The 288358-nt window shown below is 42.7% G+C and overlaps 1 protein-coding gene across 1 annotated transcript; it reads left to right on the plus strand.

Annotated features, from left to right (window-relative positions):
* Positions 1–1502: 1502 nt before the first annotated feature.
* ZPLD1 (zona pellucida like domain containing 1) lies at positions 1503–155713 on the plus strand. The gene is made up of 12 exons (XM_044285577.1): positions 1503–1562; positions 5669–6052; positions 28039–28048; positions 31111–31331; positions 37473–37654; positions 45156–45228; positions 51341–51438; positions 52284–52364; positions 52763–52934; positions 62501–62609; positions 152989–153018; positions 155535–155713. Exons 1-12 carry the CDS (start codon positions 1503–1505, stop codon positions 155711–155713), a joined length of 1599 nt encoding a protein of 532 aa, XP_044141512.1.
* Positions 155714–288358: the final 132645 nt, after the last annotated feature.

Below are 288358 nucleotides of genomic sequence, written 5' to 3' on the forward strand. Positions count from 1 at the left end.
TCAAGTGAAACAGCAAGTGAATACTTGTAGTTTTCCCATTTTTTTTATTTTTTATTGTAAACAGATTTTTATTATTTTAAAATATCCGTACAATTAATAAGTGCAATTGTATTACATCTTAATAAGAAGACTGTTTACATGAGCAGTTGCAATTATTAGAGCAAATGATAAGCATTGAGCATATACATTATACAGATAATATTTTTAGGTATTAGGTTTGAATAACAAACTCAGGAACACAAGGGTAGAGAGTATAAAGTACTACTTAAAGTGTCTATAAGATTTTCATAATGACCAGGTAAGGAGAAAAGTGTTTCTGGATTTAAGTTCCCAATGGGAGAGTTCCTCTAATCGATAAAATTGATCAACTTTGTTAATCCATTGATCGACAGGAGGTGTTTCTGGAGAGCACCAGAATGTAGGGATAATGAGTCGGGCTGCTGAGATCAGAAAGGAGAAGAGGGGCTTTTTGTGAATATCTACCCCCTGGATGCCAAAAGATAAGAGAGCAATTTCAGGAGAACAGGGGAAGCTAGTTCTACAAATATTATTGCTTATATTGAAAATGGTTTGCCACCATGAGAGTATTAAAGGGCACTCCCACCATATATGAAAGTATGAACCTCTACTCTTTTCACATCTTCAACATTTATCTGAAACATTGGGATAGTATAAAGAAATCTTGTCCGGAGTTCTGTACCATCTAGATAAATCTTTATACCCATTTTCTTGCACTCGGACACAACGTGAGAATTTATGTGGGATGTTGAAGAGTTTGGTAATTTCTATATGTGAGAATTATCTACCCAAGTCTCTCTCCCATAGTCCAATTACTTCAGGTTTGGCATCCAAGGGGGAGAGGATAAGTTTTTTGTACAGAGTGGAGATCAGTTTAGGAGGGTATTTGGTAGTGGTCAGCAAGTTTTCAAACCACTCTGGAGAATTCTGTGTGCTCAGAGACTTAGCTCTGCAGGCGATTCCTTTTTTAAGGAAATTGAGAAATAGAATGTGTGAGGCTGTAATGTCAAGTCTCTCTTTAAGAGAAGTTTCTGAGGGAGCACAACCCTCCTTGTCCAGAAATATCGATTAATAGCTTGGGAGGAGATCTGATCTCTGGGCAGAAATCCCTCAGTTCTCTTGTGGCTAGTGAAATAATATCTCCGACCTGAAGGAGAGGTGAAGGTAGAGACAGGGCACGATGACTGGAGGAGAACCATTCCCACACCTTAATAGTGGTGCGAATTATGGGATTCGGGATGGAAGAAATGGCAGGGAATGGCCTGTCCCCCAGTAAAAGGGCCCTGAGGGTGGAAGAGAAAAATACATTCTCCAAAGATAGCCAATGTTTATGAAGTGAGGGTCTGAGCCAATCAATTACTTAAGTGTATAGCTTTCATGTATAAGTCAGGATCAGGAAGACCTATTCCGCCAAGGTGTCTAGGTTTCGTTAGGGTAGAAAAGGATATTCTAGACCTCTTACCCTGCCAAATATATTGACGGATATGGGAGTTCAAGGACCTAAAGAAAGACCTTGGAATAGCAATTGGGAGAACCTGCAGGAGGTAAGTGAGTCTTGGAATCACCAAGGACATCACCAGATTTTTTTCTACCGAACATGGACAGGTAAGGGTAGTCTAAAGAGTCCAGCTGAGCAACAATGGCCGCTAGGAGGGGAGTATAATTAAGGTGGAATAAGTCTGGGAGATGGGAGGTTAGTTTAATACCCAAATAAGTTAGGTGCCTGGAAGTCCAGTTGAATGGAGAGTTTAGTTGGAGATCTGAGGTTTGGGTAGGAGAGAGGCCTATATGTAGAATTTGGGATTTTTGGGATTTAGCTTAAAATTAGAGAAAAGGCCGAATATTTTAAAAAGGGAAATTATTAAGGGCATAGACCTAATTGGATTTGTTGTTAGGACAAGGAGGTAATCAGGGAAAGCAGCTAATTTGAATTCATGTCGACCTATTTTTAGACCCTTGATGCTTTCCTCCTGTCTCAAGGCTTGTAATAGGGTTTCCATTACCAAAACAAATATGAGGGGAGAGAGGGGACATCCTTGTCGCGTTCCATTTTTAAGAAAAAAACGGGCGGAGACAAGGTTATTAACTAAGACAGTAGCAGAGGATTTTGCATACATCGCAAACACAGCATTAATATAGGGAGAGGGAAAGTGGAATTTGTGCAGGGTGTGTTTAATATAGGACCAGTATATTCGATCAAATGCTCTTTCGGCATCAGTGCCGAGTAACACCATAGGTAATTTCTTATGTGAGGCATAGAAGAGGGCATCAAGGACTTTAGTGGTTTTATCTATTCGCTCCCGGCCTTTTACAAATTCCACCTGATCAGGGTGGATCAGATTAGGAAGGAAGGGTTGTAATCTAGTGGACAACATTTTTTAAAGGATTTTTAAGTCTGTGTTAAATAGGGATCTGGGGTAGTTTGCACAAGAGGTAGGGTCTTTGCCTTCCTTGGGCATTATTGTAATTAGAGCACAACTGATAAGGGTTGGTTTTGAAGAGTGAGATTACAAATGGGAAGGAAATAAGGGAGTAGGGAGTCTTGAAAGAAGGTGTAGTATACAGCTGGGAAGCTGTCTGGACCAGGGCATTTGTCTTTTGGGGTAGTCCTAATGGCTGTAGTAAGTTCGGCAAGTGAAAATGGTTTTTCTAGGGTTTCTAGTTGATTAGGGGATAATGTTGGGAGTTTTAATGTATCTAAGAAAATGTTAACAGATGATTCTCTATTTAGAGTGTTTTGAGCTCTATTAGGGGGTGATAGGTTATATAAGGCTTCATAGAAAAGCCTGAATTGTTCGGCGATAGCCTCTGAGAAATAAAGTTGCTGCCCCTGGGGAGATTTAATCGAGGGAACGTGTTTTGCTAATTTTCTACGCTTAATGCGTTGCATCATAAATTTGGAGGCCTTGTTGCCGTGAGCAAAGAACTTGTGTTGGGAGGATAAGTAATATTTAGCTGCTTTGTGTTTAGAAGGTTCTTGAGCTCCGTCCTAAGCACGGTAAGGTCCGCCAAATGATTTACAGCAAGGGATCTTTTATGGAGTGATTCAAGAACATGAATCTGATCTATAAGTGAGGAGAGATGTTTATCTGCTTGTTTCTTTAAGAAGGAACATTTGCTAATAAAGTGACCCCTCATAAATACTTTGTGGGCATTCCATAGGATTTGGGGGGAAATATCAGGGTTGTTATTAATAGAAAAGTATTCATCTAAAAGGGATTTGAAATATGTTTTATGGCCATCATTGCTCAGCACTGACTCATCATGATTCGGATGACAGACGTAAAGTACGGGAGACAGGGGAGTGATCCGAGATGGTGATATCACCAATCTTCGCGTCTTCAAAGAGGGAGATTTGGTCCTTAGGAACAAAAATGTAGTCAATCCTGCTGTAGGAATGTCCTGAAGCAGAATAAAAGGAGTAATCAATACTTGTCGGGGTTAAAAGACCTCTATATATCTATGAGACCCATATTATATAATATAGAGTTCAATTTTTTCAAAGTTCTGGCTGAAAAGGAAGATCTCTTGGAGGATGGGTAAACAAGGGGTTGTAATGCCACATTGAAGTCACCTCCCATGACAAGGGTTCCCTCCCGCAAGTTCTCCACTAAAGTCAAAACAGACAGTAGCCATGTGATCTGATCAAAGTTAGGAGCATAAATGTTGACAAAGGTGTACATCTTATGACTAATAAGGCCTTTTAGAATAATATATCTGCCATCGGGGTCTTGTGTGTGCGTAGAGTATGTGACATCCTTTCTGAATCCTATACTTACTCCCCTAGAGGCTGCACCATCTGCCCCACAATGATGCCAATTTGGGAATTTAGAAAAGGAAAGGTCTGGGAAATTACCATGTTTATAGTGGGGTTCCTGAAGGAATATAACATAGCATTTTTCTTTCCATAGGAGGGAGAAAATGTGGGATATTTTAGATGGGGATCTGAATCCCTTTACATTGAAAGACACTAATTTAAGGTCAGTCATAGCTAGAAGAGTGGGGTTTCCTGGCAGCCTCCAGAGAAGCAAACATACCTTCTGCTATTGACCTATACGTGTAGCTGTAATACCCATGTGTTTCACATAACAGAAAATGTAAAGTACAAACCGGATTCCCAAAAAGTTGGGACACTATACAAATCGTGAATAAAAACTGAATGCAATGATGTGGAGGTGCCAACTTGTAATATTTTATTCAGAATAGAACATAAATCACGGAACAAAAGTTTAAACTGAGAAAATGTACCATTTTAAGGGAAAAATATGTTGAATCAGAATTTCATGGTGTCAACAAATCCCCAAAAAGTTGGTAGAAGGCCATTTTCACCACTGTGTGGCATCTCCCCTTCTTCTTACAACACTCAACAGACGTCTGGGGACCTAGGAGACCAGTTTCTCAAGTTTAGAAATAGGAATGCTCTCCCATTCTTGTCTAATACAGACCTCTAACTGTTCAATCGTCTTGGGCCTTCTTTGTTGCACCTTCCTCTTTATGATGCGCTAAATGTTCTCTATAGGTGAAAGATCTGGACTGCAGACTGGCCATTCCAGTACCCGGATCCTTCTCCTACGCAGCCATGATGTTGTGATTGATGCAGAATGTGGTCTGGCATTATCTTGCTGAAAAATGCAGGGTCTTCCCTGAAAGAGATGACGTCTGGATGGGAGCATATGTTGTTCTAGAACCTGAATATATTTTTCTGCATTGATGGTGCCTTTCCAGACATGCAAGCTGCCCATGCCACACGCACTCATGCAACCCCACCATCAGAAATGCAGGCTTCTGAACTGAGCGTTGATAACAACTTGGGTTGTCCTTGTCCTCTTTGGTCCGGATGACATGGCGTCCCAGATTTCCAAAAAGAACTTTGAATCGTGACTCGTCTGATCACAGAACAGTCTTCCATTTTGCCACACTCCATTTCAAATGATCCCTGGCCCAGTGAAAACGCCTGAGCTTGTGGATCTTGCTTAGAAATGGCTTCTTCTTTGCACTGTAGAGTTTCAGCTGGCAATGGCGGATGGCACGGTGGATTGTGTTCTTTGACAATGGTTTCTGGAAGTATTCCTGAGCCCATTCTGTGATTTCCTTTACAGTAGCATTCCTGTTTGTGGTGCAGTGTCGTTTAAGGGCCCGGAGATCACGGGCATCCAGTATGGTTTTACGGCCTTGACCCGTACGCACAGAGATTGTTCCAGATTCTCTGAATCTTGGGATGATGCTATGCACAGTTGACGATGATAGATACAAAGTCACTCTGAGACACTGCCACTCTGAGAAGCTCTTTTTATACCCAATCATGTTGCCAATTGACCTAATTAGTGAAAATATAAAAAATACAGCGGCTCAACAAATGTCGGGAGATGTTGGTCTCCCTAGTGAGCAGTTTGAGTTCCTACTGGGTGGGGTAAGATACATATTGGCCCACAATTATTTTTCATTTGATCAGGAGTTCTATGTACAGCGTACTGGCACCGCCATGGGCACCAGGTTCGCCCCCAGCTATGCCAACTTGTTTTTGGCCCAATGGGAGAAGGAGGTCATCATGCCCAGGCTGGGGACGGATCTGGTGCTATGGCGGCGCTACATAGATGACATCCTGTTTATATGGCAAGATACGTCTGAATCCTTGGATTTATTTCTTCAGAATATCAATATGAATGATAGAAATTTGGTGTTCACCCCTAGTGTTAGTAAGCTGAAAGTAGAATTTTTAGATCTTGAGATATGGGTGAAGGGGTACCAGCTACATTGCAACACTTTTTTCAAACCAGTCGCTAAAAACAGCTTTATTAGATATGCCAGCTGTCACCTACCTCGTTGGCTGATCAACGTGCCAACCAGCCAGTTCCGTAGACTACGGCGGAACTGTACCGATGACAGTAGATTTGAGGAGGAAGCGACTGTTTTGAAACAACAATTGCTAGAAAGAGATTATCCAGTGCAGGTGATCGAGAGGTCACTTGAAAAAGTAAAGAAAATGGAAAGAAAAGATTTCTTTTTGGCGAGGGATCCCCAACCACGTGATGAGGTACTGAGGATTATCTTACCATTTAATTCTCAGTATAAAACAATAGAAAGGAGTAATCGTAAACATTGGGGACACCTACTAAATGACAAGATAGTTGGTCCCCTCTTAAGTGAAGTACCCAAAATTACCTATACTAGGGCAAATAACCTGGCCGATAAAATAGCCCCAACGGTGAAGTTAAGGAAGGAAAGCCAGAAAAAAGAAAATTGGTTAGCAGTAAATGGGTTCTTTAAATGTGGCAGGTGCGCCAATTGTAAAATTACAAGTTTCCCAAAAAAGACCACGAAAGTGGTGTCCACAGTGAATGCGTTTAGTTTGGAGATACAGGAATGCCTAACCTGTGATTCTACAAATGTTATATATCTGCTACAATGTGGATGCAGGAAGCAATATATAGGCAGAACCAAAAGAACATTGAAGAGGAGAGTAGCGGAGCATGTGGCGAATATTAAGAAAGGCCTAGAGACGCACTCTCTATCCAAACATTTTAAAACAACACATAACTGTGACCCTACGGGTTTAAAATTTGTGGCAATTGAAAAAGTCAAAAAAGCCTGGAGGGGGGGAAACCATATTGCACACATGTCACGTCAAGAATCCCGAAGGATCTTCGAATATGACACTATCATCCCTAGAGGCCTCAATGCCGAGATGGAAGTTTTTGGGTTCCTATGAGGGTTATCCTGTAGGGATGGGACATCGCAGTCTGGCCGTCTATCGACACTGTGATCTCCCTTCCCTGCAGGACGGCTTCTCTTAACCACAAAAGTTAATGAATTTCCCATGTATGTTCGGTGAAGAACAAAAAAGAGGATTTTTAGCTGGTCATTTTCCCCTATATGGAAGTAAAATGCAAAAAGGGGGAAAAAACGCAATAAAAAACGCAGGGAATACAATTGCGGTTTCAATGCGTTTTTTGTGCGTTTCTTCTTGTGTGTGACCTTGCAGCCTTCTCCATTACTCATTTTTAAGAGAATGCTTAAATATGTAGGGTATATTTATTGTCTTAATGTATTTTAAATATGAATTGTTAAAATGTATGGTTAAAAGGTACCTATGAGGATCCCATTAGGAATAAGAACCCGCTCCATTAAGGGCAAATCCACTCCATATAGTAGAAAGAGCTAAAGCAATATGGAGGATGGTGGGTGGAGTTGACCATATATAAAGAGTGAGGATCCGTTCACTCAGTAGGCCACTGAGGAAGGGGCTTGAGACCCTGAAACGCGTCTGGCGGCTGTTAGAGTGAGCGTTGATCCACCTAATGCCAAAGAAAAGGAACAAAGCCGGCAAGGAAAGAAAGAGAAGCAGATAAAGCAGCACCGATTGAAAGTGGGCGCACAAGACTGACGTCACACGAGCGTGCATCTAGGTCCCCTTGGTTACCAGGTCACGTGGGACGCCGCGTACAGGCAGAAGCACACCACGTGGGACGCTGCGGGTGTGCGGCCTCCTGGACCAACGCTACAGCAGCGGAGACGGGTAAGACCGGGCTCGTTTTGGAGCACAAATATTATTACATAAAGCGGTATTGAGCTCACTATCACGGGCATTATACCAGAAGCGCACTGGACTGAACTGGCCCATTTAAAGTTTGGTGGGCTAGTGGACGCAAACTTACACATCTGCTCTATACAATTGATTTCAGCATAGTAATTTTGTTGGACACTTGCGGGATACAATTGATTTCAACTTATTACAGTTGCTGGACATCTGCTTGATATTATTGTGGACAGCATCGCTGATTGTGAATAACAATAGAGGTTTGAAACCAACAGCTACCTGGCGGTTGTATTGTATTTTCATTGAGACTGAGTGTGCACTAAACTGGTTCATATTAATTGATGTACCATATTTTATGTATGTTTTAGGGGTATGTTCATAAATATTTTTATATAATAAAGTGTATTATCACTATCCTGCCTAGTGTTTCCTCTTGAAGTGTGCCCCCCCACACCTGTTATTTTGACCTAATTAGTGTTAATTGGTCTTCCAGCTCTTCGTTATGCTCAAATTTACTTTTTCCAGCCTCTTATTGCTACTTGTCCCAACTTTTTGGGGATTTGTTGACACCGTGAAAATTTGAATCAACGTATTTTTTCTTTAAAATGATACATTTACTTGGATTAAACGTTTGATCTGTCATCTACGTTCTATTACAAATAAAATATTGACATTTGCCATCTCCACATCATTGCATTCAGTTTTTATGCACAATTTATTTAGTGTCCCAACTTTTTGGGAATCCGGTTTGTAAAACATAAACCATAAACAAAACAGTAATGCAGCAGCAATGTAGGAAATAGCAGCATTAAAAACATTGTGAAGCTTGGGCGCTTCTTCAGCGAGAGGGGGGAAAATGGGGTTAACCCAAATTAGAGATCTTGCTGATTTTGGGACTAAGTAAAATGGGAGACATAGACTTCAGAAAAGGAGATGGGGGAGGGGAGGGGGGGAGGGAGGGAGGTAGGGAGAAAGAAGGATAAAATTATATAATAAGAAAGATGGTGAGAGGGTGATTAAGATGAGTGAAGTAACATTAGCATTGCATGAAAGATCATGACAATACTAGCGAGAGAGGAATACGAGGTAGATCCAAGTATCCTCCTCCGGGTTAAGTTGCTGCTGCAATGCTTCATGCGTTGCCGCTTGAGTGTTGATGATTTCTCCCATGGTGTCATCTTCGAGAGATCTGGTAATAAGGAGATTTCGGACACCGCATCCCAATTAGCAATGTCTAATGGAGAAATATCCATTGTAGAGAATGCTTCTTGCAAATCCATGTAAATGGATCTGTCTTACTGAGTACTTGAATGCCAGGCCAAAGAAAAAGGTCCATCTATAAGGGATATGCTTGCCGCAGAGATGGTCGGTAAGGGGTTTAAGGGTTTTTCTCTTTCTTAGGGTAACAGGAGAAAGGTCCTGATTAGAGTTGAGCGAACACCTGGATGTTCGGGTTCGAGAAGTTCGGCCGAACTTCCCGGAAATGTTCGGGTTCGGGATCCGAACCCGACCCGAACTTCGTCCCGAACCCCATTGAAGTCAATGGGGACCCGAACTTTTTGGCACTAAAAAGGCTGTAAAAAAGCCCAGGAAAGAGCTAGAGGGCTGCAAAAGGCAGCAACATGTAGGTAAATCCCCTGCAAACAAATGTGGATAGGGAAATGAATAAAAATAAAAATAAAATGAATAAAAATTAACCAATATCAATTGGAGGGAGGTCCCATAGCAGTGATACTGGCTTCACGTCACCCACCACTGTAACAGTCCATTGTCAGATATTTAGTCCCAGGCACCCAGGCAGAGGAGAGAGGTCCCGTAACAGAGAATCTGGCTTCATGTCAGCAGAGAATCAGTCTGCATGTCATAGCAGAGAATCAGGCTTCACGTCAGCCACCACTGCAACAGTCCATTGTCATATATTTAGGCCCAGGCACCCAGGCAGAGGAGAGAGGTCCCGTAACAGAGAATCTGGCTTCATGTCAGCAGAGAATCAGTCTGCATGTCATAGCAGAGAATCAGGCTTCACGTCACCCAACATTGGAACAGTCCATTGGCATATATTTAGGCCCCGGCACCCAGACAGAGGAGAGGTTCATTCAACTTTGGGTGGCCTCGCAATATAATGGTAAAATGAAAATAAAAATAGGATTGAATGAGGAAGTGCCCTGGAGTACAATAATATATGGTTAAGGGGAGGTAGTTAATGTCTAATCTGCACAAGGGATGGACAGGTCCTGTGGGATCCATGCCTGGTTCATTTTTATGAACGTCAGCTTGTCCACATTGGCTGTAGACAGGCGGCTGCGTTTGTCTGTAATGACGCCCCCTGCCGTGCTGAATACACGTTCAGACAAAACGCTGGCCGCCGGGCAGGCCAGTACCTCCAAGGCATAAAAGGCTAGCTCTGGCCACGTGGACAATTTAGAGACCCAGAAGTTGAATGGGGCCGAACCATCAGTCAGTACGTGGAGTGGTGTGCACACGTACTGTTCCACCATGTTAGTGAAGTGTTGCCTCCTGCTAACACGTTGCGTATCAGGTGGTGGTGCAGTTAGCTGTGGCGTGTTGACAAAACGTTTCCACATCTCTGCCATGCTAACCCTGCCCTCAGAGGAGCTGGCCGTGACACAGCTGCCTTGGCGACCTCTTGCTCCTCCTCTGCCTTGGCCTTGGGCTTCCACTTGTTCCCCTGTGACATTTGGGAATGCTCTCAGTAGCGCGTCTACCAACGTGCGCTTGTACTCGCGCATCTTCCTATCACGCTCCAGTGCAGGAAGTAAGGTGGCACATTGTCTTTGTACCATGGATCCAGCAGGGTGGCAACCCAGTAGTCCGCACACGTTAAAATGTGGGCAACTCTGCTGTCGTTGCGCAGGCACTGCAGCATGTAGTCGCTCATGTGTGCCAGGCTGCCCAGGGGTAAGGACAAGCTGTCCTCTGTGGGAGGCGTATCGTCATCGTCCTGCGTTTCCCCCCAGCCACGCACCAGTGATGGGGCCGAGCTGTGTTGGGTGCCACCCCGCTGTGACCATGCTTCATCCTCATCCTCCTCCACCTCCTCCTCATCCTCGTCCTCCTCGTCCTCCAGTAGTGGGCCCTGGCTGGCCACATTTGTACCTGGCCTCTGCTGTTGCAAAAAACCTCCCTCTGAGTCACTTCGAAGAGACTGGCCTGAAAGTGCTAAAAATGACCCCTCTTCCTCCTCCTCCTCCTCCTGGGCCACCTCCTCTTCCATCATCGCCCTAAGTGTTTTCTCAAGGAGACATAGACGTGGTATTGTAACGCTGATAACGGCGTCATCGCCACTGGCCATGTTGGTGGAGTACTCGAAACAGCGCAACAGGGCACACAGGTCTCGCATGGAGGCCCAGTCATTGGTGGTGAAGTGGTGCTGTTCTGCAGTGCGACTGACCCGTGCGTGCTGCAGCTGAAACTCCACTATGGCCTGCTGCTGTTCGCACAGTCTGTCCAGCATGTGCAAGGTGGAGTTCCACCTGGTGGGCACGTCGCATATGAGGCGGTGAGCGGGAAGGCCGAAGTTACGCTGTAGCGCAGACAGGCGAGCAGCGGCAGGATGTGAACGCCGGAAGCGCGAACAGACGGCCCGCACTTTATGCAGCAGCTCTGACATGTCGGGGTAGTTGTGAATGAACTTCTGCACCACCAAATTCAGCACATGCGCCAAGCAAGGGATGTGCGTCAAACCGGCTAGTCCCAGAGCTGCAACGAGATTTCGCCCATTATCGCACACCACCAGGCTGGGCTTGAGGCTCACCGGCAGCAACCACTCGTCGGTCTGTTGTTCTATACCACGCCACAACTCCTGTGCGGTGTGGGGCCTGTCCCCCAACATATGAGTTTCAGAATGGCCTGCTGACATTTACCCCGGGCTGTGCTGAAGTTGGTGGTGAAGGTGTGTGGCTGACTGGATGAGCAGGTGGAAGAAAAGGAGGAAGAAGCTGAGTAGGAGGAGATGGCAACAGGAGGCAAAGAATGTTGCCCTGCGATCCTTGGCAGCGGAAGGACGTGCGCCAAACAGCTCTCCGCCTGGGGCCCAGCTGCCACTACATTTACCCAGTGTGCAGTTAAGGAGATATAGCGTGCCTGGCCGTGCTTACTGGTCCACGTATCTGTGGTTAGGTGGACCTTGCCACAGATGGCGTTGCGCAGTGCACACTTGATTTTATCGGATACTTGGTTGTGCAGGGAAGGCACAGCTCTCTTGGAGAAGTAGTGCCGGCTGGGAACAACATACTGTGGGACAGCAAGCGACATGAGCTGTTTAAAGCTGTCTGTGTCCACCAGCCTAAATGACAGCATTTCATAGGCCAGTAGTTTAGAAATGCTGGCATTCAGGGCCAGGGATCGAGGGTGGCTAGGTGGGAATTTACGCTTTCTCGCAAATGTTTGTGAGATGGAGAGCTGAACGCTGCCATGTGACATGCTAAATTGGGAATTGTATTTCAACCCAGAACAAAAACTGTGCTTTGACGGACACTAAATAACTTGCCCAGCCACAGCAATAACCACAGATTTAGCTGACTATAAATTTGAGGCCTATTATTTAGGCGCTGGGTGACAGGTATACGTTTACAGTCAGAATTAGACTGGGATATGGCCAAAAAATAACCACACTATTGATGGTTAAATGCACTTGGTGACAGCTTGCCCCTGATGTAGTATATGGCCAAAAAATAACCACACTATTGATGGTTAAATGCACTTGGTGTGACAGCTTTACCCTGATGTAGGATATAGCCAAAAAACAACCACACTATTGAGGGTTAAATGCACTTGGTGACAGCTTGCCCCTGATGTAGTATATGGCCAAAAAATAACCACACTATTGATGGTTAAATGCACTTGGTGTGACAGCTTCACCCTGATGTAGGATATAGCAAAAAAACAACCACACTATTGAGGGTCAAATGAACTTGGTGACAGCTTGCCCCTGAAGTAGTATATGGCCAAAAAATAACCACACTATTGATGGTTAAATGCACTTGGTGTGACAGCTTCACCCTGATGTAGGATATAGCCAAAAAACAACCACACTATTGAGGGTTAAATGCACTTGGTGACAGGCTCAGCTTGCCCCTGATGTAGTATATGGCCAAAAAGTAACCACACTATTGATGGTTAAATGCACTTGGTGTGACAGCTTCACCCTGATGTAGGATATAGCCAAAAAAAACACACACTATTGAGGGTTAAATGCACTTGGTGACAGGCTCAGCTTGCCCCTGATGTAGTATATGGCCAAAAAATAACCACACTATTGATGGTTAAATGCACTTGGTGTGACAGCTTCACCCTGATGTAGGATATAGCCAAAAAACAACCACACTATTGAGGGTGAAATGCACTTGGTGACAGGCTCAGCTTGCCCCTGATGTAGTATATGGCCAAAAAATAACCACACTATTGATGGTTAAATGCACTTGGTGTGACAGCTTCACCCTGATGTAGGATATAGCCAAAAAATAACCACACTATTGATGGTTAAATGTACTTGGTGGCAGCTTGTGCTGGCGCACCACAAGACACAAAATGGCCGCCGATCACCCCAGAAAAAAGTGAATGAAAAACGCTCTGGGCAGCCTAAAAACAGTGAGCAATTGAATAGCAGCAGTTCAATCATCCACAGCTGCAGATCGATCTCTGAATGAAGTCTTTTGGAGGAGTTAATCACTGCCTAATCTCGCCCTAACGTCGCAGCTGCAACCTCTACCTATACTTATCAGAGCAGAGTGACGGGCGGCGCTACGTGACTCCAGCTTAAATAGAGGCTGGGTCACATGCTGCACTGGCCAATCACAGCCATGCCAATAGTAGGCATGGCTGTGATAGACTCTTGGGGCAAGTAGTATGACGCTTGTTGATTGGCTGCTTTGCAGCCTTTCAAAAAGCGCCAAGAAAGCGACGAACACCGAACCCGGACTTTTGCGAAAATATCCGGGTTTGGGTCCGTGTCACGGACACCCCAAAATTCGGTACGAACCCAAAATATACAGTTCGGGTTCGCTCATCCCTAGTCCTGATATATTGCAATGGATGAGTCGCCGAAAGAGATGTTGTTGGATGCTCTAGCAGCATTGAGAATTTTTTTCCTGTCTATGTAGTTCAGGAAGCGGCAGATAATGTCTTTGGGAGGTTCAGAGTCTTTTGGGCTTCTGTCTTAGAGCTCTGTGAGCCCTTTCTATGATCATACAGGAGGAGTCGTCATTTCCCAAAAGGGTCTTAGCGATTTGTTTAATGATGGCTATAAATTCCTCATTAGGTACCGTTTCAGGTATGCCTCTGAACCGTAGGTTGGTCCTTCGGCCTCGGTTTTCTTGATCCTCCATAGCTGCATGTAAGTAATTTATGTGCTGTTGGCAGGAGGAAAGGGATTGTCAGACAGCAGAGCTATGTTCCAGGGTGGCCTGTTGAATGGTTTCCAGGCCCTCGACCCTGTGGCCTATATGCTGAATCTCATGGGTTAATACTGAGATCTCTTTTTTAAGAGGGGTCAGCACTATCGCCAGGGCTTGTTTTATGAAACGCCTGGACACAGGTAAGGTGCGGGAGCATACAGACTCACCCCCGTCGCTGTCTCCCTCAGACAGGCCTCCTTCAGTGTCTGCTTGAGAGCACTCGTCTGCCGGCACCATTTTGGATTCTTTAGATGACAGCGGTGCGGTCTGTTTCTTTAGGAATTTCGCCATGCCCGCTCCCAGATTTGACCCTTTTGGGATTACAGCAGGATCTGTAGGCTTTTGTCCTCCGATCTTCACCATTCTGGAGTCAGTCAGCTAACTTAAGTCCCGTAGCAAGATGAAAAGCGGAGCTCAGCAAAGCATGTCTTCACAGCTCAGACGTTGGCTCCGCCCCCTGTAGTTTTCCCTTTTTAATGTTTGCTAAAAATTCAGTTTTTACTTTTTCATTATGGGATATTGAATGCACATTGATCAGATTGATGGGGAAAATGTAATTATTATTATTAGTATTATTATTTTAGCACTATATATTTATATATATATATATATATATATATATATATATATACAGTATCTCACAAAAGTGAGTACACCCCTCACATTTTTATAAATATTTTATTAAATCTTTTCAAGGGAAAACACTGAAGATATGACACTTTGATACCATGTAAAGTAGTCAGTGTACAACTTGTGTAAATTTGGCGTGCCTTCAAAATAACTCACACAGCCATTAATGTCTAAACTGCTGGCAACAAAAGTGAATACATACCTAAGTGAAAATGGCCAAATTGTGACCAAAGTGTCAATATTTTGTGTTGCCTCCATTATTTTCCAGCACTGCCTTAACTCTCTTGGGCATGGAGTTTACTAGAGCTTCACAGGTTGTCACTGGAATCCAGGGGTGTAGCTAAAGGCTCATGGGCCCTGGTGCAAGAGTTAGGCTTGGGCCCCCCTTCCCTCAGTGCTTTGTGTGTCTTCTTATGCAGCACAAGGGTCTTTGGGCCCCCTAAGGCTCCTGGGCCCGGTAGCTACTGCTACCTCTGCACCCCCTATAGCTACGCCCCTGCTGGAATACTCTTCCACTCCTCCATGATGACATCACAGAGCTGATAGATGTTAGAGATAGAGATGAGCGAATCGAAGTTGATGAAGTGGAATTCGATACGAATTTCAGGAAAAATTAAATTTGCACCGAAGTCGAATTTCCTCATGCTTCATGGTATTGAATCGTCTTTTTTCCTAAAATGGCTGCTGCACATGTTAGGACATGGAGCTTAGAACTCTGGGAATGAGGGATCAGCCGCACTGCCATGCATGCAGCCAAGCAGCAGCCAGCCAGCCAGCCCGTGTTATATCATAGCCTTATAAATAGCCTCTGCCATCTTAGTTTCTGCCATTTTTCAGTATACTTAGTGCAGGAAGAGACGTGACAGGCGCTAGGGACAGTGTTAGGAAAGACTTTATTTGGCTAAAAAAAAAAAAAAATGATTTAGAATTTCAGGGAAAGATCATTCAAAGTGTAGGGAAAGGATAGGGAGGCATTATCCACACTATTGACAGTAAACAGGGTTCAATAAGGGAGTGTAAAGCCTAAGTAATATGAACGATTCCAATACACCTTGTTGCACTAATTGGGGATCCAAATTGCTGTTATACTGCTGCTTTTAGGTTTGCATTATATAAAATTTCTGTAATTCCAGCAAACCTTGTTTGTTATTGGGGTGCAAGTGCTGTGTGATACAACCAGTTTTGGTGTGTATTAATAGGAAAAAATGAGTATGTATTAGCTGTTGAATGAATTTACATTGTCATACAGCCATTTTCGGGATGAATTAATAGGAAAAAAATGCATCTTATTAGCAGTTCTGTGGTGGATTTACATTGTCATACAGCCATTGTTGGCATGCATTAACCCCTTAGTGACCACCCATACGTGTTTTTACAGTGGTCACTAAGGGGCCTTAGGCTGGGCCGCTGCTTTTTTATGGTGGTCCCCCGTGCAGCGAGGACTCGGCTCTCACATGAGAGCCGGGGCCCTGCTCTAACAGCCCAGACTGGCAGGAGTGCCGATCCGGGCTGTTTAACACTTTACATGTCGCGGACAATGGTGCCCGCCGCATGTAAAGTGCTGACAGAGGGAGGGGTCTCCCTCTGTCTCCCATCAGCACCCCGAAAATGCGATCGTGGGTTGCCAATGTGTGTGAAGGCTGTCTGGGGTCTGCTGTAGGCCTCAGACCAGCTTTCAGTAATTTCCAGCAGGTTATTTTAAAAGCAATCAAAAAGCTGTCTGTTATAGTCCCCTTAAGTGGTAAAAAAATTCAATTTATTCAATAAAAAATCCCATAAATTACACTTTTTTTTTCATTGAAAATACTCTTTTCAATGAAAAAAACTGCAAAAATAAAAAATATTTACCATATATTTGGTATTGCCGCATCTGTAATGAGTCGGATTACATAAATATCATGCAAATTATCCCCTATGGTGAATGCTGTAAAAAAACATAAAAAAAGACAGAATTGCAAATTTATTCTTATCTGCCACAGAAAAAACTTAAAAACAAGCCATCAAAAAGTGCCATTTACTCCAAAATGATACCAATTAAAAATACAAGTCGTACCGCAAAAATCAAGCTCTAACACAACTCCATAGAAAGAAAAATAAATAAGTTATGGGTCTTGCGAAGCAACAATGCAAAAACATTTTTTTCTTTAAAAAAAAGGGGTTTTATTGCAAAAAAGTAGTAAAATGTAAAAAAAAAAAAATATGTATTTGGTATCACTGTAATTGTACTGACCCAAAGAATAAAGATATTTTGTTATTTATATTGAAAAATGGACGCCATAATTTTTTTTAACTTAAAAATGCAGTGGCAGTATCTCCCGCCCAGAAAAAGTTAATAACAGTTAATCAGAAAGTTATGTGTACCCCAAAATGGCGCCATTGAAAACTACAGTTTTTCCAGCAAAAAACAAGCACTCATAAAACTATATAGACGGAAAAATAAAAAAGTTATACCTCTTGGAACGCGACAATGAAAAAAAGGAAGAAAAACGCTTGGTCGGTAAGGTCCAAAACAGGCTGGTCACTAAGGGGTTAATAGGAAAAATATTTACTTGTTATTAGCCATTCTGCGGTGAATTTGCATTGTCATACAGCATTTGTTGGTGTATATTAATAGGAAAAATAAGTACTTGTTATTAGCCGCTCTGTGGTGAATTTACATTATCATACAGCCATTTTTGGGGTGTATTAATAGGAAAAATAAATACGTCTTATTAGCCGTTCTGCGCTGAACTTGCATTGTTATACAGCCCTTGTTGAGGTGTATTAATAGGACAAATAAGTACGTGTTATTAGCATTTCTGCGGCAAATTTACATTGTCACACAGCCATTGTTGGGGTGTATTAATAGGAAAAATAAATATGTCTTATTAGCCATTTTGTGGTAAAATGACAATGTTATTGTCACCAACTTGCCTGTCTGAGCTCCAGCGCTGCAGTCTGGGGCTCGGACACTGCAGTGCGGTGCCAGACGTGCTGTTATGCCATGGCCCTTGGTGACTCAGCATTTAGGCCATGCCCTCGTATGATGTATAGGCCATGCCCCCTCTCAGTCGTCCGCTTTGGACACGCCCCCTTAGGTCACACCTGAACTACAACCACTGGTGATGTCAGTGCTCAGGTGATTATCTCCCGATTTAAGGCTACAACTGGCAATCACCTTTGCCAGTTATAGGTTTTGCTTGCTGTGCTCTGCTACCTGTGTGTATTGAACTGTTGCTTTGGATTTGACTTCAGCTATACCTTGATCTCTCTCTCTGCTTAGCGATTCTGTACCTTCTACCTGTTCGGTATTGACCCTTGGCTTGTTATTGCTCCCTCCTTCCACTTTGTGATTCTGTTGGTATCGATCTCCTGGTTTGACTGTTTCTGGCTCGACTTCCCTTGGCGTTTGTTTGTGTGTCCTGTGTGTGAGCAGGTACCTACGGTTCCGCTTGCACTTGGATTGTATGTCTGTACTTACCAGTATATGGAAGGTCGACTAGTTGTGGACTTGTCACCTAGGACTTGTTCTGCAAGTAGGCAGGGTCAGTGGGCTGGGTTCAAGCTAGGGCTCATTGTGTGTGTGCATGTCCCTACCTACGGTTGTGACAGTATAACTGGCCATAAAAGTTTCTCCCTCCTCCACGGGGGTGCTGGTGTTATGGATCCCATGCTAGTCCTAGCCAACAGGATGGAGGGTGTTGTCCAGCTAGTCCAAGACAGCGCAGAGGGTTTATCAGCAGGAGTCTCAGACCCCTACCCTTTGTGCTCCTAGGTCAGTTGAACCTAAGATTCAGCTTCCTGATAGGTTCTCTGGGAATCGTAAACAATTTGCTACATTATGGGAGAGTTGTAAACTGTACTTTCGTCTTAGGACTCACTCCTCTGGGTCGGAAGTTCAGAGGGTGGGCATTATTTTGTCCTTGTTACAGGGAGATCCTCAAGAGTGGGCATTTTCCCTGGCACCTAACTCCCCTGAATTATGTTCGGTTGATTGTTTTTTTTTCCTCTCTGGGCTTGTTATATAATGAGCCGGATAGGGCGGCTTATGCTGAGAGTCAGCTTCTGTCTCTTACTCAAGGCAAGCGACCTGTGGAGGAGTACTGTGTGGAGTTCCGCAAATGGTGTACTGCTTTCATGTGGAACGATCCAGCCCTGAGGTCTCAGTTCAGGCTGGGTCTGTATGACAAACTAAAAGATCTGTTAATTATCCCATCGCAGGTTCCCTTGATGTCTTTGGCTATTTGCCTTGATAGGCGTATAAGAGAACGCAAGAGTGAGAGGTCTGTCAGTGTCTATCCCTCTTTTTCTTCCACTGTCAGTAATACTAGAACACCTGAAGACTCCGAGGTTCTTTTGCAGATTGGCTCTGCGGTGTCTTAGCTGCGGACGGAGCATTGCCGAAAGAACAGTCTGTGCTGCTACTGTGGCAGCCCTGCAGATCTTCAACGATCCTGTCCTAAAAAAGCCAAAGGCAGAAAACTTCAGCGTCTGAGTGAAGTTCGGGGAGTTCACACAAACGCACAGGTATTTCCCGACAAGTGTGGTAGATTACTACTGCCTGTAAGTTTATCCTCACAGGGAAGGGTTGTTACTGGTCATGCGTTTGTTGATTCAGGGTCCGCTGCAAATCTTGTTAATTATGAATTTATTTCTGCTCTGGGTCCCATAGTACGTAAATTATCTGAACCCATTCTGGTATCTGGAATTGACTCCACGCCATTGGCTGGAGGGTACATTTGTTTACAGACTATTGAATTAGTTATGACGGTGGGTGCTATTCATTCTTAGAAAAGTTCATTTCTTGTATTGCATAATTTATCTGCTGATGCTGTTTGGGCTTACCTTGGTTAAAGAACCATTCTGCAAATTTTGATTGGAGTACTGGAGAATTGATAAAATGGGGCTCCCAGTGCTCTTGTCACTGTCTGTCTATTCAGCTTGCTGGCCCAAGTATGGAGGAGGGTTCCATTCCAGGGTTTATTAAAGACTATCAGGATGTTTTCTTTGAGAAGGCTTCTGAGGCCTTGCCGCCACATAGAGAATACGACTGTGCCATCGATTTACTCCCTGGAGCTAAACTTCCTAAGGGTCGGGTGTATAATCTCTCTCTGGGCCTGAGAGATTGGCGATGAGGAAGTACATTCAAGATAGCCTTAGGAAGGGGCATATTCGTCCATCTGTTCCTCCCGTAGGGGCTGTCATAAATCAGACGTCTGACGTGCAAGTGGTGTCGCCACTGAATGTCAGCAAGGCGAGCCATGGCTGTGTAAGATCTTCAAAAATGGCCAGAGATTTTCCTGGTCTGCCTCAAGACGTCCTGGACCCCGGAGTATTTGGCAACAAATCGCTGCACGACTAAGTTCAGAACGTGTGCCATGCATGAGACATGTGTAATTTTGCCCTGTTTCAGAGCACTCAGCAGATTGGCACCATTGTCACACTTTTCCAAATGTCAAATTTAGCGGGGTTAGCCACCAATCGGCCTGTGACCACAGAGCTGAAAGCAGTGCAGGACCGGTGTGGCTCTTGGCTTCCAGGCACAACAGCTGAGGCATAGCATGGCAACGTCTCACCTGGCACTGTCGAGTAGGTTCTGGGGAGCTTAAAGGATAACTGTCACATTTAGACCCTAATTTCAATTTTCATATATGTAGTTACTAATAACATGATTGTAACGGATCTCCTAGCACCCCGACCGGGTTCCTCTGTCGAATGATGCTCCTAGTGCTTCCCGAGGACTCCTAGTACTCCACTTCACACCGTAAGCGCTGCAGACCCCACGAACCGCCGAAGCTTGGTTGAGGTCTCACCGTCTGCTACCCACCCTGGACCTAAGACAAGGCTCCAGGCTCCAGTGGGTGAACCTCTCCTACATCCAGAGAGCAGGAACAGCTCTTACAAGAGCTAGTAGTTATGCCAGGGGAGTATAGCAAATCTTCAGCGTATAGCAATCCCTCCGTGTCGATCAGTTACCCAAACACCAGCCTCAACTTGGTAAAGGGTAAAAACAGGAACTCTTTATTTGGACACACAAGCATTGATTTATACACCTTTTCCAACAAGGTTACCACCCACAGGGTTTTGTAAAAACAGCCAATAACCACGTACAATACACTCAGACACTCCCACACAAAATCCTCCCCTCTGCCTGTGATACAATAACCTCACACTGGGTTGATGCAATCATCACAGGCAGGAGAATACACAATAGTCTTGTCCTGGAGACAACCGAGACGTAATTCAATTATCTCTCAGGACAAAGGGACATCGCCAATACACACAGAGAGACAATAGAACAGACCTCACTACTCAACGTATACAATGTCCCACCCTTTACAATACACATAGACATTTAACATCCCAAAATGGCACAAATTAGACCAGGGGTTCAAGTTAGTACAAGTCCTTTGTGAACAAAGGAGGCCTGACTGATGAGAGGGCCCGTAATCCAGAGCAAACAGCCCCCTCCAAAACACCGTGGCGAAGTGGCTTTCGCCACAATGATATTCCAGAATCAGTTACTATTAGACTGACTTACCCCATATTTAATAAGATTCAGCCCTTGGCAACCAGTCTGCATAAAACTGCAATTTCACTGTTCAGTTAAGATGGCTGCCACTGCCCTCACCCTGAGGCTAATCCCGCCTGCCCTCACTAGCCAGTAACAATAGCCCCCCAAAAGTGTCAGTAACCAGAGCCCTCCCTCCTAAAGGGTTAATCTTCTGCAGCACAAAGGGGTCCTCTTACCAAATGTTGCTTTCATTTATACACTGAGCAGATGGCAGATCTCCCTTTCCTGATCTGCGCTGCACCAACTCTGCATTCTCCAGCTCTGCTGAGTGAGAAAACGTCTGCCAAGCGCAGGGAAAGGGAGAAGTGCACACAGCCCAGGCACTGTCATCAGCTGCTGGGGAGGACGTAGCTTTAATCATTTACTTACAGTCCCTGGCTGTAAGTAAATGATTGTACGCTGCGTTCTCCGTCTATCAACAGAAAGACGGAGCACGCCTAGCAACCCTATTTTAAGCACAGGTAAAAATAGGCAGTACAGGGAACAAGAATGTGGAATTAAGGGGTCATTGAATACACAGTGAAAAGTTGAAATAGGGCCACCAAGGTAATATTAATCACCACAATCCAATAGTCCCCCCCCCCCCCAAAAAAAAAAATGACTTTATACTTTAAGGGACACAGTGGAAGAGGCGGTAGCAGTGGAAAAGGAGAAGTCAGCCGAGGAGGAAACGGAGGATGGAGTAGGAGGAGGAGAAGAGGCAGGCCTGCATGCAATCCGTGGCAGTAACACCAAATCCATACAGGTGCCACGAGTTACATGCTTGACGGACGTCAGAAGGTTCACCCAGTGGGCAGTAAAAGTTATGTACCTTCCCTGCCCATGTTTGCTAGACCAAGTGTCTGTGGTCAGATGTATCTTGGCACCGACACTGTGCCACAGATACAATCACTTGCTGCTGAACATGGCCATATAGCTCTGGGATGCACTTCTGAGAGAAATAATTCCTACGGGGATATTCCATTGCGGTGTTCCAATGGCCAAAAAATTTTTAAAAGCCTCCGAGTCAACCAGTTTATATGGCAGTAGTTGGCGGGCCAGCAGTTCCGAGCTGGCGGTAAGCTGTTGTGCCAGAGGGTTATCCGGCATCATCAACTTTTTACGTTCGAACATTTGGGCCACAGAGTCCTGCCTTTTGCCAGATGATAGCGACGACGGCATAGTCGAAGGTGGAGTGGAGGACAAATGGGAGGATAGAGGAGAAGGAGAAGAGGCAGGACGTGGAGAGCTGGGAGTGTGGCTTTGTGGGTTCTTACAGCCTTGCTCCCACTGGGCTTTGTGATGGGGGGCCAGGTGCCTTCTTAAGGCAGTCATCCCTAGGTGAATGTTGGGCTTACCGCGACCTATGCGTTGACAGCACAGGCTGCAGATGGCTTTTGTGGCACTATTAACTAGAGTTTGGTGTCCCTAACAGCCTGTCCCTGCTCCACACAGCAACCTCTCCCTACACTGTCAAAACACTGAATGTAAAATGGCGGCCAGATCAGGTTTATTTAAAAGGTAGGGGGTATGTCCATGTGCTGAAACGTCTCAATTGGCTGTCTTGTACCACCTGATGGATGTGTCACGAGACAAAGTTCTTCACAATGTAAAAGAATATGGTGGGCGCGAATATCTCCATATGTTTGCATGTTCGGCGAATTGCAAACACGCAAAGTTTGCCACGAAACGACAGCCGGGCGAACCGCAAGGCCATCTCTAGTTCTATATGCCTTTTTCCACAAAATGCTGATTGAGGGGTGCGATATACCTGCTTCTACAAAATACTGATTAAGGGGTTTGATATACCTGCTTCCACAAAATACAAATTGAGGGGTACGATATACCTGCTTCCACAAAATATTTATTCAGGTGTTCTATATACCTGTTTCAACAAAATACTGATTGAGGGGTTCAATATATCTACTTCTACAAAATACTGATTGAGGGGTGCGATATACCTGCTTCCACAAATTACTGATCAAGGGGTTTGATATACCTGCTTCCACAAAGTACTGATTGAGGGGTGTGATATACCTGCTTCCACAAAATACTGATTGAGGGGTGTGCTATACCTGCTGCCACAAAATACAGATTGAGGGGTGTGATATACCTGCTTACACAAAATACTGATTAAGGGGTTTGATATGCATGCTTCCACAAAATACAGATTGAGGGGTGTGATATACCTGCTGCCACAAAATACTGATTGAGGGGTTTGATATACCTGCTTCCACAAAATACTGATTGAGGGGTGTGATATACCTGCTTCCCCAAAATACTGATTGAGGGGTGTGATATACTTGCTGCCACAAAATACTGATTGAGGGGTGTGATATACCTGCTTCCACAAAATACTGATTAAGGGGTTTGATATGTATGCTTCCACAAAATACAGATTGAGGGGTGCGATATACCTGCTTCCGCAAAATACTGCTGAACGCGCTTAAACAGGGCAAAATGACACACGTGCCGTGCATGGCACACGTCCTGAACTTGTGCAGCGATTCATTGCCAAATACCACAGGTCCAGGACGTCTTGCAGCAGGCCAAGAAAATCTCTGGCCATTTTAGAAGATATTACAGGTCCATGGCTCGCCTTGCTGATGTTCAGAGGCGACAACGCCTGCCTGTCAGACGTCTTATTTGTGACAGCCCGACAGGCTGGAACTCCACCTTGTATACGCTTCATAGGCTGCTCCAGCAGCAACGTGCCATTAACGACTACCTGTATGAACTGTGCAGCAGGACAAGTTCAGGAGATCTTGGTTTCTTTTCACTGCACCAGTGGCTGCTTATGCGCGACGCATGCAGACTTCTGCAGCCATTTTATGAGATCACTAAACTGGTCAGTCGCAGCCAGGGCACCATCAGCGACATCATACCTTACGCCTTCTTTCTGGGGCGTGCATTGCGTAGTGTCATTGATAAAGCCGTCGAGGAGCATGGGGGGTACTCTATCTAAGATAAGTCAGCAGGAGTCTGAAAAGGAGTCAGAGGAGAATGGTGGCTGGGGGGGAAGTCAAGAAGAGCAGGCTTTGAGGTGGACTTGTTAGGGATCCCTGATGCTGTCCATGGCTGGAGGCAGGAGACCGAGGATGACATTCTCCTGGGCAATAAGCAGGAGCTAGGGTGCTCCACCGCTTCCAATTTAGTGCAAATGGGGGCCATCATGCTCCAGTATTTCAAGAGGGACCCCCGTATAAAAAGCATAAAGGGCAAGGACCAGTACTGGGTAGCAAAGACCGCCAGTACAAACACAAAATGGCAGACATGTTACCAGTATCCCAGCGGGCTATCAGAATGCAGCATTTCAAGACCTTGTTCCGAGAGATGCTGCATTATGCTGTTGCGGACGCTGGCAAAGGAATTTCCACCCACAGCTAAACAGGTACGGGTACCAATTCTACTGCGCCTGCAAGAAGAGGGTGGTTTGAAGATGTGTTGGTCACTTTGGATATGAGATCATTCTTGCAGCCAACCCATCGAGAGCCACCCTCCGGATCCAGCCTCAGGGAACGCCTAGGCCGACAGGTGTCATCGGGTGAACGGACGATGTGGACGCTCTGAGAAACGAGGAACCCCTGGACTACTGGGCGTGCAGGCTTGACCTGTGGCCATAGCTGGCACAATTTGCCTTGGAACTCTTGGCTTGCTCCTCGTTGAGTGTCCTGTCCGAAAGGGCGTTCAGTGCAGCAGGGTGGCTTGTGACCGATGAGCGCACTCGCCTGGCTCACGACAGTGTAGACTACCTCACATTTAATCTAAAAATTAATGAGGCATGGATCTCGGAGGAATTCAACACATATGACGACCACGTGTAATTGGATTTCCTCATGTCAGCCCACACATATCCGCCACTACCAGAACAAAGAATGGTCCTCGTCTTATCAGGTGAATGCCTAATTTTTGGGGCCTCTACTCCAGTGGCCTACAGTAAAAATTTTATCCAGTGACCACCTAATGTACCTCCAGACTTTTCTGTCAGGTGAATGCCAAATTTCTGGTGCCTGTACTGGCCTACAGTAAAATTTTTAGTCGGTGACCGCCAATTGTACCTCCAGCCACATCATCACAAGTTCTTTTCTGTCAGGTGAATGCATAATTTTTGGGGCCTGTACTGGCCTACAGTAAAATTCTTATCCACTGACCATCTAATATACCTCTAGCCACATAATCACTTGTTCTTTTCTGTCATATGAATGCATAATTTTTGGTGCCTGTACTCCACTGGCCTACAGTAAAATTGTTATCTACTGACTGCCTAATATACCTAACAGCCATATAATCACTTGTTTTTTTCTGTCTGGGGAATGCCTAATGTTTGAGCCTGTACGCCACTGGTCTGCAGTAAAATGGTTATCCACTGACCACCTAAAATACCTTCAGCCAAATAATCACTTGTTCTTTTCTGTCCAGTGAAAGCATAATTTTTGGGGCCTATACACCACTGGCCTACAGTAAAGTTGTTATCCACTGACCTCCCAATATACCTCCAGCCACATAATCATTTGTTGTTTTCTGTCAGGTGAATACATAATTTTTGGGGCCTGTACTCCACTGGCCTACAGTAAAATTGTTGTCCACTGACCGTCTAATATACCTCCAGCCACATAATCACTTGTTTTTTTTCTGTCTGGTGAATGCCTAATTTTTAGGGCCCATACTCCCGTGGCCTAAAATAAAATGTTCTAGGCTCCAGCAAGGCACATTTTTGAGAGTTTCCCTTTAAGATGCATAAAAATTGCCCCTGATTAAAATACATATTTTTTGTGGGAATTTTTGCCATTGATCCCCCTCTGGTATGTCACTGCCCATGTTGTGGAATGATTTGTGCACTTATAGTAAGTATTTGGTGGCTGAAAATATGACCTGAAAGTTTTCCAGGTATGCCTGCCATTAAAATGAATGGGGCCCTTCGCGAACCCGCGGTTTGCGAACATTTGATTGCGAAAACGCCCAGGCCGATGTTCGTCTATCACTAAGTGCAATGGAACATACATTTTTTGCAGCATGTTCTATTATAGCTCCAAAACAAAGCTATACTATGGCTGTTTGTATGAGGCAAATGTCACTTTATGTTGTTCATGCACAGCCTATTCATTATTTTTCAATTCTTAGATGGGTTGTGCCACCAATGCATTTATATTTGAACTTATGAAGAAGAGAAAAACATTTTTTCAATTAGCACTTATTAAAAACTGATGTTACTAGTGGTGTCCGCTTTGTCTGTTCATCTGTGCTACTCCATTCTGGTGGGTAAGCATATTAAATGAATTCTGTATGCTGTTCTTTATCAATGCAGCAGCACTCACCTAACTTATGTGCCATGTTAAGATTATATCTATCCACTATAGTAGTGTCTGTGCAAGTGCTGTAAAATTTGAGATGTTCAGGGAGTGTCGGAAGCTTATATATAGACAATTAGACAATCCTTGCACACTACAACTTTCACACATTTGTATATAGGCGGGCGAGGTGGAGGGAGTTTTACAGAACATGTGTATGGGGCATGCACTTCTGTGTTGATAGAGGGCACCATATATGATTTACCATGTATTGTCGACCACCAGAATGAAGGTACAGAAATGGACAAATCAGGCTGCACTAGTAAGTAGTATTACACATGAAGTTCAATTCTAGTGTTAAGGAAAGCAAAGCATTCGAAGCTGAATTTGGTTCAAAGTTTAGGAAAACTTCAATTCTAAATTAATCCAAATTTCCTTGAACTACATGGTAAAGGATCAGGTTTTCCTAAATTGGCGGCTGCACGTTTTACAAAGCAAAACTAAGTGTAGAGGAGACAAACCTGGGAATGCATGATCACTGATAATACCGTGCAGCCAGCCAATCCGCATGTAGCCATCTACTGTGGTGTCACAGCTATATAAGACCCTCATCCCACGTGATCTCCATCATTGTCCTCTGAGTTAAGCATAGGGAGAGACGTGATAAGCACTCATGTGCTAGGGACAGTGTTGCTAAAAATGATTAAGATAATAATTTTGGATATGGAGAATACAGGGAGACTTATGCTGCATCCGTTTTATTTATTTATTCCTACATTTACTCATTCCTACAGTCTGCGCCCCTAAGGGGAACTTGGTCTTAATGATGACCAGCCTCATCTTTTGCTAGCTTTACTTCTTCCAAATCATCCTTCAAAGTCTCAGTTTCCTAGAAAAGTTATCAAGATGCAGAGACAGGAGGAGCTGGATGTTCCTGATGACATATATTCATCAATATTAGATAATGTGGAAAAGGAGGAAAAGCAGATGGCAGAAGAAGGGCTTCCATCTGTAGGGCAGGAGAGCATTAGAGTTGGAGAAATGGGTACAGCCCCTGTTTGAAATAAATATGCCGTGCGGCCATTAACAGTGCGGTCTTCATTATTAAATTAAATTAAGTTGCAGGCCAATTGGCTGCGCGGTTCTTAATGGCAGCATGGTCGCAACCCCCCTGCAGCATGGCTGCTCTATGTGGCCGTACCCTAAGGCAGAGTAGCCTGTATATACCTTATTTATAGTGATTCATGACAAATTAATTTGGAACAAATCTAATTTCTTGCCGAACTTCGTTGCCATATCAACATGTTTAAAACTTTTCTCATCTCTATTCATGAAAAAAGAAAATCATCAAGACTGAATAGTTATAAATTAACAATAAAATGCAAAAATTGTTCCTTTCTATTTCTCACAAACAGTGCTTTATTCTTACTTTAGTTTGAAGAGGATTCTGACAAAATTATTGCTTTTAAATACACATTTGTGTTTAAAAATGACAGATCTTACAATTGCTGATAAGCACGTTTCAGGAAAGAAAATGGTAAAGAGGAAATCTCATGGCCAGGGCAGAGATCATTTGTTATCTATTGATGTATAAATATTTTCTTATTTTCTCCTTAGTGTGCAGAATGTAACAAAATAAGTTAGGTACAAATACATGATCAAGTTCCAGTTATTGGATCTGCGATGCTTCACTTATATTGAACATTCTTTATATATCATAATATACTTTTCATTGCATGCTTTCATGCACAGTTATATATTACTTTATCGATCCTTAACTTGCGTTCATTTTCCTATGTAAAGTATATTATTGGAAAAATCTAGAACAACTTTTATTTTGATCTTGCAGATATTTGTTTTTTAATAAACCACGTTTTTGTGATACATAGGTAAAGCATACTATAAACAGTTTTCGCATCTTGACAACCTCTGAATTTTCTCTAATAGAGCATGCAGATAACAAATAATGATACTACTGCTGCTACTACTAATTAAGGATGAACGAACCAGTTCAGACCGAACCCAGTTTGGTCCAAACTTTTCAATTTTTCGATGGCAGATGAACCCAGATCTTTTCAGTCTAATTTTGAATGAATCCACCAAAATTACACATTGCGTCATTTTAATGAACATGTCAGCAGGAAAAAGCACTAAGGAGGAAAAAGAAGGGTTCTCACATGATTCTGAGATGAAAAGGGGGGACAGCTTGCCCTGATTTACTCCCAAGCTAATAGACAGCCTGGATGAGCCAATAAGTGCTGCAGCAGGTGCCCTAGCAGAACGAGCAGAATGTAATTCTGTGCTAGGCTGTGAATGAAGGTGGTTTGGTGTAGCAATGTATGCCAAAAAAAACTATCTTAGGAAGTCAGGGACAGTCAGAAATCAATCAAGCTTGTATTCTACTCCCAGGGACAGAAAAGGGAAAGACTAGAATTACAAAGAACAAGAATTGTGAGTGTAGAATAGTAGCAGGGAAGCTGTCTGCCAGGGAGTGAGGAGAGGGGAGCTAAGCCTGGCTGTGCCTGCTAGCACAACTGCAGCTATTGCAAACCTCAAAAGCAGCTACTTCCAAGGAAATCCTTTCATTTTATTTCTGTTTTCTCTGAAAAAAAAAATATATTTTTATTTGGGTGGAAGAGGGTTTGTGGAATAAGAGAAAACTGTACAACATGTGTTCTACCATCAATCTAGCAGGTGTCAGGTTATCTCACATATTTTTTGTTTTAGTTTGAAAATCTTATATATTAGGGATTGAGAAGAAAATATTAAAGCTAAATCTATTTCTAATCTCCAGACACACAGTTCTACTATTTTTTTTTTTTAGGGGGGGAGAGAGTATTGAATTTAATTAAACTGGCATATACTGTGGGTGATCAGTACACCAAGTAGGGCAACAATTACCTGCAAGTAGTAATGTGAAATTGTGCATCAGGCCTGGCCCTCAGTCATCCATTTCCATTTATTTAATATCCACACAGTTGGAATTTCACTTTTTTTTATTGTTCGATTTAATAAAACCAACATGTAGAACACCAATACCCAGGGTAGAGCAACAATTTACCTGTGAGTGTTAACATGAAAATAAGCATCAGACCTCAATCATGCATTTCTGTTTATTCCATATTCACATGGTTGGAAATTTTTTATTTTTTATTGCCCAATTTAATTAAACCAACATATAGGGGAATGTCCAATTTAATTAAACAAGCATATAGGTTATCAGTATACCAATACACAGGATAGATCAACAATCTACTTGTCAGTGTTAATGTGTAAATAAGCATCAGGCATCAATTGTCAGTTTCATATCCACATGGCTGGAATTTCTTTTTTCTGGTGTGTTTAATTTACTTAAACCAACATATAGGTGATTAGTACACCAATACACAGGGTAGGAAGTATCTGTGAGTAATAGTGAACTTAGGCCTGCATCCATTTCCCTTTATTTTTGTCTCCACAAACTTCCAATCATTTTTTTTTTTTGGGGGGGGGGAGAGTTGTTTATTATATTTAAACCAGCATATACATACTTACTATATCATTACACAGGGTATTCCATAAAATTATCTGTAAGCGAGAACAAATTTAGGCCTAAATCCATTTCCGTTTATTTCTGTCTCTACACGTTTCCAATCAGTTTTTTGAAGGATGTTGATAATATCCAAGCCAGCATATACGTAATTACTATATGAATATATAGGATATCGACTAAAATTATCAGTGAGTAATAATGAATCTAGGAGTAAATATTAGTGATGTGCGAAGCATTGAAAAATTTAATTTGGCTGCTTCAATTAATTTTATAAAAGAAATTGCTTTGTGACGCGTGATGTCCTCATGTATGCAATAGCTAAATCAAACACAGATCTATCTGCTGCAAAATATTATAGCCTACATTTTTAAGTAAAATGGTCTTCATTAGATAAAATGCTATTCCATTAATATTTAGTAAAGCATTCTGATTCATACATGGTTGATACAGAGGCATAACAAGAAGCTTCTAGGCACCAATGCAAAGATATTTTGCTAGTGTTTTCATCTGTAGCATAAGGGCCTTTGGGCCCCCTTTGGCCCTGTTGCCAAATATGGCTCAATGGCCTTCTGCCAAGCTGGGTTTGATTGACGGGTTTTTCTTTATATACAGAGAACTGTGAATCAATTCGAGTTGAGTGGGGAAAAGTTAGGGGGATCTGCACCCATGATTATTCTCCCTGTTTCGTTTTTAAACTATAGGAGCAATTGAAACTCCTTAAAAGAAAAAGAAAAAAAACTATTATTTGTTGACCATAGCAACCTCTCACAGCACAGCTTTCATCTCATCTTTTTCACTGTGATTGGTTGCTATGGGTAACAAAGACCATTTTTCTTATAGGTAGTTTTCATAATTTATGTTTGACAGGGCCCCTTTAATTTTTATCTGTATTTTGCTATTGCTATTGCTATTTTGACTCCTCAGCCAAACACAAATCATATACATGCTCTCTGCAATTATAGGCAATGTGTTAAATGCATAAGTGGTTGCCTTTTCTATTTCTTTGTGATATATTGTTCTCCTTCTAACATTTCCATCTGTTCCAAATCGTATAAAGGAATGTTGTCCATGGTTGTGGGACAAGAGTAAGATATTTATCGGTTTCTAAATTTTCAGCACATTATTTGCTCTTTACTTTTTCTTTTTGTTGTTTTCAGCGGAAAGAGATATCAGTGTCTACTGTGGCGTGCAGACAATAACCATGAAGATAAACTTTTGCACAGTTCTCTTTTCTGGTTATTCAGAAACAGACTTATCACTTAATGGGAAACATGGAGATGCTCATTGCAGAGGCTTCATAAACAATAATACCTTCCCTGCAGTGGTTATTTTTACCATCAACCTGAGCACCTTGGAAGCTTGTGCAAATAACCTAGTGGTAAGCTACACTTTTTAGCAGTTATATCTACATTCAAATTGTGTGAACTACTATTATAAAGAGTTATTTTCTTCTTGGTCTTTCATGGCTGAGATAGGAATAACCGCAATAAGTGCTGGCCAGGGTGATATGGAGTTATGGAAATACTAGAGTGGCCTGCACTCTGCTGTTTCTATCACTCCTGTTGCAGTGAATGGGAACTACACAAACAACGTAGCACAGCAAGCAACACTGTGTCCGTAACTCCGCAGTGCTGTTTGCCTAGCTTCTATTTACTGCTATGAGAGTTATGGAAACAGTGAAGCACATCCTGCTTAGATGTTTCCATAACTCCATATACCCTCAGCAGACGCCTACTGTGATTATTCCTATCTTGGCCATGAGACCAAGGTGGGAATACCCCTTATGTAAAGACAAGTTAAAGGTTACATTCTAAAAATTGTATGACACAATAAGTGGTGCCTATGTGTTTCTTATGTACTGATTCTGTATGGCACTATTCTTTGGACGGAATGTGACTACATTTATCTGGATGATGCATGACACTGATGCATCTGGAAGCTGATTGACAGCTGTACAACACTATTTATACGGCCATTGTATTAGACTATATACTGTATGTAGACACTGTATGCCATTACTAATTTAGACAATATATGAAATGTTTTGCATGATACTGTTACTCTGAATGAGGTTTGCACTATTTTTTAGAACACAACATGATAGCATCTTTTTGGAATACCAGTTTACATATATTTTGGGGATTCTGGTATGTTGTATGACAGTACATTTATTTGGACCCTTCAAAATATAGTTGGACTTTGCACACAATACTTATCTGGATACTACAGTCCTGATCAAAAGTTTAAGACCACTTGAAAAATGGCCAAAAAATCATATTTAGCGTGGCTGGATCTTAACAAGGTTCCAAGTAGAGCTTCAACAAGAAGAAATGGGAGTGAGACAAAGCATTTTTTGAGCATTCAATTTAATGAAAACAACAAATCAACTGAAACAGGCTGTTTTTCAGCTGATCAAAAGTTTAGGACCACACTTCCGAAAAAATAAACTAACCCCCCCCCCCCCAAAACAGAAATACAACTTCCAAACATGAACTCAGTAATGAGTAGCTCCGCTGTTATTGTTTATCACTTCAAAAATTCGCTTCGGCATGCTTGATGCAAGCGTTTACATGAGGTGAGTGGGAACATTTCTCCAAGTGGTGAAGACGGCCGCAGAAGGCCATCTACTGTCTGGAACTGTTGTCCATTTTTGTAAAATTCCCTTGCCATCCATCACCAAAGGTTCTTAATTGGATTTGGATCAGGGGAACACGCAGGATGGGTCAAAAGAGTGATGTTATTCTCCTGAAAGAAGTCCCTTGTCCTGCGGGCATTGTGTACTGTAACATTGTCCTGTTGAAAAACCCAGTCTTTACCACACAGACGAGGGCCCTCAGTCATAAGGAATGCTCTCTGCAACATCTGGACATAGCCAGAGGCCATTTAACGCCCCTGCACTTCCTGACGCTCCATTGTTCCACTGAAGGAAAAAGCACCCCAGACCATTATGGCGCCCCCTCCACTGTGGCGTGTAGAAAACATCTAAGGTGGGATCTGCTTATCATGCCAGTAACGTTGGAAACTATCAGGATCATCAAGATTCAATTTTTTCTCATCAGAGAATTAAACTTTCTTCCACCTTTGAATGTCCAATGTTTGGTGCTCTCTTGCAAAGTCCAAATGAGCAGTTCTGTGGCGTTCAAGGAGACAAGGTCTTTGAAGACGTTTTTTGTTTTTGAAGCCCTTCAGTCTCAGATGCCGTCTGATGGTTATGGGGCTGCAGTCAGTACTAGTAAGGGCCTTAATTTGGGTCAAGGATCGTCCAGTGTTTTGAGGGACAGCCAATTGGATCCTCCAGCTCAGTGCTGATGAAATTTTTGTTGGGTCTTCCTCTTGACTTTTTTGTTCCATAACCCTCAGGATCATTTATGGAATTCCAAATGACTGTCTTACTGCGTCCCACCTCAGCAGCAATGGTGCGCTGTGAGAGACCCTGCTTATGCAGTTCAACAACCCGACCAAGTTCAAAAAGGGAGAGTTTTTTTGCCTTTGCCATCACAATGTGTGACTACCTGACAGAAAATGACAATGAAACCACATCTTTGCACAGATTTGGCCTTTTAAAGGCATGTGGTCCTAAAATTTGGATCAGCTGAAAAACAGCCTGTTTCAGTTTAATCGTTATTTTCAATTAATTGAATGCCCAAAAAATGTTTTGTCTCACTCTCATTTCTTCTTGTTGCATGTTGAAGCTCTACTTGGAACCTTGTTACATATGATTTTATGTAAAATATGATTTTTTTGACATTTTTCAAGTGGTCTTAAACTTTTGATCAGGACTGTATATAGCACTATTCATCTGGATGCTGTATAATGTTTTTTTAAAATGTATTATACTGCATTAATGGGAACCTAAAATGTTGAGCATAGTATATTAGCTATCAGCAGTATGTTATAAAGCAGAAGGTGCTGACCAGACTGATACGTAGTTTTATGGCACACAAAGATAGCTGTTAATAACTGATAGAATCATCACTTTGACTTTAAAGTCTACAAAGAATAAGAATTTAAATGAATACAATACAGGTTATACTGAATCTTTTCCCGCATATATCAGTCAGCAATGCTGGCAGTCTTCAGCTGCCAAGTACACATATAACAGGTCACCCAGTTACATAGGTAAAATCTGCTGACAGATGCCCTTTAATGTTGCCAAAGATACTCTGCAACACAAAACACAATTTTCTAGGCATTGTATACACTATTAATTTCATATCTATATACATTACTTACCTAATAGATGTCTGACACTGTCTGGATGCTGTTAGAGACTATTTATCTAGACAAATGTTTTGCATTATTTATCTGGCTAATGTACAGTGCTATATGTCCAAGTACTTTATTCACATAAATGCTGCTTTTTCTTCACTTTATGGTCCAACTCATCCCTAACCAACTAAACTGGGTGGAGTCCATGTCATCTGACACAGCAGTGCTTAGAATCACTGTCCTTTAAAAAAAATAAAAATTGATAGTCTCACCAAGTCACAAACTAGATAGGATGACATATTACTGCAGAATGCTGTGGTCGCCATGCTGGTTAAGTATGTCTTCAGTTTTGAATACCGTAAATCACAAAGTGTTACCTGCAAAGCATCTCATACTATTACACTCCCTCCTTCATGCTCCACACATGTAGAAACCAGTCGCTCTTCTTTTTTTTACATTTCACATAGACATGACCATTAGAACAAAAAATCTAAAATTTTGACTCATCAGGCCATCACATTGTATGAAACTGTTACCAATTCTAACTCTGCACAACACAACTGACGGTCTCAAACACATTATGAAGGCAAGAATTCCACATAAATCACTGCAAAAGGTGCACCACAATGATATGCAACTGACAATTCTGGCTAATCCCTACAGCTGATGTTAAGAGCTGACACTTTAGCCAATGTATTCCTGTCAGGAACACATCAGAGCCCTTTTGCATCACCGTGTGGCATGGGTTCCTACCACTAGACTACCTAAGGTGTGTGAACACGGTCTGAGAGGTGCTAGGATACAACTTACAGCCAAGCTCCCACATATCTCCATAGTGAAATCACTCATGTAGTGGGAGAGATGATAAAGCTGTAAGTTGTATATTAGCACCTCTCAGACCGTGTTCACACTCCGTAGGTGGTCTAGTGGTAGGAACCCATGCCACACTGAGATACCTTGACGGTGGTGCAAAAGGGCTCTGATGTGTTCCTGACAGGAATACATTGGCTAAAGTCTCAGTTCTTAACATCAGCTTGAGGGATTAGCCAGTGTTGTCAGTTGCATATCATTGTGGTGCACCTTTCGCAGTGATTTATGTATTTTTATATTTGCATCCACACACTATTCCATCTTGTGTAGCATGCCATTGTGGTGCATGTGCTCCGTTGTCGACATCCTCCATTGTATGCATTTTTGCTTGGGATTGCCGTTAGCAATGGATCACATGCAGAGGAATTGCTCCCCCGGTTTGGGGATTTTGAGCGGTTCCTCACATTTAGACCACTTTATTTCAGTTATTTTTCAAGAATTCCACAAACTAACTTTTGACAAAGTAGACCTGTTAAATGAAAACCATTCCAGAATAACACAGGTCTCTTGTGTACGTCAGGGAGAATTACTGTCCTGGATTGCATGAGTCACAGTATTATCAATATTGCATGCCAATCAGCTTGGTTTCCAGGTTTTATATGTATATTTTCCTGCCTTTGTATGCTTCATCTTTTTGAAAAATGAATTTAAAAAATAAGAGAGTGTGCAAAAGCTGTCATCAAAGCAAAAGGGAGCTACTTTGAAGAATTTAAAATATGAGTCTGGTTTGTTTAAGAGAAAACAACAAATATTTGTAAGTCCATATGATTGTTCTTCTTGATCCAACAGCTTTTTTCTTTTCACAACTTCTGAGGTTCTTTAGTTTCTCTTCCATTCCCATAATTTTTTTATGAATGAAGATAATCATACAAGAATAATATTCATATTTCTCTCATTTCATTTTGTTGGCTGCAGAAGCATCTTATAATATATGATCAACGTGATATAATCAACAATACAATCTGTTAAAATCAAGAAAACTTAGCACCGTATCCACTAAGAATTCATACATAAATTTTCTTCTGCATTACAAGAAATTATATAACCACAATTTCAATGCAATTCCCCTTAAGTCAAAATTATAGAAGTAAAATTTGGATGAATTAAATCATAAATATAATTTAAAGTGAGATTTTAAAAAAAATAAAAAAATCAATAAAGATTGAGTTGTGATCAAGAGAAAGACATGTGGATTTACAAATATTTTTTCTTATTTTTTAGGATTTCTTTTTATTTTTCGTGGCTCTTTTTTTTTTTATAAAAAGAGACTGAGGACTGAAAAGAGGGGAAAGGGTAAGTAAATGAAAATTACAATTTGCTTAATTGGGCACCCTGACCCTTCTTTTTCTGACATTATTATACAGTGTGGATACATATTTGTAAATGGATGTGGGTGTTTACATAAAAATTTAAAATTGAGAAAACAATATACTATAATGACAAGAATGGGCACAATTATGTCATGATTTGATGTGCTCCACAACACCATACCACAAGATTTCAAAATATGTTGGTCCTGGCTTACAGTCATTGTCTACCCTCATACAAAAGCTTATACTTGTACATTTACATGTGTAATTCTCTGTGGTGTGTGAAATTGTATGAGTGATTCTATGTAGATGTTCCTACTGTGAATGGATTATTTTGCTTATTGAATATGTGCTGAATTGGGAAATATCTCTAAAGGACACCACTCTATGGGTACTAAATGTGTCCCAGGTGTAAATAAAGACTACTTTGAGAACTACAGTTTGTCCCTAGGTCAGGACACTAGGGCTATAATGAGTGAGTGTGACATTTTTCAGCACATGCCACTATTCTACAAATATTGAGACTCAGGGAGTGTATCTAACCATTTATTCACTCCCCCACCTACTAGACATGACTAGACAGATTATTATTCACCAACACTGATAATGTCCAGTTTGATCCTAACTGTATAGGGTACGAGAAACTGTTGTTAAAAATTATCCAAACATGATATCATTGGATTTGCAAGTTAAATCTAAATTTCAGAACTCTTGGACAAAAATCATTTCCCTCCCCATTTATATATCAGTTTTATAACAGTTTTATATTTGTGTTGTCTAAGGTCAGATTTAATCATTTTAAAATTAATTCATGCACATACTATATATACTCGGATAGATTAAGAGTCAAGAATAGGGCTACACTAAGATTTCAGTTGTGCAATCCTTAATAAAGGCGCATCACATGCCTCAGAATGAATGATAATAATAACAATAATAATAATAATAATAATCATGCAAAATGTCCTTTTATGAGTCAATGGTTACACTCTATATCTTGATTCCCCCTTAATGTTTATTGGCATGTACTCCCGGCACGTCTTGTAGGTTGTGTCAAAATATCATCAAAATATATTACTCTTTCACTATATTTTCCAAAAGTCTCAGAATTTCTCACATCTTACTTACAGGTGTCAACTATACCTGGACTCAATGCTTATGGGAATATATCAATGGTTCAAATAGGAAATATTTCAGGATATATAGACACACCAGACCCACCTACAATTATTAGCTATTTGCCTGGACTTTTGTACAAGTTTAGCTGCAGTTATCCTTTGGAGTATTTGGTCAACAACACTCAGCTTGCTTCGTAAGTACACAATACATAAAATTTTATTTTTATAATATTTATCAAATCTACTGAAAAGTATTTGTCCAAATGGCTTGTTAAAGTGACACCAATGATTTTTTTACTAGCACTTATTGATAACATATATATATATATATATATTATTTTTTTTTAAACATGCGGATGGTGTTCTGAATGTACAATAATTTTTTGAAGTCACTCCATGTATTCTACTTCCTGTCCTTGATGTTTAACTCTTTTTTAGCCCTAGAGGATTTCCTATTTTTGTGTTTGTTTTCCTTCTTGCCTTTCTGTATGCATAACTTTTTTATTTTTCCATTCACTTAGCTGTATGAGGACTTTTTGTCAGACAAGTTTCACTTTCTAGTGGTCATTTAATATTGCATACAATGTAGTGGGAAGCACTACATAAACTCTAAATGAGGTGGAATTAGAAAAAAAATGCAATTCCGCCACAGTTTTATGGGTTTTGTTTTTATGGCATTCCCTGTGCAGGTCAGTACAATTACAATAATACCACATTTATATAGTTTCTCTTGTGTTTTAATAGTGGAAAAAAAATACTTGAATACTTAAATGTCAGTGATTGGATTTATCGACAACTGCAGACAGTAGCCCCAGGTGTCTGTTGTTTGAAACAGCAGAAACCTGGCGCTATCTTTAAAGACCTGACCTCCACTTTACATTAGGGAGGCGGTGAGGAAGAGGTTCATTTTTACCATTGTTTGGACTTTTCGCATGGCAAGCAGTCTTGCTTGAATTTTTCATTCAAACCATCATTGTAGCCAAAGAGGGAAGGGAGATGAGTGACTCCATTACAGCACCATACATTGGAGTAGTCATTACATTGCTCTACTGTGGACATCTTTAAGGCTGAGTGCACATCATGTTTCACCCCTATGTTTAGTGTGTACTGCAGGAAACAGCTAGATTTACACGTTAAACATTTGCATACAGCTCCATTTGTCGGATGGAGGTCAAAACAGTATCCTTTTCACGTCCATCTGGCTGACAAACGTCAGTAAACTGCAAAAAATTAAAAACAAAAAAACTGTGTGGAATAGTATAGTAGACTGCATTATTCCATGCTATGTCCAAAATTTTAAAAAGTCTTTACTTACATTACTTTTATATTCTAAATTAAATTACTATGAAAGTCCTATTTTTTTTATTTTACCAAAGAGACCTCCTTGAAAATTACAGTTATTTCTTAGCAAATACAGGGAGTGCAGAATTATTAGGCAAGTTGTATTTTTGAGGATTAATTTTATTATTCAACAACAACCATGTTCTCAATGAACCCAAAAAACTCATTAATATCAAAGCTGAATATTTTTGGAAGTAGTTTTTAGTTTGTTTTTAGTTTTAGCTATTTTAGGGGGATATCTGTGTGTGCAGGTGACTATTACTGTACATAATTATTAGGCAACTTAACAAAAAACAAATATATACCCATTTCAATTATTTATTTTTACCAGTGAAACCAATATAACATCTCAACATTCACAAATATACATTTCTGACATTCAAAAACAAAACAAAAACAAATCAGTGACCAATATAGCCACCTTTCTTTGCAAGGACACTCAAAAGCCTGCCATCCATGGATTCTGTCAGTGTTTTGATCTGTTCACCATCAACATTGCGTGCAGCAGCAACCACAGCCTCCCAGACACTGTTCAGAGAGGTGTACTGTTTTCCCTCCTTGTAAATCTCACATTTGATGATGGACCACAGGTTCTCAATGGGGTTCAGATCAGGTGAACAAGAAGGCCATGTCATTAGATTTTCTTCTTTTATACCCTTTCTTGCCAGCCACGTTGTGGAGTACTTGGATGCGTGTGATGGAGCATTGTCCTGCATGAAAATCATGTTTTTCTTACCTTGCAGACTTCTTCCTGTACCACTGCTTGAAGAAGGTGTCTTCCAGAAACTGGCAGTAGGACTGGGAGTTGAGCTTGACTCAATCCTCAAGCCAAAAAGGCCCCACAAGCTCATCTTTGATGATACCAGCCCAAACCAGTACTCCACCTCCACCTTGCTGGCGTCTGAGTCGGACTGGAGCTCTCTGCCCTTTACCAATCCAGCCATCTGGCCCATCAAGACTCACTCTCATTTCATCAGTCCATAAAACCTTAGAAAAATCAGTCTTGAGATATTTCTTGGCCCAGTCTTGACGTTTCAGCTTGTGTGTCTTGTTCCGTGGTGGTCGTCTTTCAGCCTTTCTTACCTTGGCCATGTCTCTGAGTATTGCACACCTTGTGCTTTTGGGCACTCCAGTGATGTTGCAGCTCTTAAATATGGCCAAACTGGTGGCAAGTGGCATCTTGGCAGCTGCACGCTTGACTTTTCTCAGTTCATGGGCAGTTATTTTGCGCCTTGGTTTTTCCACACGCTTCTTGCGACCCTGTTGACTATTTTGAATGAAACGCTTGATTGTTCGATGATCACGCTTCAGAAGCTTTGCAATTTTAAGAGTGCTGCATCCCTCTGCAAGATATCTCACTATTTTTGACTTTTCTGAGCCTGTCAAGTCCTTCTTTTGACCCATTTTGCCAAAGGAAAGGAAGTTGCCTAATAATTATGCACACCTGATATAGGGTGTTGATGTCATTAGACCACACCCCTTCTCATTACAGAGATGCACATCACCTAATATGCTTAATTGGTAGTAGGCTTTCGAGCCTATACAGCTTGGAGTAAGACAACATGCATAAAGAGGATGATGTGGTCAAAATACTCATTTGCCTAATAATTCTGCACGTAGTGTACAGCTAGAATTAATTATAAATGCAAAAACCATCATTATTAGTCGTTTTTATAACTAATGTGTCATTATGCAGTAAATTAGTCCCTGCCTTATCACCATGATGTGACATACAAGTAATACTTAGATTTTTGTTGAGCAGCATCATACTACAATTTCCAATCGGTATTATAAATATGTTTCCAAATCTAGTCCTAAAGGATCCCTTGTTGGTGATGTATTGAGGATTTCTAGAGGAATTGCATGTTCTATTTATTGATTTTAATAAAGCTAATTAAATCACTTCTGTAATAATAAGAAAATCATCGATGCTTGTCCTGAGGGGTTTCCTAGAGAATCACATTAAGCAATTACTATAACATTTTAAGTATTCGTTGTTTTAAAATTATTCAGAATTTGACATTCACTTTCCATATTAAAATAATATAATTTTTTCTTAGGTTTATGATAGTATAAAATATAATATTTCTAATAACTAGTGCACCTCATTGATTGGAATATAGTTGCATTTGATTTTGTGGAGAAAATTTCCCTTTCTCTAAGAACGTATGCACAATTGCATAGTTATTGAGCCATAAAAAGCTCCATGCACTGCTCTGCAGCGCCAGTCAGACTCTGTGTGAACAGAAATACTCTGAAAAACCTATGTACGACTAGAATAATTATAACTATAGGTCCAGTAGAGGGCTCCTACATCTTTATAGCTGCCCTATTATTGCAGTTCCTTGCAAACATAACCATAATACAGCATTGTGCACGAGACCTACAGGCTGGGGTCACACATAGCAGATTTTCTCACATTTTCTGTTGCAGATTTTCATGTGGCAAATTTGCAACATTGTATAGTATTAGTAAAGTTTATAAGATTTTAAGAAAATAACAAATCCACAGTGTAAACTGACCTGCAGTGTGGATTTGAAATCTGCAATGTCAATTTATGCTGCAGATCTCCATTATGGATTCCACACTTTGTAGTGGAGAGCTGCAGTGTTAATATGTAGTGCTTCCATGGTAGTTGCTAGGGTTTTCATACAATATGGGCACAAGCCAAAGGTCCAAGGCCGAAATGACATCTGAAACCTACTCCAGTCAGGTACTGGAGTAGATTTAAAACTGCATACTCAGACTGCCAGAGGATACACCTAATTTAAAAAGAACTATGATATTAATTAGAACAAGTGTTATAATGCAAATATTTCAATTTTCCCTGTAAACTCAAGCACTGATAACAAAGAAGTAACATATTTAAAAACAATTTCACATTTGTTGTATGCACTAAAAGGCACTTTTATTTATATATATATATATATATATATATATATATATATATATACACACAGTACAGACCAAAAGTTTGGACACACCTTCTCATTCAAAGAGTTTTAGTTATTTTCATGACTATGAAAATTGTAGATTCACACTGAAGGCATCAAAACTATGAATTAACACATGTGGAATTATATACATAACAAAAAAGTAGGAAACAACTGAAAATATGTCATATTCTAGGTTCTTTAAAGTAGCCACCTTTTGCTTTGATTACTGCTTTGCACACTCTTGGCATTCTCTTGATGAGCTTCAAGAGGTAGTCACCTGAAATGGTTTTCACTTCACAGGTGTGCCCTGTCAGGTTTAATAAGTGGGATTTATTGCCTTATAAATGGGGTTGGGACCATCAGTTGCGTTGTGGAGAAGTCAGGTGGATACACAGCTGATAGTCCTACTGAATAGACTGTTAGAATTTGTATTATGGCAAGACAAAAGCAGCTAAGTAAAGAAAAACGAGTGGCCATCATTACTTTAAGAAATGAAGGTCAGTCAGTCTGAAAAATTGGGAAAACTTTAAAAGTGTCCCCAAGTGCAGTCACAAAAACCATCAAGCGCTACAAAGAAACTGGCTCACATGCGGACCGCCCCAAGGAAGACCAAGAGTCACCTCTACTGCGGAGGATAAGTTCATCCGAGTCACCAGCCTCAGAAATCGCAGGTTAACAGCAGCTCAGATTAGAGACCAGGCCAATGCCACACAGAGTTCTAGCAGCAGACACATTTCTAGAACAACTGTTAAGAGGAGACTGTGTGAATCAGGTCTTCATGGTAGAATATCTGCTAGGAAACTACTGCTAAGGACAGGCAACAAGCAGAACAGAATTGTTTGGGCTAAAGAACACAAGGAATGGACATTAGACCAATGGAAATCTGTGCTTTCACCTGAAATGGTCTTCCAACAGTCGTAAAGGAGTTCCCAGAGATGCTTAGCACTTTTTGGCCCTTTTGCCTTCACTCTGCAGTCCAGCTCACCCCAAACCATCTTGATTGGGTTCAGGTCCGGTGACTGTGGAGGCCAGGTCATCTGGCGCAGTACCCCATCACTCTCCTTCATGGTCAAATAGCCCTTACACAGCCTGGAGATGTGTTTGAGGTCATTGTCCTGTTAAAAAATAAATTATGGTCCAACTAAACGCAAACCGGATGGAATAGCATGCCGCTGCAAGATGCTGTGGTAGCCATGCTGGTTCAGTATGCCTTCAATTTTGAATAAATCCCCAACAGTGTCACCAGCAAAGCACCCCCACACCATCACACCTCCTCCTCCATGCTTCATGGTGGGAACCAGGCATGGAGAGTCCATCCGTTCACCTTTTCTGTGTCGCACAAAGACACGGTGGTTGGAACCAAAGATCTCAAATTTGGACTCATCAGACCAAAGCACAGATTTCCACTGGTCTAATGTCCATTCCTTGTGTTCTTTAGCCCAAACAAGTCTCTTCTGCTTGTTGCCTGTCCTTAGCAGTGGTTTCCTAGCAGATATTCTACCATGAAGGCCTGATTCACACAGTCTCTACTTAACAGTTGTTCTAGACATGTGTCTGCTGCTAGAACTCTGTGTGGCATTGACCTGGTCTCTAATCTGAGCTGCTGTTAACCTGCGATTTCTGAGGCTGGTGACTCGGATGAACTTATCCTCCGCAGCAGAGGTCACTCTTGGTCTTCTTTTCCTGGGGCGGTCCGCATGTGAGCCAGTTTCTTTGTAGCGCTTGATGGTTTTTGTGACTGCACTTGGGGACACTTTCAAAGTTTTCCCAATTTTTCAGACTGACTGACCTTCATTTCTTAAAGTAATGATGGCCACTCGTTTTTTTTTACTTAGCTGCTTTTTTCTTGCCATAATACAAATTCTAACAGTCTATTCAGTAGAACTATCAGCTGTGTATCCACCTGACTTCTCCACAACGCAACTGATGGCCCCAACCCCATTTATAAAGGCAAGAAATCCCACTTATTAAACCTGACAGGGCACACCGGTGAAGTGAAAACCATTTCAGGTGACTACCTCTTGAAGCTCATCAAGAGAATGCCAAGAGTGTGCAAAGCAGTAATCAAAGCAAAAGGTGGCTACTTTAAAGAACCTAGAATATCACATATTTTCAGTTGTTTCACACTTTTTTGTTATGTATATAATTCCACATGTGTTAATTCATAGTTTTGATGCCTTCAGTGTGAATCTACAATTTTCATAGTCATGAAAATAAAGAAAACTCTTTGAATGAGAAGGTGTGTCCAAACTTTTGGTCTGTACTATATATTCTGGTAGTTTACCTTCTGTGACTTTTACTGGCTACACCAAGGCTTAAGACCCCTTTATACTGGCCAGTGATTGGGGCAATTGCTAGGAACGTTCCACCAATATAATTGACCTGTGTAATAGTGCAGCCAATCACCCAATGAACAGGCAAACATTTGTTTGTAGGGTGAAAACAGTGATGATGAAGACACCAAAATAATGGTTTCTGGCCAACAAATAATGCTGTCTAAACAGGGATCTACTGCACAGAGACAATGAATGTCTATAGGGACAAGCAATCACAGGAGCAATAATTTGTCCCTATACACATTCATTACATTTCCATATAGCAGGGGTGATTGCTGCATGTATATGAAGATCATACCCCATGTAATAAGCAGGCAATTATTAGGAGAGAATATTTTGTTCGCAATAATTGCTTGCTATGTCTGCAGTGTATTCTATGGGGGGAGGAAACAAAGTCACACACAGACACTCCTGGCGGCTTATCTCCCAGGAGAACATAAGGATTGGGCCAAAATATTCACTTTGCCCAATCCTTTTTTTCCCCAACATCATTTGTCAGATAGAGTCAGGAGCTCCCAATAAACATTAAACCGTCAGATGACAGAACACCGATGTGAATGGAGGCCTTTAAGTGTGACAAAGCTGTTAGTAACCACAAATTCAGGATCTAATAGACTGTAGAAAAATTACCTGGGGCTTATAAAAATGAGTTAATCAGCTTACAAAGTTATTTTTGCTATGCAAAGGTCCTTTCTCTCACAATCTTTCAATACATCCCAAAGCATAATTGCAAATTTATCTTATTGTCCGATCACTAACATAATAAATTTGCTGCCACATTACCATCTGAAATCATAGCGTGTGACTTCTGATCATTAAATCCCATTGTGTGTGTGTTGACATGTTAATTTGATTCTAACAGTTTTGACGTCCAGACCATTTTTAGAGCGACATTTTTATTGTATCTTTTAATTTGATTTAGTTATAAATAAAATGGATATATTGTATTGACATAAAGTATACAGAAGCGAGAAAAATGGAATTTAATCCATAAACAGACTAAGCTAAATACTCCAAGTAAGTTCATTAACACATCAATTAGAATATCTTTTTAACGCACTATTTCATATTTATTAATGTAGATCCTCAGCTGCTATTTCTGTAAGAGATGGGAATGGTACATTCATCAGCACATTGAATTTACTTCTCTATAATGTGAGTAGAAATAATTTGTGTGCTTGTATTATCTATTGTATTATGGAATTACTATCTGGTATACCCCAGTGGAAAGCATGGCACATCTTCTAAGTATTTAAATCTACAGGGAAAAAAGATACTGATGTATAGATTTTTTGTATATTTTCTCCAGCCAAAAATAAAAATAAAACAAAACAGCTACTCTAGAAATGATGATCCACAATCACATATATAATTGAGGCTGCAAAAAATTACATATTTTACATGACCAGTAGCCTACTTGTATCACATTAATCAATGTTTTGACCACAGTTTATGTTTAAAATGTTAATGTTCAAAAGTTGCATCAGAACTTATAGTGAAAATGTGTGGCACAAATCCCCCTGGGGTCATTGCAGGCATAGAAAGATAGATTTTTTTTACAGGTCTTAGAGGTCAAAATGCACCAAATGTATTAAAGGTCCAAACCTTTTGATAAATGTGGCACAACAGCTGTCTATAGTTTGATGTCATATATACTAGTCTTTGTAAATATGGTCCTACGGTTATATTTTTACATTGTACTATATTGTACACATTGTACGCTATTGTACACTATTGTAAAAAAAAAAAAAAATCGACTTGTCACATAAATTTGTCACAAAGAACTGGCTTCAAAGTTCCAAACAGACATTTTAACAAAAATAGAACATAAAATTGCATTGTTTAAACATTACTGCCTTAAACAGGCAGTCTAAAGATTCACAAAGTTTATCACAGTGGCTTTATTTAGATAACTTTGAGATATTCTAAAGAGCTTTACAATATGAGGCTTATGTACAAGCAAAATCATACATTACATAGCAACAAACAAGTAAACAATTAAAGCAAGAGGATTGAGGGCCTTGCTCGCAAGAGCTTACAATGTATGAGGAGATAGGAGTAACGGAAAAGGTAAAAAGTGCTTGTTTTGCACAATGGTCCAGCCATCTTAACAAAATTGGGGGTAGATATAAAGTTGCAGAAGTTAGCTGATATTTGTAGTGTTCTGAGTACATATGTGGTGGATAGAGTTGGATGATGGATCAGGCTCTGAAGGATGATGTTGGGAGGTGGAAAATGGAGCAAAGTTAGATTAGGGGATATGATATGCCACTCTATATAGATATGTTTTAGGGAGCACCTAAAACTGTGAATGTTGGGAATTAACCTAAATGCTTTGGGTAGGGCATTCAAGAGAACTGTTGCAGCGAGCCTTTGATACGGGAGTGAGAGCTTCTGATTATGGTGGTTGCTAGTATTAAATTATTTGCAGAGCATAGGTAGGGTGGTAGACAGAGATGAGTGAGGAAATATGGGGGGGGTGCAGCACCATAGAGAGTTTAGTGGGTGATAAGTTTAAATTGAATCCTGTATTGTATAGGTAACCAGTGCAATGACTGGCACAGGGTGAAAATATCAGAGTACGGTTAGACAGAAGATGAGCCTAGCTGCTCCATTCAGGGTGGTTTAGAGAGGGGATAGTAAAGTGAGGGGGAGACCAAGTAACAGTGAGTTACGGTAATCAAGACAAGAATGAATTAGGTTAAAAATGTGTTTTTGTTGTTTCAACAGTAAGAACAGAGCAAATTCTAGAGATGTGAAGGAACATACTTACCTTCTTCCCCGATGACGCGCTCCCACACCCACATCATGCTGCTGGCTGTGCTGAAGGCCGATTCCTGGGCTTTCATTGCTCCTCCCACAGCCAGCAGCGCAATGTGCGGCTTGCAGGGGGAGCTCTGGGGCTCAGAAGAACAGTGAAGCAGGGAGCGGAGAGGGTTCCCTGCTTCACTCTGAAACAAACAGCCCGGCAGTGACCAGAACTGCCGGCTTGGTGGGCATGCCCTCCCCTTGCCTCTGCACTTCTGCTTGCCTCTGTGCCCAGGGCGCATATTATACATGTTTGAATAGCCCTCTGACGGGGCCCAGCATTGTCACTGTACTTCATGCCGGGCCCCGTCAAAGCGCTCCTATTACATGTGAGTGCAGCGGGCCCCCTCCCCTTCCCCGGGACCGGTTGTAACGCCCCTGGGCAGATCTTCAGTGCAGAGATTAGTGATGGGCTCCTGCACTTTAGGACTGAGAAAGGAGTGAAAAGCGTTTTTTTTTATTATTGGATAGTTAACAGGTGAGAGGGGTGAAAGGGGTGAAATAGGTCTGTTTGGTGAGGTGGAGAGCATAGTTGTAGGTCTTTAGTATAAACTTTTAATGGAGGAAATGTTCTGGTGTATGAGATTTTCTTCACAGGTTTTCAGCACCCAAGGTGCATCACTGAAGAAAGTAAGTGTGAAATCTGTGCTAGAATTGCTTTCTTCTGTGTTGGGAGGTTCTAAGCTTAGGGGGCACTACTTCATCCATGGTTCTTCTAAGGGTATCGTTTTAGTGTTTTTCAACTCGATCAGGACAGGTTAGGGAAGAGATTGGGGAGATATATGACTGTAGAATGAAAGTTGGGGTCAACGGCAGATCCTGAAAAAGACCAAGTCATTTGTATTACCATCTTCATGTGTCTGAGAATTAGGAAGCTGTGAAAAGCCAAGAGAAGATGTTAGAGATAGAAGTTAGGAGGCATATGGAGAGATTTGGCTGTCTATGGGGATGTTACCTAAAATGTGAGTTTATAATTCATAAGATGGGAAATGGTTAAGCCAGGCAGCAAAGTGATTCAGGAACTGGGTGGGTGAGTTAGGGGGTGGTATACAACTGTCACTCTCAAGAGAACTTGAAAGAAGAAAGTCACGAATGTAGGTGAGTTTGTTGCACACTGCCCATGGATTCCAGGATGAACAGTTAAAAGAGATAAAAAAAAGACATAAAGCAATTGTTAATTAGTCCATATTGGCATTAGAGTAGTTCACCCATTTCATGCAGGCCCCCCCCCCCCCCCCGAAATAAACAGAGCGGCAGATCATCTATGCACACTGGCACTTCAATTATCTCTATGGGACTTCCCGAGATAGCTGATATAATCATTATCCCCTATCCTGTGACTAGGGGGAAAACATGAAATTACTGGAATACCCCTTTAAATTTACACTCTTTATGTGTTAAATGGGATTATTAAATCTGCCTAAATTTTGACAATATTATAGTGATACCAAACTTTAATTCAATTAGTTATCTCCCATAATGCGCTTCAAACTGATTCACATTCACTTCTATTACAACCCTAATTTCAAAAAAGTTGGGACAGTGTGTGAAATGTATATACATGTAAATAAAAACAGAATGCAATAATTTATAAATCTCATAGACCTAAAATGCATATCAGATGTTGAAAGTGAGACATTTTAACATTTCATTAAAAAAATTAACTCCGTTAGAGCTTGATGGCAGAAATGCATGTAAAAAAAGTTGGGACGGGGTAACAAAAGGCTGGAAAAGTAATTGATATAATAAAAACAGCTGCATGAGCAATTAGCTACTAAATCACATGAGTAGGTATAAAAGAACATGTTAGAAAGGCATTGTATCTCAGAAGCAAAGATGGGCAGAGATTCACCAATCTGCAAAACCGACCTATAAAAATTGTGGAATTATTTCAGAAAAAACTTTGAATATCCCACCATCTACTGTACATAATATCATCAAAAGATTCCGAGATTTGTGGAAATCCATGTGCGCAGTTGTGATTCACAACTAATCTGAGTTTCCTCGTGCTTCATGGTAATGAACCAGTTGTTCCTAAAATGGCAGCTGCACATGTTACAAAGTGAAAGTAAGAAGCCTGGGAATGCAAAATCACCCATAGCAGACCTATCCCCTGTGATGTCACAGCTCTATAAAACTATCATCCCACACTGTCTCCGCCAATGTCCTGGAAGCTGAGCATAGGGAGAGACGTGGCAAACTTTCATGCGCTCGGGACAGTGTTGCTGAAAATGATTAATAGAAGAATATTGGAGAGGGAGAGTGCATGGAGAGTACAGGGACAGTGCAGGGAGACATGTCAGTTTTATTTATTCCTATATTTACTTATTCCTACATCAGCCGTAAACTAAGATATATAATTTAATACCAATAAGATGGAAGCCTTTATAGTGTGCCAATCAATACCATCCAGTCTGCACCCCTTAGGGGGGCTAGGTTTCAATTAGGACCATCTTCATCTTTTGCTGGCTTTACTTCTTCCAAATCATTGTTCAAAGTCTCAATGTTATAGAAAAGTCAGCAAGATGCAGAGAGAGGAGGAGCTTGATGTTCCTAATGACATATTCATCGATATTAGATGATGTGGAAAAGGAGGAAAAGCAGATTGCAGAAAAAGGCTCCCACCTGTAGGGCAGGGGAGTGTTGGGGTTGAAGAGGGTATGCCAGAGCTGATTAATATTCAGTGTTTACTGTCAAGCAACCTGCAGGACATTGCAGACAAGAACAGCTTAATATGTATATTGGCTCTCCACCTAACCAGCCAAACTGCATAACAGCAACAGCCCCTGTTTAAAGGTGCCGCATGGCAATGAGGAAGGACTATACTGTGCTGTCTTCATTATTAAATGAAAGGCAGTTGTGGGCTAATTGGCCATGCGGTTCTTCATCATAGCCTGCCTGCAACCTACTTGCAACACGGCCGCTCCATGTGACCATACTTTAGGGCAGAGTGGCTTGGGTAGACCTGATTTATAGCGATTTGTGACTAATTAATTCGTAATTACTCACATTTCTTGGCTAACTTCGTCCAAATTGCTGAATCAAGTGTTTTAAAACTTCGCTCCTCTCTACTCATGATCTACAGACCCTCAGGTGGCACTGAAGAAAAAACAGGCATGATTCTGTACTGAAAATCACCTCACCAGCTCAGGAAACACTTCTAGAAACCATTGTCTGTGAACACAGTTCACTGTGTAATCCACAAATGCAAGTTGTAGTATCATGCAAAGGATAAGTGATATGTCCACATGATCCAGAAATGCCACCCTCTTCTCTGGGCCAAAGCTCATTTAAAATGGACTGAGATGGAATGGAAACATATTCTGTGGTCAGCTTAATCAAAATTCGTTAATTTTTTGGGAAACAATGGATGCTGCTGTGTGCTATGTCCAAAAGCTTGCATCTTTGATGTTATGGGGTTGCATTAGTGGCTATGGCATGGGCATCTTACACATCTGGAAAGTCACTATCAATACTAAACAGTATATAGAGGTTTTAAAGTAACCTATGCTCCGATTCAGACAATGTCTCTTTCAGGGAAAGCCTTGCATATTTCAGCAAGACAATGTAATGAAGAATGGAGCAGCATTCCTCTCCCACAACTCCAGGAATTGGTCTACTCACTTCCCAGACATTTACAGACTGTTGTTAAAAGAAAAGGGGATGCTACACAATAGTAGACATAGACCTGCCCCAACTTTTTTGAGATGTGTTGCTGCCATCAAGTCCTAAATTAATTAGTTAATTTTCTTCATGAAAATGAAATAGTAAAATGTCTCACTTTCAACATCTTATCTGTGTTCTATATAACCTTATAAAATGTTAGCATTTATCTGAAACATGGTTAAGCCTACTTTCACACTGGCGTTTTGGTTTCCGTTTGTGAGATCCATTTCAGGGCTCTCGCAAGCGATCCAAAATGGATCAGTTTTTCCCAAATGCAATCTGAATGGATAAGGATCTGTTCACAATGCATCAGTTTGCCTCCGTTCCACCTCCATCCCGCTTGCAGTGTTTTAGTGTCCGCCTGACGATGCGGAGGCAAATGGACCCATCCTGACACACAATGTAAGTCAATGGGGACAGATCCGTTTTCAATGACACAATATGGCACAATAGAAAACGGATCCGTCTTGAACACCATTGAAAGTCAATGGGAGACGGACCAGTGTTGGCTATGTTACAGATAATACAAACGGATCCGTTCTGAACAGATGCATGCGGTTGTATTATCTGAACGGAAGTGTTTGTGCAGATCCATGACGGATCCGCACCAAACGCAAGTGTGAAAGTAGCCTAAGGTAGAATCAAGAAAAAAGAACTATAAGCATGCACACACGCTTCATCCTAATCTATAATACCATACTTTATTCCACTAAGAAACATTGCTGTTTATTGGTTGCTATGTACTACCATTGTTCTAAACATAAATTTATATCAATAATGTTTACTATTACAGGATTCAACCTACAGCCAGCAATTGCTAATTCCTAGCACTGGATTGCCATTGAAAACAAAAATATATGCAGCAGTGAGAGCAACCAACCTTGACGGACGGTATTTAGATGCAGCTTTTTATTGTTCTTGCTTGTTTTTTGTCTCCTGCCCTTGCATATGAATGATTCACCAAACATTCTGTGTAGATGAGGAATGTGCATAGATATCACTTCTTGTAAAAAGAGAAAGGATAAGCTTTGAGCCAATTAAAGATACCTGTCAGCTCCCATTTGCTACACTTACTGAGGGCAGCATAGTGTAATGACTAACCCGCTGATTTCAGCTGTAGGTCTTGTGATGATGGCATTCAGTATTTTTAGAGTACTAACCTGGTAAAGCCTGCAGTGCATGCCAGTGCTGTGAGAGAGATGAGTCCAATGCCACACTCTGCTCCCACCTTCCCCGCCTCCAGACAAGGACTGACAGTTGTCTTTCCTATTCACAACAAGAATGACTGTTCTATTTGTCCCATTCTAATCTGAAGGAACTGCTCACTTGACCTCCAAATGAAGCCAGTGACAGCAGAATAAGCTTGGTCTTAGCTTTTTAACACTTATAGCTGGTCACGCCTTTGGTGCTTAGTTGGAACTTCTCATCACTAGGGGATGCTTGGCTTGAAACGGTTGAGAAACACTGCCCCAAAGCAGAAGCTAGGTAGTACAAGTGCTCCTTTACCAGCAAAGGATGGCATGTATCCTTAACAAAGGCTGCAATATACTCTCAAAAGAAGTCAACCTATATCCAGCATGATATCTATCTATGTGTGTGTGTGTGTGTGTGTGTGTGTGTGTGTGTGTGTGTGCGTGTGCTTTATATGATAAAAGCAGTGTTTTAAAAAAAAAAAAGATTGTGACTCTGGCTACCATTTTCTACCTTTTCTGATGATTTCTTGCCATCTGCCATAGGTGGAATGTTTTAATGGACTATTGCTATACAACACCTTCTGGTAATCCAAATGATGACATCAGATATGATCTGTTCCTCAGGTAAAAAATGTTACTGAAATATACAATACTAAATATGTAAAGATATTCAGTAGAACAATGTGGTTTATACTATAAATTTTTAGCTATTCTTAATTGATATATGTCTTTTCATTTATGCAATTGTAGGGTCATAATATCTTCATACACATCAACATATATAGCTTATCCATTTAGTTGCATTTATGGGTTCACACATATACCGGTACATTTTTCTGTCCACTCAACCATTATTCTGGGATCAGCTATCAGTTACCATATCAATTTCATTACAATGTCACATTTACTTGCTGAATGAAATGCTACAAAAGAAACACTTAAACCTTCATACAGTAAGTGCCTTGTTCCTTCACTGAAAAATATCAATTTCTACTGATGTGCCATTAATCTTTCATTTAAAGCTGTGATAAAGACCCGCAGACAACTATTTTTGAAAATGGCAAAAGTCAAATGGGGAGATTTTCCTTTGAAGTGTTCCGGTTCGTCAAACATAAAAACCAGAAAATGTCCACTGTTTTCTTGCACTGCGTAACCAAATTATGTAGATCAGATGACTGCCCATATTTAACACCTGTAAGTACAGAAACTGTCCAGTTATGAAAAAACTATGGAAAATGCTCAATTACGTTCTTCAAAATGGGTATATAAGGGTATTGGGGCCTGTGTGTTTCTTGGCATTTTGGAAACATTCATGGTAGAAATGGCAGAATATTCCTAGGGTTAGTTGATTATTACTTTATCTGTTTATATTAAGAAATATTATAAATGGCAATTTCATGTATGTTGTTGCAGCCTTTGGAAATGTTAAATAATTAGACAAGAAAGCCACCAAGGTTTCTTTAGAGTCTTCTTTAGAAAAATAAATACTTTTTCAATCCATTACAAAAGCACACATATTCTTATTTTAACAAAATAAATACCATAGTACCAGGATCTATATTCATCTTGATTTCAGCATACTGTATAAAAGTCATTATATATCTGTGTTGCACACAAAAATTGTTTCTTATGAATTTTGTATCGTGGCTGTAGAATCCATGAGATAATTGTGGCATGCATCAATGTGTATTGTCTTACAGAGCAATTCTCAAGGAGGCACCATATGACAACACATATATTTTGTGTACTGCCATACAGAGTTAGAACCCTTTATATTTGAATGTTCCCATTTTAGCTATTACCACTGTGACAAAGTTAGATGGCAACAATACTGAAGGAGAAATGGCAAATTACATGGCACTCACCAACATCAATTTGTCTATATTGTATACTGAATGATAAACACAAACTCTTCAAAATATGTGCAACTATAGTGGCTGCCTCATGTGACTAATGAAGGGTCCTAACAGTAAATTTGAACAAAGTTTGTTTAAAGCAGATAAATCATTATTATCATGTAGAAAAATCACGTATACATACATCCATACATTAAATGTCAGCAGATTTGACCATGCTAATCTGTTGACAGCATTAGGTAGAGGCTGTGGAGACCAAGACAAACATACCTTTTGTGGAGCTTTCAATATCAGGATTAGTGTGCATATACAGTTGCAAGAAAAAGTATGTGAACCCTTTGGAATTATATGGATGTCTGCACAAATTGGTCATAAAATGTGATCTGATCTTCATCTAAGTCACAACAATAGACAATCACAGTCTGCTTAAACTAATAACACACAAAGAATTAAATGTTACCATGTTTTTATTGAACACACCATGTAAACATTCACAATGTAGGTGGAAAAAGTATGTGAAACCCCTAGACTAATGACATCTCCAAGAGCAAATTGGAGTGAGGTGTCAGCCAACTGGAGTCCAATTAATGAGATGAGATTGGAGGTGTTGGTTACAGCTTCCCTTCCCTATAAAAAACACACACCAGTCCTGGGTTTGCTTTTCACAGGAAGCATTGCCTGATATGAATGATGCCTCGCACAAAAGAGCTCTCAGAAGACCTACTATTAAGAATTGTTGACTTGCATAAAGCTGGAAAGGGTTATAAAAGTATCTCCAAAAGCCTTGCTGTCCACGGTAAAACAAATTGTCTATAAATGGAGATAGTTCACCACTGCTGCTACTCTCCCTAGGAGTGTCCTTCCTGTAAAGATGACTGCAAGAGCACAGCGCAGACTGCTCAATGAGGTGAAAAAGAATCCTAGAGTGTCAGCTAAAGAGTTACAAAAGACTCTGGCATATGCTAACATCCACTAAACAAGAATGGATTTCATGGGAAGATACCGCAGAGAAAGCCACTGCTGTCCAAAAAAAAACATTTCTGCACATTTACAGTTTGCACAAGAGCACCTGGATGTTCCACAGCAATACTGGCAAAATATTCTGTGGACAGATGAAACCAAAGTTGAGTTGTTTGGAAGAAACACACAGCACTACATGTGGAGAAAAATAGGCACAGCACACCAACATCAAAACCTCATCCCAACTGTGAAGTATGGTGGTGGGGGCATCATGGTTTGGGGCTGCTTTGCTGCGTCAGGGCCTGGACGGATTGCTATCACCAAAGAAAAAATGAATTCCCAAGTTTATCAATACATTTTGCAGGAGAACTTAAGGCCATCTGTCCACCAGCTGAAGCTCAACAGAAGATGCGTGTTGCAACAGGACAACGACCCAAAGCATAGAAGTAAATCAACAACAGAATGGCTTAAACAGAAGAAAATATGCCTTCTGGAGTGGCCCAGTCAGAGTCCTGATCTCAACCCGATTGTATAGTGTTCATTTTAGGAAATGGTCAGATATCATAGTCAAGTATCAAAATAATGCCAATGTGACACCTGACCCTGACACCTGACCATGGCACCTGACATCATCTGACACTGACACCTGACTCTCACATCTGAGTTTGACTTAGTCAAAGTGAGAATGAGTTATAGATATACTATGTATTTGTATACTAAATTGCACAACCAAAGTATGTCTATTGCTGAGCTTAGAGCTCTATCCCTAAAATGCTGTAAGCTAACACATTACAGTGTTATATGAGCTTGTAGCTGATAGCTCAGTGGTGAAGCAATTGCCTCATACCCAGTGTTTCTGTGTTCAAAACCCCTTTAAGCCGCTAACATTTTTTACATTTTATTAAGCCCTAGATAAGAGGCAAATTTAAATGATGTATGACATTGATATCGGACTTCCTTCACTTGTCAGGGTCACAAAGGATTTTAGGTTTACTGTGGTTTTGTATGCTACATCACAAAGATGAACAAAAATCCCAAGCTCATACAAGGCAAGCTGGTAGCTCAGTGGTAATGCCGTTGCCCCCATATCCAGGCTTTCTGTGTTCAAAACCCCTACCAGCATTTTATTAAGCCCTAGATAAGAGGCAAATTTTAATAATGTGTGACGCTGATATCTGACTTCCTTCACTTGTCAGGGTCACAAAGGATTTTAGGTTTACTGTGATTTTTTGGTATAATACATCCATAGATACAAAAAATGACCATTTGGCTGCTAAACCTATAGCTCAGTGGTAAAACATTTTCTTTGCATGTAGTGTTCATGGGTTCAAAACCCCTTTCAGGCTTTTAATAAAATGTATATTTTATATTTTATTGAGCTCTAGATCAGAGACAAATTCAAGTGGTGTGTGATGTAAGTAGTCCTTTTTTATTTTATTAAGAGTACATGGGCAGCACTATAATAAAGGGGGCACTAATTTACTGTATCTTCATCTATTTCCAAAGTTTTTTTTTTGTTGTTGTTGTCTTGAAAGTCAATATAATATTATATTATATTGTATTCTTATTTCTTAGGAAGGAGTCTAATTATCAGATCTGTAAATCACTTTATTACAATTATTTGTCGGCATCCACCCAAACATAAGCTGCAAAGATATGACCACTAGGGGTCTCACTAGTCCACTGTAGTTAGGCATATTCCAGCTCTCCCAGCAAATACAAGCAGGAGGAAGTTTGGGCCTGTTCTGGAATAGCTGATGAGGAGACTTGCCAGATTCACTGCCTCTTCACAGATCTGCAAAGCAAATTATCTTACTGTAAGTCTGCTCTCCCTCTGCTATATTACATGGCTTATACATTGATTCAACCCTCTCAAGTGTGTATGCAGTTCCATATTAGCTAGAATCACTGTATTTATGGGACCCCTGAAAAAGTTGATTAGTCACTGTATACAGAGCTGTGTCTTGGATTATACATATCTACTGTATATATGTGTATTATACACACAATTTTTTTTTACTAGGCCCATGTGCAGCACGAGGCCCCAAAACATTCTCATCTCGGCTGCACTGACCGGAATCCAGCCACCAGACCTAGCTAAAAAGGAGCAATAAACTGATAGGCGAACAAGTTCGTTTGCTCCACCATCAGATTCACAAAGTGGTCACTGAAAAAATAAATAAAAAAGTCATATTCAGTGAAGCCCACTGTGCGAATATGGATTCCTGGTTGGCCAACAAAGTCAGGAATCAAAGGCTCAGAATACTCTGGGGTACTCCAGCCAAGTTCACCGGTAGGGGGTTCAGGTGAACTTGCCTGGTGGGCCGGAAAACTAGTACGAGCCCCAGGGCTGCTCATACTAGTGGGGGAGTGTGTGTGTATCTAAAACTTTACTTAGTGTGTGTGTGTGGGGGCGGTGTATTTTTATGTTTACCCTACCCTAACCTAACAGAATCCCCCAAAAATTGCTCACACCCCAAAAACTCGCTGATCAGCGGTACCAAGCTGATCAGCGGTGAGGTGGGCGATGCGCTAACAGTGGCCGAGCGCTCTTTTATGGCTAAGAGTGTCGGCCATAGTCAGCGCACCTACAAAAATAAAAAATATATACTTGCGCTCCAAAATATGTAGGGGGGGAGGTAAGCTGCAGCACCCCTGGGGGGATGGGGGTCGCACAGGGTGCTGTGGACCCCAGACAACCTTAGATCCGTGAGCTGTACACTCAAAAAATCTTTTTTTTTTCCACTATCCCAGCCTAACCTAATGCTTTCCCTAAATGTTTATATGCCAGATAGCACTTTATGGGGTCTCAGGGGCCACGGATGGCGGCGGATCATGTGGGATGCAGAAGGACCAATTCTCCTCTCTCCTTGCTCACACAGAAGTCTGTGGGCGGGGAGAGCGGAGCTCCATGACATTATCTCCAGGTCAGTCCCTCCAGCCAATCACAGGCGATCCTCACCCTCCGTCACCGCCACCTCACAGGATCTACGGATGAAGATTGGTGGTGTATATTACACCACCGATCACCCTCCTATTCCGGGTCACCGGAGACCCAAATAACCCGGAAATGCTGCAAACCGCAGGTCTGAATTGACCTGCGGTTAGCAGCGATCACCAATACCGGGGGGGGGGGTCACAGAACCACACTCGGCATTGTCACAGGGTGCCTTCTGAATAATTTCAGCAGACACACCGTTTTGATCACCACCCGCTGCACATCGGTGATCGGAAATACACAGGGCGTACAGGTATGCCCTGTGTCCGTAACAGGTTAAAGAGGCTCTGTCACCAGAATCAACCCTATTAGACCATACATACTGCCTGGTAGGGCTTATTATGCTGATTATGTATGAAAAATAGCTGCAGAGATATCTGTGTTTTTATTCATATGCAAATAAACAATTAGAGCACTGAATATTCTGAGCAATGCTCTGTAACACCCCCCCTCCCCCTATTGACTGACAGGGCTAGACAGCAGGCTGACGTCACAGTACCATGGAGACCCGATGGACACCCTGCACCCGGCAGGATCCCGCACGTGCAGCTGTCAGCTCTGACCGCGGCAGTGCAAGGGTTAATGAGCCGATATCAGTGTTTTCACCGATGCCGGTGCATACAGCAGGGGTCCAACTATCAGTGACTGCCGGACCCCTGCAGCTGATTGGACGGGAGTAGCTCCTGTGGCCTCCCGATCATAGTGCTGCACCTCTAAGGCGCTGGGATTTGTGACCATGTTTACAGTGACATACCTGTACAGCGCTGGTATCTTATGGGTTAATGATATATTATTTATTATAGTATATGCTATTAAAGAAAAAAACATATGTCTTTCTGAAGACTTAAACCTGGGATATCTACATGCAAAGCTATAACATTACCACATAGGGACATCACCACATGGTTTTTCTATACTTAGAAGCTATCACATGTACTGTGATCTGTATGATCATATATTGTGTCTGTGGATAAAGCAGTAATATGTAGATCCGCTTTCTGAGCAAATCTCAGTGTGGTGAAGCTATAGCACACTGTGTGTATAATACACATATATACAGTAGATATGTATAATCCAGGACACAGCTCTGTATACAGTGACTAATCAACTTTTTCAGTGGTCCCAGAAATACAGTGATTCTAACTAATATGGAACTGCATACACACTTGAGAGAGGTGAATCAATGTATAAGCCATGTAAGATAGTGGAGGGAGAGTAGACTCTTAGTAAGATAATTTGGTTTGCTGTGAAGAGGCAGTGAATCTGGCAAGTCTCCTCATCAGCTATTCCAGAACAGGCCCACACTTCCTCCTGCTTGTATTTGCTGGGAGAGCTGGACCATGCCTAACCACAGTGGACTAGTGAGACCCCTAGTAGTCATATCTTTGCAGCTTATGTTTGGGTGGATGCCGACAAATAATTGCAATAAAGTGATTTACAGATCTGATAATTAGACTCCTTCCTAAGAAATAAGAATACATTATTATATTGTACAGTGACTGTTTCAAGACAACAACAAATGAAAAAACCCTCAGTCACCTGGAAATAGATGAATAGACAGTAAATTAGTGCCTCCTTTATTATAGTGCTGTCTATGTATTCTTAATAAAATAAAAAAAGACTACTTACACCACACACCACTTGAATTTGTCTCTGATCTAGAGCTCAATAAAATATAAAATATACATTTTATTAAAAGCCTGAAAGGGGTTTTGAACCCATGAATACTACATGCAAAGCAAGTGTTTTACCACTGAGCTATAGCATTAGACACTAAATAAAGTGATTTTTTTTATCTATGAGATGTAGTATACCAAAAAACCACAGTAAACCTAAAATCCTTTGTGACCAGTGAAGGAAGTCAGATATCAGCATCACACATCATTTAAAATTGCCTCTTATCTAGGGCTTAATAAAATGTAAACATGTTTTAGAGGGGTTTTGAACACAGAAACACCAGACATGGGGCAACAGCATTACCACTGAGCTACCAGCTTGCCTTGTACAAGCTCAGGATTTTTGTTCATCCATGTGATGCAGCATACAAAACCACAGTAAAGCTAAAATCCTTTGTGACCCTGACAAGTGAAGGAAGTCAGATATCAGCGTCACACATCATTTAAATTTGCCTCTTATCTAGGGCTTAATAAAATGTAACTTTTTTAGGGGTTTAAAGGGGTTTTGAACACAGAAACACTGGGTATGAGGCAATTGCTTTACCACTGAGCTATCAGCTACGCACTCATATAACACTGTAATGTGTTAGCTTACAACATTTTCGGCACAAAGCTATAAGCTCAGCAATAGACATACTTTGGTTGTGTGATTTAGCATACAAATACATAGTATATCTATAACTCATTCTCACTTTGACCCTGACCTATGAAGAGCATAAGTCAAACTCAGATATGAGAGTCAGATGTGAGAGTAAGATGTCAGAGTCAGGTGTCAGGGGTCACATTGGCATTATTTTGATACTTGTCTATGATATCTGACCATGTCCTAAAATGAACACTATACGATTGAGATGCTGTGGCATGACCTCAAGAAAGTGATTCCCACCAGACATCCCAAGAATATTGCTAAACTGAAACAGTTCTGTAAAGAGGAATGGTCAAGAATTACTCCTGACCGTTGTGCACGTCTGATCTGCAACTATAGGAAACGTTTGGTTGAAGTTATTGCTGCCAAAGGAGGTTCAACCAGTTATTAAATTCAATGGTTCAAATAAAAACATGGTAACATTTAATTATTTGTGTGTTATTAGTTTAAGCAGACTGTGATTGTCTATTGTTGTGACTTAGATGAAGATCAGATCACATTTTATGACCTATTTGTGCAGAAATACATATCATTCCAAAGGGTTCACCTACTTTTTCTTACAACTGTAGAGTTGGTATTCTGGCTGATTCTGCATACCTGATGCAATTTAGCATGGCCAAAACTGCTGACAAAATTATCTGTATGGAATAAATCAAGGCAACTGGACTTACTGTAGATTTCTTAAAAACTTTTCACTCGTTCTTCCAAAGAACTTTCTCAATTCTGAGTGAAAGCTCTTTGGAAGAACGAGTGAAACGTTTTAAAGAAATCTACAGCAAGTCCAGTTGCCTTGATTTATTCCTTACAGATATACCATGACCTGGATAAATGAGAACCTTCACAGACACCTGCTGACAGAATTCCTTATAAGTTGTAACAAGCAAAAATGATATAGGTATTTAGTCAAAGAAGGAGGACATGAACAATGCATATTCTTTATGATTGCAGATATAGTGAGCTACAGTCAGGTCCATAAATATTGGGACATCGACACAATTCTAACATTTTTGGCTCTATACACCACATAATGGATTTGAAATGAAACAAACAAGATGTGCTTTAACTGCAGACTGTCAGTTTTAATTTGAGGGTATTTACATCCAAATCAGGTGAACGGTGTAGGAATTACAACAGTTTGCATATGTGCCTCCCACTTGTTAAGGGGCCAAAAGTAATGGGACAAAATACTAATCATAAATTAAACTTTCACTTTTTAATACTTGGTTGCAAATTCTTTTGCAGTCAATTACAGCCTGAAGTCTGGAACACATTGACATCACCAGACGCTTGGCTTCATCCCTGCTGATGCTCTGCCAGGCCTCTACTGCAACTGTCTTCAGTTCCTGCTTGTTCTTGGGGCATTTTCCCTTCAGTTTTGTCTTCAGCAAGTGAATTGCATGCTCAATCGGATTCAGGTCAGGTGATTGACTTGGCCATTGTATAACACTCCACTTCTTTCCCTTAAAAAACTCTTTGGTTGCTTTTGCAGTATGCTTTGGGTCATTGTCCATCTGCACTGTAAAGCGCCGTCCAATGAGTTCTGAAGCATTTGGCTGAATATGAGCAGAAAATATTGCCTGAAACACTTCAGAATTCATCCTGCTGCTTTTGTCAGCAGTCACATAATCAATAAATAGAAGAGAATCAGTTCCATTGGCAGCTATACATGCCCACGCCATGACACTACCACCACCATGCGTCACTGATGAGGTGGTATGCTTAGGATCATGAGCAGTTCCTTTCCTTCTCCATACTCTTCTCTTCCCATCACTCTGGTACAAGTTATCTTGGTCTTATCTGTCCATAGGATGTTGTTCCAGAACTGTGAAAGCTTTTTTAGATGTCATTTAGCAAACTCTTATCTCGCCTTCCTGTTTTTGAAGCTCACCAATGGTTTCCATCTTGTGGTGAACCCTCTGTATTCACTCTGGTGAAGTCTTCTCTTGATTGTTGACTTTGACACATATACACCTACCTCCTGGAGAGTGTTCTTGATCTTGCCACAATCTCGTTGTGAAGCGTGTTTTCTCCACCAGGGAAATAATTCTTCCGTCATCCACCACAGTTGTTTTCCGTGGTCTTCCGGGTCTTTTGGCATTGCTAAGCTCTCCGGTGCATTCCTTCTTATTAAGTATGTTCCAAACAGTATTTTTGGCCACGCCTAATGTTTTTGCTGATAGTGACAGCTCTTTGGATCTCGTCTTGAGAGTTGACAGCAACAGATTACAAATGCAAAAAGCACACTTGAAATGAACTCTGGACCTTTTATCTGCTCATTGTAATTGGGATAATGAGGGAATAACACACACCTGGCCATGGAACAGCTGAGAAGCCAATTGTCCCATTACTTTTGGTCCCTTAACAAGTGTGAGGCACATATGCAAACTGTTGTAATTCCTACACAGTTCACCTGATTTGGATGTAAGTACCCTCAAATTAAAGCCGACAGTCTGCAGTTAAAGCACATCTAGTTTGTTTCACTTCAAATCCATTGTGGTGGTGTATACAGCCAAAAATCTTAGAATTGTGTCAATGTCTCAATATTTATGGACCTGGCTGTATTACTTTAAATAATGCCATATAAATTAAGTGGTCTGGAAAAATTAACTCTTATAATCCTACAGACGTGCCACAACAGGGAAAGAAGAGATGTACATATAAAGACTACGCTTGCCCCACAAATTCTTTCTGGAAATGCTGTTGTATCTGCTGGACCCATTATTACAAGAAGCGGTAATGTTATTCTCATTTATAGATGCTAAAATGTTTGGTTTAGTTTGTCTAAATCTCTTTCTTTTTACCTTTTACTACACTATTAGTGTATGAATGTAAAAACTATATCCATGTTGTTCGCTACTTCTGTTTTATATGCCTAACATGATGCTTCAATAACTTTCACTCTAAAATTTTCAAGCAGGGTTTCTCAAACCACCTATTCAAACCCAGAAACTGAAAAGATGACAGGATTATTCAGCTCTTCTTCAGTACAAATTAATAGAGATGGCCTTGCAGTTCGCCCGGCGGTCGCTTCGCGGCGAACTTCGGTCGTGCGCGATTCGCTGAACATGCGAACATATGGCGATGTTCGCATGTGCCATATTCTTTTGCATTGCGCCGAACTTTGACCCATGACACATCCATCAGGTGGGACAGGACAGCTAATTGAGACGTTTCCGCACATGGACATACCCCCACCCTATAACAGAACCCGATCTGCAGCCATTTTACATTCTGTGTTTTGCCAGTGTAGGGAGAGGTTGCTTTGCGGAGCAGGGACAGACTGTTAGGGACACTAAACGCTATCTAAAAGGGCTACAAAAGTCCTTTTAAGGAATCGTATAGGTGTGCTATTGAAAGGTGTTATATACTTAGGGGTGTGATATACTTATAATATACTTTCTAACATAGAAAGTATATTATAGTGTATTTGTATTGTGCAGCAGTTGTGTGTGGTTATATAGAGGGACAAGCGTTATTGTAACAACTATTTGCAATGGGTATGATATAACTGTTGTCCCCAAAAAACTGATTAAGGGGTGCGATATACCTACTTCCATAAAATACTGATTGAGGGGTTTGATATACCTGCTTCCACAAAATACTAATTGAGGGGTGTAATTTACCTGCTTCTGCAAAATACTGATTAAGGGGTTCTATATAACAGCTTCCGCAAAATACTTTTTGAGAGGTGTGATATACCTGCTTCCAAAAAATGCTGATTAAGGGGTTTGATATACCTGCTTCCACAAAATACAGATTGAGGGGTGCGATATACCTGCTTCCACAAAATATTGAATCAGGTGTTTTATATACCCGTTTCCACAAAATACTGATTGAGGGGTGCGATATACCTGCTTCTACAAAATAATGATTAAGGGGTGCAATATACCTGCTTCCACAAAATACTGATTGAGAGGTGCAATATACCTGCTTCCACAAAATATTGATCGAGGCCTGCGATACCCCGGCTTCCACAAAATATGGATTGAGGGGTGTGGTATACCTGCCTCCACCAAATATTGAATCAGGGGTTCTATATACCTGTTTCCACAAAATACTGATTGAGGGGTGTGATATACCTGCTTCTACAAAATACTGGTTAAGGGGTTCTATATACCTGCTTCCACAAAATACTGATTGAGGGGTGTGATATACCTGCTTCCACAAAATACTGATTAAGGGATTTGATATAGCTGCTTCCACAAAATACTGATTAAGGGTTTTGATATACCTGTTTCCACAAAATACTGATTAAGGGGTTCTATATACCAGCTTCCACAAATACTGCTCTTCTCTAGGGACCGCTACTGCTCTTCTTCTAGAGGAAGAGGCAAGCCATTCCGCAGGGGTGGTAAGGGTCGGACAGGTGCACCAGGCTGGAGACTAAGTGGGAAGTTGGAGAAGATGCATGCGATTACGTCAAAAGATGCACCAGAGTTGGTTGAGTGGCTCACTCAGCCTTCCACTTCTGCACCCTCCTCATCTTCTGTATCTGCACCCTCTTCACTCTCTGCTGTGTGCACCCTCAAAGACACCACCACCTCCACCATAGCCCATACACTTGAGTCAGAGGAATTATTTTCCCATCCATTCTCAGACCTTACCGATGCAAAGCCATTTTTGGTATCAGGTAAGGAAGAGGGGGTAGCAACGGCTGCCACGCAGCGGTCTGACGACAGTACCCAGATCACCTCAAGGAGGGTGATCCCCGCTGTTGCTGCCTACTCCAAGATCTCTAATGTCAGTGGTGGTGAAGGTGTCAATAATGACTTGTCAATGGATGTCACATGGGTGCCCACAAGAGAGGAAGAGGAGGGGAGTTCAGAGGGAGAGATGGAGCAGCAGATAGGGAGAAGAAGGAGGAGAAGCAGGCAGAGCTCGCAGTGCACAGGAGGCAAGAAGCAGACTGCAAATGTATCTGGAGTGAGCCATCCACCATGCACGGTCACATCTGGCGCTCCCAGGATGCCGGCACATGGCTCCGCAGTGTGGGCTATTTTAAGTGTTTCAGCTGTTGATAATAGTGTTGTGTTCTGCCGCCTGTGCTGTAAACACATAAGTCGCGGTAAGCCCAACACTCACCTAGGGATGACCGCCTTAAGAAGGCACCTGGCCTCCCATCACCGAGTCCAGCGGGAGCAATGCCATCAGAACCCACAAAGCCACACTCCCGGCGCTCCAAGTCCTGCCCCTTCTCCTTCTCCTCTCTCCTCCCATTTGACCTCCACTCCACCTTCCACGCGTTCATCTGGCAGAAGGCAGGCATCTGTGGCCCAAATGTTCAAGCGTAAAAAGTTGATGAAGCCGGATAACCCTCTTGCCCAACGGCTGACCTCTGGCTTGTCGGAACTGCTAGCCTGCCAACTACTGCCGTATAAACTGGTGGACTTGGAGGCTTTTAGAAAATTTGTGGCCATTGGCGCACCGCAATGGAAGGTCCTCAGAAGGAAATATTTCTCCCAGAAGGGCATAATGGAGCTATATGGCCACTTTCAGCGGCAAGTGAATATATCTTTGGCACACAGTGTCAGTGCAAGATACATCTGACCACAGTCACATGGTCTAGCAAACACGGGTAGGGAAGGTACATAACTTTTGCTGCCCACTGGGAGAACCTTCTGACGGCCGTCAAGCATGTAACCCGTGGCACCCGTGTGGATTTGGTGTTATTTGGTGTTACTGCCACGGATTGCATGCAGGCCTGCCTCTTCTTCTCCTCCTACTCATCCTCCGTCTACTTCTCGGATGACTCCTCTATTTCCACTGGTACCGCCTCTTCCGCTGCACCCCCCAAGCTCCCTAGAACCTATTTGATGTGCCAGGTGAGATGTTGTCATGCTGTGCTGTGGCTGTTCTGCCTGGAAGCCACAAGCTATACCGATCCTGCACTGCTTTCAGCTCTGCGGTCACAGGCCGATCAGTTGCTAACCCCACTCAATTTGACAGTTGGTAAAGTGGTGTGCGACAACGGTTCTAATCTGCTGAGAGCGCTGAAACAGGGCAAAATGACACACATGCCATGCATGGCACACATCCTGAACTTAGTCAAGCAGTGATTCGTTGCCAAATACCCCGGAGTCCAGGACATCTTGCGGCAGGCCAGCCAAATCTCTGGCCATTTTAGAAGATTTTACACGGCCATGGCTCACCTGACCATCAGACGTCTGATTTGTAACAGCTTAACGCACCAGAACTCCACCTTGTACATGCTTGATAGGCTGCTACAGCAACGTGCCATTAATGACTACCTGTACGAACTCTGCAGCAGGACAGATTCCGTAGAGCTTGATTTCTTTTCACCGCACCAGTGGCAGCTCATGCGCGATGCATGCAGACTTCTGTGGCAAGATCACCAAACTGGTCAGTTGCAGCCAGGGCACCATCAGTGACATCGTACCTTACGCCTTCTTACTGGAGCATGCATTGCGTCGTGTCATTAATCAAGTTGTCGAGGAGTAGGAGCTGGAAGATGAGGTTGCAATGCTGAATGAATTCCCAACTGAGACAAGTCAGCGGGAGTCTGAAAAGGAGTCAGAGGAGGATGGTGGCTGGGGGGAGGAGGAGGAGGAGCAAAAAGAGCAGGCTTTGAGGGAGACTTTAAACTTTTGGAGATCCCTGTTGTTGTCCGTGGCTGGGGGGAGGAGACAAAGGACGACATTCTCCTGGGCGATATGCAGGAGTCATGGCGCTCTACCACTTCCAATTAAGTGCAAATGGGGGCCTTTATGCTCCAGTATTTGAAGAGAGACCCCCGTATTAAAATCATAAAGGGCAAGGACCAGTTCTGGGTGGCAATGTACTTAGATTGCCGTGATGTGTTGGTCATTTTGGGTATGAGATCATTCTTGCAGCCAACCCATCGACAGCCACCCTACGGATCAAGCCTCACAGAATGCCTAGACCGACAGGTGTCAGACTACATTAGGTCAACTGCCAATGTGGATGCTCTGAGAAGCGAGGAACCCCTGGACTACTGGGTGTGTGCAGGCTTGACCTGTGGCCAGAGCTGGTACAATTTGCCATGGAACTCTTGGCTTTCCCCTCATCGAATGTCCTGTCCGAAAGGATGTTCAGTGCAGTAGGGGGAATCGTGACCGATAAGCAAACTGGCCTAGCTCACGATAGTGTAGACTACCTCACATTTCTAAAAATGAATGAGGCATGGATCTCGGAGGAATTCAACACCTGTGACGACCATGTTTAATTGAATTTCCTAATGACAGCCCACCCAGAACAAATATTGGTCCCTGTCTTAGGTAAATACAGTGGCATAAAAGGCCTTTTCTGTCCGTTAAATGCCTGTTTTGGGCCTTGGAGGAATTCAACACCTGTGACGACCACATGTTTTAAATATTATCATTAGGGTTTTTTCAAGAGGGGGGATTTCGTTAGCCATGTTTTTAACTCAATTTTATATTTTCAGTTCTTTTAAACATGTATTTGATCTCTATTTGTACTGGCCTTCAGTAAAATTGATATCCATTGACCGTCTAATAGACCTTCAGCCACATACTTACTTGTTCTTTTATGTACGCAGTGCTCATAATTTTTGGGGCCAGTAGTACACTGGCCTGCTGTAAAATTGTTATCCAATGAACGTGTTATCTACCTCCAGCCACATACTTACTTGTTCTTTTATGTACACTGAATGCATAATTTTTGGGGCCAGTAGTACACTGGCCTGCTGTAAAATTGATATCCAATAACCGTGTAATCTACCTCCAGCCACATACTCACTTGTTCTTTTATGTACGCTGAATGCATACTTTTTAGGGCCTGTAGTACACTGGCCTGCTGGAAGTGTGTATATATTTTAATTTTTGTACTAAAATAGGCCACTAAACGCTTTCACCACAAATAACTGACACAGTGAAGTGTGTATGTATTTTTCTTTCTGTACTGAAATAGGCCACAAAAAGCTTACAACACATATAACTGCAGACGTGAACTGAGAATATATATATGTTTTTGTACTAAAATAGGCCACTAAACACATTCACCACAAATAACAGCAACAGTGAAGTGCGTATATATTTTGTACTAAAATAGGCTCCATGTCTATTTTGCTTGGGGCCCCCAAATTCCTTCAAACGGCCCTGGCTGAAATAGGCCACTAAATGCTTTCACCACAAATAACTGCAACACTGAAATGTGTATGCATTTTTCTTTCTGTACTGAAATAGGCCACAAAAAGCTTTCAACACATATAACTGCAGAAGTGAACTGAGAATATATTTATGTTTTTGTACTGAAATAGGCAACTAAACGCATTCTCCACAAATAACAGCAACAGTGAAGTGCGTATATATTTTTCTTTCTGTACTGAAATAGGCCACAAAACGCTTTCAACACATATAACTGCAGAAGTGAACTGAGAATATATATATTTTTTGTACTGAAATAGGCCACTAAACACATTCACCACAAATAACAGCAACAGTGAAGTGCGTATATATTTTGTACTGAAATAGGCCACTAAACGATTTTGCCACAAATAACTGCAACAGTGAAGTGCGTATATATTTTTCTTTCTGTACTGAAATAGGCCACTTATCAGTTTCAACACCTATAACTGCAGAAGTTAGCTGAGAATATATTTTTCTTTTTGTACTGAAATAGGCCACTAGATTATTTTGCCACAAATAACTGCAACAGTGTAGTGTGCATATATGTTTCTTTTTGTACTAAAATAGGCCACTAAATGCTTTCACCACAAATAACTGCAACAGTGAAGTGCGTATATATTTTTCTTTTTTTACTAAAATAGGACACTAAAGGCTTTTCAATATAGCACTTGCACCCCAATAACAAGAACAAATTGCTGGAATTACAGATCTGCATAATGGCTATTTGGATCCCCAAATAATATTTCCTTGCACTTGTAAATCGCTTTTCTTTAGCACTGTCCCTAGCGCCTTCTGATGTCTCTCCCTGCACTAAGATGCTGTGAAATGATTCCTCCCTATCCTTTCCCTGCACTTGTAAATCGCTTTTCTAGCACTGTCCCTAGCGCCTTCTGATGTCTCTCCCTGCACTAAGATGCTGTGAAATGATTCCTCCCTATGCTTTCCCTGCACTTATAAATCGTGTTTTTCCTTTTTTTTTTTCACTATGAGGTTTTTACGATTGCTGTCCTTAGCACCTTCTCAGGTCTGTCCCTGCACTCAGAACGCTGGAAAATGTCTGAATCTAAGATGGCCAGAGTATTTATAGGGCTGTGACATCACAGGGCTGTCTGGCTGCTGATTGGCTGCATGCATGGCATTATGGGTCATCCCGCCTTCCCACAGTTCCTTGCCCCATGTCCTCACACGTGTAGCTGCCATTTTAGGAAAAATTGTGATTTATTACCATGAAGCGCGAGGAAAATTTGCATTCATTGCGAATCAAATTTTTCCTGAAATTCGGATTGAATTCCACTTCATCAGCTTCGATTCGCTCATCTCTAATTATAAATATTGAGGGCATTACAGAAAGTCATTATAAATACTGGGGGGGGGGGCAATATAGGAAAGACATAACTACAAGGGGCACTCAATTTTTTTACAAATACTGAGGGCAATACAGGAGACATTATAATTGCATTAATGCTACAGTGCAGTAGTACAGTACAGTGAGGGCATTATTATTATTATTATTGGACACAATATGAAAGATGCTACTACTAATGTGGCACTTTTGAGGAGAAATATCTTTATTGGGGGCACTGTTACTAATGAGAGCACTATGAGAAATATTTGTTAGTATTGGTGGGGCTTTGGGGAGCACAATTACTAGACGGCACTGTTACTATTGCTTTATTTATTATTTGTGCAGTATAGTATTTGGGATCATTGGGGAGCACAGCAGGCACAGTACTGTTCGGGCAAGTGAAGTGTGAGGATGATGAAAAAATTAGGAACCCAAGATGAGATGTCTATGTGGCAAACTCTACAGAGACAAGACATGGTTGAAATAATTTGTTGTGGTGGTCTGTTTCGAATGGAGAAGATGAGGAAAGAGAACATCTACATCAGATGAGACATCACTGGATGTAATACAATAGTTATGTGGTGTTATATTATCATGTATGTTTGGAAGTTCTGTATGTCTTTAGCAGTAGGGCTGGGGGAGAGGTTGGGTTGAGATAAATATAAAATATGCACCTATTGGTTTTAACTTGGAACTTAAACTAGATCATATTTGGCAGCTATTTTCTTTCTGTGCTATCTGGATATATGCTGTTTGTTGAAGTCCGATTTCATAGTAGAGGAAGAGCAATAAAAGTGATAAATGGCTGCTGTAGTACAATGACAAACACATATCTAACAATTACTATATGCTATAATTCATTTTCATTTTCATGCCTGTTTGATTTCTTGTGAAGATCTTATTTTCCAACTATTCTAACCACATGAAGTTCACTTTATCTGATTTTAAGACAATACAAGAAGAGCTCGCAGAACTGCAAGAATATGTTTGATAATTGAATGTCACTCAAACCACTTTAGGACTTATTTGGTAACACTAAACCATAGATACCAGACAGGAATTAGATTTAAAGAGCCTCTGATAACTAAATGCTAAATAAATCATCTAAGATTGATATCATAAAAATATTTGCACTATTTTCTTGTATGATATAATATGAACCTCCCGAATTTTGTTTAGAAACATAGAAACATAGAATGTGTCGGCAGATAAGAACCGTTTAACCTATCTAGTCTGCCCAATATACTGAATACTATGAATAGCCCTTGGCCCTATCTTATATGAAGAATAGCCTTATTCCTATCCCATGCATGCTTAAACTCCTTCACTGTATTTGCAGCTACCACTTCTGCAGGAAGGCTATTCCATGCATCCACTACTCTCTCAGTAAAGTAATACTTCCTGATATTACTTTTAAACCTTTGCCCCTCAAATTCAAAACTATGTCCTCTTGTAGCAGTTTTTCTTCTTTTAAATATTCTATCCTCTTTTACCTTGTTGATTCCCTTTATGTATTTTAAAGTTTCTATCATATCCCCTCTGTCTAGTCTTTCTTCCAAGCTATACATGTTAAGGTCCTTTATTCTTTCCTAGTAAGTTTATCCTGCAATCCATGTACTAGTTTAGTAGCTCTTCTCTGAACTCTCTCCAAAGTATCAATATACTTCTGGAGATATGATCTCGAGTACTGAGCACAATACTCCAAATGAGGTCTCACTAGTGCTCTGTAGAGTGGCATGAGCACCTCCTTCTTTCTACTGGTAATGCCTCTCCCTATACACCCAAGCATTCTGCTAGCATTTCCTGCTGCTCAATGACATTGTCTGCCTACCTTTAAGTCTTCTGAAATAATGATCCCTAAATCCCTTTACTCAGATACTGAGGTTAGGACTGTATCACAGATTTTATATTCTGCTCTTGGGTTTTTATGCCCAAGGTGCATTATCTTGCACTTATCAACATTACATTTTAGTTGCCAGATTTTTGACCATTCCTCTAGTTTTCCTAAATCCTTTTCCATTTGGTGTATCCCTCCAGTAACATCAACCCTGCTACAAATCTTTGTGTCATCAGCAAAAAGACACCTTACCATCGAGGCCTTCTGCAATTTCACTGAAAGATATTAAACAATATGGGCCCCAGAACAGATCCCTGAGGTACCCCACTGGTAACAGGACCGTGGTCTGAATATACTCCATTGACGACGACCCTATGTTGTCTGTCCCTCAGCTACTGCCTAATCCATTCAACAATATGGGAGTCCAAGCACAAAGAGTGCAATTTATTGATAAGTCCCTGAAGTAAACCCATGCTGTTTTTCATCTTTCAATCCATGGGATTTTAGATGTTCCACAATCCTCTCCTTAAGTATGGTTTCCATTGATTTCCCCACTATTGATGTCAGGCTTACTGGTCTATAGTTGCCAGATTCCTCCCTACGAGCTTTCTTGTGAATGGGGACAACATTTGCTAATTTCCAATCTTCTGGGACGACTCCTGTTACCAGTGATTGGTTAAATAAATCTGTTAATGGTTTTGCTAGTTCACGGCTAAGCTCTTTTAATAGCTTTGGGTGTATCCCATCAGGCCCCTGTGACTTATTTGTAATAATTTTAGACAGCTGACTTAGAACTTCTTCATCTGTAAGACACATGCACCAAAAGATTCATTAGTCTTTCTTCCTAACTGAGGTCCTTTTCCTTCATTTCCCTTTGTAAAAAATGAACAGAAGTATTCATTGAGGCAGTCAGCTAGTTCTTTATCATCTTCCATATACATTCCTTCTTTTGTTTTTAATTTGTTAATTCCTTGTTTTAGTTTCCTTTTTTCATTTATGTATCTGAAGAATGCCTTATCGCCTTTTTTCACTGACTGAGCTAATTTCTCTTCTGCCTGTGCTTTTGAAGCTTTTATAACTTGTTTGGCCTCTCTGCCTAATCTTATACATTTACCTGTCATCCTCGTTTTTTTAAAAATAATTACTAATTGCTATCTTTTTATTTTTAATTATTCCCTTTTTTTTTGCTTTTACTTTTTTTGCTTTTACTGACAAGCCTAATGCAATTATCTGTTGCCTTCAATAGTGCAACATTCAAGTAGTCCCATTTCTCCTGGACTTCATTGAAACTGTTCCAATCTAATAGGAACTCATATACCACTAATCTAATTTTAGAAAAGTCAGTTTATCTCAAATCTAAAACTTTTGTTTTTGTGTGGTGTGACTCAGTCACTGTACTTATAGTAAACCACACTAACTGGTGATCACTAGATCCCAAGATTTCCCCTACAGTAATATCAGATACTAAATTCCCATTTGTGAATACTAAATCTAAAATGGCCTCCTTCCGGGTTGGCTCCTCCACTACTTGCTGTAGAGATAATCCCAGCAGGGAATTTAGAATATCTGTACTCCTGGCAGAACTAGCTATTTTGGTTTTCCAGTTTACATCAGGAAGATTAAAGTCTCCCATAATGATAACTTCCCCTTTCAATGTCATTTTAGCTATTTCCTCAACTCATCTAATTCTTTGACTTGGCTAGGTGGTCTATATATCACACCCACACGAGTTACCTTATGATTATCGAGCTGCAAGGTAACCCAAGGTTTGTCCCATTTAATCAAAATAGAATCTGATGAATGTTGATTAGGGGTTCTGTCCATGCCCAACTCTGTTAAAGTGATTTATGGGGAATTAGATATTGATGAATTATTTTCAAGATATTAACACCTTGAGACAGCTTTTCAAGAACAAACTTTTCCAGTTGCGGCCACAAATCCAGTTTGGCTGCCCAGTAGTCTAGAGGATCTTCAATGTGGGGTGCAGGGTGCTCTCCAAGTATGCCACCACCTGCTGGTTCAGGTTATGTTCCAGGTCTAGCTGCTGAAGCTGCTGGTGAGCAGTTTCTTCACTAGGTAGGTTAAGAAAGCTGCTCATCAGCGACTACAGACTCAAGTTGCTGCTGATGGAGCTGGAACTTAGCATTGGGTAGGCCAGGTAATGCTATAAAGTGCACCATTTTACTAAAACGATCAACTAGCAACAGAACAACTGTATTTCCAGATGAATTAGGCAGATCAGTAATAAATTCCATAGACAAGTGAGTCCATGGTCTTGACGGTATGGGCAACGGAAGTAGAGATCCAGAAGGTCAAGTATGTGTCACCTTAGCGTGTGCACAGATACTACAGGCTGACACAATCCTCAACACACTTACACAACCCCGGCCACCAGAATCTACGAGAGATGAGGTAGGTAGTGTCCCGTAAGAACTGCACAGTGATGTTCCTCAAACACCTCATGATGCAATTCTGATGAAACAAACAAACAAACAATTTCCCAAAGGGGCAAGATTCCGATACATCTCCCTGAGCCTCTAACACCTTCACCTCTAGGTCAGGATATAGAGCGGATATAACCACCCCCTCGGATTTTCAAAATCACTACCTCCAGGAAAACTACGTGACAAGGCATCTGCCTTGACTTTCTTAACCCCAGGATGATAAGTGACAATGAAATTGAATCTGGTGAAAAACAAAGACCATCAGACCTGCCTCGGGTTCAGTCATTTAGCCTACTCCAACTAAGCCAGATTTTTGTGATCTGTGGACACCTTGATCGGTTGAATCGCCCCTTCCAACCAATGACGCCACTCCTCAAAAGCCAACTTAATGGCCAGCAACTCTCTGTTACCCAGATTGTAATTTCTCTCTCCAGCAGACAGTTTTTTTTAGAGAAAAATGCACATGGGTACCATTTACCAGGTGATGGGCCCTGCTATAAGACTGCTCCTACCCCCACCTAGGACACATCAACTTTCACAATGAAAGGTTGTGATACATCCAGCTGCACCAATATAGGGGCAGAAGCTAAGCACTCCTTAATCGCAGAAAAAGCTTGCAACACTGAATCAGACCACAATTAAACATTCGTCGCTTTCTTAGTCATGTAAGGGTTTCACCACTGTTGAATAGTTCAGAATACATTTTTGCTAATAGTTGGTGAACCCCAAAAACTACATAAGAGCCTTCAGATTTTCGGGTCGATCCGAGTCCAATACCGCACGGACTTTCTCTGGGTCCATTCGAAAACCTAAAGATGACAGCAGGTATCTCAAGAATTGTACCTAATGTACAGCAAAAACACACTTCTTTAATTTTGCATACAATTTATTATCTCTTAGGATCTTTAGCACATGTCTAACATGATTCTGATGAGTCTCCACTTCTGGAGAATAAATTAGTATGTCGTCCAAATACACGACAACAAACCTCCCGACCGGGTGATGAAAAATGTCATTCACAAAATACTGGAAAACCGCAGGAGCATTGGTCAACCCAAAAGGCATGACCAGGTTCTCAAAGTGACCCTCTGGGGTATTAAAAGCCGTCTGGGCAATTTAGCTCCTGGAATAAGGTTGATAGGACAATCATATCCCGAATGCGGAGGTAAATCCTGGCACTTACTTTCGGAAAATACATAGGACAAAATCACATGTAAAAGAGGGTAATGTTTTGATGGTTAAAGCAGAAAAATATGCATTCAGACAATTGTCAATTCAATAATCACCCCAATCCAGAAACTGTCTAGCTTGCCAATCGATAGTTGGATTGTGCTTGCTTAACCACTTAATCCAGAACCATAGGAGCAGCGAGATCCTCCAACACAAAACACGAGATGAATTCCTAATGAAAGTCACCCACTCTTAATTGGATGTCATGCACCATCTGAGATCAACACTTCTGAGTTAGAGGAGCAGAATCAATAGCAAAAATGGAAATATTTTTCTCTAATACACTTGGAGACAACCCATGCATATGGACCAACTAAGCATCAATCAGGTTCACCCCTGCCCCACTGGTGATAAACACCTCAATCCCCACAGTCTTGGATTCTAGCGCCACTTTGGCAGTCAGGAGAAATTAGGTACTACCAGTTAAAGAAAATGCATGTTCTCTGACTCCCCTCTCACCCCTCCAAGAGTGAGATGGAAATTAGACGTCCCTTTTTTCCACAGAAAAAACACACTCTCTTCCTACGACTAATACGCTTAAAATCAGATCCAGGAGTAGCTCCTCGTATTTGCATGGGTTTGTCCCCAGACATAAACTCAGGAGTATCTTCACCCAAATTGTCAGAGGAAGATGATACATCATGTAATAGTATGTCCTGAGAGTGGGGGCCCCTTAGATCTCACTCTTAGGCATCTATCAATGTGTACTGCAAGAGACATAGTGGCTCCCAGAGACTCAGGATTCTCATGAAAGGTCAAAGCATCCTTCAGAATCTCTGATAATCCCTGACAGAACTGACTACGGAGAGCCGTATCCTTCCACTCTGTATCCGTAGCCCACCTCCTTAACTCAGAGCAATAGATCTTAGCAGAACGCTCTCCCTAACGAAGGCCACATAGCTTGGTCTCGGCCAGGGAGGTCCAATCCGGGTCATCATAGAAGACACCGAGAGCTTTGAAAAATTCAGCCACCGACCGGAGAGACTGCTATCCGGTCAGCAGAGAAAAAGCCCATGACTGAGCGTCCCCTTTATTCAATGAAATAACTACACCAGCTCTCTAAATCTCATCCTAAAAATACAATTTGCCACCTCCCTAAACAAAATGAAATTATCACTTCCCCCAGAGAATCTGTCCGGGAGAGCAACTTTAGGTTCGAGACAGGCCTGGTAACCACCACTAGGACCAGCAGCCTGTGGTCTCTGGATAGGCAAGACGGTCGTGTGGAGGTCAGCTACCTCCAAAGACAGCCCCTGCAGCTGTCCGGCCAGTGCAGCAACATGATCCATGGTTGTACTGAAACAAGCAAAAATAATTAGACGGTTTTGGAGGTTTATAATGTCACGTTCGGGTATGGGAGGTAAACACCACACAAAACATAGGAGGGAAAGAGGTGAGGGAATAAGGCCTGGAAACTAGGGAAAGGAGATGACACCTCCTAGTTAAACCCTAATCTAAGTTATGACTACCTACCAGTATGAACAGACCCCAGAGGTAAGTGAGTTCATACACAGGAATATCTAATGTCCTAACTCACCCTATGGGACCCTGGTACTAATGTCATGACTGAGACAACCTGTTCCTCCAAAAGGAAAGACGAACAGGAGTCTCCCTCAGGCCTTAATACAAATGACAGGGAAATGCAACACACAAAATAACCCAAACAAAATACAAAAAGGAAAGAAAATACTTAACTTCAAGTGGCTATAGCAGCACCAGGAACTCAGCCGAGATCCACACACCAGCTATCCAGAACTCAAACTGAAGCTATAAACCGCATAGCGTAGTGGGAGAAACAATAAATAGAGAAGGTTAAATGACCATAATAGCCACACCTGGGGAAAGAAGGTGGGGGAAGCACCAGAAACAACACAGTCATTGATCCAAACAGAAAACATGTCAGATCAAACCACGTGTTTCCAGTCTCACTGATCTACTGCCACCTGTCGCGAGAACGTCCGTGACACCTCTCCTATCACCTATGTAGAAAAACCATCCATTTTGCTACACATTGCTCATGCTCCAATGTCCTCTTCCTTCTCCTCCAGGTAAGCCCCAATAGGGCTCATGTGGCCGTGAGATCTAGGCGCCACGTCTCCAGTCCCCTGATCAGCCAGATTTGCCAGCAGCTGTTCCAGGACATGAAGCAGTGGAATGACGTTGTTCATCTCGTAGTCCTGGCAATTGACAAATAACGTGGCCTCCTCAAAGGGCCTGAACAAATGGCAGGTGTCATGCATGAACTGCCACTGGCTGACATCAAAGTTATACAGGGGAGTACTTCTGTCCGCTTGGATCATTAAGAAATCGTTTATGGCCTTTCTCTGTTTGTAAAGTCGGTCCAACATATGGAGAGTGGAATTCCAACGGGTGGAAACATCGCATATCAGCCTATGTTGAGGAATGCCGGAGGGTGTACTTTGCGGTGTACGAGTGGCTGAAGTGCATTCAAAGTTTCCTGGCCATTTTTTAGGCTGTCGTGTGCAAAGCAGGGTGCATGGCTCAGCCGTCCTTAAAGCAGCGCCATCACCATGTTCTTCCCGTTGTCGGTCACCATAGTTCCGATTTTGAGTTGTCGCTGAGAAAGCCAGGATTCGATTTCTTGATGAAGAACATGGAGCAGTTCATCCCATGTGTGACTCTGTTCGCCCAGGCAAACGAGGTGCAGAACAGCGTGACACCACTGTGCCCTGCACATGTGGAATACTGGAGGGGCACTGTGAATTGTCCCTTCAATGGAGGATGAGGAGGCAGATGGGGACATTGTTGCAGGACCAACGCCATTAGAATGTGGAGACGGAAGCGGCGTCACTTGGCCAACTTGCTGGTGTGACTTTGCAGATACCACATTCACCCAGTGGGCCGTATAGGGCATGTATTGTCCCTGACCGTAGTTATAGCTCCACACGTCGGCGCTGCCATGCCACTTCGGAAGACACCGACAGGCTTAAGGATTGACCCAACTTCTGTTCTACATGTGTGTGCAGGGTTGGTACTGCCTTTTTGGCAAAGAAATAACAGCTTTGGACTCTCCACCTTGGCTCAGTTCTCTGAAAGATGCAGAGTGCACCACTTGGAAAGGGAGGGACTGCAGCACCAGCAACTTGGCCAGGAGCATGTTCAGCTACTGCACCGTTGGGTGAGTGCCTAAATACTGTTGTCTCTTGGCAATTGCTTCAGTGATCGATTGCTGACGGAATGACTGATGAGGATTAAGAGGAGGAGCAGGTGCATCAGGACCAGCAGATGATTGGAAGGACACACAGCTCCCTTCGGCCTAGGTGGTGGAGGCTTGACTGCCTGAAATCAGGTGTGTGCCACTGGGTGATGTAGCGGTTGCTGCAGCAGGCTGGACCACCACATCGGAGCCACAATTCTCACAGACCACTTTATGGTGACACTGCATATGTTGAGGCAGGGCCGTGGTGCCAACATTAGCACCCTGGCCACACTTCACCTTCTGCCCACAGATTCTACAAATGGCCATGTTCCCTTCCTCCAGCAGCTTAACAAATTACTGCCACACCGCAGAGTAGGTGATTTTACCCCCAACACTCCGCACTGACTGACTGCTACCACAGCTGCTTCTGCGAACCCCTGCACCACTACTTTCTGGGCAGGTAGGCTTCTGAGAAGCGGGTGGCGCCCCAGTCATGTTTGGCTCCCGACCTCACACTTCTGCCACCCTGCTGACTCTCGGCCTTTCTAGCGACTTCCTAGCTCTGCAGCTGCCTAATGGGCAAGCTGCCACCCTCTTCTCCCGATGATGATAATGAATCCCCTTCGTCACTTGGCTCCCAAGTGCGATCAGCTACATCATCATCATCGAGTACTGTCTGCACATCACTGATCTCCTCCTCAACCATCTCTGTGTCAGGAGCCTGACCTCTCGCAACACCAGCTCCCATCCCACTCTCCTCATCACTACTTGCCCGCCTAGTGGAGAAAGAAGCGGATGTCTCCTCCACATCTTGTTTTGCCAGTAGCTGCTGACTGTCTTGCAGTAGCTCATCCTCACTGTATAGTGGAGCTCAGCGAACAGCATACAATACTTATCTGGCTGAAAGAACAGAAAAGGACATAGGCAGGTTGAGGACAGGTGAGGGCACAGGGCCTGCTTTCGGGCCATGCCAACTAAGGGTTGTGTCTGACAAACCCACCGACTCTTGGCTGGAGGTGTATGATGTCACTTGGGACAAAGTGGATGACAGAGTAAACCATTCAAGAACCGCTGGGTTGCTGGTCAAGACACGCCCGCTAGATGACACTGGGAGCTCAGGACTCTTGCTGCGACTCCTGCTGCCACGGCTTTTTACTCTGCTGTGACCTGTGCCTGCGCCAAACACATTTTGGTCTCTGCCACTCCCCTGTGCACTTTTCTGTCTGACATACTGTTAGATCAAATAAATAAAGAGCAAATTAAAACACCTTAACTGCACCTCTGAATGGCAAATACGCTCTTATTTTTTTCCATTTATACATGCCACAAAAGTCTTTAGAACATATAACTGTTCCTCTGAACAGGAAATAATATATATTTTTTGCCACTAATACATGCCAAAAAGGGCTTTAGAACATATAACTGCACCGCTGAACGGCAAATATATATTTTTTTGCCATTAATACACTCCAAAAAGGGTTGTAATTTTCTCACTTCACCACACAACGGCGAACATTTTTTTTGTGCCACTAATACACGCCACAAAAGGCTTTAGAACATATAACTGCACAGCTGAACAGCAAATAATATATCTTTTTTTGCCACTAATAGATGCCAAAAAGGGACTTTAAAAAATATAACTGCACCGGTGAACGGCAAATATGCCCTTATTTTTTTCCCATCATACATGCCACAAAAGGCTTTAGAACATATAACTGCACCGCTGAATGGCAAAAAAAAATATATTTTTTGCCACTAATACATGCCAGAAAGGGGTTTAGACCATATAACTGCACCGCTAAACTGCAAATAGGCCATTATTTTTTCCACTTATAAACGCCACAAAAGGCTTAAGAATATATAAATGCACCACTTAATGGTAAATAATATATATTTTTTTGCCACTAATACACGCCAAAAAGGGCTTTAAAACATATACTGTAACTGCACCGCTGAACAGCAAATAGACCTTTTATTTTTTTCCACGTAGAACATATAACTGCACCACTGAACGGCAAATATATTTTTTCTTTGTGCACTTTTACATGCCACAAAAGGCTTTAGAACATATAAATGCTCCGCTGAACGGCAAATATGTTTTCTTTTTGCACTAATACGCACCACAAAAGGCTTTAGAACATATAACTGCACCGCATAAGGGCAAATAAGATGTAGAAATATTTCATTGTAATAAACCCTGTTAAAGACTGTATTGAACAGCACTTGCACCCCAATAACAAGAGCGGTTTGCTGGAATTACAGAGCTGTATAATGACAATTTGGAGGTCCAATCAGTGCAGCAAGGTGTAATAGGATTGTTCCTATTACCAAGGCTGTAAACTCCTTTACTGAACCCTGTTCTTCTTCAATACTGTGGAATGATTTCTCCCTATCCTTTCCCTGAACTTCTATATAGCAAAATTAAAGTTTTTAAGTCTTTTCTACCACGGTTTCTAATGCCTACTGACATCTCTCCCTGCAGTAAGTACAAATGGCTGAATCTAAGATGGCTGAGGCTATTTATAGGGCTGTGACATCACAGGGCTGGCCGGCTGCTGATTGGTTGCATGCATAGCATTGTGGGTGATCCCTCGTTCCCAGAGTTCCTTGCTCCATGTCCTAACACATGGATAATAGTATAGACAGGCACTCTATATTTATAGTGACACAGATGTATTCAAATAAGAAAGACAATTTAATAATACATAAAATTAAGGTATTGGGGGTGTACACATGCAAGTGAGTATTGTAGATGCGTGTACTTCCCAAAGTAAAATGGTAAATACCACACTAAAAGGCAGAGGGTGCTAATATCACAATAGAAAAAGGGGGGGGGGAATATTAATTTTTTTTTTTTTTTTTTTTTACAATTCTGTAAAAGAGAGTCAATATAGGAGTCTTCAATAGCTAAAATAATGTCTGTAACAATCGGACTGAGGATCCTTATACTGAGAGAACTTCTCCTAAGGAAAATACAATTGTGCTATTCAGAATAAGAGCTGGACATTTAATGTCCAGTTTCATCACATACTCACAAGTTGTCATAGTGTTTCCAGATTCATTTGGCTTGGTAAGAGAGGTTAATTTCCAATGCTGGCAGCAGTATTACAACAGTATATAATTATAATTTCACAGATAGCTTTCATGAATAATTGAAAAGACCAACAAAACATTTAACATGAGCAGGAAGAAGTGTGGCTTAACAAACAACTATGAATACATGTTAAAGTAAAGCAAATTATTCATATAGGTTTTAGTCATGTGTAAAGTGATGTTTTCTTTATAATCTAATGCTACTGTATGTTTGTGCATTAGGCACTTTTGAGTGATCTTAGGCGCTTTATTATTGACCCCTTAGCAGCAACCATCTGTATTTATACATCCCAGTTGTTGATGCACTGTGCAGCTAGGACACATATATGTTCAGCAATTTAAAGACACATCTCTTTGTATAGTAGTCTGTCGTTATAGAGACTACTTTCTCTGTGTGATCCTATGAAAGTGACAGGGACCTGAAATGATCAGCTTTCAGATTACACAAATTAGTGCTAGCTAATGGCGACAGACACACAAAAATAAAAACAGAGATCTTTGTTTTCAGGTATTATAGCGATAATAAATCATCCAAAAAGAACATCATATACCGTACATAATCATAAGCAATAATAATAAAACCTTTGCGAAAAGGTCTATGAAATGGAAGAAAGCCTTCCCCACATAAACTGGAGTCAATGCTGCCCCCAATGGTGGCTGTAAATAACACGGTTTAACACTGGGTTCCAAATACAGCATATGCCAACAGGCTGAACTCAGAAAATAACACTCTGATACACCAATTAAACAGTATATTAAACAGCCAGCAGTAGGGGAGACAGTAAATATGCCACACCGCGAATATGCAATCAGTACAGACGTGGACAAAATTGTTGGTACCCTTTGGTCAATGAAAGAAAAAGTCACAATGGTCACAGAAATAACTTTAATCTGACAAAAGTAATAATAAATTAAAATTCTATAAATGTTAACCAATGAAAGTCAGACATTGTTTTTCAACCATGCTTCAACAGAATTATGTAAAAAAATAAACTCATGAAACAGGCATGGACAAAAATGATGGTACCCCTAGAAAACACAGAACATAATGTGACCAAAGGGACATGTTAATTCAAGGTGTGTCCACTAATTAGCATCACAGGTGTCTACAACCTTGTAATCAGCCATTGGGCCTATATATATGGCTCCAGGTAATCACTGTGTTGTTTGGTGATATGGTGTGTACCACACTCGACATGGACCAGAGGAAGCAAAGGAAAGAGCTGTCTCAAGAGATCAGAAAGAAAATTATAGACAAGCATGTTAAAGGTAAAGGCTATAAGACCATCTCCAAGCAACTAGATGTTCCTGTGAGTACAGTTGCACATATTATTCATAAGTTTAAGATCCATGGGACTGTAGCCAACCTCCCTGGACGTGGCCGCAGGAGGAAAATTGATGACAAATCTAAGAGACGGATAATCCGAATGGTAACAAAAGAGCCTAGAAAGACTTCTAAAGAGATTCAAGGTGAACTTCATGCTCAAGGAACATCAGTGTCAGATCGCACCATCCGTCGTTGTTTGAGCCAAAGTGGACTACATGGGAGACGACCAAGGAGGACACCATTGTTGAAAACGAATCATAAAAAAGCAAGACTGGAATATGCCAAACTACATGTTGACAAGCCACAAAGCTTCTGGGAGAATGTCCTGTGGACAGATGAGACAAAAATCGAAGTTTTTGCCAAGGCACATCAGCTGTATGTTCACAGACGAAAAAATGAAGCATATCAAGAAAAGAACACTGTCCCTACTGTGAAACATGGAGGAGGCTCTGTTATGTTCTGGGGCTGCTTTGCTGCGTCTGGCACAGGGTGTCTTGAATCTGTGCAGGGTACAATGAAATCTCAAGACTATCAAGGAATTCTAGAGAGAAATGTACTAGCCAGTGTCAGAAAGCTTGGTCTCAGTCGCAGGTCATGGGTCTTGCAACAGGACAATGACCCAAAACACACCGCTAAAAACACCCAAGAATGGCTAAGAGGAAAAAATTGGACTATTCTAAAGTGGCCTTCTATGAGCCCTGACCTCAATCCTATTGAGCATCTTTGGAAGGAGCTGAAACATGCAGTCTGGAAAAGGCACCCTTCAAACCGGACACAACTGGAGCAGTTTGCTCATGAGGAGTGGGCCAAAATACCTGCTGAGAGGTGCAGATGTCTCATTGACAGTTACAGGAAGCGTTTGATTGCAGTGATTGCCTCAAAAGGTTGCGCAACAAAATATTAAGTTAGGGGTACCATCATTTTTGTCCATGCCTGTTTCATGAGTTTATTTTTTTACATAATTCTGTTGAAGCATGGTTGAAAAACAATGTCTGACTTTCATTGGTTAACATTTATAGAATTTTAATTTATTATTACTTTTGTCAGATTAAAGTTATTTCTGTGACCATTGTGACTTTTTCTTTCATTGACCAAAGGGTACCAACAATTTTGTCCACGTCTGTATATCAATACCATGATGTTATCATATGTTATAACATGTGTTCAATGGGAGATATGAAGCTAACATTCCAATGATGGAAATATCATAAATCCAAAGTGGGAGATACACGTGGTGTAAGAAAACACCATATAGTCAGCACAATCACCCATCTACCCCTGAAAAACATGCAGCAGTCCTGAAGCCATAGCAGGACACACAGTAGATCAAAACATAACTATACGAACCAGTGTAAGAAGAGCCAAGACCCGAAGTACATTTCGCAGACGTATTTCTTCGCCCCTTACTTGGGATTTATGATATTTCCATCATTGGAATTTCAGCTTCATATCTCCCATTGAACACATGTTATAACATATGATAACATCATGGTATTGATATACTGATTGCATATTAGCGGTGTGGCATATTTACTGTCTCCCCTACTGCTGTATACTGTTTAATTGGTGGATCGGGGGTGTTATTTTCTATGCACGGCTCATTCAGCCTCATGGCATATACTGTATTTGGAACCACGTGTTAAACCGCGTTATTTACAGCCACCTTTGGGGGCAGCATACTTACCCTATTGACTCCAGTTTATGTCAGGAGGGCTTTCTTCCATTTCATAGCACTTTTCGCAAGGTTTAATCATTATTGCTTATGATTATGTATATTATGTCGTTTTTGGATGATTTATTAAAGATGTATTCTTATATTGTTATTTGTGTGGCTCTAATTGTTTTTTGATATGTTTCCACACAAATTGTTTTTATATTTTGTTCAACTATTGGCAGTTATTATAGTGATAATGATTATGCAAAGTACACATATTTAATAGCATCCACAGGAGAGAGATAGGATTATTTTTCTTTAGATATTTGGCTAAATGTATTATGTCGAATGACATGGCAAAAAGAATAAAATAGAGTTTCTGCCAATTTTCCTCTATATAAAATTTTAGATACCCCTTGAAGGTTTTTGCATACAGTCAGATTTATTTCACCCCGTGGGGACAATAGATTATTAATAGTGTTGGGTGAGCATGCTCGGCCGAACACAAATTTTACTCGAGCATCGCAATGCTCGAGTCTCCTCCCCGCACGTTTGTTGGCTGCTATGCGGCCAATAAACATGCAGGTAAGTACTGCTATTCACTGTAATGCCGTAGCCATGTTGGCTACTGGTATTACAGTGATTGGCTGGCCAGAAACGCGTCATCAGGTGCTATGTAGCACCTGATGACATGTGTTCAGCTAAAAAAAAAGTCCTTTTAAGAACTATAGTTGTATTTGGCAGCAATATATATATATATATATACAGGTCCTTCTAAAAAAATTAGCATATTGTGATAAAGTTCATTATTTTCTGTAATGTACTGATAAACATTAGACTTTCATATATTTTAGATTCATTACACACCAACTGAAGTAGTTCAAGCCTTTTATTGTTTTAATATTGATGATTTTGGCATACAGCTCACGTAAACCCAAATTTCCTATCTCAAAAAATTAGCATATTTCATCCGACCAATAAAAGAAAAGTGTTTTTAATACAAAAAAAGTCAACCTTCAAATAATTATGTTCAGTTATGCACTCAATACTTGGTCGGGAATCCTTTTGCAGAAATGACTGCTTCAATGCGGTGTGGCATGGAGGCAATCAGCCTGTGGCACTGCTGAGGTGTTATGGAGGCCCAGGATGCTCATCCAGAGTGTTGGGTCTTGCGTCTCTCAACTTTCTCTTCCCAATATCCCACAGATTCTCTATGGGGTTCAGGTCAGGAGAGTTGGCAGGCCAATTGAGCACAGTAATACCATGGTCAGTAAACCATTTACCAGTGGTTTTGGCCCTGTGAGCAGGTGCCAGGTCGTGCTGAAAAATGAAATCTTCATCTCCATAAAGCTTTTCAGCAGATGGAAGCATGAAGTGCTCCAAAATCTCCTGATAGCTAGCTGCATTGACCCTGCCCTTGATAAAACACAGTGGACCAACACCAGCAGCTGACATGGCACCCCAGACCATCACTGACTGTGGGTACTTGACACTGGACTTCAGGCATTTTGGCATTTCCCTCTCCCCAGTCTTCCTCCAGACTCTGGCACCTTGATTTCCGAATGACATGCAAAATTTGCTTTCATCCAAAAAAAGTACTTTGGACCACTGAGCAACAGTCCAGTGCTAATTCTCTGTAGTCCAGGTCAGGCGCTACTGCCGCTGTTTCTGGTTCAAAAGTGGCTTGACCTGGGGAATGCGGCACCTGTAGCCCATTTCCTGCACACGCCTGTACACAGTGGCTCTGGATGTTTCTACTCCAGACTCAGTCCACTGCTTCCGCAGGTCCCCCAAGGTCTGGAATCGGTCCTTCTCCACAATCTTCCTCAGGGTCCGGTCACCTCTTCTCGTTGTGCAGCGTTTTCTGCCACACTTTTTCCTTCTCACAGACTTCCCACTGAGGTGCCTTGATACAGCACTTTGGGAACAGCCTATTCGTTCAGAAATTTCTTTCTGTGTCTTACCCTCTTGCTTGAGGGTGTCAACGATAACCTTCTGGAAAGCAGTCAGGTCGGCAGCCTTACCCATGATTGCGGTTTTGAGTAATGAACCAGGCTGGGAGTTTTTAAAAGCCTCAGGAATCTTTTGCAGGTGTTTAGAGTTAATTAGTTGATTCAGATGATTAGGTTAATAGCTCGTTTAGAGAACCTTTTCATGATATGCAAATTTTTTTAGATAGGAATTTTGGGTTTTCATGAGCTGTATGCCAAAATCATCAATATTAAAACAATAAAAGGCTTGAACTACTTCAGTTGGTGTGTAATGAATCTAAAATATATGAAAGTCTAATGTTTATCAGTACATTACAGAAAATAATGAACTTTATCACAATATGCAAATTTTTTGAGAAGGACCTGTATATATATATATATATATATATATCCATAACAAAAGGTCAGGCAGCACTCCTTAGTATGCAGCTGAAGCTGTAGCGGTGCCCGCAGTGATCCCTCGATCCAGGACCAGCAAAATAACACAGAAAAAAACTGCGGCACTCCTTGAAGTAGAAAAATGTGCAATTTATTCACACATGTCAGCAGAGACAACGTTTCGGTTCTCTCCCAGAACCTTTTTCAAGTCAAGTGAACTTGACTTGAAAAAGGTTCTGGGAGAGAACCGAAACGTTGTCTCTGCTGACATGTGTGAATAAATTGCACATTTTTCTACTTCAAGGAGTGCCGCAGTTTTTTTTCTGTGTTATATATATATATATATATATAAGCTTGCAATTGTTTTGCCGCTGCAGACAGCGACATTATCTGCGCTACATCTCCTGTCTAACATGTGCACAGCCTAAAAATATATGCGACATCCAGTGTACTTTTTCCGTAGATGGTGTCCGCTGCGGACAGTTACATTACCTGCCCTACATCTCCTGTAAAACGTTTGCGTATCCAGGATAACGCTAGCGCATCCGAAATATCAGTGACATTCAGTGTAATTTTTTTCGCCGCTGGTGACAATGACATTATCTGTGCTACATCTCCTGTGTAACATGTGAGCAGCCTAAAAAATATCTGTTACATCCAGTGTACTTTTTTCTGTAGACTCTGTCCGCGCGGACAGTTACATTACCTGTGCTACATCTCCTGTATAACGTTTCAGTATCCGAAATATCAGTGATATTCAGTCAAATTTTTTTGATGCTGGTGGCAGTGACATTACCTGCGCTTCATCTCTGTGTATAACTCCTGTTTAATGTGTGGGCATCCTAAATATCAGTGACATTCATTCAGTGTAATTTTAAATTAGGCGATGGTGACAGCGACATTACTTGCGCTATACCTCCTGTTTAACGTATGCGCATCCTAAAAATATCTGTGACATTCTTTGTACTTAATTTGCGCATACACTTACAAAACTTGCGCTTCTGTACATGTGACATACTTGCAAGCATATATACCATTTAATATGTGCAAGTAAAGGACAGGGAAGTGGCCGTGCTGCTGATGGTGCACGCAGAGGCCGTGGCCTGGGCCCGGTGAAACTGTGCCTGCTGACAGAGCACAATAAGCACACTCATTCACGATACCTAGCTTCATGTCCCAGTTTACAGGGTGGCGCAGGACACCACTCTCGGAGTCAGACTAGTGCGACCAGGTGGTCGGTTGGATTGCAGCAGATAATGCTTCCAGTGAGTTAAACACCACCCTGTCTTCCACAAAGTCCAGTCTCAGTAGCCAAGAGTCTGATCAATAGAATCCTCACCTTGATACTCCTTCCACCCACCATGTAGAGTCTTGGCAAACAAGTGATCCCACACTCTGATATTCCAGAGGAACAGTTTTCTTCACCATTCCTTAATTTGGGCCCCTTGCCAAGCCCGCTTGAAAAGGGACATGAGAAGATCTTGTGCCCTAATTCCCAAACTCTAGAGCATCCACAGTCAGAAGAAGACGGTGGGGAACGGCAATTAGTGTTTCACGACGTGGATGATGATGATGAGACACAGTTGCCATTAAATCAACTGCCATTAGTGTCTCAAGAGGTTTATGATGAGGATAAGACACAGTTGTCAATTACTGAGGTTGTTGTTAGGTCAAAAAGTCAGGAGGATGACCAGGAAGTGGAAGAAGAGGTGCTGGATGATGAAGTCACTGACCCAACCTGGGAAGGTGGCAAGCTGAGCGAGGACAGCTGTACAGAGTGGGAGGGATCCGCAGCACCGCAACAGGCTGTAAGAGGTAGTGTGGTGGCAAAAAGGAGAAGGCGGGCCACACCAAACATGCCCGCAACTGTTTCCCGAAGCACACCCTTGCGGCAATCTCCCTTGCAAGGGGTAGGTGTTCCGCAGTCTGGTGCTTTTTTGAGGAAAGTGCGGACGATAAAAGAACTGTCATTTGCAACCTGTGACGAATCAAAAGAAGCAGGGGCATGAACACTAGCAACCTCACCACCACCAGCATGATCCGCCACATGGCATCAAAGCACCCTAATAGGTAGGCCGAATGCCTGGGTCCACAACCAGTGTCTGCGGCTCACACCACTGCCTCCTCTTCCCCTGTGTTACGTGCTGGCCAATCCCCTGTTAAAGGCACAGGTCCGGATGGCTCCCACCCTGTACCTGGACCTTCACAAGCACCATCAGCTAGCACATCCACTTCTGTGTCCCAGCGCAGCGTACAGATGTCGAGGCCTTTGAACGAAAGCATAAATACCCAGCCACCCACCCACAGACCATAGCACTAAATGTGCACCTTTCCAAATTGCTGGGCCTAGAAATGTTGCCATTTAGGCTTGTGGACGCTGAGGCTTTCCGCTGCCTGATGGCGGCGGCTGTCCCACAGTAGTCTGTCCCCAGCCGCCAATATTTTTCACGGTGTGCAGTCCCAGCCTTAAACCAGCATGTGTTCCATAACATCACCTGTGCCCTGAACAACGCAGTTATTGGGAAGGTTCACTTAACGACTGACACATGGACAAGTGCTTTTGGTCAGGGACGCTACATTTCCCTGACCTCACACTGGATGAACGTAGTGAAGGCCGGAAGCGAGTCGTACCCTGGGATGGCACAGGTGCTACCGATGCAGGCCCTTCTTCCATCAGGGTTTTTGCCGCCACCTATGTTAGTGGCTGAAACCCCCCTTCTCCTCCTCCGTATCCTCCTCCACTTCCACCTCTGAATTATCATCTTGCAGCACCAGTCAGCCATCAGTTAGTAGCTGGAGGCAGTGTAGCACTGCAGTGGGGAAGCGGCAACGGGTCGAGGTAAAACTGATCTGCTTAGGTGACAAACAGCATACCGCCGCAGAGCTGTGGCAGGGTATAAGGGACCAGACCGAGCTGTGGCTCTCGCCACTCAACCTACAACCAGGCATGGTTGTGTCTGATAATGGCCGTTACTTGGTGGCAGGATTTGGAGCTCGGCAAGCTCACACATATACCATGCTTAGCCCACCTGTTTAACCTAGTGGTTCAGTGGATTCTCAAAACCTACCCCAATTTGCCTGAGCTACCGGTGAAGGTGCACCGCATGTGTGCCCATTTCCACAAGTCATTGACAGCTTCCGCCGGTCTGGCAATGCTGCAGCAGCTATTGCAATTGCCAGCTCACCGGCTGTTGTGCGACGTGAGCATGCGCTGGAACTCGACGTTCCCCATGTTGGCCAGGCTTTGTGAGCAGCAGAGGGCAATAGTGGAATACCAGCTGCAACATGGTTGTCACCTTTCCAGTCAGCTTCCGCTCTTCAGAAGCGACGAGTGGGCATTGATGTCTGACCTCTGTGAGGTTTTACGCAACTTTGAGGAATCAACACAGATGGTGAGCAGCAATAACGCTACTATCAGCGTAACCATCCCTCTTCTGTGTCTACTCAAACACTAGCTGCTCACAATGAAAGCAGACGCTTTGCATGTGGAAGTGGTGGAAATGGGGGAAGTAAGTACACAGGGTGATAGACATACCACTCTCAGTTAATCTTCTCAGCACAAATTGGATGATGAGGAGGAGGAGCAGGAACCGTTGTCTCTGCTACAGAGGGTAGTACCCATGTACGTTTTTTTTTCATCTGTTCAGCGTGGATTGGTAGAAGAGGAGGAAGAGGATGAGGAGATTGAGAGTCATCCTCCTGATGAGGACAGCAAAGTCTTGTCTGTTGGGACTCTGGCACATATGGCTGACTTTTTGTTAGGCTGCTTTTCCCGTGACCCTTGCGTTGTTCACATTTTGGCCAACACTGATTACTGGTTGTTCACCCTTCTAGACCCCCGCTACAAAGAGAACTTCAGATTTATCATTCCTGTGGTGGAGAGGACGAGCAAAAGGGAGCAATACCAGAAGGTCCTTGTGGAAAAATTGCTCCAAAAAATTCCAGATGACAACGCTGGCTACAGAGTACGCAGTTCCTTGGCCAACCAAGGAGGGGAACACCCAGCAGTTCCAACAGAGGCAAGGCAACCCTCTCCAAGGCCTGGGACAGTTTTATTACACCCCACCAGCACACTCAACCTGATGCGCGGCCTAGTGTCACAAGGAGGAAAAAAAATTGGAAGATGGAGGAGTACATAGCAGACCGTGTCTGCGTCCTCAGTGATCCCTGTTTGCCTTACAACTATTGGATGTCCATGCTGGACACGTGGCATGAACTGGCGTTCTATGTCTTGGAGGTGCTGGCCTGCCCTGCCGCCAGCGTTTTGTCAGAGCGTGTATTTAGTGCTGCTGGGGGCATAATAACTGATAAGCGCATCCGCCTGTCAACTGAAAATGCTGACCGGTTGACTCTAAATGTGGCCTTTATGGTGTATTTAATACACTGTATTCCCATGCACCCCTTCCATCACTAAAAAAGGTATATGGTTCAATCTTTCTTTTCTCGTCCTCCTCCATCATATCAACATGCTTATTAGGCTGCCCTTGCTCCTAATGTTTTAGAGGGTCAGCTCAGCAATGGGCCCTCACCCATGTCTTTGAGGATCACCAGTAGGCCCTCAACCATAATGTTTTAGAGAGTCAGCTCAGCAGCAGACTCTCACCCCTAAATTTTAAGATGGTCAGCTCAGCAGCAGGCCCTCGCCCACAAAATTCTGTAGATGGTCAGCTCGGCAGCAGGCCCTCACCCACAATTTTTTTTAGATGGTCAGTGTGGCAGCAGGCCCTCACCCACAAATTATTTTTGATGTCAGCTCGGCAGCAGCCCCTCGCCCACAAAATTTTCTAGAGGGTCAGCTCGGCAGGAGGCCCTCACCCCTAACGTTTTAGATGGTCAGATCAGCAGCAGTCCCTCGCCCCTAATGTTTTAGAGGATAGCCAGCAGGCCCTTGCTCCTAATGTTTTTGAGGGTCACCAGCAGGTCATAAATCATAATTTTTCAAGGCTGCGTATGATGCCCTCCTTTATGTGGAATAAAAGATGTATTGGGGTGCTAGTTCCTTGTAATTTTTGGCAGCCCTTTCCCTTAGTGCATAAACTTTGAGTGTAGGAATCCCACTTCCTGAACAATTGAACCACAATATGAATGAGGCCCTCCTTTATGTGATATACAGGTTGTATCGGAGTGCCTCTTCCTTGTAATTTTTGGCAGCACTTGCACTTTATATACAAGTAAATATACAGGAAAGAATGTTTCCTAACAATTTTTCCTCTAAAATTGATTTTATCTTCAGTTTGGTGTGTATTATTGTCAGTCTGTAAAAGTGGCAAACTACTCGGACAACTTTGTTCCCAGCAGTTGCAGGTTAGGTTATTTTTATTTCAGAAACTTTCCTAAGATAAAATTAAAAACTACATATTATTTTATTGCTCTAGTTTAAAGACACATTTTTAGACTAAATATAGATGACCTCTTCTCAGGATAGTTGTGGAACCACTGTGCTAACAAATGGATTTGGCCTTGGAATCAATCTACGGTGATCCTGGTGGCTCCCTTATTTTCTCCCTTTATCTCATATACAGGGATCTGGTCTTCACTGCAGGGAATGATCCAGGAAGTTATTCTGACTGCCTAATTGGAGTGGGGAAGGATTTTTTTCCCCTTAAGTGAGGAATATTAGCTTTTACCTCAGGCTTTTTTTTCCGTCCTCTGGATCAACTTGCCGGATAACAGGCCGAACTGGATAGATGTCTTGTTTTTGCCTAATAAACTATATTACTATGTTAATATGTTTATCAGGCCTATACCTCTTGGAGTAGTCAGAATTGGTTGACTGCTGGCCCACAGGGTCAAGAGACACTAGTGTGTAGCGCCAAAAGGGACAGGTAAACTTGGGTCAGTAACATGCTGAGGTCAGGACAGACAAAGTACATGCAAATCCGAGAAACAGTTCCCCTTGTAAGGGCAGGCAGCAATGAGTCAATATGGTAATCAGGCACAGGACAGGTTAGGCATCAGATGGTCAGAATTCAGGAATCAGACAGAAATTGGTGTATGGGCAGGCAATCAGATGCAACCTCTTAGCAGAAACTAGCAGACTGGTAAACCTATTGTCTCCTCATAGTATACCAAGCACAGTGCTGAACATTGTATAGCAGCTGTACTTGGTATTGCAGATCAGTCCCATTCACTTCAATGGGGATGAGCTGCACATATACCATGTGACCAATAAATGGGATATTATTTGCCTAGGAAGAGGCTGCAGTGGCTCATATGTTCGTTGGGTATTTCGGGAGTTGAACCCTCACAATCAGATATTGATGACCTACTCTGAGAGTAGGTCATCGGTATTCTACTCATGGAAAACCCCTTCAAAGCTAGCTACTGTACTGTTTATAAGTTTAAGCTTAAAATAATGTCATTGATTGGCTGAGGGGCCTTTCTTGGCATTTTGTGCATATTGTGCCAGGACAGGAAGTGAAGAGTAGTGAAAACCACGGCAACATCAGAATTGGGACGGTAGGGGATCGGTGGAGGTGCGTAATCCCTTTGTGTTTTTTTGAACATTGTTGGGCCTTTGTGCCATATGCTGCAGTTTTCTTTGTTGTGAAGCAGGCCTTTCACTATACAGCATGTTGCTAATTAACTTTGTCCTTCAGCAGAACACCTATAGTAAGCATTTCATGGTTAGACTGGGCTTTCATAAAGAAATATTCAATTAGCATTAGAAGTGGTTGTTAAGCATGTGTAGCAAACAAATAGCCCAAGGCAATGAGATTTAAATGTACAGCAAATATGACAGCACATATTTTTATGTAATAACTCTAGATCTATATAGAACAAAATAGGGATTGCAAAAGAAATGACAGACTTGACATTAAAGCACAAGACTTTACACCTCTCTTCTCTTAGGAAGAAGTGGTTTGGATAACATCCCTCAGACCCATCAGTAGCATTCAATCAATACCACTATAAGCCACTAATCAATATTGCAGCAAACAAGCACTTATGAAATGAAGCACCCTCACCATTTCTCTAGAAGATGAATTCTTGACATATATTTCTTCTGAAGTAGAATTTATTCAATATCAATCCTACAATGATAACACATAATGATACATTTAATTAAAGTCTACTGCCCTTGCAATTTAACATTGTGATAGGTGCGCAGTCGCTGCCTGCTCAGCTTTGTAAATGTGACATTTGTTTTTGATTCAACTCTTTAAGTGGTAACATAATGCTGCCAGCAAATGGTGTCTATGTGAGGCACTGGCAGAGGGATGCAAAATCCTTTGCAATTAATGATGCTTCTCTGAGTCAAAATGATTCCACAAATACCACAAGCCTATTTGGACAGAAGTAATAGGAACCTTACAACTGCTTGAGTTTTAGAGCCAAGAGCCTGATATAGATATGGAATCTGAGCATGAACAGACAGAGGGACACAGTTTGTCATGAATTTGTCATAAACAAAACCATTTCACTCCTCAGCATTTCAAACTTCAAACCTTGATGACTGTAACTTTAGTAGCAATCTATCATGCAGCAGCTTATCTCTTTTTTTCTAGTTGAACTCAGTACTCGGCACAGTTTTTATGAGATTAGAAAAACAGTCTGCTTTTGCCAGGAACACTGTCACTTTTGTCTAATATTACAGCTCAGTCCTATTCACATGAAAGCATCTGAGCTGCACTACCAGACACAGTCCAGGCAGAGTGGTGATGTTTCTGGAAAAAGTAGATCCTTTTATCCAATCTTATATAACTCCTTTAAAGGGCATCTGTCAGCAAATTTGTACCTATGAAACTGGCTAACCTGTTACATGTGTGCTTGGTAGCTGAAGGCATCTGTGTTGGTTCCACGTTCATAAATGCCCACATTGCTGAGAAAAGTGATGTTTTAATATATGCAAATAAGCCTCTAGGAAAAATGGGGGCATTGTCATTGAAAAGAGAAATGAGCCTATTGCTCCTAGAGGCTCATTTGCATACTTAAAAAATTAATTTTTCTCAGCAATGCGGGCACATACGAACATGGGACCAACACAGATGTCTTCAACTGCCAAGTGCACATGCAACAGGTCAACCAGTTTCATAGGTATAAATCTGCCGACAGATGTCCTTTAACCACATAAATAATAAATTGAGAATGATTTTTAAGAATGCTATACTTTATCTACTGTTTTTTTACTCCCAACTACTAAGTAAAATGCATGGTAAAATTCACAGTACATAATCAGTCTATCAGTGGATAAGGGACAACTTGATATAACTGGAATACCTCTTTAGGTACTTCTGTAGTGTTAGCCACAGTTCCTTCATTGCCAGAATACCATACAAGTGTTAAGTCTGCATGAGATGGGCATATCACCAAGTGATTGTTGGGAGGGAAGCATTCTCTCCCAGCAATCGTTTGCTAGCGGAGGAGACCAGTGCTATTACATGCAGTGATCTCCTCCACAGTATGAGAACGAGTGTTTATTATGCCATAGTGTGGAGGTGGCAGCAGCATAAGGAGACAACAGGGTGGCAAGGTGACATAGTTTGGATTTGGCAACAGCATTAGAAGGCCACAGAGAGGCAAGGTGACATAGTGTGGAGGTGGGTGGCAATACCAGTACCCGCTGAAGATGGTGGGTGAAAAAAGTAGCACTTGACCTCAGATGTGTGGCATCAGGCGGGTGGCGGCATCAGAAAAGTTGCTGAGGCAGGAAGCCAGAAGAAACTACTCTCTTTTGTCAAAGTGTTGGTGTGGCACTGTCACGGGTGAAGTTGCAGATAGCTGGATAAATAAACAACTGACTGGCTTGATCCCAAACTAAGGAGCATATAGGTGAGCCCTTTAAAACCCTAAGAGCTCTCCCTGACTGCTATACACATGCAAGGGTCTCAATGGTAGACGATTGCATGCCCACGTACCTAAGACTGTGTGACACCTGAAAACCCTATAATAGTGAGGGGACATGACCACTGGTTCCCTGCACTTAATACTGACGGAGTCAGGGTCACCTAGAATCAAACCAGCAAGGAAACACAATAAAGGAAAATACTTATCTGAGCAAACAGCAGCAGCAGCCTCCAGCAGTGAACACTTCATCCAGGAGCTAATATAAACCGCAAAGTGAGGCAGTATGGGAGGGAATATAAAGGAAGACGATTAGTCTAAATAAGTGACACCTGGCAGAAGGACAGGAGATGACAAAGTGAAACCAAAACAAAGAACGTCATACAAGAGGTAGAGAAGAACGTCTGTCAGACCTTCTCACAGAACTGGCAGTGACAGGCACCATGGATGATCTAGTCTGATGCATCAAGTATTGGTGGGTGAAAATCTTGACTGATCCACATGATTCATCTTGACAAAGATCAGTCTCTCTACATTTTGGGTGGACAGGGGCGTTCTTCTTGGGGTAACTATGGCCCCCGCCAAACTTATCATCCGCTCTGATTCCACACTACTGGCCTGGCCATCATGTTGTGAATAGTGATGGACGAACATCTGCCAGGACGGTTCACGCGAACGCAATCAAATGTTTGCAAACTGCAAGTTCGCGGCGGGTCCCATTCATTTTATTGGAAGGCAAACCTGAAAAACCTTCAGCTCATATTTGCAGCCAAGAAATAATTACTAGAAGTGCACAAATAGTCCCACAACATGGACAGTGACATACCAGATGTATTATTCAAATTAGCGATCGCCATTCATAATATTTTTCAATGCAAAATATTGCCAATATAATTTTCGCGTACGCGCAAGCGCAAATGCACTATACAGTACCCAAATGCACTATAAAGAAAGTATATTGGTATATAACACCCCGCTTCAATCAGTTTTTGGGGGGGGGGACTGGAATATTACACCAGTAGAAATTGTTTGTTCCAATAACACTTGTCCCTCTATGTACCTCAGGTATCGCAGCAGAACCGCACACAACTGCCGCACAATATAAATGCACTATAATATACTTTATAACATAGAAAGTATATTATAACATTGTACAAGGAAAGCAATCCATTAGAATATACATAAAGATAAAACGTAACCTTTAATAATGTTACTATGAGGTCCATTCACACGTCTGTAAGTGTTTTGTGGATCCGCAAAACACGGACACGTCAATGTCCATTAAGCAATTTGCGGACCACACATCGCCGTCACTATAATAGAAAATGGCTAATCTTGTCTGCAATTGCGGACAAGAATAGGACATGTTCTATTTTTTTGCGGAAACGGAAGCATGGACGCGGAAGTGCGGATCCGCAAATGCGGATGTGGATCCGCAAATGAGGATGAGGACCTCACATTCCGGCCCCATTGTAAATGAATGGGTCTGCACCTGTTCCACAAAATTGCGGAACGGATGCGGACCCATTTTGCGGACATGTGAATGGAAAAGATAGCCCTCAAAATGAAAATAAATTAAATTATTAAAGTTAAGCAAAAAGCATAGATATGGTAGGCAATAACAAGTGCACCAAATCAGAAACCATATGTCCTACCACAATCCGGAGGGTTCAGTGCACATCTTTGAATCCCGGAGGGAAAGCAAAAAACATCTATCCCTGGGCTAGATGATGATGTGGTATTGAAGGGCAAGATGGGCAAAGAACTGTCCCTGATATTGTCCTACAGGGGGGTGCTATTCTGGCCCTGATAGCCTAACCACAGACCACCCACCCTGATAAGAGTGACCCCATCCGGAACCTTACACTTTATAAAAAATGGCCCTAGTAAGCCCCTAGCCCCTAAGCCCCTGACTTCCAGGTGATCACTATATAGATCTATGTGTTTTTGACTCATTATAAAAGTATATTATAAGTATATCACACCCCTCTGTGTATCACACATATCGATAGCACACCTATACTAGTCCTTAAAATGAATTTTGTGACCCTATTAGCTAGCGTTCGGTGTCCCTAACAGCCTGTCCCTGCTCCACACAGCAACCTCTCCCTACACTGGCAGAAAAATCAATGTAAAATGGCAGCCAGATCAGGTTTATTTATAAAGTAGGGGGTATGTCCATGTGCTGAAACGTCTCAATTGGCTGTCCTGTACTACCTGATGGATGTGTCATGGTTCAAAATTCTTCACAATGTAAAAGAATATGGCGGGCGCGAATATCTCCATATGTTTGCATGTTCAGCGAATCACGAACACGCAAAGTTTGCCGCGAAACGACCGCCGAGCGAACCACAAGGCCATCTCTAGTTGTGAATAGCGGAAGCTGACTGTAAAGGCAACGACCATGTTGCAGCTGGTATTCAACTACTGCCCTCTGCTGCTCACAAAGCCTGGCCAACATGTGGAACGTCGATTTCCAGCGTGCTCACGTCGCACAACAGCCGGTGAGCTGGCAATTTCAAGCGCTCGTGCAGCATTTACAGACCGAAGGAAATGTGCACATACGCGGCGCACCTTCACCACACATCAAGACGTGGGCTAGGCATGGGATGTGTGTGAGCTTGCCTAGCTCCAAAGCCGCCACTAAGTCACGGCCATTATCAGATACAACCATGCCTGGTTCTAGCAGAAACAAAAGAAAAGAGAGCTCATATTACCAAAAATATATAAATTTTATTACAATAAGTTAAAAAATAACAGAAAAAGGAGAAAAGTAAATTAATACATAAGATGCCGTGAAACAAGGTGATGGGAGCGGAGAAAAAACAGCACCACCCTGGGAAGGAGGGGCACACGGTTAAAACAAATAGAGAGATGTAATATATATAATATCTGACATGGGAATAAGCGATCTTGGGTACAGTGCCCAGCCCATGTAAATGGAGAAATAGAACCATACAATATCAGGTAAAGCACGGTCAGCTCATGCACCCCCACTAGAAGTAGATACAAACATGTTAGGATGGAAAGTGTATCATACAGGGCAAAGTGCCGGTGGACAACAATTGACCACACAATCAGCGGGGGGCAATGGGAGACCAGAGCTTACCTGAAATAACCGTGTGCAAAGAAACCCAGGGTGGCGCTACCCCAACGCGCGTTTCGGCGTGCCTTCGTCAGGGGGTAGCGCCATCTCTGTGAACCAGGTTTAAATGGGCTCTCTTAGCCAATAGGAATGAGTACTTACTCGTCCCCAGGTGTACATGTTGACGAGGCGCGCAGAGATCCTGGCGATTCGCATCCGGCCGCCCCACAGCCGGCGTCCCGCCGGCACGCCTACCCCACGTGATGAAATCACATGATCGGGCGGCACTGGCGTGAGGACGCACGGGTGTGAGGCGCCGGAGGCGGCACCCAGGATGACGCGCGCACACATGACAGGAGGGGAGGAGCATGAAAAAACAGCGGATGACCCAGCGAACTGCCCCACAGTCTCAGAATCATAAACCAGGCCGTATTAGCAGATAGTGATACTACAGACATGCCACAAACAAACCATCAGTACGGCATCTGTGGCTCTATAACAATATGTATATGCATACACAATACAAGAAAGAATATTAATATACAAATACACTGTAATGCATAGTTAGAGCTATATAAATAATTTTATACATACAGAATGAATAATAATAATATTTGAGGCCTGCTCAAGGAAAAAAATGGGGGAGAAAAAAGGAAGAATATATATGTAGGTGTATGTGAATGTAAAAATATAAAAATAAAGTGCAGGTACAGGAATGATGGAATTCAAAAATAGTGAATGAGAAATGTGTAACGTATATAATGAATGAAATAAAAGTGTAGAAGACAACAGCTAGTGTTGACGTAAAAGTGTAGAAGACAACAACTAGTGTTGACATAAGCACAACTGTATATGGCAAATGCCAGAAAAAGTGGGTGCGAGGCACAATGCTACAGGTAAAGGGCAGAGGGCAAATGAAGGGGGTGCAAAGAGGTGTGAAAGAGAACAGGCCAATACATATGAAATAAATGTATCCATAGATCAGTCCCACAAATAAAAAGACACTAAGATGAATCAATAAACATCATGTTGGAGATGATCCATTCCTGAGGAAATTGGAGACACATAAGAACGCTGGGTATCCATCAATGGAAAAGCTAAAGAGAGAAGAAGGACAGGAATAATCAATAAGTAAAAAGTGAAAAGATGAAAGACTCATAAAGAGTACAAATGGATGGAATTATATGCAAACAACAGTTAAAAGAAAAAGGTCCACAGTGGTGGGCCCAGCGGCTAAAGAAAAGAAGAGAAGCCCAGATTCTCATTAAGGCCCCTGGGGCGCAATGTCCCCAGGGTCCATATCCAGCGGCTCTCCTTTTGGGCAAGCCGCTTGGATGTATTGCCTGCACGCAGGTCTACCTGGATACAATCTATGCCTCTGACTCTGAGGCATCTCGGATTACAGGAATGAAATTCCTTAAAATGTCTAGGAATGGGTTTTAAGGTCTCAATTTCCTTCACCTCCTGTGCACTGATGATACCTCTCACGTGCTCCCGCACACGGACCCTCAACTCACGGGTCGTCAGACCAACGTAAATCTTGGGACATGGGCACACCGCGTAATAGACAATTCGTGTGCTGGAGCACGTGAGGGGCTGAAGGATTTTAAAGGATCTCGCTCCAGATGAATCCACAAAATCAAAAGAACGCTCCATGTTTGGACATGCGGCACATCTGCCGCATGGTCTAAAGCCAACCTTGGGGCTACCTTGTCCAATACAAAGTTGAGATGGTGTGGGTTGAAGGTAGCCACGGACCAAACTATCCCGTAGGGTATTGGCCCTGCGTGCCGTGACCAAAGGTCGTGCAGGTAGAAGCTTTTCTAAAATGGGATCCGTCAGTAGAATGGACCAATGTGAGGCCAAGATCTCCCTCATTCTTGTCCACTGTGAGTGGTATGTGCTCACAAACCTAATTTTGTTATCCGGTATCCTGTCTCTCTTGATTTGCAGTAAAAGAGCCTGATCCTGAGTTTTAGCACGCCAATAGGCTTTTTTAATTGCCCGATGGCTGTAGCCCCTGGCAAGAAAGCGATCCTTCAGTTCACTGGCCTGTCTTTCAAAAGTGGCATTATCCGAACAAATTCGACGGATACGCAAGAACTGACCCACAGGAATGGCAGAAATGGTACTACTCGGATGCAAAGATGTAGCATGTAAATAGGCATTGACGGCCGTCTCTTTACGAAATACATCCGTCCTGAGAAGGCCGCCAACATCCCTAGACACAGAAACATCCAGGAAATCAACCCTCTCTCTACTGTGAGTATAAGTCAGTTTGATATTCCTGGAGTTGGTATTAAGTAGTTCAAAAAAAGTGTGAAGTTTTTCCTCATTACCCTGCCAGATCAGGAAGACGTCATCTATGTACCGCGCCCAAAGAATGGCGCAGTCCATGATGACGTGTCTGTCTGACAGGAAGAGGTCCCTCTCCCACAGCCCCAGGAACAGATTGGCGTACGCCGGCGCACAAACTCTCAAAACCCTCAAACCCATTGTGGAGACTCTACCATCACATGTTAGAGATACATCTGATTTCCTGCAAAGGATACAGGGTATTACTCTTGAGGAGGATAATATTCTGGTAACATGTGATGTGGAGTCTCTCTACACGAGCATCCAACACGTGGATGGATTAAGGGCAGTGGAGTTTTTTCTTTCTGCCGGTAACTTACCCAGGGATTTCTCCCTCTTTCTGCTGCGACTTCTTGAGTTTGTTTTGACGTGGAATTTTTTCTCGTTTAATGGGTCCTTTTTCCTGCAGCTCCAGGGGACAGCTATGGGCGCGGCATGTGCGCCGGCGTACGCCAATCTGTTCCTGGGGCTGTGGGAGAGGGACCTCTTCCTGTCAGACAGACACGTCATCATGGACTGCGCCATTCTTTGGGCGCGGTACATAGATGACGTCTTCCTGATCTGGCAGGGTAATGAGGAAAAACTTCACACTTTTTTTGAACTACTTAATACCAACTCCAGGAATATCAAACTGACTTATACTCACAGTAGAGAGAGGGTTGATTTCCTGGATGTTTCTGTGTCTAGGGATGTTGGCGGCCTTCTCAGGACGGATGTATTTCGTAAAGAGACGGCCGTCAATGCCTATTTACATGCTACATCTTTGCATCCGAGTAGTACCATTTCTGCCATTCCTGTGGGCCAGTTCTTGCGTATCCGTCGAATTTGTTCGGATAATGCCACTTTTGAAAGACAGGCCAGTGAACTGAAGGATCGCTTTCTTGCCAGGGGCTACAGCCATCGGGCAATTAAAAAAGCCTATTGGCGTGCTAAAACTCAGGATCAGGCTCTTTTACTGCAAATCAAGGGAGACAGGATACCGGATAACAAAATTAGGTTTGTGAGCACATACCACTCACAGTGGACAAGAATGAGGGAGATCTTGGCCTCACATTGGTCCATTCTACTGACGGATCCCATTTTAGAAAAGCTTCTACCTGCACGACCTTTGGTCACGGCACGCAGGGCCAATACCCTACGGGATAGTTTGGTCCGTGGCTACCTTCAACCCACACCATCTCAACTTTGTATTGGACAAGGTAGCCCCAAGGTTGGCTTTAGACCATGCGGCAGATGTGCCGCATGTCCAAACATGGAGCGTTCTTTTGATTTTGTGGATTCATCTGGAGCGAGATCCTTTAAAATCCTTCAGCCCCTCACGTGCTCCAGCACACGAATTGTCTATTACGAGGTGTGCCCATGTCCCAAGATTTACGTTGGTCTGACGACCCGTGAGTTGAGGGTCCGTGTGCGGGAGCACGTGAGAGGTATCATCAGTGCACAGGAGGTGAAGGAAATTGAGACCTTAAAACCCATTCCTAGACATTTTAAGGAATTTCATTCCTGTAATCCGAGATGCCTCAGAGTCAGAGGCATAGATTGTATCCAGGTAGACCTGCGTGCAGGCAATACATCCAAGCGGCTTGCCCAAAAGGAGAGCCGCTGGATATGGACCCTGGGGACATTGCGCCCCAGGGGCCTTAATGAGAATCTGGGCTTCTCTTCTTTTCTTTAGCCGCTGGGCCCACCACTGTGGACCTTTTTCTTTTAACTGTTGTTTGCATATAATTCCATCCATTTGTACTCTTTATGAGTCTTTCATCTTTTCACTTTTTACTTATTGATTATTCCTGTCCTTCTTCTCTCTTTAGCTTTTCCATTGATGGATACCCAGCGTTCTTATGTGTCTCCAATTTCCTCAGGAATGGATCATCTCCAACATGATGTTTATTGCTTCATCTTAGTGTCTTTTTATTTGTGGGACTGATCTATGGATACATTTATTTCATATGTATTGGCCTGTTCTCTTTCACACCTCTTTGCACCCCCTTCATTTGCCCTCTGCCCTTTACCTGTAGCATTGTGCCTCGCACCCACTTTTTCTGGCATTTGCCATATACAGTTGTGCTTATGTCAACACTAGTTGTTGTCTTCTACACTTTTACGTCAACACTAGCTGTTGTCTTCTACACTTTTATTTCATTCATTATATACGTTACACATTTCTCATTCACTATTTTTGAATTCCATCATTCCTGTACCTGCACTTTAGTTTTACATTCACATACACCTACATATATATTCTTCCTTTTTTCTCCCCCATTTTTTTCCTTGAACAGGCCTCCCCCCCTTCCCCCCTCCGGACCTCCCCCCCTCCCCCCTCCCCTCCATTGCTAATTCCTTTGTTCATTTTTCACACTTTTATGTTTGTACATCTGTATACACACATATTTATTTATTTATTTATCTAGATTATGACCTATGTGGTCTGCCTTCTAATTACATTTGTTTGTAATCATGTTTGGTATTCCCAATCATGTGGCTATATTTCTATAGAGCTGCGAATATTATCTATTTTGTATTATTCTTTATTACCATTTTCTTTTATTCCGCATACACAAAATATAGATACAATATCGATCATGTATTATATTGTAACAGGTCTCTGGCTTTTCTCCTTTCCCCCCCCCCCCTCCCTTCCCTTTTTCCTTCCTGTCCCCACCTGTTTGTTTATCAATTTATATTTTTTATATATTTATTTATTATTATTTATCTATCATGATTAATGTTTGTTGTTTTCTATTTATACTTAATTATAATCATGTTTGGTATTCCTAATCATGCTGCCGTATGCATACATTTTATTTATTATTTTTGCTAATATTATTATTATTGATTCTGTATGTATAAAATTATTTATATAGCTCTAATTATGCATTACAGTGTATTTGTATATTAATATTCTTTCTTGTATTGTGTATGCATATACATATTGTTATAGAGCCACAGATGCCGTACTGATGGTTTGTTTGTGGCATGTCTGTAGTATCACTATCTGCTAATACGGCCTGGTTTATGATTCTGAGACTGTGGGGCAGTTCGCTGGGTCATCCGCTGTTTTTTCATGCTCCTCCCCTCCTGTCATGTGTGCGCGCGTCATCCTGGGTGCCGCCTCCGGCGCCTCACACCCGTGCGTCCTCACGCCAGTGCCGCCCGATCATGTGATTTCATCACGTGGGGTAGGCATGCCGGCGGGACGCCGGCTGTGGGGCGGCCGGATGCGAATCGCCAGGATCTCTGCGCGCCTCGTCAACATGTACACCTGGGGACGAGTAAGTACTCATTCCTATTGGCTAAGAGAGCCCATTTAAACCTGGTTCACAGAGATGGCGCTACCCCCTGACGAAGGCACGCCGAAACGCGCGTTGGGGTAGCGCCACCCTGGGTTTCTTTGCACACGGTTATTTCAGGTAAGCTCTGGTCTCCCATTGCCCCCCGCTGATTGTGTGGTCAATTGTTGTCCACCGGCACTTTGCCCTGTATGATACACTTTCCATCCTAACATGTTTGTATCTACTTCTAGTGGGGGTGCATGAGCTGACCGTGCTTTACCTGATATTGTATGGTTCTATTTCTCCATTTACATGGGCTGGGCACTGTACCCAAGATCGCTTATTCCCATGTCAGATATTATATATATTACATCTCTCTATTTGTTTTAACCGTGTGCCCCTCCTTCCCAGGGTGGTGCTGTTTTTTCTCCGCTCCCATCACCTTGTTTCACGGCATCTTATGTATTAATTTACTTTTCTCCTTTTTCTGTTATTTTTTAACTTATTGTAATAAAATTTATATATTTTTGGTAATATGAGTAGGGATGAGCGAACTCGAACTGTATAGTTCGGGTTCGTACCGAATTTTGGGGTGTCCGTGACACGGACCCGAACCCGGACATTTTCGTAAAAGTCCGGGTTCGGGTTCGGTGTTCGTCGCTTTCTTGGCGCTTTTGTGACGCTTTCTTGGCGCTTTTTGAAAGGCTGCAAAGCAGCCAATCAACAAGCGTCATACTACTTGCCCCAAGAGGCCATCACAGCCATGCCTACTATTGGCATGGCTGTGATTGGCCAGAGCACCATGTGACCCAGCCTCTATTTAAGCTGGAGTCACATAGCGCCGCCCGTCACTCTGCTCTGATTAGCGTAGGGAGAGGTTGCGGCTGCGACAGTAGGGCGAGATTAGGCAGATTAACTCCTCCAAAGGACTTGATTAACTGATCGATCTGCAGCTGTGGATCATTGAGCTGCTGATCCTCAATTGCTCACTGTTTTTAGGCTGCACAGACCGTTTGTCAGTCTCATTTTTCTAGGGTGATCGGCGGCCATTTTGTGTCTTGTGGTGCGCCAGCACAAGCTGCGACCAAGTGCATTTAACCCTCAATGGTGTGGTTGTTTTTTGGCTAAAGCCTACATCAGGGTGAAGCTGTCACACCAAGTGCATTTAACCAGCAATAGTCTGTTCATTTTTTGGCCATATACAAAATCAGGGGCAAGCTGCGCCTGTCACCAAGTGCATTTAACCCTCAATGGTGTGGTTGTTTTTTGGCTAAAGCCTACATCAGGGTGAAGCTGTGACACCAAGTGCATTTAACCAGCAATAGTCTGTTCATTTTTTGGCCATATACAAAATCAGGGGCAAGCTGCGCCTGTCACCAAGTGCATTTAACCCTCAATGGTGTGGTTGTTTTTTGGCTAAAGCCTACATCAGGGTGAAGCTGTCACACCAAGTGCATTTAACCAGCAATAGTCTGTTCATTTTTTGGCCATATACAAAATCAGGGGCAAGCTGCGCCTGTCACCAAGTGCATTTAACCCTCAATGGTGTGGTTGTTTTTTGGCTAAAGCCTACATCAGGGTGAAGCTGTCACACCAAGTGCATTTAACCAGCAATAGTCTGTTTATTTTTTGGCCATATCCCAGTCTAATTCTGTCACTAAATCCATACCGGTCACCCAGCGCCTAAATACTAGGCCTCAAATTTATATCCAGCTAAATCTGTCCCTAGTGCTGTAGCTGGGCGAGTTATTTAGTGTCCGTTCAAGCACATTTCTTGTTCTGGGTTGAAATACAATTCCCAATTTAGCAATTTCATAATTTAGTGGTTCCTGCTATATCAGAGCTATTTGAAATCTATCCCAAAAAGGGTATATAATATTGAAGGTGCACATTGGGTCATTCAGAATAACTTCACACACACGCTTCTGTGCATTTCCAAGTCTAATTCTGTCACTAAATCCATACCGGTGACCCAGCGCCTAAATACTAGGCCTCAAATTTAAATCCCTCTAAATCTCTCGTTACCCACCGCTGTACTGTTGTTGCTGGGCAAGATATTTAGTGTCCGTCAAAGCACATTTTTTGTTCTGGGTTGAAGTACAATTCCCAATTTAGCAATTTCATAATTTAGTGGTTTCTGCTATATCAGAGCTATTTGAAATCTATCCCTAAAAGGGTATATAATATTGAAGGTGCACATTGGGTCATTCAGAATAACTTCACACACACGCTTCTGTGCATTTCCAAGTCTAATTCTGTCACTAAATCCATACCGGTGACCCAGCGCCTAAATACTAGGCCTCAAATTTAAATCCCTCTAAATCTCTCGTTACCCACCGCTGTACTGTTGTTGCTGGGCAAGATATTTAGTGTCCGTCAAAGCACATTTTTTGTTCTGGGTTGAAGTACAATTCCCAATTTAGCAATTTCATAATTTAGTGGTTTCTGCTATATCAGAGCTATTTGAAATCTATCCCTAAAAGGGTATATAATATTGAAGGTGCACATAGGGTCATTCAGAATAACTTCACACACACGCTTCTGTGCATTTCCAAGTCTAATTCTGTCACTAAATCCATACCGGTGACCCAGCGCCTAAATACTAGGCCTCAAATTTAAATCCCTCTAAATCTCTCGTTACCCACCGCTGTACTGTTGTTGCTGGGCAAGATATTTAGTGTCCGTCAAAGCACATTTTTTGTTCTGGGTTGAAGTACAATTCCCAATTTAGCAATTTCATAATTTAGTGGTTTCTGCTATATCAGAGCTATTTGAAATCTATCCCTAAAAGGGTATATAATATTGAAGGTGCACATAGGGTCATTCAGAATAACTTCACACACACGCTTCTGTGCATTTCCAAGTCTAATTCTGTCACTAAATCCATACCGGTGACCCAGCGCCTAAATACTAGGCCTCAAATTTATATCCCGCTAAATCTCTCGTTACCGCTGTACTGTTGTTGCTGGGCAAGATATTTAGTGTCCGTCAAAGCACATTTTTTGTTCTGGGTTGAAGTACAATTCCCAATTTAGCAATTTCATAATTTAGTGGTTCCTGCTATATCAGAGCTATTTGAAATCTATCCCAAAAAGGGTATATAATATTGAAGGTGCACATTGGGTCATTCAGAATAACTTCACACACACCCGCTACTGTGTATTTCCAAGTCTAATTCTGTCACTAAACCCATACCTGTCACCCAGCGCCTAAATACTAGGCCTCAAATTTAAATCCCTCTAAATCTCTCGTTACCGCTGTACTGTTGTTGCTGGGCAAGATATTTAGTGTCCGTCAAAGCACATTTTTTGTTCTGGGTTGAAGTACAATTCCCAATTTAGCAATTTCATAATTTAGTGGTTCCTGCTATATCAGAGCTATTTGGAATCTATCCCTAAAAGGGTATATAATATTGAAGGTGCACATTGGGTCATTCAGAATAACTTCACACACACCCGCTACTGTGTATTTCCAAGTCTAATTCTGTCACTAAACCCATACCTGTCACCCAGCGCCTAAATACTAGGCCTCAAATTTAAATCCCTCTAAATCTCTCGTTACCCACCGCTGTACTGTTGTTGCTGGGCAAGATATTTAGTGTCCGTCAAAGCACATTTTTTGTTCTGGGTTGAAGTACAATTCCCAATTTAGCAATTTCATAATTTAGTGGTTTCTGCTATATCAGAGCTATTTGAAATCTATCCCTAAAAGGGTATATAATATTGAAGGTGCACATAGGGTCATTCAGAATAACTTCACACACACGCTTCTGTGCATTTCCAAGTCTAATTCTGTCACTAAATCCATACCGGTGACCCAGCGCCTAAATACTAGGCCTCAAATTTAAATCCCTCTAAATCTCTCGTTACCCACCGCTGTACTGTTGTTGCTGGGCAAGATATTTAGTGTCCGTCAAAGCACATTTTTTGTTCTGGGTTGAAGTACAATTCCCAATTTAGCAATTTCATAATTTAGTGGTTTCTGCTATATCAGAGCTATTTGAAATCTATCCCTAAAAGGGTATATAATATTGAAGGTGCACATAGGGTCATTCAGAATAACTTCACACACACGCTTCTGTGCATTTCCAAGTCTAATTCTGTCACTAAATCCATACCGGTGACCCAGCGCCTAAATACTAGGCCTCAAATTTATATCCCGCTAAATCTCTCGTTACCGCTGTACTGTTGTTGCTGGGCAAGATATTTAGTGTCCGTCAAAGCACATTTTTTGTTCTGGGTTGAAGTACAATTCCCAATTTAGCAATTTCATAATTTAGTGGTTCCTGCTATATCAGAGCTATTTGAAATCTATCCCAAAAAGGGTATATAATATTGAAGGTGCACATTGGGTCATTCAGAATAACTTCACACACACCCGCTACTGTGTATTTCCAAGTCTAATTCTGTCACTAAACCCATACCTGTCACCCAGCGCCTAAATACTAGGCCTCAAATTTAAATCCCTCTAAATCTCTCGTTACCGCTGTACTGTTGTTGCTGGGCAAGATATTTAGTGTCCGTCAAAGCACATTTTTTGTTCTGGGTTGAAGTACAATTCCCAATTTAGCAATTTCATAATTTAGTGGTTCCTGCTATATCAGAGCTATTTGGAATCTATCCCTAAAAGGGTATATAATATTGAAGGTGCACATTGGGTCATTCAGAATAACTTCACACACACCCGCTACTGTGTATTTCCAAGTCTAATTCTGTCACTAAACCCATACCTGTCACCCAGCGCCTAAATACTAGGCCTCAAATTTAAATCCCTCTAAATCTCTCGTTACCCACCGCTGTACTGTTGTTGCTGGGCAAGATATTTAGTGTCCGTCAAAGCACATTTTTTGTTCTGGGTTGAAGTACAATTCCCAATTTAGCAATTTCATAATTTAGTGGTTTCTGCTATATCAGAGCTATTTGAAATCTATCCCTAAAAGGGTATATAATATTGAAGGTGCACATAGGGTCATTCAGAATAACTTCACACACACGCTTCTGTGCATTTCCAAGTCTAATTCTGTCACTAAATCCATACCGGTGACCCAGCGCCTAAATACTAGGCCTCAAATTTAAATCCCTCTAAATCTCTCGTTACCCACCGCTGTACTGTTGTTGCTGGGCAAGATATTTAGTGTCCGTCAAAGCACATTTTTTGTTCTGGGTTGAAGTACAATTCCCAATTTAGCAATTTCATAATTTAGTGGTTTCTGCTATATCAGAGCTATTTGAAATCTATCCCTAAAAGGGTATATAATATTGAAGGTGCACATAGGGTCATTCAGAATAACTTCACACACACGCTTCTGTGCATTTCCAAGTCTAATTCTGTCACTAAATCCATACCGGTGACCCAGCGCCTAAATACTAGGCCTCAAATTTATATCCCGCTAAATCTCTCGTTACCGCTGTACTGTTGTTGCTGGGCAAGATATTTAGTGTCCGTCAAAGCACATTTTTTGTTCTGGGTTGAAGTACAATTCCCAATTTAGCAATTTCATAATTTAGTGGTTTCTGCTATATCAGAGCTATTTGAAATCTATCCCTAAAAGGGTATATAATATTGAAGGTGCACATTGGGTCATTCAGAATAACTTCACACACACGCTTCTGTGCATTTCCAAGTCTAATTCTGTCACTAAACCCATACCTGTCACCCAGCGCCTAAATACTAGGCCTCAAATTTAAATCCCTCTAAATCTCTCGTTACCGCTGTACTGTTGTTGCTGGGCAAGATATTTAGTGTCCGTCAAAGCACATTTTTTGTTCTGGGTTGAAGTACAATTCCCAATTTAGCAATTTCATAATTTAGTGGTTTCTGCTATATCAGAGCTATTTGAAATCTATCCCTAAAAGGGTATATAATATTGAAGGTGCACATTGGGTCATTCAGAATAACTTCACACACACGCTTCTGTGCATTTCCAAGTCTAATTCTGTCACTAAATCCATACCGGTGACCCAGCGCCTAAATACTAGGCCTCAAATTTAAATCCCTCTAAATCTCTCGTTACCCACCGCTGTACTGTTGTTGCTGGGCAAGATATTTAGTGTCCGTCAAAGCACATTTTTTGTTCTGGGTTGAAGTACAATTCCCAATTTAGCAATTTCATAATTTAGTGGTTTCTGCTATATCAGAGCTATTTGAAATCTATCCCTAAAAGGGTATATAATATTGAAGGTGCACATAGGGTCATTCAGAATAACTTCACACACACGCTTCTGTGCATTTCCAAGTCTAATTCTGTCACTAAATCCATACCGGTGACCCAGCGCCTAAATACTAGGCCTCAAATTTAAATCCCTCTAAATCTCTCGTTACCGCTGTCCTGTTGTAGCTGGGAAAGTTATTTAGTGCCCGTCAAAGCACATTTTTTGTTCTGGGTTGAAGTACAATTCCCAATTTAGCAATTTCATAATTTAGTGGTTCCTGCTATATCAGAGCTATTTGAAATCTATCCCAAAAAGGGTATATAATATTCAAGGTGCACATTGGGTCATTCAGAATAACTTCACACACACGCTTCTGTGCATTTCCAAGTCTAATTCTGTCACTAAATCCATACCGGTCACCCAGCGCCTAAATACTAGGCCTCAAATTTATATCCCGCTGAATTTGAATACAATACATTGGGCCAAATAATATATTTGTTGTTGTGGTGAACCATAACAATGAGAAAAACATCTAGTAAGGGACGCGGACGTGGACATGGTCGTGGTGGTGTTAGTGGACCCTCTGGTGCTGGGAGAGGACGTGGCCGTTCTGCCACATCCACACGTCCTAGTGTACCAACTACCTCAGGTCCCAGTAGCCGCCAGAATTTACAGCGATATATGGTGGGGCCCAATGCCGTTCTAAGGATGGTAAGGCCTGAGCAGGTACAGGCATTAGTCAATTGGGTGGCCGACAGTGGATCCAGCACGTTCACATTATCTCCCACCCAGTCTTCTGCAGAAAGCGCACAGATGGCGCCTGAAAACCAACCCCATCAGTCTGTCACATCACCCCCATGCATACCAGGGAAACTGTCTCAGCCTCAAGTTATGCAGCAGTCTCTTATGCTGTTTGAAGACTCCGCTGGCAGGGTTTCCCAAGGGCATCCACCTAGCCCTTCCCCAGCGGTGAAAGACATAGAATGCACTGACGCACAACCACTTATGTTTCCTGATGATGAGGACATGGGAATACCACCTCAGCATGTCTCTGATGATGACGAAACACAGGTGCCAACTGCTGCGTCTTTCTGCAGTGTGCAGACTGAACAGGAGGTCAGGGATCAAGACTGGGTGGAAGACGATGCAGGGGACGATGAGGTCCTAGACCCCACATGGAATGAAGGTCGTGCCACTGACTTTCACAGTTCGGAGGAAGAGGCAGTGGTGAGACCGAGCCAACAGCGTAGCAAAAGAGGGAGCAGTGGGCAAAAGCAGAACACCCGCCGCCAAGAGACTCCGCCTGCTACTGACCGCCGCCATCTGGGACCGAGCACCCCAAAGGCAGCTTCAAGGAGTTCCCTGGCATGGCACTTCTTCAAACAATGTGCTGACGACAAGACCCGAGTGGTTTGCACGCTGTGCCATCAGAGCCTGAAGCGAGGCATTAACGTTCTGAACCTGAGCACAACCTGCATGACCAGGCACCTGCATGCAAAGCATGAACTGCAGTGGAGTAAACACCTTAAAACCAAGGAAGTCACTCAGGCTCCCCCTGCTACCTCTTCTGCTGCTGCCGCCTCGGCCTATTCTGCTGCTGCCGCCTCGGCCTCTTCCTCCGCCTCTGGAGGAACGTTGGCACCTGCCGCCCAGCAAACAGGGGATGTACCACCAACACCACCACCACCACCTCCGTCACCAAGCGTCTCAACCATGTCACACGCCAGCGTTCAGCTCTCCATCTCACAAACATTTGATAGAAAGCGTAAATTCCCACCTAGCCACCCTCGATCCCTGGCCCTGAATGCCAGCATTTCTAAACTACTGGCCTATGAAATGCTGTCATTTAGGCTGGTGGACACAGACAGCTTCAAACAGCTCATGTCGCTTGCTGTCCCACAGTATGTTGTTCCCAGCCGGCACTACTTCTCCAAGAGAGCCGTGCCTTCCCTGCACAACCAAGTATCCGATAAAATCAAGTGTGCACTGCGCAACGCCATCTGTAGCAAGGTCCACCTAACCACAGATACGTGGACCAGTAAGCACGGCCAGGGACGCTATATCTCCCTAACTGCACACTGGGTAAATGTAGTGGCAGCTGGGCCCCAGGCGGAGAGCTGTTTGGCGCACGTCCTGCCGCCGCCAAGGATCGCAGGGCAACATTCTTTGCCTCCTGTTGCCACCTCCTCCTTCTCGGCTTCCTCCTCCTCTTCTTCCACCTGCTCATCCAGTCAGCCACACACCTTCACCACCAACTTCAGCACAGCCCGGGGTAAACGTCAGCAGGCCATTCTGAAACTCATATGTTTGGGGGACAGGCCCCACACCGCACAGGAGTTGTGGCGGGGTATTGAACAACAGACCGACGAGTGGTTGCTGCCGGTGAGCCTCAAGCCCGGCCTGGTGGTGTGTGATAATGGGCGAAATCTCGTTGCAGCTCTGGGACTAGCCAATTTGACGCACATCCCTTGCTTGGCGCATGTGCTGAATTTGGTGGTGCAGAAGTTCATTCACAACTACCCCGACATGTCAGAGCTGCTGCATAAAGTGCGGGCCGTCTGTTCGCGCTTCCGGCGTTCACATCCTGCCGCTGCTCGCCTGTCTGCGCTACAGCGTAACTTCGGCCTTCCCGCTCACCGCCTCATATGCGACGTGCCCACCAGGTGGAACTCCACCTTGCACATGCTGGACAGACTGTGCGAGCAGCAGCAGGCCATAGTGGAGTTTCAGCTGCAGCACGCACGGGTCAGTCGCACTACAGAACAGCACCACTTCACCACCAATGACTGGGCCTCCATGCGAGACCTGTGTGCCCTGTTGCGCTGTTTCGAGTACTCCACCAACATGGCCAGTGGCGATGACACCGTTATCAGCGTTACAATACCACTTCTATGTCTCCTTGAGAAAACACTTAGGGCGATGATGGAACAGGAGGTGGCCCAGGAGGAGGAGGAGGAGGATGAGGAAGAGGGGTCATTTTTAGCACTTTCAGGCCAGTCTCTTCGAAGTGACTCAGAGGGAGGTTTTTTGCAACAGCAGAGGCCAGGTACAAATGTGGCCAGCCAGGGCCCACTACTGGAGGACGAGGAGGACGAGGATGAGGAGGAGGTGGAGGAGGATGAGGATGAAGCATGGTCACAGCGGGGTGGCACCCAACGCAGCTCGGGTCCATCACTGGTGCGTGGCTGGGGGGAAAGGCAGGACGATGACGATACGCCTCCCACAGAGGACAGCTTGTCCTTACCCCTGGGCAGCCTGGCACACATGAGCGACTACATGCTGCAGTGCCTGCGCAACGACAGCAGAGTTGCCCACATTTTAACCTGTGCGGACTACTGGGTTGCCACCCTGCTGGATCCACGCTACAAAGACAATGTGCCCACCTTACTTCCTGCACTGGAGCGTGATAGGAAGATGCGCGAGTACAAGCGCACGTTGGTAGACGCGCTACTGAGAGCATTCCCAAATGTCACAGGGGAACAAGTGGAAGCCCAAGGCCAAGGCAGAGGAGGAGCAAGAGGTCGCCAAGGCAGCTGTGTCACGGCCAGCTCCTCTGAGGGCAGGGTTAGCATGGCAGAGATGTGGAAAACTTTTGTCAACACGCCACAGCTAACTGCACCACCACCTGATACGCAACGTGTTAGCAGGAGGCAACATTTCACTAACATGGTGGAACAGTACGTGTGCACACCCCTCCACGTACTGACTGATGGTTCGGCCCCATTCAACTTCTGGGTCTCTAAATTGTCCACGTGGCCAGAGCTAGCCTTTTATGCCTTGGAGGTGCTGGCCTGCCCGGCAGCCAGCGTTTTGTCTGAACGTGTATTCAGCACGGCAGGGGGCGTCATTACAGACAAACGCAGCCGCCTGTCTACAGCCAATGTGGACAAGCTGACGTTCATAAAAATGAACCAGGCATGGATCCCACAGGACCTGTCCGTCCCTTGTCCAGATTAGACATTAACTACCTCCCCATAACCATATATTATTGGACTCCAGGGCACTTCCTCATTCAATCCTATTTTTATTTTCATTTTACCATTATATTGCGATGCTACCCAAAGTTGAATGAACCTCTCCTCTGCCTGTGTGCTAGGCCTAAATATATGCCAATGGACTGTTGCAGTGGTGGCTGACATGAAGCCTGATTCTCTGCTATGACATGCAGACTAATTCTCTGCTGACATGAAGCCAGATTGTCTGTTACGGGACCTCTCTCCTCTGCCTGGGTGCTGGGCCTAAATTTATGACAATGGACTGTTGCAGTGGTGGCTGACGTGAAGCCTGATTCTCTGCTATGACATGCAGACTGATTCTCTGCTGTCATGAAGCCAGATTGTCTGTTACGGGACCTTTCTCCTCTACCTGGGTTCTGGGCCTAAATTTATGAAAATTGACTCTTACAGTGGTGGGTGACGTGAAGCCTGATTCTCTGCTATGATATGAAGACTGATTCTCTGCTGACATGAAGCCAGATTGTCTGTTACGGGACCTTTCTCCTCTGCCTGGGTTCTGGGCCTAAATTTATGAAAATTGACTCTTACAGTGGTGGGTGACGTGAAGCCTGATTCTCTGCTATGATATGAAGACTGATTCTCTGCTGACATGAAGCCAGATTGTCTGTTACGGGACCTTTCTCCTCTGCCTGGGTTCTGGGCCTAAATTTATGAAAATTGACTCTTACAGTGGTGGGTGACGTGAAGCCTGATTCTCTGCTATGATATGAAGACTGATTCTCTGCTGACATGAAGCCAGATTGTCTGTTACGGGACCTTTCTCCTCTGCCTGGGTTCTGGGCCTAAATTTATGAAAATTGACTCTTACAGTGGTGGGTGACGTGAAGCCTGATTCTCTGCTATGATATGAAGACTGATTCTCTGCTGACATGAAGCCAGATTGTCTGTTACGGGACCTTTCTCCTCTGCCTGGGTTCTGGGCCTAAATTTATGAAAATTGACTCTTACAGTGGTGGGTGACGTGAAGCCTGATTCTCTGCTATGATATGAAGACTGATTCTCTGCTGACATGAAGCCAGATTGTCTGTTACGGGACCTTTCTCCTCTGCCTGGGTTCTGGGCCTAAATTTATGAAAATTGACTCTTACAGTGGTGGGTGACGTGAAGCCTGATTCTCTGCTATGATATGAAGACTGATTCTCTGCTGACATGAAGCCAGATTGTCTGTTACGGGACCTTTCTCCTCTGCCTGGGTTCTGGGCCTAAATTTATGAAAATTGACTCTTACAGTGGTGGGTGACGTGAAGCCTGATTCTCTGCTATGATATGAAGACTGATTCTCTGCTGACATGAAGCCAGATTCTCTGTTACGGGACCTCTCTCCTCTGCCTGGGTGCTGGGCCTAAATTTATGACAATGGACTGTTGCAGTGGTGGCTGACGTGAAGCCTGATTCTCTGCTATGACATGCAGACTGATTCTCTGCTGACATGAAGCCAGATTCTCTGTTACGGGACCTCTCTCCTCTGCCTGTGTGTGTGCTGGGCCTAAATATATGCCAATGGACTGTTGCAGTGGTGGCTGACGTGAAGCCTCATTCTCTGCTATGACATGCAGACTAATTCTCTGCTGACATGAAGACAGATTCTCTGTTACGGGACCTCTCTCCTCTGCCTGGGTGCCGGGGCCTAAATATCTGAGAATGGACTGTTCCAGTGGTGGGTGACGGGAAGCCAGATTCTCTGCTATGGAACCTCTCTCCAATTGATTTTGGTTAATTTTTATTTATTTAATTTTTATTTTAATTCATTTCCCTATCCACATTTGTTTGCAGGGGATTTACCTACATGTTGCTGCCTTTTGCAGCCCTCTAGCTCTTTCCTGGGCTGTTTTACAGCCTTTTTAGTGCCGAAAAGTTCGGGTCCCCATTGACTTCAATGGGGTTCGGGTTCGGGACGAAGTTCGGATCGGGTTCGGATCCCGAACCCGAACATTTCCGGGATGTTCGGCCGAACTTCTCGAACCCGAACATCCAGGTGTTCGCTCAACTCTAAATATGAGCTCTCTTTTCTTTTGTTTCTGCTACTTCACTCGGGAGCTTTTACCGAGTTATACTTTAGGTGTATCCCCTGTGGCTATTCAGGGTGGGCACTGTCCCTTACCCGCCTTGGGGATACCCTGGGTCATTTTTGTTTGTCATGCCTGGTTCTAGGTTGAGTGGTGAGAGCCACATCTCAGTCTGGTCTCTTATCCCCAGCGACTGCTCTGTGCACTAAGCATTTCAGCAAGGCCTGTTGCCGTTTCCCCACTGCACTGCTACACTGCTTCCAGCAACCGACTGATGACTGACTGGTGTTGCACGCGAATAATTCGAATGTGGAAGTGGAGAAGGAGGCGGAGGAGAAGTGAGGGTTGGAGCCACTAACATAGGTGTTGACGAAATCCCTGATCGAAGTAGGGCCCGCAATCCTTGGCGTCGGTAGCACCCTTGCCATCCCAGGGTACGACTCACTCACACCCTCCACAACATTCACCCAGTGTGCCGTCAGGAAAATGAAGTGTCCCTGGCCGAATGCACTTGTTTATGTATCCATGGTTAAGTGGACCTTCCCAGTAACTGCATTGATCAGGCATGTGTGATGTTACCGGACACATTTTAGTGTAAGGCCGGGGTGGCACATCTTGAAAAATAGTGGCGGCTGGGGACTGCGTAAAGAGGGATGGCCGCCGACACCAGGATGCAGAAGGCCTCAGTGTCCACAAGCCTAAATGGCAACATTTCCAGGGTCATTAATTAGGAAAGCTGCACATTTAGTGCTATGGCCTGTGGCTGGGTATTTGCGATTGCATTAAAATGTCTGGGGTAAGGACATTTGGACGCTGCGCTGGGACACAGAAGTTGATTTGGTCGCTGATGGTGCTTGCAAAGGTCCAGGTACAGGGCGGGAGGCATCCGGGCCTGCATGTTGGACAGGGTATTGGCCAGCACGTAACACAGGGGAAGAGGAGGCAGTGGAGCGACCCGCAGGCACAGATTGTGGACCCAGGCGTTCGTCCCACTTATTACGGTGCTTGGATGCCATGTGGTGGATCATACTGGTGGTGGTGAGGTTGCTAGTTATCACGCCCCGGTTCATTTTGGTACAGCACATGTTGAAAACTACTATTTTTTTGTCGTCCGCAATTTCCTCAAAAAAGCATCATACTGCGGAACACCTACCCCTTGGTAAGGAAGATTTCCGCAAGAGGGTACTCGGTGGAACAGTTGCAGGCCTGTTTGGTGTGGCCCGCTTTCTCTCTTTTGCCACCCCACTGCCTCTTTTAGCCTTTTGCGGTGCAGCAGATCCCTCCCCCTCTGTACTGCTGTCCTCGCTCAGCTTTCCACCTTCCCAGGTTGGGTTAGTTATTTTATCGTCCACCACCTCCTCCTCCACTTCTTCATTATACTCATCCTCCTGACTTGTTGACCTAACCACTACCTCAGCAATTTATAGTAAAAGAATATACTTAATCACCAGTCCGCAAAAATGCTGCAGTCCGTGGAATGTTGTGGGGTAGATTACACTTTCAAGGAATGTACATAAAAAGTCCGGACCGCGCGTGTCATAAATATAAGGTATAAAATAGTTTTTTTTCTTCTTCCTCCCTTCAAAAAGTTACCAAGGTCTGCACATCTCCTACTAATGGATATCCTGCAACTTACAAAGAAAAACAATAGGGTAGATCCGTATGGTTGTTCTGCCCTGTGATACACAGGTTGTACTTACACGGCACTCCTCCAATATCGAGCGTATTACAGGTTTCCTCTGCAATTTAGTTGGTTCTCCGCAGGGAAGGTGCACGTTCAAACACTGTTACACAGGGTTCAGCCACGGACTTGATTATAGCATACACCTGGTGAGTGTACTGGGGTTCCCAACTTCTTTAGGTTCACAATTTTCTGTGGATACAAGTTGCTCCCACCATAGTGAAGCTCCGATAACTATTTTAAAAAGGTTTATTAGTACATACTTACAAACATGCACTTAAAATCGCATAAAAATCCCAGCGTCTTTTCTCCTTGCCTGACCCAGGTTTCGCTCCTTGAGCTTCGTCAGGGGCACTTTCGAAGGGAGGAAGAAAAAAAACTGTTTCATACCTAATAAATATGACACACCTCAGCAATTTATAACTGTGTCTCATCCTCTTCAACCCGTTGAGACCATAATTGCCATTAAGTTATTGGCAACTGTGTCTCATCATCATCCACCTCATTAAACAGTAATTGCCGTTCCCCACCGTCATCTTCTTGTGACTGTGGATGCTCAAGATTTTGGGAATCAGGGCACAAGATCTGTCTCTCTTCAAGAGTGCTTCGCGAGAGGGCCAAATCAAGGAATGGCGCAGAAAAGAGCTCCGGAATATCCGAGTGTGGGATCACTTTTTTTCCCAGACTCTCCATGGTGGGAGGAAGGAGGATCAGGGTGAGGATTGGGTTGAGCAGACTCTCAGCTACTGAGATTGGACTTGGTGGAAGACAGGGTGGTGCTTAACAGACTGGAAGCATTATCTGCTGCAATCCAACCCACCACCTGGTTGCACTGGTCTGACTTCAAGAGTGGTGTCTTGCGCCGCCCTGCAAACTGGGACATGAAGCTAGGTATCGTGGATGATTGTTTTTCTTGTGCTCTGTCAGCAGGCACAGTTTCACCACGCCCAGGGCCACAGCCTCTGCGTGCTTTCTTCATATTAAATGTTATATATGATTGAAAGTCTGTTACACGTACAGAAGAATAGGATTTGGAAGTGTATGCGCAAACACATTTAAAAAGGTATTTGGGATGTGGAAAAGTCACACAGGAGATTTCCCGCAGGTAATGTCAATGCTATCACCAGCGGCTAATGAAAAATTACAGGGAATGTCACAGGGATTTGGGATGAGGAAATGTTATACAGGAGAGGAACCACCGGTAATGTCACTGTCCTCAGCGTCTACGTGAAAAAAGGACACTGGCTCACTGGACACTATGTCGCAGATACATTTTTGAAGCGCAGATGTTACACTGCAGACGTGACCATGGTAATGTCACTGTCAGAAGCGGACACCATCTATTGACAAAGTACACTGTATATTGACAGATATTTTTGGGATGCGCACACTTTACTCTGGAGATGTGGCGCAGCCAATGTCACAGTCCGCAGCCAACACTGTCTAAGGAAAAAGTACACTGGATGCCAGATATTTTTTTGATATGCACACTTCACACTGGAGATGTGGCGCAGTTAATGTCACTGTCTGCAGTGGACACAGTCTATGGAAAAAGTACACTGGATGTCAGATATTTTTGGATGTGCACACTTTACACTGGAGATGTGGCGCAACTAATGCCACTGTCCACAGCGGACACCGTCTACGGATAAAGTACACTGGATGTCACAGATATTTTTTGAATACTCACAGTTTACACTGGAGATGTGGCGCAGCTAATGTCAATGTCTGCAGCGGACACCGTCTACGGAAAAAGTACTGGATGTCACAGATTTTTTTGGGGTGCGCACACTTTACATAGGTCTGCAGCGGCCTAACTATTGTACGCTATTTAGTGTTGGATGTGCTAAAAATAGATATTGCTGCCACACACAATAGTCCTTAGAAGGACTTTTGGGTCTGTAAATTTTTAGCAATTTAGCGCATTTTGCGCAAAAAATATAGATTGCTGTTGCCACACACAATAGTCCTTAAAAGGACTTTTGAGTCTCTAAAAAGTTTTGGTGGTAGAAATGTTCTTAAATCACTCCCTACACTGTCTGTCCGTTTCTCACCACAGCTCTCCTTGACTAAGAATGAGCCGAACATGCGTCATCGGGTGCTATTTAGCACCTGATGACGCGTTCTGGCCAGCCAATTACTGTATTGCCAGTAGCCAACATGGCTACGGCATTAAAGTGAGGGCAGTACTTACCTGCACGTTTATTGACTGCACAGCTGCCAAGAAACGTGTGGAACGGAGACTTGAGCATTGTGCTCGAGCACATGCAGTATTCGGCCGAATTCCACCATATGCTGAGCATCGAGATGCTCAAGCCGTACTGGTGTTCGGAAGAGCATGCTCGATCATCACTAATGACCACACCTCTGAAGTGCATGCAAAGTTTCCTAGCCATTTTTAGGATGTCTTGCTGATGGTTGGGAACATTTGTGCCATGCAGGGCACATGGCTTAGCCCTTCTTGATGCAGTGCCGATACAATGTTCTTCCCGTTGTCAGTTACCATGGTTCTGATTCACCCAGTGGGCTGTAAAGGACATGTATTGTTCCTGACTGTAGTTACAGCTCCATACATAGGTGCAGCTGCAGCTGCACTTTGCAGACACTGACAGGCTCAAGGACTGGTCCACCTTCTGTTCTACATGTGTGCGCAGGGCTGGTACTGCCTTTTTGGCAAAGAAATGACGGCTTGGGACTCTCCACCTTGGCTTGGCACAAGCCATCAGTTCTCTGAAAGGTGAAGAGTCCGCCACTTGGATAGGGAGGGACTGCAGCACCAGCAACTTGGACAGGAGCACGTTCAGCTCCTGCGCCGTTGGATGAGTGCACGCATACTGTTGTATTTTGGTAATCACTTTAGTGATTGATTTCTGATGGAATGAGTGACAAGGAGGAGGAGGAGCAGGAGCATCAGGACCACCAAATGATAGAAAGGACAGACAACTCCCTTCGGCTGAGGTGGTGGAGTCTTGACTACCTGAAACCGGGTGCGAGCAACTGGGTGATGCAGAGGTTTCTGTGGCAAGCTGGACCACCACATCGTAGCCACAGTTATCCCGGGCCACTTTATGGCGATGCTGCATATGTTGATGCAGGGCTGTGGTGCCAGCATTAGCCCCCTGGCCACGCTTCCTCTTCTGCCCACAGATTCTACATATGTCCACGTTCACCTCCTCCGGCGGCTAAAAAAAAACTGCCACACTGCCAAGTAGGTGATTTTACCCTCAACATTACGCACTGACTGACTGCTGCCACCGCTGCCTCCTTGAATCCCTAAACTGCTACTTCCCGGGTAGTTAGACCCCGCAAAGCGCGTGGTCTACCCCAGGCACATTTGGCTACCAACCTACCACTGCTGCCACCCTGCTGACTCCCACCCACACTAGCGACCTGCTGGCTCTGCCCCTGCCTCACAGGCAAGCTGCCACCCTCTTCTCCCAATGATGATGAAGCCCCTTTGTCACCCGACTCCCAAGTGTGATCAGCTACATCATCATTATAGAGTACTGTCTGCATGTCACTGATGTCCTCCTCAACCGTCTTTGTGTCAGGAGCCTGACCGCTCGCAACACCAGCTCCCACACCACTCTCCTCATCACTACTTGCCCACCTAGCGGAGGAAGCGGCGGATGTCTCCTCCAGATCTTGGCTGGGCAGCAGCTGCTGACTGCCCTCTAGTAACTCTTTCTCGCTGAAACGTAGAGCCGAGCCTAAGGCATATAATACTTCTCATGGTGAGGGAACTGAAAATGAGAAAGGAAGGTTCAGGACAGGTGGGGGCACAGGGACTGCTCCCGGGCCATGCCAACTAAGCGTCATGTGAGTGGAACTCACCGACTCTTGGCTGGGGGTGTCTGATGTCACTAGGGCGAAGTGGATGACCATGTCAACCATTCAAGAACATCTGGGTTGCTGGTCAAGACACGACCGCTAGATGACACCGGGAGCTCAAGCCTCTCGCTGTGACCCCTGCTGCCATACCCCCTTACTCTAATGCGACCTCTGCCTTCACCAGAAACATTGAGGCCTCTGCCACTCCCCCGTGCATGGCCTGGCACTTCTCTGTCTGACATACTATTAGATCAAATAACTAAATGTTAGATCAAATATTTTTTATTTTGCCAATAATACACAGCACCCCTGAATGGCAATTAGGCCCTAAGTGCAACTCTAAAAGGCGAATATATTTTTATTTTGCCACTAATACACAGCAAACAGGGCTTTAGAGTATATCACTGCACCGCTGAACGGCAATTAGGCCCTAATTTTTTTTCCACTTTTACACAACACAAAAGGCTTTTCAATAGATAAGTGCAATGCTAAAAGGTAAATATTTTTTTATTTTGCCACTAATACACGACAAACACAGCTTTAGAATATATCACTGCACCGCGCAAGGGCAAATTTATTTTTCTTTTGCCACTAATACACGGCAAAAAGAGTTTCACAACATATGACTGCACTGCATAAGGGCAAATAAGACGTACTCTAAAAATATTTCCTTGTAGTAAACCCTGTTATTGGCTGTATCAAACAGCACTTGCACCCCAATAACAAGAACGGTTTGCTGGAATGACAGAGCTGTATAATTGCAATTTGGATCACCAGTCGGTGCACCAAGATGTACTAGGATTACCCAGTCTGTAACCTCCCCTACTGAACCCTGTACACGAATACCGTGTAACGATTCTTCCCTATCCTTTCCCTGCACTTATAAAAAAAAAAATCACCACAATCAAGTCTTTGTTATCACTGTCCCTAGCACCTGCAGATGTCTCTCCCTGCACTTAGTACACTGGTTAATGGCAGAATCTAAGATGGCTGCCGCTATTTGTAGGGCAGTAACATCACAGGACTGGCTGGCTGCTGATTGGCTGCATGCATGGCATTATGGGCGATCCTGCCTTCCTAAAGTTATTTTCTCAATGTCCTCACACGTGCAGCAGCCATTGTATGAAAAAATTTGATTCGTTATCACGAATAGCAAGGTAATTCGGCTTTGGTGCGTATCGAATTTTTCCTGAAATTCAGATCGAATTCCACTTCATCAGCTTCGATTCGCTCACCTCTAGTTACATCCCTAAAATGTAACTACTGCCTCCATTGTCTCTAGGTGCTATGGTTCTCCTCTACCATCTCAAGCCAAACATGTAATCTCCTCTTTCTGTGCCAGTAGTTGGCAGAAGATATCTGTAAGGGTATGGCCACATGGTCAGGTTTCCTTATACAGTTTTGTATGTAAACAACAGGAGTGCATCATAAGGCAACTTCTAAAGGGTCTGCCATAGGTTCTAGTTTCAGCAAATAAATGTTATTCTTTGTATAATTAAAAATTACAGTTTCCAAATTTACTTTCTGTATCTCATGGTTTTCAAGATCTTTGCTTGCTCTCATTGCATGAATAAACATCAATTTTGAATAAACATCAAGTTTGCATCCCATACAAATTAATGAGATCTTTTAAAGAATCCTTTCTTTGACATTTTTAGTAAGGGATATAATCAATCTAAAGATAAGACTAGTGTGAATACTGGCTAGCAATGTACTGCAAACTTATGCACGCTTATAATTTCACATGTCCTTCTAATAATAAATCTATTTGCACAGAAAAACTGTGCAGTAAAAGTCAATTGGGTATTGAAACTTATTTGCCAACTTCATCTGTTCACCCAAGGAGCACAATTGGATCGCTTCTTAGCTTTTTCTTTGCTGCTGTTGAAAGCAGATTAATCATTATTACGTTTCATTTGTGTAAAGGGCAGGTGTTTGTTACAAAGGATTGCTCCCTTAAGCCACAAAACACTGACCTTTCTGTAATTTTACAGAATGACTATATACGCCATAATAAAAGTCACTTTTTGGAAAAGACATTTTAAACCCAAACCCTACTATAAAGAGGATATTTTAAAGCATATATGTTGGGTGTTTAATAAGTTATCTACATGAATATGAATACAGAATTTTCTGAGAAAATTGAACTTTTCAATGGAGTCCCTCTTGACTTCAACACACTTATTCCACTTCGCCTCCATTGGTTTGGTGTCCTCAGGATGGAAGGAGACTTCTTGCTGCTGCAGGAACCCTGCTACCACCTATTTGACTGCATTATCATTTGTGTTGAGTGAATTGAAGTGAAACAAATTTAATTCGATCTGAATTTCATGAAAACTTCAATTTGCAACAAAACCGAATTTTCTCTCACTTCGTTGTAACAAATTGATTTTTAATAAATATGGCGGCTATATATGTTACAAAGTGAAAGTAAGAAGCCTGGGAAGGAAATATGAACCATAATGTCACGCAGCCAGTCAATCAGCAGATAGCCATTCCCTGTTCTGCTAGGAAGCTGACTTACATTTAGACTGGCGCTGGATATAGTTACATAGTTGATACAGTTGAAAAAAAGTCCATCAAGTGCAACCAGGGGATAGGTGGGGACGCAAATACCAGAGGGAAGTGGGACTCAGATTTCTACACGTTTTTATAAGCATTAATGTTGCTTACTTTTAAGAATTCATCTAAACCCTTTTTAAAACTGTCCACTGTTCCTGCTGTGTCCACATCCTGAGGAAGTATATTCCACAGATTCACAGTTCTTACAGTAAAGAAGCTATGACGCTTCTGGAGACTGAACTTTTCCTTCTCCGGTCTTAGGTAGTGCCCCCTTGTCTTTTGAGGGCATTTTACACGGAACAGTTTTTCACTGTATTTTTTGTATGGCCCATTTATATATTTGTATAGGTTAATCATGTCCCCCCTTAGACATCTCTTCCCAAGATTAAACAAATTCAATTATTTTAATCTTTCTTCATAACTAAGACCCTCCATGCCCCTTATCAATTTAGTCACTCTCCTCTGTACGTTTTCCAGCTGCAGTGCATCCTTTCTATGGACTGGTTCCCAGAACTGAGCTGCATATTCCATATGAGGCCGCACCACCGCTTTGTAAGGTAGTAATATTACATCCCTGCCCTGCGAGTCCATGCCTCGTTTAATGCATGACAATATCCTGGTGGCCTTAGAAGCAGCTGATTCACATTGTATGCTCTTATTTAATCTACCATCTACAAGGACACCCAAATCCTTCTCTATAAGTGACTCTCCCAGTGTTGCATCACCTAAGACATATGAAGCACGAAGATTATTACTACCAAAATGTATAACTTTACATTTATCCACATTGAACCTCATTTGCCAAGTTGATGCCCAATCACTCAGAGTGCTCAAGTCAGCTTGTAGTTTATGGACATCTTCCATAGACTGTACAGTACTACATAGCTTGTTGTCATCTGCAAAAATAGAAATGGTGCTATTAATCCCATCCTCGATATCATTAATAAATAAATTAAATAATAGAGGGCCCAGCACTGAACCTTGGGGTACACCACTTATAACCCAGGACCATTCTGAATAAGAATCATTGACCACAACTCTCTGGACACGGTCCTTCAGACAGTTTTCAATCCAATTACAAACTATACTTTCCAAGCCTATAGACCTTACTTTACCTATTAAACATCTATGAGGGGCAGTATCAAAATCATTTGCAAAATTCTGAAACACTACATCCACAGCCACCCCTCTGTCAAGGCTACTACTCACCTACTAATAAAAACAAATCAGGTTAGTCTGACAACTTCTGTCCTTGGTAAACCCATGTTGGTTATCACTTATAATATTATTTACAGTCACATACTCCTGTATATAGTCCCTTAAGAGTCCTTCAAATATTTCCCCCACAACAGAAGTTAAACTAACTGGTCTATAATTACCTGTGAAGGACCTAGATCCTTTTTTAAATATAGACACCACATTTGCCTTGCGCCAATCACTTAGCACTGTACCAGTACCTAAAGAATCTTTAAAAATTATGAACAGTTACACAGCAATGACTGAACTGAGCTCTTTAAGCACCCTTGGGTGTAATCCATCTGGACCCGGAGCCTTGTTCACATTTACCTTATTAACTTATCTTGTACCATATCTACAGTTAGCCAATTGAGTATAATGCTGGATGTACTAACAGCCCCAGCACCACAAATATCAGCTCCTTTCTCTTCTTTTGTATATATAGAGCTAAAAACATTTGGTAACTCTGCCTTTTCCTTATCTTCAGTGACTCCCCCCCCCCCCCCCCCTTTACCATTATTTAGGAGACCTACCTGCTCGGACCTTGGTTTTCTTAGCATTTTTATATTTAAAGAATATTTTGGGATTTGTTTTGTTCTCTTTTACCATCTGCTGTCAAAGTAAAATGCTGGATATGACAAAGTAATGTATAGGCATGCGCCTCTTCTTAACTTTGGTTGATCCACCGCCAGCTATAGGGGTTATTAAGACCAGCGTCTAAAACACCTGTCTTAATAAATTACCCACTTAGTCTCAACAGATGGTCTAATATATAGACTCATCGTCAACAGGAGGTATAATATAGGCACGTTTAAATAGTTTATCTGCTGGGCCATTTATACTTAATCTGTTCTGTTATACATACTTCTGTTTTGGACCCACTCCTGTTTTTTCCTTATCAAATACTGATCAAATTCTGACCAAATACCAATTGTGTAAAGGCGTATGCTAAAACTACAGGATCAACTTTCTTTGGGCTTTTCTTCTGACGGATCAGAAAAATCGAGAAATTAACAGCTATGTGAATGCAGCCTTACTTCTGACACCCTCCCCACTGTCATGGGGCCGCTTCTTGAATTTTGGGCCACTGCACAGTTAAGTCCATGCCAATAAACTAGACCTGATGCTAACATTGACCTGTAAAGCAGAGTTCACACTTCTATTATTTGGTCATTTATTTTCATCACTTATTGTGAGGTAACTTCAGGAGCCAAACCTACTCTCTGATAAGGCACCATGAATAGATCTGCACCTGTTGGATTGACACGCACCTGCTTTGGGCTGACAACTACTGACCAAATAAGTGAAGTGTGAACTAAGCCTACATCTAACAGAATATATTCAAATCCTTGTGTTTGCACTGCCATAACATGGATTAAAAGAACCTTTCTTTTCTCTAGAACTTTATTCATGCTGCCCCCATGCCCTTATTTTGTTCCACTAAAGAGTCATTGGGACACCTGCTGGGGCGCACAGTGCATTTAAAAAAAAGAAATTGCTTTACGGAAGGTGCTGAATGCTTTTTTTTTTATAGCTAGGGGTTAAGTAGGAATGTTGGTGACCTGCACGATGATGTGCACTGTCATATATGTCACCTGCCTGTCATTCAGATGCACAGTAACTGTTTTGCTGCCAGAAAAGACTAGCTACAGTATGCATGTTGCTGCACTGCACAGTAATGTACACCAGGATACATTCTCCCTAAACTTTAACTGCGGGCCAGTATAGACCTGATTTAATGTGCTTTGTGATGAATTAATTCAGAGCAAAGCAAATTTTTGGTAAAAATCTGGTGTAGCAACCAGATCGAAACTTTGCTCATCTCTAATTGTCATCAGGAAATCTTTGCCCACGCAGGAATGTGTTCACGTTCTGAAAGAGAAAGTAATCACTAGATGCCAGGTCTGGACTGTAGGGTGGATGGTTAAGCTCCATTAGGCCACATTGCTTGATAGCAGCTTGTAATTTGCAAGACTTGTGAACTTGTGCATTGTCATAAAGCAGCAACACACATGCATTAATAAAGAATCATTGGATAGTATGCAGATAAATACTTAGAAGGATAAAATTATGGATTTACCAGTAATTTAAATATTGATGACCTATCTTTGGGATAGGTAATCAGTGACAGATTGGGGGGTCCGACACCTCCAAAGATCAGCTGTTCCCTGAAGTTACTGGCACGGGAACTAGCATTTTGAATTCAGCTGGAAGCACAACTCCATTCAAAATCATAGTGGCGGCACCAGAGGCTGCAGGGAATAGCTAATTACAGTACTAGCAAAGTGTATGAGATAATTTTTTCCATGTGGCAATTGACCTGCCATGGAATTTTCTAAATAAATAACATGTCAATTATGTTTGTATTTTTAGCCGCAGATTTCACCCTTTTCATTGGAAGGGTGAGATCTGCATAAAAAACAAATCAAATACACACAAAAAAACACTGTTAGACATTGTGGATTTTGGGGCTATGCTGCAGAAATGCACATAAATCTGTATGGAAATCCATCACTAAGGATAAGCAAATTTCTCAAAATTTGTTTGGTTCTGATTCATCTGAACCTGCAATGAAATTCAATGAGGATACAAATCGGAAACAGGAGCGAAACACAGCGCAGGGAATGACAATTTTAAGAGGAGCTTTATCTGGTTGCAACATAAAGACTTCTTCCATGTTATTCTATTGAAGAATCAACATATTAACATTCTGCAGTGTAAATAATGGTTTATTGCAGATTTTCAGAAGCTGAATGTCTCCATTAGTTTCAATGGGAATGTAGTCCACACTACACAGAAATCCAACCTTAGTTTCTTCTCCTTTACAAAGTAAAGCTAATTTGCATATCCTTTTCCCAGAAACCCAAAGGAGCATCTCTTGGCCTATAAGACTCCTCACACCTACTAGGTGTTCTCCATAAGTAGAAATAGTACCATCTGGATTCCAACTAAGGCCTTTCACCTAGCTAAGCCAGTTCTTTCTGCTCTGAACTGATGGGGGAATCTTATACTTCAAGGCCTGTTCAAAAGGCTAAGCATTGACTTATTGGAAAATTCTGATTCTAAGAAATCCGATTTGGGATTTGAGAAATACAGGATGAATTTCAATTCACTAGAATCAATTAATTCAATTTCATTAGTGCTAAACAAATTTGCTTAGTACTACTATAATATTTTCTGTAGACCTGGATCACCTTTGTATACAACAAGTTTGTTTGCTAACCCAGGTTTAGGGATGAGCGGACCCGTGGATATTCGGGTTCACCAGGTTTGGCCGAACTTCGGGTCAAAGTTGGGGTTTGGGATCCGAACTCGAAGCCGGAACCCCATTGAAGTCAATGGGGACATGAAATTTAGTGCACTAAAATGGCTGTAAAAAATAGTCGTAGTAAGGGCTAGAGGGCTGCAAAATGAAGCAAAATGGGGGTAAGAGCAGGACAGTTCCCCTGCAAACAAATGTAGATAGGGAAATTACTTAAAATAGCATAGAATAGAAAAAATATATATAATCTTGAACTAGGAGGCAGAGGTCAAAATGGAGTAGAAGGTTAAGGAGGCAGTGGACGTGGCAGTGTAGGTGGAAGCGGCGGTGGAGGAGGAGGTAGCCAACACTGTTTTTGTTGATTTATTTTTTTATTTTTTCCCCTTTATTTATTTATTTATCTTTAATAAATTTGGGAAGACCCCAAAACATTGGGAAATATAAAAGAGAATGCAAAAATAAAGTGCAGCCGGAATACTTGTCTACTCAGCACAAGGTACAGACAAGTCCTGCGGGATCCATGCCTCGTCTATTTTAATGAACATGAGCTTTTCCACGTTGACTGTGGACAGGCGGCTGCACTTGTCTGTGATTACTTCCCCCTGCCGTGCTAAACACACGTTCGGACAATACACTTGCTACAGGTAAGGCCAGAACCTCCAAGGCATAAAGGCAAGCTCAGGCCATGTGCCAAATTTGGAGATCCAGAAGTTGAATGGGGCAGACCCATCAGTCACAACGTGTAGACGTGTGCAACATGTACTGTTCCACCATGTTGCTGAAATTATGCCTCCTGCTAAGACGTTCCATATCAGCTGGTGGTGCTGGTTGTTGGGGTGTGCTGACAAAGCTTTTCCACATTTTGGCCATGCTAACCCTCCCTTCTGAGGTGTTGGAAGTGCCCCAGCTGTGTTTACTTCTTCCTCTTCCTCCCCTGCCTTCGCCTTGTTCTGCCACTGAGCCCCCGCTGCCATCAGCAGCGCGTCTACCAGTGTGTACTTGTACTCGCTTAATAATTCCTGTAGAGGACTCTGCCTGGGAAGGGTTTTTTCTATAACAACCACTTATTCCTAACCGGCTACAAACCCTTGGGGGGCGGAATTTAGTTTTTAATTTGCTGCACTCCATTGAGCTAGACTGAAAATTGTGTGCTTGATGCAAAACACTCATTGCCAACAGGTCTATACCATAATTTACACCCCAATTATGGGGGTTTAACCGACATCAGGCATGGTGCAATACCCTAGCGAACACAGCAGGGACGGTGGTGGTAGGCAGTGCGGTGTTAGTGCACTCCCGCCTGCTTATACGTGTTACTTATCAATCATTTATAGCATCTCTTATGGGGTACAGTGTTTTTAATCCCCTAGTTAGCTCACTTATTATATTTTTTTCTCACGTTTTTTTAATAAAACAAGTAAAAGTTACGTTTTATTAGTCTGGGACAAGAGCGGTTAGTAGCCGGTTAGGCATAGGTGGGTGCTACTTGTACTCGCACATCTTCGGATCACGCTCCAGTGACGCAATTAACCAGTATTTAGCACTGGTTAGAATGTGGGCAACTTGGCGGTAGTTGCGCAGGCACTGCAGCATGTAGTCACTCATGTGTGCCAGGCTGCCCAGAGGCAACGACAAGCTGTCCTCTGTGGGAGGTGTGTCGCCTGTGTCCTCTGAATCCCCCCAGCCACACTCCATTGATGCCTTCCTCTTACTCTTCCATCATCGCCCGAAGTGTTTTTTCAAAGGGACATAGAAGTTGGATAGTAACGCTGAGGAGTGCGTCATCGGCACTGGCCATGTTGGTGGAGTACTCGAAACAGTGCAACATGGCACAAACGTCCTGCATGGAGGCCCACTCGTTAGTGGTAAAGTGGTGCTGTTTTGCAGAGCTACTCACCCGTGTATGCCGCAGCTGAAACTCCACTATCGCCTGCTGCTGCTTGCACAGTCTCTGCAGCATGTGCAAGGTGGATTTCCACCTTGTAGTTACGTCCCATATGAGGCCGAAGTTACGCTGTGGCATAGACAGGAAAGCAAGCACAGACAACCCACACTTTCTGCAGCAGCTCTGACATGTCGGGTAATTTTTAAGAAACCTCTGCACCACCAAATTCAGCACATGTCACAGTCAAGGGATGTGCGTCAAACCGGCTAGCTCCAGAGCTGCTATGAGATTTCGCCTGTTATCGCACACCACCAGGCCAGGCTTGAGCCTCAGCAGCACCAACCACTCATCGGTCTGTTGTTCCATGACCGTCCACAGCTCCTGCACAGTGTGGGTTTTTCCCCCCAAACAGATGAGTTTCAAAACAGCCTGCTGTCGTTTCCCCCTGGCTGTGCTGAAGTTGGTGGTAAAGGTGTTACGCTGACCGGATGAGGAGGCTGTAGAGGAGGAAGCGGAGTAGGAGGAGGAGGCAACAAGAAATATCCTGCAATCCTTGGTGGCGGTGGGACATGCGCCAAACTGCTATCTGCCTCAGGCCTAGCCGCCACTGCATTTTCCCAGTTTACAGTTAGGGAGATATAACGTCCCTGTCCGTGCTTACTGGTCCTTGTATGGGTAGTTATGTGGACCTTGCCACCGATGGCATTGCACAGTGCACACCTGATCTTGTCCACCACTTGGCTGTTTAGGGCAGGGATGGCTCGCCTGGAAAAGTAGTGGCGGCTGGTAACCACGTACTCTGGAACAGCCACCGCCATAAGGTTTTTAAAAGTCTCTGTCTCTACCAGACAGAATGACAGCATTTCAAAGGCCAGGAATTTTGAAATACTGGCATTTAGGGCCAGGGATCGGGGGGGGGGGGGGTACTTCCTCTTTCTCTCCAGTGTTTGGGGAATGGACAACTGAATGCTTCCATGGGACAGTGTGGACATGCTGGTTGACGGTGGTGGAGGTGGTGGTTTTCACCTGTCGGATGTCCCCAGGAGGACCTCTTTTTTGCAATAGGAACCAAGACACGTGACGATGACTATAACAGAAGACCTCAATGTACTGAAAAAGGATCAGCGGGTGTGAACCCACTGTGCCATTGACTAGCAATACTCTGGAGGGGCATAACTAAGCAACTACCTGGTCTTCACTAGAGCCTCAAATGGTGAGGATAGGCTTGGGCCGTAGGTAGTTGCCAGGGGCTACTCCAGAGTGTAAACTGAGTCAGTAGCAGCAAGATCAGGTGGCACGGAGATACCAGACAAAGTACCGACAGTACATTGAGTCCACAGACAGGCAAGTAGAACGGAACAGAGACAGCAGCAGGTACTTGCGCCCCAAGCAATAGAAGCAAGGCAGCCCCAGGAAGAGCTGCACAGAACAGGCAGAGTAGAGACAGGAGCAGTTACTTGTGCCACAAGCAATAGAAGCTAAATGGCCCCAGGCAGAGCTGCACATAGACAGAGAATGGGCATTCAGGCATACAGGCATTCAGCATTGGGCATTCCCCCTCCAGGGAACACAGGAGCCCTCTTTGGAAGGCCGACATGGACAGATAAGAACGGAACACCAGAAGCAGTAAGGACTACCAGACAGACAATAACAGGAACAGGCAAGAACAGACATGAACAGGAACAGACGCAGATCAACTCTGCTAGGCTATCCAGATGCAGATGAGCTTTACCTAGCTGCGACCTAGCTGCTGCCACATCCTCTGTTTGCAGGGTGGCAGGTGCCACTGTCACTCCAGAGGGGGAGGAAGAGGTCGAGACTGCAGCATAAAAGGGAGCAAGAGGAGCCTGAGATCTTTTGTGGCTTTTCAGGTGTGTACTCCATTGCAGCTCATGCTTTGCATTTAGATGCCTGGTCATGGCGGTGGTGCTCAGGTTTAGAACATTTATGCCTCGCTTCAGGATTTGATTGCACAGCGAGTAAACCACTCACATCTTGTTATCAGCACATTGTCTGAATAACTGCCAAATATCTCCTTGGAGCTGGCTTTGGTGTGCTCAGTCCCTGGGTGCGGTGGGCAGTAACAGGCATACTGTTTGGTGGACCTCCACTATGCTTTTTCACCCTACTCCCTCTTTTGCTGTGCGGCTGGCGCTCTGTGACCACCACCTCTTCCTCCGAACTGCACACGTCACTTGCATGACCTTGATTCCATGTGGAGTCTACGACCTCATCATCCTCCATCATCTTCCACCCACTCTTTACCACTGCCCTCCTTGCCGGTCTGCACATAGCAGAAAGTCGCAGCAGTTGGCACCTGTGTTTCATCATCACCATCAGAGTCCTCATCCTGAAACATAAGTGGTTGGGCATCAGTGCACTCAATTTCTTCCACTTCTGGGGCAGGGCTAGGTGGATGGCTCACGGAAACCTCACCAGCAGAGTCATCAAAAAACATAAGAGACTGCTGCATGCCTTGGGGCTCAGACTGCTTGGCTGATTTGCAAGGGGGTGAGGTGAAAGACAAATGCCCATAGGCTGTAGGTGCCAACTCTGCGGTTTCAGCAGGGGACCGGGTGGGAGACAATGTGAAGGAACTGGAGGTACTGTCATCCATCCAATCTACTACCGCCTCTACTTGTTCTGGCCTCACCATTCATACACCGGTATTCGGGCCTACAAAATGATGCTGAACGTCCTGGCGCCTACGTGCACCTGAGGAAGGTGTTTTATTTGGGCATGTTGCTCGCACAGATCGACTACGTCCACTCCCTGCTATAGGAGCTCCACAAGCAACACCCCGACCAGGGCAACGTCCCTTATTTGATGCTCTCCTCATTCTTTGAGGTCACCCACTGAACTAACAGACAGATTAGCTATATTAATTTTCCTGTCACGTATGTAGTGCAGTTGTTGTACCTCACACCAAAAATGCGTATATGTCACCCACCGATCTAACAGACAGATTATCTATAATAATTTTCCTGTCACATATGCAGTGCAGGTGTACCTCACACAAAAAATGGGCATCTGTCACACACCCAGTGGCGTACATACAGGGGTCGCAGTTGCGACCAGGCCCGAAACTCCAGGGGCCTGGCTGCCTGTGGACTCCCCTTGCCCTTGCAGTCAGTGTTCCCTTCCCTCTAACTAAGCTGTGCGGGTGGGCAGCCGGGCAACCATATCGCGCACCTCACGTTGTTGGCAAAATGCCAGCGCCCAGCAGTTAGTGCAGTGAGTGTCAAAACCATCTCAGTCATGCGCCTCCTGCCCCTTCTCACTTTATGAATGAATAAGGCAGGTGGGGCAGGAGGCGCATGACAGAGGGAGAGATGTTAAGCTCAAACTGCCGGTGTGGCGCCGAGTCTGCATGCCACGCACCGGCAGCACAGCAGCAGCAGGGCGGGGAGCGGCGTTCTAGTTCAGCTGCCCACTGCCGATCATGTGAGGAGTGGGAGTGGTGAATTGGACTCCGCTCAGGAGACTTGTGTAGCAGCAGTTGCAGTGTGGTTGGGGCTCGTTTTCCCGGCTCGCGGATTCCCCACAGTGCATGGCCCACGAGCCCGCCCTGCTGCCCTGACAGCCGCTCACTTCGCAGTCGCTGTCCCGTGCTCTGCATCTCAGCAGCAGCAGAATAAGCGTGGGGAGGAGCTGGATCATGACTGTGGAGCAAAATGTCCTACAGCAGAACTCCCAGAAGGTAGGAGCTTTCCCTGGTGTGTGCACAGCGCCGGGCACTGCACTGGCCCCGCCTCAAGTGTCCCTGCCTCCTCCCTACCCACTGATACATTATTAGAAGGCACTTATGGGGATATCTATGGAGGGCACTGTTGTGGAGGGATCTGTGGAGGCACTTATGGGGGATATCTGTGGATGGCACTGTTATGGAGATATCTGTGGATGACACATATATAGCATAAGATGCTATATATGTGTCATCCACAGATATCCCCTATCTCTGCCCTCCACAGATATCCCCCATGTCTGCCCTCCACACATATCCCCCATGTCTGCTCTCCACAGATATCCACCATGTCTGCCCTCCACAGATATCCCCATGTCTGCCCTCCACAGATATCCCCTATGTCTGCCCTCCACAGATATCCCCCATGTCTGCCCTCCACAGATATCACCAATGTCTGTCCTCCACAGATATCCCCCATAACTGTGTGCTTTCCACAGATATCCCCCATAACTGTGTGCTTTCCACAGATATCCCCCATAACTGTGTGCTTTCCACAGATATCCCCCATAACTGTGTGCCCTCCACAGATATCCCCCATAACTGTGTGCCCTCCACAGATATCCCCCAGAACTGTGTGCCCTCCACAGATATCCCCCATAACTGTGTGCCCTCCACAGATATCCCCCATAACTGTGTGCCCTCCACAGATATCCCCCATAACTGTGTGCCCTCCACAGATATCCCCCATAACTGTGTGCCTTCCACAGATTTCTGACACAACTGTGTGCCCTCCACAGATATCCCCCACAACTGTGTGCACTCCACAGATATCCCCATAACTGTGTGCCCTCCACAGATATCCCCCATAACAGTGTGTCGTCCACAGATATCCCCCATAAGTGTGTCATCCACAGATATCCCCCAAAACAGTGTGTCGTCCACAGATATCCCCCAAAACAGTGTGTCATCCACAGATGGCAGTACAGTAGGATTGCCATACAAAATTGGCCTCTCCCACACAAAGCGGTACTGTTTGGAGGCATGTTGGGTGAATGGTAGGGGAGGTGGGGGGGAGGCGGGGGGGGGGGGGCAGCGGCAGGTTGGGGGATGGACGGAGAAGGGGCCCCATGGATTAGTTTTGCACTGGGGCCCCATGGATTGTGTGTACGCCACTGCACACACCAATCTAACAGATGGATTAACTATATTAATTTCCCTGTCACTGATGCAGTGCAGGTATACCTAACACCAAAAATGGGTATATGTCACAGGCCGAACTAACAGTCAAATTAACTCTATTAATTTCCCTGTCACGTATAAAGTGCACATATATCTTACACCAAAAATGGGTATATGTCATCCACCGAACTAACAGACGGATTAACTATATTATTTTCCCTGTCACGGATGCAGTGTAGGTGTACCTAACACCAGAAATGGGTATATGTCACAGGCCGAACTAACAGTCAAATTAACTCTATTTATTTCCCTGTCACGTATAAAGTGCACATATATCTTACACCGAAAATGGGTACATGTCACCCACCGAACTAACATACAGATTAACTATATTATTTTCCCTGTAACGGATGAAGTGCAGGTGTACCTCATGCCAAAAATAAGAATATGTCACCGGCCAAACTAACAGACGGATTAACTAGCAGAGATAAGTTAATTTTTCAAAAATCTGATTCGGCTGGTTCGCAGAATAAAATAAAAAAAATCAGCTTTGATCCAAATTTATTTGCGGCGAATCGCGTTAATAAACAGCTATTTACTGGCTGCAGAGAGCCTTTATAGTGGTGTAGAACACTTTGCCTTACAGAAACACGAACAGGGAGTCTGCTGTGGTAGTGAAATAATACTGTGAGTCAGTATGAGATGCAGATGACAGGTGTCACTCTTAGAAACACTGCACACTTCACTTATTTGGGCAGTCATGGGGCCAAAACTGACCAAATAACTTAAAGGGAACCTTTCACCAGTTTTATGGTGTCCTAACTAAGGGCAACATAAATAAGTAACTGATTCGCTTAGTTAAATGCTGGGTCACTTTCTTTAATTGACCCAGTCAATCTGCCAACATCTTGTATTGAAAAGCTCCAGCTGATAATGATGAGTCATGAATATTCATGAGCTCCTGACTCTCCTCGCCCACCTGCTGCTGAGTGACAGTTTGTTTCCATAGGAATCAGCAGCAGGTGGGCAGGGGAGTGGCTATAGCTCTGAATTAAATATACGCTGGACTCGATGACCTCACGCCGGACTCGAATCAGCTCATTAGCATGCGGCATCTTTGTGTGTATATTATGAGGGAACCATCTGTCACACCAGTAAGTGAATACATCTAAGGCACTTTTTAGTAGTTAATGATTGTATATAATTAGTTAGATTATAATCAAATATCCACATGACAGGTTCCCTTTAAGTATGAACTCAGCTTTACAGGTCGATGTTACTGCCAAGAAGAAGCGCACTCCTTTTACACCGTCATCAGCTGATTCCACATAGATGTCTACAGAACCAGTTTTATTAAACGCTCCCTGGCAGAGTGGAGTGGGTGTCAGCAGTAAGTTTGTGTTGACGTCACTGATTATTTTGCCCTTCCTCTGATCCGTCAGAACAAAAACTTACAAAAAACTGATCCTGTCTGTTAAACATCCGCCTTCACTCGGTCAGCATTTGGTCAGTAATCTATCAGTATTGCTAATGCCAAAAACAACAGGAGTAGATCCAAAACAGAGATGACACGTGAATGGAATATTTGCATGTCTTCTGTGTTTTGTACCCACTCCTGCTTTTGGCTACCAAGTCAATTCTTATGGGACCATACAGGCCTCACAGCTGCTACAACAGGGGTGGCCAACCCGCGACCCCGAGAGCAAAGGTTTGCTGACCCCATCTTCCTGGACAGAAACACAGCTGATTGTGCGATCGGCTGTGCTTCTGCCCGCAGCGCCGCACGATGAAGCATTACAGCTCCTGCTCCCGCACTGTATTAAAAGCAGGACGGGATCTGGATGTTAGTGAGAGCAGGGTAGCCGAGGAGAAGGCAGAAGCGGTGTATCAGCACTTCTGCCTTCTCCTGAGATAGGTGAGCAGCACATTATGCAGGGTGGACCCGGCTTGGGGGCAGAGGAGTGCAGAGTTGCAGGGTCAGGAGACCCTGATCAGCTCCGCCTTGTATAAAGCTCCCACAGCAGGCTGTTTCCCATGTACCTGGGGCTCCTTTGGATGCCACAGCAACAGTGGAAAAAGTGCAAAAAAGTCTGTGTACCCAAAGGTCTTTCAGTGACTTCTTGGGGACAAATTATAAAAATATATAAAAAAATAAGTTAAAAATGAATTGAAAAAAAATTGAAAAAATAATAAAAATAATAAAACACAAAGGGAAAAAAATAATAAAGTATGATAGAAAAAATGTAAAATTATAAAAAAATACAAATAAAAAAATTAAATGAAAAATCACAAAATAAAAGAGTGTTCACTGTTTGGTAACAGTCTTTTTTTGATCCCTTGGGGGGACATTATGTAGAAATTTGTGTAATAAGTGGTCAAATTAAAACTTAACATTTAATCGGAAAATATTAAAAAATAGGTCCCATGATAGTAAATGACAACATACAAATACGGAGCAGCGCGGCGGTTTATCACACAGGAACTAATGGTGCACAGAATCAAGTCATACAACTAAGTAATGCTCGGCGGCACCAAAAAATAACCGGGTGGTCCTACCGCTTCGATGAGGCGCTCCAGAGACAACAATTGACTAACCGGTGTTGATAGATGAGCACACCGTTGCTAGCGACAACTGTACAATGCAGGGTAGTCTGTAGTGCTGGCTGGCCCTAGTGATGCCCTAGAGCCCTACAATGGCCTATATGACTGGATGGCGGGGACCGCCACCAGTCACCTACAGGAACCTCACCCTGGAATTAGTGCGCCCTATTTAGCCCTTGCTTACCTGGTCCCTACACGCATGTTTCGCTAGGGGATGAGTAACAAGCTCATCGGGGGAAAAACACGGGAGCTTGGGCTGAGTCTGTGCAGGATGTACTGACAGTGGTGTCAAACGTGCACCCTGCACAGAGACAAAATCACACCACGATCCGGATATGGATCAGTGTGGTATAGGGGAAGAGGGGGATTAAGAAAAGAGACCCCTCTCCTAATAACCAATTCAGGCGCATGGGTTGATGTAACCTGGGTAGCGCTTGGAAACCGCTACCTTTTGAAGAAGAAACCAGCCCCAGATTGAGGCTTGGTTAGGACACTCCTCCCTCAATCGACGAAAGCGGTACATGCCCGCGCATGCGCGGTGCAGTGAGACGCATGGAGAGAGGGAGGTACGTGGGCGGACGTGAGGGAAGGAGATGACGTCACCACGTCCAATCTCACTGATGCACGCGAGATGACGCGACGGTTGCCAGGCAATCGGGACGCTGATTCCAGGCACCGTCGGACCGCACGGCTGCAGATATGTAGCGGTGCTAATTATGAAAATGGTATTTATGGCACAAAATATAACAATAGTGGAATCTGGAATGTGTTGGCCCAAAAATTGAACACAGGGATAGAGGAGAAGGGATGGTGGTGATGGAAAAGGAGGGGGGAGGCAGCACAAAGGCAAAAATGAATGAAGAATTATACACGCAGATGCCAATTAACTAAATGAAACAGCTAAAATTGAGCTGTTCATTGAGTCCCGTGGGTGAGACTGTACCGAGCGTATAGATCCAGCGGGATTCTCTCTGGAGTAACACACGGTCCCAATCTCCCCCACGGGTTGGATGCAGGACTTTCTCAATTCCAATTGCCCTGAGGCAAATTGGATTTCCCTGGTGATGGTCATGAACATGCCTTGATACTGCTGTATCTCTGTTATTGGCAATGTCGCCACGATGCTCGCCAAGGCGCCTTCGTAGCTCGCGCCTAGTTTTTCCCACATATTCCAATCCGCAATCGCAGGTGATTTTGTAGATAACACCTTGCGTCTTGCAATTAATAAAATCTTTAATGGGGAACGTTTTCGACAAATTAGAGCTGAAAAAGGTTTTGCCAGTTTGAATAAGACCACAGGCTACACAGCCACTACACCTGAAGCAGCCTGTGGGCCTACGGTCGAGCCAGGTACCCTGTCTGGGCACTGGTGTAAAATGGCTGTGTACGAGGAGATCCTTCAGGTTGCTACCCCTTCTGAACGTTATCTGGGGGTAGTCATGTATGGCTTCCTTAATTTCTGGATCCATCATTAAGATGGGCCAGTGTTTCCTTAGGATCCCTCGTATTTTATCAGCACAGCCATCAAAAGTGCCCAGCATACGTATCTTCTGGTCCTGAGGTGTTCTCACTCTGGGCACCAGGAGGTCCGAACGGGCAGTGTCGACCGCCCTGTGGTAAGCCTGTCTGAGTACATTATCAGGGTACCCCCTATTGAGAAACCTGGTCCTTAAGTCCTGAGACTGGATGGTGTGAGCATTGAACCACAGGCTATCCTGGGCAGTATCGATGTCGATGTCGAGGCTCTGTACTCGTCTATTCCCCATATAGCAGGTCTGAAGGCAGTTGAACACTTCCTGAGTATGAGGGGCTGCCAGTTTTCTCAACACAACGCGTTTGTGCTTAAACTCCTTGAGTACCTGTTGACGCACAATTTTTTCTATTTCGGCACGAGGCTCTATCACCAGCTCAGGGGCACGGCGATGGGTTGTTCCTGTGCGCCGGCCTATGCCAATCTGCTCCTGGGCTGGTGGGAGTCTACCTACGTGTTCTCTGAGGAGGTGTCGTCGAGTACCGGGCCCATAGGGCTGTGGGCCCGTTACATCGACGACATCTTCATCATCTGGAACGATTCTAAGTCAGCTTTTTCTGACTTGACCTTTTCAAATTGAACTGTAACGACGTAGGCCTTAGGTTTACACATGAATCTGATCCAGTAAGCCTGCCTTTCCTCGACATTACCATCGCGAGGAAAGGCATCGATGAACTCTCGACAACTATCTTTAGAAAACCCACTTCTACTAACTCAGTCCTCCATTGGAGCAGTAGCCACCCCACCGCCCTGAAAAGGGGTATTCCATGCGGCCAATATTTACGCCTCAGACGTAACTGCTCCGAGGGACCTGAGTTTAAGAAGAGGGCTAAGGACTTAAGGACCAGGTTTCTCAATAGGGGGTACCCTGATAATGTACTCAGACAGGCTTACCACAGGGCGGTCGACACTGCCCGTTCGGACCTCCTGGTGCCCAGAGTGAGAACACCTCAGGACCAGAAGATACGTATGCTGGGCACTTTTGATGGCTGTGCTGATAAAATACGAGGGATCCTAAGGAAACACTGGCCCATCTTAATGATGGATCCAGAAATTAAGGAAGCCATACATGACTACCCCCAGATAACGTTCAGAAGGGGTAGCAACCTGAAGGATCTCCTCGTACACAGCCATTTTACACCAGTGCCCAGACAGGGTACCTGGCTCGACCGTAGGCCCACAGGCTGCTTCAGGTGTAGTGGCTGTGTAGCCTGTGGTCTTATTCAAACTGGCAAAACCTTTTTCAGCTCTAATTTGTCGAAAACGTTCCCCATTAAAGATTTTATTAATTGCAAGACGCAAGGTGTTATCTACAAAATCACCTGCGATTGCGGATTGGAATATGTGGGAAAAACTAGGCGCGAGCTACGAAGGCGCCTTGGCGAGCATCTTGGCGACATCGCCAATAACAGAGATACAGCAGTATCAAAGCATGTTCATGACCATCACCAGGGAAATCCAATTTGCCTCAGGGCAATTGGAATTGAGAAAGTCCTGCATCCAACCCGTGGGGAAGATTGGGACCGTGTGTTACTCCAGAGAGAATCCCGCTGGATCTATACGCTCGGTACAGTCTCACCCACGGGACTCAATGAACAGCTCAATTTTAGCTGTTTCATTTAGTTAATTGGCATCTGCGTGTATAATTCTTCATTCATTTTTGCCTTTGTGCTGCCTCCCCCCTCCTTTTCCATCACCACCATCCCTTCTCCTCTATCCCTGTGTTCAATTTTTGGGCCAACACATTCCAGATTCCACTATTGTTATATTTTGTGCCATAAATACCATTTTCATAATTAGCACCGCTACATATCTGCAGCCGTGCGGTCCGACGGTGCCTGGAATCAGCGTCCCGATTGCCTGGCAACCGTCGCGTCATCTCGCGTGCATCAGTGAGATTGGACGTGGTGACGTCATCTCCTTCACTCACGTCCGCCCACGTACCTCCCTCTCTCCATGCGTCTCACTGCACCGCGCATGCGCGGGCATGTACCGCTTTCGTAGATTGAGGGAGGAGTGTGCTAACCAAGCCTCAATCTGGGGCTGGTTTCTTCTTCAAAAGGTAGCGGTTTCCAAGCGCTACCCAGGTTACATCAACCCATGCGCCTGAATTGGTTATTAGGAGAGGGGTCTCTTTTCTTAATCCCCCTCTTCCCCTATACCACACTGATCCATATCCGGATCGTGGTGTGATTTTGTCTCTGTGCAGGGCGCACGTTTGACACCACTGTCAGTACATCCTGCACAGACTCAGCCCAAGCTCCCGTGTTTTTCCCCCGATGAGCTTGTTACTCATCCCCTAGCGAAACATGCGTGTAGGGACCAGGTAAGCAAGGGCTAAATAGGGCGCACTAATTCCAGGGTGAGGTTCCTGTAGGTGACTGGTGGCGGTCCCCGCCATCCGGTCACATAGGCCATTGTAGTGCTCTAGGGCATCACTAGGGCCAGCCAGCACTACAGACTACCCTGCATTGTACAGTTGTCGCTAGCAACGGTGTGCTCATCTATCAACACCGGTTAGTCAATTGTTGTCTCTGGAGCGCCTCATCGAAGCGGTAGGACCACCCGGTTATTTTTTGGTGCCGCCGAGCATCACTTAGTTGTATGACTTGATTCTGTGCACCATTAGTTCCTGTGTGATAAACCGCCGCGCTGCTCCGTATTTGTATGTTGTCATTTACTATCATGGGACCTATTTTCTAATATTTTCCGATTAAATGTTAAGTTTTAATTTGACCACTTATTACACAAATTTCTGTCTGATTACAGGTGGTCACTCAATATTATCTAATTTGTCATTTTGGGACATTATGTAGCAAAAATATATTAAAAAAAATAATAGAAAATTAAAAAATGAGAAAAAAAAGAAAAAATAAAGTGCTAAAAAGTAGAGTGTTCATTGTCCCCCAACAGTCTTTTTATGACTTCTTGGGGGACATACTATTTGCCAAAAATATATTTAAATAATAAGTGCAAATAAAAGTAAAAAATTTAAAGGAAAAAGTGGAAAATCAACAAAAAGTGTCAGTGTTTCCCAAAGGTCTTTTTATGACCTTTTGGGGGATATTATTTGTAGCAGAAATATATTAAAAATTTAGTTAAAAAAGATTTTAAAAAAAATACATAAAAGAAAAAACACCCATATCAACCATAACCATTGCCATTATCGCCCCATTCACGTGAAAGTATACATAGTATATAACAAAACGACCGACACAAAATAGGCAACTAATTATAATAATTTATTTTGATGGTAGTTGGAATATTTAAAGAATAAGAAGCTAAAGTTTTAAAAAACTCCCCTAAATAAAACAAAAAAATAAATTATAAGTGAAAAATTGTTGCAAAAATTATTTTGGTAGTCCCAACAACCGTTACAACCTTTTGAACCACCACGAGCGCTAACTCACTGTTCAGGCCTGGTTAATAAAGTGTTAAGCAATAAGTGCTTTCCCCACGAGTAAGGGAAAATGCTTATAAATAAATTTATACTGGGAAATCCCTTAAAGCCCCTATTACACTGCGAGATATTCAGGTCAATTACTGGGAACAAGACTTCATAAGAGCGCTCATTCATGATAACTGGCCAGTATAATCATGCCACACATCTCTGTGTAATCAGGGATGTGCTCCTGATAAACAATATAACTAAATGAAGGCGGAATGACTGTGATAGCGATCATTCCTCCCCAGTCACTTTACATTAGCCTGTGTAATAGGCTGATGCAAATGAGCGCCAATCAACTTTTTTTTTATTTTTTTCGGCCCCTTGAAATAGAGCGATGTGACAATGCGGCCCTCGGACCAAAAAAGGTTGTGCACCCCTGTGCTACACAGACAAGATGCGTTGTGTGTCTCATTTTTACTTCCTTCTGACAGATCAGAAGAAGGGTAAAATAAATGATGTTGTCAGCCAGGCCGAAAGGCAAAATAGTGGCCCAGTCATGAAGTGGAGAGGGTGGGAACAGCATGAAAAGTCCAAAGAGTGGCCCTATGAAATAGTGGTGAGGTGGAAGCAGCATTAAGAGACCACAGAGTGGCCCAATGGCAGAGTGTGGAGGTAGCTGCAGCATCAGAAGGCCACAGAGTGGCACAATGACAGTGTGGAGGCGGCAGCAGCATGAGGAGGCCACAGAGTGGCAAAGTGACATAATGTGGAGGTGGCAGCAGCATCAAAAGGCCACACAGTGGCAAATTGACATAGGGTGGAGGCAGGGGTGGACTGAGAACCCTCAGGGCCCCCGGGCAAAATAAATCAAGGGCCCCCTTACAGGCCCCACCCATGTTCTGCTGCAAGCCCCACCCTTGTCCCGCCTCCATGCCCCGCCTCCAGCCACACCCTACACAATCTTTAAAGGGCTTCTGTCACCCCACTAAACTTATTTTTTGTTTTGTTTACTTATAATCCCTATCCTGCGATATAGCTATACATTATGTTATTAATAATTTTCGTTCAGTAGATATGGCAAAAAACTTACTTTTATGATATGCTAATTACCTGTCTACCAGCAAGTAGGGCGTCTACTTGCTGGTAGCAGCTACAGAAAACCGCCCCCTCCTCCTGTTGATTGGCAGGTCTAGCTGTGATCTCCTCCTTCGGCTGGCCCTGTCTGCATTTCAAAAATTGCGCACTGTGTTGATTCGAGCGCAGGCGCCCTGAGATAAGGAGGCTCGCCTCCTCAGCACTCCCTCAGTGCGCCTGTGCCGATGATGTCTTCTCTTTCGGTGACGTCATCGGCGCAGGCTCACTGAGGGAGTGCTGAGGAGGCGAGCCTCCTTATCGCAGAGCGCTTGCGCCGAATCAAGACAGGCGCGCGATTTTTGAAATGCTGACAGGGCCAGCCGGAGGAGGAGATCGCGCATTGATTCAATGCTTTCGTATGGGGTGATCTAATCTCACCGTCCATTAGTGAGCCTCTGTTAGAAGCAGTGTGGGCATAACTACTGTGAAGGGGGCACATATCTGGGCATAACTACTGTGAAAGGGGCACATATCTGGGCATAACTACTGTGAAGGGGGCACATATCTGGACATAACTACTGTGAAAGGGGGGGAGGCCCTTCACAGTAGTTATGAATCCCTTTCAGCGGTCCCCCCTTCAGTGAATGGGGGACTGCTGAAAGGGGTTAATAACTACTGTGAAGGGCCTAGCCATCTGGGTAACCCCACAGATAATCCCCCCACCCACCTTGTACTTGTTCCACTGATCCGCTACTTGCGGGCTACATGGGCATGAGTTCAGTCACTTCAGTGCGCAATCCCATCCTGCGGCGCGTGATCCAGCAAGACCCGTGACCTACAGCGGCGGGTCTTGCGGGATCACGTGCTGCAGGACGGGATTGCCCACTGAAGTGACTGAACTCATTCCCGCGCAGCCAAAAAGTAGCGGAACAATTACAACAGGGGTGGGAAATAGCCAAATTAAAAAAATATTTTGAACCAAAAGGTGTTATGGGGGCTCTGTGGATGGCACTGTTATGGGGGGGATCTGTGGATAGCACTGTTATGGGGGCTCTGTGGATGGCACTGTTATGGGGGCTCTGTGGATGGCACTGTTATGGGGATCTGTGGATGACACTGTTGTAGGGGAGGATCTGTGGGCGACACGTATATAGAACCTTGTGCTATATGTGTCATCCACAGATCCCCCCCATAACAGTGTCCCTGTGAGTGAATGATCCCCAATGCAGGGTCTGGGGGCCGGCATCTGGTGTTGTAATGGCAGCAGGGCCCGGTGCAGTCACTGTATTCTATTACACCGGGCCCCGCTCACTGTAATACTAATATTCATATGTGAACAACTTGAAATCCTCTGCGATCCTCTCCCTCTGAGCTCTCTGTACTCACAAACTCAGTAGCAGGCCAGGTGGCAGCGCAACTCACTGACGTCACGCGCCTGCTCCTCCTACTTCATTCATAAAGTGGGAGGACCAGGCGAGTGACGTCAGTGAGTTGCACTGCCGCCCGGCCTGCTACTGAGTTTATGAGTATAGAGAGCTCAGAGGGAGAGGATTTCAAGTTGTTCACATATCAATATTTGTATTACAGTGAGCGGGGCCCGGTGTAATAGAACACAGTGAGTGCACCGGGCCCCGCTGCCATTACCAGGCGGGCATAACATTAACACATTATGTTATTCTGCGGCGGGCCCCCATCCCGGCCGGGCCCTCGGACCATGTCCGACGTGCCCGATCGGTCAGTCCGCCCCTGGGTGGAGGTGGGTGGCAATGCCAGTACCTGCTGAAGATGGTGGGTAAAAGAAGGAGCACTTGGCCTCAGATGTGTGGCATCAGGCGAGTGACAGCATCAGAAAAATAGCTGAGACAGGTAGCCAGAAGAAACCGGTCTCTTTTGTTAAAGTGTTGGTGTTGCACTATGGATGATCTAGTCTAAAGCATCAGCCATTGGTAGGTGAAAATCCTGGCTGATCTACGCCTGATTCATCTTAACAAAAGTCAGTCTCGCCACATTTTGGACAGGTGAGTTCTTCTTGGGGTAACTATGTCCCCCGCCACACTAAACAGCCGCTCTTATGCCACACTACTGGCCGGGCAGGACAGCTTCTCCAGGGCAAACTCTGCTAGTTGCGGCCACAAATCCAGTTTGGCTACCCAGTAGTCTAGCAGATCTTCAATTGGTTGGCAGAGTACTGTCCAAGTATGCCACCACCTGCTGGTTCAGGGTTCTGCTCTATGTCTACCTGCTGCTGCTGGTGAGCAGTTTCTTCAGTAGGGGGTGAAAAAAGCTGCTCATCAGCGACTCTAGACTTAAGTTGCTGATGATGGAACTGGTACTGCTCCTGTCCCCCCACCCCCATCCATGGCAGTAAAACATGAGTGCAGAGGGCCCCCCCGGTCAAATCTGCATGAGGATGGGCGATGGCGCACATAGGCATTGGACAACTGACTACATAGGATGTCTCTATAGTAGTTTAGTTAGTCCTCCCTCTTAGGGGGTGTAAAAAAGGCCCCCATTTTGGACCGGTGCGGAATGGTGACAATTCGGCTGTCACTACCCAAGCAACTGAGCATGCAGAGGGCCATTTGCGCAAGTGACTCGGAGGGACTCCTTGCCTCCATCTCCACTGCATACTGCCACGGTGTGTCTGGGTCCTCTGCATTGTCTTCGTCATCACCCTTTAGCTCCTCTACCTGCTCCTCCTCTCCTGTCACCTCTGTAGAAAAAACACCCATTTCACTACACATTGCTTGTGCTCCAATGTCTTCCTCCTCCTCCTCCAGTTCAGCCCCCACAGTGCTCATGTGGACATGAGATCTAGGCATCACATCTCCAGTTCTCTGACCAGCCAGATTTACCAGCATTTGTTCCAGGACATGAAGTAGTGGAATGACATTGTTCATCCCTTAGTCTTAGGGACTGACAAATAATGTGGCCTCCTCAAAGGGCCTAAGCAAACGGCAGGTGTCACACATGAGCTGCCATTAGCTCACATCAAAGTTACACAGGGCAGTACTCCTGTCTGCTTGGATCATCAGGAAATCGTTTATGGACTTTCTCTGTTCGTACAGTTGGTCCAACATATGGAGGGTGGAATTCCAACGGGTAGAATAGTCGGATATTAGCCTATGATGGGGGATGCTATTCTGCCGCTACAGCTCAAGGAGGGTGTGCTTTGCGGTGTACAAGTGGCTGAAGTGCATGCAAAGTGTCCTGGGCATTTTTAGGATGTCTTGCAGATGGGCGGAAGACTTCAGGAACTGCCTGACAACCAGATTGAACATGTGTGCCATGCAGGGCGCATAGGCTCAGCCCTTCTTGACACAGCATCGACACCATGCTCCTCCCATTGTCAGTCACCATGGTTCAGATTTTGAGTTGTCACAAAGAAAGCCAGGATTCGATTTCTTGATGAAGGACACAAAGCAGTTCCTCTCCTGTGTGACTCAGTTCGCCCAGGCAAATAAGGTATAGAACAGCCTGACACCGCCGTGCCCTGCACATGTGGTATGCTGGAGGAGCACTGTGAATTGTTCCTGCAGTGGAGGCTGAGGACACAGTGGAGGAATGAGGAGGCAGAGACGAACATTGCTGCAGGACAAACGCCGTGACAACGTGGAGGCGGAAGCGACGTCACCTGACCAAGTTGATGGTGTGGCTGTGCAGGAACCACATTCACATAGTGGGCCATAAAGGACATGTATTATCCCTGACCGTAGTTACAGCTCCACACATAGGCGCTGCCGTGCACTTTAGCAGACACCGACAGGCTCAAGGACCGGCCCACCTTCTGTTCAACATGTGTGTGCAGGGCTGGTACTGCCTTTTTGGCAAATGACTGTTTGGGACTCTACACCTCGGCTCGGCATAGGCCATTAGTTCTCGGAAAGGTGCAGGGTACACGACTTGGAAAGGGAGAGACTGCAGCATCAGCAACTTTGACAGGAGCACGTTCAGCTTCTGCGCCGTTGGATGAGTGCATGCATACTGTTTCTTGGCAATCGCTTCAGTGATCGATTGCTCGATTGCTGATAGAATGACTGAGTAGGAGGCACATCAGGACCAGCAGATGAGCCTTGACTACATGGGTGATGCAGCGGTTTCTGCGGCAGGCTGGACCACCACATCGGAGCCACAGTTCTCCCAGGCCACTTTATGACGACGCTGCATATGCTGACGCAGGGTCGTAGTGCCAAAATTGGCACCCTGGCCGCGTTTCACCTTCTGCCCACAGATTCTACATATGGCCATGGTCGCCTCCTCCAGCAGCTTAACAAAAAACTGCCACACCGCCGAGTAGGTGATTTTACCCCAAACACTACGCACTGACTGACTGCTACCGCTGCTGCCTCAGTGAACCCATGCACCACTACTTTCTGGGCAGGTAGGCTCCCACGAAGCAGGTGGACTCCCCCGGGCACGTTTGGTTACCAACCTCCCACTGCTGCCACCCTGCTGACTCCTGGCCACGCTAGCGACTTCCTGGCTCCGCCGCTGCGTTACCGCCAAGTTGCCACCCTCTTCTCCCGATGATGATGAAAGCCCCTTCGTCACCCAACTCCCAAGTGTGATCAGCTACATAATCATCGAGTACTGTCTGCACGTCACTGATCTCCTCCTCAACCGTCTCTGTGTCAGGAGCCTGACCTCCCGCAACACCAGCTCCCTTGCCACTCCCTTCATCACTACTTGCCTGCCTAGTGGAGGTAGCGGCAGATGTCTCCTCCACATCTTGGCTTGCCAGTAGCTGCTGACTGACTTGTAGTAGCTTGTCCCCACTGTATAGTGGAGCCGAGGCCACAGCATACAATAATTCTCTGGCTGAGGTAACAGAAAAGGACATAGGCAGGTTGAGGACAGGTGAGGGCACAGGATCTGCTCCCAAGCCATGCCATAAGGGTTGTGTCTGACGAACACACTGACTTGGCTGATTTCACTTGGGACGAAGTGGGTGACCGAGTCAACCATCCAAGAACTGCTGTGTTGCTGGTCAAGACACGACCGCTAGATGACACCAGGAACTCAGGCCTCTCGCTGTGACCCCTGCTGCCACGGCTTCTTACTCTGCTGCGACCTGTGCCTGCGCCAGAAACATTTATACCTCTGCCACTCCCCTGTGTACGGCCTGGCACTTCTCTGTCTGACATACTTTTAGATCAAAAAAATAAATAAAAAGCAAATAAAACACCCATTCCATTCACACGTCCGTTTTTTCTTTCCTGATCTGTTCCGTTTTTTCAGGAACAGATCAGGACCAGATCTGGACCCATTAATTTTCAATGGGTCCTGGAAAAATTCGGACAGCACAATGTGTGCTGTTCGTTTCCGTTGTTCCGTTCCGCATGTCCGTTTAAATATAAAACATGTCCTATTCTTGTCCTGAAAAATCGGATCCTGGTACAATACAAAGTCAATGGATCCGCAAAAAATGGATGACATTCGGATGTCATTCCGTATGTCATCCGTTTTTTGCGGATTCCGTTCCTGGAAACACATAACAATTTTTTATTTTTTTTTTTCAATTTTTTTTCAAAGAAATCCAAACAACTTTATTTGATTATTGAAATGTATACATGCTCCCGTTTTTTGCGGATCCGCAAAAAACGGATGACATACGGATGACATACGGAAACATTTTCAGGAACAACGGATCCGCAAAAAACGGACCGTTTTTCAGGATGAAAAAAAACAGGACGTGTGAATGGACCCTAATAAAGTCGGCAATTTTCTCACTTCACCACACAACGGATAATAAAAAAATAAGCCCTTTTTCCCCCCCAATACTACACACTAAAATGGGCTTTAGAACATAAAACTGCACTGCTGAACAGCAAATATATTTTTCTTTTGCCACTAATACATGCCACAAAAGCCTTTAGAACATATAACTGCACCGCTGAACAGCAAATATATTTTTTCTTTTTGCACTAATACACCCCACAATAGGCTTTAGAACATATAACTGCACCACTGAATGGCAAATATATATTTTTCTTTTTGCACTAATACACACCACAAAAGACTTTAGAACTTATTAATGCACCGCTAAATGACAAATATATTTTTTCTTTTTCCACTAATACGCGACAAAAAGAACTGTAATTTTAGCACTTCACCACACAATGGCTAATTAGCCCTTTTTTCCCACTAATACAAGCCAGAAAATGCTTTAGAACATATATCTGCACCGCACAAGGGCAAATAAGATGTAGAAATATTTTGTTGCAATAAACCTTATTAATGCCTGTATCAAACAGCACTTGCACCCTAATTAGAATGGCTTGCTGGAATTACAGAGCTGTATAATGGCAATTTGGATCCCCAGTCAGTGCAGCAAGGTGTAATAGGATTGTTCCTATTACCCTGGCTGTAACCCCCCCCCCCCCCCCCCCGAACCCTGTTCAACATAAATGCTGTAGAATGAGTCCTCCCTATCCTTCCCCTACACCTTGAAAAATCTTTCCCTGCACTTGTTAACCTTTTTTTTTGCACAATTAAGTCTTTCCTAGCACTGTCCCTAGCACCTGCTGACGTCTCTCCCTGCACTAAGTACACTGGAAAATGGCAGAATCTAAGATGGCTGAGGCTATTTATAGGGCTGTGATATCACAGGGCTGCTGAATGGCTGCATGTATGGCATCATGGGTGTTCCTGTCTTCCCTGAGTTCCGTGCTCCATGTCCTCACACGTGCAGCAGTCATTTTAGGAAAAAATGTGATTTGTTACTATGAAGCGCAAGGAAATTTGGCTTCGGTGCAAATGAAATTTTTCCTGAAATTCAGAACAAATTCCACTTCATCAGCTTTGATTCGCTCATCTCTATTAACTATATTAATTTCCCTGTCACGTATAAAGTGTATGTGGATATATGTCACCCATCGAACTAGCAGACGGATTAACTATTATATTTTTGTGTGAGGGGTACAAAAGTGGTGCATTGCACCCACAAAAAATCACTATAGAAAACTAGTGATTAGCGGCAGGGGCTATATTTGAATTTGCTATATTTCATGAATATTTGAGTGAATATTCGTCATATATTTGTGAATTCGAGATTATTTTCTTAATCGTGAAAAATTGGCAATGCAATATTCATGTAATGCCCGAAATACAGGCGTGGGTCACTTTTTCTACATTTTCCAAGCTGCTAGTAGTTTCCTGAGACTGGAGAAAATGGTTGGCACGGCAGAACTTCAAAAATGGCTTTATATGCAGTTAGAGTGCTCCAATATATTCGAGATTGCGCTAATCGGCACCAATGATGCAAATATTTTGGCACAATACATGAAACTTCACATTTTAGCAGGTCTGCATGTATGTATGCTACAAGAAAATTTAGACTGGCACATTCTTATTCATAGTCATAGGTGCATATCCATAAGGCCTCTTTCACACTACAGTATGTTGAATTCAGTGTTTTGCGTTCCGTTTTTCACGGATCCGTTGTTCCGTTTTTTTGCTTCCGTTGTGGTTCCGTTTCCGTTCCGTTGTTCCGTTCCGTTTTTCCGTATGGCATATACAGTATACAGTAATTACATAGAAAAAATTGGGCTGGGCATAACATTTTCAATAGATGGTTCCGCAAAAAACGGAACGGATACGGAAGACATACGAATGCATTTCCGTATGTGTTCAGTTTTTTTTGCGGACCCATTGACTTGAATGGAGCCACGGACCGTGATTTGCGGCCAAATATAGGACATGTTCTATCTTTCAACGGAACGGAAAAACGGAAATACGGAAACGGAATGCATACGGAACACATTCCGTTTTTTTTGCGGAACCATTGAAATGAATGGTTCCGTATACGGAACGCAAAAAACGGACCGCATAACGGAAAAAAAAACGGTATTGTGAAAGAGGCCTAAAGCAAATATAGTTGTATGTATGTATGGACAGCAGAACCTATCACACTACCTAACACCCTGCACTGCAACATCTACACTATATTAGGATATAACCTACACTGACTATCTCCCACTAACTATCTGTAAAATATATATATATATATATATATATATATATATATATATATATATGCTATCTAACTATCTATCTAATGTAGTGTGGAAAGCAAAGAACTCTAAAAAAAAACTGCAGAAAATGGCTGCTGGGAGGTTCTTATATAGTAAGGGGTAGGCAGCTTTCCTATTGGTTGCTAGGGATGTTGCTAAGCTCAGACAAATACATTGCAGCCTTCTCATTGGCCCACAAACCAGAAGGGAGGTTACTGATGGGAAAAAAAATCTAGAATATTCCAAATTGCAAATATATCACTATAGTCAAAATATTTGCAAATTCTCGAAGTGCCGATATTTGTGATTAATATTCACGATTCGAATATTCGCACCCAACACTATAGGTCACACACAGAATTAACAGCCAGATTAATTATTATAATTCTGTGTCAGAGGTGCAAAGCTGGTGTATTGCACTCACAAAAAATCATTATAGGTCACCCATTCTCCCTCACTTCAGCTGCCTGCTTCCTGTCCCTGCACTACTCAGAGCTGATGGGCGGTGCTACACGTGATCCAGCTTGTATAGAGGCTGGGTCACATGATGCACTGGCCAATCACAATCACCACAGCTTAAAAGCTTGTTGATTGGCTGCCCTGCACCCTATCAAAAGATTTATTAAATGCCGAAACACCGAACTCGAACCCAAACTTTTCCGGTAAAGATCAGGTTAGGGTCTAGTCAGTATGGACTCAAACTTTACAGTTCGGGTTCGCTCAACAGTACCCAGGTTCCTTTAGTCCAATTCTGCTGCTCTGGGACCCAATGACTTCTATGTACGTTACTGAGGTCCAACGTTATATATTAAGTGCGCATTAGAATTACAAATTAATTTAGATAAAAAATACATGTATTTCTGAAAGTTTATGAAACCACCTGAAAGGCAAGAGAAAACCACTAAATCTATATTTTCTATTTTATTCCAGATGAAACACCCACAAATAACTCAGAACTTGGTAAGTAATTTTTATTTTCTCCATAACCATTGTATTTAACATAAAATAGTAGACTAATGCTGTGCTCCTACAAATGCTGAGCCACTACCTCTGTCTGACTAATGCAGTGCTATTACCTATGTCTGACTAATGCTGCACTAATACTTTTCCCTGACTAATGTTGAGATACTGCCTCTGCCTGGCTAATGCTATGCCTCTAAGGGCTCATGCTCACGAGCGCAAACGCTCAGTGCCCGTGCTGCAGTGGGGCAGCCAAATGCGGATCGTGGACCTATTCACTTGAATGGGGTCCGCGATCCGCATCCGACGGGCCGTACCGCAAAAAAGTAGAGCATGGACTGCTTTTTTGCGGAACGCAAGCACGGAACGGAACCCCATGGAAGCACTTCCATTCCGTGGTTCCGTTCCACACTGCATCTCTGGATTTGCGGTCCCATTCAAGTAAATGCGGAATGCACACGGCCAGTGCCCCATGTATTGAGGACCCGTCGTATGTGTTCTGCAATATGGCCACAGCATGGGCCCTAACTCTGCCTGACAAATGCTGTGCTACTGTCTCTGCCTGTTTAAGGGCTCATGCCCACAACAGTTGCCCCGCCATGGCCATATTGCGGCCCGTATACGGCAGGTCCACAAGACACAGGGCATCGGCCGTGTGCATTCTGCATCACGATGTGGACCCATTCACTTGAAATCCGGAGATGCGGTGTGGAAAGGAACCACGAAACGGAAATACTACAGAGTGCTTACGTGGGGTTTCGTTCCGTGATTCTGTTCCGCAAATGCATGCATTACTATTTTTGCGGTGCGGACCGTCGGATGCGGATCGTGGACCCCATTTAAGTGAATGGGTCCGCGATCCGCATGCGGCTGCCCCACGGTCGCGTCCGCATGCGGCTGCTCCACGGTCGCGCCCGTGTATTGTGGACCGCAATTTGCGGTCCGCAGCATGGGCATTCAGCTCTTACGCTCTTGGGCATGAGCCCTAATCCTGAGCCACTACCTTCCTGTAACAAATGTTGTGCTACAGTCTCTGGCTGGCTAGTGTTATGCTACAGCCCAACTAACACCGTGCTGCTACCTCTGCCCAATGCTATGCTACTATTCTGTCTGAGTAACGCTGTGCTACTACCTCTTTCTAACTAATGTTGTGCCGCTACCTCTGCCTGACTAATGCTGCAGTGATACAGTACCTTTGCCTGACTAAGGCCTCTTGCACACGAACGTTTTTTTTTTTCATTTACGTTCCATTTTTTGCAATTCACACTCCACCACAGCTTATATACCTGCCCCTAGTCACCAAACCCATACATCCCTTATATCAAAAATCACTGGAAAAGGGACAATAAAAAAAAAAAAAAAAAAATTATTGCACATTGTGCTATTAATAAAAAAAAAATTTGAAAACAGATCCCCCCCATTTGTTAGCATTTCTATGGCTATAAAAAAATTAAAACAAAAAATACTAAAATAAATTTGACATAAAAAATAAAGCTACAAATATCTCTTAAAAAGGAGCAAGCATCATTTACATAACAAAAAGGGGTAAAAAAAAATATGAATCTGGTTAGGAAGTGGGATAAACAGTCCAGTTTTCAAATGGTTAAAGGAATTTCACTGTATATTGTTTAAAAACAGAACTAAGACCAATATAAATTACAACTAAAATATGACTGCAACCACCACCATTGGAACATAATGCCAGGGAAACGTTAAGGGGTTATCCAAGATCTATAATGCCTCCCATATGCCTGGGCCCCTGAAAGGCCTCAATGTGACTGTCAGATTCCACAGTCAGCGTTGATTGTGGCATCTGAGGGGTTCAATGATGGGGGAGGGGGGGCGGTATGATCGCCATTCCCCTTTATTCTGCCCCTCAGATGCTGCAATCAACAATGGAATGCGACTCGTGACAAAGTAATTCATCATGAATTGAACTTCTTTGTGAACTCCGACAAAGCAGCCAAATGGAATTTTTGATAACTTTACTCATGTCTAATACTCACCCACAAAATTAGCCTGTGATGTCATTTTTAGCACATAATTAATTCCATAAAAACATGGAAAATCATGACAGAAATTTAAAAAAAATTCGCTGTTTTTTAAATACAAGATATACAGTATTAAATGAAAGTGTGCCATTAAAATACAACTTGTCCCACAAAAAATAAGCTCTCAGAAGGGAAAGTTAATAGCTATGAGTCTTGGAAGGCGGAGAAGAAAAAACTAAAGCTCAAAGAGTTGAATTAGTATTAAAACTTGAAATAAATGTTAGAATGCAAAGATAGAAAATTAATTAAATACATACATTACTTAATAACTTGACAATCAATATTTTGTAGTTTTGTGTTCAGTCTTTTGGTTATGGTCATCCTCTGAAATTCTAGCCTTTCAAAATATGTTGATTATGAGTTTCTAAGCCATTTGAACTAGAAGAATATGTATATTGTATATACTGGTAGAACCTGGTACCTTCTTCATAACACATAAACTGATTGCATCCTTTTTTTCTGCAGCTCAGCCACAAAATATGCAATTTCAGATGAATTCAATTACCAGTGCACTTATCTCAGGAGTAGTAATCCTCGGTGTCACCAGCATCTGCTTTTTTGTAATCTCCATTGCACTCCTGAACAGAAATAAGAAAAACAGTTTGATTTTATGTGGAGTCCGAAACCAAGCTTTCAGTTCATGAACAAATTGCACTGTTTTGAATGATGTTAACCTCATAATATACTGTATATGTACAGTATGTGGATATCTCATTAACATGTTATCATGTCAACCTAATGTTTTTTAATGTAGTGTGTGCACTATAATATATTGATGAGCACAATGGATGAAATGCCGATTTAATGTTCAATTTATATTCAATTTACAATGTGATAATTGCAATTAAAACAATGCTATATGTTGTTATATCTGATCTATTTTTGCTGTATATGTAGTTTTGATCATATATTTGTATGAACATAATAATTACTCGTAGTAAGAAATTTACTGTTTTTACATTTAATATAAATGTGCAGCCATCATGAAGGTATTGTGATTGTAAATATAAAGTCTTCCATAGGTTAATACGGAGAGAAAATAAGTATTATGGGGGGAGGGGGCAAAGTACGATAAAATATCTAGCGCAAAAGAATGCTGGAAGATTTGCTTAAAACAGGTTCTTCCATTTTTCTACTTAGGAAATAAGACTGTAAACTGATTATTTACTATGGATTTCACTATTGTGTAACTTTAATAATCCCCCTCCCCAATTCAGTCACTATGACTCGATACATTCCTGTTTTAACTTGCTATTGCAGACTTTCTCCTTTGAACACCTATTGACATAAAGTCTACATAAAATATAATATATACAACTCTTTATTTGTGCTGTACTGATCCTATGTAGTTACCTGTTTGACAGACCATAGATACATTTAAAATTCTGCTGGTTGTCACTGGAAACAAGTTTGTTGTCAGGCACACCCCTATCAATTTAGCTGAGTTCCCATAAGGTGGTAGGACAGTTACTTCTTTCTAAATTGACAGTGGCTGGTATAAATACTTCAGAATACAAATCACTGTGCCGAGGCTGATCCAGTTATCTTATCCATCTTGGGCTAGGTTCATTAATATCTATTAACCGATAGATCTATTGTTGTATAATTAGGATAATAGTAATGTTTTTGAAAAAAAATAAAAAAAATACTAGAGACCGGTGTTCTGGCATATGGGTAAACAAAAACAGGTAAACACACGGTAAAGGATAAAAGAAGAGATGTTTCTTATTCATAATTACTTCATGCATAAAGCTTAATCAAAATAAACTTCAGAGTTAACATAAAAACTCATGTAATAAATTAATGTGTTGAGTTTAAAAATGCTGTGAGGTTATCGCACCCTCCTATTTATTAATCACTTTTAGTTTATGACTGCATACATTTTTTACACTTAATTTTTTTTTTTACTAGCATCTTTAGAAATTTGGAAGTAAACCTTCATTTTATTAATTTTTGGCTGTTGTGCTTTCTGCTTTGTCTGCCTTTTATCTAAATACACTTGTGTACAAGTCCCAGAAGGCTTTGCTTCTTTTTTGATGTATTATCCATCATGTTATATTTTGATAAGTGTTTTTAGAAGGCCAAAAATGTTTATATACAAAAAGCTAAACTGTGTTCCAGAACGTATTCCAATTTAATGTCAGCAATACATTTTATAATATAAGACTTGCTTGAAGTTCGGAAGGATATGATCTTAAACTAATCTCTTTATGGGATTATATGCAACTTGCAGTAGATGTGCTGTTTTTTTGCCCTTTTTCACCTTTCCATAAACCAAAGTTATAAACTGCCTAGTCATTAGATATGATCTATATAATGAAAAATTTGCAGTATAGTTACTAAATACTTCTTGCAAAATAAATCTGATCACAGGCACACACTCTGACAGGCCAAATGTTTTAGTAGATTTTTATTCTCTGTATTCACATGCCTCTCTTCCATAATGTAATAAACTTTAAATATGCCTATGAATGTTTCTCTTCTTTTACACTGTAATTTACAGTAGTTTGTCAACCAGAATTGTTTCTCATACTGTAAAGGGAGACAGAAAGCAGTAAACGTAAAGAGTATGTGTAGTACACCTTTATAATTTATTGCTTCAATGCATTTAAATAGGCACTTCCACCAAAGTTTTTTTTAGTCACATATTAACAAACTATGTTAATATTCCAAGTTTAAAAAAACTGATTATTGGTTTTCTGGATTTAATATTTCCTGCCCTGACTTTTCAGCTTCCTCTTTTGCTTAGACTTTGCCATACCAGACAGTCTCCCTTAGCAGTTCAGTCAAACTATCAGAGCCACTTTTGCCTTGAGGCAAGATGAGAATTTTGCCTCAAGCGACAGCTTATAGTGTCTTTGATGAGGCAGCATTGGTGCAGCAGTTAACAAACACCAGCTGTGGCCGATCCTTCCTCCTCTGTGCCTAGTCCCTGCATCGATGCGCCATGGGCTGCAGGACAAGTTAGTGTTAGCTGTTTTGGCACCGTTTTTATTTTTTACAACAGTCATCTGACAGGGTGGATCATGTGCTATTTTTATACAGCAGGTTGTTATAGACACAATGATATCAAATATGTCTACTTTGTTTGTTTGTTTATTTGTTTCAGTTTTACATAATAAAGCATTTTTGAAAAAAATTATGTTTTTGTGTCTCCATTTTATGAACGCCTTATTTTTTTTATTTTTCTGCAGATTGTCTTATGCAGGGACTTGTTTTTTCCAGGAATAGTTGAAATTTTTTTTGTACTATTTTTAGGTAGATAGGATTTTTTGATCATTTATTATTACACCTTATGGGGCAAGGTGACCAAAAAATGAGTAATTTGGGCACAGTTTTTATTTATTTATTTTACAGCATTCACCTGAGGGGTTAGGCCATGTGACATTTTTATAGAGCAGATTGCTAAGGACGTGGAAATACCTAATATGTTTATTTTTTCTTATTTATTTAAGTTTTACACAATAATAACATTTTTTAAACCAAAAAAATTGTTTTAGTGTCTCCATAGTCTGAGAGCCATAGCCTTTTTATTTTTTGACTGATTGTCTTATGTAGAGTAAAATTTTTTGAGAGATGAGGTGAAGGATTGATTGGTACTATTATGGGGGGTCATACGCCTTTTTGATTGCTTGGTGTTGCAATTTTTGTAATGTAAGGTGACAAAAAATTATTTTTTGGCACTGCTTTTATTTTTTTTATTTTTTTACGGTGTTCTCCTGAGGGGAAATACCTAATATGTCTACTTTTTATGCAATTATTTCACTTTAGCAGTTTTGAAGCAAAAAATCATATTTTAGTGTCTCTATTGTCTTAGAGTCAAAGTTTTTTTTATTTTTTGACTGATTGTCTCAGGTAGGGTCTCATTTTTTTGTGGGACGAGGTGCTGATGACTGATAATATTTTGGGGGACATATGCCTTTTTTATCGCTTGGTGTTGCAATTTTTGTGATGCAAGGCGACAAACAAAATTTCATTTGTTTACACATTTATATATTTTTTTACAGTGTTCACCTGAGGGGTTAGGTCATCTGATATTTTTCTAGAGCAGGTTTTTACGGATGCGGCGATGCCTAATATGAATACTTTTTTATATTTATTTCACTTTAACACAATAATAGCATATTTGAAACAAAAAAAATATGTTTTAGTGTCTCCATGTTCTGAGAGCTATAGTTGTTTTTATTTTTTTGAGAGATTTTCTTATATAGGGTCTCATTTTTTGAGGAATGAGGTGACGGCTTTATTGGTACCATATTGTGGGACATACGCCTTTTTGATCGCTTAGTGTTGCACTTTTTATGATGTAAGGTGACAAAAATTTGACTTTTTTGAGACTTTTAAAAAAAAATGTATGGTGTTTATCGTACGGGGTGGATCATGTGATATATTTATAGAGCAGGTTGTTACGGAAGCGGCGATACCTATTATGTGTGTTTTTATTTTAACTTTATTTCTGTCCCACTCTGGTACTTCCACTTTTGAGGGTCTGATCCCCTCTGCAATACATTACAATACATCTTTATTGTATTACATTGCCTATTAGTTTATTACACAGAGTAATACACTAACAGGTTTCCTAGGAGACCCAACCTGAGGCAGGTACCCGTAGAAGGCAGGTCCTGATGCATCGGGCTGCCTTGTCATCAAACGGGTTCCCAGCCACAGCAGCGCGGGGACCCGATGGGCTCCCTCACCAGTAGCAAACCCCTTCTATGTTGCAGTCAGCGCTGACCACAGCATAGAAGGGGTTAATCCGCCGGCATCAGCTTTTACAGCGATGCCAGTGGATACAGCAGAGGCCAGGCTATCATGGACTACCAGACGCCTGCAGTGATCAGGCGCGCAACGCCCGATTACCATGACGTACTATTACATCAAGATGCAGGAAGTCACTGACTTCCATGACGTAATAGTATGTCATATTTTAGGAAGGGGTTCATATTGAATTTAAAAAGCTACCCTTTTCTGAAGAAAATGTAATTTCAAAATGTTAACTGAAGCAACTTTCCAAATAGCCTAGAATAAAAAAACTACTATTGTTTGTACAGAATACCCATATTTGTGTGTTTCCATGGTTGCAGACTACAAATGAATCTTGCACAGATCAGTCTGGCACTCATACTTGATAATTTGATTATCTAATAAACAGGACATGTGAACAGTGCCGTATTTACAGCTCATGCTGCCACAGTAAAGATACATTTACACTCACCAATAATCATCATAATTCCTTCATTTCTAAGCAATGGTAACTGGTTAGTGTAAGGCAGGCTGTGCACATTGCGGCTGCATTTCTTTCTTTTTTTTGTCCACAGTGCATTTTTTGCTGTGGGTTTCTGCAGTAGCAACAAAATCAGTGTTTTACCCCAGCTTCAGAAACTGTCACTAAATTGCATTGTGGCAGAGATGTAGAAATAATGGGGGTTATTTATCAAACTGGTGTAAAGTAGAACAGACTCAGTTTTCTATAGCAGCCAATCAGATTCACCTTTCATTTTGGACAGCTCCCTTGGAAAATGAAAGAAGGAATCTGATTAGTTGCTATGGGGAACTAAGACAATTCTACTTTACACCAGTTTGATAAATGACCCCAAGATGTAACCTCACCCTAAGGCTTTAGGAAGGTAGAGCTAATTTAATGTATATATGCAATTTGCGTACCTCATAATGTTCTCTGTATTTCCCAGTTGAGTCTTTTGAAGCACTGTTCAACCCCAGGCCAGCCCCTGACACTCCATTGCCAATTGGGAGCCAGGAGAAAAAATATTGTCACACAGGCATAAAAAAAGTAATCAAAGAGATTTGTACATGAGCGGGGAAAGGACTACAACTCCCAGCATGCCTAGGCCATTTTATGGGATATTAGAGGAAATTTCAGGAAGGAGGTTTAAGAGGAGAACACTACAACTCTCAGCATGTTCCAGCCATTATTATGGGATAACAGAGGATATTTCAGTGAGAGGGTATAAGGAGAGAGGGCTATAACTACCAGCATGTCCAGACTATTATTATGGGATATCAGAGGATATTTGTCACGGCCATGGCCATGACCGTGACTCTTGAACCGCATGCGGTTGTCAGCGGTTTGGTTTGGTTGTCAATCACAGGTGAGGCCAGTGGTATTTGCCTCACCTGTGGTTGCCGCTGGCAACGGTATGCATGTGGCAGCTTTCTATGCTGTGCATGCGGTTGCACCTAGCAACCTTTCTGTTAGGTGTGTGTGTTTGTGTGCACTAGGTTTTGTGTGCGCGTTTGTATGCACTGTTGTTTGTCTGTGTGCACTCTGTGTTGTGTGGTGTGCACTGACACCTTTCCTGCACTGTGGTTGCCCGTGGCAACGTTTGATTGTGTGTGCATGTGGTGGCAGTGTCCCGGCCTTCGGGCTGACTCCCAGGACACGGTTGCCACCCATGTCGTTGCCAGCGGCAACAGCCACAGTGTGTTCTAGTGTTGGACACTTCCCCTTTAAGTTGTGTTTTCCCTTCCCTGGTGCTGGAAGGGTTAACTCCCTTCCCAGTGTGTGTGTGTGTGTCACTGGGTGTGTCCGACTGTGGGGTGTGGCTTCTTGGCCTATAAAGCCTCACTGTTAGCACAGGTCTGAGGGTTGCTTCAGCCATGCTTAGCTGGAGCAGCCTCCTGTGTGTTCTACCTGCCAGTGAGAGCCACCCCTGTGGTCATAAAGATATTGTCACATTATGTTTATTTCATGTTGTATGTGATGTCCATGTGATGTTCTGTTGGGACCTTCCTTTGTTGGTTTGTGCAGCTAATGGTTCTGGATTCCTGTGTGCTCAGGGATCCAGTCAGCAAGGCTGTGGCAGGTTGGTGGAACTACTTAGTTCGCCTGCCATTTCCATTAGTCTGTTTGTGTTCCCCTTTTCCCAGCAGCTTGGCCATTGAGACTCCTGTTTCTCCGTCTCCAGGTGGAACGGGCTGTCTACCCAGCTCCTAGCTCAGGGCCATCCTGAGGGCTTGTAGGGACTATTAGGTTCCGGGGTATGAGCCCTCCTACCACCAAGGTCGGCTCATACGGACAGGAGACAGGGTCAGTGTTAGGGATGCAATAGGAGGTGACCTGCTCCCTAATTCTGTTGCTCTGACCCAGCAGCGACCGGACATTTCTGAGCATCGCACGGCTGAGGATTTTCCCCGTCCTCAGCCGTGACAATATTTCAAGAAGAGGATTACAACCAGTGGCGTAACTAGAGTTCTAGAGTCACAGGGCAAACTTTGAATTGCCCCCCCCCCCCCCCCCCGCCGAGAGCTTCTGCCCACTATAATATACTCTCTCTCACCATATATATTTTATTTTGACTGCTCTGTACATATATCCATTTTGCTCCCTCTGTATATATTTCATTGTTTGCCCCTATATATTTCATGATTTTGCCCCCGAGGCCAGGCCCCTATGAAGGATTTGCTGCCAGGGTCGTGTCATGCCCTTATATGGCTGCCGGCAGGGCACGGCGGTGCTCATGGTTATTATTGCCAATGTTTTGTCAGCGGTTGCCCCCACTCCCTCTCTGTATATATTTCATAATCATTTTAATTTTACCCCCTCATTATTTGCTGCCCCTGCCCTCATATGGATGGCGCGGGCCCCCCCTTTCTGAATTCAGACATTATTTCCGGGCAGGCCGCACCACAGATTACCCCCAATCACCCCAATCCCCCCCTTCTATGAAATGAAGCGGGTGTGTGCATAAAAAAAAAAAAAGACTTAACTACCTCTAAGTACTTGTTCCGCTGATCTGCTCCGTACTTGCATGCTGCGCGGGCATGAGTTTGGTCACTTTGGTGCGCAATCCGTCCTGCGGCGCGTGATCCTGCGAGACTCGCCGCAGGAGGTCACGGGTCTCTGACAGGAGTAGAATAGAGCACACTCAGTGAAGCGCAACTGCACTTAAAATATAGGGAGGGCCCAGCCGCCGCACATTTAAAGCACTATAACTCCCAGCATTTCCAAACCATTATTAATGTATAACACAGGATATTTCAGGGAAGGAGTATAAAAGGGGATGACTACAACTCTCAGCATGCCCAGGTCTTTATTATGAGATATCAGAGGATATTTTCAAGGAAGGAGGTGTAAGAGGAGAGAACTGTTACGCTGGGTTCACACCTGAGCGTTTTACAGCGCGTTCCTACGCGCTGTAAAACGCATAACAGGCAAGAACCAATGATTCCCTATGGGAATGGTTCTCACCTGGGCGTTTTACAGCGCGTACGATCGCGCTGTAAAACGCCCGACGCTCAAACAAGTGCTTGAGCTTTTTTTTGGGCGTTTGTCGCGCGTTCCCGCACATAGAAATTCGGGAACGCGCGACAATGTGTGAACGCCAGTCTCTGTATGCGCGATTGTAAACGCCCATATAATCGCGCATACAGAGCGCTCGTTTCCGAACGCTCAGGTCTGAACCCAGCCTTAGGGCTGTTTCACACGAGCGGATGCCGTGCGTGGCATCCACTCCGTGGAAGAGTGCCAAGACCCGATGCGGACTGCAGAGGCACGGAGCATTAACATGACTGATAATGCTCCGTGCCTCTCTGTGATCTCTTTACTACGAAATCACAGTTGTCACTGCGATTTCGTAGTAAAGAGCTCACAGAGAGGCACGGAGCATTATCAGTCATGTTAATGCTCCGTGCCTCTGCAGTCCGCATCGGGTCTTGGCTGTCTTTCACAGAGCGGATGCCACGCACGGCATCCGCTCATGTGAAACAGCCCTTACTCCAAACATTTCTCAGGCTCTCCACTTCTCCACTGCTGAGCTCTTGCCCCTTTTGCCCGAATCATATAATGGTGATGTCATCACAGGTCTTTCACTATTCCTTCTCTCCACTGAGGAGCTCCAGCCCCTCCTTCACTGATCACATGTCAGGTCTTTCAGCTCTTGCAGTGTAGCAAAGTCCTGGTTGGTACTATTGGGTCCTTGCAGAGTATCACAGCACCCCGAAAAAATCAATCAATCAATAACGCTCTCTGATAAATCTAGTGGTAGTTGGGGTGTTTGGTGGTAAGTGATGTGTAGTCCCCAGGGTTGGGTAGAAGTGTAGTAAGCACATGTGGTTAAAGATGGTTCTAGTAGCTAGGGCAGGGGTGGGTTTAGTCTTGGAGGCTTTATTTAGGGAACATAGGATAGTAATTTTGGTGGAAAAACTAGGGGAAAAGTGAGGTAGTGTTAGGTGTAAATAAGCAGGTTTACCCGTGTAAGGAGCAGCCAGGTAAAGGCAACAGTCAGAATTTTTTCAGTCTCTCAGTCACCTTCCCTAGGAAGAGCAAGTAATGGGGTTGAAGATTTGTCCTTGTGATTGATGAAGTAATGAAGAATGTTATCAGCTAGAAAATCACAGCATTTCACATTTGGTCATTGTGATGGTGTGGGACCTTCAGCATTTGGAGCATAGCTGAGCATCAGGCCAATTGTCAGTGGGGAAGGTGTGGCTCTGCAGTCGGTCCTGAATGCTGGCCATGGTAACAATCAGCTTAGCAAAGGTGGAGCAAGTTGGGATGGTTCTGGTGGCCCAGAATAGATACTTTAGTCAGGCTACCTCAGAAAGGCTTTCAGCCATTTTACTGGGTTGTGTTTCATAGTTATATGAATTAGAATTACTGTGGACTCTGTTCAATTGATCATTTTTGGTTAAAAACATTTTTCATAGTTACAGTGCTTTGAGAAAGTATTCCTACCCCTTCTTGAAAGTGTGGCCTGCATTTGTATTCAGTCAGGGGCGGATTGGCCTTAGACCTTACAGGGAAATTTCCCAGTGGGCCGATGCCTAGGGGGCTGCCTGAGCCCTGGGGATATATTTTGTGCTGCTGGGGCAGTATTTTGTGATGGACTGGGATATTTGGCATTGTTGGGGTAGTATAATGTGCCACAACATGGTATTGATTTCCCTGCCTTCCATCAATTTGGACCTGAGCATAAAACAGGCCACTTTTAGTAGTCTTGCCACAGATTCTGAATGGGATTTAGATCTGGATTTTGACTGGACAATTCTAACACATGAATATGTTTTGATCTAAATCATTCCATTGAACCTCCACCCTAGTTTTAAGTCTTTTGCAGCCTCTACCAGGTTTTCCTCCAGGATGTCCCTACATTCAGCTGTATCCATATTCCATCAACTCTGACCAGCTTCCCTTTCCCTGCTGAAGAAAAAAAACATCTCCACAGCATGATGCTGCCACCACCATGTTTCACAGTGGGATTGATGAGTTTAGGGTGATGTGCAGTGTTAGTTTCCCCCAACACATAGTGCATTTAGGTCAAAAAGTTCAACTTTGGTCTCATCTGACCAGAGCACCAGGGTGACCAACTATCCAGAAATTTCTGGACAGTCCGTAAAAATACGTGCTTTTTTTCCCTGTGTCCATAAAAAATGATGATGTCACCACTCCTGGCCAGAGTGATGACATCATCACGTCACTGCGCAAGATTTCACACGGTGTCTTCAATCAAGATGGCTGCGACAGCCTCTATGTGAGTAACTAGATAGGATGAGTATTATTTTTTTTATTTTTACCTTGATTAACCTTTGTAATGCCTGAAAATGGTGAAAAGTAATACATTTATGAAAATGAGTTAGGCACATCTCCTGCCTTGTCCATCATGTTTCCTCTATAAATTTAGAAATAGTATATGATGAACTCTTGTGCTGAAGTAGTATGAGGACAGAAGTCATCTTACACAAAGTGTCATAAGGCTAAGTGTCTTGCAGTTAAACATGGCTGTTGGACAGGGGAGGAGAAAGGTAGGTTATAAGGCATAAACATATTTGCTCATATTTCAATGACTACATTCTTTTTATAATGTGTTATTTCTCTCCATATTATCACCCCTTTAGCCTTGCATTGCATTGCATCCAGGCCTTTCTCCTTTCCTCACCCATATACAGCTCACATGCTTTATTTACCTTCCTGACTCATCTCAACCTATCATGTCCCAGTTTGTTGCACAATAAGCACTCATAAGTCAATGAACCATTTGCTCTTTCTATGTATACTTTTGATCAAAATTCAAATTACATCTCTTCTAACCCTGGCCCACTCTCTTCTAATTTCAACCCTTTAACCATCATACAAAGAAACCCTGGTCATTTCATAAACATTTGTTGTGTGTCTTCTCTTCCCTCTAAATATAGTATGTGTTCTGGAACCCAGTAAGTGTGCAACAAACTCCCCTATTTCATTACCTCTTTCTTACAAATTCTCTTAACTTGCTGGCCCTCCCTAAAACTTGGATTCAGCAATCTGACACTGCTTCCCTTGCTGCTCCATATTATGGTGGCCTACATTTTTCTTATACCCTCAGGCCTGAGAAGAAATATGGTGGTGGAGTTGGAATACTTTTTTCCCCAGAATGCATCTTTCAAGTCATTCCCCCAGTTTCATCACTTACATTCCCATCTTTTGAGGTCCACAACTTCAGAGTATTCCATCCTTTCTCCCTGAAAGTGGCAGTTGTATATTGCCCAGCTGGTTAAACCACCCAGTCCTTTGATTATTCTGCTGCCTGGATACCACACTTCCTTTCTTTAAAATTAAGAACAAGAGTGACTTTAACATTCCCATAGACAGTCTTATCTTCCAATCTACCTTCCAGATTCTAACTCTGCTTTTTTGGTCTTTCACAACATTCTAATTCTCAGACACACAAAGAAGTTAATACACTACACCTGGTCTTCTTCTGGCTCTGCTCAGTTTCTGACTGTAATAACTCTCTCGCCTATTTCAAACCTCTGTGTTGAATATATGGCCACCTACTGCATAGAGAAAATTGAAAACACCTGGCAGGAAATTAGCTTCAACCCATGTTATTGATGCCCTTCCCTACCGCACCTCCCCTGGTTTACGTTCCATATTCGACCCAGTCATATAAGAAGAAATCTACAGGATCCTCTATTCTTCTCTCTATACCACATTGACTAGTGGTACCTTCTCCAGTCTCTCACCCCCGCTGTCAATAGTCACCTAATCAAACTTTATGGTATCTTCCACCTGTCGTAATCCCATTATTAAAGAAACATTATCTTAACCCTTCCTGCTCAACTAACTACAGTCCTGTCTCTTATATATCTCCTTCATCTCTAAACCCCAGGAGCGCTAGGTCTATTCTCACCTCATCTACTAAATCTCTGTTAACTCTCTCTTTGATCCATTAAAATATGGTTTACACACTCTACAGAAACTGCCCTCACTAAACTGGCAAATGATTACTCTGCTCATTCTTCTAGATATCTCTGCAGCATTTGATACTATATTAGTAGATGGTTGTAAATTGTATAGACAACCATCTCTGACCATCTTGCTCAAATTGTTGGGCCTCAAGGACACTACTCTCTCACAGTTTTCTTCCTATCTTTCTTCCTCTCCTCTCTCTCTTGCTGTTGGGGTTCCTCAATGTTCCTCAAGGTCCTCTCTTCTTGTCTTTCTACAAAGACCCTATTCAAGAGACTTTCAATAGATTTAATTTGCAGTACCATCTCTATGCTGATGAAACCTAAGTATACACTTTATCCCATGACCTCACTGCTGCTGTGCTTCAGAACATCAATGTCTGTCTGCTGTCTCCAACATCATGCCTTCTCTTTATCTGAAAACAAATCTTAAAAAACTGAACTACTTCTGTTTTCTCCATCTACTAACCCTACCTAAGCCTGATATCTCCCTCTCAGAGTGTGGGACTACCATAACACCTAGCAAGCATGCTGCTGTCTCAGTGTTATGTTTGACATTGATCTTTGCTTCACCCTCTATATTCAATTTCTAGCTCTTATGCCATCTACACTTCAAAAACATCTCTGGAATCCGACCTCTTACTGTGAAAAAAACCAAAAATCTCATTGATGCCCCAATCCATTCTCGTTTTGATTACTGTAATTCATTATTAATTGGTCTCCCCCTCACTAAACTTTCCCCTCTCCACTCTATCCTGAATGCAGCAGTCAGGCTAATATATCTGTCTATCCGCTACCCTGATGCTTCCACCCTATACCAGTCATTGGACTAATTGACCTTACAGTATAGGATTCAAATTAAACGTCTCGTTATCACCCACAATATTAGGGCTCGTTCACACGACCGTATGGGTTTTTCAGCGGTTTGTGGGCTGTTTTTAACGGATTCATTTTTTGTTTCAGTAGTGTTTACGGTTCCATTCCGTTTTTCCAGTCTGTTTTTGTTTTTCGGATGGCATATACAGTATACAGTAATTGCATAGAAAAAATTGGGCTGGGCATACCATTTTTTTATAGATACTTCTGCAAAAACGGAACAGATACGAAAGACATACGGAACGTGATTTGCGGGCAATAATTGGACATGTTCTATCTTTGAACAGAACGTAAAAACGTAAATACGTAAATGGAAGGCATACAGAGTACATTCCGTTTTATTGAAATGAATGGTTCCGTATACTGCCCGTATACGGAACGCAAAAAAACATTCGTGTGAACGAGCCCTTATCCAAAGTGCTTAACCTTCTCCCGTCCATATGACCTCCTTCATTCCTGTCTACTCTACCACCCTACCCATGCTCTACGCTCTGCAAATGATTTATGACTAACATCCACCAGAATCAGAATCTCTCTCTCCCGTCTTCAAGACTTTTCCTGAGCAGCACCACTTCCCTGGAATGCCCTACCCCAAGCAATTAGGTTAATCCCCTACATTCCCGACATGCTGCAGACACAGCAATAGAAAACGAATTGTCTTTTTTTTTTTTTTACTTAGATGCATGTATGTACATAACCTGTAAACGTAACATACAGAAATGAAAGTCAGGCTGATCAACATCTTGTCATTAATGGGCTTGAAGTGATATTGTTATTTTGAATAACAATGTAATTAATTGGGATGGCAAAATGCAATTCAAGTACAAAGCGATCTCTGAGTGGGTCTGTGACTGTGGAATAAATGAAAACTGATGAAGTGTGGGCAATAATAATGCTTACCCCTTGACATTGGTCTTTGTGAAGTTATAGCAGTATTCAAATGTGATGGCTTAGGCTCTATACTTTTGGCCATATTATGTACTTTCAATAGGAGAGGACATATAAAAAGGAGTATGACTTCAGGACAGGAATACTTAGGATTTGCTTGTAGCCTGTAACCATGTAACCACGAAGACACATCTGCATACCAATTGCAAGCACACAGCAATAAATTATTTTAAATTAAGATTACTTGCTTTTTATTGCTTTTTTTATTTAGATGCATGCTTGTACATACCTGAAAAACTAGTCATACGTGAATGAACAGCAGGCTGATCAACAGCTTGTCATTATTGGTGGTCTAGTTATAATGTTTAGAGATGACCGAATCAAAGCTGACAAAGTGGAATTCATTATGAACATCAGGAAAAATTTGATTTGCACCGAATGCGAATTTCCTTGCGCTTTGTAGTAACGAATCACAATTTTTCCCAAAATGACTGCTGCACATGTCAGGACATGGAGAAAGGAAGTCTGGGAAGGCAGGATCACCCATACTGACATACATGCAGCCAATCAGCAGCCAGCTCTGTAATTCCAGCAAACCGTTCATATAAGGGTGCAAGTGTTGTTTGATACAGGCATTAACAGGGTTCATTACAAGGAAATATTTATACGTTTTATTTGCCCTAGTACGGTGCAGTTATATGTTCTAAAGCATTTTTTGGCATTTATTAGTGGGAAAAAAGGGCTTATTAGCCATTGTGTGGTGAGGGGCAAAAATTACAGCCCTTTTTATCATGTATTAGTGGCAAAAGTTAAATATATTTGCTGCTCAGCGGTGCACTTATGTGTTTTAAAGCCCTTTTTCGTGTATATTAGTTGAAAAAGGAAAAACATCTTTGCCGCCTAGTGGTGCTGTTTTCTGTTTGAAAGCCCTTTTTTGCGTGTATTAGTGGAAAAAGGAAAAATATATTTGTCGCTCAGCAGTGCAGTGAGATATTTTATAGCCCACTTTGCCGTGTATTAGTGGCGAAATACAAATATATTTGCCGTTCATAGTTGTACTTATCTGTTGAAAAGCCTTTTGTGTAAAAATTTTAAAAAAGTTAGGGCCTAATTGCCGTTCAGCGGTCGATTGAGATATTTTACAGCCCAGTTTGCAGTGTATAAGTGGCGAAATACAAATATATTTGCCGCTCATAGTTCTACTTATCTGTTGAAAAGCCTTTTGTGTAAAAATAGAAAACATTTAGAGCCTAATTGCCGTTCAGTGGTCGAGTGAGATATTTTACAGCCCAGTTTGCCATGTATTACTGGCGAAATGCAAATATATTCACCTTTCATTGCTGCACTTATCTGTTGAAAAGCCTTTTATGTAAAAATAGAAAAAAAATGTGGTCTAATTGCCATTCTGCAGTGCAGTGAGATATTTTACAGCCCAGGTGGCCGCATATTACTAAGGAAATACCAATAAATTTGCCTTTCATTGTTGCACTTATCTGTTGAAAAGCTTTTTGTGTAAAAATAGAAAAAAAAATTGGGCCTAATTGCCGTTCAGTGATGCAGTGAGATATTTTACAGCCCAATTTGCCGTGTATAACTGGCGAAATACAAATATAATTGCCTTTCGTTGTTGCACTTATCTGTTGAATCGCCTTTTGTGTAAAAAAAAAAAAAATAATTTTGGTCTAATTGCCGTTCTGTGGTGCAGAGAGATATTTTACAGTCCAGTTTGCAGCGTATTACTGGGGAAATACAAATATATTCGCCGTTCATTGTTGCACTTATTTGTTGAAAAGCATTTTGCGTAAAAATAGAAAATAATTTTGGTCTAATTGCCGTTCTGCGGTGCAGTGAGATATTTTACAGCACAGTTTGCCATGTATTACTGGCGAAATACAAACATTTATGCCTTTCATTGTTGCACTTATCTGTTGAAAAGCCCTTTGTGTAAAAATAGAAAAAAATGAAGGCCTATTTGTCGTTTAGTGGTGCAGTGAAATATTCTAAAGCCCTGTTTGCTGTGTATTAGTGGCAAAATAAATAATATTTGATCTAACATTCAGTTATTTGAGCTAACAGTATGTCAGGCAGAGGACTAAATGTTTCTGGCGCAGGCAGAGGTTGTCGTATGGGACCGTGGCAGCAAAGGTCATTTTGAGAGGCCTGAGCTCCAAGTGTCAGCTAGCGGTTGTGTTGTGACCAGCGACCCTGCGGTTCTTGAATAGAGATGGCCTTGGGGTTCACCCGGCCGTCATTATGCGGTGAACTTTGCTCATTCGCTGTTCGCCGAACAGGCGAACATATGGCGATCACCGCCAGCTCCGGATTCTTTGCATTGTGCAGAATCCATCAGGTGGGACAGGACGGCCAATTAAGATGTTTCAGCACATAAACACACCCCCTACCCTATAAATAAACCCGATCTGGCCACCATTTTACATTCTGATTTTGCCAGTGTAGGGAGAGGTTGCTGGGTAGAGCAGAGACAGACTGTTAGAGAGTATAGAGACACCAAACGCTAGCTAATAGGGCCACAAAAGTCTTTTTAAGGACCGGTATAGGTGTGCTATCGATAGGTGTGACATACTGAGGGGTGTAATATACTTATAATATACTTTCTAACATAGAAAGTATATTATAGTGCATTTGTGTTGTGCAGCAGTTATGTGTGGTTTTTCTGTGATACTGCAGCTATACAGAGGGACAAACACTATTGGAACAAATAATTGCAACTGTTGCCCCCCAAAAAATCTGATTGAGGCAAGGGGTGCGATATACCTGTAATATAATTTCTATATAGTACATTTTTATTGTGCAGCATTTGTGTGCGGTTCTGCTGAGATACCGCAGCTTTACAGAGGGACAAACGTCATTGGAACAACTAATTGAAACTGGTGTGATATAACAGTTTCCCCCCCCCCCCAAAAAAAACCAAAAAACTGATTAAGGGGTTCTATATACTTGATTCCACAAATGCTGCTCTTCTATAGGGACTTTGTCACCGGGTCATTTTGAAAATGACAGGCAGAGAAAGAGGCAGGCCATTCCGCAGGGGTGGTAGGGGTCGGGCAGGTGCACCAGGTCAGAGACTAAGTGGGAAGTTGGAGAAGGTACATGCGATTACATCAAAGGATACACCAGAATTAGTTGAGTGGCTCACTCAGCCTTCCGCTTCTGCACCCTCCTCACTCTCTGCTGTGTGCACTCCCAAAGACACCACCACCATCACCACCACGACCAGCAAAGCCCCTCCACTCCAGTCAGAGGAATTATTTTCCCATCAATTCCCAGGCCTTAACGATGCGCTTCCATTCTTGGCATCGGATGAGGAAGAGGAGGTAGCAACGGCCGCCACCCAGCGGTCTGACAACAGTACCCAGATCAGCCCAAGGAGGGTGGTCCCTGCTGTCTACATCGAGATCGCTAATGTCAGTGGTGGTGAAGGTGACCATAGGACTGTCAGAACCCACAAAGCCACACTCCCGGCGCTCCACCTCCTGCCACTTCTCCTTCGCCTCTCTCCTTCCATTTGTCCTCCACTCCACCTTCCATCATGCCGTCGTTGCGTTCATCTGGCAGAAGACAGGCTTCCGTGGCCAAAATGTTTGAGCGTAAAAAAATTATGACGCTGGATAATCCTCTTGCGTCATGTCATTGATCAAGCCGTCGAGGAGCAGAAGTAGGGAGATAAGGAAGTAGCAATGCTGAATGAATTTCCTGGGGGGCTACTCCATCTGAGACAAGTCAGCAGGATTCTGAAGAGGAGTTAGAGGAGGCTGGTGCCTGGGGAAGGAGGAGGACCAAAAAGAGCAGGCTTTAAAGTTTTCTGGGATCCCTGGTGTTGTCCGTGGCTGGGGGGAGGAGACCAAGGACGACATTCTCCTGGGTGATGAGCAGGAACCAGGGCGCTCCACCACTTCCAATTTTGTGCAAATGGGGGCCTTCATGCTGCAGTGTTTGAAGAGGGACCCCCGTATAAAAATCATAAAGGGCAAGGACCAGTACTGGGTGGCAACACACTTAGACCCCTGGTACAACATGGCTGTGATGTTACCAGCATCACAGAGGGCTGTCATAATGCAGCATTTCCAGGCCTTGCTGTGAGAGATGCTGCATTCTGTTGTTGCGGGTGCTGTCAGAGGAATTTCCACCCATAGAGAAACAGTTGCAAGTACCAATCCTACAGCGCATGCAAGAAGAGGGTGGTTTGAAGATGTGTTGGTTACTTCGGATATGAGATCATTCGCAGTGCAAAGTAGGCAACCCATCGACAGCCGCCTTCTGGATCAAGCCTTAGAGAACGCCTAGACCGACAGGTGTCCAACTACATCGGGTTAACAGCCTATGTGGACGATCTGAGAAGCGATGAACCTCTAAACTACTCTGTGTGCAGGCTTGACCTGTGGCCAGAGCTGGCACATTTTGCAATGGAACTCTTGGCTTGCCCCTCGTCTGTTGTCCTGTTCGAAATGACGTTCAGCACAGCAGAATGGATCGTGACCGATAAGTGCACTCGCCTAGCTCATGACAATGTGGACTACCTCATATTTCTAAAAATGAATGATGCATGAATCTCGGAGGAGTTCAACACCTCTGACGACCACGTGTTATCGAATTTCAACTATTATTATTAGTTTTTTTTCAAGAGAGGGGATTTTGTTAGCTATGTTTTTAATGCAATTTTATATATTTAGTTCTTTTAAACATATGTATTTGACATCTATTCACCGTCTAATATACCTTCAGCCACATTTTTACTTGTTCTTTTCTTTCCAGTGAATGTCTAATGTTTGGGGCCTGTATTAAACTGGCCTGCATTAAAATTGATATTGAATGGCCATCTAATATACCTCCAGCAACATAATCACTTGATCATTTATATACGGTGAATGCATAGTTTTGGGGCCTGTAATCTAACTGGCCAACAGTAAAATTGTTATATGGTGACCCCCTAATTTACTTACAGCCACATTATCAATTGTGCTTTTCTGTACAGTGAATGAATAATTTTTGGGGCCTGTAGTCCACTGGCAAACTATCATTTGGTGTATTTTAAAGAGGGGGGATTTCGTTAGCCGAGTTTGTAATCCAATTTTATATTGTTTGTTCTTTTAAACATATTTATTTGACATCTACTTGTACTGGCCTGCAGTAAAATTGATTTACAATGACCGTCTAATATACCTCCAGCCACATTATTACTTGTTCTTTTATGTCTGGTGAATGCCTAATGTTTGGGGCCTGTACTCCACTGGCTTGGAGTAAAATTGATGTCCATTGACCGTCTAATATACCTCCAGCCACTTAATCACTTCATCATTTATGTACGGTGAATGCATAATTTTTGGGCCTGTAATCTAACTGAATCTAACTGGCCAACAGTAAAATTGTTATATGGTGACCGCCTAATTTACCTCCAGGCACAATATCAATTCTGCTTTTCTGTACGGTGAATGAATAATTTTTGGGACCTGTAGTCCGCTGGCCTGCTGTAAAATTGATATCCATTGACCATTTAATATACTTCCGGCCAAATAATTACTTTTATGTACAGTGAAATGCATAATTTTTGGGGCCTGTAATATAACTGGCCAACATTAAAAATGTTATTGTCACGGCTGAGGATGGGGAATATCCTCAGCCGTGCAATGCCAGCTGATGTCCGGTTGCTGCTCGGCCAGGGCAACAGAATTAGGGAGCTGGTCACCTCCTATAGCGTCCCTAACCTGACCCTAACTCCTAACTTGCATGGGCCGACCTTAAAGGTAGGAGGACCCATGCGCCGGAACCTAGGAGCCCTGACTTACCCTCCGTCCGGTCCCTAGCTAGGAGTCAGGGTAAGACGGCCTGTTCCTACTGGACACGGAGGAACAGGGGTCTCACGGGCCGAGTAGCCAGGAAAGGGGGAACATAAACAGTCTTATGGATATGGCAGGTGAACTAACTAGTTCCACCTACCTGCCACAGCCTTGCTGACTGGATCCCTGTGGACACAGGAATCCAGATCCATAAGCTGCACAGAAACCAAAGAGATAAGACATCAACCATACATCAGGGAAAGGAATCTTATGACCGGAAGGGTGGCCCTTACATGAAGGATGGAATCCACAGGAGGCTGCTTCAGCCAAGCATGACTGAAAGCAACCTACTGAGCAGTGCTCCAGACACAGGCTTTATAGGGCTAAATGGCCACACCCACCGGACAGACACACCCAGTGACATCACACATACTGGGAAGAGGGTTAACCCTTCCAGCACCACAGGAAAGGAAAACACCAAACATACAGGGGAAGTGACCAAACTAAGATCACCCTGTGGCTGTTGCCGCTGGCAACGACATGGGTGGCAGCCGTCCTGGGAGACAGCCCGAAGGCCGAGACACTGCCACCACATGTACATAATACCAAACGTTGCCACGGGCAGCCACAGTGAAAGGATGATGTCCGTGCGCACCAAACATAAACTACAGTGCACACCAGATATACAACACAGAGTGCACACAAACATAACACAGTGCACACAACACACAGACACCTAACATAGAGGTTGCTAGGTGCAACCGCATGCACAGCAGGAAAGCTGCGACCAGACTAGCGTTGTCAGCGGCAACCACAGGTGAGGCAGATACCAGTGCCCTCACCTGTGATTGACAACAAAACCAAAACCGCTGACAACCACATGCGGTTGAAGAGTCACGGTCATAGCCATGGCCGTGACACTCCCACCCCTCAAAGCCCCCCCACCGAAAAAAAAAAACGAAACTGGTGAGGAACTCACACAAGGGGATGGGAGAAGGAGACGTCCACTCTCAGGACATGGTTCCCAGGAGGTCACTGTCAGCTGCATCCTCTCCCAGCTCACACTAGCCAGTCCGACGAGGCCTGCAGCCCGCACCAGCGACAAGGGATGGAACCACAGAGTGTGGATGAGGGGACTCTCCACTAACGTCCCCACTCCAGTCGCTGCCAGCAGACACTCCTAACCAGCACACAGCCGGACCACTTACAGAGTGCTGCCAGCAAACGACCAGAGATGGGAACATGGAGAGGGACGAGGGACCACCAACACGGACACGGAAGGTACGGTGGCGGGGAAAAAGCCACCAACCGAGCCGTTAACGGTGATCCCCCCGGGACGCTCTCCCTCCGGAGAACGCGCATGCAGGCCACAAGGGGATGGCACTGCATGCTGCACCCTCTTTCGAAGGTGTGCAAACCGCACACCACACAAACACCAAGTGCAAGAAATCAGGGGGACACCAAGCGAGGCAACGGTGAAGGGAAGGCGGGGAACGCCACTCACCGCGCCGTCAAAGGCGAAACCCCCAGAACGCTCTCCCTCCGAAGAGCGCGCATGCACCCCATCTGCAGACGGCAGTGCATGCTATACCCTCTTTCGAGGGACACTCCAAGTAAGGAGCCATTCCGGTCATACTGTCACGGCTGAGGATGGGGAATATCCTCAGCCGTGCGATGCCAGCTGATGTCCGGTTGCTGCTCGGCCAGGGCAACAGAATTAGGGAGCTGGTCACCTCCTATAGCGTCCCTAACCTGACCCTAACTCCTAACCTGCATGGGCCGACCTTAAAGGTAGGAGGACCCATGCGCCGGAACCTAGGAGCCCTGACTTACCCTCCGTCCGGTCCCTAGCTAGGAGTCAGGGTAAGACGGCCTGTTCCTACTGGACATGGAGGAACAGGGGTCTCACGGGCCGAGTAGCCAGGAAAGGGGGAACATAAACAGTCTTATGGATATGGCAGGTGAACTAACTAGTTCCACCTACCTGCCACAGCCTTGCTGACTGGATCCCTGTGGACACAGGAATCCAGATCCATAAGCTGCACAGAAACCAAAGAGATAAGACATCAACCATACATCAGGGAAAGGAATCTTATGACCGGAAGGGTGGCCCTTACAAGAAGGATGGAATCCACAGGAGGCTGCTTCAGCCAAGCATGACTGAAAGCAACCTACTGAGCAGTGCTCCAGACACAGGCTTTATAGGGCTAAATGGCCACACCCACCGGACAGACACACCCAGTGACATCACACACACTGGGAAGAGGGTTAACCCTTCCAGCACCACAGGAAAGGAAAACACCAAACATACAGGGGAAGTGACCAAACTAAGATCACCCTGTGGCTGTTGCCGCTGGCAACGACATGGGTGGCAGCCGTCCTGGGAGACAGCCCGAAGGCCGAGACACTGCCACCACATGTACATAATACCAAACGTTGCCACGGGCAGCCACAGTGAAAGGATGATGTCCGTGCGCACCAAACATAAACTACAGTGCACACCAGACATACAACACAGAGTGCACACAAACATAACACAGTGCACACAACACACAGACACCCAACATAGAGGTTGCTAGGTGCAACCGCATGCACAGCAGGAAAGCTGCGACCAGACTAGCGTTGTCAGCGGCAACCACAGGTGAGGCAAATACCAGTGCCCTCACCTGTGATTGACAACAAAACCAAAACCGCTGACAACCACATGCGGTTGAAGAGTCACGGTCATAGCCATGGCCGTGACAGTTATACGGTGACCGCCTAATGTACCTCCATCCACATTATCAATTGTTCTTTTCTGTCCGGTGAATGCCTAATGTTTGGGACCTCGGAGGAATTCAACACCTGTTGACGACCACGTGTTATCGAATTTCAACTATCATTTGGTGTATTTTAAAGATGGGGGATTTCGTTAGCCGAGTTTGTAATCCAATTTTATATTTTTTGTTCTTTTAAACATATTTATTTGACATCTACTTGTACTGGCCTGCAGTAAAATTGATATCCAATGACCGTCTAATATACATCCAGCCACGTTATTACTTGTTCTTTTATATCTGGTGAATGCCTAATGTTTGGGTCCTGTACTCCACTGGCCTGCAGTAAAATTGATATCCATTGACCGTCTAATATACCTCCAGCCACTTAATCATTTCATCATTTATGTACGGTGAATGCATAATTTTTGGGCCTGTAATCTAACTGGCCAACAGTAAAATTGTTATGTGGTGACCGGCTAATGTACCTCCAGACACATTATCAATTGTTCTTTTCTGTAGTCCCAATGGCCTGCAGTAAAAGTGATATCCAATGATCGTCTAATATACCTCCAGCCGATGTTGTTCTTTTCTGTCCGGTGAATGCCTAATGTTTGGGGCCTGTAGTAAAATTTATATCCAATGACCATCTAATATACCTCCAGCCACATAATTACTTGTTCTTTTCTGTATGGTGAATGCCTGATGTTTGGGGCCAGTACTCCAGTGGCCTACATTAAAATTTTATCCATTGACCGCATAATGTACCTTGAGCCACATAATCACAATTTATTTTATGTCAGGTGAATGCCTAATTTTTAAGGACCGTACTCCAATGGCCTAAAATACAATTTTTCTAGGCTCCAGCAGGGCACATTTCTGAGAATTTCCTTTTAAGACACATAAAAATGGCCCCTGATTAAAATATATATTTTTGGGGGGAATTTTTGCCATTGATCTCCCTCTGGTATGTCACTGTCCATGTTGTGGGATGATTTGTGCATTTATTTTAAGTATTTGGTGTCTGCAAATATGACCTGAAGGTTTTTCAGGTTCGCCTGCCATTAAAGTGAATTGGGCCCGCCGCGAACTTGCGGTTCCCATTCGCGACCATCCAATGTTCGTCCATCACTATTCTTGAACGGTTGACTTTGTCGCAACTTACATCAGACACCCCAAGCCAAGAGTCATTGGGTTTGTCAGAGACAACACTTACTTGGCATGGCCCGGGAGCAGGCCCTGTGCCCTGACCTGTCCTCAACCTGCCTCTGTCCTTTCATCCACTAGGCGGGCAAGTAGTGATGAGGAGAGTAGTGTGGGAGCTGGTGTTGCGAGCGGTCAGGCTCCTGACCCAGAGATGGTTGAGGAGGATATCAGTGATGTGCAGACAGTACTCAATGATGATGATGTAAGTAATCGCACTTGGGAGCCGGGTGACGAAGGGGCTTCATTTTTTTTATTTTCTTTATTTATATAATAATGTAATATTATAAAATACAGTGTCTCCATGATAAATATGCAGTGTGGGGGCCCTGTGTGGCTTCTACACACTTTCAAAATAATCCTTCAACCGGGCGAATAGATTCTGGATTACCGGGACACTCCATGACCTACCCAGGAGCATTTCTGAAACGTCCGTATAGTGCGGATCCTCTCCATCTTCGTGCACCACAAGATGTCCTCCTTCCCATCCATGATCTTGTGATATTTTCCCTGAAGAAGGGACCAGGGGCTTAACAGGAATAGTCTCAAGTAGGAGAGAAATTGTTTTTTGGAATGCTTTCTCCATCACAACCACGTCGTCGAATAACCAAAAGATTGGCCGATTCTCTCCTTAATTTTTTTTTAATTAAATGTATTAAATATTTTATATTAAATTGAACCAAAACTTGATTACAATTATAAGTAACTAAACTTAAATTCACCAATATATTATCCCAATCTTCGATGGAAATTCCCGGACAATCAATTTGCCAAGCCTTTTGTGCCGAAGAACATGTATTAAATCGTTCCCAGCTGAGGTGGCCTCCTCATGCTGCTGCCATCTCCACACTTTGTTGTCATGCCACTCTGTGGCCTCTTCATGCTGCTGCCATCTCCACAATCTCTCGTCGGTGTGCACCTCTGTGGCCTCCTCAGGCTGCTGCCATCTCCAAACTATGTCACCTTGCCACTCTGTGGTCTCCTCATGCTTCTGCCAACTCCACACTATTTCCCCTTGCCAGTCTGTGGCCTCCTCATGCTGCTGCCATCTCCACACTCTGTCATTGTGCCACTCTGTGGCCTCCTGATGCTACTATCACCTACATACTCTGTCATTGGGCCATTCTGTGGTCTCCTCATGCTGCTTCCACCTCACCACTATGTCATAGGGCCACTCTGCGGACTTCTCATGCTGTTCCCACCTTCCCCACTTCATGACAGGGCCACTATTTAGACTTTTTGGCTTGGCTGACATCATCATTTATTTGACCCTTCTTCTGATCTGTCAGAAGGAAGGTAAAATTAGAAGCACAAAGGATCCTCTCTGTCTAGCAGCTGTAAGGCCTGTATGGTTTATGATTTGGTAGCCAAAAGCAGGATTGAGTACAAAACACAGAAGACTTGCAAATCTTGCGTTCACATGTTATCTCTGTTTTGGATCCACACCTGTTTTTTTTGTGGCATTAGAAATACTGATGGATTACTGACCAAATGCTGACCGAGTGAGGGCCGATGTTCCACAGGCAGGATCCGTTTTTTAGGGGTTATTGTTCCGACGGATCAGAGGAAGGGCAAAATAATCAGTGACGTCAACACAAACTTACTGCTGACACCCTCGCCACTCTGTTGGGGGGCTCTAGTTGTTTAAGCATTTAATAGAACAGGTTCTGTAGACATCTATATAGAATCAGCTGATGACGGTGTAAAAGGAGTGCACTCCTTCACGCTACAGTAGGATCTTTGGCCTCTGCACAGTTCTTTATACCTGGCGCTAACATCGACCTCTAAGGCTGAGTTCATACTTGAATTATTTGGTCAGTTTTGGCCCTGTGACTGCCCAAATAAGTGAAGTGTGCAGTGATTCTAAGAGTGACGCCTGTCATCTGCATGCCATACTGACTCACAGCATTATTTCACTACCAAAACAGATTCCCTATGCGTGTTACTGCAAGGCACAGTGTTCTACACCACTATAAAGGCTCTCTACAGCCAGGAAATAGCAGTTTTTTTTAACGGGATTCAACGTGAATTAATTCGGATCTAACCAAATTTTTCCCCCAAAATTTGGCGAACCAGCAAATCACATTTTTTGAAAAATTTGCTCATCTCTAATTGTTATTTTATTTTAAATTATCTATTCATCAAGATGACACAAGGAAATGTAAATAGATCTCTGCATGGGTGTGTGACTAGATGGTGAAGACAATATGATTATTATTATTATACTCACATATATAGCTCTGATATACAATATTCTTCAGAGCTTTACAGACTTAATCATTATTTGCTGTTCTCAATGGAGTTCCCAATCGAAATTCCCTATTAGTATGTCTTTGGAGTGTGGGAGGAAAACAGAGTATCTGGATGAAACCCACACAAACACAAAGAGAACATACAAACTCCATCCAGATTCAAACCTAGGACCCCAGCGCTGTAAGGCACCAATGTTGAACAATGAGCCACCTTGCTCTAGTCATCTATTTTGGACTCTTCTGACCACCCAGTCACTACCTGTATATAATTGCCTACAAATATTTATTTGCTCTTCTTTATCCCCCCTTTCTTTCTCCATGTCTGTCAGTCAAGTGTATTACATTTGCATGTTTAACTACTTGAATTAGTACTGAAGGGCAGTGCACGCCCTAAACTAAACTTTTATACAATTTTATTTAAAAATGCCTCAAATGCCATAAAAATCATTTTTGTACTATACTTTATTAATGGGTTTTGCTTTTTTAAATAAATAAATTGACATCCAAAGTTCGCCTTTCTATGACACTTTAAATTCACTATTTTCATATGTCACTAACTTCTCAGTGTTGTACCGAATACGGATTCTGCATTGTAGCAATGGGACCGTAGTGAATGGAGTACAGGCAGTAGCACACATTGCTGCCCCTGTCTGTGCCCCCTTAGCTTGGCTTAATGCTGGCATTAGCACAATGGTACCATGTAACAAGGATTAGCTGAGATAAGCATGCTCCAGTCCGTGCCTGCTCCACTCAGCTTTTAGCTCAGCTGCATGGAGCAGGCACATGAAGGACCCTGCTCCGCTCAGCTAATCCTGGTATAGCACCCTGTTACTTGGTACCCATATGCTATGCCAGCATTTAGCCAAGCTCAAGGGGCACAGGCAGGACCAAATTTAGGCATAGTGAAATTAAAGGACTATAAAAAAAACAGGACTTTGGGTGTCATTTTTCTGTATTTAAAAAAAGCTAACATATATTAATAAAGTATTTTATAAAATGATTTTAAGGCATTTGGGACATTTAAAAAAAAATTGCATAAAAATTGAGTTACTCTTTAAAAACGAATACAATTGACACTTGCTATTGTTTGATGCATGTTCCAAAAGTTGAAAAAGAGCTATGACAAAAAAAATCTGTATTACTTGAATCAGCCAACTTATCTGTCGTTCAATGTCCAAGTTTAAAGGATTTCTTCCAGGAATTACACTAATTTACCTACGTCCTGTAGCCTGTGTCACCTATTGAAAGATTCATACTCACCTCCTGTCACTCTAATTCTTTGGGATAACTCCTGTTCCTCTGCCTTCTATTTCCTGGCTTGTTTTCTTCCGGCCACAGCGGTGCAGGTGACCATACTAAGAAGAAAAATAGCCGTGGACTGGAAGATGGAGGAACAACGCTCAGGACTGGGTTGGCAGGGAGCAAGTAAGTATGAATATTTGAAGGCAATGCAGGCTCCAGAACAAAATAAGTATGAAGTGTGTTCAATTCGTTTTTTACCCAGTCCGTTCTGTCAGTTTGAGGCTACTTTCACACTTGCTTTGTTTTCCGGTATTGAGATATGGCAGATGAAAAAAAAATATTCCATTTAGTCCTCATGCATTCTGAATGGAAAGAGATCCATTTAGGATGCATCAGGATTCTTCCATTCCGTCAGCATTCCGCTTTGTGACTGACAGCTGCGGTTTTGTGTCCAGTTATAAAAACGGGTAAAAACTGACCTGTCACTGAAAATAGTCAATGGTGACGGATCAGTTTTTTTAGGAGCCTGGATTTCAATGTATTTAGTGACGGATCTTTTTTTTTTCCGTTTTGATTTCACACAACCATATCCTAATGGTAAAAATGCATCCTGCAAAATCAGAATGGATCAGTTTAATTATTCTGCTGGATCACAGTACCGGAAATTAACAACGCAAGTGTGAAAGCAACCTTAGAGTGCTGAGCTTGCCGGTTGAGACAATACAACCAGTTTTGAGGTGTGTTTATTTCATATATAAAAGTACTTCCATTTATACTTGCTTTTGGGGAGAATTTGCAGTCTGATACAAACAGTTTTGGGGTGTGCTAATTTTAAATATATAAAAGTACGTCCATTCATCCTTGCTTTTGGGGTGAATTTGCAGCCTGATACAAACAGTTTTGGGATGTGTTTATTTCATATATAAAAGTACGTGCATTCATCCTTGCCTTTGGGGTGAATTTGCAGCCTGATACAAACAGTTTTGGGATGTGTTTATTTCAAAAATAAAAGTACTTCCATTCATCCTTGCTTCTGGGGTGAAATTGCAATCTGATAGTATTGCTCTTTTCCACTTTAAGTTTCTTTTAATTTATAGTATGTCCAACAGACATATGAAAGGCCCTTCTAAGGGAACGGGAGTTGACCAAAATACTTCTGGAGCAGGCAGAAGTAGCAGCAGAAGAAGGGGGGGGGGGGGGTTTCAGCAGTCACAGGGACAGGCCTGAGCTGCAAGTGTCATCTAGCGGTCGTGTCTTGACCAGCAACCAAGAGGTCTTTGAATGGTTTACTTGGTCTTCTACTTCTTCACAAGTGAAATCAGACACCCCCAGCCAGGAGTCGTGGGTTCCTCTGACACAACCCTTAGTTGGCATGGCCAGGGAACAAGCTCTGTGCCCTCACCTGTCCTCAACCGGTCGTTTTCAGTTAACTCAGCTCGAGAAGTTTTGTATGTCGTCGGATAGGCTCCACTTTTCAGCAAGATTCTAGAGCACAGTCAGCAGCTACTGCCCAGCCACGATCTGGTGCTTCCTACGGTAGGCGGGCAAGTAGTGATGATGACAGTTGCGTGGGAGCTGGTGTTGTGAGCAGTCAGGCATGTGGCCCTGAGACTGTAGAGGGTTACATTAGTGACGTGCAGACAGTAGTGAATGATGATGTGGCTGATCACACATGGTAGCTGGGTGAAGAGGGGGCTTCACAATCATCAGGAGAAGAGGGTGGCAGTTTGCGCGAGAGGCAGCGGCTGAGCCAGCATGGTGGTAGCGTGGCTGTGAGTCAGCAGGGTGGCAGCAGTGGGAGGTCAAGAGACAAACGTGCCCTGGGGTAGATCGCAGGTCTACGCAGGAGCCTACCTGTTTGGATGTAGCGGTGCAGGGGCTCAATGAGGCAGCAATAGCAAGCAGCCAGCACGGAGAGGTGTGGGGAAAATGTCATACTCGGCAGTGTGGAAATTTTTCATCAAGCCACTGGAGGAGGTCAGCATGGCATTTGCAGAATCTGTGGGCAGAAGATGAATTGTGGCCAGGGTGCCAATGTTGGCACATGCAGCATCACCATAAAGTGGTTCTAATGTAGTGGTACAGCCGCACCCTTTTTCTGCAAGTCAAGGCTCCACCACCTCAGCAGAAGGGAGCTGTCTTTCCTTCCCATAATCTACTGGTCCTGATGCTCCTGCTCCTCCTAGTCCCCATCAGTCATTTCATCTGCAATCAATCCCAGAGGTAAATGCAAATAGACAACATTATGCATGCACTCATCCAACAGCGCAGAAGCTAAACGTGCTCCTGGCCAAGTTGCTGGTACCACAGTCCCTCCCTTTCCATGTGGTGGACTCTGCACCTTTCAGAGAACTGATGGCTTGTGCCAAGCCAAGATGGAGAGTCCCAAGCCGTCATTACTTCTCCAAAAGGCAGTACCAGCCCTGGACACTTATGTTGAACAGAAGGTGGGCCAGTCCTTGAGCCTGTCGGTGTCTGCTAAAGTTCACAGCAGTGCCGATGTGTGGAGCTGTAACTACTGTCAAGGACAATATATGTCCTTTATGGCCCACTGGGTAAATGTGGTTCCTGCCCAGTCACATCCTCCACCTTATCTTCAGCCTCCACTGCAGGCACAATTCAGAGTCCTCCTCCAACATACCACATGTGCAGCGGTGTCACGCTGTTCTGTATCTAGTTTGCCTGGGCGAATGGAGCCACACAGGGGAGGAACTGCTCTGCGTCCTCTATCAAGAAATTGAATCCTGGCTGTCTCCTCACCAACTTAAGATCAAAAACATATAAATATTTTTTTTTAAAGACGGGCGGCCCAGCGGCCGTTTATTTAGGGCGGCCTGGGGGGCAATTGCCTCCCTGTCCCCCGGCCCAGACCGCCCCTGCGTACAAGTGCCGGGGACCACTGTAAGTTAGGGGGCCCACTCATTTCCACCGTGCGGCCTCTTTAAAATTTTTACATACTGTTCATGCTGAGCAGCACTGCTGCTTGCTGCCCTCTCTCACAGGATCTCCAGGCAGAGCGTCTGTGCGCGTATGCGCCATGCGGCTTGAGTACAGTTTGGCACAGCGCACAGACTTTCAGCCTCAGCAGGACTCGTCTCGGAGGACACAGGGGCAGAGCCGCGGAGCTGCTGATCAGCAGGCGCAGCTGCAGAAGATTGGTGAAAAATGGTGACACGGCTCCCCCACTGCCTCAACCTCGACACGTGTTTCGCCACATAGGCTTCGTCAGGAGGAGAGGGGGAGAAATTCCTGAGGTTGAAGCAGTGGGGGAACCGTCTCACCATTTTTCAGCAGCAACATGGGTAGGTAACATGGTATCTGGATTAGGGTGTGACTAGTGGCTTGCAGTTATTGCTATATGCCATCTTTATGAGTAGTATTGCACCGTCCATTTATACCCTACAGCATCCATTGTTTGGACGCTGTGAATAAGAGCTAGGTAGTTGTTCAATACTAGGGAACAGCAATTGCACCCGCAACTACTCCAATATTCGCAGCTTCTGTCAATTGTCTGTTACCTGCTGTATATGGTCACATTATCCCCATTGTGATTCTCCACATTGTAGAGCCCTTTTGTGGCCCAGTCTCCATGTTCTGTCCCTTTTGAGTCTCACCTGTAATGATCATGTGATTTATATTGAATAAAATGAGATTTCTTTTTACCTTGTTAAATCCTTGCTCTTTTTGTGTACTAGTATGGGCCTCCCAACCTTCCCTTCATGATGTTGGGGAGAAGTAAAATTAATTATTTTGAATTTGGTCATGCTTGATACTATCTTCCCCTTTGTCTGACAGCATCTTACACTCCTCTCCACTGTTAAAACACAGGTATGCTCAGCAGTTAGGAGGCGTTTGGCTGAACAAGTGTTTGGTTGACAAGTATTTATGTTGTTTGAGCACCTTCTTTAACCCATTTGTGCTGATTTCAAAGAAGTAAATTACATTTTAAATTGTAAAATACTGCCAAATTAAAAAGAACACATATTGGAGGGTTAATTAAGCTATGTGTTGCCAAATGGTATTATGAATTGTCTCACACATGAAGCAGGGACTTTACTAGAAGTTATATCTGCTACCAAAACAAATTGACAAAAGCATGAATACATCATTAAGAAGCTTGAAGAACCAAGCCGAAGACACAAGTTTGGGAGAAACAGAATGACAGCAATAAATATTGCATGGACACAGCTACAGAAGAGAATGGCCTTCATTTTATTCATTTTTTTAGGCCAAAATGAATAGGGATCGAGACCAAGAATTGGCAGGGCAATAAGCATTCCCACCAAGAAGCACAAGTCTGGAAGCCAAAAAAGAAAAGAGAAGCAGATACTGGAAGACAAAATCAAGAATCTAGCTTCCATTGACTGCTTCTTCAGGAAAAGTACACCTAAGGAGAATGAAGAGTCCTCCATTTGCACTACATCAGATATTCAACCAAGTGTCACTACCTCTCAAGAAGCATGTTTGAGCATTGAAGAAGTCAGTGAACTGGTTGTAGACCCTCCAGACCAGCAAACCGTGTCCTGTAATTCTGGACCTCTTCCAGAGCTTAATGATGATCCAGCAGAAGGGCCGGATGTAATCACCGATCTACTGAGATGCCAAACTATCAAAAGGGGCCCTAAGCAAGTGAAGCTGAAAGATTTTCCACTTACAGATTTTCCAGATGGTACAAAAAGAAGATTCTCATCTGGTCATTATTACAGATTGCTGGGTAGTGGGAAAAAGGTTCCACGAGATTGGCTCATTTACTCAGTGCTTGGAGATTCCATATATTGCTTTTGTTGCAGGCTATTTGACAATGAAGCTAAATCAAACTTCTCAAGCCCATATGGATTTAGAGACTGGAAGCATGTCAGTGGTAAGGGATCCTTGCATTCCCACGAAATATCTAGCAGCCACCTGTCTAATTATGCAAAATTGAAAGATCTGGAATCTAGCATAAAAAAAGGAAACTACCATTGACAAAGATTTGCATCAACAATTCCATTTGGAAGAACAAAGATGGCTCAAAGTATTGTTGCGTTTATTGAAAGTAATTTGCTGGATGGCAAAAAACTATCTGCCATTCAGAGAATCATCAGATACTGTGTTCACAGAACATAATGGTATTTTTCTCCAATTACTGGAGCTGATCTTTGAATTTGATCTGGTTCTGAAGGAACACTTGCAATTCACATTTTCTGAGCAAGGATATGCAAAACAAATCTCTGCATTTAATTGCCGATGCAGTAATTGAAATAATCATAAAAAAGGTGAGACAAGCTAAATATTTTAGCATCATTGTAGACTGCACACCAGACATTTCCAAACAAGAGCAGTTGTCACTTATACTGCGATATGTGGACATTGATGATGTTAGCAAAACAGTGGAAGTCAAGGAAAGCTTTCTGGAATTTCTGGCTGTCACAGATACAACATGGACTGTGCGTGTCAAACATTCGAGGTCAGTGCTATGACAATGGTGCTAATATGAGGGGACAATACAAAGGAGTTCAGGCAATTGTTTTAAAAAAAATCCTCATGCCTTCTTTGTACCATGTTCTCCACATAACTGGAATCTCGTAATGGTGCAGGCTGCAGAGAGCTCAAGCCGAGAAAAACGCATTTATGTGTTCTTCTCCGGAGCAACTAAGAGGTGGGAAGTGGCTTCAGAGCATTTGTCACATCTGACACTTAAAGCTCTGTCTCAGACACGATGGTGTGCTCGCCTTGAATCAGTGAAAGCTATTTTGTTACAGTTTCCCCAACTTGTTGATGCTTTACAACTTTTTTTTACATGGTACCCAATATTCCAGTGACACATACAGTTAAGCAAAGATTTTATTGGATTCCATATGCACATACCCCTTTGTTGTCTCTTTATGTGTATGGTATGACATTCTCCTCCAGGTCAACCAAATTAGTCTGGCTGTACAAACAAAAACCATTAATGTTTCAAGCATTATTCCACTTGTAAAATCTATTACCACAGCTTTTAAAGAATACAAGGTGTCAGGTTTCAAACAAGCTGAATGTAAGGCATCGGGTATTTGCGAATAGCTGGATATACCTACTGAATACCTGACACACGGGGTTAGAAAGAAAACTCAGCAATGTAGTGACACAAACTGTCAGCAGGCAAGTAAACATTGTTTTTAGATGCAAGGCAAGATTTGAAGAAATATTCTTCAAGCCTCTGCTTGAAACTTTCCTTAGTGAAATTGAAATAAGGTTAAATTTTTTGCAAACATTTACAGATAAGTTTGGATTTCTATATGACAATAAGAAAGAAGCCACTGACTTCTCTAACTTACAGCTCCAGTGTTTAAAATTCTCTGACCCAGCTGTTGATGGAAGTTATGTTCGAGGAGATCAAGACACTGGCTAGGATGTTACCTGAACATCTGTGCCCACAGGAGACTTTAAAGTACATATTATCCCACTCACTTAATCTGGCATTCCCAAACCTTGTTTTGGCATTGCAGTTGTTATTGTGCCTGTAGTTGTGCCTGTTTCAGTTGCATCTGCGGAAAGAAGCTTCAGTAAATTGAAGCTAATTAAACACTACCTAAGGTCCCAAATGTCGCAAGACACATTAAATGCACTGGCAGTTCTTTCAATTGAATCTCAAGAAGCAGAATGTGTACATTTTAATCAGGTAATCCATGTTTTTGCAGCTGAAAAAACACGTAGAAAAGTGTTTTAATTGATTTTCACAGGATACCACTTTTGTGTTCTGCCCAAAAAGTTCTGGGCCATCAATGCTGGACTCCAACAAGACATTTCATAATGTTCTGCATTAACTTCTTTTCGTACTTTTTCAAATGTTTTATGTCTTTACAGTATCTTCAAATGAAATATTTTCATATTCAATGCCTGTCTGTTTCTCTTTAGGGGGTGTACAGGAAAAAACAAATACTGTGAGTAGACTTGAGGGATTAAAACACTGGGTAGATAAAAATTAAGTAGGGGCATAAGGATTAATTCACATATATCCACGCTGTAGCATGTTCTGTCTATTGTATTTGGCACCATATATAATACATGCAGTTTTATTGCCACGTGTGTTATGCAAAATGCCACTGAGGCTTTATCGCCCAAGGGCCTACATGAACCTGGAGCCGGCCCTGAAGACCAGGCAGATTACCCCGAGAGACAGTGGCAGTATGCAGTGGATATGGAGGCAGGGAGTCCCTCTGAGTTCCTTGTGCAACTGGCCCAATGCATGATTTATTGCTTGTGTAGTGACAGCCAAATTGTTACAATTCGAATGAAGGATGACTACTGGCTCTCCACCATGTCAGACCCTCGCTACTGGTCCAAAATGGGGGCCTTTTTTTACACCCGCTGAGGGTTCCTCTGCGCTCCTGTTACACTGCAATGGCTGCTATAGAGAGGTGGGGGGGCAGGAGAAATACCAGCTCCATCAGCAACAACTTAAGTCTAGAGTCTCTGATGAGCACTTTTATTCACCCACCTAGTGAAGAAACCAACCACCAGCAGCAGCAGCAAGACATGGAGCAGAACCTGAACAAACAGGTGGTGGTATAGTTGGACTGCGTCCTGCCACCCCACATGGATGATCCCCTGGACTACTACAGTCAAACTGGATTTCTGGGCCGCTATTGTTCCTGTTTGGCTTTGTTGACATCACCATTAATTTTACCCTTCTTCTGATCTGTTAGAAGGAAGTAAAAATGAGAAACACAACAGATCCTGTCTTTGAAGCAGCCGTAAGGCCTATATCACACAGTCCCTATTTTGCATCAGGATTGGATCATGATTTGGAAGCCAAAAGCAGCAATGGGTACAAAACACAAAAGACATGCAAATATTCCATTCATGTGTCATCTCTGTGTTGGATCCACTTCTGTTGTTTGGGGCCTTAGCAATACTTATGGATTACCGAGCAAATGCTGACTGTGTGAAAGGGGATGCTCAAAAGACAGGATTCCTTTTTGTGAGGTTGTTCTTATGATGGATGAGAAGAAGGGCATAGTAAACAGTGACATCAACACAAAGTTACTCCTGACAACCTCTCCTCTCTGTCAGTGGGACACTACTTCAGCGTGTAACAGAACAGGTTCTGTAGAAATCTATGTGGAATCAGATGACGACGGTGTAAAAAGAATGCACTCTTTTACTCTATAATAGAATCTTGGGCCACTGAACTTTTTTTATACCTGAGACTAACATTGACCTGTAAGGCTGAGTTCACACTTGAGTTATTTTGTCAGTTTTGGCACCGTAACGTGCATGAAGTGTGAAGTGATTCTAAGAGTGACTGTCATCTGAGTCATACTGACTCGCAGTACTGTTTCACTAGCTCAGCAGACTCCTTATGCATGTGTCTTCAATGCAAAGTGTTCTACACTACTATACAGGCTCTTAGCAGCCAGGAAATAGCAGTTTTTTTTAAATTATTCGTCACAAATAAATTCAGATCGAAACAAATCTTTTTAGGAAATTAGGGGAACCATCTTAATCCAATTTTTTTGAAATTCGCTCATCTCTATTCATGAGCTTTTCATGATGTGAAAGGTCAGTTCCCTGTAGGTGCCTCAAATGTTGACACCTGAGCAAAAAATGTGTTGCCTGCAATTTAGCCAAGAGAATTTAGACATGCTTAGAGAAAATCCAGGAGACTTCTATTCTCGAATTATGACGGGTGATGAAATATTGGTCCACCACCATGATCCTGAGACCAATCAAGGGTCCATGGAATGGATACACAAGGGGCCACCAAATCCAAAGAAATTTCATGTGCAGCAGTCAGATGGAAAGATCGTGGCAACAGTATTTTGAGATACAGAAGGCTTTTCTTTTTTTTTTACTAGAATTCATGACACACAAGACAGTTATGCTTCAACAATGAAGGAATTACGTGAGGCAAAGAGAAATTATATGGGAAGTTGTCAGCAGGTGTGTTGTGGCTTCACGACAATGCGCCAGCTAACAAGTCTTGCCAATTACAAGCTGCTATCAGGGAATGTGGCTTCATGGCGCTTAACCATCCACCCTACAGTTCAGCTCTGGCTCCCAGTGATTACTGTATTTTTCGCCCCATAAGACGCACTTTCCCCCCCCCAAAAAATCGGGGGGAAATGCCCCTGCGTCTTATGGGGCGAATGCTGACAATTTAACATCGCTGGATGCGATGTAGAGTGAGCGGGGGCCGGGGGAGGGACTGGGAGGAGGAGCTGGGGGCCGGGAATAGCGGCGGGGCGGTGCAATCAATGTACTATAGCCCCGCCCCGCCGCTCCGGTTAATAATATTAAATGTCTTATTCAATTAAAATATATTAGATATGCCCCCTTACTCCTATATTGCTAATCGTACCTTTAATCCTATTCCTAGGTGCTGTAATGCAGGCCGGGCGGGCGGCAGCGTAACTCCTTGATGTCACGTGCCTGCGCCGCCTACTTTATGAATGAAGCAGGCGGCGCAGGCAAGTGACGTCAGCGAGTGACGCGCCGGCCGCCCGGTATGCATTACAGAACCTAGGAATAGGATGTAAGGTACGATTAGCAATTTAGGAGTGAGGGGGCATATCTAATACATTTTAATTGAATAAGACATTTAATATTAGTATACTGGGGGCGGCAGAGGCGGGGGCGGCGGCGGCGGCGGGAGGGGGGGGCGCCAGGGTGATCGAGCTGATCCGTGGATGGCACAGTTAAGGGGGGGGTCTGTGGATGCCACTGTTATGGGCTGGGGGGCTGTGGATGCCACTGTTATGGGCTGGGGGGCTGTGGATGCCACTGTTATGGGGTGGGGGGTCTGTGGATGGCACATATATAACAGTGCCACCCACAGATCCCCCCTGTAACAGTGCCACCCACAGATCCCCCCTGTAACAGTGCCATCCACAGATCCCCCCTGTAACAGTGCCATCCACAGATCCCCCCCCTGTAACAGTGCCATCCACAGATCCCCCCATAACAGTGTCTGTCATCCACAGATCCCCCCATAACAGTGTCCTTCACAGATCCCCAGTAATAGTGCCACCCACAGACCACCATTAGTTCCAAACCCACCAAAAGCACACCTTTTGGTTAAAAATATTTTTTTTCTTATTTTCCTCCCCAAAAACCTAGGTGCGTCTTATGGGCCGGTGCGTCCTATAGGGCGAAAAATACGGTACTTCCTCTTTTGACACTGGAAGAAATTTCTTCATGGTCAATGATTTCCTGAAGATATTGCTGTCAAAGAAGCAGAAACAGGGTTCCTGCAGCAGCAAGAAGTCTCCTACTCTGAGGTGCATCTGATCACTGGAGGCAAAGTGGTATAAATGTGTTGAAATCAAGGGAGATGACACTGAAAAGTAGTAAGTAAAATTTTCTCAGAAAATGTTTTTTCATATTCGGGTGGATAACCTGTTGAACACCCTTTGTATAATAGCTGGAAAACAAAAAACTTCATATCTGAAAAATCTGTGTTTTTTTATTTTCCTAATTCTAGTTAAATGAATGTAATAATGAAATTATGCAAAAAAATGAAATAAGCCATAATTTAGCTAGTAATACGTAGACTGTGGGTTTTTCTTTGGTACAGTTTTGACAATGACTGGATCCACACCTCCTTCTCCTGTCCAATACCTTTTGGATATTGGAAGCTATTTGTTTTCTCTGATGATATTCTTTGTAATAACTTATTAGGTTATAGCATTGAGGCAAAATGGCACAGCTTTATCATAGGAATATTAAGTGTACGAAAAATATGTTCCCAAATTTGATTTGTATCGAGGGAACAACTAAACACATGTCAATGATATATTAAGTTTCACTACAGAAAATTTACCTTTGGGATAGTTAATCCATTCACTACAATGCTTGTTTCACTCAGTGGTATTATTTTGCAGGGTGAATATGATTAGCTCACTCTCTGAATGCCTCTCTTTGCTACTTCTGATAAACTACACTATATTCACTAAGCTCACGGTATCTATGTGACAAATGTTAAGAGCAGTTACATCTTTCAAACTCATTTCTGAAAGTATAAGGGGAGAGTGGGGAGGCAAAAGAACTGCTATAGAATCACCTAGCTCCAAAACCGTGCAAAGCAATGGCATGGATTAATTATATGTATTATGCTGACTCAGATTGGTTAGAGCCACCAGTACACCTCCAGATTTTAGACTTATTCACACCCTTGCCAAAACATTCAGACTCATTCGCTTCAAAGTTAGTTACCAAAAAAATAAAAAAAACTCACTAAAATGTTCTTAAGGGAATATATCATAAATGCTGATTACACTTTTCCATTTATCACCAGGCTAGACTTAGTGATAGATATCCTTTTTATGTGGAAAATCATAGCATAAAAGCAATGATTAAAACTACCGTACATAAAATCACTTAAAGGTCTTTTGTGATCTTTTGGGGCCCCAAAATTAGTATTCAGCGAAGCATTCAAAGTGGAATTTGGTCCGAAGTTTAGGAAAACTTTGATTCACCACGCAGCTGAATTTCCGTGTGCTTCGTGGTAATGAACCAGGTTAAATATTTTGTCCTGTACATGTGTGCAGTGGAACAAAATTAATTCTAACAAAAGCCTTGTGTTAGCTGTTGCGTTACATAGAGTCAGTATGACACCACGGTTAAATACTTTGCCCTGTACATGTGTGCAGTGGAACTAAATTGATTATTCCAAATGTATTCTGTTAGGCCTCATGTACACGGCTGTGTTCCGGGGCCGAGAGCGGACCGTGGAAACCCGGCCGGGATTCCTCCTGACAGTATGAGCGCACGGCGTCATTGGCTACTATGACACCGTGCGCTACCTGCTGCCGCCGCAATACAGTAATACACTGGTATGATCTATAACATTGAATTACTGTACTGTGGCGGCAGCAGGGAGCGCATGGCGTCATAGCAACCAATGACGCCGTGCGCTCATACTGTCAGGAGGAATCCCGGCCGGGTTTCCACGGTCCGCTCTCGGCTACATATGGGGTGTTTCTGTAAACTACAGAATCAGAGCCATAAATATTGAGTTTGGTTTGGCTGTTAACCCTTGCTTTGTAACTGGAAAAAATGTATTAAAATGGAAAATCTGCCAAAAAAGTGAAATTTTGAAATTGTATCTCTATTTTCCATTAATTCTTGTGGAACACCTAAAGGGTTAACAAAGTTTGTAAAATCAGTTTTGAATACCTTGAGGGGTGTAGTTTCTAGAATGGGGTCATTTTGGGTGGTTTCTATTATGTAAGCCTCACAAAGTGACTTGAAAAGTGGGTTTTTGAAAATTTCTGAAAAATTTCAAGATTTGCTTCTAATCTTCTAAGTCTTGTAACATCCCCCAAAAATAAAATGTCATTCCCCAAATTATCCAAACATGAAGTATCTGTAAAGAATAAATCAAGGCAACTGGACTTACTGTAGATTTCTTGAAAACGTTGAACTTGTTCTCCCAACGAGCTTTCTCAATTCTGAGTGACTTTACAAGAATTCTCTGGGAATAAATATGTAACTGAATCAACATCTGGAAATTATATGGGGTCAGAGGTCATTATACCCAGCATGGGGTCAAAGTTGTTGATACCATTATACTAATTGGAGTCAGTAGGTGATAATGACCTCCCAGAAAAAGGTGAAAATTAGCCCGGTCCTTAAGGAGTTACTAGTTCGCCCTGTACATCTGTGCAGTGGAACTAAATTGATTATAGCGAATGCCTTCTATTTGCTGTTGCGTTACATAGCAACAGTATGATGCCACGTTTTTTGTTTTTTTTGCCCTGTACATGTGTGCAGTGGAACTAAATTGATTATAGCTAGGGATGAACGAATCGACTTCGGATGAAACATCCAAAGTCGATTTGCATAAAACTCCATTCTAATGCTGTACAGAGCAGGCGCTCAGTACAGTAGTAGAATGTATTGGCTCAGATGAGCGGAAGTTATTGCTTCACCAAGACTTGAGACTTAGCTCAATAACTTCATAAATTAATTTGTACTGTAAAAAAAACTCGGGTTCGGTTGCAAGGTCGACTTTGGATGTTTCATCCGAAGTCAATTCACTCATCCCTAATTATAGCGAATCTCTTCTGTTACGAACATGAGCAACTAAGGAGGGGGTGTAACGGCATGATGTGAGTGCCACAATGTACCGCTCCCCCCCCTCCTTCAAACCCTCAGCCTCTGCTTCTAACCTCCTTCTGACCTCTGATCTCCTGCTGCTTGCAGAGCTCATGGGCTGCATGGGCTGCATGTGATTCCTGAGCAGCGTCTGAGCTGCAGGCTGAGCAATGGTGAATGGCAGCCTTATGTGCCGGCTTGTTAAACTTCACTAACTTCTTACTAACTGGTTTACTGACTAACTCTCCCCTTCTGTGGATGCCTATAAGTGTGCTATTAAGCGTGCTACTATCTATGCACCTCTGCGGTTAAAGAACGCTTAAGCTACTTTCTTGGATGTGACTTTTTATTATCCTACAGGTGACAACTGCTGACCCCATGAGGGGGGGGGGGGTGAAGATGGGTGAGAACTTGAAGCCTAGTAGCTTTGGCCTGATGCCTTGATCTGCTCTGTTTTATTAACCCCTTATTAATCTTGCAAAGCTTGGATGAAGGCGTGAAGTGGAACATATCTATGTGGTTATACCTACCTGATTCTAGGTTTTTGTGTACATATGACCTGTGGATGCAAGCATTGAAGCTCGATATATATGTCATGGATGACCTCATGCAACAATGGATGAACATAATCTTTTGAGACACACTCTAACTATATGCTATGCCCTATGAACAACTCTCTTTACCTACGGGGGTATAAGCGGGCAAACTGTGTACATGAGTTAGAGTCTACCAATGTGTGGTTACTGAATTTATCTACTTCTGTGCACGCTCTGCTTACCCGCAATATATATCACCCATGAGCAGAAATGGATATATGTGAATCTTGCTAGCTATAACTAAGCAAACTTACTGCTGTGGACACAATGGGCAATTAGGTCTTATGTGTCTTATGTATTCAGTTACATTAAGTGAATTTACTGGCGTGTAGAGTATTTTGTGCAAATTGCTATATAGGACTTATGGGTGATATATAAGGTATATCTAAATAAATTATCCTCTGTGAAGTTAGGGGTTCAAGTGATATAGGTAGGCTCAGGGATTATACTGGTTTACACCTAGTTGTACCTTGAAGGTCCCCTTTATAGTGAGAGCAATGATGGGTAAGAGAACTGAAAAGGAGAGAGGGGGGGAACTGAGAAGATCTGGAGCGTATGGTTCCCCAAAACAGGATATGGGAAGAACTAGAGCCGAACGGGAAGGGAAAATGGATACATTTCTCCAGACCGCGGATACGATCTCAAGTAGAGGCCAAATGAAATCAAATATTCAAAATAAACCCTTGGCCGGGGAAAGTGGGCAAATGCATGAATTGCCTCAACCAGACACCTTGGAAGCACCGACACTTATGCTAGCAGTAAAAAAATCCAATAGTGTCTTAGAAGTAATTACGACACAGATGAGTGAATTGAAATCAGAAGTCCAAATGGTTAGAGATGACGCCAGAAAGCTAGGTGAGAGAGTAAAACAGGCAGAAGAAAGAATTAGTGATGTAGAAGATCAAGTCTCTGAATTATCAAAAGAACTTAGAACTCTGAGAATGGTAAACACAGATTTAATTAAGAAGATCACTGACTTAGAAGACAGGGATAGGAGAAGTAATATCCGGCTTATTGGTATACCAGAGAAAGAGGAGGGTACAAACTGTGTACAATATATCCAGAACTGGATTACTGAAGTAGTAGGAAGGGAAAACTTGTCCAGTCAATTCACAATTGAGAGAGCACATAGAATCCCAGGGAAAAATATACCAGGAAACTTACCTAGAAATATTATTGCAATTTTTTTTCCATCCAAGGATAAAGAAATGGTTATGAGGAGAATAAGAGCATTAGAATTGGTTGAAATTAATGGCTCAAGGGTTTCAATATACCCAACGCAAAAAGAACGAAGAAAATTTATAGAAGTGAAAAAAAGACGACGCCAGGCTGAGATTAAATTCTCCCTTCTGTACCCGACAAAACTTAGAGTGGTGTACAATGATAAAGTTAGTTTTTTCTTTTCTCCACAAGAGGTACAGAAATGGTTGGAAACTATGGGCTTAGGATAACAATATAACATAAATGTACATAGTAATTTGTTGATGGTGGCTGGGGGGGAGAGGGAGGGGGGGAGGGGATACGGAGTATACGCCAGTTGTGTAGGATGTTCAAGCCCCCTTTGGGTCGAGGGCATCATGTGTGGGTTGGGGGGGGGGAGATCTGGGAGAGGGGGGGTGGATAGGGGAGGACAAAGACTATATAATTTTCATTTTTTTTTTTTCACTGGCCCTTGGATATATACTATGAGAAGTAAAAAAACATGATCTATACTAAACTTTTATGTTGGCATGTGAGAGGCCTTGGGGAGAAATTTATTTTTTTTGCAGTATTTGATATCATTGGGAGATATCTTCCAGCGCTTGTTTGTCTGGTGGAGACTCATATGGTTAGAGACAGACTAAACTTGCTTAAAAGAAAATGGATAGCTCACCAATTCCACTTTATGTTCAATGGGTATAGCAGGGGGGTTAGCATTATTATTCATAAGGATATTACGTGCTCTATAATCTCGACGAACATTGATGTGGAGGGACGGTATATATTTTTATACAGATATTTTGAAAATTTAAAATGCGTACTGGCTGGGGTATACATTCCCCCACCTTATAGACATGAGGTGCTCTTAAAACTATATGAGTTTCTACTAGACAAAGATGACTCTTTATTAATATTAATGGGTGATTTCAACTGCACAATGAATAATGACTTAGATAGAGTAACAAAAAGTGAAAAACCTTAAAAAAACTGTAGTTACTCCGCTGAAAAAATTAATGCAAGAATTTGGATGGGGGGACATATGGAGGATTCAGAATCCAGAAGCAAAACAGTACTCATGTCATAGTAAGAGCTACGATTCTTTGTCAAGAATAGACTTGATATTTGGTAATCAGTAAACATTACACAAAAAGGTCTTGTATGAACCGAGATGTATCTCAGATCACTCTCCAGTATTGGTAAAGGTGGGTTTGAAAGTCGAGAATCTGAAAGGGAAGCGTAAAAACTACATGATAAATCCCATATGGCTCAATTTAATAGGTAAAGAAGATCAAATATTAAAGGATTTGACTTTCTTTTTTTTTTAATTAATAAGGATACAGCTGGAGTGAATGTGGTTTGGGACACTGCTAAGGCCTATATAAGAGGATTGATAAATAAAAAGATTATTGAGCTTAAAAAAGGATATAACAAAAAAGAGGAAGATTTAAGAACTAAGGTGAGTAATAAGGAGGCACAGATGATAAGGGAAAAAACACAGGAAACCAAAGATGAGTGGATAAAAGCGGTTAATAATTATGATAATTACATCAAGGAAAGGGCGCAGAATAAAGAATTATTTGTCAAAACTAGGAATTACTGGGAAGGAGGTAAACCGGGTAAAGTTTTATCCAAGATAATCAAGAACATGGAGGCGGTTGAGAATATCGCCGCAATTAGAGGAAAAGATGGCCTACTATATAATGATCAAGAAAAAATACGGGATATATTCAAGACCTTTTATAAAGAACTGTACTCAGTAAAAACCCAGATACATGGAGAAGAGATGATAAAATATGTGCGAGAAATAGGAACCCCAAAACTCAATGATGATCAACAGATAGCATTAGACCGGCCTATATCCGTAAAGGAGATATTAGTAGCAATAAATGAAGCACCATCTGGTAAAACACCAGGCCCGGATGGTATTCCAAATGAATTATATAAAAGAGATAAAGAATTCTGGGCAAATAGACTTATGGAAGTATTTGAATACTCAAAAGCTACAGGATGTCTCCCAGAGTCTATGGGAGACACGACGATTATTCTAATACGAAAAAAAAATAAGGACCGATTGGATCCCATATCGTACCGTCCAATTTCACTCATGAATAATGATTGTAAAATTCTGGCTAGGATTTTGGCGAAAAGGTTGAGGAAGGTCATAGTACATCTGATCCATGAGGACCAAAACTGATTTATTCCGAATAGGTCCACAACGATGAGCTTGCTGAGGGTCTTTGCAAATATCCAGTTTACAGAGAATAATAAAGAATTATGCTCTATTCTATCATTAGATGCGCATAAAGCATTTGACTCTGTGAACTGGGACTTTGTATGGGAAGCTATGACAAAATTTGGTATTGGCCCAGGCTTTATAGACTGGATGAAGATTATATATAAAGATTCCAAAGCCAGAATATCAGTTAATGGTATACTATCTGATAGCTTCTGTATAGAACGAGGGGTAAGACAGGGTTGTCCTCTCTCCCCCTTGGTTTTTGCCCTGACAATAGAAATCCTGGCTATAAAGGTTAGGCAGGATGTGGATTTGCGGGGCTTTGGAATAAGGGGGAGTGAGGACAAAATCTCTCTATATGCAGATGATCTGCTCTTCTTCCTGGATGATACAAATAAGGATCTGCAACATGTCATGTCGCTGGTGGAGGAGTTTGGTAGACAATCAGGTATACTAATTAACTAGGATAAATCGATTCTCCTTCCTCTGAATGACAAGAATGTGATCTCAGAGGCAAAATTAAAGATTCTTAGTCCCCAGGACAGTTTCAAATACTTAGGCCTGGAAATATCTAAGGACCCTAATAAATTTGTTACATTGAACATTAAACCATTACTTGATAAGATGAAGGAGAGGATTCACGACTGGAATAAACTACCAATAAACAAAGCAGATAGAATTGGACTAATTAAAATGATACTGCTTCCTCAGCTGCTCTATGTCATTAGAAACAGTCCCATTTACTTAGGGGAATCGTTTTTTCAAGACATAGAGAAATTATTCAATGCACTAATTTGGTCAAACAAAAGGGTAAGGAAAAAGAAATATTGGCTCACAAGATCTTACGAAAAAGGAGGATTAGAGGTCCCAGATATCAGATTGTACTATATGGTAGCTAATATTGCAACAATGATGAACTGGACACAGGTGGACTTTCTGAGCCATTTGGTATATAAGAGTGAGAGTGCCCTACCGGATATATTCACATTACTTGAATCAGGACAAGTGGAAAGTATGCACCTATATAAAATCCCATTGGTAAAATTATTGGTGAGGGTATGGAGTAAAGTCAAAAAGTCACTGAATTTAGAGGGGCAGATTAAAGTCACACCATTATGGTATAATAGGAGGTTAGGTAATGCTACCTTCTTGAAAGAGGCCAAATATTGGACTGATAAGGATTTATGGCATATTTCACAATATATTCAAAATGAAACACTGAAGGATAGGGACACATTATTAATGAATGTAAGGGAAGATAGACAAAGTTATTTTAGATATATTCAGTTGGTGGATATTGTCAAAACGGTTATGAAAAAGGAAGATATAGTGACAAAACCGCATGAGGTGATTAATTATATAGTAGGTTGGAAAGGAAAGCACAAATTGGTGTCAAGCTTGTATAAAAAGATACGAGAAACTAGAAGTGAGGGATTTATTTGTAATAGTAAATCAAAATGGGAGAATGATATAGGGATAACAGACGATCAGTGGGGAAAATTTTGGTGTTTTAATCCTTATCTGAGGAACCCCTCTCATAGGCTAATTCAGTTTATGATATTACACCGTTTATATATAACACCAAAATGGCTCAAGAAAGTTTCAGCTAAAACTCCCGGACTATGTCCTAGATGTATAAATGATAAAGCGGACATTATCCATAAGTGGTGGAGGTGCCCAAAGATTCAACCATTTTGGTGCAGTCTGATTAAATTAATCAGGGATATTTTTAATTTTAAAATCCAATGGACGCCTTCTGTATGTATTTTGGGTGAAACTTCCCATGAGCTATCAAAGGAGAATGAAATAATATTATACAAATCATGTTTTATAGCTCGTCTATTGATAGCAAGAAGATGGATGCGCCCCGAGGTACCAACAATAAAAGAATGGGAAAACTTGATGAACTCTAATTGTATAATAGAAAGAGTAGGATACATTAAGAGTAACATAGGTTATAAACATGAGAAAATTTGGGCTCAGTGGTCAAAATATATAAATAAATAGATATAGATATATTTATATATATATATATATACAGTATATTTTTTTTATTTTTTATTTTTTATTTTTATTTATTTTTTATATTTTTTTTTATTATTATTATTATTTTATTTGTTTGTTTTTTGTCCTCCCCCCATTCCTTCCCGGCGGATATAGGGTGGGGGGATATGGGTTTGGGAAGGGTGGGATGGGGGGAGGGGGGAAATAAGGATTAAAGGTAATATAGGTAATGTGCTATTTACTGTAATGTATTGGACAGGTCCGGTATCTCCATGTAGGGGGTGTTTTAGTGGCAGGGGAACGAATACCCTGCTACTTTTATTGGTGCAATTGTATTAAGCACTCTTACTCCCTCTTGGTTGATGCCTGATGGTTTTATTATGTAATTGTTAAATGTATTACTACTGCTCTTTTTGTACTTTAATGGATTACATAAAAAATATTTAAAAAAAAAGAATCTCTTCTGTTAGCTGTTGTAATACATAGCATCAAAATTAGGCAATGGTTAAATATTTTGCCCTGCACATGGGTGAAGTGGAAATACATTTATCATAACAAATGCCTTCTGTTAGCAATACAGTTGTTATACACTACGGTCATAAGAAAGTTGCCTGGGACTCCAAAGGTATGGGCAGTGGCAAAATTGATGTTGTAGCCAGCACAAGTAGCGGAAGAAGAATGGGTGATGGTGGTAGCAGCAGCTGCACCAACAGGCCAGAGATGCCCCTGTAATCTAGTGGTCATGTTTTGACCAGCAATCCAGTTGTACGGGAATGGTTGACTTGCTCTTCACAATCATCTCATTTTTATAACAGATACACACAGCCAGCAATTGGTGGGTTCCTCTGATATCACGCTTGGTTAGCATGGTCCAGGAGCAGCCTCTATGCACTCAGCCTGTCCTAAACCTGCCTCTTGCTTTTGCTGCTCCTTCTGTTAGCAAAGTAATGTTTGCCACTGACTCTGATCTGATGACCTTTGTGGGACACTCAGCAGTTACAGACCAGCACAGACTTGGAAAAGAGGTCCACTGTGGACTCCTTTAGGTGTGCAACTACTGATGATGGGAACATATGTGGGACCACATGTTGAGAGAGGTCAGGGACCCGCGCAAGATACACTCTGACATAAGTAGATGATGATGTAGCTGATTGTATGTGGGAGTCGGGTGAAGAGGGGGCATAGTAATAATCAGGGGGCGAGGGTGTCAACATGCCCTTGAGACAGCAAGGTGGAAGCATGCCCAAGAGACAGCATGATGGAAGCGTGCCCAAGAGACAGCAGGGTGGAGGTGTGCCCGAGAGACAGCAGGGTGGAAGCATGCCCGTGAGACAGCAGGGTGGAAGCAGTGGGAGATCTGTAGCTAAACGGGGTATACACTCTGCTACTCAGGAGACTAACTGTGAGGAACACACTAGCAATGTTCTGGTTCATAAAAGCAGCAGCAAACAGATATAATGCAGTGGTGGAGGTAAAATGCTATACTGAGCAGTGTGGGAATATTTCACTTGGGAACCTTAACATGGTGCTATGCAGGATGTGTAGGCAGAATGTGAAGTGTAGCCAGGGTGCTAATTTCTGTCAACACATGGAGCATTACCATAATGGGAAAACCATGCCACTCATGTAGTGTTACAGCCTGATGCAGCAACCACTGCATCTCCCACCAGCCCATACCCAGTCTCCACTCTCCAGCAGTCAAGGCTCATCAATGTCAGCAGAAGAAAGCTGTTGTTTCTTCCTACCACCTTCAATGTCATCTATTGCTCCTGATGCCCCTCCTCCTCCTTCTCCTCATCACTTGTTTTGACTTCAATTGATCACTGAGGTGATTGCAAAAAGACAAACTGAACATGTACCTGGCCAAGTTGCTCGTACTAAAGTCCCTCTATTTCTATGTAGTTGACTATGTCAGCAGTAACATGTAGTAGAATATGGAAATCAATTTTATGCACTCCTGAGGGGCCAGGCCTCAGTGATGACCATCATCCTCTTTTGTTGGCTTTACTTCTTCCAAATAATCATTTGTGGTCTCCATGTCTGAGAAAAGTCAGCAAGATATAGAGAAAGGAGGAGCTGGATTTTGCAAATGACAAATCACCGTTATTAGATGATCTGGAAAAGTTGGAAAAGTTGGAAAAACGAAGATGGCAGGGCAGGAGAGTGGTTGGGGTTAGAGAAATGGGCAGGATTGGATTGGCCATAGACCCTACAAGCAAACTTTCCGATGGGTCGATGCCCAGGGGGCCACTTAAGCCCTCTTGATGGTTGCAGGCTAGGTACATAATAATCTGATGTTCAACTGCCACAGGTGCCCTCCTGAACTCAACTGTATTACTGTCTTCATGACGGTGATGCAGTTGAATACTGTGGTTCTGCTGGGGAAGTATTCAGTGATGTACTATAGTATTGCATGCCCATCTACTTTGGTTGTCCCCACCTACTTGTTTTGGCCCGTCTTCTTTCAATTTGGACCCACCTACAACATGGGGCCACTGTAATTTTTTTTTCCAGTGTCACTTTAAGTTCCTAATCTGCCCCTGGAAGTGGGTTCGCAAGTAGGCGGGGGTGGGGGGTTCGTAATTCTTCTTCTGCCACTCTGGGAATGCCAGTTCATTGGATCCAACTGCTGATTATCTGCTTTGCCACGAGGTACTCTTCACATGTAGTTTCAGGATGCAAGGGTAAGTATAACTTTAATTATTAGGTAAAATGTATATAGTGGTCAACTATTGGCTCCAAGTGGCCTCTTTATGTAATTCTCATATAAAAGGGGCATTTTCAAGAGATTGCAGGCCACAACAGCAATAATTTGCATATTGTGCCACGCACCTAACCAGCTAAACACAATACCAAACCAGCTAGCATATTATATGGCAGCTAGTAGTTTTCAGACTCCCGTCCCTTATGGCAATAATCCTGCAGCCATGTTTGATCTATCCACTATGTTCGGCCCATCTGGTTTTAACCCTAATACATTTTTAAAGCAAAATACAATCTGGTTCATAGTATATATTTGTATAGTTTTCAATTTTACACTTGGAATATGTAAATCATTCTTCAAGGGATTCATGTCTACAGTGTTAAAAATAATTTCTGTTCTTTCAGTAGTTTTCCATTTACAATATTATGTGTACATTATATTTATTTTCAGTCCATTTTTGAAAATTCGTCATTGTTTTGTTTTCAGAGCATATATTTCAGGGCCCATTTTTTGGTTTAGCATTTTAGTTTTTTCCTCCCAACATTCCAATAGCCATAACTTTTTTAAATTTTTCATTCATATAGCCAAATGAGGGCTTATTTTGGGGGGGATAAGTTGTACTATTTAGGGGAACAATTCAATTTACCATGTCTGTTATTGGAAAATGGGGAAAAAAATCTTTGTACGGTTAAATTGAAAAAAACAAAAAACAAACTACAATTCCACCAAGGTTTTTGGGTTTTGACATCACAATGTTAACTGTGCACTAACAATGACATGACATCCTTATTTTGTGGCTCGATACGAATATGGCTATACCAAACTTGTATATTTTTTTTACTACTGAAATAAAAATCTTTAAAAAATCTAAATTTTCTTTGCATCACCATTATCTGACAGCCATAACTTATATTCTTATATAACCATCTTAGGGGAGCTAGAACCTGGGATCTGTTGATCCCTTGTCCTATTTACCATAATAGAGATCTATTAGGGTGAATTGCATTTTGACACGCTTCTTAATGCCTATATGTCACCGTGGCATAGGGGTATGCCTGATTTGTAGAGTTTAGTGGCAAATTAATTTGTAACAAATCAAATTTCTTAGCAAACTCAGATTTTTCAAAACATCGCTCATGTCTACCCACAATAATAATAAGTAAGCATAATAACAAAAATATCATTAAAAAGTGCAAATAAATGTTAAAGGGTTAATGCACACTCCAAATAGAAATGATGGGGTGTTATTATAAAATACTAAACAATGCTAAACAGGAATACATTATTCGCCATAAAAAAAACACATACAGTAGTAGAAACAACTAAACTGTGTCTAGTTCTGAATACTTTAAATATCTAGGACCTTAACTGGTTAATCCTTCACATTTAGTGATGTCTAAACATTTTATGAAACATAATCTATAGAAGAAAAGAGAACTTTGTTCTGATTTACGTAGTTTATTTTTGTGTAATTCTTTTCTAAACTGCCTCAGTGTGAGCTATGGAAATGATACTTGTTGCATCGAGTTTATAGATAATGCAGTGTATCTCTCTGTTAATCCCTTCTCTCAGGTTACCTGGTCAGGATGTGCATATACACTTCATCAATTCATATGGTTAAACGTTTTGTCACATGTATTGTTGCATTAATACAATTGCTCCATTCTCACCTTTCCTATGTGGCCTATGACTGCAGTACATATTGGTTGTCAAGTATGATGCATGCAAACCCCCAGCGTATACATATATAAAGTTCACACTGTACAATACACAGCACATATATTATAAGCTAGCTCCTAACATAAGCTTATTACTGAGGTTAAGACACGGGAGTTCTTTAGAAGATATGGTAAGTAGTCCCCAATTTCATATTTCAGTATATATTTATATACTGTAAACTTTGTAGAAATGGTAATTTATGTCTTTTCTGTGCTGGTTCTGTCACATTTTATTATTATTTTTTTCATTTTGTGCATATAATAGAAAAGAGTAGGTGTTGATATGACCATCCTCATTTTGTCTGACTAGTGTAGGAGAGAAGTTTTATTCTATTAATTGTTACAAAAAACAGGAATAACTACAGACTCCAGAAAAGAAATCTTTAGAAAACATTCTCAAATGTTATTCATTTTTTTAAATTATGTTTAATTCAAAAATTTTGTTAAAATGAAGTGTGAATAGATTGCACTAACACTAGAGACAACTGGTAGAAATAGACAAAATAATAATGCAGACCTAAGCTACACAAATGAGCTCTAGCAGTGCAAGCATGCTTCCAAGCCTCCCTATTATCAGAAATTAACATTTTGAGGGACAGTTAACAAATGTGCTATGCCAGTTTTGAGGCATAAAAAGGTTGCAAGTTCACACATTTTGCAACTTTTGGTTACCTGCGCCTTCCCACGCTACTTTTAAGAGTGGAGTGAGAAGTAGGTTAGGATTTGTCAGTAGACCTCTCTAAGTCACATTTGCAAGTTTTTAAAATGATACTTGTGCCAAATATATAAAAACCACGAGGTATGTTCATAAATTTGGTGTAACTTAGCATAGCAACTCCAAACAAAACCAACTTCAAATACACCAATGGTTATAAATTCCTCCACCCCTCCCCATTGCATCTAAGGCCTCTTTCAGACGGGCATTGCGGGACAAGGTGCGGGTGCGTTGCGGGAACATGCGCGAGTGCAAAACATTGTAATGCGTTTTGCACTCGCGTGAGAAAAATCTGCATGTTTGGTACCCAAACCCGAACTTCTTCACAGAAGTTCGGGCTTGGGATCGGTTTTCTGTAGATTGTATTATTTTCCCTTATAACATGGTTAGAAGGGAAAATAATAGCATTCTGAATACAGAATGCATAGTAAAATAGCGCTGGAGGGGTTAAAAAATAATAATAATAGTTTAACTCACCTTAATCCACTTGATCGCGCAGCCGGCATCTCTTCTGTCTGTCTTCTGTGCTGTGTGCAGGAACAGGACCTGTGGTGACGTCACTCCGGTCATCACATGGTCCATCACCATGGTAAAAGATCATGTGATGGAGCATGTGATGACCGGAGTGACGTCACCACAGGTCCTGTTCCTGCACACAGCACAGAAGACAGACAGAAGAGATGCCGGCTGCGCGATCAAGTGGATTAAGGTGACTTAAATTACTTTTTATTTTTTTTAACCCCTCCAGCGCTATTTTACTATGCATTCTGTATTCAGAATGCTATTATTTTCCCTTATAACCATGTTATAAGGGAAAATAATAATGATCGGGTCTCCATTCCAATCGTCTCCTAGCAACCGTGGGTGAAAATCGCACCGCATCCGAACTTGCTTGCAGATGCTTGCGATTTTCACGCAACCCCATTCATTTCTATGGGGCCTGCATTACGTGAAAAAATAGAACATGCATGCGTGAAAATCACCGCTCATGTGAACAGCCCTATAGAAATGAATGGGTCGGGATTCAGTGCTGGTGCAATGCGTTCACCTCACGCATCGCATCCGCGTGGAATACTTGCACCGTGTGAAAGGGGGCTATGGCTTCTATGCAGAGTAATACATTTACAGACTACAGACACACCCTGTGTAGTCTGTTCCCGCAGTCATACTCCAATCTGCCCCATACTTTAGCAAGGTTAATTATAAGCAGTATTCATATGTAATGGACAGTATGATTGCAAGGCCACACTAGACTCGAATTATTCGCTGACCATGGAGACACATATATTTTGGAGCTGCGAACAAAATGGTAAACTTTTAATCAAGACTGTAATGTTGCTTCATTTATATTTTGCATAAGAGCAATAAAAATGGTTGGAGAGGTGGATGTATTCTTTAATATTAGTGTCTGGAAGAAAAAGAATTGCAAAAAAAAAAGAAAGGAATCTTTAAAAATCCAATTCTAAATTGATTCTTTAAAATGCAAATCAATAAAATAATATAAAGTAAGTTTAACAAAGCAAATGCACGTTGTACAGATTTAAAATACTGCAATAAAATAAGACAATCCAAGAAAAAAACTTAGCAAAACTGGCTTCAAACATGATAATGACCTATCTGGGGATCATTTCCTCTAAAACGTGATTGCTAGATCAGTGGCATATAATGCCAGATGTCTATGCATAGTATCTATACATGATGAATCATGCAATAACATTAGTAGCGCAATATGAACTTGGATTGTGCTTCTGAGACTCATATTACAAGACTGCATGTTTTAGACAAAATATCTCCTTTTGCATTTGTATTGTGTAACAGGTATGTTCCAATTTTAATTTATTTAGCAAAACAGAAAAATGTACATCCAGTCCAGAAAAAGAACAGAAAAACGAAAGAAATAATTCATGTCTATAATCCAGTATATACCCCTAACCCATTTCAATCCAACTCCATTAAGATGCGTCTCACTAACCAGCCGAGAGATAATTCGGCCTTTTGGGGGAAGGGGAGGCTTGAGAGAGGGAGGAAAGGAAGAAAAAAAAAAGGGGGAAGGGAGAAGGGGAGTAAGGAAAAAAAGGAGAAACTATCCAGGCAATATCACTAGATATACCCCCACATGATAATTGTTTCTTTCGTTGTAGAGTATATATTCTTATCACTTCACTTTATTAATTAACCATTTTAAGCCATGAATTAAAATTTGGAGTATCTTTTGAAAGCCAAACACGAGCAAAATTACCTTTATCTTACTGCATCTAACTTCAAAAGGATTGTTAAGAATCAGACATTATACACTAAATGGGATCTGTAATTTAAGTCTATCTTTTATAGCAGCAAATATCAAACCCTAAAATTGCCTTACTTCTTGACAAAACCAGAGTAAGTGTAGAAACTCAGCCAGTTGATAATGACCTTATGGGCAAAGGGAAGACTCCTTAATTCCCATCTTGTTCATAAGAGTGAAAGTGACATACAACCTGTGAATTATAATAAATTGAACCATCCTGTGATTAAAATTATGTGACATTTGACCAGGAGAGGGCCTTCAAAGACTAGTCAATCAATAACCTATATATTTGAGAATGGCAGGCCTTGTGACTGTTTTTTAGTAAGATATTCCACAAGTGCGCTCATTTCAATACTGAACAGAGATTTATCCCTTATCCCAATAAATGCAAAGTGCAATGGTAGTATCTAAACAAACCTTGATGCCCAAAATTCCCTGTTGATGTTAAATTTAGACTAAGGGGGTCATTTATCATGCTTAAATACGCCTATATTAGGGTGGGTTTACACTAGCGTTATGGAGTCCGTTATGGCTTTCCGTTATAAAAGAGTTATAACCGAACATAATTGAATCCATAAGACGGAAGGACGGATCCATTTTGCTGCCCATAGACTTGCATTAAGACGGAATGCAAAAGTGACTCTTTCAAAAGGCATTCTGTTTTCTCTCCGTCCTTATAGAAGTCTATGGGAATCAAAACGGATCTGTCTGGTTCCCGTTATGCAAGACAGAAAACAAAGTCTTGTGGACAGGACTTTGTTTTCCATCTTGCATAACGGGACCCAGACGGATCCGTTATATTTTCTCATAGACTTCTATTAGGACGGAGCAAAACGGAATGCCTCTTAAAGGCTTCTGTTTTGCATTCCATCCTATGGATTTCGTTATGTTCCGTTATAACCTTGTTATAACAGAAAGCCATAACGGATTCCATAACGCTAGTGTGAACCCACCCTTAGGCGTATTTCAGGCGCAGATAGCAGTGCAATGGTTAGTTGCACCACTAACTGCGACTTCACCCTGGTCAACCCACATCTAAAATTGTGGGCGAGGCGTGGTCAGGGAAGGGGACGGGTCAGCAGGCCCTTCCCATTTACCATCTTCTATGCCTGTTTTAGGCGTAGGAAAAGGTCTAAATGTAAGACAGTTTGGAAGCTGTCTTACATTTAGAACTGGCGCTGGAAACGTCGAAGTTATGGAGAGGCTGCTGGCACTTCTTCATAACTTCGGCAGATCCACCACCAGCTTAGGGCTTTATTAAGACTGGCATCTAAAACGCTAGGTTTAATAAATTTACCCCAAAGTCTTTATTTTAGATATTTTGTATCACATATTTAAGCAATGAAGTTTAAGAATTCTGCTCAGATTTATAAAAGTATATGGGTAATTATTTCATTTGCCTTTGTTAGACTCAGTATATAATTTTGTAGATAAAAGTTAGAATAGTTGAAAAAGGAGAATAACAGAAATACTGTATATAATTGTTTTAGAAGAGATTTGACTCATAACATTGTACACACGCAGAGACCATTATATCTAATTGTTTGTGCATTTGAAGGCTCATGGCTGGATACATTTCTATTATGCTCATATCTCTGGGAAGCATTAGCTGTAATGGGAAGATATTACCAACTTTAAAATGCACACAATTTGTCTTTCTCAAAAAATAAGTTTCTACATATGTGAACTTGCATGCCACATTCTTTTGTAAGAATATCAAACACTGCTTGATATTAAATATTCAACAATTGCACAAGAATCAACTTAACGGCAGAAAAACAATTTATATTATGTAAACACTGTACATTGTTGAAAACTAGAACAAAAAAACTGAAGTTATTCTGTTTTATGTTAATAAATAAAGATGAGTGAATCGACTTCGGAAAAAACTTTTGTACCAAACTCGGGTTCGGTTCATAAGTACCACCTGGAATCAAACCCAAGTTCAGTAAAAAGGTTTTTTAAAGAAGAAATTCATTTACAAAGTTATTACCCAAAGTCCGATGAGCCAATATATTCTATTACTGTACGCAGTGCTCGCTCCGTACAGTATTCTAACAAAGTTTTATGCGAATCGACTTCAGTTGAAGCTAGAGTTAAGCGAATTTTTCAAAAATTTGATTCTCTGGTTCGCCGAATTTTTCAGGAAAAAGTCAATTTGATCCGAATATATTTGCAGCTAATTACGTTAAAAAACTGCTATTTCCTGGCTGCAGAGAGCCTTTATAGTGGTGTAGAACACTGTGGCTTGCAGTAACATGCACAGGGAGTCTGCTTTGGTAGTGAAATAATGCTGTGAGTCCATATGACATGCAGATGACAGGTGTCGCTCTTAGAATCACTGCACACTTCACTTATTTAGACAGTCATGGGGCCAAAACTGACCAAACAACTCAAGTATGAACTCAGCCTTACAGGTCGATGTTAGCCCCAAGAAGAAGCGCGCTCCTTTTACACCGTTGCCAGCTGATTCCACATAGATGTCTACAGAACCTGTTCTATTAAATGCTTATACAAATAGAGCCCCCTGGACAGATGGAGACTGTGTCAGTAGTAATTTTTTGTTGACGTAACTGATTAATTAGCCCTTTCTATGATCTGTCAGAACAATAACCCACAAAAAAACGGATCCTGTTTGTGGAGCATATGCCTCCACTCGGTCAGCATTTGCTCAAAATTCCATCAGTATTGCTAATGCAAAAAAAAAAACAGGAGTGGATCTAAAACAGAATTTGACTTGTGAATGGAATATTTGCATGTCTTCTGTGTTTTGTACCCACTTTTGCTTTTGGCTACCAAATCATACTATAAGTATTTTACTATTATGCAGAAATACAATGTTTTCTGAGCAATAAATACTAAACTAGCTTAAAGTAAAGGTAACCACGGCCCTTAACTGTTCCCTCTTGCCTGAGAGTGACAGCCTGCAGTGCGGTCGCAATTCCCCAAGTCTCGCGCATGCGCGGTGCGCTCAGCAGTAATGCGTTATCCCATCTCCTGCTGCCGCAGTTAGTCGGGTTTCAGCAGCGCAATGCGCATGTGCGAGACTTGGGGAATCGTGGCCACAAGGCAGGCTGTCACTCTCAGGCAAGAGGGGACGGTTAGGGGGGCGTGGTTACCTTGACTTGAAGCAAGGAGGCCTCTGCCCCCTTGACTTCAAGCTGGCCGGCACTATAGCGCTGATGGAGAATAAAACTGTGTTTTTTGAACTTACGCAGCATCGGAGGTACTGCTGGCGGGTGTAGATGCATTTTTGAGATGATAGGTTCCCTTCAATGTGTTTTGTATATATAATAATGCTAAACTAAAATGATTATTATTATCTCATTCAAGGCCTTCTCACCAGCAAAAGGATCACAGCAAACCTGTTTTTACATTGTGCTGTTTTTTATTATTTATGGATATCAATGCATTACCGTTAATGACTGTGGCGACACTCTCAGATTACCAGGTACTGTAAAATAAATTCAAGTTTCAGCTGAGGTATATAAATGAACCATGTGAAAAAAATGTTTACATAGATTTTTAATAGCATCTGAACCAAAGAGGTAAAGAGATTAGTTTCCAAATATAATTATACACTAAGTAGTACAAGTGTATGGACAAAAGTAAGTGTTCATACATTTTATAATTTCATATTTACTGCATATTTCAAACTTTATGCTTGTTTCTGGTTGACAATAGCCTGTTTGCTGAAAGTTTATTTTTCTGATACTGCCTGCAACCACCACTGAGGGGAGATTACTTAATAGAGAATAGAGATGAGCAAATTGATTCTATCGACTATGCATATGCCCCTATCCAGAAATGTAGTGGTACATGCACAGTTGCTTCTTCCAAAGTCGAATGAGCACTTCTATGCTTGTACCGCAACTCTGTGCCGCTAAGGGACAAGTGATATAACGATTGCATGTTCAAGTGCCTTAAGAGGACTTATTATAAAAATATTTTATAAATATAAAAATTTTAATCAATCTCCTTTCCCCATAATAAAAATAAAAATTATCAATAACAAAATTAAGATAATTAGCATTGTCATATCTCAAAATTCCAGAATTATTAAAATATAAATATATTTATCATGCACGGTTAAATGGAATCTGTCACCCCGATTTTGGACTATTATCTACATGCATAGTTAGATAAGGCGAGATTAGTTAGATAAGCAGATAAGGAGTCCAGATCGCTATTTTTTTTTTCCTACTGCCCTCCATTCCCCCACTGTCAGCACTCAAAGCTGCACTGAAATACACAGTTTGAACTGCTGTGCTATTGTAACATAATGAAGAGGACTTAATGCAGCTCTGAATGCCAACAGCAGAGGAACAGGACACAGTAGGAAAATAAAAAATAGTGATCTGGACTTCATATCTGCAGTACTACTCATATACTGCTGTAAAATACAGACTCTGACAGGATAACTACTAGTAACTGTGAACCAGGGAAGCAGTAGAGGCGTGGAAAATCCAGAACACTAATAAGTAGTCCCACACTCCTAATTACACAACCACATAATCACTGCTAATATAGAGGTTCTTGTCGGGGAACCACAACAACCTGCGAACAAGAGCAGCAGCAGAGGTGGTAAGAGGAGCTGTGTGCCAAACAGCTCAAAACATTTAGGCCTATTTCACATGGGTGTCATGGATTTGGGCCGGATAAGATGCTGGTGCGTCGCAGGAAAATGCGCGATTTTTCCGTGCAAGTACAAAACATTTGAATGCATTTTGCACACGCGTGAGAAAATTCGGCATGTTTGGTACCCAAACCCGTACTTCTTCACAGAGGTTCGGGTTTGGGTTAGGTGTTGTGTAGATTGTATTATTTTCCCTTATAACATGGTTATAAGGGAAATAATAGCATTCTTAATACAGAATGCTTAGTAAAATAGGGCTGGACTGGTTAAAAAAAATAATAATAATTTAACTCACCTTAATCCACTTGTTCGTGCAGCCCGACTTCTCTTCTTTCTTCTTTCTTCAGGACCTGGGTAAAGGACCTTTAATGACATCACTGCACTCATCACATGGTCCATCGCATGATCCATCACCATGGTGATTGATCATGTGACATACCATGTGAAGAGCACAGTGACGTCACCACAGGTCCTTTTCCTCCTGCACAGCAAAGAAGAAGAAAGAACAGAAGTCAGGCTGCGCAAACAAGTGGATTAAGGTGAGTTAAATTATTTTTTATTTTTTTAACTCCTCCAGCCCTATTTTACTAAGCATTCTGTATTAAGAATGCTATTAATTTTCCTTATAACCATGGTATAAGGGAAAATAATAATGATTGGGTCCCCATCCCGATCATCTCCTGGCAACCATGTGTGAAAATCGCACTACATCCGCACTTGCTTGCGGATGCTTGCGATTTTCACACAGCGCCATTCACTTCTATGGGTCCTGTGTTGTGTGAAAAACGTACAAAATAGAGCATGCTGCGATTTTCACACAATGCACAAGTGATGCATGAAAATCACAGCTCATGTGCACAGCCCCATAGAAATGAATGGGTTCGGATTCAGTGCGGGTGCAATGCGTTCACCTCACACATTGCACCCGCGCGGAAATCTCACCCGTGTGAAAGAGGCCTTATTCTCTGCATGTTTAATAATGGGACACACCAGCTGGATACACTTATGTACTTCTATACAATTTTCTCTTGGCTCAAATCATCAAATAGAGACCTGATCTATATAACAGGAGTAACTCATTCGTGATTTTATGTTGGTCACATACACATCAGGTTTGAATTGGGGTTCAATGTACAACACTGAAAAATTATACTCTGCATGTTTATTAGAATATTTGTGCCAAATACAATATGATTAGTTAAAAAGTGTGACAAATTATGATAAAAACATTACAAGATATTTAATCAGTAATGTGTATACAATATACATCTCTAGACAACCCATAGTGTACAGTTATTAAACATTACAGGGGTTCTGTTATGGTGACAACCTGCTTTCATATTTTCATATGCACTATGAGGACATATGGATGTTATGAAAAGGGTCTCCTCTTGCTATTAACCACCCCATGTGAGCAAGGACAGAGAACATCTGAATGACATTTAATATCACATTTCCCTCACAAAGGAAATGTATCGCCAATAGTTTCCACTGGTAATACAACAGATTATGGAATGGTCATTAGTGATGAGCGGCAGGGGCAATATTCGAATTTGCGATATTTTGCGAATATTTGCTAGAATATTCATCATATATTTTCGACAATTCGAGATTATTTTCTCAATCGCAAAAAATCGTCAATGTACAGTAATATTCGTGTAATGCCGCGAAATACAGGTGTGGGTCACTATAGCTACATTTTTCAAACTGCTAGAAGTTTCGTGAGACTGGAGAAAATGGTTGGCACGGCAGAACATTACAATAGCTTTATATGCAGATAGAGTGCTCCAATATATTAGAGATTGCAAAATCGGCGCCAATGATGCGAATATTTGCAACGTGCAACTTCACAAGTCTACTACTGACTACTTATTAGTGATTGTTGCACTAAGTATTGTCGTGAACTTGTGACATCACAGCAGTATGTATGTATGTATGTATGTAGCATACATACATACATACATACTGTGGCAATGTGAATAGTGATGGGTGCAGTAAAGTCACGGGAAAGCATGACAAAGGGGTATTGTTTTCACCAGGAGCGTGTCACCAAGGGGCCCGGCCTTGGTGGAGTAAAGGCCCTAGATATCCTAGATATAGGTGGCCACTAAGTTAGTTGGTGGACACCAAGATAGTTAGCTTAGCTGGCTCCAGCTAGTCTGGGGCGGGCTTTTACTGGGAACAGGCAATGTGCTGGGTGGATTTCTTTTCCCCATGCTCCAGTCCGGGATTTTAGAATATGCTCATGTCCAGGGATGCTATTTAATCCTGTTGCTGGACTTGGGTGTAGCTCCCAGTCTGGGAAAGGAGCAGGCTGTGTCGAGGCCTGTGGTAACCGGGACCCTCTAACCCTGTGTGTGGGGTAAGCACTGGTGATGTGTTTTGGGGAGATGGGTGGTGGACCCAGATCCCGATAGAGAGGGAAATACTGTGTAGTCAGTGGCCAGACTGAGGATTTATGTTTTTGATTTATGTTTTGGTTGCTGTTTTGTGCTGATGTGCTTGATAATAAAGCATCATTTGGACTTCAATTTGGTGTCCGTAGCGAAGTCTGTGAGAATGACCCCTGGATAAGAGATGATCCCCCACAATACATACAGCACTATGTATGTAGCATGTATGTATGGACAGCAGAACTATATCACGATCTAACCTACACTGACTATCTCCCACTAACTATCTGCATTATATATACAGTATAAGCTAACTATCTAATGTAAGGACACAGGAAAGCAGAGAGAACAGCAATAACACTGCTGTCTCTCTCAGATCTGCAAAACACTGCATACAAGGGCTGCTGGGGAGGTTCTTATATAGTAAGGGGTAGGCAACTTTCCTATTGGTTTCTAGGGATGTTGCTAAGCTCAGAGAAATACACTGCAGCCTTCTCATTGGCCCACAAGCAAGAAGGGAGGTTACTGTTGAAAAAAAAAATCTAGAATATTCAAAATTACGAATATATATCACTATATTCTATATATTCACAAATTCTCGAAGTGCCGATATTTGTGATTAATATTCGCTATTCGAATATTCAAGCCCAACACTAAATGTCATAGCAAGTATACTTTCAAGTGAATGGGCTGAGCAGTTGTAATTACACTGTATGACTGCTACAAGGCAGATTGCGTGTAGTTATACGTTGCAGCGTTCACACGAGTGCTGATACGCCTTCAAACAGCCGATCTGATCCTGAGGATAGGTCATGACTCACAGAATGAACAAAACCCTGTTCACGGGATTATAGTAGAATTAGGTCAATTATTAGACGGGTATCACAGAATTACCATTAATTCTAAAACTTCACTTTTAATATACTTAAATAAAATATTTAGACCCTTTTAATACAGAAATAAATGATAAACAGAAATTAAGGCAAACAAAACTATATGTCACTTGTCTTCTAGGTGACAGGATGCCAAGTGAATGATCTATAAGGGCAATCACCCTAGTGTTTACCCTATTACTTAGGCCCTGCCTAAAAACGGAATAGCCGCCCCGATAGGGGCGATCCCGTATCTCATGCCTCCTATAATACCCTGGACGGCCCTGATACGGGTGGCAGATGGTACTATTCCTATATGAAAGCCGTTGCTAATCTACAAGTGAACCAAAAATAAAAAAAAGTTTATTAAGTACATAGAACACCCCATCCCCCGTGTTGTGGAGGTAAGATTATAGGAAAAAAGACAGTGTACAATTATGACATGATTATATATAACGTCCCTACGCGTTTCGCCCTGTTGATGTTGGGCTCCTCAGGGGACAAAAACCAAAAAACATACGGAGTGTCCAACACCATAGATCAGAGAAAGCAGATTCACAAAACAAAGAGAATACAAATACGTGACCACAGTCCATATGGCTTAAAGCATTGGTCACTGATTCTATTAGGATATTAGGATATACAAATACGTGACCACAATCCATATAGCTTAAAGCATTGGTCACTGATTCTATCTAGATATTAGAATATAACGTGTGGAGCTCCAGCTATAAAAAAAAAGGCATTAGATATGCCGGAGGACACGGTTAAAATTGTGGCGATACTCATCCAGTCATATTGTTAGTGCCATTCAATCCCTGTAATATAACATCCCCTCCCAATCCAAGAATATGTTGATACCTTATTCAAAATAAAGATACTGATTAGTTGCAACAGTGTTTAGGCAGCAATAACAACAACAGCTTCTATAAATAAAAAGAGAGCTGAATATATGCTATATCTAGTATATGGTAATACAGAGGAATTTGCGTGTCCAGGTAAGAATTAGTGCCAATGCTGTTAGATGGATCTCTCTGGAGGGAGATGATATCACTTCATAGATAATTGGAGATGCTGATAATCGGGGATCCCGGCGTGACCGCTGTCTGAATGAAGACACGGCCGCAACTGAACAGATGCCGGCTGCGCTATTTAAGCACAGCTTCCGGGTATGACGTATGAGCACATGACCGCAAGGTTGCGGTCATGTGACTCCTAATAGCGTCCTGGAGACCGGGTCCCTGTTATGTTGTAGCCGCTAGAGTGGAGCGGCTACTAAGGTGTAATCCTAGGATTAGGGATGAGCGAACTCGAACTGTATAGTTCGGGTTCGTACCGAATTTTGGGGTGTCCGTGACACGGACCCGAACCCGGACATTTTCGTAAAAGTCCGGGTTCGGGTTCGGTGTTCGTCGCTTTCTTCGCGCTTTTGTGACGCTTTCTTGGCGCTTTTTGAAAGGCTGCAAAGCAGCCAATCAACAAGCGTCATACTACTTGCCCCAAGAGGCCATCACAGCCATGCCTACTATTGGCATGGCTGTGATTGGCCAGAGCACCATGTGACCCAGCCTCTATTTAAGCTGGAGTCACATAGCGCCGCCCGTCACTCTGCTCTGATTAGCGTAGGGAGAGGTTGCGGCTGCGACAGTAGGGCGAGATTAGGCAGATTAACTCCTCCAAAGGACTTGATTAACTGATCGATCTGCAGCTGTGGATCATTGAGCTGCTGATCCTCAATTGCTCACTGTTTTTAGGCTGCCCAGACCGTTTGTCAGTCACATTTTTCTGGGGTGATCGGCGGCCATTTTGTGTCTTGTGGTGCGCCAGCACAAGCTGCGACCAAGTGCATTTAACCCTCAATGGTGTGGTTGTTTTTTGGCTAAAGCCTACATCAGGGTGAAGCTGTCACACCAAGTGCATTTAACCAGCAATAGTCTGTTTATTTTTTGGCCATATACTACATCAGGGGCAAGCTGCGCCTGTCACCAAGTGCATTTAACCCTCAATGGTGCGTTTGTTTTTTGGCTAAAGCCTACATCAGGGTGAAGCTGTCACACCAAGTGCATTTAACCAGCAATAGTCTGTTTATTTTTTGGCCATATACTACATCAGGGGCAAGCTGCGCCCATCACCAAGTGCATTTAACCCTCAGTAGTGTGGTTGGTCAAGCTATCACACCAAGTGCATTTAACCAGCAATAGTCTGTTCATTTTTTGGCCATATACTAAATCAGGGGCAAGCTGCGCCCGTCACCAAGTGCATTTAACCAGCAATAGTCTGTTCATTTTTTGGCCATATACTACATCAGGGGCAAGCTGCGCCCGTCACCAAGTGCATTTAACCCTCAGTAGTGTGGTTGGTCAAGCTGTGACACCAAGTGCATTTAACCAGCAATAGTCTGTTCATTTTTTGGCCATATACTACATCAGGGGCAAGCTGCGCCCATCACCAAGTGCATTTAACCAGCAATAGTGTGGTTATTTTTTGGCCATATCCCAGTCTAATTCTGTCACTAAATCCATACCGGTCACTCAGCGCCTAAATACTAGGCCTCAAATTTATATCCCGCTAAATCTCTCGTTACCGCTGTCCTGTTGTGGCTGGGAAAGTTATTTAGTGTCCGTCAAAGCACATTTTTTGTTCTGGGTTGAAATACAATTCCCAATTTAGCAATTTAAAAATTTAGTGGTTTCTGCTGTATCAGAGCTATTTGAAATCTATCCCTAAAAGGGTATATAATATTCAAGGTGCACATAGGGACATTCAGAATAACTTCACACACCCGCTACTGTGCATTTCCAAGTCTAATTCTGTCACTAAACCCATACCTGTCACCCAGCGCCTAAATACTAGGCCTCAAATTCATATCCAGCTAAATCTGTCGTTAGTGCTGTAGCTGGGCGAGTTATTTAGTGTCCGTTCAAGCACATTTCTTGTTCTGGGTTGAAATACAATTCCCAATTTAGCAATTTCATAATTTAGTGGTTTCTGCTATATCAGAGCTAATTGAAATCTATCCCTAAAAGGGTAGATCATATTGAAGGTGCACATAGGGACATTCAGAATAACTTCACACACCCGCTACTGTGCATTTCCAAGTCTAATTCTGTCACTAAACCCATACCTGTCACCCAGCGCCTAAATACTAGGCCTCAAATTTATATCCAGCTAAATCTGTCCTTAGTGCTGTAGCTGGGCGAGTTATTTAGTGTCCGTTCAAGCACATTTCTTGTTCTGGGTTGAAATACAATTCCCAATTTAGCAATTTCATAATTTAGTGGTTTCTGCTATATCAGAGCTATTTGAAATCTATCCCTAAAAGGGTATATAATATTCAAGGTGCACATTGGGTCATTCAGAATAACTTCACACACCCCCGCTACTGTGTATTTCCAAGTCTAATTCTGTCACTAAACCCATACCTGTCACCCAGCGCCTAAATACTAGGCCTCAAATTTATATCCAGCTAAATCTGTCCTTAGTGCTGTAGCTGGGCGAGTTATTTAGTGTCCGTTCAAGCACATTTCTTGTTCTGGGTTGAAATACAATTCCCAATTTAGCAATTTCATAATTTAGTGGTTTCTGCTGTATCAGAGCTATTTGAAATCTATCCCTAAAAGGGTAGATCATATTGAAGGTGCACATAGGGACATTCAGAATAACTTCACACACCCGCTACTGTGCATTTCCAAGTCTAATTCTGTCACTAAACCCATACCTGTCACCCAGCGCCTAAATACTAGGCCTCAAATTCATATCCAGCTAAATCTGTCGTTAGTGCTGTAGCTGGGCGAGTTATTTAGTGTCCGTTCAAGCACATTTCTTGTTCTGGGTTGAAATACAATTCCCAATTTAGCAATTTCATAATTTAGTGGTTTCTGCTATATCAGAGCTATTTGAAATCTATCCCTAAAAGGGTAGATCATATTGAAGGTGCACATAGGGACATTCAGAATAACTTCACACACCCGCTACTGTGCATTTCCAAGTCTAATTCTGTCACTAAACCCATACCTGTCACCCAGCGCCTAAATACTAGGCCTCAAATTTATATCCAGCTAAATCTGTCCTTAGTGCTGTAGCTGGGCGAGTTATTTAGTGTCCGTTCAAGCACATTTCTTGTTCTGGGTTGAAATACAATTCCCAATTTAGCAATTTCATAATTTAGTGGTTTCTGCTATATCAGAGCTATTATAAATCTATCCCTAAAAGGGTAGATCATATTGAAGGTGCACATAGGGACATTCAGAATAACTTCACACACCCGCTACTGTGCATTTCCAAGTCTAATTCTGTCACTAAACCCATACCTGTCACCCAGCGCCTAAATACTAGGCCTCAAATTTATATCCAGCTAAATCTGTCCTTAGTGCTGTAGCTGGGCGAGTTATTTAGTGTCCGTTCAAGCACATTTCTTGTTCTGGGTTGAAATACAATTCCCAATTTAGCAATTTCATAATTTAGTGGTTTCTGCTATATCAGAGCTATTTGAAATCTATCCCTAAAAGGGTATATAATATTCAAGGTGCACATTGGGTCATTCAGAATAACTTCACAAACACCCGCTACTGTGTATTTCCAAGTCTAATTCTGTCACTAAACCCATACCTGTCACCCAGCGCCTAAATACTAGGCCTCAAATTTATATCCAGCTAAATCTGTCCTTAGTGCTGTAGCTGGGCGAGTTATTTAGTGTCCGTTCAAGCACATTTCTTGTTCTGGGTTGAAATACAATTCCCAATTTAGCAATTTCATAATTTAGTGGTTTCTGCTATATCAGAGCTATTTGAAATCTATCCCTAAAAGGGTAGATCATATTGAAGGTGCACATAGGGACATTCAGAATAACTTCACACACCCGCTACTGTGCATTTCCAAGTCTAATTCTGTCACTAAACCCATACCTGTCACCCAGCGCCTAAATACTAGGCCTCAAATTCATATCCAGCTAAATCTGTCGTTAGTGCTGTAGCTGGGCGAGTTATTTAGTGTCCGTTCAAGCACATTTCTTGTTCTGGGTTGAAATACAATTCCCAATTTAGCAATTTCATAATTTAGTGGTTTCTGCTATATCAGAGCTATTTGAAATCTATCCCTAAAAGGGTAGATCATATTGAAGGTGCACATAGGGACATTCAGAATAACTTCACACACCCGCTACTGTGCATTTCCAAGTCTAATTCTGTCACTAAACCCATACCTGTCACCCAGCGCCTAAATACTAGGCCTCAAATTTATATCCAGCTAAATCTGTCCTTAGTGCTGTAGCTGGGCGAGTTATTTAGTGTCCGTTCAAGCACATTTCTTGTTCTGGGTTGAAATACAATTCCCAATTTAGCAATTTCATAATTTAGTGGTTTCTGCTATATCAGAGCTATTTGAAATCTATCCCTAAAAGGATATATAATATTCAAGGTGCACATTGGGTCATTCAGAATAACTTCACACACACCCGCTACTGTGTATTTCCAAGTCTAATTCTGTCACTAAACCCATACCTGTCACCCAGCGCCTAAATACTAGGCCTCAAATTTATATCCAGCTAAATCTGTCCTTAGTGCTGTAGCTGGGCGAGTTATTTAGTGTCCGTTCAAGCACATTTCTTGTTCTGGGTTGAAATACAATTCCCAATTTAGCAATTTCATAATTTAGTGGTTTCTGCTATATCAGAGCTATTTGAAATCTATCCCTAAAAGGGTAGATCATATTGAAGGTGCACATAGGGACATTCAGAATAACTTCACACACCCGCTACTGTGCATTTCCAAGTCTAATTCTGTCACTAAACCCATACCTGTCACCCAGCGCCTAAATACTAGGCCTCAAATTTATATCCAGCTAAATCTGTCCTTAGTGCTGTAGCTGGGCGAGTTATTTAGTGTCCGTTCAAGCACATTTCTTGTTCTGGGTTGAAATACAATTCCCAATTTAGCAATTTCATAATTTAGTGGTTTCTGCTATATCAGAGCTATTTGAAATCTATCCCTAAAAGGGTAGATCATATTGAAGGTGCACATAGGGACATTCAGAATAACTTCACACACCCGCTACTGTGCATTTCCAAGTCTAATTCTGTCACTAAACCCATACCTGTCACCCAGCGCCTAAATACTAGGCCTCAAATTTATATCCAGCTAAATCTGTCCTTAGTGCTGTAGCTGGGCGAGTTTTTTAGTGTCCGTTCAAGCACATTTCTTGTTCTGGGTTGAAATACAATTCCCAATTTAGCAATTTCATAATTTAGTGGTTTCTGCTATATCAGAGCTATTTGAAATCTATCCCTAAAAGGGTATATAATATTCAAGGTGCACATTGGGTCATTCAGAATAACTTCACACACACCCGCTACTGTGTATTTCTAAGTCTAATTCTGTCACTAAACCCATACCTGTCACCCAGCGCCTAAATACTAGGCCTCAAATTTATATCCTGCTAAATCTCTCGTTAACGCTGTCCTGTTGTGGCTGGGAAAGTTATTTAGTGTCCGTCAAAGCACATTTTTTGTTCTGGGTTGAAATACAATTCCCAATTTAGCAATTTCATAATTTAGTGGTTTCTGCTATATCAGAGCTATTTGAAATCTATCCCTAAAAGGGTATATAATATTCAAGGTGCACATTGGGTCATTCAGAATAACTTCACACACACCCGCTACTGTGTATTTCTAAGTCTAATTCTGTCACTAAACCCATACCTGTCACCCAGCGCCTAAATACTAGGCCTCAAATTTATATCCTGCTAAATCTCTCGTTAACGCTGTCCTGTTGTGGCTGGGAAAGTTATTTAGTGTCCGTCAAAGCACATTTTTTGTTCTGGGTTGAAATACAATTCCCAATTTAGCAATTTCATAATTTAGTGGTTTCTGCTATATCAGAGCTATTTGAAATCTATCCCTAAAAGGGTATATAATATTCAAGGTGCACATTGGGTCATTCAGAATAACTTCACACACACGCTTCTGTGCATTTCCAAGTCTAATTCTGTCACTAAATCCATACCGGTCACCCAGCGCCTAAATACTAGGCCTCAAATTTATATCCCGCTGAATTTGAATACAATACATCGGGCCAAATAATATATTTGTTGTTGTGGTGAACCATAACAATGAGAAAAACATCTAGTAAGGGACGCGGACGTGGACATGGTCGTGGTGGTGTTAGTGGACCCTCTGGTGCTGGGAGAGGACGTGGCCGTTCTGCCACATCCACACGTCCTAGTGTACCAACTACCTCAGGTCCCAGTAGCCGCCAGAATTTACAGCGATATATGGTGGGGCCCAATGCCGTTCTAAGGATGGTAAGGCCTGAGCAGGTACAGGCATTAGTCAATTGGGTGGCCGACAGTGGATCCAGCACGTTCACATTATCTCCCACCCAGTCTTCTGCAGAAAGCGCACAGATGGCGCCTGAAAACCAACCCCATCAGTCTGTCACATCACCCCCATGCATACCAGGGAAACTGTCTCAGCCTCAAGTTATGCAGCAGTCTCTTATGCTGTTTGAAGACTCCGCTGGCAGGGTTTCCCAAGGGCATCCACCTAGCCCTTCCCCAGCGGTGAAAGACATAGAATGCACTGACGCACAACCACTTATGTTTCCTGATGATGAGGACATGGGAATACCACCTCAGCATGTCTCTGATGATGACGAAACACAGGTGCCAACTGCTGCGTCTTTCTGCAGTGTGCAGACTGAACAGGAGGTCAGGGATCAAGACTGGGTGGAAGACGATGCAGGGGACGATGAGGTCCTAGACCCCACATGGAATGAAGGTCGTGCCACTGACTTTCACAGTTCGGAGGAAGAGGCAGTGGTGAGACCGAGCCAACAGCGTAGCAAAAGAGGGAGCAGTGGGCAAAAGCAGAACACCCGCCGCCAAGAGACTCCGCCTGCTACTGACCGCCGCCATCTGGGACCGAGCACCCCAAAGGCAGCTTCAAGGAGTTCCCTGGCATGGCACTTCTTCAAACAATGTGCTGACGACAAGACCCGAGTGGTTTGCACGCTGTGCCATCAGAGCCTGAAGCGAGGCATTAACGTTCTGAACCTGAGCACAACCTGCATGACCAGGCACCTGCATGCAAAGCATGAACTGCAGTGGAGTAAACACCTTAAAACCAAGGAAGTCACTCAGGCTCCCCCTGCTACCTCTTCTGCTGCTGCCGCCTCGGCCTATTCTGCTGCTGCCGCCTCGGCCTCTTCCTCCGCCTCTGGAGGAACGTTGGCACCTGCCGCCCAGCAAACAGGGGATGTACCACCAACACCACCACCACCACCTCCGTCACCAAGCGTCTCAACCATGTCACACGCCAGCGTTCAGCTCTCCATCTCACAAACATTTGATAGAAAGCGTAAATTCCCACCTAGCCACCCTCGATCCCTGGCCCTGAATGCCAGCATTTCTAAACTACTGGCCTATGAAATGCTGTCATTTAGGCTGGTGGACACAGACAGCTTCAAACAGCTCATGTCGCTTGCTGTCCCACAGTATGTTGTTCCCAGCCGGCACTACTTCTCCAAGAGAGCCGTGCCTTCCCTGCACAACCAAGTATCCGATAAAATCAAGTGTGCACTGCGCAACGCCATCTGTAGCAAGGTCCACCTAACCACAGATACGTGGACCAGTAAGCACGGCCAGGGACGCTATATCTCCCTAACTGCACACTGGGTAAATGTAGTGGCAGCTGGGCCCCAGGCGGAGAGCTGTTTGGCGCACGTCCTTCCGCCGCCAAGGATCGCAGGGCAACATTCTTTGCCTCCTGTTGCCACCTCCTCCTTCTCGGCTTCCTCCTCCTCTTCTTCCACCTGCTCATCCAGTCAGCCACACACCTTCACCACCAACTTCAGCACAGCCCGGGGTAAACGTCAGCAGGCCATTCTGAAACTCATATGTTTGGGGGACAGGCCCCACACCGCACAGGAGTTGTGGCGGGGTATTGAACAACAGACCGACGAGTGGTTGCTGCCGGTGAGCCTCAAGCCCGGCCTGGTGGTGTGTGATAATGGGCGAAATCTCGTTGCAGCTCTGGGACTAGCCAATTTGACGCACATCCCTTGCTTGGCGCATGTGCTGAATTTGGTGGTGCAGAAGTTCATTCACAACTACCCCGACATGTCAGAGCTGCTGCATAAAGTGCGGGCCGTCTGTTCGCGCTTCCGGCGTTCACATCCTGCTGCTGCTCGCCTGTCTGCGCTACAGCGTAACTTCGGCCTTCCCGCTCACCGCCTCATATGCGACGTGCCCACCAGGTGGAACTCCACCTTGCACATGCTGGACAGACTGTGCGAGCAGCAGCAGGCCATAGTGGAGTTTCAGCTGCAGCACGCACGGGTCAGTCGCACTACAGAACAGCACCACTTCACCACCAATGACTGGGCCTCCATGCGAGACCTGTGTGCCCTGTTGCGCTGTTTCGAGTACTCCACCAACATGGCCAGTGGCGATGACACCGTTATCAGCGTTACAATACCACTTCTATGTCTCCTTGAGAAAACACTTAGGGCGATGATGGAAGAGGAGGTGGCCCAGGAGGAGGAGGAGGAGGAGGAGGAAGAGGGGTCATTTTTAGCACTTTCAGGCCAGTCTCTTCGAAGTGACTCAGAGGGAGGTTTTTGGCAACAGCAGAGGCCAGGTACAAATGTGGCCAGCCAGGGCCCACTACTGGAGGACGAGGAGGACGAGGATGAGGAGGAGGTGGAGGAGGATGAGGATGAAGCATGGTCACAGCGGGGTGGCACCCAACGCAGCTCGGGTCCATCACTGGTGCGTGGCTGGGGGGAAAGGCAGGACGATGACGATACGCCTCCCACAGAGGACAGCTTGTCCTTACCCCTGGGCAGCCTGGCACACATGAGCGACTACATGCTGCAGTGCCTGCGCAACGACAGCAGAGTTGCCCACATTTTAACCTGTGCGGACTACTGGGTTGCCACCCTGCTGGATCCACGCTACAAAGACAATGTGCCCACCTTACTTCCTGCACTGGAGCGTGATAGGAAGATGCGCGAGTACAAGCGCACGTTGGTAGACGCGCTACTGAGAGCATTCCCAAATGTCACAGGGGAACAAGTGGAAGCCCAAGGCCAAGGCAGAGGAGGAGCAAGAGGTCGCCAAGGCAGCTGTGTCACGGCCAGCTCCTCTGAGGGCAGGGTTAGCATGGCAGAGATGTGGAAAACTTTTGTCAACACGCCACAGCTAACTGCACCACCACCTGATACGCAACGTGTTAGCAGGAGGCAACATTTCACTAACATGGTGGAACAGTACGTGTGCACACCCCTCCACGTACTGACTGATGGTTCGGCCCCATTCAACTTCTGGGTCTCTAAATTGTCCACGTGGCCAGAGCTAGCCTTTTATGCCTTGGAGGTGCTGGCCTGCCCGGCAGCCAGCGTTTTGTCTGAACGTGTATTCAGCACGGCAGGGGGCGTCATTACAGACAAACGCAGCCGCCTGTCTACAGCCAATGTGGACAAGCTGACGTTCATAAAAATGAACCAGGCATGGATCCCACAGGACCTGTCCGTCCCTTGTCCAGATTAGACATTAACTACCTCCCCATAACCATATATTATTGGACTCCAGGGCACTTCCTCATTCAATCCTATTTTTATTTTCATTTTACCATTATATTGCGAGGCTACCCAAAGTTGAATGAACCTCTCCTCTGCCTGTGTGCTAGGCCTAAATATATGCCAATGGACTGTTGCAGTGGTGGCTGACATGAAGCCTGATTCTCTGCTATGACATGCAGACTAATTCTCTGCTGACATGAAGCCAGATTGTCTGTTACGGGACCTCTCTCCTCTGCCTGGGTGCTGGGCCTAAATTTATGACAATGGACTGTTGCAGTGGTGGCTGACGTGAAGCCTGATTCTCTGCTATGACATGCAGACTGATTCTCTGCTGACATGAAGCCAGATTGTCTGTTACGGGACCTCTCTGCTCTGCCTGTGTGCTAGGCCTAAATATATGCCAATGGACTGTTGCAGTGGTGGGTGACGTGAAGCCTCATTCTCTGCTATGACATGCAGACTGATTCTCTGCTGTCATGAAGCCAGATTGTCTGTTACGGGACCTCTCTGCTCTGCCTGTGTGCTAGGCCTAAATATATGCCAATGGACTGTTGCAGTGGTGGGTGACGTGAAGCCTCATTCTCTGCTATGACATGCAGACTGATTCTCTGCTGACATGAAGCCAGATCCTCTGTTACGGGACCTCTCTCCTCTGCCTGTGTGTGTGCTGGGCCTAAATATATGCCAATGGACTGTTGCAGCGGTGGCTGACGTGAAGCCTCATTCTCTGCTATGACATGCAGACTGATTCTCTGCTGACATGAAGCCAGATTCTCTGTTACGGGACCTCTCTCCTCTGCCTGTGTGTGTGCTGGGCCTAAATATATGCCAATGGACTGTTACAGTGGTGGCTGACGTGAAGCCTCATTCTCTGCTATGACATGCAGACTGATTCTCTGCTGACATGAAGCCAGATTCTCTGTTACAGGACCTCTCTCCTCTGCCTGTGTGTGTGCTGGGCCTAAATATATGCCAATGGACTGTTGCAGTGGTGGCTGACGTGAAGCCTCATTCTCTGCTATGACATGCAGACTAATTCTCTGCTGACATGAAGACAGATTCTCTGTTACGGGACCTCCCTCCTCTGCCTGGGTGCTGGGCCTAAATATATGCCAATGGACTGTTGCAGTGGTGGCTGACGTGAAGCCTCATTCTCTGCTATGACATGCAGACTAATTCTCTGCTGACATGAAGACAGATTCTCTGTTACGGGACCTCTCTCCTCTGCCTGTGTGTGTGCTGGGCCTAAATATATGCCAATGGACTGTTGCAGTGGTGGCTGACGTGAAGCCTCATTCTCTGCTATGACATGCAGACTAATTCTCTGCTGACATGAAGACAGATTCTCTGTTACGGGACCTCCCTCCTCTGCCTGGGTGCTGGGCCTAAATATATGCCAATGGACTGTTGCAGTGGTGGCTGACGTGAAGCCTCATTCTCTGCTATGACATGCAGACTAATTCTCTGCTGACATGAAGACAGATTCTCTGTTACGGGACCTCTCTCCTCTGCCTGGGTGCCGGGGCCTAAATATCTGAGAATGGACTGTTCCAGTGGTGGGTGACGGGAAGCCAGATTCTCTGCTATGGAACCTCTCTCCAATTGATTTTGGTTAATTTTTATTTATTTAATTTTTATTTTAATTCATTTCCCTATCCACATTTGTTTGCAGGGGATTTACCTACATGTTGCTGCCTTTTGCAGCCCTCTAGCTCTTTCCTGGGCTGTTTTACAGCCTTTTTAGTGCCGAAAAGTTCGGGTCCCCATTGACTTCAATGGGGTTCGGGTTCGGGACGAAGTTCGGATCGGGTTCGGATCCCGAACCCGAACATTTCCGGGATGTTCGGCCGAACTTCTCGAACCCGAACATCCAGGTGTTCGCTCAACTCTACCTAGGATCGCTTACCTAGTACAGCCCCCTGTATCTATGATGGTGTGCTAATCTGTTACTGCACTTGAAAATCCACCACATAGTGGCGCTGTATTATACAGCTGAGAGAAATATCACACAGATGTATTATTAATTTCTATTTTAATCATTTTATTAATAGTTTTAAATATTATTTGGTTCTGAGATCTCAATCCATATTGTTTATATATTAATACTAAAAATGAAGATAATAGAGGGTTGCATTTATATTTATTTATACTTTATTTTATTCAAACATATAGGTGGGTGGACATGGTTAAAGGATTGTAATATAAGGCATATAATTCGCCACCTATGTCTTGATCATATTATATAATTGGCTGGTCCTCAATGTTCTGTCTGGAGACTACCGATTATTTCGGGTCCAGAATAAATTAATTAAACTATAAGATATTGATGAATATAGAGAAAATTCATCTCTATATGGTTAACTGGCATAATACCACTGGTATAAAGATTACCAATACTAAAAGATATTGATGACCTCTTCATAAAAAGCACGCAAAGTCGATGTGTTCGTTTAATCCAGCTGGTGTGATGGTGTTGAGCCTAAAGATCCATTTAGACTCTTTTTGTCTTAGGAGCTTATCTATATCCCCTTTTCTGGTTGTAGGCTTAAGTACCTCGATTGCAGAGAATCAAACTACCTCAATGGCTCCAGCATGTTTAGTCCATACATGGCGGGAGATTGGTTTATCCCGTCTCTTACGGATATCTCCAATATGCTCTAAAACCCTTATTTTGAATAATCTTTTCGTCTTCCCTATAAACTTGAGGCCACAGATGCAGGTGGCATATAGATTATACCCATAGTATTGCAGTTAGCAAAACTATAGACGTGAAATATTTTATCATCAGAGCTATTCTTAAATGTATTGCCTGGGGATAAAAAGTTACACGCTTTACATTTGCCACATCTAAAAGTGCCCATTTGTCTGTTCGTCAGCCACGTGTTTGATAACGGAGGATCAAGATGGCTGTGGACCAGTGTATCCCCTATGCTGCGTCCTCGTCTAAAGGTGATGGACGGATTTTCTGGCAGGACTCCCATCAGGTCTGGATCTGTTTTAATTAAAGACCAATACCGACTCAAGATATCCCGGACCTGTTGGGACTCAGAGTCGTAGGTGCCAATAATCCGAATTGGCCCTGGAGCACTCGTCATTTCTTTTATAGATGTTTGTAAAAGGGAGGAACGATCCCTCGATTTGGTCCAGTCCCAGGCCTCATAGAGGCATTGGTCAGGATATCCCCTTTCTTTAAAGCGATGAAATAATTTCGAGGACTCCCTTATAAAGGTCTCCGGGTCCGAACAATTCCGTCGTACCCTTAGGAACTGGAGGATAGGTCAATAAGATTATGCCACTGCAAAACCCCTTTCATTTCTCTACAGTTTTTGTATGTTTTCTTCTATTTACCTAGACATTGGTAGAAAAACTAACTAAAGGTAAATCTTTTCTTCAGATATTGTAATTGTATTTTTCATTTTTCTTGCAGATTATAATGATATCTTAGTGACGTGTGGTCCACAGCAAATTGAACTCTACATTTACTTGTGCCCAGTTTACTATGCTGGTTATAATGAAACCCAACTTTATATGAATGATATTTATTCCAACCCAAGCTGTCAGGGTACAATTGATTTATCTGGCACTGTACCATTCCTGAAATTTGTTTTTTCAATAAATGACAGCACAAGTTGTGGAAGTTTATTCCAGGTAAGCCTCATTTTTGACAATTTTTCGCAGACTTATTTAATGCTACATTTTGCCAAGGTACAATGTGCTCGAACATTATGGTTATTATTTCATATAACTAATTTTCTGTAATCCAGCATTTATTTTCATCTGTTCGTGCAGTAACATTATATTTCAGGAAAAAGCACTGCTTACTATGGCAAATCTATAGAATGGGAAATCCTACCTACCTGTATCTTTCAATTTACATAGCAGTGACTATAAAAAAAATCTCAGGATTTGTGGCAGATGCTTTACAACATGCTGCAACTTTTTAAGCACAACACACATTTCTCCTACATCAGTCAGTGCACATACCTTTTCATGTAATTTTTATTGTGTGGGAAAAGTTACCAGTATCACAAAGGCTGTGTGTCTACCTAGCATAGGTCTACGTACATTTATTATAATTTATGCAAATTGGTTTACTTTCCAAAAAAGAAAAGTTTGACTCTAATGCCACCATATGTAAGATAGCTATTCTAAAGTTAATGTTTGGATTATAGCTTAGCTAGTACACTTATCACTATTTATACACTCACAAGATCTACAAAAGTACTATATCAGATGTGGCCACAGGTAGAATAGTGGCCTTTTTAGTGTGACAATTGTGCTGGGTTCATTGAGATATTCAAGTATTCAGTGTTCTTTTTGGAGAGCAGAGCTTTCTCTTTGCAATCCCTCCATGCACATCATTGTTGTTCAGCGTCTAGCTGAAGGTGGATTCATGACTAGTGATGAATGAACATCTGCCGAGACGGTTCGCGAACGCGATTGTGATCAAATTCATTTTAATGACAGACAAACTTGAAAAACCTTCAGCTCATATTTGCAGCCAAGAAATAATTACTAGAAGTGCACAAATAGTCCCACAATATGGATAGTGACATACGGTACCAGATGTATTATTCGAATTTGTGATCTCCATTCATTATTTTTTTCAATGCAAAATATTGCCAATATAATTTTCCTGTACGCGCATGCGCAAATGCACTATACAGTACCCAAATGCACTATCAAGAAAGTATATTGGTATATAACACCTTGCTTCAATTAGTTTTTTGGGGGGGCGACTGGTATATCACACCAGTAAAAATTATTTGTTCAAATAACGCTTGTCCCTCTATTTACCTGCAGTATCGCAGCAGAACCGCACACAACTGCCGCACAATACAAATGCACTATAATATACTTTCTAACATAGAAAGTATATTATAAAATTGTACAAGGAAGGCAATCCATTAGAATATACATAAAGATAAAACGTAACCTTTAATAATGTTACTATGAGGGTCCATTCACACGTCCGTAAGTGTTTTGCGGATTGGGGACTATTTGGCACTATAATAGAAAATGCCTAATCTTGTCTGCAATTGCGGACAAGAATAGGACATTTTCTATTTTTTGCAGAAACGGAAGCACGGATGCGGAATCCGCAAATGCGGTTGCGGACAGCACATTCCGGCCCCATTGAAAATGAATGGGGCTGCACGCGTTCCGCAAAATTGAGGAACGGATGCGGAACTATTTTGCGGACATGTGAATGGAAAAGATATCCCTCAAAATGAAAATACATTTAATTATTAAAGTAAGCAAAAAGCATAGATGTGTTAGGCAATAACAAGTCCTCGGCGGCACTAAATCAGATGCTCGGCGGCACCAAATCAGAAACCATATGTCCTACCACAATCCGGGGGGTTCCAGTGCACATCCATGAATCCCGGAGGGAAAGCAAAAACCATCTATCCATGGGCTAGATGATGATGTGGTATTGAAGGACAGGGTGGGCAAAGAACTGTCCCTGATATTGCCCTACAGGGGGGTGCTATGTTGGCCCTGAGAACCTAACCACAGACCACCTGCCCTGATAAGAGCAACCCTGTCCGGAACCTTACCCTATATAAAAATTACCCTAGTAAGCCCCTAGCCCCTAGGCCCCTGACTTCCAGGTGATCACTATATAGATCTATGTGTTTTTGACTCATTATAAAAGTGTATTAAAGGTATATCGCACACCTCTGTGTATCACACCTATCGATAGCACACCTATGATAGTGCTTAAAAAGACTTTTGTGGCCCTATTAGCTAACGTTTGGTGTCCCTAACAGCCTGTCCCTGCTCCACACAGCAACCTCTCCCTACACTGGCAAACTACTGAATGTAAAATGGCGGCCAGATCAGGTTTATTTAGAAGATAGGGGGTATGTCCATGTGCTGAAACGTCTCAATTGGCTGTCCTGTACCACCTGATGGATGTTTCATGGGTCAAAGTTCTTCACAATGTAAAAGAATATGGCGGGCGCGAATATCTCCATATGTTCGGCGAATCGCGAACACGCAAAGTTCGCCGCAAAATGCTATATCTATTCATGACCATTAATATTAGTTAATATGAGCAGGGCCTTTGGTTGTTTAGAGGTTACCTAGGGTTTAAATATATTAATTCCGAATATCCCAAATATTTTGCTCGTAACAAAATAATTATGGATTGTGAAAAATTCTGATTTGTTAGAAGTAGAATTGTTGGGAAAATTCAACACACATTACAAATTGCTAGAATTAATTTGCTAATCTCTAGTATACATATTGTGAATGGTTTTGACCAGGATCGCTTTTGCTGGGGTCAAAGGACACTTGTCTGTTCCCTCTGATTCAGACCAAAAGCTGAGGAATACGTTTTAAGCTGACTTGTAGTCAGGTTTATTGATAAGGTTGCAAATAAAAATAACAAAACAGCAAAAGAAAACCTCACCAGTCCGGCACTCTACATATAACACCCCTGTCTACCGGCTGGAGGGCTTCTCCCTGTCAGCTCACAAAACAAGGCTTTCAGCAACCTTTTACTCATGTTTGGCTCACTCACACAGACAAACTTTCTGTGTCCCCAGGCAGATAGAGACTGACTAACCTCCTAGCTCTGTTATATCCCCAGTCTCTGTGCTGCTTCATTAATTATCTCACAGGGGAGAGTCTTTCACCTGCTACTTTACATAGGAGAGGAATCTTGGAGAAATATACCTCCCTTCCACCACCAATCCTGCATCTGTGTCGCAATATTTATTTATACCTCCTTGTAGAGATGGCCTTGCGGTTAGCCTGGCGGTTGTTCACAATTCACCGAACATATGGCGAAGTTCGCATGCGCCATATTCTTTTGCATTGCGCCGAACTATGACCCATCTCACTTTTTACACAATTGACCCACTAACACGTGTTGAGATATAATAAACTGATTATTTACAATTGGCCACTAGGACCAGTGATTGTTTCTGGGCTGACACGTGTTACTTTCATTTTATCTAAAATATAACATTTATTTATTTTCTCAAAAAATTTACTAACCAGAACTTAACAAGATAAAACTATCAGCCTTGTCTGCACTACCGCTATTGATAGTCTGAGTGTGGCTATGGGGCTACCTGGAGGACTGCACTACACTTTAGGCTGTCTAACTCACTCTCCTATATACACACATGGAATCCACTGTGCACTATCAAGTGCACACTGTTAGTATCACAGTACGCTACTGTAGGATTAGTGATTGCCCTCCTAGCCCACCCTATTCGCTCGTTTATGATGCATGACTATAGCTTTTGCAAGACTTTGGCTGGCTAAAAGGTATCACACTCTGCCCCCCAACATGTTTTGCCAAACACTTGGCGTCCTCAGGGGTTTGGGCAGTAAACTGTGAGGGGGGCGGGACCAGGCTTTTGAAACCTTCCTGTCAGCATCACGACATAGGGGACATAGTCAGGGGACATAGCTGCTGTATCTTCCAATAGAGAAATGCTAATTATAAATCTTACCAGTCTGATCCTAACACCAGAACATGAAACTCTGCTATACAAAGGCCTATCCTTTACACCGTTACCATACTTTGACTGCTTCAGTTGGGTCAAGGATATTAATTTATTCGCAAGGAAATTGGCCTTACATAAAGAACATAAAAATCTGGAGAGGGACCCCAAAAAACTGAGTGCAAAAAAAGACCTAGCAATACAAATCTTAGAGGAATTACAGAGAGAACATAGAGGAGAAATAGTACCACCTAGTGCACCTTATAGTACATTAACTCCACAGTCTAGATTTACTCCGCCATTTACTAAATATGAGAAAATTGAGTCATTTGTAGATTTAGTCACCAGGGATCTCCAAAAAATAAAAACCAGGAAAGCTTTTCTGGGATCAAATTTAGCCAAACAGGAAAAAGTAGCTTTGGACAGCCTGATGAAAGACAAAAATCTAGAAATTAAACCCTCAGACAAGGGTGGAAACATAGTACTCCTCACAAAAGAGTACTATGTACAAATGGTGATGGCCCTTTTGGAGGACACTAATACTTATCAACTACTAAAAGAAAACCCAACAGAGAAATTCAAACGAGAGCTGAAAGTAATTCTAGACACATCTAGAGAAAAAAATCTCATCACCAAAGAAGAATTCAGAGTCTTATTCAATCCCAAGCCTACCATAGCTACATTCTATGCCATTCCCAAAGTGCACAAAAAACGGTACCCTATACCAGGCAGGCCTATAGTGTCAGGCAATCAAAGCCTGTGCGAGGGGATCAGCAGCTATGTGGACCAGATGATATGCCCATTTGTTTCCAGCCTATCGTCTTACCTGAAAGACACGCTAACCAAACTCCAGGACATCCAGGTCAATAAGACCACCATGATAGCGAGTCTGGATGTAGAAGCTCTCTACACCAGCATCAGACACGATTTGGGCCTAGAAGCAGTCAAGTATTATTTAAACACAAAAGGCACACAGTACCAAAAGCACAATAATTTCGTTTTATCACTACTGCAATTTCTATTGACACATAATTATTTTATGTTTGATGGTAAGTTTTATTTACAGATCACTGGGACAGCAATGGGGACGATTTTTGCACCAAGTTTTTCAAATTTATTTTTATAGTGGTGGGAGGAAAGTACAGTATTCACTGAGGATTATCACGAGTTCACTAAGCACATCTATACTGGGGTCGTTTTATAGACGACATTTTAATTTTATGGGATAGCACTGTCACACATTTTCTTGATTTCGTCAAGGAACTTAATAAAAATTCACTATGCTTCAAATTTACAGCTGAAATAGACAAAAGAACATTACATTTTTTAGACCTTACGATTGCCCTGGAAGATGATGGCAGCGTCAAAACCACCATATATAGAAAGCCGACCTCTACAAATAGCCTACTCCATTGGGAAAGTCATCACCCCATCACCCTCAAAAAAGGAATCCCAATCGGGCAATACCTTCGAGCAAAAAGGAATTGCTCCACAACTGAAGGGTTTGAGGAAGAGTGCAGGCTTCTATATGATAGGTTTTTGTCGAGAGGGTACCCTAAAAAAATATTGCACTATGCGTATAATCAGGCCCAAAAAAGTAATAGAACCACCTTACTTCTTGGCAGTAAACAACAATCCGAAAAAAATTAGAAATTAGTATGGTACATAGGAAATTTTGATGGGCAACATGAGAAGATACGGAATATATTGAAACAACATTGGCACATACTACTCGCGGATGAGGAATTAAGAGATCATTTCTCCCAACCCAGCTATAACATATAGGAGGGGGCAGAATATAAAAGAGAAGCTGGTGCACAGTCACTTTACGCATGGTAAGAAACAAGACAAACCTACCTGCCTTAGCACGGTGGGATCATACCCATGTGGTGACTGTATATTCATGGGTGTCTGATTCATGGGTTCTATATACCTGAATCGACAAAATACTGATTGAGGGGTGCGATATACCTGCTTCTACAAAATTCTGATTAAGGGGTTCTATATACCTGCTTCCAAAAAATACTGATTGAGGGGTTTGATATGCCTGCTTCCGCAAAATACAGATTGAGGGGTGTAATATACCTGCTTCCACAAAATAGTGATTGAGGGGTGTGATATACCTGCTTCTACAAAATACTGATTAAGGAGTTCTATATACCTGCTTCCACCAAAAAATTATTGAGGGGTGTGATATACCTGCTTCCACCAAATATTAATGCCTGTGATACACCGTCTCCCACAAAATACTGATTGAGGGGTGCGATATACCTGCTTCCAGAAATTATTGAATTAGGCGTTCTATATACCTGTTTCAACAAAATACTGATCGAGGGGTGCGACATACCTGCTTCTACAAAATACTGATTAAGGGGTTATATATACCTGCTTCCACAAAATACTGATTGAGGGGTGTGATATACCTTCTACAAAATGCTGATTAAGGGGTGCGATATACCTGCTTCTACAAAATGCTAATTAAGGGGTATGATATACCTGCTTCCACAAAATATAGATTATGGGGTGCGATATACCTGCTTCCACCAAATATTGATTGAGGCCTGTGATCCACCGGCTTCCAAAAAATACTGATTGAGGGGTACGATATACCTGCTTCCACCAAATATTGATTCAGGCATTCTATATACCTGTTTCCACAAAATGCTGGTTGAGGGGTGCGATATACCTGCTTCCACAAAATACTGATTGAGGGGCTTAATATACCTGCTTCCACAAAATAGTGCTCTTCTCTAGGGAATTTTGTACAGGGTCATTTTGAAAATGACAGGCAAAGGAAGAGGCAGGTCATTCCACAGGGGTGGTAGGGGTCGGGCAGGTGCACTAGGCTGGAGCCTAAGTAAAAAGTTGGAGATGGTGCATGTGATTACGTCAAAGGATGCACCAGAGTTGGTTGAGTGGCTCACTCAGCCTTCTTCTTCTGCACCCTCCTCATCCCCTGTATCTGCACCCTCCTCACTCTCTGCTGTTTGCACGCCAAAGGACACCACCACCTCCACCATAGCTCTCCAATCGAGTTAGAAGAATTATTTTCTCATCAATTGCCAGACCTTGCTGATGCGCAGCCATTCTTGGCATCGGATGATGAAGAGGAGGTAGCAATGGCCACCATCTAGCGGTCTGATGACCAAGGAAGGTGGTCTCTGCTGTTGCTGCTACTCCCACATCTCTAATGTCAGTGGTAGTGAAAGTGACAATGATGACGTGTCTATGGACGTCAAGTGGGTGCCCACAAGGGAGGAAGAGGAGGGTAGTTCAGATGGAGAGACGGAGCAGCAGATATGCAGGAGAAGCAGTATCTGGAGCGAGCCATCCACCATGCACAGTCACATCATGCGCTCCAAGGACGCAAGCACATGGCTCCGCAGTGTGGGCTTTTTTTAACAGCCTGTGCTGTCAACACATAAGTCGTGGAAAGACCAACACTCACATAGGGAAGACCACCTTAAGAAGGCACCTGGCCTCCCATTACCGAGCCCAGTGGGAGCAACACCGTCAGAACCCACAAAGCCACACTCCTTGTGCTCCATTTCCTGCCTCTTCTCTATCTCCTTCTCCTCTCTCCTCCCATTTTTCCTTTACTCTACCTTCCACCATGCCGTTGTCGCGTTCATCTGGCACAAGGCAGGCTTCTGTGGCCCAAATGTTCGAGCATAAAAAAATGATGACGCCGGATAATCCTGTACCCCAACGGCTGACCGCTGGCTTGCCGAAACTGCCATATAAATTGGTGGACTCGGAGGCCTTTAGAAAATTTGTGGCCATTGGCACACTGCAATGGAAGGTCCCTGGAAGGAAATATTTCTCCCAGAAGGGCATCCCTGAACTATATTGCCAAGTTTAGCGGCAAATTAATATATATCTCTAGCACACAGTGTCGGTGCCAAGATACATCTGACCACAGACACATGGTCTAGCAAACACGGGCAGGGAAGGTACATAACTTTTACTGCCCACTGGGTGAACATTCTGACGGCCGTTAAGCTTGTAACCTGTTTCACCCGTGTGGATTTGGTGTTACCGCTACGGATTGCATGCAGGCCTGCCTCTTCTTCTCCTCTTCCCACTCCATCCTCCTTCTCCTCCTCAGCTGACTCCTCCTTTTCCACTGCTAAAGCATCTTCCGCTGCACCCCCCAAGCTCCCCAGAACCTATTTGACGTGCCAGGTGAGACATTGCCATTTTATGCTGCGGCTGTTGTGCCTGGAAGCTAAGAGCCACAAAGGTCCTGCATTTAGCTCTGTGGTCACTGGCCGATCAGTGGCTAACCCCGCTCAATTTGACAGTTGGTAAAGTGGTGTGCGACAACAGTGCCAATCTGCTGAGTGCACTTAAACAGGGCAAAGTGACACACTTGCTGTGCATGACCAAAGGTCCTGAACTTAGTCGTGCAGCGATTCGTTGCCAAATACCCCGAGGTCCAGGATGTCTTGCGGCAGGCCTGGAAATTCTCTGGCCATTTTAGAAGATCTTACACTTCCATGGCTCGCCTTGCTGATTTTCAGCAGCAACACCACCTGCCCATCAGACGTCTGCTTTGTCACAGCCTGATGCGCTGGAAATCCACCTTGTATATTCTCGATAGGCTGCTCCAGTAGCAATGTGCCATTAACAACTACCTGTACGAGCTCTGCAGCGGGACAGGTTCTGGAGAGCTTGATTTCTTTTCACCGCGCCAGTGGCTGCTCATGCGCGACGCATGCAGACTTCTGCGGCCATTTGACGAGATCACCAAACTGGTCAGTCGTAGCCAGGGCGCTATCAGTGACAATGTACCTTCTTTCTGCAGCGTGCATTGCGTAGTGTCATTGATCAAGCCGCCGAGGAGCAGGAGCTGGAAGATGGGGAAGTCGCAATGCTGAATGAATTCCCTGGGGGGGTTAGTCCATCTGAGACAAGTCAGCAGGAGTCTGAAGAGGAGTCAGAGAAGGATGGTGGCTGGGGGGAGGAGGAGGAGCAAGAAGAGCAGGCTTTGAGGGGGAATTTAAACTTTTTGGGTATCCCTGGTGTTGTCCGTGGCTGGGGGGAGGAGACCGAGGATGACATTCTCTTGGGTGAAAAGCAGGAGCCAGGCCGCTCCACTGCTTACAATTTAGTGAAAATGGGGGCCTTCATGCTCCAGTGTTTGAAGAGGGACCCCCATATAAGAAGCATAAAGGGCAAGGACCAGTACTGGGTGGCAACATACTTAGACCCCCGGTACAAGCACAAAATGGCAGATATGTTACCAGCATCACAAAGGGCTGTCAGAATGCAGCATTTCCAGGCCTTGCTGCGAGAGATGCTGCATTCTGCTATTGCGGGCGCTGGCAGAGGAATTTCCACCTACAGCGAAACAGGTGCGGGTGCCAATCCTACCTGTTCTTTTAACAAAGCAGGTTGTCTACTTGCACATTATTATCATCCCATTGGTTGAAAACACTTGAGTCTAATGTCACCTTCAATGAATCTGCTAATCCTAAAGTTTCACAATACATTTTCCTCAATAAGTAGATGACCAAGTCTAATATTTTTTTATTTGTTTGATTTGGTTATCTTTATAACCAAATCAAAGGCATCGCTCTGCCTTCCATGCCATCGGGTCCTTTCTACAGCCGCATGGGGACCCGATGGCACCGCCGATCACTTCCGCCGCATAAGATAAAAGCCGCAAACCGCAGGTCTGAATTGACCTGCGGTTTGCGGCGATCGCCGACAAGGGGGGGGTCATGGGACCCCCCCTCGCATTTACCCAAGTGTCTGCTAAATGATTTGAGCAGGCACCGGGTTCCGATCACCGCTCGCCGAGCGGCGGTGATCAGAAATACATAGGACGTGCCGGTACATCCTGTGTCCTTAAGGATCGGGATATAAGGGCGTACCGGTATGCTCTATGTCCTAAACAGGTTAATCACAGCCAGATTTCAACATCTGCATGGCAGGTCAATTTCCCCATGGAATTAAAAAGCTAAGTGTACATGAGATTTGTCTAATCTCATACACTTTGCTGGTACTGTGTTACACTGCAATTTTTCCGCATAGGAATCTGTATGGAAAAAACACACGTGCAGGTATCCTAAATGTTTAATTCCTCTGTGGCACAATAGATAACTACAGCTGCCTGAAGAGGGATTGCAACTTTTTGGCCATAAGTACACTTTATCCCTTTAATGACCATTAAAATTTAAATTTTTGCCTCTCATGACAATGTTTTTCTTAATGTAGCTGTCTGAGACCTTGTTTTATGAGGGAAAAACTTTATTAATTTTTGGAGCTGTTTGGGGGTACATATAAATTACCATGCCATTTATATTTTTGCTGTGGAAATATATAAAATACAATTGTTGGCATTATTTTTTTTAGTTTATGCAGTTTGTTTTTCAGACTAAATAACCTGATTAATGAATTCTTCTGAATAATACAGCAATGTGGATACCTAATAGTTTTTTGTTTTTTTCATTTTTATTTAATGCGTGCAAAATAATACTAAACAATTCCTGCTTCGGTACTTTGTTGGTTTTTATTATAATATTTAGAACATTCAAAAATACATTTTGGGATAACTAGGTATTTCAAACTTATAATGTACTGTATTGGCATACTCCTGTATGTATACATTATGCTCTCTGTCACTATGACAGAAGCTTCTGTTAGGGCAACACTAGTGTTCCCTAACAGCAGGATAACTAGACAGAGAGCCCTCGGGTCCTCAGGTCTAGATGGCTCCCATAGTCTCTGATCGGGTCAATGGGTGACCTAATCGTAGGCGGAGTTCAAGTGTAGGCTGAGGCAGACATTGATCATGCTGCTGTATGGACTGCGATAAACAAAGGGTTAACAGTCAGGATCGGGGCTTTCTACAAACCCAACTGAGAATCAGAAGCCTGCATTAGGAACCTGAGCTGCTACTGCACCTAGAGGGCCTTTTAATGGGTTAATATTGCTGCATATGTATACATAACTCTGAGTATGCAGTCAAACTGCAGTTGCAATTTTTGAACTCTGCTCACACCTTCAATAGCTGTTGGCTGAACATGCTTTTAGTGGAAAAGTCTTTCTCCTGACACCATCATAACATGCATTCATGGCATTGGGAATTGAAATTCATCTGTAAGGGGAGAGTCGGGAACTTACCCTATGAAAACAGCGGGTTTGGCCGACAATACATTATTGTGTATGGAGGCCTTAAGGCTGTGTTCATACTTTTCCTATACTTCAGACATACACATTCATATAAAAAACAAAAAGTATGCACGCCTAAACATCAATGTACCTTCTGCCTTTTATGGTACAAAGGTATTTTAAAAGTTTATCCTTTCGCCATTTTTGCATCTGAATATTGGTTGTTTTCTTTACTGTACTGAAAATCAGAGCAAACAGCAAATGGAAAATATTGTTATTGATTAATTATCCAGCATAGATATTGCAAACAAAATGAACATACTATAAATATATACATATACTACTATACATATACTACGCACTGATTTCTTTTTTTTTTTTAACAGATAACTACTGCAGCAGGTGAAGACATTTTTAGTGGCTTTTCTGCAATCCAAACTGCTAATATAAGTGGAATAATAAAGTCAAAAGATCCAACTGTGGGAGTCATTACCCGGAGCCCAGAACTGAAGTATTTATATTCCTGCAGTTATCCACTGGAATATTTCATTAATAACACACAGCTAGATGTGTAAGTGGAAAAAATATGTTATTCCGAGTACATGGGTGAACAAAGGATCTTTACTACTTGTCCTGAAATTAAGAGTCATCTATAAAAAAAAATATATATATAGATATCTAAACAGTATTTTCACCAAAAATGAAAACTTAATAGGAACCATTGAGTTACATATTTGAAGTCATGCATCTTCTATTTTACATCTTCTTTTGAGAAGTTTATAGACAACAAAAATAGTTACAGCAGTTGATCACATTACAACTCCCACAGGGTTTTTAATCCAACTTTATTAAACTCCCAAGTTGCAACTCTGCCTAGTGATTCTTTAACAATAACAGGGTGACGCAGCTCTGTATAATGATGACTCAAAACAGTCTTTTTGTATTATTTTAAAAGTAGTAAAACTTAATACAACTCCAAAACCACATTGTCCCACAGAAAAATGTTAACATGTCATTATAACCTTAAATACCAAATTACGCTGTGTCAATTAGAAGTACGAACCTGTTGCAAATCCCATTCCAAAAATTTTAGGCATTAATATACTGCATGATCAGTGCCCCTTTAGGGCTATAAAATCCTCAACTCTTCTGAGAAGGCTATCTACAGGATTGTGTAGTGTATCTGTGACACTGATGGTGGACAAGAGTCAGCATAGCAAGTAATCTAAAAGGGTTGAATAGGAAGCCAGGGCTCTGTGAAGGACATTTGAGTTCCTCCATACTAATCTTGTCAAATCATGTGTTTGGATCTTGCTTTGTGCACTGGGACACAATCACAATAGAATTTAAAAGGATCTGCCCCAAAATGTAGACAACTACATTAAATTGATAAATGGTTAATGTTTTGTGTTGTTTGATATGTTTTAACACATTTATACATTTACTGGAGAATTCTCTAATATGTACACTGTTTGCCTTTACTTGCTGAGAAATGTTGTAAAATGTCTTTAAATATGTATTGTGCTGTGGATGGATCAAATGTCTATCTTTGTTATTGAGGTCCTTCTTGAAGGAGAGTGGAACTAGGCTTGTGTGAGCTCAGCTATTGTTTTCCACTGTGTTACAGTGTGAAATGAGCATGCCTTAGGCTTCCGGCCTAGCTTAACATCTTTTGTAGCTGTCAGACTGTTTGTGATTTGGAGAGTTATACCTCACCATTAGGAACAGCAGAACATTTAAGACATTTGTACATCGCTCAACTAAGATCTACATAGCAGACGGAAATGTAGATCTCAATTTCTTGCCTATCAATTCACACACTATAACCAGGGGCACCTCACCTTCCACCAGACAGGAGACTCTACACAGGGTATGGCCCCTCATGAGCCCTTGGAGTGAGGGAGATTTGGTAAAGAGAGGCCCAGGCACCATGAACATTCTAAAGATTGTATGACTTGATTGTATACATGTCTACAATTACATCTAAGTGTTTAAAATTCCTTAACTCAATAATTATTATAGGCATTTATATACTTTAGACCAGATGATACACCTTTGGTATTACATATTGTCCATTTAAGAACAATAGGCAACAACATAACGCATAGTCAGGCCATGTCCACCGAATGCTGCTCTTTTTTTAGCTGTTGCTGTCCGGCGGTGATTGTGTTGTCAAAACCCACATATCATTGCTGCAGCCAATCATTTTCTGCTGATTGCCACATGCAGGTGGTAGCAAAGTCATCACTACAGGACAGCAACAGAGTCTGGTATATTTCCTAGAATATACTGTATTTAGAAGATGGAGTCATACATAATATTACCAAAAATGTCTGTCTAAGAGAGGCAGTTAATCTTATTAAATTTAGAACCGATGACTGTAGCTCCCAATGTGACAGTTCTTCATTGGTCCATCTTATTAAGCCAGGGAAAGATAGAAGATATGTTCTGAAAATATAGAGGATCAGTATCAATAAGAGGGCCGCAGGTAATGTGACTAATAAGGTATATGCATGTTTTTAAATATTAAGTGGGAAAAGGCAGAGTAGTGTTATTTCATATTTTAAAGAAAGTCAGGTTCCACAAATCCCATTTACATAAAAAAAAAAACTCTGCCCCAAAAAATTTAGACCAACACATTCTAACTAGATCTTTAGAGAAATGATCTTAGCTTTCAAACATCTCCAGCAATTGACATTGATAGTATTATACATCTGTCTTATTCTGACTGGAGCCAGGTACCATCTGGAAATGATTTAGATGATTTTATAGGAATTCTCCTGAATTATGATGCAGCTAGAAATAGGTTTTGTAATGGATACCTCTCCCAGGTTTTTAAATGTCCCAGGATTCACTTTAAATTGAACATATGAAGAGAGATGGTCATAATGAGGACTTATTTTTTTTAACTGGGAAAATACTATTTATTAATTATTTTTATAATTTTCTAATTAGCAATGATGTATTTTTCTTCATAGGGCTCAAAATAATATAGCTATCAATACCAATAATGGAAGCTTCATCAGCACACTGTCAATACAGCTATATCTAGTAAGTAGCTCTGATCTAATCTTGGTGTTTTATTACCCTATAGTGCACTAGAATGTGCTAAATAATAAATTATCAATCGTATCATTTATATTATGTAACCTTACTTTAATTAATATAACTGTGAATGTAAAAAAGGAAGACATTTGAATGTACGCCCACAGCTTAACACGTTTTGTTATTGATTTCTTTGGCATTATTATACAGAACTAAATATAGAACACTCTGCGTTTATTTTATGAGTATGATACTCAATTTCTTGCTTATGTGTGCTGAATGAGAATGTATTAAAAGAAATGCCAGCTACCAATGAGTCATTTGAAATTCTTCTATTCATTAGCTACATATATCTTCTGTAAGCCATTGTAAAAAGGTGGAGCTGAACACACTGATATTGCAATGTATATTATAAGTGCACACTACAATCATTGCTATTTAAATTTTTTTCAGGATGGAAGCTATGGCAGACCTCTAATTATTCCACAAACAGGAATCCAAATAAACAGTACAGTTTATGTGGAAGTAAGAGCAACTAACTTAACAGAAAAGTAAGAAAGACATTTTATGTAATAAAAGGAATCCTGCAATGTTTATATTGATAAATAGAGATGGCCTTGTGGTTCGCCCGGCGGACGTTTCGCGGCGAACATTGCTCGTTCATGGTTCATCGAACGGGCAAACATTTGGTAATGTCTGCTGGTGACATATTCTTTTACATTGTGAAGAACTTTGACCCATGACACATCCTTCAGGTGGTACAGGACATACGATTGAAAAGTTTCAGCACATGGACACACACCTACCTTATAAATAAACCTGATCTGGCCGACATTTTACATTGTCTTTTGCCAGTGTAGGGAAAGGTTGCTGTGTGGAGCAGAGACAGACTGTTAGAGACACCAAACGTTAGCTAATAGGGCCACAATAGTCCTTTTAAGGACTGGTATAGGTGTGCTATTGATAGATGTGACTTACTGAGGGGTGTGATATACTTATAATATGCTTTCTAACATAGAAAGTATATTATACTGCATTTGTATTGTGCAGCAGTTGTGTGCGGTTCTGCTGCGATACTGTAGCTATACAGAGGGGCAAACGCTCTTGAAACAAATAATTTCAACTGGTGTGATATACCAGTTGACCCCCCCAAAAACTAATTCAGGCAGGGGTGTGATATACCAATAATATATTTTCTATATAGTGCATTATTTGGGTAGTGCAGTATTTGTTTGCGTTTCTGCTGTGTTACCGCAGCTACACAGAGTGACAAACGCTATTGGAACAAAAAATGTAAACAGTTGTGATATACCAGTTGCCTCCCCAAAAAACTGATTGAAGCAGGGGTGTGATATACCAATAATATATTTTCTATATAGTGCATTGGGGTAGTGCAGCATTTGTTTGTGGTTCTGCTGCGTTACCGCAGCTACACAGAGTGACAAACGCTATTGGAACAAATAATTTCAACTGGTGTTATATACCAGTTTTCCCCCAAAAAAAACTGATTGAGGCAGGGGTGTTATATATCAATAATATACTTTCTATAGAGTGCATTTGGGTACTGCAGCATTTGTTTGCGGTTCTGCTGTGTTGCCGCAGCTACACAGAGTGACAAACGCTATTGAGACAAATAATTTCAACTGGCGTGATATACCAGTTGCCCCCCCCAAAAAACTGATTAAAATAGGGGTGTGATTTAGCAATAATATACTTTCTATATAGTGCATTTGGGTAGTACAGCATTTGTTTGCGGTTCTGCTGCGTTACCGCAACTACACAAAGTGACAAACACTATTGGAACAAATAATTTCAACTGGTGTGATATACCAGTTGCACCACAAAATAACTGATTGAAGCAGGGGTGTGATATACAAATAATATACTTTCTATATAGTGCATTTGGGTAGTGCAGCATTTGTTTGGTGCTCTGCTGCTCTACTGCAGCTACACAGAGTTACAAACGCTATTGGAACAAATAGTTACTAATGTTTTCATATACCAGTTGTCCCCCCTAAAAAACTATTTGAGGCAGGGGTGTGAAATTTTTTCTTCCACAGATACTTTTCTTCTATAGGGACTTTGTCACAGTGTCATTTTGAAAATGATTGGCAGAGGAAGGTGCAGGCCATTCCTCAGGGATATTATGGGTCGGGCAGGTGCACCAGGCCGGAGCTTAAGTGAGAAGTTGCGGAAGGTGCATGCGATTACGTCAAAGGACGCACCAGAGTTGGTTGAGTGGCTCACTCAGCCTTCAGCTTCTTAAACCTCCTTATCCTCTCTATCTGCACCCTATTTACTCTCTGCTGTGTGCACCCCCAAAGACACCACCACTACCTCCATATCCCCTCCGCTCGAGTCAGTGGAATTATTTTCACATCCATTACAAGACCTTACTGATGCGCTGCCATTCTTGGCATCGGATCAGGAAGAGGAGGTATCAACGGTCGCCACCCAGCAGTCTGACGACAGTACCCAGATCAGCCCAAGGAGGGTTTTCCCCGCTGTTGCTGCCTACTCCGAGATCTCTAATGTCAGTGGTGGTGAAGGGGACGATGATGATGTGTCTATGATCATCACGTGGGTGCCCACAAGAGAGGAAGAGGAGGGGAGTTTATATGGAGAGACGGAGCAGCAGATAGGGAGGAGAACGAGGAGAAGCAGGTAGAACTTACAGTGCACAGGAGGCAAAAAGCAGACTGCTAATGTATCTGCAACAATCCATCCATCATGCACTGTCACATCTCCCAGGACGCCGGCACATGGCTCCACAGTGTGGGCTTTTTTTAATGTCTCCGCTGCTGACAATATTGTTGCCATCTGCAGCCAGTGCTGTCAACGCATAAGTTGCGGTAAGCCCAACACTCACCTAGAGACGACCGCCTTAAAGGGCTTCTGTCACCCCACTAAACCTTTTTTTTTTTTTTGCTTACTTATAATCCCTACACTGCGATTTATGCCTACATAATCTAATTAATCATTTTGGTCCAGTAAGTTTTGTTTAAAACATGCTTTTAAAATATGCAAATTACCTTGCTACCAGCAAGTAGGGCGGCTACTTGCTGGTAGCAGCCGCATCCTCCGATCCTAAAGACGACCCCTCCGCATTGTGATTGACAGGGCCAGGGAACGGAATCGTTCTCTGCTGGCCCTGCCTGTTTGCATTCAAAATCTGGTGCCTGCGCCGCAGCCATACCTGTCTTCAATCGGCGCAGGCGCACTGAGAGGCGGCCGCTCGCTCGTCAGCTCCATCCTCAATGCGCCTGCGCCGGGTGTAGATGTGACGTCATCGGCGCAGGCGCATTGAGGATGGAGCGGCCGAGCGAGCGGCCGCCTCTCAGTGCGCCTGCGCCGATTGAAGACAGGTACGGCCGGGGCGCAGGCGCCAGATTTTGAATGCAAACAGGCAGGGCCAGCAGAGAACGATTCCGTTCCCTGGCCCTGTCAATCAACATGCGGAGGGGGCGTCTTTAGGATCGGAGGATGCGGCTGCTACCAGCTAGTAGCCGCCCTACTTACTGGTAGCAAGGTAATTTGCATATTTTAAAAGCATGTTTTAAACAAAATCTACTGGACCAAAATGATTAATTAGATTATGTAGGCATAAATCGCAGTGTAGGGATTATAAGTAAGCAAAAAAAAAAAAAAGGTTTAGTGGGGTGACAGAAGCCCTTTAAGAAGGCACCTGGCCTCCCATTACCGAGCCCAGTGGGAGCAACACCGTCAGAACCCACAAAGCCACACTCCCAGTCCTGTCTCTTCTTACATAACTTTTACTGCCCACTAGGTGAACCTTCTGACGGCCATCAAGCATGCAACCCGTGGCACCCGTGTGGATTTGGTGCTACCACCACGGATTGCATGCAGGCCTGCCTCTTCTTCTCCTCCTCCTACTCCATCCTCCGTCTCCTCCTCGGCGGACTCCTCCTTTTCCACTGCTACCGCCTCTTCCGCTGCGCCACCCAAGCTCCCCAGAACCTATTCGACGTGCCAGGTGAGACATTGCCATGCTGTGCTGTGGCTGTTGTGCCTGGAAGCCAAGAGCCACACGGGCCCTGCATTAATTTCAGCTTTGCGGTCACAGGCCGATCAAAGGCTAACCCCTTTCAATTTGACAGTTTGTAAAGTGGTGTGCGACAACGGTGCCAATCTGCTGAGCGCGGTGAAACAGGGCAAAATGGCACACGTCCTAAACTTAGTCGTGCAGCGATTCATTGCCAAATACCCCGGGGTCCAGGACGTCTTGCGGCATGGCAGGAAATTCTCTGGCCATTTTAGAAGATCTTACACGGCCATGGCTCTCATTGCTGACGTTCAGCGGAAACACCACTTGCCCATCAGATGTCTGATTTGTGACTGCCTGACATGCTGGAACTCCACCTTGTATATGCTTGATAGGCTTCTCCAGCAGAAACATGCAGTTAACGACTACCTGTACGAACTCTGTGGCAGGACAGGTTTTTGGGAGCTTGTTTTTTTTTCACCGCGCCAGTGGCCTGCTTATGCGCGATGCTTGCAGACGTCTGCGGCCATTTGATGAGATCACAAAACTGGTCAGTTTCAGCCAGGGTGCCATCAGTGACATTGCACCTTACGCCTTTTTTCTGGAGCGTGCATTGTGTCGTGCCATTGATCAAGCGGTCGAAGAGGAGGAGCAGGAAGATGAGGAAGTCGCAATGCTGAATGAATTCCCAGGGGGGGCTACTCCATCTGAGAAAAGTTAACAGGAGTCTGAAGAGGAGTCAGAGGAGGATGGTTCCGAGGAGGAGGAGGAGCAAGAAGAGTATGCTTTAAACTTTTCTGGGATCCCTGGTGTTGTCTGTGGCTGGGGGGAGGAGACAGAGGACAACATTATCCTGGACGATGAGCAGAAGCCAGGCAACTCCACCGCTTCCAGCTTAGTGTAAATGGAGACCTTTATGCTCCAGTGTTTGAAGAGGGACCCCCGTATAAAAAGCATAAAGGGCAAGGACCAGTACTGGGTGGCAACATACTTAAATCCCCGGTACAAACACAAAATAGCAGACATGTTACCAGCATCAAAGAGGGCTGTCAGAATGCAGAACTTCGAGGCCTTGTTTTGAGAAATGCTGCATTCTGCTTTTGCGGGCGCTGGCACAGGAATTTACACTCACAGAGAAACAGTTGCGAAACCAATCCAACAGCGCATGCAAGAAGAGGGCAGTTTGAAGATGTGTTGGTCACTTAGGATATGAGATAATTCTTGCAGCTCTCCGGATCCAGCCTCAGGGAACGCCTAGACTCACAGGTGTCCGACTACATCAGATAACGGCCGATGTGGACGCTCTGAGAAGCAAGGTACCCCTGGACTACTGGGTGTGCAAGCTTGACCTGTGGCCAGAGCTGGCACAATTTGCCATGGAACTCTTGGCTTGCACTCGTCCAGTGTCCTGTCCGAAAGGATGTTCAGTGCAGCAGGGGGGATCGTGACCGATAAGCGCACTCGCCTAGCTCACGACAGTGTGGACTAGCTCACATTTCTAAAAATGAATGAGTCATGGATCTAGGAGGAATTCAACACCTGTGACAACCACGTTTAATTACATTTTCTCATGCCAGCCCACACATATCCTACAATACCAAGAACAAAGAATGGTCCCCGTCTTATGTAAATAATGAGGCTTAAAAGGCGTTTTCTGTCTGTTGAATGCCTAATGTTTTGGGTCTCGGAGGAATTTAACACCTGTGACGACCACGTGTTTTAACTATTATCATTAGGGGTTTATTCAAGAGGGGGGATTTTGGTAGCCATGTTTTTAATCCAATTTTATATTTTTAGTTCTTTTAAACATAAGTATTTGACCTGTTTTTGTACTGGCCTACAGTAAAATTGATATCCATTGACTGTGTAATATACCTCCGGCCACATAATCACTTGATCTTTTCTGTCCGGTGAATGCCTAATGTTTGGGGCCTGTAGTTCAGTGGCCTATAGTAAAATTTTTATCCATTGTCCAGGTCCTTCTAAAAAAATTAGCATATTATGATAAAGTTCATTATTTTCTGTAATGTACTGATAAACATTAGACTTTCATATATTTTAGATTTATTACACACAACTGAAATAGTTCAAGCCTTTTATTGTTTTAATATTGATGATTTGGGCATACAGCTCATGAAAACCCCAAATTCCTATCTAAAAAAATTAGCATATTTCATCCGACCAATAAAAGAAAAGTGTTTTTAATACAAAAAAGTCAACCTTCAAATAATTATGTTCAGTTATGCACTCAATACTTGGTCGGGAATCCTTTTGCAGAAATGACTGCTTCAATGCGGCGTGGCATGGAGGCAATCAGCCTGTGGCACTGCTGAGGTGTTATGGAGGCCCAGGATGCTTCGATAGCGGCCTTAAGCTCATCCAGAGTGTTGGGTCTTGCGTCTCTCAACTTTCTCTTCCCAATATCCCACAGATTCTCTATGGGGTTCAGGTCCGGAGAGTTGGCAGGCCAATTGAGCACAGTAATATCATGGTCAGTAAACCATTTACCAGTGGTTTTGGCACTGTGAGCAGGTGCCAGGTCGTGCTGAAAAATGAAATCTTCATCTCCATAAAGCTTTTCAGCAGATGGAAGCATGAAGTGCTCCAAAATCTCCTGATAGCTAGCTGCATTGACCCTGCCCTTGATAAAACACAGTGGACCAACACCAGCAGCTGACATGGCACCCCAGACCATCACTGACTGTGGGTACTTGACACTGGACTTCAGGCATTTTGGCATTCCCCTCTCCCCAGTCTTCCTCCAGACTCTGGCACCTTGATTTCCGAATGACATGCAAAATTTGCTTTCATCCGAAAAAAGTACTTTGGACCACTGAGCAACAGTCCAGTGCTGCTTCTCTGTAGCCAAGGTCAGGCGCTTCTGCCGCTGTTTCTGGTTCAAAATTGGCTTGACCTGGGGAATGCGGCACCTGTAGCCCATTTCCTGTACACGCCTGTACATGGTGGCTCTGGATGTTTCTACTCCAGACTCAGTCCACTGCTTCCGCAGGTCCCCCAAGGTCTGGAATCGGTCCTTCTCCACAATCTTCCTCAGGGTCCGGTCACCTCTTCTCGTTGTGCAGCATTTTCTGCCACACTTTTTCCTTCCCACGGACTTCCCACTAAGGTGCCTTGATACAGCACTCTGGGAACAGCCTATTCGTTCAGAAATTTCTTTCTGTGTCATACCCTCTTGCTTGAGGGTGTCAATGATGGCCTTCTGGACAGCAGTCAGGTCGGCAGTCTTACCCATGATTGCGGTTTTGAGTAATGAACCAGGCTGGGAGTTTTTAAAAGCCTCAGGAATCTTTTGCAGGTGTTTAAAGTTAATTAGTTGATTCAGATGATTAGGTTAATAGCTCGTTTAGAGAACCTTTTCATGATATGCTAATTTGTTTAGATAGGAATTTTGGGTTTTCATGAGCTGTATGCCAAAATCATCAATATTAAAACAATAAAAGGCTTGAACTACTTCAGTTGTGTGTAATGAATCTAAAATATATGAAAGTCTAATGTTTATCAGTACATTACAGAAAATAATGAACTTTATCACAGTATGCTAATTTTTTTAGAAGGACCTGTAATGTACCTCAGGCCACATAATCAGAATTTCTTTTATTTCAGGTGAATGCCTAATTTTTAATGCCCATATTCTCGTGGCCTAAAGTCAAATTTTTTTTTTATAAATTTTTTATTTAAAGTAATCATAATTGTACAATCATGAAATAAAAGAGTCGTACATAGTCAATAATAGGTTGTACAAGGTATACAATAGATGTAAACAGTAACAACACAGTGAAACTGTAATGAGGACATGAGCAGAAGTAAGTAAGTGCAGTTGAATACAAACACTCCTATTGAGTCTGGAATGAGAGCATATTTGTAATTTCTTATTATTTCTTACCAAATAGTGGAAATAGTGGAAAAGGCCGTAAATTAGGCTGTTATAACCCCTCTCTTTACTGACCGGTGGGAAATTTTGTATATTCCCATACGTAGGAGTTAAATATTTGGTAACAGAGGTCTGCATGTGATTAGAGTGGCTGTATTTCACCCATCTATCCCATCTAACACTAAACCTTTGGAGATTGCGCTCTTCAGCAGCCGCCAAATCTTCAAATCTGTAAATACTATCAATCTTTTCCCTCCAAAGCTCAGGGGACGAAAGTTCTGTTGAAAGCCAAAAGCGAGGCAGAAGGAGGCGAGCGGCCATGAGAAGGGTATGGAATAAAGCGGGGATCTTAGAGATGAAGTCTGGAGGTGGAAGACTCAATAAGGCTAATTGGGGGTTTGGCGGTATTGAGGTCTTACATATTTTGTTGCTCCTGTCAAATATGTCTTTCCACCAACTTGATACAATGGGGCAGGTCCACCATATATGGAGAAAATTTCCCTTTGATTTCTTGCACCTCCAGCATTCATCTGAACTCGAGCTGTCATATTTGGATGTAATGTCAGGGGTTTTGTACCACCTTGTTAGAATTTTATAACTATTTTCCTGGATTAGGACACACCTTGACGATTTATGTGGGGTAGTAAATAGTTTGGTTAATTCTAGCGGTGAAAATGAGATTTCCAAATCTCTTTCCCATAATCCCACAAAAGCTGGTTTTGGCATATTAATAGGGGAGTTTATTTTTTATTTTATTTTTTTTGTTCATGATAGTGCAAACGGATCCGTTTTGACTTTACATTGAAAGTCAATGGGGGACGGATCCGTTTGAAAATTGAACCATACTGTGTCAACTTCAAACGGATCCGTCCCCATTGACTTACATTGTAAGTCTGGGCGGATCCGTTTGCCTCCGCACGGCCAGGCGGACATCCGAACGCTGCAAGCAGCGTTCGGGTGTCCGCCTGCTGAGCGGAGCAGAGGACAAACGGTGCAAGACTGATGCATTCTGAGCGGATCCGCATCCACTCAGAATGCATTAGGGCTGGACGGATCCGTTCGGGGCCGCTTGTGAGAGCCTTCAAATGGAACTCACAAGCGGAGCCTCGAACGCAAGTGTGAAAGTAGCCTAAGAAGTGCTTGGAGTGGGATGTGTTTAGCGATGTAATTGTGAAGGAAAGATATCGGGGAGGGGAGAGAGTCCGAGGCTGAGAGTAAATCAGCTATTTATTTTTTATTTATTAAGTTACCCTCCACATCAAATAGTGAAATGATAGGGATTTGGGATATTTTAAGTGAGTTAGGGAGACACTGTTTTAATTCTAGGGGGGCTAAGTCTAGTACGTCTCTTACTTTAATTAAGGGGGAGGGTAAAGGAAAACCCCAATTGGATTCTTGAAACCACTTCCATACTGAGAGCAAGGAGTTTATAATCCGGTTCGTATTAGAGAGAGAATTTTTTTTTCCCTTGTCACCTGTTAGAAGTGACCTGAAAGAGAGTTGGGCTATGGAGGATTCCATGTCCACCCATGATTTATGGAGTGGTTTCCGAAACCAATCGAGGATTCTGGTCAGATGAATAGCCTTGTTGTAGATTTGGGGGTTAGGAAGGCCTATGCCCCCTTGATCCCTAGGCTTTTGCAAAGTAGTTGTCGCTAGTCTCTGGCTTTTTTGTTTCCATATAAATCAGCGAATCGCAGACATCAATGTCTTGAAGCGTTTTTTCTTAAACGGAATTGGAAGTACTTGTTGTAGATAATTAAGTCTTGGGATGATCAAGGAAGCAATTAAGTTCTTCCTACCAAACCATGACAGAGTCTGGAAGTCTAAATGGTGTAACTGATCAGAAATAGACTGAAGTAATGGGGTATAATTAAGATTAAAAAGGTTATTAGGGTCGGAACTTATTTTTATTCCCAGGTAGGAGATGAAAGGGTTATCCCAGCTAAAGGGAGATTTAGCTTTTAGGGAGTTAATCATGGGCGTGGGGATGCCAATGTCTATGGCTTGAGATTTGCTCATGTTGATTTTGAAGTTGGATAGGGGGCTGAACCTCTCCAGTAAATTATGAATGGCCTTCAAGGAAATTTGAGGACTTGTGGTGATGATTAGAAGATCATCCGCGAAAGCTGCGGTTTTATGTTCTTGCTTACCCAGTTTTATTTAACCCCGCTATTTTTGGGTCTTGTCTGATAGTTTGTAAGAGTGGTTCCATTGTTAAAACAAATAAAAGGGGGGATAGGGGACATCCCTGCCTCGTGCCATTTTTAATTATGAACGGAGGAGAAATGGTATCATTTACCAGCACTGATGCGGAGGCGTTAGAATACATAGCGAATGTGGCATCTATAAATGGTGTTGGAACGCCAAATTTGATCATTGCACAGCGCATGAAATTCCAGTTGACCCTGTCAAATGCTTTCTCCGCATCAGTGCTTAGCAAAGTCAGGGGAATGCCTTTCTTCTTTGCATAATAGATAGCATTGAGAATTCTTGCAGTGTTGTCTTTCCCTTCCCGGCCTTTTACAAAGCCTGTCTGATCTCTATGGATCAGGTCTGGAAGGAATGGGGCGAGACGGTTAGCTAACATTTTAGCAAGAAGTTTTAAATCTAAGTTTAAAAGGGAGATGGGGTGGTAGCTAGAGCATTGAGAAGGGTCTTTGCCCTCTTTGGGAAGAATGTCAATATGGGCTTTTGTCATGTCTGCTGAGAGGGGTAGTCCTAGGAGGGAGCTATTACATACTTGAAGCAAGTGTGGGGTGAGGGTGTTACTAAATGAGCGATAATAAAGGGCCGGGAGACCATCTGGGCCAGGTGCTTTGCCGTTTGGGAGATTTTTTATAGTTCTATTGAGTTCTTCAGTGCTAAAAGGGGCGGTAAGGGTTGATTTTTGCTTTTCAGTCAATTTGGGAAGGGTGATGGCATTAAGGAAGTAGTCAATAGTATCCGGAATTGGTAAGTTTTGGTCATTTGGCTTACTCTGTGGGATGTTGTATAGAGATTGATAATACTCTTGGAACTGAAGGGCAATGTCTTTGGAGGTGATAGCCCCCCCCCCCCCTCCCTCCCTCTTATTAATCTTACTAATGTGGTTTTGAACTTTTCTCTTTTTTATAAGGTTCATCATTAGTTTTGAAGCTTTGTTGCCATGAGCAAAGTACTTAAATTGGGAGTGTAAATAAAGTTTGGCTGATTTTGCGTTGAGGAGGTTTTTTAGTTCTGATCTAAGATCATTAAGTTGGGTTAGGTTTGAGGCTAGAAGGGATTTTTTATGGATCTCCTCTAACTTCTGGATTTCCGAAAGAAGCTGTTCTGTCCTCGCCATTCTCTTTTTTTTAGTAGGGATCCTAGCTTAATAAATTGTCCTCTTATGTAGGCTTTGTGTGCATCCCGCACAATTTGGGGGGATGTCTCGGGAATGGCATTTAGGAGAAAATATTCCTCCAGGGAGCTTTGTATTTGTTTTTTAAACTCAGGGAAAGTAATTAGTTGTTCGTTTAACCTCCATTTGAATGTTTTTGGCGTATTTTGTGGGTTGGAGATCGATAGATAGATAGGGGAGTGGTCTGAGAGGTGTATGGATCCAATTTTAGCATTGGCGCAAAACTGGAGGTGTTCTTTTGAGATAAATAGATAATCCAATCTATGATAGGAGTGGTGCATATTGGAGTAAAAAGTGTAGTCTCTATTTAAAGGGTTTAAAATTCTCCACACATCCACCAATTGGAGAGAGTGGAGTCTTTTAAGGATACGTCTGAGATTTTTCTGGGAAAGGGAGGATTTTTGTGATGTAGAGTCTAGAGTGGGATCTAATGATATGTTAAAATCCCCGCCCATGACAACAATGCCTTCTTTAAATTTTTCCACCAGTGGGGACAAGGAAAAATACCATTTATGTTGTTGAGTATTAGGGGCATAGATGTTGATAAAGGTGTACATTTGATTTGCAAAGGTACCTTTCACCATTATATACCGGCCATCAGGATATTGGATATGGGAGGTGTATTGGAATGGACAGCCTTTTTTGAATCCTATGCTTACTCCCCTGGAGGCTGAAGAGTCGGATCCGCTATGGTACCACACTGGAAAACTAGAAAATGAGAGGTTAGGATAATGGTCGATTTTATAGTGTGTTTCTTGAAGAAAAACAACAGAGCAGTTCTCCTTTTTTAATAAAGATAGTATTTGGGATTTTTTGGAGGGCGTTTTGAAGCCTTTGACATTGTATGAGGAAATTTGAAGATCTGTCATGGTATGAGTATGAAGGGGAATTTCAGACTTGCTACTTGTGTTTGGAAGCCGGTGGATTCCAAGTTTCCAGCCACCAGGGGAGTCACAATCTTGTCCATATGACATATGATTTTCTCATTACTCAGATTCTGACTAGCATTACAGTTTCCCTTTGAACTAACAATAACATAAACATAAAACGAGCAATATGCCCGGGTTAGTGAACGGGCCATTGCTGAATGATATAACACAGTAACTTTTATAGTAAATAGGTAGTAGTAGTTAGTAGGTGTGGAACCCAGGTGAATTGGGTAGAAGGAGTAGGTAGGGGGAAGGGGAGAAGGGTTTGGTGTCAGTTAGAACACCCTAAGTAGAGGTTAATAACAGTCTCAAAAGCAATAGGAGTATATCTATAGAATACACTATATCCTTAGCGAGGCAGAATGACATGAGAGGGAGATGAGGCAGAGGGATAGGTACAGAAGGTTAGAGCATAAAGCTTATTCTCGGTGGTGGTAAGCAGGGTTTTAATCGTCCACTTGTAGACGTCTGGGAGAAGGGCCATGGGCGTTTCTCCTATGCCTTTGGGACTTTGGTGTACGCAATTTTTCCCAAGGCTCCAGCTTGGGTAATTCTGGAAGTTCTAGAAGGTCTTGGACAGGATCCCAATTTTGGATATTTAGAGGGCCACATCCTAGAAGATCATATATTGGTTCTAATTCTTGATGTGAGGTGACAGACAGTCTGCGACCATCAAACATAAAGAATATTCCGAAGGGAAAGGACCAACGATAGAGAATCTTCTTGGATCTAAGCCAGTCTGTGAGAGGTTTAAGTGCTCTCCGCTTCCTCAAGGTGGACTGGGCCAGATCTTGAAAAATAAGGATGTCTTTCCTTTACCATTGTATGGGACCCCCGGACCTTGCTTTATACATGATCGCTTCCTTCACAGGGAATGCCAGAAACTTGCATATCACATCTCTGGGGGGTTCTGACGGTGCAGGTTTAGGTTTCAGAACTCTGTGGGCCCTCTCCAAGATAACTTCGTGGGCAGTGTCAGGACCAAGGAGCATAAGGCATATCTGAACCACTGTGTAGGGAAGATCCCCTGCGGCAACGGATTCGGGGATGTCACGAAAGCGAAGGTCGTTTCGTCTTCCTCTGTTCTCCTGGTCTTCAATTGCGCCGAATAAACTGTTGATGTTTTTCTGGATTAAGGAGACACTGTTTGTGACCGCCTGTTGATGTTGAATGACGCTCGCTTGATTTTCTTCCAAAGTCTCTACTCTTCTCCCTATCTGCTTGACGTCAAGCTTGATGGTCGACAGGTCAGAGCTGATGGGCTCTAGTGCAGAGGAGAGCGAGGATGCCAGGGCTTCTCTCAAGAAAGATCTGGAGATGAGCAAGTTGTCTGTATCATCCCCACTTTCCCATTCATGGGCACGGGGTTCCGCTTGTTTGCGGCCTGTGGCGTTTGGAGTATCAGGCGCCATTTTGTGTTCTCTGGCTGCGACCGTGGTGGCTGCTTTTTTTTATAAATTTGTCCATTTCACCACTAGTTGAGTTTAATTTCTGCTGACTGGCTGATTCCCCAGCTTTAGAACCACCAATTTTTACCATTTTGGTTAAACCAGGCTGTTATGCCACGCTATTAGGGTGATACTGGTTAGGACATTGAGCTTACTTCATCCCACTCTGTTGTATTTTCACCAATTCTTAACGTTTAGGACAGAGTATTGATTTAATTAGACATCTTCTGGCATTTTGGTGCAGCAGAATAAATGTGACACTGTCTCTTTAAATCGGGATATTCAGAGGGGACAAACTTTGAATGGCCTCTAACCCTCTAAATTGATTCCAGAAGGGCTAGTAGGGGGGAGAGGCATTGGTACCCAGCGCTGGGCAGAGATTGGGATTTTGAGGAGGCTATTGCGATCTGGATGTTGGTTTGGCTGGGAGCGATCGCTTAAAAGTCCAATAAACAGCCCCTGCAGCTATCCAGCTCCCTTAACAGGGATTCCGCACTGGCTGTCTCAGGATTTATTAAGCTTGAGGCAGATTCTACCTCCGGTAGTAGGCAGTCTCTCCAGCGGAGCAGCAGGATGGCGCCCGTGCCGGGAACACCGATCAACAGGACCGGGATTACTTCTAAACACAAAGGGCCAGGTGAGAGCTGATAAGATCGCCGCTGACAGCCGCTGATGTGTCACAAGGTGGTTGGAGCCTATGAGGTGAGACACTAGTTTGGGACACTTGCAGCTCTACGTGTGACCGGAGTATACCGGGAGTAAAGGGGTACCTTATTACTTGAATCCGGCTCTGCTGTAGTACGGGGATGTTGCCGGACTGTATGTAGCCTGTGTCTCAAGATGGCGCCCGCTTGAAAATGCCGTCTTCTGTTGAAAGCACCTCTCTGACTTTGACTCTGTAATGGGCTCATTTAGTAAGCCGGCAGGAATAGCCGCCTGAACAGCCCACGAGATGGAGTCAATCCCGGCTTCTTGACCGTTGATTGGGTGCCGTTGTAGCCTCTTTAGATATCAGTCCAGGCCGTGGATGCTTACGCTGCTAGGCCTCGGCGGCAGTTCGGTCTCAGGACTGCTCTGTGACCCAAAAATGGGCTCTCTGTATAGAGTGAAGTATAGGCTAACCCACTGTGGTTAAAATGGGGTCTTTTGAGGCTTGTATAACAGAGGATTGAGAAGGATTGTGACACCCGCAGCAGAGCAGAGGAGAGAGACGTCTTCCTCCAATGTCCATGGCTTTTTTCATCTTGCAGATCTTCCACACATCAGTGGTTTTGTCTACAGGCTCTGTGGAGAAAAATTGCAGCAAAGGACATACTGTATTCTCACAGAGCTACCATCAGCGAAGCTTGGCCTAGGTCTGGCACATTTTGAACCTGCACCAATAGTATCGACGACCTAACCAGTTCCCAATCTGAACACAATAGAAGCAGATCTGGCCCTGTCAGTTTTTGGGATATTTTGGCCAGACGTTGCCTCTGCTCTTTAGCCACAGTCACTACCATACTCCTGTGATGTCACCCCCTCCTTATCACCTAGATCCAGTTCCCAAGTCCTGGCCAACACACAGTGATCATCATAGTCCTCACCCTCCCTGCCACTTTTATCAAACTGTAATGTCATCATGGGTTTCTTGGTATTTCTCAAGTCTTCCCTGCTTTGTATTTACCCCAAGTGCCACTTACACCTCTACTACCAGTGCCTCTACCATTACTACCATGGCTACAAGTACCATTACTACTACTATCCGGTCCCCCACCTCCACCTGACCCTCCTCCTCATGGCGGTCCAAATGCGTACAGTTCTCAAACAACTAAGCAACACAGACAAATAACCTACAAAATAACGCAAGCTCTCACAAAAAATGACAAAAATATATAATCTTTATTATATCACATAATTAATAACAGCTAAAAAAGAGAGATTGCAGGAAGATATGACATCATTGGAAAGGGAGCACATCCACAGGACTGCCAATGACAGATATATAAATATATATATATTAATTTCACAATACAAAAGAGGTTAAATTTGAAGTGCTAAGTACATAGAAAACAATCATCTAGCCCCAAAATTATTTGCAAAGAAGTTGTTCAAGTCAGAGAAAACCGTCACCAGAGGTGTGTCTTGTAGTCCAAGATGGGGCTTGCGCCAAAGAGTGTTTAGGTACGGCTATAGTGCTCTCAGATGCTATTGTCACATTTGGGGTTGAATGTCTGCGATCAACCTTACATTAGATCCAGCAATTATGGCACCTGCTGCACTTGTGAGCGGGCACCATCTTTAAAGACCGGAAAGGATTAAAAGCCACACCTTGTATATGACATTTGGCAAATATCATTCACTTTTTAGGTATTGTATTATGCTTAGAATACATCATATGCATGTACTCCTAAAGTCCAGTGCCTAAGGCCTAATTCACACTTTTTTTCTGTGTTTTAAAAACTTGCAATAAAAAAAGCCATACATTATCATATGTGTTTTCAATGTAATTTTTACATGTTTTTGGTGGTTTTATTAATTTTCTTTTTTGACATTTTGTACATTCTGATGCCTTTAATGTACTATAAAGGAGCATATGGAAAAAAAATGCAAGAAAAAGCTATACCTAAAATGTGCTTTTGATAAATAAAAAAAAAAGCTATCACTCAAAAACATTATGTAAACCTAAATGCTGTGGAGACTTTCATAATTCTAAATAGCCTTTAACCCTAAGTTCACACCTGAGCGTTCCTACGCGCTGTAAAACGCTCAACAAGGAGAAACCAATGCTTCCCTATGGGAATGGTTCTCACCTGAGCGTTTTACAGCGCGTACGATCGCGCTGTAAAACGCCCGACGCTCAAACAAGTTCTTGAGCTTTTTTTTGGGCGTTTATCGTGCGTTCCCATACATAGACTTCAGCGGGAACGCGCGACAATGTGTGTTCACTTGTCTCTGTATGCGCGATTGTAAACGCTGGTACAATCGCGCATACAGAGCGCTCGTTTCAGAACGCTCAGGTCTGAACCCAGGGTTACATTTAGCTGTGGTGTTTTTAAGCCCCCACCCAAAAAATAGACTTTCCACTGATATGGGTCAAACGTTGTGTGTGAAACCTGCCTATGGCCGATATCACCTGTTCCTACCCATAGTGGGAGCCCTAAGTGAATGAATTCCTCTCCTTTTTAAGAGATAGCACTAGTGCTGAGCGAATCGAAGTCAAACGGATCAAATTTGATTTGCCTCAAAGCAGCATTTGCTCACACTTCGTGGCAGCAAATCAATTTCCCCTGAAATGGAAGTAAAAAACCAAAACATACTTACCTCATCCATTTGCACACAAAGAGGTCATCGTGGACATCTTGATTGCAGAAACTGCACAGAATCTTGTGCGGAGTGATGTATGATGTCACTATGCTGGCTGGGCATGATGACGTCATCACATCAACATGCAAGATTTTGCTTGGTGTCTCAAATCAAGATAGCTATGACAGACTCCACACAAGCAAATGGAGAAGGTGATTATTTGGTATTTTTTATTTTTACCCTGATTAACCCCTGAAAGGCCTAAATTGTAGCCTCAGATGCGACGATCAGCGATGAATGCGGCATCTAAGATGTTCAATAACGGAGGTGGAGCTATCGCAAAATCAAATTTCTTTGTGAAATTAGGTGAGGCAGCTGAATCAAATTTTTCATAACTTCCCTCATCTCAAGGTAGCACCCCTGGTGCTTATTTGCAACTCTATCTAGACCGTATTGATGGAATATTTTTTTTCTAGTTCCAGCAGCCAGACTCCCTTACTAGGTTTTCCACATTAACAATGTATGAGATATTACGCTTTCTATGGCAAAATTTATCCTGGTTTCTTGTGACAAAACATGTCTTTTGGTACCTACACTGAGAGGTTGTCTATGAGGGTCCTGAGCCCTAATGTAAAATCTTTAACATGATCCCCACCTACTATGTGCCATTAATAATACTAGCTTCTCCTTGGGGTTTCCTCCAGAACCAGAGCACTCCACCCCATATCAGTTATGCTCCTAATACTGAATCTGACATTTTACAAATATGTGTTTAATAAATAAAATGTAGGTATGAGCGAATCGACTTTGGATGAAACATCTGAAGTCGAGTCGCATAAAACTTTGTTCTAATACTGTACGGAGCAGGAGCTCCGTACAGTATTAGAATGTATTGGCTCTGATGAGCCGAAGTTATTGCTTCGCGAAGTCTCGCTAAACTTCACACAATAGCTTCATAAATTATTTTTGTACTGTAAAAAAAACATTTCTCGAGGGTTCGGTTCCAAGGTATTTTGGGAAATGTTTTTTTTTTACAGTACAAATTAATTTATGAAGTTATTGTGCGAAGTCTTGCTAGACTTTGCGAAGCAATAACTGCGGCTCATTGGAGCCAATACATTCTAATAATGTACGGAGCTCCAGCTCCAAACAGTATTAGAATGAAGTTTTAGGCGAATCGACTTCAGTTGTTTCATCCGAAGTCGATTCGCTCATTCCTAATAAAATGAGTTAGATAAAAAAGTAACAATATGTACATTGCATAAAGCTTTTAAACCTATTTTATTTTTCACAGGTTCAATGTTTTGCTGGATCGGTGCTATGCATCTGTGTCACCATTCCCGACAAATTCAACCTATTATGACCTGTTTGTTGGGTAAGACAAATTCTTTTTTTCGCAAACATTTTATCCTTGAAAGTTCTAGCAAATATTCTAGTATATTCCCTGAGACTGCCCATATCATACAACTCCCCAGAGTTAAACTGATTGTAGGTGTCCTACTGTAGGAACTCCTAATAATGAGCTGTAATTTGTGGAGTAACCCAACTACAATGGATGGAATAGTGCTCTTTAATCTGGCCGATAGATTAAATTCATGAATAAAGTCCTCATCTCTAGTCCTCAGTTCTATTTAGAGTGTATCCATACATGAGTTGTTGTCATGATCGTCTGTGGGAGGGAAACACCACACCAAACATAGGACAGAAAGGGGTTAGGAAATAAGGCCTGCAAACTAGGGAAATGAGATGGACATCTCCTAGTAAAACCCTAATCAAAGTTCTGACTAACTACTAGTATGAACAGACCCCAGAGATAGGTGAGTCCATACACTACAATACCTGCTGTCCTAACTCACCCTATAGGACCCTGGTACTAATGTCAGGACTGAGACAACCTGTTCCTTCAAAAGGAAGGACGAACAGGAGTCTCTCTCAGGCCTTAATACAAATGACAGGGATAAGCAACAAATAAAATAACCCAAACAAAATACAAAAGGGAAAGAAAACATTTAACTTCAAGTGGCTATGGAGGCACCAGGAACTCAGCCGAGATCCACACACCAGCTATCCACAACTCCAACAGAAGCTATAAACCGCATATCATAGTGGGTGAAACAACACTAAATAGAGAAGGTTAAATGACCATAATAGCCACACCTGGGAAAAGAAGGTGTAGCAAGCACCAGAAACAACATAGACGTCGTTTAATCCAAACGGAAAACATGTCAGATCAAACCATCTGTTGCCAGTCTCACCGATCTACTGCCACCTGTCACGGGAATGTCCATGACAGTTGTCTAAGCTAGAAAACTGCATAGTCTTCTAGACCAGGGATGCTCAACTTGCGGCCATCCAACTGTTGCAAAACTATAATTCCCAGGCATGCTTGGAGTTGTAAAATAGTCAGCAAAATTACCTGGATCCCGTAGTCCCCCCTGCCGGTGTCTCAATAACCCGCCAAACAGGTGGCACACATGTAAGGTGTATGTACAATATGCAGTGAGGTGATTTGCGAGTAAATAGTATCTGGTACAAAACAACTAGTAGTGGAAATCGGCATTGTGGAAATCGGCAATTGAAACATTTGTGATAAAAATTTGCTTTACGAAAATTCGCGATCAACACTACTCCTAAAGTCATAGATATTGCAGCCTTGTTATTGGCCCACAAGCTAGAAGCAGGGAGGGATCATGTGTAGTGATTTAAAAAAAAATCTTGAATATTCGAAATTACGAATATATATCACTATATTCTAAATATTCGCGATTTTTCGATGTGCCGATATTCGGGATAAAAATTCACAATTCGAATATTCATGATCAACACTAAATGGAATTTTATTTTTTTAAGATGTTAGAAGGCTAGAATTTTTGAAGCAATTCTTAAAACCTTTAAGAAACTTTCCAAAACCCACTTTTTTAAGGACCAGTTCAGTTCTGGAGTCACTTCATGAAGCTTACATAGTAGAAACCACCCACAAATTGCCACATTTTAGAAACTACACCCCTTAAGTTATTCAAAACTTATTTTACAAGCGTTGTTAACCCTTTAGATGTTCCACAAGAATTAAATGAAAATGAAATGAAATTTCTAAATTTCACTTTTTGGCAGATTTTCCATTTTAATCCATTAGTCCCTGCAACACAGCAAGGGTTAACGGCCAATTAAAACAAAATATCTATAAGGCCTCTTGTACACAAATGGTTTTTTTTCCGTTCCGCTTTTGCGGTTTCTGTTTGCGGTCTGTATGCGGAACCATTCATTTCAATAGTTCCACACAAAAAAAATAATAATGAATGTACTCTGTATGCATTCTGTTTCCGTATTTCCGTTCCGCTGAAAGATAGAGCTTGCCCTATTAATGCCCGCAAACAACGATCCATGGCTCCATTCAAGTCAATGGGCCCGCAAAAATATGGAATGCATATGGAGCACATCTGTATTTCATTCATTTTTTGCGGATCCATGTCCACTTTGCCCATGTGTATACTGTATTTAAAAATTGTACGTTTCCATTTGCAAACCGCAAACAACGGATCGCATACGGAAACCATAAGGAGATTTTTGTCACAGCAGACCAGCAGCCCGATGGGAGAGGAAAGGTCTTCCCTCCCTCTGTTAACCCCTTCCATACATTGGTCCCTACAGCCTGGAGGCTGAATCTCATAGGCTTCCATGGGCTTCCGTGTATGGCATCGGGCTGCCTTTCCAGTCATCAGGTCCCCGTCACTTAAGGGGTTAAGGCACCAGCATCAGTGTCTTCACTGATTCTAGCACATACAATAGGGGGTTGCCGGGCCCTTGCTGCACCAGTCCTATCATAGCACCATACATGTACGGCACTGGGCGACAAGTCCAGGTTTTTGCCATCAATGTAGGATCTATTTTATTAACTATTTAAGTTTGATAGTTTATTGTTTGTAGTATGTAAAAGTAACATTACATGTTTGTTTTTTAGATGTACAAAGGACTCATTTACTTTCATAACACTTAATGGAGACAGTCAAGTAGCAAGGTTTTATTTTACAGCTTTCCGATTTCTAGAACAATTCAACCAGCAAGTGTCAACTTTTTACTTGCATTGTATAACTCGACTTTGTGAAATATCCACTTGTAGTAGTTTTAAACCAGTGAGTATAACACCGTTTTAAACTTTGTCAGTGTTCTCTTAAAATGTTTTAAAACAGCAATCATATTTAATCCTTGTGTATCATGTACTGTTTTGTAACAAACTATTGGTTATATAATCTCTTGCATTTCTATTTTTCTTATATTGTTCCTCCACATACTGATGCACTGATGCAGTCACTCAGACTTATCATGCCCAGCCACAGTGATTCTCACAGTTTACCCTCTACATCTAAGAACAGCACACAAACACTATGGATAATCACACTGGAATCAGATCACCCTATGTGGTCTGATTGTAATTTGTGGTACTTTTATAGGGGCAGATGATCTGGCAAATTATCAGGAACAAATGTTCGTATGAATGCTTACTCCCGATAGTTGGCCCATGTGAATGTGCCAGCGATCTGTCAACAAATGAGTTAATACTACTTGTTTTTCGGGTGATCATGTAATTTATCCAAGCATGAAAATGCTTGTTGGTTGGCAGTACATCTACTAGTGCAAACAGGGGATTTACTGCTAACATATTGTTAAGTAAAGAGCAGTCAACAGTTTTTATTGTAAATTGGTACTTATGGCCCAGAATTCTGGACAGCATAAAAGCACCTTAAATTATCAGTTTGAAGGGTGCTAGTGTAGCAACTCCCTAATAGAACTTTTTCACTAAAACTAAGGCCTCATGCACACGACCGTTGTGTGCATCCATGGCCGTTGTGCCGTTTTCATTTTTTTTTCACGGACCCATTGACGTTCAATAGGACAGTGGAAAAATCGGAAAATGCACCGTTTTGCAGCCGAGACCGTGATCCGTGTATCCTGTCCGTCAAAAAAATATGACCTGTCCTATTTTTTTGACGGACAACAGTTCACGGACCCATTCAAGTCAATGAGTCCGTGAAAGAACACGGATGCACACAAGATTGGCATCCGTGTCCGTAATCCGTGGCCGTAGGTTACTTTCATACAGACGGATCCGAAGATCCGTCTGCATAAAAGCTTTTTCAGAGCTGAGTTTTCACTTTGTGAAAACTCAGATCCGACAGTATATGCTAACACAGAGGCGTTCCCATAGTGATGGGGACGCTTCTAGTTAGAATATACAACGAACTGTGTACATGACTGCCCCCTGCTGCCTGGCAGCACCCAATCTCTTACAGGGGGCTGTGATCCGTACAATTAACCCCTCAGGTGCCGCACCTGAAGGGGTTAATTGTGCGTATCATAGCCCCCTGTAAGAGATCAGGGGACAGACCCCCCCTCCCCAGTTTGAATATCATTGGTGGCCAGTGCGGCCTCCCCCGGCCCCCCTCCCTCCCTCTATTGCATTAATAACATTGGTGGCAGTGTGCGGCCTCCCCCGGCCCCCCTCCCTCCCTCTATTGCATTAATAACATTGGTGGCAGTGTGCGGCCTCCCCTCTCCCCCCCCCCTGATCATTGGTGGCAGCGGAGTTCCGATCGGAGTCCCAGGGGGCAGTCATGTACACAGTTTGTAGTATATTCTAACTAGAAGCGTCCCCATCACCATGGGAACGCCTCTGTGTTAGAATATACTGTCGGATATGATTTTCACGATGTAACTCATATCCGACAGTATATTCTAACATAGAGGCGTTCCCATGGTGATGGGGACGCTTCAAGTTAAAATATACCATCGGATTGGAGAAAACTCCGATCTGATGGTATAAAAGAGACTCTAGACTTTACATTGATCCTCCAGGAGACACGGAATTAATAATTGTGTATACAAGGATAGCTGTCAATCACTGAAAGGGCCGCCTCCTTGACTGCAGATCCAAGAATGAGCATGGATATAAATGAGTAAATTACAAGATATACTGAATCTACTGAATCTTTTCCTAAAAAACTATATATCAATCTGCGCAGCATCTCCTGCTCTATAACATTCTGGCTTTAATTTAAACATAACGTTTAGCATAACAGGCCCCCTTTAAGGGAATAGTGGTCAAATTAAAGGACTCATGGTCAAACATCAGGAGTGAAAAATTGAGGATAAAAGACATAAGAGATACAAGCATCTTGAGTAAAAGTCTTTGTCAGAAGGAACATACAGTATGTGCTGCACACATAGATTTATTTGAATTCAAGCCTTTATTCTTCCACATCTGACTTGATATGTGATAATTATTTATTTAAGTTAATGCACCTTAAATAACAACAACACATTTATTTCATTTAGAGCTGAGAAAATGTTTTTAATTTTGTTTTGTGTCTGATTCACTGATTTAAAAAAATATTAATTCAATTTAGGTTCTAATCAATTGTAAGCCAGCTTCTCATCTACACACATCTCTTTCTGGGTGATTACCCTTTATAAGAGCAGAGAAAATTGGCTTAGATATCTGAGATGCCTTTCTTGGTCTGGGGGGTATTATTATGGAGAGTATCTACTATGTGTGATGGGTATTGTCAGGGGTGGATTAAGGGTACCATGGGCCCTGGGCTGTATAGGAGGTTTGGCCCCCACCTAGCCCAGTACACCAACCACAAAACGTTCATCTGTAACATCACAGATAGCACATTGATAACTCTTGGAGTACAGATAATGTACTAGATGTTAAATGCAGTCCTATATAACACCACATATAACACTGTGATAACTCTGAGTACACATAATGTAGTAGATATTACTTGCAGCCCTATGTAACATCACCATGGGAGGACTAGGTGTAGCATACCATAATTTACAGGCACTGGCTAAAATGGCAGCCTCTCTGCCTTTCCTACATGTACAAGGATCAAATAGCTACCAAACTAGACATTCCATTGAGGAGACAGGAGAGCATCTCATATAAATTATATCAGATTTAGGAGCCACTGTTACATGATTGGAGTAGACCCAAAAGGAGTAAATTATGTGACCTCTCTCCTTAGCTCCTTTCATTCCCCCTCCTCTTTCTATTATTAGTGCAGAGCTGCAACTGATTTCTGCCTGAATTCTCTGTTCATTTTGTAATATGGTCATTTTGGATGGCCATCAGCCCTACAGGGGTATTGGGAACTGACCGTCCACCCAAACCTCGCCTATGTAGATCCGCCATTGAAAATTGTATCTGCTCTGGATTTCTGAGAAAAATATAAATAAATTATCATATCTTACTTTTGCTTGCATCAGAGAGGCTTAGCATTCTTTTCCTTTTGGAAGGAAAGCTACATTGCATATCTTTGGGTTTCTGGGGAAGACAATGAAATTAACTTTCCTTCCAAAAGAAAAGAAAGCTAAGCCTCTCTGATTCCACCAGATATAAGATATTATAATTAGCTTTTTTTTTTATCCCCAGAAACTCAGAAGAGCTTTCTTGGTCTACAATACTCCTTATACACACTAGGTGTTCTCCATAATAAGAGAGTGACACCCAGACCCTACAAAGGCCTATCACCTAGCTCAACCAATTTTCTCTGCTCTGATAGAGGGTAATCACCTGGAAAGATCTGTGTGCAGAGGAGATGCTGGTTTGACTGTTTTCCAAGTTGTGTTTTAAAGCTTCTCTAAAAGGCTATGCATTGAATTTGAATAGTTACATTATACCTAGTGGTGCTAAACCCTCAATTTTTCTTTCTATTTGGAAAAAAATAGTTGTGCATCTCTTTTCCAGGGCAATGTTACACATTGGTTAGCCTATTCTCTCTCTCTCTCAATTTGGGTGGAATCAGAATTTTTAGAAAACTATTTCTGAATTAATTTTCTTACCTCTAATTCTGAGTCTTTATGTTGGGTTAATTTATAATGCATTTTTCTCATTTTTATAACATATTACAGTCATGTACACGAAGAAAAAGAAACGTTAGAGCTGTCCCCAGCTCTTCAGGATCAGTTTCTGAACCTGCAACAATTACCTCTCCAAAAATTATCACCACTGTTGACGATGGTAAGAATAAAAATCATAAAGGGGTTTTCCAGGAGATAATAAAATAAAATTACTTAAAATACTTAAATATTGCTTTATTATAAATATATTCCTATCCATTTCTCCGTTCCATGGCCCCACAAAAAAAAAAAAAAAATAGAACATGTTCTATTCTTGTCCGTTTTGTGGACAAGAATAGGTATTTCTATAATGGGCCACCCGTTCCGTTCCGGGCATCCGTGTTTTGTGGATCCACAATTTGCTGACCGCAAAACAAGGCTTGGTTGTGTGCATGTAGCCTTACAGACTAAAATAGAAGTATAACAGCACAGCCGACAGCCAAAGACGAGGAAGTGGTGAGTATAGAGCCTTCACCTCTTCCCTGTCCCCCGGTACTGATGGTCGCTCATTAGTATTCACCCCATAAAACACAGTAACATTTTTCCCACACTTGGGTGGAAAAAAATAAGGTTTATATATATATATATATATATATATATAGCATTACATTAAACTAAAAAGGATGTTTATTGGGGAAAACTGTACAATTAACGGCTCATGAACATGGTTGTTGCTGTTTTTGAAGTCCGCAAAAAACGGGTACCGGCCTGTGTCTTCCGCATTTAGCATTTTGCCCTCTGTATAACTGTCCTATCCTTGTCCACAAAACAGACAAGAATAGAACATGTTCTATATATTTATATTTTTTTGCAGGGCTGCAGAATGGATATACACATTGTATGCTGTCCACATCTTTTGCGGCCCTATTGAAATGAATGGGTCCACATCTGATCCTCAGAAAATACGGATCAGACGCAGACAACCATGGTCGTGTACATGAGCCCTAACCCTGTTGGGTCACCTTTAACCTGGACACAAGATGAGATACGGTTGGGCATGGAGTCATACTGGTTCTGTATGGTATCCTGCAGCACATTTGTCCACAGATGCTGCAGCTGGGTCTGTAGATCCTGCACACTTGTAGTTTGTAGAAGTTATAGCCCCAGCTGCTCCCATAAATGTTCGAATGGCAATAAATCTGGTGACTAGGCAGGCCAAAGAAGTGTTGCAATCTGGTGAAGATATTCCTGGGAATCTTTTGCTGTGTGTGGCCAAGCATCATCCTGCTGAAAAATGTACTATATGTAAATGAAAAGCTCTGTACACATTTTTTAACAAAATTGTGTTGGGCCCACCTACCAGTGGTGACTGGCTGTCAATGGAAGGACATGTAAAGGCTGCTGTGACACTAAATGTTCTTCTGCTAAAAGGCTGAAAATGGTCCAGGTAGAGACCAAGTAGAGAGAGTGACCTGTAATGATGGCTTGTTGCAGTGTCTCACTAAAACCTATTACAGACACAAGACAGTAATCTTGAAGGAGATAACAGGAAGAGAATAGGAAGATACAATGGGGTCAATTTTGGGATTTGATTGGTAAAATCTTGTAGAGAGAATGAGTCGCTGTCATAATTGTTTCATTTAGCTTAATAGCAGCTAGTTCTGCATCACAATATCCTGCAAGAAAACCAAGTTTTTCTGTATGAACAGCAACCAGCTTTTATTTATTTTTTATTTAGCTTTTTTTTTCTAAAAATCATTTAAAGTTTCAGGACATTTCAGTGTGTTATACCTGTGTTACTGAATTTGCTGAATATTACTGCAAAATACAGTAACAGGTAGTTACAGCAAAAGCAAAACTGCACTAACGCCATTCTTAAATCTGCGTTATTGAACCCATTTTGCTTTTACTGCAATATTTTTTTAATACTACTGCAAGATACCAATCAGTTCAAACACATTTTACTGCAAAATCTGCTTTGTTATACCCATGTTAATGAACACATTCTATTACTGCAATACACAGTGTAGTTCAAACTGCCTTCTTTTACCTGTGTTAGGCCGCTTTCACACAGTGTTTGGTAAGCGTTTGCTCAATGATTTCCATCAGTGCTTGTGAGCCAATTCCACTTGTATATATGGTTACAGCATGGTTTTTATGACACAGAAACTGACTGCATTCCAGTAATTGGCAGGCAGCTCTTGTAAGACAAAGGTATTAAATAATATAATAACATAATCAATATTTTTTACTATTTTGTTCTTTACAGAACAATCGACCACTTCAATCTCCAGTAAGTATTTAACAGTTCATTTTACATTTTAAATGAAATCAAATAATGCATGGTTCTTGTGCAATACATATTTTGCAAGTAGGAACAATACAGAATATTGCAACATTTTTGATACATTCTTCTGAAAACATAGTTAAAGTGAGTCTGTGACCTATGTTTAGCATATATATCTAATGCTAAAATGAAACAGAGCTGTTTTATTTAGTTTTATATAAAAATAAAACTGTGCACAACCTATTGTTTAGCTCATAGTAACAGTTTTACATTGCTTAAAGGGAATCTGTTACCTATATTTAGCATATATAAATAATGGAAAAGTTCTATTTTGCAGTACAACATTGTTCACACCATGCCTTTGGTACTTTTATTGCAAAAGAAAATTGGATATGCAAATGAGACACCAAATGCCCAAGTGGGCATTTTCAATCTTTCAAAGAGCCCCAGCTCTTCCTTCAGGTGACAGGTATGAACCCTTTGCCTGCAACGCCACTGATCCCCTTCCCCCTCTGCCTGCCACGTCAGATCACCTCGCAGCTGCATTATGGACCAAATTAGGGCATGACTCCGTCATTTTTTTCCCTGACCATAGTAATGTGTGAACAAACAAATTAAAATCATTGGGTATGTGTGCTGTCCATGGAAAATGATGTCAGTAAAAAAATGAAATGTGAATGAGGCCTGAGGCTGGGTTATCACATTCAGATTATTTAATGTGGTTTTTGCAGCCAAATCTCTCCTCCATTTCTGATCCACTCCTGATTTTAATTAAAACAACCTGAACATAGAAACTCAGCCTTAGATTTTATCAAAGTAATATGAGGAGGTAATAAATCATTTCAACAATAAACATCAACAATCCCATGGGTATATAAAGTCATGACTAAGAGCTAAGGTTTTTTTCTGATCTCAGCTTAATTTAGTAAGATGCATGTAAGTTGGAATCTTTTCTTGGCTCTGAAAAATCCAGATTTTTAAACTACTGAACTGCTTATCTTCATTGCATGCTGGGGATATCTAATAGAGTTTATAGATGGCTTTTCAAATGTGAATTTAAGGGGAACCAGTCACATTGTACATGTAGTTATGTCTGTGGCCAGAATGGTATAAATCAGGAGGAGCTGATCAGATATATATATATATATATATATATATATATATATATACATATAGTATTGTGGAAAAAATCAATACATTTAATTCACTGTTCTTTCTGCTGAGTGGGCATTCTTACTCAGTGATTGACAGCTGAGTCTGCATCCAATAGGAAAAGCTGTCAGTCAGTGAGTAGGACGACTCACTGGACTCCTAAGTAGTGTTGAGCAAATCAAAGTAAAGCTAATTTACTATGATCCGAATTTCAGGGAACATTTGATTCGTCACGTAGCCGAATTTCCTTGCGCTTTGTGGTAATCATTTAATTGTTTCTGAAATGATGGTTAAAAAACAAAAAAAACATTCTCACTTTATCCATTTGCTCGCAGAGAGGCCGTCGTAGCCATCTTCAATTGAAGAAAATGCGCAAAGTATCTTGAACGATGCCGTGTGATGTCACAGTGATGTCATTAGTAATGATGTTACCTTGTCCCTAGTGATGATGTGGTGATGTGATCACATCAGTGTGCAAGAGATTTTGCATGTTTTCTTCAATGAAGATGGCCATGAAGTCATCTCTGCGAGCAAATAGATGAGGTGAGAGTGTATATATATATATATATATTTTTATTTATTTTTTAACCCCTGATTAACCTCTGAAAGACTTAATGTGACTGCCAGATGCCGCGATCAGGGTTGAACGCGGCATCTGGGGGGTTCAATGACAAGTTTGGAGGGGTCAGCACAATCGGCGTTCCCCATCATTGATCCCGCTACATACAATGGAATGCAAATCAAATTTCTTTGTGAACTTCGGTAAAGCAGCCAAATCAAATTTTTGCAAACTTCGCTCATCTTTACTCCTAAGCATAGACAGATCAGGAATTTAACCGCTTGCCGCCACGCTAACGCCGAAAGGCGTCATCGCGGCGGCTCTCCCAGGTCACACTAACGCCAATAGGCGTCATCTCGCGAGACGCGAGATTTCCTGTGAACGCGCGCACACAGGCGCGCGCGCTCACAGGAACGGAAGGTAAGCGAGTGGATCTCCAGCATGCCAGCGGCGATCGCTCGCTGGCAGGCTGGAGATCCGAATTTTTTAACCCCTAACAGGTATATTAGACGCTGTTTTCATAACAGCGTCTAATATACCTCCTACCTGGTCCTCTGGTGGTCCCTTTTGTTAGGATCGACCACCAGAGGACTCAGGTAGGTCAGTACAGTCGCACCAAACACCACACTACACCCCCCCCGTCACTTATTAACCCCTTATAAACCCCTGATCACCCATGATCACCCCATATAAACTCCCTGATCACCCCCCTGTCATTGATCACCGCCCTGTCATTGATCACCCCCCTGTCAGGCTCCGTTCAGACGTCCGTATGATTTTTACGGATCCATGGATACATGGATCGGATCCGCAAAAAGCATACGGACGTCTGAATGGAGCCTTACAGGGGGGTGATCAATGACAGGCGGGTGATCACCCATATACACTCCCTGATCACCCCCTGTCATTGATCACCCCCCTGTCATTGATCACCCCCCTGTAAGGCTCCATTCAGACGTCCGCATGATTTTTACGGATACATGGATCGGATCCGCAAAACACATGCGGACGTCTGAATGGAGCCTTACAGGGGGTGATCAATGACAGGCGGGTGATCACCCATATACACTCCCTGATCACCCCCCTGTCATTGATAACCCCCCTGTAAGGCTCCATTCAGACGTCCGCATGCGTTTTGTGGATCCGATCCATGTATCCATGGATCCGTAAAAAATCATGCGGATGTCTGAATGGAGCCTTACAGGGGGGGTGATCAGTGACAGGGGGGTGATTACCCTGATCACCCCCTGTCATTGATAACCCCCCTGTAAGGCTCCATTCAGACGTCCGCATGCGTTTTGTGGATCCGATACATGTATCCATGGATCCGTAAAAAATCATGCAGATGTCTGAATGGAGCCTTACAGGGGGGGTGATCAGTGACAGGGGGGTGATTACCCTGATCACCCCCTGTCATTGATAACCCCCCTGTAAGGCTCCATTCAGACGTCCGCATGTGTTTTGTGGATCCGATACATGTATCCATGGATCCGTAAAAAATCATGCGGATGTCTGAATGGAGCCTTACAGGGGGGGTGATCAGTGACAGGGGGGTGATCACCCTGATTACCCTGATCACCCCCTGTCATTGATAACCCCCCTGTAAGGCTCCATTCAGACGTCCGCATGCGTTTTGTGGATCCGATCCATGGATCCGTAAAAAATCATGCGGATGTCTGAATGGAGCCTTACAGGGGGGGTGATCAGTGACAGGGGGGTGATTACCCTGATCACCCCGTCATTGATAACCCCCCTGTAAGGCTCCATTCAGACGTCCGCATGCGTTTTGTGGATCCGATCCATGTATCCATGGATCCGTAAAAAATCATGCGGATGTCTGAATGGAGCCTTACAGGGGGGGTGATCAGTGACAGGGGGGTGATTACCCTGATCACCCCCTGTCATTGATAACCCCCCTGTAAGGCTCCATTCAGACGTCCGCATGCGTTTTGTGGATCCGATACATGTATCCATGGATCCGTAAAAAATCATGCGGATGTCTGAATGGAGCCTTACAGGGGGGGTGATCAGTGACAGGGGGGTGATCACCCTGATTACCCTGATCACCCCCTGTCATTGATAACCCCCCTGTAAGGCTCCATTCAGACGTCCGCATGCGTTCTGTGGATCCGATACATGTATCCATGGATCTGTAAAAAATCATGCGGATGTCTGAATGGAGCCTTACAGGGGGGGTGATCAGTGACAGGGGGGTGATCACCCTGATTACCCTGATCACCCCCTGTCATTGATAACCCCCCTGTAAGGCTCCATTCAGACGTCCGCATGCGTTCTGTGGATCCGATCCATGTATCCATGGATCCGTAAAAAATCATGCGGATGTCTGAATGGAGCCTTACAGGGGGGGTGATCAATGACAGGGGGGTGATCAGGGAGTCTATATGGGTGATCACCCCCCTGTCATTGATCACCCCCCCCCCCCCCCCCGGTAAGGCTCCATTCAGACATTTTTTTTGGCACAAGTTAGCGGAAATTTTTTGTTTGTTTTTGTTTTTGTTTTTTCTTACTAAGTCTCATATTCCACTAACTTGTGTCAAAAAATAAAATCTCACATGGACGCACCATACCCCTCACGGAATCCAAATGCGTAAACATTTTTAGACATTTATATTCCAGACTTCTTCTCACGCTTTAGGGCCCCTAAAAAGCCAGGGCAGTATAAATACCCCACATGTGACCCCATTTCGGAAAGAAGACACCCCAAGGTATTCCGTGAGGGGCATATTGAGTCCATGAAAGATTTAAATTTTTGTCCTAAGTTAGCGGAAAGTGAGACTTTGTGAGAAAAAAAAAAACCAAAAAAAAATCAATATCCGCTAACTTATGCAAAAAAAATAAAAAATTCTAGGAACTCGCCATGCCCCTCATTGAATACCTTGGGGTGTCTTCTTTCCAAAGTGGGGTCACATGTGGGGTATTTATACTGCCCTGGCTTTTTAGGGGCCCGAAAGTGTGAGAAGAAGTCTGGGATCCAAATGTCTAAAAATGCCCTCCTAAAAGGAATTTGGGCCCCTTTGCGCATCTAGGCTGCAAAAAAGTGTGACACATCTGGTATCGCCGTACTCAGGAGAAGTTGGGCAATGTGTTTTGGGGTGTCATTTTACATATACCCATGCTGGGTGAGAAAAATATCTTGGTCAAATGCCAACTTTGTATAAAAAAATGGGAAAAGTTGTCTTTTGCCAAGATATTTCTCTCACCCAGCATGGGTATATGTAAAATGACACCCCAAAACACATTGCCCAACTTCTCCTGAGTACGGCGATACCAGATGTGTGACACTTTTTTGCAGCCAAGGTGGGCAAAGGGGCACATATTCCAAAGTGCACCTTTCGGATTTCACCGGCCATTTTTTACACATTTTGATTGCAAGGTACTTCTTACACATTTGGGCCCCTAAATTGCCAGGGCAGTATAACTACGCCACAAGTGACCCCATTTTGGAAAGAAGACACCCCAAGGTATTCCGTGAGGGGCACGGCGAGTTCCTAGAATTTTTTATTTTTTGTCACAAGTTAGCGGAAAATGATGATTTTTCTTTTTTTTTCTTTTTTCCTTACAAAGTCTCATATTCCACTAACTTGCGACAAAAAATAAAAAATTCTAGGAACTCGCCATGCCCCTCACGGAATACCTTGGGGTGTCTTCTTTCCAAAATGGGGTCACTTGTGGCGTAGTTATACTGCCCTGGCAATTTAGGGGCCCAAATGTGTGAGAAGAACTTTGCAATCAAAATGTGTAAAAAATGCCCTGCAAAATCCGAAAGGTGCACTTTGGAATATGCGCCCCTTTGCCCACCTTGGCAGCAAAAAAGTGTGACACATCTGGTATCGCCGTACTCAGGAGAAGTTGGGGAATGTGTTTTGGGGTGTCATTTTACATTTACCCATGCTGGGTGAGAGAAATATCTTGGCAAAAGACAACTTTTCCCATTTTTTTATACAAAGTTGGCATTTGACCAAGATATTTCTCTCACCCAGCATGGGTATATGTAAAATGACACCCCAAAACACATTTCCCAACTTCTCCTGAGTACGGCGATACCAGATGTGTCACACTTTTATGCTGCCAAGGTGGGCAAAGGGGCACATATTCCAAACTGCACCTTTTGGATTTCACCGGTCATTTTTTACACATTTTGATTGCAAAGTTCTTCTCACACATTTGGACCCCTAAATTGCCAGGGCAGTATAACTACCCCACAAGTGACCCCATTTTGGAAAGAAGACACCCCAAGGTATTCCGTGAGGGGCATGGCAAGTTTTTAGAATTTTTTATTTTTTGTCGCAAGTTAGTGGAATATGAGACTTTGTAAGAAAAAATAAAAAAAATAAAATCATCATCATCTTCCGCTAACTTGTGACAAAAAATAAAAAGTTCTATGAACTCACTATGCCCATCAGCGAATACCTTAGGGTGTCTACTTTCCGAAATGGGGTCATTTGTGGGGGTTTTCTACTGTTTGGGCATTGTAGAACCTCAGGAATCATGACAGGTGCTCAGAAAGTCAGAGCTGTTTCAAAAAGCGGAAATTCACATTTTTGTACCATAGTTTGTAAATGCTATAAATTTTACCCAAACCATTTTTTTTTTGCCCAAACATTTTTTTTTTATCAAAGACATGTAGAACAATAAATTTGGCGAAAAATGTATATATGGATGTCGTTTTTTTTGCAAAATTTTACAGCTGAAAGTGAAAAATGTCATTTTTTTGCAAAAAAATCGTTAAATTTCGATTAATAACAAAAAAAGTAAAAATGTCAGCGGCAATGAAATACCACCAAATGAAAGCTCTATTAGTGAGAAGAAAAGGAGGTAAAATTAATTTGGGTGGTAAGTTGCATGACCGAGCAATAAACCGCTAAAGTTGTGGAGTGCCGATTTGTAAAAAAGGGCCTGGTCACTAGGGGGGTATAAACCTGTGGTCCTTAAGTGGTTAAAGGAATAAAATAAGTTATACTTCCATACTACAACATGCTGCCTGCAGATCACACACTATGTTTAATGTGAAAGGTTCTCTTTAAGCTTTTTGCAATTTCTAAAAAATCCGTAGAATTTAGGTTGGGCATTTGTAACATCATTTCAATTGAAATTCTTATTAGTTTTGGTTGGCAAATGGTGGAATGCAATAGTTTTTATTAGTACACTTTAGAAATGGTGCTTTGGCCTCACTCCAGAATAGAATGCACCATATTCATAACAACATGCACTAATTGTCTATGTTAAAGACAGTCTGTCACCGGTGGCCTATCCAATTGTTTGCATAGCCACATAGTTGTGGTTCATCTGATTAAAATGCAGTTTTTCTTTTCTTGATCTGAGGCTCTATTCCAAAGTTATGATAATTTTTCCTAGTATGTAAATTAGTAGTTTAGTGCAATGAGCGTGTCACCAGTGCTCTTGTTATATCCAAGCTCCACTCCATTTTGTGGTCAGTCCCTTCCTCACTGCTTTGCCACTACCTGGCCCTGACAATTAAAGCAGCGAGGAAGAGGTTGGCTCAGAAATGAGTGGAGATTGGGATCAATGAGAGCTATGTTGATGCCTCTTTTCACCAAACATTAATTATTAGGAAAAGGTGTCATAACTCAGAAACGGATCCTCAGCTCATCAAAAGGAAAATAACACTTTAATCAGGTGAACTATAGCTATATATCTGTGAAAACAGTAGGATACGGCAGTGGCTGCTGACTGATTCCTTTTAAGTAATTAAGTCATATTTAGTGAGAGCCAGAATACCCAGACATTTTTTTTTTCAACATGGGGGCATCATAAATATGACTTTCAGCCCACCAGAAAACTAGCTTGAATAGGTTGAGAAATGTACCCCTCAATATTAATTTTAAAAGTCAAAATTGCTTTCTTTTATAAAAAAAAATGCAAATATATTTTTTAATAAAAGTATATCTATTTGTGGACTTTGTGGGATCAATCTATTCATAACATATACATTGTTTTTAACCTTCCAGGTGATTCTAACAAGGATTCTCAAAAAATTGTGAGCACTGCTGTTGGCTTGGGAATAACAGTGGGATTTTTGGCTTTGCTGTGCACACTGATGGGAGGTATTGCATTTCTTATGCACAGAAGACTGCAGAAAAGCAGATATTCAGAGAAAAACAATTTCCACTAGAAAGAGATTTTTTTATGACAGTTTGTAGACATAGAAAGTAGAAAGTCACTTAAATACTGTTGAGACATACTGTAGATGAGTCCATAGATATAGTTCCTATGAAAATATTTAACTGGATTACAATGTAATATTTTGATTTTTGTATGTTCTAGACAATAAAGACATTGAATTGGCATTCCAAATGTGTGTGTTATTCTTTTTCTAGCTATAAATAAAATGATATATTGTTAGAAGCAGACTGTCTACTATATGCAGGGTAGTCGGAAGCCTGAGCTTTGTTAATCCGTTTTTTTGATTGGTGGGTGACATATGCATCCGTGACAGGAAAATTAATATAGCTAATCCGTCTGTTAGATTGGTGGGTGACTTATACCCATTTTTGGTGTGAGGTACACCAGCACTGCATCCATGACAGGGAAATTAATATAGTTAATCCGTCTGTTAGATTGGTGGGTGACTTATACCCATTTTTGGTGTGAGGCACACCAGCACTGCATCCATGACAGGGAAATTAATATAGTTAATCCGTCTGTTAGTTCAGTGGGTGACATATACCTATTTTTGGTGTGAGGTACACCTGCACTGCATCTGTGACAGGGAAATTAATATAGCTAATCCGTCTGTTAGATCGGTGGCTGACATATACCCTTTTTTGGTGTGAGGTACACCTGCACTGCATACCTGACAGGGGAATTAATTTACTTAATCCTTCTGTTAGTTCAGTGGGTGACTTCAAAGAATGATGAGAGCATCAAATAAGTGACGTGGCCCTGGTCATTGTGCTGCTGGTGTTGGTGGCGCTCCTGTTGCAGGGAGGTGCATGTAGGTGACAGAACGTTCAGCGTTATTTTGTAGGCCTGAATACCAGTGTACGAATGGTGAGGCCAGAACAAGTAGAGGCAGCAGTAGATTTGATGGCTTACAGTGCCTCCAGTTCCTTCACATTGTCTCCCGCCCGATCCCCTGCTGAAAGCGCAGAGTTGGCACCTGATGCCCGTGGGCATTTGTCTTTAACCTCTCCCCCTTGCAAATCAACCAAGCCGTCTGAGCCCCAACTCATGCAGCAGTCTCTTATGCGACAGCCGCACAGTAAAAGAGGGAGCAAGGTAAAAAAGTGTGGCTGTCCCCTAGCCAGTATGCCTGCTACTTCACAATGCGCCTGAGCACACCAAAGACAGCTCCAAGGAGTTATCTGGCGTGGCAGTTCTTCAGACAATGTGCTGATGACAAGACGCAAATGGTTTGCACACTGTGCAATCGGAGCCTGAAGCAAGGCATAAATGTACTAAACCCGAGCACCACCTGCATGACCAGGCATCTAAATGCAAAGCACGAGCTGCAGTGGAAAACACACCTCAAAAAACATGAAAATTCTCAGGCTCCTCCTGCTCCCTCTTCTACTGCAGTCTCGGCCTCTTCCTCCCCCTCTGGAGTGACAGTGGCACCTGCCACCCCACAAACACAGAATGTGGCAGCAACACCACCACCTTCACAACCGTCACCCAGCATGTCCACACTGTCCCATGAAAGCATTCAGCTGGTTTATTCAAAATTCCTGGCCTTTGAAATGCTGTCATTCTGTCTGATGGAGACGGAGACTTTTATAAACCTTATGGTGGTGGCTGTGCCATAGTACGTGGTTCCAGCCTAGTACTATTCCAGGCGAGCCATCTCTGCCCTGCACAACCAAGTGGCAGACAAAATCAAGTGTGCACTGTGCAATGCCACCTGTTGCAAGGTCCACACAACTGGGAATACGTGGACCAGTAAGCACGGGCAGGGGCGTTATATCTTCCTAACTGTATACTGGGTAAATGCAGTGGCGGCTGGGCCTGAAGCAGATAGCAGTTTGGCGCATGTACTACAGCCACCGAGGATTGCAGGACATTTCTCTTTGCCTCCTGTTGCCTCCTCCTCCTACTTAGCTTCCTCCTCTACTGCCTCCTCATCCAGTCAGTGTTAGTGTTGAGCACAAATATTCGAAAACAGAGCAATCAGCATTTCAAGAATTAGCAAATATTTAGAATATAGTGCTATATATATTAATTATATCGAATATTCATTATTTTTTCCATCTAAACACATGATTCCTCCCTGCTTCTTGCTTTTGGGCCAATGAGTCATTGGCCCAAAAGCAACTTAAGCAGGGAGGAATCATGACTTTAGATGGAAAAAAATGAAGAATATTCTAAAAAACAAATATATAGCACTATATTCAATATAGAGCTATATATTCGTATTTTAGAATATTCTTCATTTTTTTTTTCCATCTGAAGTGAACACTGAACACTGTTCACTTCAGATGGAAAAAAAATTATGAATATTCTAAAAACTAATATATAGCACTATTTTCTATAGTGCTACATATTCATTTTTGACCCACACCTGTATTGATTGTGTAATATTTGCATATTATGCAATCATTACCTTGCTGATTTTCAAGTAAAAAAAAGAATGTATAATATAACGAATATGCGAATTTGCGAATATTCAACAAATATTCTACAAAATATTTGCAAAATATCACAAATTCGAATATGACCCCTGCCGCTCATTACTAGTCAACGTAACAACTTCCCCATTAACTTCAGCACAGCCATGGGGAAACGAAAGCAGACTGTTTTGAAACTCATCTGTTCGGGGGAAAAACCCCACACCACGCATGAGCTGTGGACGGGCATAGAACAACAGGCCGATGAGTGCCGCTGAGCCTCAAGCCTGGCCTGGTGGTGTGTAATAACAGTCAAAATCTCATAGCAGCTCTGGGGCTAGCTAGTTTCAAAATTACCCCAATATGTCAGAGCTGCTGCAGAAAGTGTGGGCCGTCTGTGCGTGCTTTCAGTATTCTCACCATGCTGCTGCTCGCCTGTCTGCGCTGCAACGTAACTTCGGCCTTCCCGCTGACCACCTCATATGTGACGTACCCACAAGGTGGAACTCCACCTTGCACATGCTGGAGAGACTGTGCGAGCAGCAGCAGGCAATAGTGGCGTTTCAGCTGCAGCACGCACGGGTGATTAGTTCTGCAGAACAGCGCCAAAAAAACAACAAAAACAGTTGGCTATCTCCTCCACCACTGCTTCCACCTACATTGCCATGTCTACTGCCTCCTCAATCTCCTACTCTACTTTGACCTCCGCCTCCTAGTTCAAGAATATTATTTTTTCATTTTTGTGTATTCAATTACCCCTTCCACAGTTTTGTTCCCTGTACTGTCTATTTTTAACTGTGCTTAATATAAAGTTGTTAGGCATGGTCCGTCTATGTGTTGAAGGACGGAGGACGCAGAAGCACGCAGCGTGCAAGGTCAGATTACTGACAGCCAGGGACTGTAAGTAAATGATTAGAGCCAGGTCCTCCCCAGCAGCTGATAACAGTGCCTTGGCTGTGTGCACTTCTCCCTGTCCCTGCGCTTGGCAGACGCTCCCTCACTCAGCAGACTGGAGAAGGCAGAGTTGAAGCAGCGCAGACCAGGGAAGGGAGATCTGCCGTCTGCTCAGTGTATAAATGAAAGCAACATGTGGTAAGAGGGCCCCTTTCTGCTGCATGAGATTAACCCTTTATGGTGGAGGGCTCTGGTTACTGACACTTTTGGGGGTCTATTGTTACTGGCTAGTGAGGGCAGGCGGGATTAGCCTCAGGGTGAGGGCAGTGGCGGCCATCTTAACTGAATAGTGAAATTGCAGTTTTATGCAGACTGGTTGCTAAGGGCTGAATCTTATTAAATATGGGGTAAGTCAGTCTAATAGTAACTGATTCTGGAATATCATGTTATTAGTAACTACATATATGAAAATTGAAATTAGGGTCTAAGTGTGACAGTTATCCTTTAAGTATCCACATTTGTTTGCAGGGCAATTGCTCTGCTCTTACCCCCATTTTGCTTCCATTTGAAGCCCTCTAGCCCTTACTATGATTATTTTACAGTCACTTTAGTGCACCACAGTTTGACTTCAATGTGGTTCAGGTTCAGATTCGAGTTTGGGTCAAGTTTGGGTCCTGAACCTGAACTTTGACCTAAAGTTTGGCCGAGCTCGGCGAACCAAAACATCTACGTGTCCGCTTATCCCTACTCAGCACTGCAGCATCCATATCTCTGCTATGTTGATGAAATTATCAGGCAGCACTACAAAAGACTATAGGGAGTCAGGGCTTGTAATGTATAATGAGGTTCTGCATCACCACAGATAAATAATGCTATGCTATTGACCACAGCTTTCATATAGCTGCTGAGATGGGCTGCAGTTATCATTTGCTACTCAGACACTGTTCTTTACAAGTTGATAAATAAGAGCATATGCTTTTTTTCTTACAAGCTGTAATCTGTATTATAGGGCACATTCACACCAGTTTGTTTTTTAGATTTGTGGAACTATTAAAGATGGGGGAATCGATTCTAAACTAATAGAATTTATTGCAAATTTCACCCCCAAAAAATTTGGAGCAAACATATCCAAAGTTTTGGCAATTTATGGCAGATAAAATATGTAAAAAATGAAATGAAGCAGGGAGAGGCCTTTCCTTGATTGGCCCAGAGGTGACTGATCAGCCAGAGGCAGGAAGGTCCTAATACTGAGAACCTCATAGAATGCTATTCTGTGTTCAACTAGCTACCCGATATGAGGTCTTGTTACAGTATCTCACAAAAAAATAAATTAGGCCTCTTGCACACGGCCGTTGTGGGTCCGTTCCGTGCATTGGGGACCTCAATTTGGGGTCCCCAATGCATGGGCAACGTCCGTGCAGCGTTCAGGATGGATCGAGACCCATTCAACTTGAATGGGTCCGTGATCCATCCGCACTGCAAAAAATTTTAACAAGTTCTATTTTTTTGCGGTGCGGAGTCACCGACAGAAACACCATGGAAGCACTCCGTAGTGAGGGTTCAGATCCGTGCTTCCTTTTCACATCTCCGTGATTGCAGACCCATTCAAGTGAATGCAGAGTACACACGGGCCAGTGTTGTGTATGAACAGCCAACCAGCATTATTATTATTTTTTTTTCAATTTCTACAGTTCAGTAACTTATTTCCACTGGAATGTAATAGCATATATTCTGCTGCAAATGCTGAGCATAAGGCTTTTTTTTTTTCTAAAAATCTGTTTAAATTTCAGGACATTTCACTAACTATCTGTATTATATACAGTACAGACCAAAAGTTTGGACACACCTTCTCATTCAAAGAGTTTTCTTTATTTTCATGACTATGAAAATTGTAGATTCACACTGAAGGTATCAAAACTATGAATTAACACATGTGGAATTATATACATAACAAAAAAGTGTGAAACAACTGAAAATATGTCATATTCTAGGTTCGTCAAAGTAGCCACCTTTTGCTTTGATTACTGCTTTGCACACTCTTGGCATTCTCTTGATGAGCTTCAAGAGGTAGTCACCTGAAATGGTTTTCACTTCACAGGAGTGCCCTGTCAGGTTTAATAAGTGGGATTTCTTGCCTTATAAATGGGGTTGGGACCATCAGTTGTGTTGTGGAGAAGTCAGGTGGATACACAGCTGATAGTCCTACTGAATAGACTGTTAGAATTTGTATTATGCCAAGAAAAAAGCAGCTAAGTAAAGAAAAACGAGTGGCCATCATTACTTTAAGAAATGAAGGTCAGTCAGTCTGAAAATTTGGGAAAACTTTAAAAGTGTCCCCAAGTGCAGTCACAAAAACCATCAAGCACTACAAATAAACTGGCTCACATGCGGACCGCCCCAGGAAAGGAAGACCAAGAGTCACCTCTTCTGCGGAGGATAAGTTCATCCGAGTCACCAGCCTCAGAAATCGCAGGTTAACAGCAGCTCAGATTAGAGACCAGGTCAATGCCACACAGAGTTCTAGCAGCAGACACATCTCTAGAACAACTGTTAAGAGGAGACTGTGTGAATCAGGCCTTCATGGTAGAATATCTGCTAGGAAACCACTGCTAAGGACAGGCAACAAGCAGAGGAGCCTTGTTTGGGCTAAAGAACAGAAGGAATGGACATTAGACCAGTGGAAATCTGTGCTTTGGTCTGATGAGTCCAAATTTGAGATCTTTGGTTCCAACCACCATGTCTTTGTGCGACGCAGAAAAGGTGAACGGATGGACTCTACATGCCTGGTTCCCACCGTGAAGCATGGAGGAGGAGGTGTGATGGTGACACTGTTGGGGATTTATTCAAAATTGAAGGCATACTGAACCAGCATGGCTACCACAGCATCTTGCAGCGGCATGCTATTCCATCCGGTTTGCGTTTAGTTGGACCATCATATATTTTTCAATAGGACAATGACCCCAAACACACCCCCAGGCTGTGTAAGGGCTATTTGACCATGAAGGAGAGTGATGGGGTGCTGCGCCAGAAGACCTGGCCTCCACAGTCACCAGACCTGAACCCAATCGAGATGGTTTGGAGTGAGCTGGACCGCAGAGTGAAGGCAAAAGGGCCAACAAGTACTAAGCATCTCTGGGAACTCCTTTAAGACAGTTGGAAGACCATTTCAGGTGACTACCTCTTGAAGCTCATCAAGAGAATGCCAAGAGTGTGCAAAGCAGTAATCAAAGCAAAAGGAGGCTACTTTGAAGAACCTAGAATATGACATATTTTCAGTTGTTTCACACTTTTTTGTTATGTATATAATTCCACATGTGTTAATTCATAGTTTTGATGCCTTCAGTGTGAATCTACAATTTTCATTATCATGAAAATAAAGAAAACTCTTTGAATGAGAAGGTGTGTCCAAACTTTTGGTCTGTACTGTATATGAGCTATCTAACTATCTAATGCAATTAAATAGGGATATAGATGACTCAGCAAATCACAGAGCACAGCAATGATAATGCTCCCTCTATCATAACTGTAAAAAAAACAGCAGAAAATTGCTGCTGGGGAGTTTCCTATATAATAAGGGGTAGGTAACTCTTCTATTGGTTGCTAGGGATGTTGCTAAGCTCAGACAAAGATATTGAAACCTTCTCATTGGCTCACAAGCAAGAAGCAGGAGGCTACTGAAAAAAAACAACTATAATATTCGGGATTACGAAGATATAGCACTATATTCTAGATCTTCGCAAATTCTCGAAGTGCCGATATTCACAATAAAAATGTGTGATTAGAATATTTGCAATCTACACTACTGAGGAGAAGGTAATATCAAAGATGCAGGGTTGTGGCAACAGAGGCGATACAGAGCAAAAGCATTGCATGGCAAATAACTTCTCAAAAACTGTTAAGGCAAGATCTTTTTTTATTATGGACATCCTGAGAACTGGTGATGCCACTAACTCTGTGGGTGCAGAATGAACATAGGCCAAACATAAGCCAAGTTCTGTAGCTAGCTCAGTGTGCATATACCCCGTCTGGCAGTTTTTCCCCACAATGCTAGAAAACAAAAGCATCTCTGTGTGCAATATCTGCAGGATTAAATATAGCAAGTAGCATCACTAGTTTATGTGGAAAAATGGAAATGGCAGCCGGCTAGCCTAACAAAAGTGTCCTCCTTCTGCCGGGTGTGATTTGCGGCAGCCAGTCCCCATCCATGTGCAGTGTCCTTGTCATCATCATCATCATTTACTGCTTCTCCCACACTCAGATTTTTCCTCCTCCTCCTACTCTGTTCCATTGACAGCCATTGATAATGGAATATGAGGCCTGTAAACAACCCTACCCGCAATCCACTGGTGCACAAGCTAAACTCCCACCTGGCCAAGTTGCTGGCATTGCAGTTACTGTTGTAACATTTAGTGGATTGTACTGCCTTTAGGGAACTGATGGCATTCTCTCAGCCTCACTCAAAAACAGTTAGCCTCACTCAAAAACACTTAACTGACTTTCTCCAAAAAACTTATACATGCCTTGAGCTGTTACTTGGTGGAGAATGTCGGTTGCTCCTTGCAATTCTCGCTGTCTGGCAAGCTGCACACCATAGACACCTGGCCAGGTTCTATTGATGCAGCGTCCCACTCAGGAACACGTGGGAACTGCAAAATAGCTTAAAACAGCATTATCCTATTGCATGTCATTTTTGTGCTACAACACCTGTTGTATCCCTGTTCATAGGCTGGTCTGGTGTAATTTAGACATCCCACCACTAGATGGAGATAGTACTTAGGTCATATAAATACTTAGGTCAGGCCTAGTGGGGTAGATGAGACAGTTCAGTACAGTTCAGTGATTGTTGATTAGTAGTCAGTCTGCTGAGTTTGAGAGAGTGCAGATCTAGCACTTCTGCTCAGATGATAGTCTAGTCCAGAAAGGGACAAAAGAAAGAAAGGATTGAAATCCAAAGGATAAAAGCCACAATCCAGGCATAAAAGACCTTTGGGAATCCAGGTGAAGGATACTTTAGCCACAGGCAACCTCACCAAATAACTCTGATTTACTAAGGACCTGAAGCAAAGTTACCTACCAGAACTACTTCTACAGAACTTTCATGCTAAGCTAAACCCAGCCAAATCTATTAACAGTGGATCAACAGGATTCCTTTAATTGCAAAAGGCTGTATTCTGTCTGATGTATATGCTGCAAATGGAACCATCAGTAAAAGTTG

This window comes from Bufo gargarizans, chromosome 3 (assembly GCF_014858855.1).
Source record: "Bufo gargarizans isolate SCDJY-AF-19 chromosome 3, ASM1485885v1, whole genome shotgun sequence".
Lineage (NCBI taxonomy): Eukaryota > Metazoa > Chordata > Amphibia > Anura > Bufonidae > Bufo > Bufo gargarizans.

Excerpts from the sequence above, each read along its gene's own strand:
- ZPLD1 (XM_044285577.1), top strand. The coding sequence starts at position 1,503 with ATGGGAGTTCAAGGACCTAAAGAAAGACCTTGGAATAGCAATTGGGAG. Across the intron at positions 1,563-5,668 it reads ATTGGGAGAACCTGCAGGAG|AATATCAATATGAATGATAG; the intron begins GTAAGTGAGTCT and ends TTATTTCTTCAG. Across the intron at positions 31,332-37,472 it reads CTTGTGCAAATAACCTAGTG|GTGTCAACTATACCTGGACT; the intron begins GTAAGCTACACT and ends TCTTACTTACAG.